The sequence below is a fragment of the Chaetodon trifascialis genome, chromosome 14 (genome assembly GCF_039877785.1).
Source record: "Chaetodon trifascialis isolate fChaTrf1 chromosome 14, fChaTrf1.hap1, whole genome shotgun sequence".
Classification (NCBI taxonomy): domain Eukaryota; kingdom Metazoa; phylum Chordata; class Actinopteri; order Chaetodontiformes; family Chaetodontidae; genus Chaetodon; species Chaetodon trifascialis.
Genome location: NC_092069.1, coordinates 15,952,401 through 16,239,890, shown reverse-complemented (window position 1 = coordinate 16,239,890; position 287,490 = coordinate 15,952,401). Strand labels below are relative to the sequence as shown.

Below are 287,490 nucleotides of genomic sequence, written 5' to 3'. Positions count from 1 at the left end.
GCGCAGGCGTCGGCTGGCGGCTGGCAGCTGGCAGCCCACGGCTCCTGGTCTGCCGCGGAGGATCGACAGACCGAGGATGGGATAAATGCAGAGAAAATAATTTCACGGCAAGCATGCACTGTAAAAAAAAAAAAAAAAAAAAAAAAAAAAAAAAAGATTAGGTGACCTTAACTATGTCAAGTCATCCTGTTGCTTTGACTGAGTTAATTTGAGTCAACTTAAAGTGTCAAGTTTTTTACACTTCAAAACATGAGTTCATGCAACATACAGTCTGTTGACTCAACTTCCTGTATCAAGTAAGTTGAACTTAAAAATATTATTTGAGATAACTTTAAGAGATGTTGGTTGAATTTATTTGATTAAGTTCCTACAACTGTGGATCAAGTTGGCTCAACATGGAATACATAATTGATACAACTTGCGATTTGTTGACTCAACTTTCTGTATCAAGTAATGTGGACTGGAAAACATTACTTAAGAGAACTAAAAAAGATGTTGGTTGAACTTATTTTATCAAGTTAGGGCAACCTTATTATTTTTTCTCGTGCTTTATTGCCAAGTTACTTGAGTTTACAGAAATTGCTAGATTTCAAAATTTTAAGCAAAATAATATCTACAAAGAATCTCCATGAGAATTAGACAAACTAAATATTAACCCAAGAAAAAATAGCTGAACAGACAATTCAATAAGGACCTTTATTTAACCCCCACACACTCCTCAGCCTTCCTGGTAAAGTCTATTCCAGGGTACTGGAGAGGAGAATCCGGCCGATAATCGAACCCCGGATTCAAGAGGAACAATGCGGTTTTCGTCCTGGCCGTGGAACACTGGACCAGCTCTATACCCTCCACAGGGTGCTTGAGGGTTCATGGGAGTTTGCCCAACCAGTCCACATGTGCTTCGTGGACTTGGAGAAGGCATTCGACCGTGTCCCTCGCGTTATTATGTGGGAGGTGCTCCAGGAGTATGTGGTTGGAGGCCCTCTGTTGAGGGCTGTACAGTCCCTGTACAACCGGAGCAGGAGCTTGGTCCGCATTGCCGGCAGTAAGTCGGACCTGTTCCCGGTGCATGTTGGACTCCGGCAGGGCTGCCCTTTGTCACCGGTTCTGTTCATCATTTTTATGGACAGGATTTCCAGGCGCAGCCAGGGGCCGGAGGGGGTTCGGTTCGGGGGCCGGCAGATTTCGTCTCTGCTTTTCGCGGATGATGTTGTCTTGTTGGCTACCTCGAGCCAGGACCTTCAGCATGCGCTGGGGCGGTTTGCAGCCGAGTATGAAGCAGCTGGGATGAGAGTTAGCACCTCCAAGTCCGAGGCCATGGTTCTCGACCGGAAAAAGGTGGCTTGCTCCCTTCAGGTTGGGGGAGAGTTCCCGGATCCCCCCGGAAGAGTTGGAGGAAGTGTCCGGGGAGAGGGAAGTCTGGGCGTCCCTGCTCAGACTGCTCCCCCCGCAACCCGGCCCCGGATAAGCGGAAGACAATGGATGGATGGATGGATGGATTTAACCCCCAACAAGTTCAACTTCAACCAGCCTTGCTTCAAAATAAGTGTCAATGGATGTCAAGACATCAAAAAAGACCTTCCTTGGGACATATTAAAAAAAATAGCCCTTACACCCTCTAACACACTTTTGCTCACAAACTGAAATTACACTGTCCCACACATAAATAATAATAATAATAATAATAATAATAATAATAATAATAATAATAATAATAATAATAATAATAATAATAACATAATACATAAAAAGAAGAGCACCCATCCTTTGGGGAAAAACAGTAACTCTCCGAGTTCAACAGAGTCCTTTCTGAGTGAATGTTCAGAGTTGCTGCAGTAAATTCAATTCAATTCAATTCAATTCAATATACCTTTATTTGTCCCGCAAGGGGAAATTCCAATGTACAGCAGCACCAGTAAAAGATAGAATTAGGTAAAAACAGCAAGTATATACAAAAGAGTGTAATAAAAATAAGCATTCTATAAAAATAAGCATTATCAAATTATAAATTGTATTTGCGGACTGTTAGGTACAGGATGAATTGCACAGATTATTGAACCAGTTATTGCCCAGATTATTGTACAGATCATTTACAAATGATTTACAGATAAATGCACAGATTATTGCACCAGTTCTTGCCCAGATTATTGCACAGGTAATTTACAGATGATTTACAGATGAATTATCAAAATATTACTTTCAGCAGTTCTTGTTGTGTAGTCTGACAGCTGCAGGAAGGAATGACCTGCGATACCGCTCCTTCACACACTTTGGATGTAGCATCCTATCACTGATGGAGCTCCTCAGTGCAGTGAGTGAGTGTTGGAGTGGGTGGGAGTCATTGTCTGTCATGGAGGACAGCTTGGCTGTCATCCTCCTCTCCCCCCCAAATTGCAAAGATTCATAAAAACAAACAAAAAAAATGTATCTGAGAAACTTGCTCAAAATGTTGAAAATGAAAACATTCAAACATTACTGAAATGTCCACTCTCTTGACAATTTCTCTATAACATCACATGGATTAGTGTTCCTCCAAACAGAGCAATAGAAAAAAGTCAGAAAATGAAAACAAGGTGGACATATAATGGGCAATTAGTGTGCGTTGGTTCGGCGAGGAGAAACACTTGCAGGACCACCTCACTGAGGGGCAGTTGCCCCAAACAGCACAGCCTACACTGAAGTGAAGTAACCCTGTACAGAAAAAAGAAAGAAAGAAAGAAAGAAAGAAAGATATACAACCATTATCAGCACAAAACACACTAAGTTCAGTTTCCTTATTGTGTATGTGTATTTTTAGATGTGCAAAATACTGTGCCTCGCCACAAGTCTCTGAAAAATTGCACAGTTCACAATTTAAAGCTTCCAGATTTTAATGTATCCTAACATGAAATAAACACGACTTTATTATAAAGTGGACACACTTGGCCATGTCACTCATCTGAATGGTAAGTGATTACATTGTAAAAACAGAAGCCACATGGCACAGCACTGAGAAGACAGCGAGAAAAAAGAGCTTCTCATTAGTGATGTGTGTACCGTTACATTTTGTATCCATGGCAACGCACAGTGGTGGCAGCCATAGACATAATATACGTAGACGCCTCATTACGTGCTTTGTATGTATGTATGTATATGTGTTAAAATCAGTGTATATCACAAACATCAGCAGTTTCAGTTCAGGCTATTGTGGAATCTTTGTCATCCTAAAGCTGTGAACAGTTGTTTAAATTTAGACATGTCAGGCCAGAGGGTGTGTGTGTTTGTATACGTGTGTGTGTGTGTTTGAAAACAGCAGTGGACTGTGGGCCGACACATGATGTGTTGGCTAAAAAGGAAAAACCTTCCTCGTTTTGACAATTTGTTTTGGTGAAGTTTTATTCCAACACAACTGAACTAAACTAAAAAACTAAAACTAAAAAACTTAATCAAAGTTTAATACGCATGTCAACAGGTTATGTGAGATGTCTGGTTTTTGTGTGTTTGTGTGTGTGTGTGTGTGTGTGTGTGTGTGTGTGTGTGTGTGTGTGTGTGTGTGTGTGTGTGTGTGTGTGTGTGTGTGTGTGTGTGTGTGTGCGTGCATGTGCCTAACTTTACATTAAATATACTCAGCGCACCAAAACAGAAATGAAGAAATTCTTGTGTTATTAGTGTGTACAGAAGGGTCATGATTTTGTGTGTGTGTGTGTGTGTGTGTGTGTGTGTGTGTGTGTGTGTGTGTGTGTGTGTGTGTGAGAGAGTGAGTGAGTGAGAGAGAGAAATAAATTCAAATGAACAATCAAACTGTTTCTTTATTAAATATAAAATTAATTAATTTATACATTTATTCATATGCCATACCATATGTCTGTACTCTGCTCTTTAACAAAGTATTTCAGCATCAAGCATGTGTTTTTAATGTGTGACAGCGTCCTGTGTCATAACTACATCTCTGACGTTTGTAACAAACCAAACCGTGTGAAAATCGGGTAAAAAGTTGTGATTATTGCAGTTGGACATACACCTTCCTCCGTAGAAATAAATGCACTGGGGGCGCATGGGAGACCCATCCAAGATGGCGGCCGCGCTGAACGTCAGTTCCAATAGGAAGCGTCAGTCAATGAGGCGTCTACGTACGTTATGTCTATGGTGGCAGCTGCCAGCTGGAGATCAGACCCGGGTTTTTTTTGGTCAATAGGAAAGGAGCTATATGCCAATCTTTAGCGGGTCGACTAGCATTAAAAAACCCGCATCGACCCGCTTATTTCATTGGGGAAGCGGCTCATAGTTACTGGGCTGACACGTTGTTTTTTTTTCTTTAAACACGGTCGACCCGCTTTCAAACGGCATAGGGCTCCTTTCCCACTGGCCAAAAAAACACACGCAGGCGGTGGGAGTTCACCCCCACTGCAGCGCGATGCCATGGATACAGAGTGTAACGGCACACCTGAAAACAATCACCTATAACTACGTGTTTATACAGCACCTAACTCTACATAAAAAAATATCCATACACTACGGCGGTGGTCAGTGTGTTTCCACTCCTCTTCCTGGTGGAACATAAGTTGCTCTGTTATTTCGCTGCCTTGTCAATCCTGTGCCAGGTTGTTTGAGTGAGCAAAGCCTCTTGTACAAGTCGCAACGTCACGTATATTAGCGGGTTGATCCAGGTATAATATTCCTACAGTTGACACATTTTTTCCGTAATGATAAAGACAAGTCTCGCACTGTTTCACTCCTATAAGAGTACACTGTCGGTGCCGAATACTTGTTACAGTCGAATATGAGGCTCAACCCTACATTAACTTGCTGTTTCACTCTGGCGGCGCTAGCTAGCTAGCGCTACATGCTAAAGTATTTCCGAAAATGAACGAACATGAAATATTCATCACAGGTTTAATATCTTGACGGATCATTTGAGATGGAGAGACATTAGACGACCAATGCACATTACCAACAGATGAACTAACTAAGCTAAAATAATTTTAAATGTACTTACTGGACGGCTCGGCTCCGAGGTAAAAAGATGGCGTCGGCTCGGATTTAAAGTTCAACACTGCGCGTGACGTCACATTGCGGGCGCATGCGTGTTGGTTGAAATGCCCACCTATTTACGTATTTTCTGAAGTTAACTGAATGGATTATCATGGGTTTTTAATGAGTTTCCGCGCTTTTTTCAAGTTGAAGTTGTTTGAACTCTTCTTACTTTGTTGTAGTGGGCAGAGTTCTCTCAGCTTGACAGCAATAGTCCTTCTGACTAAAAGCCCAAATCCCTTTTAACAGTGTAGTTCCACTGTGTCCCGCTCTGAGCTCACACAGAAACCTGAAATTTGACCTAAAAGTGTTCCTCCATACCGGTCGATGAATTTTCTTTCACACACGCACACGGACAGTCAATCTGGTTGTATGTGAACGTGCAGGATAGCAGACCTTCACCTGCCCAGCAAGATCACGGGACTCTGCCGTTCACCTCAGGCGCACGAGGACATCGTTTGCATGAAACTGTGGCCAGGTAAGACTCATTATGGAAAAGTACACATTTGAATAACATGTCTAAAACTCAGTGATAGTTTCTGATCTTTTTGTAAAATCTACGGAGAAATATAACTGTTTTTGACAGTGTGGCAGTCGCTTTCGTCCCGAAGTGAGGACTCTAACGGGACGCTGCGGGGCTCGCCGAACCGCAGTCAAAAATCCACAAATTTAAAGTTATCTCGCTTTTTCTCCAAAATCTGCGTCGGTCCGCGCGTTTCGATCTGTCAAAGTAATCAGTATGCTCTGCTGAGTAATTCGGCTTAAAGAATTGACCATGAGAAGGTTTTTAAAGTGTTTTTTCAGTGCTTCATCAATTGCTTGTTAGATCAGGCGAATTGAACTGCGTTCGTCTATGGCTCATCGAAGCTATGGCTTGTTGGGTGCTTCCTGACATTAACGGATCATTAATGTCGCGTCTTAGCTGACATATTTCTGTTCTATATTTGTTTTATTTTGTATGGGGCAGCAATCTCTCCACATAATTGGCTGTTCAAGGTCAATTATAGGTAGGGTTGCCACCCGTCCCGTAAAATACGGAATCGTCCTTTAATTGACAATTAAATGTTGCGTCCGGTATTGAACTAATACGGGACGCGATTTGTTCCGTATTTTCACAAATGTCCAATACACATGTTTGTCACACACACATCAACACTAAATCTAACAATAATAAACAAACTAAAACACAGGAAATACTAAGGCCAGCAAAATTGTCGTGAGGGGATCCACGCAGTACCCCGGTGTGCGTCTGTGGCTGTGTCCCAATTCAGGGGCTGCATCCTTCGGAGGACCCTTCCTACGCGGCCCACGCGGTCAACCATCGGTAAATGGGACCATAGACATATACACGTATATGTGTATATACACGTATATGTGTATATGTCTATGAATGGGACCATACGTAGACGCCTCATTGACTGACGCTTCCTATTGGAACTGACGTTCAGCGCGGCCGCCATCTTGGATGGGTCTCCCATGCGCCCCCAGTGCATTTATTTCTACGGAGGAAGGTGTATGCCCAGCTACTATAATCATCACAACTCTTCTAATTTTTACCCGATTTTCACACGGTTTGGTTTGTTACAAACGTCAGAGATGTAGTTATGATACAGGACGCTGTCACACATTAAAAACAAATGCTTTCATGCTGAAATACTTTGTCTTTGTTAAAGAGCAGAATACAGACATATGGTATGGCATATTAATAAATGTATTAATGAATTAATTTTAGATTTTAATAAAGAAACAGTTTGATTGTAAATTTGATTTCTCTCTCTCTCTCTCTCTCTCTCCCTCACACACACACACACACACACAAAATCATGACCCTTCTGTACACACTAATAACACAAGAATTTCTTCATTTCTGTTTTTGTGCGCTGAGTTTATTTAATGTAAAGTTAAGCACAGGCACATGCACGCGTGCGCGCACACACAACACACGCACAAAAACCAGACATCTCACATAACCTGTTGACATGCGTATTAAACAAACTGTCAAAACGAGGAAGGTTTTTTCTTTTTGGCCAACTCATCATGTGTGTCGGCCCACAGTCCACTGCTGCTTTCAAACACACACACACACACACACACAGCACACACACACACAGCACACACACACACAGCACACACACACACACACACACACACACACACACACACACACACACACACACACACACACACACACACACACACACACCCGTCTGGCTTGACGTGTCTAAATTTAAACAACTGTTCACAGCTTTAGGATGACAAAGATTCCATAATAGCCTGGACTGAAACTGCTGATGTTTGTGATATACACTGATTTTAACACATACATACATACAAAGCTCCCATATATACCTGCTCAGTACATTTTTTCCTTCTTTCTTTTTTTTTAAGGCCTGGAAAAGTTAGCTTTAAAATTCCAGGTCATTCCAGCGTCTTACACTACCCTGTTAAGCTTGTAACTGGGGCTGGGAAGCTAAATAAAATAAAATAAATAAATAAAATAGGGTCATAGTTGCTCTCTTTACGTTGACTTTGGTTGGCTCTGGTGCGAGCGGAGACCCACCCAATATGGCGGTGACGCTGGATTATGCTCCAGCACGTAATGAGGCGTCTACGGATATTATGTCTATGTGCAGAGGCTAGCTGGCGGATTTGAGGGCACGGGAGAAGCTCGTGCCTTTCTGTCACAGTTTAAGCAGAAGGCTTCATGTGCTGTTAAATCCCACTCATGGAGGAATAAACAAAACTGTGAGAGCAAGTTCAGACTTTGTGACTGACACAGATACAGAAGTGACAGTGAGTAGCTTGTTCATTCCTGTCAGTCACGTCAGTCAAGGAAAGGGGAGAAGAGATAAGACTGACTTCAATAACTGAGCTGAGCTTTGAAGAAAAATGGCACATTGTCATTCTGAATCCGTGTTGAGAAAAACTGATCTCTGTTTTGTTTTGATGTGATTTAAAGATACTGAAAGGTGGGTGTTGGGAGCCCATTCATGCCAGGCAAATAAAAAAGAAAAATTCTAATTAGGACAGAGTAGGAAGTCAAAATCATAATATGGCATCTCATAATTACTAGATATATTGTCATGGCCGATATTATTGTTACCTTATCATATCACAGATGTATTTGTTTTGGTGTAGGAAACTGTAGTACAGAAATGCCAAAGATATGCTCCAAGCAGAAGCAGCATGGCCCAGTGTGGCCTCCAGGGAATGCTGAACAACATTTAAGACAAACAAACATCTGCACAGTGCATCTTCAGCAGAAAATGTTGCTTATACAGTTAAATAATGCAAATTCTAATTAATAAGTAAATGTTCTTTGGTGCAGGAGTCCAGGTGGGCAGAATTTTCAGCTTGCTGTAGTCTTATGTTGATAAATATATAAATGAGCTGATATCTCATATTCACTCTGAAATATTGATATCGGCCAGTCTAATAATCTGGTAGACATATCTTTTATCCCAAAGAGGCAGCTGCATCTGTGTTTTTTTATTTTTAATTTTACAAAATCTCAGTGGAGTTACCCTTTAAAAATGTAGTATTTGTGAGAAGTGAGTAAGTTGAAGTGAATTATGAAGTTGTAAGTCAAAATTCTGTTGTATGATGATGAGACACTCGTTGTAGGATTTACTTTTACTCCTCAACTAGCTGTTTTTTTTACCCCACCTGCATTAACAGGCTTCCATTTACACATCTCGTCAAGTATTTCCACTATTTTTCATTATTTAAATTTTGTTTCAACACAGATTAAACTTCAGATTTCCTAGCATTGGCTCTAATGTGATTACTAAATTATATTTGAACACCCCCACAGCCGGCTCACTGTAATTTTGTACAATAACTGAAAGAAGAGTGTTCAAATTATCAATATTATAATAAGAAAGAAGGCATTCGCCTGATTGCCTGATGTTCGTGCACTTGGTAGCTGCTATATTTGCCCGATCAGCTGGACTACTGTAAAGAAGGATCCACAAATCTGAAAGACAAACAATACCAAACATTACTTACACCAATTTTCAGATTGACGTCCATGGAGCTAACCCAAATTCATGATCTTATAATCCAACTGTTCAGTCTGCCAAAAAAAAAAGGCTGACACATGGCCTGGATGATGGTGACGTCAGCACTGAGACGTTTTTTGATTGGCTTAGTCACATGGATGGCACGCCTTGATGGACAAATAGTGGTGCAGCCTCTAGTGTGTTGCTAAATTAAAAAAGACAAAAACACACCCCCATTATTTATCCTTTTTGAAACAAGTTGATGAGTGTGTGTTATGATCTGGTATTGTGTATTGGGACTAAATGCATTTAATATTTTTCACAGAGGTTTAAATCATTGCTGAAAAATGCAGTAAATATTATGAAGGCAGGTGCTGTAATGTCTTAATATTTTATATTATATATCCTCTAAATGTAGATCTGCAGGTCTCTTGTTTTAAAACTCAGCTGGCCTTATTTCTGCTGTATTTGCCAATGCATCAACCTGTGCAATCATTTTTGGAGCATCCAAAAATATTCCCAAATCTGAGTCCCCTGAGCAAAAGCAAGAGAAAAACACCACGGCAGGTGGCAAGAAAATAATTCTGCAGTCATGAAAACCTGCATTCACTGTCCAGGTTTGCATGAGGCAAAACTGGAATCCTGCAAACACTAACAAGCAGAAATGCAGATTTGAGCGTGAAAAACCTATTTTAACATGCCTGATATGAGGCTGCAGCATTAGAAGGAGCCGGGGAGCCTTTTGCATCAGACACGCACAGAGCTTCCTCTCAGCCTCTGTGAGTCTGTATCTCTAAAGCGTTGACCTTACAAATGAGCACGCTGCATCATTGTGAGAATTGGTGTTTCTGGGCGGTGCAAAGTGGAGTAGAGCACATCAGAGTGCAGGATATCTGAGCACAGCAGAGCACAGAGAGGCAGGCACATCCGCCGCTGGAGGGATCAAATCTGTACCATCTGACGCTCAAGGATTTATGGGTTTAGTCAAAATTGCTTTTCCCACTGTGGAGATTAAGCACCGTAGGATGTTTTCCACTCAGGCCGTAGAATAGCCCAGTGGAGCTGCTGCTGCTGCTGCTGTTTTTCTCCCTCTTATCGGCTCCGGTGCTGGAGAAAGGAATGTCTCAGGAAGGCAGAGTGCTCCAAAGCCTGGAGGGGTGTAGATTCTGACTGACAGGAGAGGTCCGTCCTCTGGGGAATGTGAACCATGCAGATGGACGCTGTTCTTGTGCTCTTCTGTGTTTGGCTCGCGGGCGCAGCTGGCAAGATGGCCCAGTCGAGGGGTCACAAGCTGGAAACCTACAAACAGAGCAGGTAACGTCACAAAGGAATCACTTATGTATCAAAGACAATATGTTTTTCATTGTCTCAACAGGATGTGGGACTTCATGAAGCTTTTAACTGCGAAATCTGCATCTGAATTGTTAAAGCTCTTTTTCCCCCACCATTATGTTGTTTAAGGTGTGTTTTTTTTAGGTTTACACGATGTTGTCCAGTGTTTCCTCTGTCACCTGTGCCGCTCCCTCCCCCTCTGAAAACAGACTTATTCAGACAGCAGATTGGAGAGCAGAGAGAGAGGGAGACCTAAATCCCCACATCTATTTATGTACGACTGGTGAATGCTGTGTTCTCTTGCCCCACAACTGCTGCAGGCCAGTTAATGACTGTTTTGCTCACTGGCAGCAGTTGTAGTCAATGTCATTTTCAGGTGATTATTTAGGCTAATTGCTGCCTTGTTAATGCGTCCATTGGATTAAATGTTTTAGTCGGGACTGAACTAGAACAGGGAATCGTTAAAGCGTCCTCAACTCAACATGAGACGTGATCTAAACAGAAAGGACTGTGTTTGTTTTTTAGTAGAATATTAGATGTTTTATGTTTCAAGAATTGGGACATTTTTACTACAAAACTTTATGTTCCTTTTTCTTTCTTTTTTTCATACTTTTACTTTTTTCAATATGCTGATTATTTATAACAATTCAATTAATTTGGAGCACATCATAAAGCGTAAAGAGGAGGAAGTGTAGGATCGCATAAATAATTTCTTTAAATCAAAATGCTGATAACCATTTGAGAAGCTCAATGTTTACATGTGTGGCAAATTTATCAGAAGGAATAACTGAGGTTGTTATACTCAATATATGTGAGCACAAGGTGTAAACAGCAAAAAAAAATAAAATAAAAATCACATGTTAGCAGATCCAGGGAGAACAGCTGACAATGCCTTGTTTAGTCTGACCAACAGTCCAAAACCCAAAGATATTCAGTTTAATGTCATATAAGACAAGGGAAAACAGCAAATATTCACATTTAAGAAGATAGAAACAATGATTTTATTTATTTATTTATTTATTTTTTGCTTAAAAATGACTACAAATGAATTAATTATCAGAATGCTTGCAGATGGATTTTCTGTCTGTCAATTAATTTCAGCCCTAATAAGACTAATGTGTTATCGTTGCTTTTAAGTGCGTGGAGCAGTGTGTGGACGTGCAGCCAGACGAGAAATATGACTTTCATGTGACAAAAAAGCAAAAAGCATCTTTGACTTACATCAGAAATGCAAATGTGATCATTAGTTCAGTGATCGAGTGACATTTGGAGTTCATATTGACACATAAATCACTGCTGTAATGTATTTAAAATGATGAATGTTTACACCCACAGAAAAAAATGTCATAATTTAAATTTGAGAGCATAATAGTTTGAAAATTTAAAAATTAATTTAGCACCTTCAAATGGCTTTGAGCACCTGTCTGTGAGCAGGGAAATACTAGGGCTACAACAAATGACTGTTATTATTTTCACTATCGGTCAGTCAGTCTATTGATTTCTTGATAAAATGCCTCTCACATTTTCCTGAAGCCCAGGCTCATGTTTTCAGATGTCACATTTTAACAGTCCAAAATACAAAGATATTCAATTTGCTGTCACAAAGGGCAAAGAAAAGCAGCAAATCCTGATATTTGAGAAGATGGAGCTATCAAATGCTTTGCCTGAAAAATTACTTTAAGTTTTAAAGGGTTAGGACAGAATAAATTAAAAATAAAACAAAATAGTTTCTAATTGATCAGTTGAGTAATCTTAAGTACAAGTTCAACACCTTTAGATGGCTCTGACCACATCAGCCCTGTGAGCAGGGAAACAATGCTCCAGACCAGACTTCATTCAGAAAAGACCAAATTTAATATTTGTTTTTATCTGAAAATCCATTTAATATCTCATAAATGACCTGTGAAGATTGAACTCTTTTCCGGCATTTACAGTACAAATGCAACTTGTATAAATAATCAGCAGAGTTCAACTGTTAGCTCAAAGCCCTCAAGTCACAAACTGTTCTTGCATTAATCTCTGGTGAAGATGATAAGATTTTACCAAGCAGGCAAAGTACAGCGCTGCACGCCTCACAATGCTATCAGCGCTGAATGATTTGCATCCACTTAATATATTCAACAAACCCTGTCAAATCATAATCCTTCTGCCTTTAGATACACTATCAGTTTTCATGCTATAACTGTTGTTATTTATAGATCAGAGGAGACATCAAACAGCAATCACGCATCTCCTGGTTCATAGATGTGACAAACTCTCAGTGCAGGAGTGATCTGATTGAAGGCGCGTTTGTGTTAAACAGTTTGAGGTTGAAGCTGTCTTTTTAAATTGAAACAATCCTTCATGAAATTGCAGTCATTTGAAGTGATCATCTCAGCCCTAAGGTGATTAAGATGATCATTAAGTATGTAAGAGGAGAATCATCTGTGCAAAATCTTCAAAAGACAGACAGCACTGGTGGCTCAAAGCTGCGCTGTAATCTCTAAACACCAGTGTCGCCTCTTATCAAATCTGTGCCTCACTGTTTTGTTTTTTTTCCCCCAACTAGTTAAAAGTCATCTCACATCAGTCTTCTCTCTGCTGACACACACAGTCTGAGAATACAAATCGAATGTAAATCTCTCCTCCCTCTTTTAGTGTGGGGAAAATCTAAATATACTTATGCAGGAGTCAAACTCTTCTTCTCCCTGTTTCTCATCACTCCACTCCTCCTCTCTTGAGTGTGAAATTGCAAAAGCGGCTAGATGCTGCCGGCGTGGGTTGTGGGAGTTTTTCACTATATTACTTGGATGTTTTTTTTTTCACCCGCCGCCTTGAGGAGGAAGAGCCGGGAGGAGGATTTGTGTAGGACAGCAGAGTCCCACACAAGAAAACATCTGAGGAGAAAACCTATGTGAGGTTTGAGGGATAATTTCCAGCGGTCGCAGGATGATTCAGTTTGCTTTTCTGCTCAATTCTTCTTGTTTTTTCCCTCTTTTGCTTTTTGTATACACATAAGCATCTAAAGCACACAAACAGTAAAAGTAACTCATCTGCATTTAAAGCGCCTTGCAGTATCATGGGTGCATACTGCTGCACAAATCCAAAATGCAGTAATTTGTCAGATATGTATTTAATCAGAATACATATACATTATATATACATTGATTTTTATTTCACTTTTTTAACATAAATGTGCAGTTACACCAGTACAGCTGAAGAGCAAACCAAACGGTCAGCTACACATTTTCATTATCATTATCACTTAATCTGCTGATTATTTTTCTTGATTAATTGATTAATCAACAAAGCATCAGAAAATAGTGAAAAATGTTTATCTAATTTCCCACAGTCCAAAGAGTCTTCAGATGTCTTTTCTGTCTAACAGTCCAAATCTCAAAGATCTTCAGTTTGCTATCATGTGCGACAGAGAAAAGGGTCTCATTTTGGAAGACAGAATCAGCAGATGTTTGGATCTTTTCTTTCCTTTTCTTTCCTTCCTATTTCATGATCAAAATAGTTGCAGATCTTGCAAGAAACATCTAAGGCAGACAGACTGTGAAAATAACTCATCTAAATTTAAAGCACCCCACAGTATCATGGGTGCATACTGCTGTACAAGCCAAAATGTAACACTAGCTAGCTAGCTAGATATTCAGTCAAAAATTTGAATCTGACAGATTTAGATTTTACCATATTTTTAAAGAAATGCATAATTTCAGAGTAAACAGAATGTTAAATGTGCAGTTACCACAAAATACAGCTAAAAACTACAAAACTAAAGCAAGAGAGCTCAGAGGCTAGCTGGTGAGTTAGCCATGGCTAGCATTGACTAGGCTAAATTGGGACCCCCCCCCCCCAATATTTCCTGTCATTAAAATACACATTTTGTTGAAGTATGATGTTGCTAAATTACTTTGTTAACTTGAAGGCAGCAGCTAAATATAGTCATGGAAGATAAAAAATGTAAACGGTCCTGCTAAAAGCTTAGCTAGCCTAGCTTAGCAAAGTACAGGTAACAGCTTTTTTTGAATTCACAATTTCATGTTGATATTTTATTGTTTTACATTGTATATTTATCTCAATGTCTGTATGTCAGTGATTTTTGTTCTCAGCCTAAAAAACTGATCAATTTAAGACATTACGTCCCGTCCCTCTGGTACAGGATACCCGGTCAGCCTGTAAACTTCAAACACCTTATTCAGTTTTTCTCTCGTGACTTAACCTATCTCTGCCTTTGTAAGGCAGCATAGATTAAAGTGTCCAGAATGACTTTTGCATGAATCTGACCCATTAACCATGAATGCAGCCTGATGCATGCATGCAGGTCCATGACTGCAGAGCAGAAACAGTGTCGGGCCACACAGAGCAGTGGGTGTGCAGACAGGCGGCGGTCTGCTGTGTGGTGTAGGCAGGCAGAGAGGGGGATTGGAGAGGCATTTCTGCCAAGAGGATTAGGAACCAGCTGCTGGATGGACGCAGACGAGTAGCACCCATTGCCCATCAGAGTAGCTAGCATCCACAGAAACCCTCTTCTTACTGCCTTATTTTGCTCTAGTTGTGTTTTTTCTGACTCTGTGCAGCCGTCTTTGCCCCTTCTCTCTCTTCCTCTGTGGTATTTCCTTCATGCATGTCTGCGGTTGTCACAGGGATTTGGCACTGTCTCTCACAGCATGCTCTACTCTAATAATCCATTTTAGGGGTTTTGGAATTCTTTTTTTCTCCCTCTCTCTTTCTGCTCCTGGCCTGAAAAGGCTGCTTAAAACACAAGTAGCTATGCAGAGGCAGACCTCTTGAAAAGTGACACCAGAGAAGAGCTGGCTTCCTCTGAGGTGGTGGGTGTGATGAGGACACACTCTTTGCTTTGTGTGATGTATGGATAAAATGTGTGTGATGTAACATGATGTACAACACCGTCTTGAAGCGATGAGCATCAGAACACAACAAAAAGGCTAAACTATTGTTCCTACTCTAAACCCGTGTAGATTTAGGCTTGAATAATCATTTATCTCAAAATGAAAGCTGCAGCTATTGTTGTTTTACTCAATTCAATCTCAGACAGAGTGATCAATGCCTAATGTGATTTCACAGTGAGTGAGGTGAAGATTTTTTCAGTTTGCCTCTGAATATCACAGAAAAGCATCACCTTTGCACATTTGAGAAGCTGCAAGCAGCAACTGTGTGCAATATGTGCATAAAAAAATTGTTTTCGCTCAAGTCAAAACACATCATATATTTGGGGCTGTCGCCACACGAGAAAGGTGCTCTCATTTATTGCTGTTGCTGACTATCAGGTTACGAAGAGAAACCAGGATGGATGGGGGTGGAGGTCACAAATCTGGAGGGTGAGTTTTCATAAATCTTCAATTAAAACATTATCAAAGTATATTTGACGCTTAAGGCTCAGTTGTCTCCATTCTTTTGTTTTACAGCCCAATTTACAAACGAAGTCCAGACATGACGAAATCTCCGATGACCAAATCCGAGCAGCTCTTGAGAATAGACGACCACGATTTCACCATGAGGCCAGCGTTTGGAGGTCCGAAAATGAACTTAACTTCAGATTTAAGTGTTTTAAATTATTTTATTTATGCAGCTCAGACATGCTGGGTGCATAATTGCTGTAAAGGCTGCATGTTCAGTCATCAAGTGTAGTCAGATAAGATCTTTGTGCAGTGATCACTGGTTTGGGACAAACAGTCCCACAAGCATTAAGCTCTTAGGGATCCTAATGACACCATCCATGCAAGCTGTGCTGGAGCTTCCAACTGCAGCTCAGTTCTTTACATCACAGAAGTGTTTGTATGAGTCTTTTGCAACACTGTATATTAGAGGGATTTGATGTCAGCTTTTGGGGCTGTAGGATTATGCTCAGATAAAGGCACACAGGCTTTTGTTATGACCAGAAGAGAGTAAGAGAAAATATTTTCTGAATCTTTTTTTGTTGTCTTTTTCTTTTTATTCGTCTTTTAAGGCAAATAACCACAAACACGAGAACTATATTTAACTTAAAAAAAAAAAGAGGGCTTTCACTTTGAGGAGAGAAACATGCTTTTTTTTTTATTCTAATCACGCAACAATCTGCTGCTGAAAACACAGCAAGTGACCCTCACACAATCCTTTTGCTGCGTCTGATTTCCACCATCAAATGCGTCTCAGCTGCAAGTGGAAAACAGAGCTGGATTGCACGGCTGCATCAACTTATTGTGACCTAATTGCATTTGTGTACTATTGGAGGATGATGATGCAGAGTAGAAAGGCTGAAATACTCTGGGTCAAAAGTAGAACACGGTCGTGGCGCAAGCAGTTGCTGTGTGATTCATTGTTCTTTTTGGAAACGTGATTTCCACAACAAAAAGGTTCAAGCAGTCTGTATCGCTCATCTTGACGGCTCTGCCCACTGTCACATCCAAAATCAGGCAGAGAAGCACAACATCAACAAGCCTCCATGTACAAAATGAATGCTTTTGAACCGTCGTTTCAATTTTCTTTCAGGTCCTCCAATTCCTGTTGGAGTGGACGTTCAGGTTGAAAGTCTGGACACCATCTCCGAGGTGGATATGGTAAGTATGAAAAAGCTTTTTTTAAAATGGTCTATCCTAGGTTACACTATAACACATCAGTGGTGTAAAGTAGCTAAGCACATTAACTCAAGTGCTGCACTACAATTGTCTAGTACTTGCACTTGAATATATCCATTTGCTGCTAGTTTCCACCTCTACTTCACCACGTATCAGAGGGAAATACTGTACTTTTTACTTCATTCAAGTGACATCTGGGAGATTTGTAAGATTTCACATAATACAAGCACATGATAGGATTAAAAATTGTACTGTTTAACCGCTGCCTACTCATGGCCCAATCCCAGTTCACCACTTGACCCTACACCTCCATTATTGCTCACGGCTGAGTAGGTTTGGGTGTTTCAGATGCAGACTGCAAACAGAGTGGTAGAAGAAGATTCCCATGAAGCTTTTCCAGCAAACTGCATTTTTAGTGCTTCGTTCTGAAGGGTCACTTCCCAGTAGAGGGCACTCCAAAACTAGGGGCCAAGGAAGGGGGTAATGGAGTATTTTTCTTTGCCTCCTGCAGGACTTTACCATGACATTGTATCTACGTCACTACTGGAAGGATGAGCGGCTGTCGTTCCCAAGCACCAACAACCAGAGCATGACCTTCGACAGTCGCCTGGTGAAGAAGATTTGGGTTCCTGACATGTTCTTCGTCCACTCCAAGCGCTCTTTCATCCACGACACCACGACCGATAACGTCATGCTGAGGGTTTACCCTGACGGCAACGTCCTTTACAGCCTCAGGTGAACAAATCTACAACCAGTTTATCTACAGGCGCCGTTCCAAAAGAGTAGCGACGCTGAATGAGATAATGTGCTAATCCTTTTTGACATATACTCAAATGAAAACAATACGAAGACAATTTACTTAATGTTTGACCTCATCAGCTTCAATAATTTTTGTAAATATCTGATTATTTTGAATTTGATAGAGCAACATGTTTCAAACAAATTGGGACAGGAGCAACTAAAGACTGAGAAAGATGTGGAATGCTCAAAAAACACCTCATTCCACAGGTAAACAGGTTAATTGGTAACAGGTGCAGTGGCGTTGCTAGGGTCTCTTGGGGCTCCAAGCAAGAAATCCCTGCGGCCCCCCACCCCACCCGTGCACGCCCAAAAATTCGTTTTTTGCACACATAAATGCACAATTTCTGGGACATTTTAGATGAATTCTGAAAAAATAGATTAGTGGTTATCAAAGTGGGGTCCAGGGACCAACAGAGGTCCCTGAAAGCCCAGGCCTATCAATAATTGTTGTTGTAAATAAGTGGCTGGGGCCCCCTTAGTGGCCTAGGGCTCCAAGCAACTGCCTGGCTTGCCTGTCTGCAAGCCCCGCCCCTGAACAGGTGATAGTATCGTGATTGGGTATGAAAGGGGCATCCTGGAAAGGCTCAGTCATTCACAAGCGAGGATGGAGCGAGGTTCACCACTTTGTGAACATGATTGTATAAAAGTTCTGTATCATTTCATAATCATAATTGGTGAGTTGGACTAATGTGAAACTGTTAATCAGAGGAGGATACCAAATGCGTGAGATCATCATCAAGCACAAAACACACAGCTTGAGTCTATGTACACAAATGTGTGAATTTATCCTTCACCCTTGCAGTAGCTGAACCACAGCATAGGTTTTTGTTTGTGTCACGGCTGTTTGCCTCTGCAGAGTCACGGTCACCGCCATGTGCAACATGGACCTCAGCCGCTTCCCTCTGGACACCCAAACCTGCTCACTGGAGATAGAGAGCTGTGAGTGGATTTATTAAAAATATCAACAAATACTTCTTTTCCCCACTGCTTACATGCTGATGCATCCATCCATCAAACGCTTTGGTCCAGAACAAAATACCAATCTTGGTCACGAGAGCTCAGACTGCCATGAAATTTCATAATTTCATATGAAAGTTTCTGGTTCACAGGGTTTTGATGACATTCAGACTTTTTGCTTATTACAACCACTGGATCACATTTAGCCACGACAAAGCATCTGAAACAAAAAAGTCTGCTTTCATATTCATGGCTGCCACAACCATACATACATACATCAGAACCTGTCTGACAGAGCAGCATCAACATGCTAAACATTTCACGTATATAAACCAGACATATCAACATTTACTGAGCACATTTTCATACCCTCTTTGTGCTGTGTGCTCACCAGATATCTCAGGAAATCTCAGATGCATCGTGCCGTGAAAGTCTCTGAGCCCATTCATGCTTCAAAGAGAATATGCTGCCTTAATGTTAAGACCCTCTCCTCTAGATTCGCCCCCTCAGCTCCTCCACTAGTGAAGCTCTAAGACTCGCAAAATCAGACAGTGTAATGGACACTGGGGAACACTGCCTTGGAGGAGTACTTGCGGTGCTTTAGGATTGTCATCTTGTCTTTTTAAATCGTCTTTGTCACACATTTTGTTCACATTAACAGCCAGAATTCATACGGATGAACTTGCTTTCACTTCTCTCCCCTCCAGATGCGTACACAGACGACGACCTGATGTTGTACTGGAAGAAAGGCAACGAATCCCTGAACACAGACGACAGAATATCTCTGTCCCAGTTTCTCATCCAGAAATTTCACACCACCACCAAGCTGGCTTTCTACAGCAGCACAGGTGCTGTAATCCACAACACAAATACTTGTAATACACAGCATAGGGTAAAGTGAACAGATTATGCAAATGAGCCAAATGTGTGCATCATGCCTGTAATAACTAGATCACAAATGAATAACAACTTCAGTGCATCTCACTTTACTTATATGCCTTTTCAAGCTAAAGGATTGGGTCTTCCTTACATGACACTGCTGTCCCTTGAATGTCACAACAAGAAGATTGCACTAATATTTAATCCTCACTGTGTAACGAAATGAACTGGCAAACCACTGCCAACCACTTGTGTGCTGCTGGAAAGCCACTGTGAAAGCTGTGCAGCCTTCTTATAACCACATGTCACCTTCTAGAAGAGCAACCTGAAGCATAAAAGGGATTTTGTGTCCTATCTCCTCCTGCCACAATAGCTGGGAACCTCTGCTTCAAGTGTTCGTGTGGTGCATCAGCAGCGAGCACATAACAATGTTTGTGTGACAGTGACATTTCTTCTTTCCAGGCTGGTACAATCGTTTGTACATCCACTTCACCCTGCGGCGCCACATCTTCTTCTTCCTGCTGCAGACCTACTTCCCTGCTACTCTGATGGTCATGCTGTCCTGGGTGTCCTTCTGGATCGACCGCAGGGCCGTACCCGCCAGAGTGCCGCTGGGTAGGACAGAGTGTCCTTCTCCTCAGGCCATGTCTTAGCAAAGAAACCTAGCTTTAAGAATAGATGGAAAGGGAAAGCAGGGTAGCATCGTGCAGTGCTTCCCAACCTCTTTGTGAAACAAAATTTGGGGAAATATGCTTATTTGTTTTCTTGGCAGGAGTTTGATGATAAGATCAATACTAATCTCACATCTGTGTAGTAAATAAGAAGCTACAGATAGCAGCCAGTTCTCTTAGCTTAGCATAAAGACTGGAAACGGGGGAAACAACTGGCCTGGCTCCATCTAGAGGTTAGAAAAAAACACCCATCGAGCTCACTAATAAACTTATTATGTCTTGTTTCAGTCATGAAGCAACCAACTGAGATTCCAGGAAGTTACTGGTCCCAGGCAAAGAAATGGCCTCACACAAAACCCATAAAACTGCAAATTGTTGTTTTTGAATGGATGAGACAAACAAGATATAATATATATTTTTTGTCTCACCTGTAGATCTGTTTATCCATCTGGATTGTTTGGATGTGAGTTGCAGTGTGTTGGGGATATTGACTATAGAGATGTCTGCCTTCTATCGAACATAATGGCACTTTGCTTGTGTTGTTCAAAGTACCAAAAAAATACATTTGAGAAACTCAACATCAATATCTCTTTCCAGAAGACAATCGCCGTGTTGTAAGCAGTTTCATGTAGGAACTATTCGCTTTTCCCAAACTACACCAACCGTATTGCTGCACAGAAGGAAGCGTGCGCTTCCTACATGAGTTCCTGCATGGAACTGCTCACAGCAAGGTTTGTAGTTTTTCCAAATGTCTTTGGTTTGGTGCTTTGAACAACACAAGCTGAGTGCCATCTGGTCCACAGTCGCGATGGATAAACAGATCCATTTAGATTGGATAAGAGGAAATAAATGTATTTGGGTGGATTTTGAGGCGAACCGTCCCTTTAAAATAATAACAAAATTATCTGCCAACTGTTCCTTTAAGTTTTTTTTAAAGCTTTTTTTTGTTTTTCAGAGCTGAGTACACACATACACAAATACATAGGCATAAAAATGTATTACAGCAGCACAAAATGTACACGTGCAGCCTTTCTACGACATGTAGTGTTTGGTTTTAGCTTCCCAGCCCGAAGACACAAGAATGTGACTAAACTGTTTGTGTGTTTTCCTCCAGGCATCACCACAGTGTTGACCATGTCCACTATCATCACCGGGGTCAACGCCTCCATGCCGCGGGTCTCCTACATCAAGGCAGTAGACATTTACCTCTGGGTCAGTTTTGTCTTTGTCTTCCTGTCGGTGATAGAGTACGCGGCGGTCAACTACCTCTCCACCGTACAGGAGAGGAAAGAGAGGAAACTGAGGGAGAGAGTAAGTGTTTTCATGCTGATCTTTTAATGATTTATATGGACAGCTAAACATTACCAAGACACTGTAATAATCCATCTGCTTTACTGCACCTGAAGAAATAAAGTGCTTAAAAATTCAACACTTGAATGCAACATTGCAGATTTTTTTGGCCAACCTTTGGTCAAAATGTTCCAAAGACGATGGGTGTTTTTTAGCTCCAGTGAAATCCCGTGTCTTTTCATACAGGGAGTAAATAATGAATGTGTGACTCATTCTTTCTTTTTTCCCACTTTTGCGAGTAAAATTAAAGAGACAAATGTTGCTCTGATGTTTCTCATAAATCATTTAATGAAACAGAGCATCGTCTCTCTTGTTTGATGCTGTTTTTTCCTGTATTTAACCCTCTCCACATGGATCTGAAGCTGCGAAGACGACATCACATCCTTTACAGCTCTAACGATTGTAGTCAGTTGTTTTATTTTTGCTAATTTTATTCATGCATAAATAAAAACAGTGTCTTCTTTGCCTTCAGGGCGTTCTTTTTCAAGATTTCTACCATGACCAAAAATGCAGAAGTCTAAACTGACAATACTTATTTTCTATGTTCATATTCACTTACATTTTCATTGCTTTAGCAGTCTGTTAAACAGGTAAAAGTCAAATAAAAACTTGGATGATCTATCATAAAAATGGTGAAAGTGGCTAAAATTCTAGTGTTTGCATCCTGTTAAAGCTGCAAATAAGTGAGACTTTCTCATTAAAAGCAAGGAAGGAGACGCTCTCTCAACACGGGATAAGGCTGACCTGATTTTACATTAAATATTTTACACATTAAAATATTTCTAAACTGGTAGAAACATTAATTAATAATTTATCTGCATTGCCAATAAACAGATAAATATTTTCTAAATTGGCTCAGTTGAAGCTCTCGGGGCTATGGCAAATTATTTCTGGGACTACGGCTTGTGCACTATATTGCTATTCTTCATCTGCCAAATGCTGCAGCATATGGAGCCAAATTGCCCACGTACCCCGGGGATCATTTCCAGCATAAACATCCTTCTATAAATGTTTCATGCCAAAGTTATTTACATGCCCTGAGTGTGCAGAAAAATAATAAACACTTAACAGACTAATGCATTTTCAATTTTCGTTGTAGTTTGTTTTATGACTTTACAGAAAGTAGCATTTACAATAAGCAAGTGTCAAAATGACTTTGTGTCTTCCTCTCACCTCTCCCAGCTGCCGTGTACATGTGGCATCGGCAACCCGGATGAGATGATGATCGACCCCCAGATCACTGGCTACGGGTCTATGGATATCAACACCACAGGGAATTATGGGATGCCAGAGAACGGTGGCCGCCAGGAGCGAATGATGGCCCAGGTGGCACTGAATGATCCGCAGATCGCAAGCCAGGTGAAGCCATCCAGAGGCTACGTGAACATTTGGATAGACACCCACGCCATAGACAAGTACTCAAGGGTTGTATTTCCTGGAGCGTACATCCTCTTTAACATCATCTACTGGTCCATCTACTCGTAACCCGGATGCTGAAGTAGATCCTTTGCGAGCGTCGTCCATGATGAGACTCCAGGAGCTCGACTCATTTGTTGAAGAGCAGGAAAATAAAACTGCATTTGATGCTTTTCAGACAGGGAAACTGCTCATAAGATGCATGGGGACCAATGACACTGAGGTGACCACTGCCTTCTTGACCCAGCCACTTAAAACTGAAGAGTTTAAAAATGACAAACAGGACAGTCATCGTCGCCGGTTATCTCAACAAATCCATGTGGTTTCATATTGTCGCTGTCGATGGAAAGACGTTTGGATGTTGGTGTCGCCTGAGGACTTACTGCACAGACAGACGCACAAACATGGACTTTTGTGCAATTGTGCTGTTAAACTTCAGCTACTTTTCAGTTCTCCATGCAGTGACTCTTTGACCACACTTCACATCAAGTGAGGATGTGAGCTGAACACAGATTTCCGACATCGCCAGCGCACGGACAGACTCACTCTCCTTTGTTCATGAACTAGATTTCACAATCAAGGACAAATTAAAAAAAAAAAAAACAACTTTTCAGAAATAGTTTTGCTTATTTGCTTTCTGGTGAAAAATTAGATAATAAGGTCAGTACCACTCTGACACCTGTCCCTTAAATATAAAACTGCAGTCAGTTAGCTTAGCTTAGCACAAACACGATAAACAAAGGGAAACAGCTAGTCTGGCCTACCAGCGCCTTTAAAACTCACAAAGACTGATGTGTAAAAACAGCAATTTGTTGTTTTACAGAGGGGTTTAGCGCCAGGCTCTTTCTTTGCCCGAGACCACTAATTTCATCAAGTGTCCACTGGTTGAAAACTTTTGGTTTCACGCTTCAGATTTTGAATGAACAAACAAAATACATATATATTAGTGAGCTGGTAGACAGACTCTGTTGCCTTCAGACATAGCCAGGCTCGCTGTTTCCTGTTTTCCTGTCATTATGCTAAGCTTAGCTAGCTGTCTCCTGTCTGTAGCTTCATATTTACAGCACAGACATTAGAGTGGCATCAGTCTTTTAATTGGCGAGAAAGTGAATAAGTGCCGTTTCCCAAAATTTGGAACTATTCCTTCAAAAACCTGATAATCAGATGATTCTTATACTTATTTTGTTCTGTTGCAGCACGTTGATATGATTCACTATGTTACACTTTCTTGTGATCTATGTATCAATGCCATCGTTTCGCTGTCAAGCTGCTTCCTGCATTGCATTTGTGCGATTTGACAAAGTTTAGTAAAAAGGCAAAATAACGCAGTCTATTAAAAACACAAATGTAAAAATATATGTTTAGTAAATCCCAAACACTGATTATTTTATTGACTTTTTGAAATGTCCTTAGTTCTTCTTTTTTTAATACAATTGAAGCTCATCTCCTCTGTCTGGTGTTGTGAGGCTTTGAGGTTCACTGTGACCTGTTAGTTGCTAGTTTTATTGTCTTTTTCAGCTTGAAACAACTTTATACTTTGTTAAGCAAAAGATATATGAAAAATATCTTTTGGTGTTTTATGACAATTTAATGACCAAACATACAAATATGAAATTAAACTCTGGAAAAATGTTATATATGGGAAAATGTTTAATAAATGTCTTGTTTTCTGAAAATGTGGGAATTCTTTGAGCTGAGCTTCGGTGCTAAACAACACAATCACAATACTGTACGTTTTAAATCCATGTAATAGACTTAGTTTGTACAAATGGAAATGGATTGAAATGCATGGCTGAATAGTGCTTTTTTTTTCTTAATATTGCTTCTGCAGACGTCAATTAAAATGAACTAAAACAGCAGACATGTGATGTCACTTGAAGCATTTGGCGACGTTTTTCTGGTACAGCCTCCCAAATTCTCTATCCTATTTTCTTGCCCTCTTATACAGTATATTTAAACAGTGCTAGAGGATAAGCTTTCACAGTTATTAGACATTGGATTGCTACCAGCTGCAGGATCTCTCCTCTCTCTGGCACAGGTCTGATTTCTGATGAACATTCACACCAAATCATATAAACTGTGTCTCTAATACGACTAACTGATCACATATGGCATAAAGGGGTATATATATATATACATTACATTAAGCCAACTTTTTAAAAATATTTCTTTATTCCCTTGAAGGCAAAAGTGTGGGTTACGTTAAAGGATATATATATAAGTCCCAAAAGTTCTGATGACAATTCAAACTTTGTGCACCTTCACCCTTCAAAAACATGAACAAAGCGATCACTGCAGCAGAAAGACATGAAAAGAATCAGAAGCATCAAAGAGATGTCCACGAGCTGATTTTTCCAGCACATCTGTGACCTCTCAAGGGAAGCTGAGGTCTTCAATCAAACAGCGTGCTGGACAGACCAATGGGAGCTCAAAGCAAAACCACTTCCTGATCACGTCATGGTGGGAATACGGTCAAAGGTGCAAACTTCATTCTCTAGTTTAGCTTTTATAACGAGGGTCTTGTTCATGAGCACTAAATGTGAACTTCAATAAAGGATTATATAGATGTGATAAATAGTGCAGGTACTTTGTTACAAAACAAAGTATTGGACAAATTACAATTTTGATGACCAATTAATCTGTGGGGAACATTCACATCTGAACCAAATGTCACATAAATCCATCCAGTAGCTGTCAGGACATGAAAAGCAAAAATGTCTACTTCATGCTGGTGTTCGGGGAAAAGTCAGGGGGGCACTGAAGTTAGAAGGGTTTCATCTTCTGAGCACCATGAACGTCTGCACAAAATCTTAATCCATGCCATAATTTTTGAGATACTTCAGTTTGGTCCAAAGTGGCGGACTGCTTATCTGTAAAGCTGAAAAGCAAATTTTCAACTGCTGTCCTTCGACCAGATGTTAAATTAGCCATTAAAACCTAAAGATTTGATCATTGGTATTAAAGCCACTGTTTTGACGGAGCTGCGCAAGCTGCGTCGCTGCCTTCTCATCAGTTCTCCTGTTTGAGTTTGGCCAGCCTGAAGTCCTCTCTCACTTGCCTGAGCAGAGCAGGGCAGCACACTGCATCCACAGCTGTCATAGCCAGAGCTTTGGCTGTCCTCAGGGTGAACAACTGGGCCTTTTCAGCTCCTGGCACAGGAAGAAGAGCGGAGGAGGAAAAATAAAGCATCGAGTAAATAGAAACTAAACAGACAAACCAAGTGACCTGGAAATTGTCTGATCGCCTGATGCAGTACAATTTATTAGATGAAACAGCATCCTTTCCCAGCGGACGCACACCGCCGTACCTGCTGCTTCGGTGTATTCCTCAGTGTGGTTCAACGCGTCGGTGCAGATATAGAAGAAAGGATGGATACCAGGGACTACGAAGGAGACGTTGCCAAAGTCTGTAGAACCTGGCAGATCATCAGACAATCACTGCGATAACCATTGTTTGTTGATTCAGCGAACAACAAAAAAAGGACAATGTGTGAAAAAACACCAGTTCTGCTATTATATTTCGTTTTTTACATTTCTTCTGCACAAACTGGGCAAAGACAGAGATAACAATGTCAGTTTCTGTGAAATGTTTACATTCACCTACCAGAGAAGCTGGCTGGCTGCTCTGGAAACTGGATCCCCAAGGCTTTTCCATTATTTTCATACAGGTTTGCCAGCGTGGCATTAGGCAGAATGTTATAGTAGGCAGGGCCCGGGTAGATGATCTCCACCTAAGGAAACACAAGCACACCGTCATGCATAAAATGTAGGGTATAAAAAGTAAGACCACAACAGAGAAAGAGATTCTTATCATATAATAACAGTATGAATCTCCATACAGGCTCCGCAATGCGAGTTAAACCTGATCCAAGTGCAGACGTAGGAGAAAAACAGCCTGAAGACAACAGTGAATGATGTAACGGTGCAGCACTCAAAGCATAATTACAGGAATATGTTAAACAGGACATCATTACATAACAGCACCGTCAACTTCAACATCAGGGATATAATGTGCGTCCATCCTGGAGGGGAGCAACTGGGAGACGTTTTTAGGTGAGCTTACTCTGCAGCCGGTGGCAACAGCAGCCGCCCTGAAGCAAGCCTCGGCTTTGGCCTTCAGCTCGCAGAGATCCTGAACCAGCGGCGTGCGCATGTAAAATTCTAACTCAGTGTAGGCAGGGATGATATTGGGCTTCACCCCTCCATGTTTGATGATGCCTGGCGTGGAGAAAAAGAGCACAGTGTGCAATATGGGTTCACATGCCAAGACTGTGTGCTGTGCCTGATTTCCATTAGAGAGATAAAACATGCTTCTACATTAAAAAGACACATGAAGAAATGCTTAAGACATGTGGAAAAATTGCCCAATAGATACCTACAAAAGCTCTTTGATGGAGCACTTATTGCTAACCTTGAGAAACAACACACATACACACACAGACCAGTCCATTAAAATGAAAACACATTGCACCACTCCCTCCTCTGCACTGCTTCATGCGTTATCCAGTACATTATGCTTTATTTGTGCTTTACTAACATTTTCAGCTATCTTGCCTTCGTCAGGGTGGTGTCTGAGGTTGATCTGGTTTTCTGATATACAGTTCACTCCATCAGCCATCCATACTTTATCTTTAAGTCCTTAAAAAGACCTCCAACAGTAGGCTACATGTAAAAGAAGACAGATTCAATTCAAAAATCAAAAATAGTCGTCAAAAAGTTGGTTTGATCTAAGGTCCCGCCTATTACTGGGAAATCAGCCAATCATACTGTAGGATAAAGGATAAGGATCAAATGGAAGTTTATGGACTTCTCATCCATGTCGGCTTGACCGTAAACGGACTTTGAGACCAGATTGTTTTGACCGAACTGTGACGTGCTCACACTCACCGTGAAGCCTCCACTCTGGCTTGAGCTGCTGTCTGAGTGCAGAGAGGTTGTTATAGGCCAGCACAGCAGCATCCAGGGCATTCACTCCCTCCCACGGGTACGCAGAAGCATGAGATGCCTTCCCATGGTACTTCACTGTCACCCTGTGTAACAGCAAGAAAGCAGGTTAGTGGCTATCTGCAGTAAGCAGAGGTTAGCGCGTTCATTAAGCAACAAGCCGTGAATCCAGATATGCTGTGAACAGGAACTTGCCCGTCGAGTGCAACAGTGGGCAGGAATGAAGCGTCTTGCTGAGCTGGGTGAGCCATGAAGACGAGGTCGACGTCAGCGAAGGCCCCGGCCTGGATCAGGTCAATCTTTCCTCCCACATCCTCCTCTGCAGGAGTTCCCAGAACGGTTATCTGGCACAGAAAGCGTTAAGTTCGGTCATTTGACATTCAGCTCTTGTGTGTCGGCCATTCTGAAGTAAGCCAACTGTTGGAAACGGTTTTAACTCAAGGTTCCCTTGCAAGCTTTTTCAGAGCTTTCAACATCACAGTTTCCCTTAAAAAAATCACTTTGGCCACATTTACACAGAGCCAAATCTCTCCCTCCCATTTTGGACCGCATGTCAAGTGCCATACCTCCACTGTCTCCATGACAACTGAGGAAGGTGCAACTGACGGCGCCAGACAAAGCTTGTAACTCACCTCAGAGTTCAGGTTTTTTCATTTTCTTTTTGAACATTTTTTGCTTTTGTCAAACTGTCTGTGAAAATATCTACCACACATTCATCTGAAGTACATTTTGGACACATGCATTTTTCTTCTCATAATTCATTAAAAAGCTACAACAAAAGTGGTCAGAGACTTTTTCTGCACCTGTTAATTTATATGACGTCTTTTTCTTATTGCCATGGTATTGAAAGTAGTACTGAGTATATTTTTTTATACTGTTGTATTGAATAGTACATTAGTAGCCTACACGCATTCATCCCTCACTGCACACTGTAAACTTGATTTTATATATTGTTTATTGCCACATCAGTCTTTGTATGTATTTTTTGTCTATTTATATATATTTCTATAATATCCAGTATAATATGACTATTTTCTATGATTCTGAAGGAACTGATTCACATGTGTAAAAGGTGTCAGAGTCATCAGAGCAGCTGGCTGAAGGATTAAAGGAGATTTTACTGGTGATTAAAACAGTGTGTCGTCAGAGTCAAAGTCTGACTTGAGGCTGTGTGTCATTAAATGTGGAAACCTGCAGCCCTGTTACCTTCACTGTGACAGGGAGGTCAGTCTGGTTTTCTAACGCAGCTTTCAGCCCCACCGCTGCGGCAGCCCCCACCTCAGCTATCAGGTTGTGGCCGCACGCGTGCCCGATACCTGGAAGCGCGTCGTACTCGCACAGGAAGGCCACGTTCAGCCCCTGCTCACCCTCCCCCCCGCCGCCCCAGCTGGCCCGGAATGCGGTCGGTAGTTTGTAGTGAGTCTCGACCGTCCATGTCGGGTCCTCAGAGAAGAACCGGACCAACCGGTCGTGCGCGTACGTCTCGTTTAAGGCGAGTTCCGGTCGGCTCCATATGTCGCGACTCAAGCTGTGCAGCTCTTCTTTACGCGCGTCTATACACCGCTGGAGGGCGTCTTTCATCTGTTGTCCGCCCTCCATCTGCTGTGTACGAGGGTCTATTGGCAAAATCAGCTTGCAGTCCTCACCAAATTGTAACCAATCAGACCAGAGAGGAAGTGGGCGGGGCGCCGCTTTTAGCCGGAAGTAGTTTTACTATTGTACTATATGTGCTTTAAGTTTTGGTGCGTTCTGTCAGTTCCCTGGTTACACTCTGCTAAAACCTCCTCTACGCAGTACTGGAAGAAGTATTTCAATCTTTACTTCAGAAAGTAAAAGTACTAAACACACTGTGAAAACACTGCATTCAAACTTGCTTAAAGTATCACACATAAAGCACTCACTGTGCATTTGACTGTTGCAGTCGTCTGAACTAATTTGGACTATTTCACATATTGTTGGGTAACTGAATCAAAAGCAATGCATCATATTCTATAAGATCATTGTATGTTTTTGGCATCACTGTCCTGTGAGAAGCTTGTATCTCAGATTTTCAGAAAAACAGCCCTGACTTCATCTTTGTGACAATGCATTTTGCAGCTAATCGAGGAAGGTTTTAAAATAGTTTATCTAAAGGCGTGGGATCATTTCTTCAAGCAGTAAAGGATCGATTCATCCTTCAGCTTATGAGAAAAAATCAATTTTACACACTGTGGAGATACACTCAACAGCGAGGGTGTGAAGACTTGTCATCTGAAAAGTAGTGAAAGCTTTCTGACAAATGTAGAGTAAAGAGTACAATATTTGCCTCTGAGATGTTGTGGAGTGTAAGTATAAAGTTGCATAAAACACTCACAAGTGCCACAAATTTATAATCCAATACAGTACTTGGCTAAAGGTACTTAGTTAAATTCCATAGGTGGTTAGCTGTTAACTCTGTGGTCGAGGCGGCAGTTTGTTGTGTTGTTGAAGTGTATTGTGTTATACTGACAGGTGTTTCTATTATTTTGTCAACCTCATTTATATCAAATGCGGAGCAAAACACTGTGAACATTATTACAAGGCTGCATATTACTTTCAGCAGACGAATAAACTGTCTGTGACCTATAATTCACAGGAGTTTGGGGGGAATTTTACAGCTTCACATCTTTGAATCTGTCGCTAAACTATCGGCGGTTTCAGCAGCTGCCGTTAACACATTCACGTCTGACCCACAAACTCATGACACCTGCTGGACATACACACAGAGACTTACTGAGGAATGCACTCAGCCAGACAGCCTTGATGAATCACATAATGTTTGGTGAATTTATCTCATTGTAGGCTGTCGCACCACTTGGCTATGGCTCCTTTCATCCTTTTCAAATCTTGTGAAATGTTAAAATGTAAGAAAGCAATGTAAAACAGCACATTAAAAAAATCTAAGCTATGCGCTAATGTCCTCCACATTGTTCTGGGATATGATTGAGGCAATGAAAATGGTTTAAAGTGTAAAAAGGTCTTATAACAACACCTAATAGGTGCTCTTCCTTTTGCTTCCATTTTGAAAGGGAATTCCTAAAGTTGTAAGCTAACAAATATTAAATGCTTGAGCAAACTCTAGCTTTTATTTGAGTAGCCAACACTTCCAATTAAGGTCTCCTTTAGAAAATCATTACACATATTAAATTACATTAAAAAGCATTACAAAATGACCATTTCTTCTTTTCTAGAATACAGGCCATCTCACAAAAGCAGTCTTAATTTCAGCAGATGAAAACTCTGCTGGCTGCACTGATCCTTTAGTGACTGATAGGTGAAGCAGTAATTTTCTCTACATATTGTGACAAACAGAAATTATGTTGGCCGCACTGTTATAAATCTTGACGCAGCACCTCTTTCCTCCTCTCTAATGCTGCATGGTGAAAATAATGCAGAAATAGGTGGAAAAAAAGTACGCTAACTGTTGTTTTATTAGCATCAGACTCTAGATGAGCCTCTTTGAAGCTGGATCGCCATCTGCTGGCCAGAATCACGCTCTTCTTTTTCTGTTCATCTGTTTGAACGAGCAGCTTCCACCAAGCTACTTTCAAATATGATCTGTTATTTAATATAAATGTGGAACCATGTGAAGGGGGTTGATTCATGACACTACAAAGCTCCAGAAGCATAATCTCAGACAAACTAATGCACATTTTTGCATGTTAGTCAAATGCATATATCAGAATGATGCTTCTCCAGTGTGATGTACTCTGTGAAGATGAATCCCAGGCCTTCTTTCAGGCTTTTGTGTTGTGCTGTACTGAATGACAGTAAATGGAAGCTGGGACTAAAATCCTTCACCCGTCTGTCTGCACACTAGAGGGACCCAGAGTGACACACTTCGGTAGAAGGCTTCCTCTGCACTCGGTTCAGCATTCATTAAATCTGCAGTGAAAAGAAATCAGTATTCTGCTGGGCTTCATGTTTTACCTTGAACAGTTAAGAGAGAGAATAGGAAAAAGCTTTCAAGAAGAAAACCTTGACAATTATCTAGAGGGTAATTTATTTATTTCTTTTCTTCTTATTGCCTGTGGCCGCTCAGATGATTGTACACATGTGGCAAGCAAACAATGCTTTCCCTTCAACTTGGGATCTGGCCCCGTAAAAACAAGGTCAATTAGCACTGAATGAATAAATACAAAGCTCCACAGCTGTCACACACCCAGCGAGTGTGTGTGTGCGTGTGTGTGTGTGTAAGAGAGCAGGTGTACATGTATGTGTTTTCTGTCTGTATTTGAGTTGTAGGTTAATTGGGGGCGGTTGTCAGTCACAGGAGGAGACATGTTGAGCAGCACTCAGCAAGCTGACACCGAGACTGCCTCCTGACACGGCCTGTCTGTCAGCTTACTTTACGCCCCGCCGGTGACGCTGACACTCTCCATTGTGCACCAATTAAGTGACATCGAAGGGAGGCAGCCATGTGTCACTTCATTGTCTTATTCGGGGATTTGCCCTGTGAGCATGTGTTTAATTTCACATTATTACACGTTTGTAGCCTCGTGTTCTGCTTCCGCAAAGAACTTGAGGAGATTCTTCTTAAGTGAGTGTTGGTTTTAAAGTTCGTCTCCTGGTATTGATTTAACCCCTAAAACTCATGTCTGTTCATCAAAAGTGCATATTTAATGGGGTTTTCCATGAAAAAGATTTCTTCTTGCTTTAAAATGGCTTAAACGTGACAGTACAGTTTTCCTTTTTACAATTACAATTTCACTTTATCATTTGGCAGACACTTTCATCCAAAGCGATGTGCATATGAGATTTTCATACATCACAAGCAAGGTTCTGGACAGGAGAGAACAACAAGAGCAAGTGGCCTAACACAAATTTCTGGTCCAGTTAGACATAAGTGCTATGAGGTAGTGCTACAAAGTAATGCACAGAGTTCGTAGAGAGTTTTTGTAACTCGTTCCACCACCGGGGAACCACAGAAGAAAAGAGTCTAGCTGGAGACTTAGGGCCTTTTTGAGGCAACACCAGTCGTCGTTCCTATGGGCATCATAACATCATATCACTCAAGATTTTGCAGGAGTTAGCAGAGCTAAATCAAGCTGGATACTTAACTGTTGTTGCATAGAAGGACTGGCCGGGATGACAAAGAGCTCAGTCTTTGACAGGTTAAGATGGAGGTGGCGCTCCTTCATCCATGCCGAGATATCGGTGAGGCATGCCAATATCCGTGCCGAGACTGTGGGGTCACAGACTGAAATAGTCTGCAGCTCACCTGCAGCTTCAACACTGCGGTTTTGCTCCTGTACGCTATACAATGACAGCTGGTACTATAGGAGTAATCTAGCCACAGATGTTCAACCTGGAAACTAATTCCAAGATTAAGAACCCCAAAGTCGTGAAGCTCTCTGTCAGAGTTGTCATAATGAATACAGCCAACATCCAGTTCAGCAGCATCTGTGTGACAAACTAACATTTGCTGTAACTTTCTTCATCTAAGGCATGTAAAATGTCCTGTTAGCATCTGACATGAATCATCATGTAAGTTAGCATGCTAATACTGGCGAACATTATTTAACACACTGCAGGTCTGTTTGGTCACAGTCAACGGATTAAACACACTTTCCAGCATGTTGGCTTGTCTTGATTGGTTTGCTAGGTGTGTGACATATGAAACCCTGGCTGTCTGAATCCGTGTTTCTGAGACCATCAATGGTCCACTGCAGCTCCAGTGTGGAAACGCTCAGGCAATGCAACTGCTTATTTCGCTTGTGATACGCCTTGTAGCATATAAAAAACATCATACGAATTTTCATTGGAGGGGGTCTTTAAGATCATTTCAAATTGCACCGAGACTCTAATGATGAAATGAAAGTTGCTAGAGATAAAACTACATCAGTTCAGAGGAGGAATAAAACCAACCGCACCGCAAACAAATGTTAAAGTCATTGCATCCACAAATAAAAACCTCTGTTTGCCCCCCTGATGCAAGCACATGATACATGCATTAACTCAATATTTCCAGCAGCATAGATATTTTAGGTTGAGCTACTAGTTGTCACACCAAGGAGTGATGCATGACATCTTTGCAAGCAGGCGTCACAGCAGCAGGACGCCCCGCAGGAAGGCTGGCTTCACAGTCGTGATGAATTGATGGGCTCCTGATGACAGCATGTCTCTGGAATTGGAGATGAAACAAACAACAGACTTTGCTCGGGTGTGTGTTTGTGTGGTCACAGCTAGAGTGCGGTCCATTTTAATGAGTTTGTGCCTTTGCTCCAGACTCAACCTATGGAAGCCTATATCCACCAGTGCAAAAATAAAATAAAATAAAATAAAAATAATGCTAAAATTTCTCATGGTAAGTGTCAGTAAAGTGCGCATGTGTGTGAATCATGCCTTCGTGTGTTGACTCAGCAGGGAAAACATTGCATGAGAAACACTGATGTACAGGAGAACAGAAATGTGAAAACAATGAATGCCTGAGACCCCTACTGCTTTATATGCCATTATATTTTCAATTGCCACCTGGTACCTGCATTTTGGGTTTTCCTTTGCATTAATTAAGGGTTAGCCCTTAGCTGCATTTCCATCATCAGTTGATGCAGAAAAGGCACAATTTGCTTTATAAAAATTCACCAGAATGCAGGAAATGATGTGTTTGACGCTCAGAATTTCATGGGAGACGACCCCCAGACCCCTCTGTTAAATATGTGCTCCCCTCCTTCCTTGATTACAGCTAAACCATTTTCCAAAACATGCTGCTGTGTTTTAGAAATTTCAATGTGCGTTTTTTTAACAGTTCCCATCTGTTAATTTCCATTCTGCCAATATATGATTGGCAGACAAACTGTGTCATGTTATATCACAGTTTTGACTTTCTGCCTCACAAGTTGGACTTGTTAAGTCAAACTTACATTACACACACATTTAAGTTTTTAAGGAACAACTTTTCATCTATTTTTTCTTGTTTTTCTGGCATCGGTGGGCTTCCGTATTAACTACCAGTTCATTTTCCTTCCAACAGACACAGATGAGCCCTGACAAGTTGTCGATGAGCCTAATTCTTAAACATGAGGTTCCAGCTGACTGAAGGAAACTGACAATGTGTCAGCCGTGCTTGCTCTGTCCTGTCAGCATCGCTATCAAACAAAATGCACCCTGAGAGGAGACCCCCCAGAAATCCAGCCAGCAGCGTTTCAATATCACACAGCAAGCTGCTTTGGTTGTTGGAAAATGTCACCCGCAGGCCTCAGAAATGTGAGTGTGCATGTGTGGGTGAATGTGCAACTTGACAGTCCTGTTTCTGTCATTAATGTCACATCAGTGCACACAGTGTGCCTCGGCGTTCTCCAAGCTGGAATACATTAACACCTCAGCTTATCAAGTCATCCTGCATGTTGAGGGGGGTGGAGTGGGGGAGGGAGGGATTACACTGTAGAACATTTGTTCTTGTTTTTATGATGGACCGTCGCTTCATCCTGGTCTCTAATTAATGTAAACCCTCAAAAAGTGACTTTCTTTCAGGCTTATGTTGACATTAAACAGTTTATTGCCACTTCAACTCATTTTCATTTCATGAAAGCTTTTACATTTTCTGCTTTTAACACCCTTGTAAGAAATCCTCTGGCAAACAGATAGCGGCACATTTCCTCATCTCGAGTTACAACAGACGTCAAGTAATTTGTTTCTAATGCACAGAAGAAGAACCTGATAGTCTGCACAGGCAGGGAAAGCCATTACCGCTGTGCAGGAAAGCTAAGGAACAAATATCAGAATGGAAGAGTTGGGGAAGGAGACGTCATCGTGCTATCCACACAGGGCAAAAGCAACAAGAAAACCTAGCTTCTGTTTGAACAGAGCACATTTTTCCTGTCTTCAGGTGGGGTCAAATATTTTCTTGTCTGTCCACAGAGCTGCCCTCGCTGCTTCAGAGGCAGCACTGCCGTAGCGGTGCCCTTTCTTTGTTTGACGGTGCTGAAAAGGCTGCTGTCTGCCTTAATAACATCAGCCTTTGTGGGCAGTGCCTTTAACAGTGGGAAGTGTACAAGTTGTCCCTCGAACCACAGAGGAGCCACAATCAGCAGAGTGTGTGCTAAGTGGAGCTGAAGTGCAGATTTAAAAATACTATCTCACTGAGTAGTTGTGCTGGATGGTCTTTTACGACAGCTACAAATACATTAATGCATGATGATAAAAGGTAGCTTTGGAAAGAAATGCTCATATCCTCACATGGATTACGCCCACTGTTCACCAGTGATGATGAAGCTGATAAATCTATATGAAAGTTTTAATTTCATGCAGGTCACCCCTCTTTTTGAGGAAGCTGTAGCTGAAGAGGCAGCACATCCAAGGACGAGACTTGTTAAAAAACCATTGCTAAGCCCAGAGACAGTTGGCACATTGATTGTGCAAAACAGACCACAGCTTAGCCTGGTTTTCATATGACCCAAATGTATTGCATTTGAGAGGCTGAAGGTCTCCTTTGTACACTGTAAGCATAATTTGTAGTCTTCAAAATTTACTCTGTGAGTTCCTGAGGGGCAGGATTAATTTCAGTTTTCTGCTCCACAGGAGGGAAGAAACGCCTCCCTCTCTACTTTTCAGAGGATCCCCAGCTCTGATAATTGCCACGAGCAAAAACCGTTTAAATAAAACATAGACTCTGGTGATGCCAGGCAACTGTGGGGCCAAAAGTCTGCAGGCATGACGGAGAGATCAAACAGGGATCAGCGTTTCTCTGTTATAGTGAAAAGGCCAGAGACAACACAGGAGAAATGTCAGTGTTTTCAACTCTTTCAAAGGAGGGAAACTATTGCGTCAGAATAGTTGACCTGCCTACAGTTTGGTTTGACAGTGTTTGTGAAGCAGAACACAAGGGGAGCTGCTGCTGGTTAGATACAGGCAGATAAAGAAGAGCCTCACCAGGCAGTTTTTCATGAGAATCAAAATGACTGCAAGTATAAAAGTACTGGAAGTACAGTTTAGCAATTCATTATGTTTTTTTTAGTGAAACATACAGATACATATATCTATATACATCTATGCCAGTGTCACAATTACCCACATATAAACAAAAGGGCAAAAACACATAACAAAACAAAACATGGTATTCGAATATTAATCACAGAAACAATGTTACAGTGGTACAGTGGAGTGACAAGAGTCGACAGCTAGCGGCTCTGTGAGGCTGCTCAAAACACAGCGGATGAGCTAATGCTAACGTCAGCATGATAACATGCTCATGCTAACATACTGATTTTAGTAGATGTTGACCACTTTAGTTGACAGTGTTAGCATTGGCTGATTAGCACTAAACACAAAGGACAGCTGATGTCATGAGTCTTTCCAGTATTTGGTCAGAAAGTGAAGCTGAAATTTTAACGTGATGATAGCGCTGGAGGAAAAGCTGAGGGATCACCAAAGACGAGGGGGTTCATGAATGTGTGTAACATATTCTCCGAATAGCTGAAACTTAAAACCACATATATCAACCTCATGGTGGCGCTAGAGGAAAAGTTCCAGCGGGTGATAAGAACCATGAATGTTTGTACATTTCATGGCCATCCATCTAACAGTTACTGAAATATTTCAGACTGAAGAGAGAAAAATAAAACGCTTAAATAAAAAAAAAAAAGGCAAAGGTTAACCAGACCATGTAAATAGTTTGTGTTTATTTCAAAGATTCAATTCACAGAGTCACAGGGCATTAATATTGCATCTAAATACCACAATGAGTCCGCATATCAACTTAAAAAAATAATGCATTCCTCTGTGTGTGTGTGTGTGTGTGTGTGTGTGTGCCTGAGCACTCTGTCTTTCTGTCTCTCCATATCTTCACATTCTTGAGCCAGCCAACATGTCAGCGAGAAAGCTTGAGTGTTAATTGGAAGCTCTCCCACGGGAACTCGTAGGCGTCTTCCTTGTCCTCTGCGTTTAACTGCTAATGTGATTGCCACGGCTCTCTCGGATTCATAGCCACTCCTGAATAATGAACATACTTAATATTCCTTTCAGACGTATGTGACCTGTTGTGCATGAATGATACTCAAGCATTCAAAAAATTAAACCCCAGCTGACACAACTGCATTTATTGTATGACAACAGACACAGCGGTATGCTGTGTTTTGGGATGGTTGCAGGGCTAAAGGAAACCAGCTTTGATTCATGCCCTCCTCTGACACTTAAAGTGTATTAATGTAGTCAAAAGATCCTCTCTGGCAAAAGTTTGATTCAATAATAGGCTAAAGGGTTCAGCATTTTGGTAAACACATTTATTTGCTTAACAGTTGCATGAAAAGATTGATTCGACACTGATGCATGTGCAGTAAATATGAGGCAGGAGCCAGCAGCCGGTTAGCTCAGTTTCGCACAAAGACCAGCTAATTGTTTCTCCCTGTTTCCTGTCTTTATGCTAGGATAAGCTAACCGGCTGTAGCGTCATACTGTGCAAACATGAGACCGTATCAATCCCCTCATCTAACTCTGCCAGAAAGTGAATAAACATGTTTTCCAAATATGACGATGCATGCCTTCTTCTGTAACTTTTCAAGAAATCCTGCATTTTTTTTAAATGCATATGCATGTTTTTATGTATATTTTTATGGTATGTCTTATGGTGAAACCAAAGGCTAATTTTCACATTGGGGATAATAATTATTCATAAACCCTCTGGGTGTCATGTATTTGATTGTTGGGTTTGTTATTTCCTGTTTTATGTTGAAAGTTTAACTCATGTGTCATCTTTTGCTTTACTTCCTGTCTTTTCCCACCCTTCTGATTGTTAGATTTGTTCCACCTGTCCCTCGTTAGTCTTGAATTGGATCCTTTGGATTTCTGGACGCGCAGGTAGTGCGCGTGCCTCACAGCAAGAAGGTCGCAGGTTCGATTCCCGGGTTGGGCCTTTCTATGTGAAGTTTGCATGTTCTTCCCGTGCATGCGTGGGTTCTCTCCAGGCACTCCGGCTTCCTCCCACAGACCAAAAACATGCTCATTAGGTTGATTGGTGACTCTAAATTGCCCCTAGGTGTGAGTGTGAGTGTGAATGGTGTGTGTATGTGCCCTGCGATCGGCTGGCGACCGGTCTAGGGTGTACCCCGCCTCCCGCCCGTTGACAGCCGAGATAGGCTCCGGCCCCCCCGCGACCCCGAAAGGGATAAGCGGCATAGAAAATGGATGGATGGATGGATGGATTTCTGGACTCTGTTTGCAGTTTCTTTGGATTTGTCTGCCTTTGGACTTGTTGCTTTGCTTTTGACCCTCACCAGCCTCCCCCTCCCCCAAGCCTTTGTTTGTGTCCACATTATTTTGAGAAATTTATCAAACTGCACCAGCTCTACCTATTGTTTGGTCTGCATTTGGGTTCAATCCCTTGCTCCACTGTGTTTTGCAAAATGTCAAGCTATTCTGTTAAATGACCCCAACACTGGCTCGGGATTAATATTTGAGCCTGAACTCACTCACTCTGAGGACACAACAAAACAGATCGTTGTGTTTTGACCCGAATCTCATCAATCAAGCTCCTCTGCTTGGCTCAGCGGTGTGATTTGTGTTTGAGCGAGCTTACCTCTGACGTTTTTAATTAACTTCACTCTACAAAGATTTCATTTAGCTTAATTAAACATATATCCCGCTCCTGCCATGCTGCCTACAGGCCGAGAGGTCATATTTCTGAGGTCGAGATATAAAATCTTTGCATGCATGAAAAAGCTTAAGTGAGATAATGTGTGGTCATGAAATTACTTTTGCCTAATTAGATTCTGTGAAAGATACTGTCACAAGAGGCAATCGTTCTCAGAAGAATTTCCCATTTGTTCTGATCACACGATGGAGATGAAACACACCCTGATGTGTCTGAGTGATAAAGTGTCTCATTATTCCAGAGGTTTTTTTTTTTACTCAAACTGTATGAATCAATAAGATTCGTCAGACAGATCAATGTTAGGATACACTCCACACCACTGGTATTGACTTTTCACTTGAAAGCATGCGATAAGTAACTTAATTAGACGCCCATATAGTTACAAAATTGATAAACTGGCTCCTGCTAGAATTACAGGGACAGCACAGCTGTGTAATCACAGGTGGTCAGATAATTTGTCAGTAACACTGTTTCAATTGCATTTAATGCTTAACAGTAATAAAGTAAGTAATTTAAATACACGTTACTGCAGCTGTACTTTACACAGACACTGACTCAACAGCCACGATCACAGACTCAGCCTTTAACAATCATACAATCATGATAAAGGATGTGAAGACAGAGTGACTCACCACAGGACGCCGTTCACAGCCTGATTAAAATGGGAAGCAGCAGTGTCAGATATGGAGCCTGTTGCGAAAAATGTTTCCTGCTTTTGGGTAATCACTGATTATTTCTCCAAAAAAAAATAGCATAATAACAAGTTTATTTAAAAGAAAAACAAAATGTGTCCAGTGAAGACCCTCAGCTGTTTGATCATCAGATGGGCAGACAGGATGTTGGGCCTTTCTATTACAATCTATTTTATCAGTGTCTGCTTTGGTCTAATAGAATTTTTATTACATTTTCTTGCTAGTTGTCCCTTATTAAATACAAAAGTGTCCAAAAATTTTGAAAGAGAAGAATTATATGCCAAAGAGAAGCCATCATATGTGTTGTGATGCATGTGTGTGTGTGTAGACAATCAGTATTTGAGCCATTGTTTGCATTATTGTGTTAAATGTACATTATTTACAGAAGTCGTGTGTGCTGCACAACAAAACTCTGGTTGATGGCAATTATCTTAAAATATAATGGCTGGATTTCCACGAACCATGTGTGAATGCTCATGGTCCTCTGAAGGTGAATCCTTGTGTATTTGGTCATGTGGAGGTGTTTGACTTTACATTGCAGGCTTTTGTTCTTGCAGAGCAGGAAAATGCAGTGTTTCCTCTTTCCAGCTGCACTTGTCGTAGCTTTAATTTCACTTAAAGTGATTTGAAAGCAGAGAGCTGAGAAGCTGGCTGGAGCTTGAGGTTCAGGTCTGAGAGGTGCTTGGTAATTTCCCCCATGAAGGCCAAATCACACAGACACTTGCTATCACTTCAGTTTGTCCTTCATCTCTACGAATTCTTCGAGAGAAATTGACATTTTGGAATTATTTTACTTTGTCTGGTGCCTGAGGCTCCACAGCTGCAACAAGGCACTCCTGAATAAACTCTCCATCTGAATGAGGTTTCAGCTTCTTAGCTATTAACTCGCTCACCACAAAACTTGCCTGCATAACACTGTCTGTCAGAATGTGGTCTGTGAAAGCTGCTTGCGGGGCACCCGGACTCCCCTGAAAAGTGTCAACTTCACCCAACGACATTTGTCCTCGCAGCTCATCCAGTTTATTGTGTTTGTACCTGTAATGATTTGAGATTAGCCTTTTCCATTGCACGTCCCCACAAACCATATTAGGCCCACTGGCTTGCCTTTTAGTTCAACAACAACAAAAAAAAATCGTTCATCCATTTGTCTTGGAAATGGATGAACTGCTTTTGTTTACTTGACAGTTGTCTGTTGCATGAGGTTCCCTAACCCTTAGACAGTCAGTTGATTTGGCGTTTTGGTTCAGGACACAATATCCCCACAGCCTCTGGCCAAAAATTCTGAAAGGCTATTTAAAGTTCCTAAAGGTTGACTCTTAAAGATTTTTAGACCTTCTAACTTTTGCTCTATAGTGCTACAAACAGGCCAAAGTTTGGACATAAGAAATATCAATCTATGGAGGGCAAAGTGCCATAAAATTAACCAAGCACATTCATGGTCCCCAGGGGATGAACCATTTATATTATTGACAATGCATTTTCTTTCCTCTAGTGGCACCTTTAGTAAAAATGTACTCTCATACGAAAACAGAAAGCCATTTACAGAGCACGTTCAGGCTAACACAGAGATGAACCCTTTTGATTTTAATGACCCCACAGTCCGAAAACACCTTCAGGATCAACTTGTCACAGCTTGCAGAATAGCAAAATCATGTTTTTTGTAGAACGGTGTGGAATAAGCAGCCTTGTGTGGCTTGTTTTGTCTTGTTTTTCTGACAATTACCTGCATTTTTGCATTTTCAGGTCTCGCTTTGTTTGTTTGCTTTCAGCTTCAAGGTAAAACCGCTCACAAAACAAAAGAGAAACAAAGAAGGAAATGGTGATGTTTTCAGCCACGACCGTTCATTCTGCTTCCAGGACCAACCTCCTGTTACTTAATTTCCACCCCCTGTACTTATCTATTCAACAGCATGCTATGTTTTAGGACTGAAAGAAAGGTGCCTTCCTTGTGGAGGTCATGCTGTTGACGTCCCTTTAGGTTTGATTTTTATAAACACACAAAAAAAACTCTGTGGGAATGACTAAAATTCAAATCATACACACAGAGGCATTGATGATGATGATGGCATGCAAAGTCACACAAACAGACAAATTAAAAACATTACTAGGACCGGGAACAGTTGAAGCTTTTTTATAGATAAAATTGTTCCGCCTCTATTCTCTGAAAATGAAAGCCGTACTTTAACCTTTTTTTTGTGAACAGCGTTAATGTTAGCTCTTTAAAGCAGAATCAGATGGCTGCTTGGACAGTAATGACACCTCAAAGATGAGATGAAAAACAAATCATGTCTAATACGTTTATAGCATGCATTAAGAGTTCACTTGAATTAAATTTTCTAATGATCGTTGCCAAAACCTGTCGGCTTTAATAATGTAATATTTGGCTGTCTGTCCCAAGCTCCCAGAGCTCGTACATCAAAGCAATGATTTAGACACCTTCTCTGATGCCGCAGACCTCCCAACACCAACTCTCTCACACATTAACACACACATACACAGAAACACGCACTTGGCAAAACAAACTGTGATATGCACAGAAAGCGTCACATTCACTGAATCTTAGTTTGGAGATCATCAGAGAATAAAACGGATAAAATGCTGATTTCATTGTAGGAACAGGTGTTGTTGCGTGACACGTCATTAATCAATCACAACTTAACAATGAACTCTTGACTCTGGTGCTCATGACCTCTGACCTCATCCATGAACATTATTTGAGCGAGACTGATGGGGGTTGAACCTGTGTGAACCCAAAACTGTGTTAAATTGTGAGCCAAAACTAATATGTCTTCCAGCATTACTCATATTCTGAAAAGAGACTAAAGCAAACCAAAGAACAAAAGAACAACAGTGTATGAATATATTCCTATGTTTGAGAATTGTTTTGTGTTGTGACTTCCAACAAAAATCAAAGGATCAGTGATCAATATTTTACATTTGTAATACCATGAAAAGACCAGTGAAACCAACAATGAATTCATCCAACAACTGTTGTCTGTGTAGCCATTGTTAGTTCCATTGTTGGCCAAAAATGATTCAAAACACAAACCTGGAACACGGTTGGATTGGGATGGAGTGGATCAAAAACACAACTAAATAACTCGTCACTGATTTGGGTGAAACTTAATCATGAGTCTGGTGTCCTCTCCATCTTCCAGCTCCTCTGCCTCAGCTCTGGACAAAGAGCTTGACTTGTTGCCCAAGAACCTGCTAACTGCTGCTAAGCGTAGTTGCTGTTAGCTGGGTTAGCTGTACAGGTAGTGGTCTTATTAGCTGACCCTGGGTTCCAGGAGCCAAACCTGGCAAGAAAACCACTTTGGTACTAATTACCTGTCAATCAAACTGGCCTCCATCAGACCCTGAAGCTAATAGGATCGCTAACCTTAGCTGCATGGCAGGCGGCGGTATAATGCACATTCAATGCTATTGGCTACTGTAAACACCAGTAAGTCCCTGCCTAGCTGCCTGTTTTGACAGGAAATACATCAGTATGCAGACGTAGCACGCCGCTAGCCGTTTCCTGTGAAATTTAACACATCATCACCTTATAAGACTGATGCAACGAATGCTGGTCTTTATGAAAAAAATTATCTAGCTCTTTAGCTGCTAAATGCCTTGCTTTGTTTGCCAGCGAGTTGCTAGCTTTTTCTGCCTTTTGGTACAGAGCAAGTAGTATACACTGTTTTTGCAGAAACAGCTGCCTGCTGCCGCTAAAACAGTGTTTCTCAATTCCGGTCCTCGGGCCCCCCTGCCCTGCATGTTTTAGATGTTTCCTGCTTCAACACACCTGATTCAAATGAGTGGCTCGTTATCAGGCCACTGCAGAGCTTGATGAAGAGCCGATCATTTGAATCAGGTGTGGTGGAGGAGGGAAACATCTAAAACATGCAGGGCAGGGGGGCCCGAGGACCGGAATTGAGAAACACTGCGCTAAAATGACACAATTGTAATGGTGAGAGTGAATCAACACAGTTATGCTTGTGGATCAGGAACAAAAACATTGAGCTGAGAGACGCTCAAGCACTTCACACAAGTGACTTTTATCGTTTAAGAATCTAGATTAATAACAGCTTTAAAAAAATTAAAAGACATGTTCATGACCCATTTTTAAAGATTGCATAAATCTTGCATAAAGGAATGCATTGTTTTATTTCTTGACAATAACAAAAAGAGTATCACCAGAATTATCTCTTAAGCGTAACCACTGCTCTACATTTATAACCATTTTTGGCCAGACTACAGAAAAGCAGGGGCCAGGCCTGTGCATGCAAAACGGCCATGTGCTCGGTTTTGACCCATTTTTGTTCGGATGTAAGCAAGTTCTTAAAGCAGTGAGTCACCGTGACCATGAGCAGCGAGCACAATAATTTAATCTGTTGCTCCATCCCTAAAAAAAGAATTGGAGAGCCAAGAAAGGAGCCACTGGCAGAAATGCAATAACATGTTGCAAACAAATAATTCAAGATAAATGGAGGTAAACCTCCTTATGAAAAAGCAGACATAACAAACATATAATAATCAATCGTTACTAATGGCTGCCATGCTGATGAGAAATTATTTTACTGATAACGCTGTGCAGCACTGAGGGACGGTAGGGGAGGTCGTGTGCTGGCACACAGCATCAGTAAGCAAAGAAAAAGCAATCTATCTTGAAGGACGACGACAATCCTGGCATGGTGATAGGCCTGAATAATAACACTGATCACGACACACTCATCCACTGCCTTTCAAATCTGCTAACATCAAACCAACTGTGGAGCGCTTCTTTTGTGCCATCTTCGAGTCTCTGCAGAGTTAAACGCACAGAAGCACACACATACACAATGGTGTAAGGCAGGTGACCTTGTGCCATTGTGGTGCAGCACAGTCTCCATGGTGATGCACCTGAAATGCTAACAAAGCCAGCTTTTTGTGTGCAGCTTTTACAGGCCGCTCGGCTTATAAGTCAGACATAAGACTGATAATTGTCTTAATTTGCTGCAGGGCTACAGTGTTATTACTAAAACAAATCAGCGAAAGGAAAGAAAAATTGAGATTTTGAGGCAACTTGAAAAACATTCGATTTAAATTGCATATGAGTACATGGCAAAAGTCGGAAACAACCCAGGAGTCGTTTCTTTACTTTATTTTATATTCTGACACTGGTTGCGTAATATAGTGCTGTCTCATATTCTCAGACGATTCGAAGTTTAGTCCACATACGTGTAGGCCTGAAGTCAATCAGGCCACAAGCTGTGAGGTGGTAAGAAGCGGGGGGTGGGTGGGGGGTTTAGGTATAAAGTGAAGGACTCATCACTGTTCGCCAAGTTCAGCATGATGGCCGGCTGCCAGCAGGGTTGTTTATGCTCTGCAGCCATCAATCTATTTTCCAGCCCAGATGGCTGTGATAGCTGTAGGAGGAGGAGATATGAGCTCTACCTGATGAGGATTATTATCCAATCTTTCCTTACGTGCAGACACAGATATCATAATTTGACCATTGTCAGCTCATGTCCAAGTGTTGACCCCGTGACATGAAAAAATGCCTTTTGATGTCACAGTAAAGAATCGGCTGCTTGTGCCAGCATATATGCAAGTACTAACATGTTAACGTTGACCATGCGGGGATGGTTAGGCGTATGAATAAATCTCCCGTGATGCCAAATTCTCATGTCTCTCATGCCATGTGTTCCATCGCCGCATACACCCTGATTTGGCATCACAGCTGGTGTAATCCATCACAAGATGGTCTCTAGTTCTACCTCAGCCTTTAGAGAGGATGGGAATGAGTGAAACTGGGATACAGTGATCCCATGCTTAATACAAATGTGGGACAGGGGTGTGAAGTTGGGGGCCTATGGTTCCTTCCCTACTTCCCTCCCTCGTACTTCATACTACCCTCGCTTGGACCACATCCAGGTTCAAACTCTACTTGTCTAACCCAAACCTTAACCCCGGTCTTCACCCTAAAATGTAATGATTTGTATGATGGGGACTTGTGTTGTCCCCATAAGGAAGGCGAGTCCCTACAATTTGACTGTTTAAACAGATTTATGTCGCCACAATGTGAGTAATACATGGCCACACACACACACACACACACACACACACACCAGCATCACCAACACTGATGAGTTTGTCATGATTAGCTTCCTTCATGAGTGACACCAAAATTGTGAGCAATTTATTTTAAAGGTCTGTAAATTCCTTTCTCCTTTAATCTTTTCCTTAATTGTTTCTCTGAAAGAAAACAACATGTATCTAAGCTTAATTTGTGAGTAAGAAAAACAGCATTAAAACTGGTTTACTGCCAATTAATTCCAATAAAATGCTAAGCTAGCACAACCTCGAGTCGTCGACTCCTTTTCGTTGACAACTTTTAAAATCAACACAACTAACTAAACTGAACTATTTTTCTCTAGATTTTCTCTACATCTAGCATCACTCTACATAGTTCTGTGCATTAAACTATTTTTAGGAAATGTGTAGGAATTAAGGGAACAGTAAAATAAAGCACTGCCGCTACCTAAACTTATAATTTGGTCATTACACTTGATGTATTTACTCTGGTTTAAAGAGCACAAAGCTCACATTATTTACGCATTATACACAAAAACAGTGCTCCACATTACAGTAGCCTGGTTTTGGAATATGACAGCAGTTGAAATGTCATTTAAACAAACCAATGGGAGTTGAAATGTCATTTGCCACATGCTCATCTTTGACCTCAACCTTTTATTAAGAAGGCCATGGCACACAGTATGCGATATTGGCATCATGGCCCTCAGATTTTATTCAACTTCCTGTGGCTTGCTGTATTCCCCAGAGGATTGTGCATGAATGAGATCTTCATAAATAAATCACATTTAAGAAATATCACAGCAGAGTTCTGTGATAATTGAGTGGTAAGTAAGTCTAAATTTATCTATTTGCCAGACACATTTTTATGCATGAAAGTGGGGAACATCAATGCCAAAACATTAAAAAGAGTAGAAAAGCTTATCAGCATCAGGCGGAGCTTTTTTTAATTGAATTCATCAATTTTTGTTCTTTTAACGTTGATGAGTTCACACACATTCAGTCAATCGTAATGATTCATGTGCATTTGATGGCAAAACACTTGGCAACGTCCATCAAGAAAGATGAAGTCAAGCTGCATCAACCTGCTCTTTACTGCTCATCACAAATGCATTTAGACTAATGGACACTATCTGCTAGACTAGAATTACTTTGTCCTGCAGTATGCACGCAAATGCACATTGCACCGGTGCAGAGGGATATATTGCATTGCATCTTTTTCTGTCTTTGCATTGAATTTAAATTCCTCTCACTGGGCTGAAAGCGGCAAGAGGAGTTAAAGCAAATGCAGTGTACAGTTGTCACAAATGTTAGAAGAAATACAAGAAAACAAATCTCAGTTTTTAAGCTGTTTGTTCTTAAACGTCAACTCATTTGTGGTGGAGTCTCTTCATCTTGTGATTAAGCTAAAAGCTGAGACACAAAGGACCTCTGCGATGAAAGAAAGTCTTCCGGGATGTGAGAGCACTCTGAATTTGTTTGCTGGATGCATTTGCCGGTAATGGGTAAATAAACATGATGCAGTGAGCAGAATGAGGATGGATAAGTGCTGTGGTGGCTATTAAATGTTTCCATGTGAAATGTTTCCATGGAAAAACCTCGGAGGAATCAAGCTCAAACTGTGATACTTTTACAAGCTGCAGTGGTGGAAAATCACGACATACATTTACTCAAGTGCTGTATTTATTTTTGATTAGATTTGTTAGTATAATTTTTTACATTTTCAAGGTTGTTTCATCATTGCTGGATGACTAATGATTAGTAATTAGTAGTAGTCAATAATGTCACTTTACATTTTATGTCTATCTTATATTTTCAGATGAGCAGGCAGCTGTTTTCAAGTCCGTCCACCAACAGCTGGCTGACAGACACAGTTAGCAACTAGTTGGTGAACATAGTGGAGCATTTAGCAGCTAAAGAGCCAGAAGCTTGTCATGGGTGGTGTTTGTGAGGCAGCAGGGGAGGGAACCAAAAGCAGATTATAGAGGCAGGCAGGGAGTGTGCAGAGAGTTTATTGTGAGGGGGAGACAGAAAAGCAGAAAGGCATGGGAGGCAAGTCCAAACAATCCCAACAGCAGTTGTATTGAGTCCAGTGCAGGGATGAGATAAGGGAAAGTCTAGACAGGCAAGCAAGCGGACACAGATATGGTCCAAGTAACAGGATTCGAAAACCTGAAGCTTGAAAACAAGGACAGAAAAAGCAACATGACAGCTACCACAGACATGGGAGCAAAGCATTTGAGTCAGTATCTGAAATGAGAGGCTGCTGATGAGATGAGGTGCAGGTGCAGAGCTGGGCAGAGAAGCTCAGGTGAGGGGAATGAGCTGATTGAAGTGCTGCAGAGCAGACAGGAGTGGATCTGGAAAGCAAGGAGAAAAGTCTGAGGAAATCTGCTGGTCACCATATCAACTTAAAACTTCAAAATATGTCCATGTTGTGTTTCCAAAGCCCACAAGTGACCAAAAGATCAGCTGTTGTAGGTTTAAATCATTTTTACACACTACTGGCGCAAATTATTGCAAACAGCGAACAAAGTGAGACGATGTATAAAAGGAGGCGAACAGCTAAAATTAAATTGAATTTCACAGCTGCTGTTCTTCTTAACGGACAAGGGCCATGTGATTATAGGAGACTGCTGGTGTCATGGCAGTCAGGACCATTTGGGGTTCTCGTCAGTCTCTGCAGCTCTGCAGCTGGGCGTAGGACAAATGAATTATGATCTGGCTCTGAATCAGCCAATAACACTGCAAGGCCATTCCAGATCATCGCTGGTCTGGGTTGCCGTTTCCTCTGAGGCCGCAGGGCTTCTGCCATAGGTAACGAATCACCTGAAAACCATGAGGACACTAAGAGAAGCAGCTCAGCTGAGCTGTGATCTGAAGCTCTGCGCTGCTGCCTGAGTAATTCATCTGTGCCTGTAGCTTTCATTTGCATAGTGTTTGCACAAGTGAGCATTCACTGAACCACCCGCTAAGTCTTTGTGATTACCGCTGTGTTCTGCTGAGATAAAAAAGGTCTTTATATGACTAAATGGTGCATGAAGGGGACTCTACCCACTGACCATTATGCTGTTATTCTGTATGTTCTGCAGCAAAAGGCACCATTTCGGCAAGAGAAATTCATGCATTGAAACTGATCAACTTGCTTCAATTGTTTATCAGAAGTGAAATAAGTGCCCTGAATTGCCTATATGATATTATTTATTTGGCCAGTTGAAAAAAAAATGAATTTTTGAGTTGAGTTTTTTGGTGCCTGTAGTAGAGAAGAAGTTTTTCATTCAGGGAGAAATTCAGTCACAGAAGGCTTTAAGTCACAACTTTTTCATCGTCTCTGCTGTGCTGTTGCTCCCCGCGAGGAAGATCTGTCCAGAAAATCTGAAGCAGGAGAGAAACGTGATGGGGAACTTCCGCACTTCACTTCTCCTTGTTTAATTTCTCTGCTGATATTTCCTGGATGCAGGGTTATTTGCTTAATTATACGTCTCTGGAAAATGCATCAACAAACACCTCTGATTTGCTTAATGAAGGCAGGTTGATACATCTAATTGTTTGATGAAGTGAATAATGAGGATGCAGGCGGCTGAAGGCTGATGATCGGCGGTGATGCATGTCACTCTTCTTGGACTGGAGAAACATGTGAAACGATGTTGAATAAATTTAGTAAACATTGTATTTGGGCTTTTTCTCGTTGCTGAACAGATCTGAACCGAGCTCCGTCTCATTCTGCTGTGCCACCTTGGCCACAACATGAAGTGCCTCCAGCTGGGGAGGAACAGAATATAGAAGTGGCAGATTAGGAAACCGTTCAGAGCTGTCAGTGTTCAGCCACAACCTCCTCCCCTTCCCTATTTATGCATCTTTTCCTCCTCACCCGCCCTCCCTCCTTCCCTCCCCACTCTCTCCCATCTTCCAACCTCTCGACACAAACACATCAGAGACAGACAGCCGGCTTTAGAGTCTCCTCTTACAGCATGCTCTGTGTGAAACGACTAAAACGCTTCTTCCTCTGGTTTCACAAAATACGTAGCATGTCCCCTCAGAACGGTCTGCATCACAGCTCAAAGAAATCACACATTTTTGCATGCGCTGCTCAAATGTGTCTATTTTGGAGCACTTGAAGCCTTCGTGGACTGAAAGTAATGATTTCATAATGCAGGCGGCCACTCAAATAGCAACCGACTGTAAAAGGAGAAGGATCAATATTAAATGAGATGCATTATGGTGCTTTTTCGTGAGGAATCCTGCGAAAAATCAATCACTGTGAATCACTTGCAATGTTCACCACCAAAGGCAGATGGACATGAAACAATAGCAGCAGCCTCCCATAACTGCGTGGCCCACATGGTGGAAGAGGATTTAGAAAAATTGACAAGTCGCTGTCACAGTGGTATAGATGCCTTTTGTCATCGCAGGCAGCTTTGTCTCTCTCACTGACACTTTGGTGAGAATGACACTGAAATATTGATGATTATTATTATGATGGATTGTGGATTACTCTGCCCCCTGCTTTGAGAGATGATAGATGCTGCTTTCAAGCCAAAGTTACAGTAAAACCTCACCCCGATCAAAAGGGAAACATGAAAGAGCAATGAAACAGAAGTCACTTTACGTTCATTTGAATTAATTATAGACGGATTACACAATCAGCAGTCATTAATAAGATGTTTCACTTACCCTGTCTGTGTCAACTATTCATAAAAACGTACATATTGGATGTAGTCTTTTACCACAAGTGATCAATGGTTGCTTGAATCTGCTTCAAGCGCAGCATAACAAGTGTTCAGTAATTAGTTGGATGACTCCTCAGCCTCTTCTGTTCTGCCAAAACTGGAGGCACTGGCATCATGTGCAATGCCTTTCATTGTTTTCTCATGATGTTGCATCGCCAAATGTCATGTATTTTCCACAACAAGATACATGTAATTTGGGAGATAGCTCTGCTGGGAGTGCATAGTGGAAATAATTGCGCAGCTGCGCAGGACAGGAAAAGGACTCTAAATAGTGTGTGCACGTGACCCCCAACTGCCGTAAATAAATAGATAAATAGTGGAGGATATTCAGGATGGACTTTTAGCAGCATGGTGGCTTTAAAATTGCACTGAAATTACACTGTATGGTGTCTTTTTTAATTATACCATCAGCACAAGGTAACATAAAGCAGTGGTGGAGGAAGAATCCAGATATTTCGCTTAAGTATAATTAGCAATACTGTACTGTAAATACCAACTGTGTTATAAGTGAGAGTCATGCATGCAAAGTTTCATTCAAATTAGCATAACTATTAGCAACAAAAGGCATTTTAGATATCAAAAGTAACACTACTCATTGTGCAGAATGTCCCTGTTCAAAGTGATCATACATTTCATAGTACTGGATTATTACTGATGTATTGATATGTAAGCAGGTTGTTGATATTGTAGCTTGTCAAGATAAAGCTAATTTTAAATACACTCTAATCTTAATGGATAACAGTCGATACTTTCTAAACTCATCATATGAGTTGTAAATTTGTGTGTGATGTAGTAACTGAAGCTGTCACATACATGTAATGGAGGAAAAAGCACAATATCTCCCTCTGAAATGTAGTGTAGTACAAGTGTAAAGCAGCATAAAATTTAAATGATAAACACAAGTACCTCATAATTATTTAAAAAAAAACATATAACATCTAACCACTTTTTAACCACTACAAAACATTAACCATCCCACCAAAGGACTGCATACATGAATGTTACTTAATGTGAGTTGTCTTTATAAATAAATTAGGTGAAATTAAACTTTTATTTCCCGAAACATTAATGACTGAGCAAGATAACACACTGTACATTTTGCTGACTGTGAATACATTTTGGCACTATAACATATAGCCTATGAAAATTAAACCATGAAATACTGCACATTTTTTATATCTTCCTTGTAAATATGATTCAGTTTTCCTTGTAATTGCTTCCATTAGTGTAACCTTTATATACTTTTTTTTTTTAATTGTATTGCCTCTATTTATTGTTTTTATTCTAAAAACTGTTTGTGCACTGTGGAGGTGGCTGTCTTGTAGTGAAGCTGAACCTTGAAATATTTCCTTATTTAGCATAAAAAACAATGATTTAAGATAAATTTCAAGTTAGTGGAAAATGTCAGGGTCATAGCTTTGGTGTTTTTTCTACATGCTGGGTTTTAATCAAAAAATAAAAAAATGTTGAAATTGCAGTTACATGTTATTATTATTCGTGGGTCACTGAACAGCTCAGGAAGTAAAGCCAGTCTCTGCTGAACGCATGGGTTAAGGCTGCTTTCCATGAGCCGCCTGTCTGTGTGAAGAGGTGTGGATGCTGCTCAGGGATGCGCTCAAACACCTCAGACCACGTGACCAGCAGGCGCACAAAAAGCAGCCTTATAACCGCCCGCTCCGCAAACGCTCTGCACCGGCTGCATGTCTGCCTTTACTGTATCTGACACTGACAGCACAGAGACAGTGAACGCACCATCATTCCCCCGACAAACCAACAGAACAAGAAGCTTTTCACACCGGCTTCCGGCTCTGGCTTGGAGTTGCTTTAACTGTTGGTGAAGAGAGTGAAGGCAACAACAACAACAACAACAGACTGGTTTGCTCCCAGTTTAGTTGATTTTTTTTTTTTTCCTCCCCGGCATGGATCGAAGCGAGGTGTTTGCGCTGAGAAAATCAAGGTACGTTTTTGTTTTTTAAAGCTTTTAGCATCTTTTTTTAATCATTTTTTATTTGTGAATTTCTGTGTTATATTTGTTTTCCTTTCATTTGTTCTTGGCGTGTTAATTCCAAATATATGAGCCAAATTGGTTTTACTTAACTGGTTCTGCTCTCAAACTAATCTCATCTGCAAAGGGTCATGTCTTGTTTAGTTGTTGCTATTTTTTTTTCCCTTCAAAAATGTCTTATTCAAAAATCTTCATGTAAACTTGACTGTTAATAATTGACATCATCATTACTGACATAGAAATGTAAAATGGATCATTGGACAGTTATGTGTGCTCTTTATCTAGTTCCTCCCTTGATGCCTAATTAATCCAGTGATTATAGAGTAAAAGCAGCTTAATGCTTAATGACCTCCTTTAATTAATAAGAAAGCCTGGCTGTCCTACATACTTAATGCAATGATTTCCCCCGAGGCTGCACAGGTTTGTCGTCAACTGTTCAGTTTCCCACTATTGTCTGGGATGCATCTGCTCTGGAGTCAGCTGGCTGATACACAGATTCCCCCATATCTCCCAGCAACAAATTCATTTTCCGCCATATTAATCATTAATAACCACTGATGCTGCTTCATGCATTTTAATAATTAAATTGAACAAGATGTGTTTTGTGCTTTTCTTAATGGGAAAAAAAAATCTTTTTTTTCTCTTCATAGGTGTCCATTTGCATGGGTCTAATGCTGTTACACTACACATCCACTCAACTGAGCATCTCCACAGCCACAAATCAGCCATGAAGATGGCTTTGCACAGGATAGCAGGCACCACAATGAGCACCTTAACGACGGGTGTCCCGTATCTTGGCTCTAATGACGCCAGCTACGACGACCCGTCCATCGACTCGACTCTAATCAAGAACAGGTTCCACTTTGAGAAACCTCACTCCGCCTCGGCGAGTCACTCCCTCCTCGGACTCGTTCCTGGAAATAAAGAGGCCATCCACAGCGGCCTCGCTCCCATTTTCCCCACCAACGTATCAGACTTTCTGCTGAATAATGGCACGTCTGGGGGTGGTGGAGGGGCGACACAGTGTGGGGAGGACCTTGTGGACAACATGGAGTGTTTCATGATCCTCACTCCCGGTCAGCAGCTTGCGATCGCCATCTTGGCGCTCACCCTGGGTACTTTTACGGTGCTGGAGAACCTCATGGTGCTGTGTGTGATCCTGCACTCCCATACGCTTCGGTCTCGGCCTTCCTACCACTTCATAGGGAGCCTGGCTGTGGCTGATCTGATAGGCAGCATCATTTTTGTCTACAGCTTCCTGGATTTCCATGTCCTCCACAGGAAGGACAGCCCCAATATTTTCCTGTTCAAGCTGGCCGGGGTCATCGCCTCCTTCACCGCCTCTGTTGGCAGTCTGTTTCTCACTGCAATTGACCGCTACATCTCCATCCACAGGCCCATGTCGTATAAACGCATCATCACAAAGACTAAAGCAATCATTGCCTTCAGCGTGATGTGGACCATCTCCATCATCTTCTCTCTGCTGCCGCTGCTGGGGTGGAACTGCAAGCGTCTCAACTCTGTCTGCTCGGACATTTTCCCTCTAATCGACCAGAAGTACCTGATGTTCTGGATCGGGATGACGACTATCTTGGTCCTGTTCATCATCTACGCCTACATGTTCATCCTCTGGAAGTCCCACAACCATGCTGTCCGCATGCTGAGCCGCAGCTCCCAGAGGAGTGTGATAGTCTACACTGCGGAGGGCACTAAAGTGCAGACAGTGAGGCCCGAGCAGGCCCGGATGGATCTCCGTCTGGCTAAAACCCTGGTTCTGATCCTGGTGGCCCTCATCATCTGCTGGGGCCCACTCCTTGCCATCATGGTTTACGACCTCTTTGGGAAGGTGAACGACTTCATCAAGACTGTGTTTGCCTTTTGCAGCATGCTCTGTCTGCTCAACTCCACCGTGAACCCTGTGATCTACGCCATGAGGAGCAAGGACCTGCGCAGGGCCTTCGTCAACATCTGCCATATGTGCCGGGGAGCAACGCAGCCTCTGGACAACAGCGCTGAGAGTGACTGGAACAGCAGGAGTGTGAGAGGCACAGCGGGCGGGGCGGGGAAAGATGGAGCCGCCTGTGGAAAGACTCGAGTAAAGGTAGCCCAGGTTACCGTTTCTGGAGTGACTGAGACTTCTACAGCGGAGCCGGTCTAAGAAACAAGCTGCCCTGCTCTGGTCCAACTGTGACATGAAGATATTGTAGAATAGCCTTCCTAGTGCACTGCTGTGTTACTGTGAAATGTGCCAAAAAATGACTTAGAGACAGAACTGAAAAAGAGGTTTTTGTTGCTTTAAAGCTGAAATCTGTAATATTTATATATTGTTATATCCAGCTGTCTGGTGGAGTGACATGATGAACATACTCTCTTTACTCCTTCCTTGTAAAACGGTTTGTTCGGTCACACAAGTCCGGTTGATAAAGCCACTTTGATCTCATTTCATTCAGTACATAATAGCCACATTCACAAGAACCAGTTGACTCAAGGGCGTATTTTTGTGCTACACTCTGCTCTGTCATCTCTGCTGTTTGAATGTGCATAAAGTTACAGATTTCAGTTTTAGGGAAGAAAAATATGTTCCCTTTTTTTGTTTCTTTCACATGTTATCATAGCAATATTGTGGCAGTAATACAAGGTGAAACTGTGTCTACCTTCATGCAACATGCCAGTTTTGAGTGACAACACACTGCTTGTAAGAAAAATTAGCATCAAATTTGAAATTTGAACTTTTGTAAGACCATGATATTGTGAAATTTGGCATTTTAATGTTATTCTACTTTACTTATTGTATTATTTTTAAACATGTGCTTTGCAAATATGAATGGCTTTTTGATCAAATCAGAAAACTTGAGTCTGAAGTGATCTGGAAATGTAACATAGCTGCTTATTTAATACACATGTGCTTATGAAACAGTAACAGCATTTTGTGAGAAGCTACACTTGTGAAGCATCAATTGTGTCATTGTGTTCATAACAGTGTGTAAGCAAGGACAAGAATTCAATAAATATATAAAATATGTCTATTTTTATCATAATTTTTGTCAACATAACTGGTATATATTTTTTCTAATTAAAACAATTAAATCCCAGCAAAACCCGTTACTAGATATATTTTCTTTAAAAAGAAATAGGGGAAAAATTTTGTGAGTGTGTGTCAGTCTGTTCACATCCATGGCCTTAACCTTTTTTGGTTTGTTAGCCCAAAGCTAAATCTGCTAGGTCTTAATGTGGACATGAATAATGAGCAGTTCAACCACATGAATTTTTCAATTGATAAACTTTTAAGGCCTTTGATGACATTATTTTCATAACAAAAAGGCAAAAAATGAGAAAGGCTATGAAGAAATAAACATACACATAGATACAGATAAACACATTGAAATGTATTTGTTACTGCTTTAGTCACCCTCTGACCCCGAACCCTTTCGGGAGCCACTGCTTCATAAAGTGAAATCAACTCTTATGTTATGTTGTTTTTTTTGTGTAACACTGCCCCCCTGTGGCTATAAAAGAGACATCATCCATCTATTGTCTATTATTTCTCATGGATTGATCATACTGACGAATGGAGTTGTAGTTCATCGAATAATATAGGGCTATAATGCATTCCTTATTACATTAAAAAAAATATATATATATGAGTAATTCATAGATTTAGGCCAAAATTAGGACATCAACCTTTCATTTCTCGCCATTTGCAGGTTCACTACATAACCCAGAGTGCATTGCAACGTAATTCACACGTGACGTCAGGAGCCGGAGAAGCCGACAGCCTCATATCAAAAACAAGCAGCTAAGTTGCGTTAGCTAGCCCCCCTAAAGAGCAGACAGTTGGCCCGCAGCCGGCGGATCGTCACTTCAACTTTTGGGAAGCAACTTTTAGAACAACACGAGTGTTAAACTCAGTCGGACGGACCAACCTCCCCCCTCCCAAAAGGTAAGAAACAGCTTTATTCAAATGTATCACACAGCGCACTCTTCTGCCAACGGTAGCCAAAGCTAACGTTAGCTTTGTTTTCTTTTTGATTATTAGCTAGCAAGCCCAGCTAACGTTAGCTTGCTAGCAAATATTTAAAGCCTCAGCTGCGCAGTAAGCTCAGCATGTCCTCCTCTGCGAAGCAAACTGGTCTCGCCAGGACAATTCACACTTAAATTAGCAAGTCGTGTTAAAGAGTAGCCACTGTTAGCAGTTATCTGAAATATCTGCTTACTCGCTTCATTATTGTCTTGTTTCGGTATTTTGCCCCACCACCCCCCCTTAACAAACTGAAGTCATGGCGTGTGGAGCCACCCTGAAGAGGACCATGGATTTCGATCCGCTGATGAGTCCCACGTCTCCTAAAAGACGAAGATGCGTCCCCGTGTCCCCATCGTCCTCATCTTCATCCCCTAGGAAGTATCTTAGCATGGAGCCCTCGCCATTTGGGGAATCTTCATCAACACTTAGTGCAGGTAATGTTACTTATGTTGGCTAAGTTGGCCTGCTTGGTGAGCAGCCAGGGGCTTTAGATGCATTAGTAACACGCTGAACCACAGTACAAGAAATCAGAAAACAAACATACTTCTTTGTGATAAAGTTGAGTCGTGGACTAATGACATGACAGCTGTTTTTGTCTTCTTTTCTCTCCCTTTTCCTGCTTCCTTTTGTCCCACTAGAACAAATCCTCAACAGCATCAAACAGGAGTACAAACGCATTCAAAAGAGGAAGCATCTAGATGGAGGCTACCAACAGTCAGAGTGCTGCTATTCTCCAGAGTCCCCATCCCAGTCATCTACTATGAATGTTTCCAGCATGCCAGGTTGGTTGAGGAACACGCTGCCCACAGGAGACACCGCTCCGGAATCACTGTGACATGTACAATCAGTAATACCACATGTGTCACGAGTCTTCAATTTTTTTACAGGAACGTCCTCTGGAGGCGTTTCTCCCACCAGAAGAGAACAGCCATTATTCACCCTCAGACAAGTTGGAATGATCTGTGAACGCCTGCTGAAAGAAAGGGAAGAGAAGGTGCGGGAGGAATACGAGGAGACCATGACTTCGAAACTGGCAGGTTGGTACACTGAGCAGGTGTCCTGTGTTAGGACTCCAATCACTCCATAGTCCAAAACCTGACGATACTCAAGTTATATTGATGCAATAGAGAGAAAAAACAACAAATGTTCACTGATAGCTGATGAGCAGCATGGTTGTTTCTCAGTTTTTTTGTTAATTGATTGAATGACTTGTCTTCTCAGCTCTGTAAGTTTTGTTTTGATTGGCCAAAATGAACTGTCGTCATGCTGTAATAGGCAAATATTTGGTATTTGGTATACAGCAGGAGAGCCTGTTGTTAATGAGCAGCGCTGAACAGGTGCTGCTTTTTACCTGCCAGAGACACTTAAACATGGGAATGGATCGATTCTTGACGACAGGAAATATTATCAGTGATACTTGTTAGAAGTGATCTGTACCACAGTTAAAAGTCAAGTCTCTGGGGAAATGAAGACTTATTCCAGTAATAATACTAACTGTCCTTTGGGCATTATGTTGTACAACAGCAATAACTCAGATTTCCTGTCCTGTGTCTTCCAGAACAATATGACACCTTTGTGAAGTTCACACATGATCAGTTAATGCGACGATTCGGGGAGCAACCTGCGAGCTGTGAGTTCTTTCATTCTTCCTAAATTACGTCCACATTCCTGTTTCTCTGGCGTTCTGGATGTGAGAAAGTCTTGGATCATGGTCTGAGCTTTGCCTTTGAAGTCTAAAGTAACAAGTCTGGTTTTTTGTATTTTGTTTCATCTCCCTCTTCTCCAGATGTTTCCTGAGTGTGGCACAGAAATCTTTGCAAGATGGCCTTCTCTTGCTGCAAGCTATCATGCGATATCTCAAGAAAGAAAAAAAAGCTCATCGTTGTAAGAGATTCAGTTTAGCTAGTTTAAATGGAACTTTTCTTACTGTGCCATATTTCTGTCTTTGGGCAAAGGTTTATATGGAGCTGTTGTCAGTTGTTACCACTCTGTTGTAAGCAACTAGGTGCTTCCTAATGTAAATTAATGGACCCTATCTCTACCAGTGGCCTATGTTCCTCCTGCTGTACGTGTATCTACAGTTATCTCACTTTTGTAATGATTCCCAGCATTCCAGGCTTTGTCACTTGTTTTCTTTGTTACATGTAAATATGATAAAGCAGCACAGAGTTTTACTGAAGGTTTGCTGGTCAATCTGAGAGGAAGTGGAAGAAACACAGCAGAACAGAGAGAATGTTTGCAGTTTGTCCTCTGTTCTTTTCTTTTTAAATTGAGCATTAAGTGGGCTAATTTGATTATTATTTTTTTTTTTCCCCCTTCCAGTGTTTTATTTATTTTGACTTTTGTTTTGCTGGTATCACTTTGAAACCAATGTACTTATTGGACAAAACAATAAAAATCTTTTAAGAGTTGAGGATTGCTGTGGTGCATTTCTGGAGTATATATATGTATTGTTCACGTGAGTCAATATTTTTTGACCAGATGTCAATTATGACTCTAACAAAACTTGACCACTGCTGCTTTCAATTAGCTGCACAATGCATCAGTATTGGAGCTTGAGTAGAGCAACATATTGGCTTGACAGCTATGAATAAAACAAGCATGTCCATGATTATCAGACACCGCTTGCCTATAGTTTATTAGAGGGAAAAATACAGTACAAGATATAAATCCAAGACAAATTTAAATAGCAAGACAGTAGCCACAGGTGTATGTAAAGGTGTGTGTGTGTTTTCTTTCTGACTGTGCGGTCAGCAGCCTCCCCAGGTGAGTCGAGCCACATGGTCGGTCTTCTGCTTGGTGGACTTGATGAAGCCCAGAAACTCGAGTTCGGACACAGCTTGGATGAAACGGGCGCTGGAGAACAAGCTGAGGAGCAACGTTTCACAATTGTGGAGTAATCACAACATAAACAAGGCTTAAAATGTTTGAAGAGCGCAATGGGAAAATCATGTTGGCAGATGAAGTTACAGAAGGATACTGTTTGACTTCGTCCACTTTGCCAAAACTGTCCGGGTTGTTCCCCTCAGCAGCAGAAACCACAGTGGCGTAGGCCTGAAAACAAACACAGGTTTTCACCCATGTCAGTATCCAGTTCAGTCTGGGCCAACATTTGATTTTCAGATCAATAACATGACACATTGATCCTCACAATCAATAAAGCCTCCTCTAGAGAATGAAAAAAAAACAAACTCCTACCATCAGAGTATGTAGGGAAAAGTTCAAAAGGTGCCCTACATCATAAGCCAGATATCAAATTCGTACAGTACATTAACTTACTTCCAGCCAGTCGTACAGGTTAATCAGCCTGCCGCACTCCAGGTGGAGTTTGTACGCAATGCAGATATCAGGAGCTGCGTTAGAGACGCTGCCATCCTCAGTCTTTAGGCTCTCATTCTGCAGGAAGAGTCAGAGGGAACAGGTCTCTCATGCTTTTCCAAAGATTTAACATCGTTAAAACATCAGTATTCTTACATGCTTTGCATTGCCTTCAGTTTCTCCTCATGTGAACATGGTTACACAGGTGAGGATATTAGGCAGATGTACCTGAAGATAATAGTAGGGGCTGCTGAGTGCAGCCTGGATGGAGGTGCGAGGTGTTGCGTTGAGGTGGCGTCTCACTGTGGCAGAAGAAGTGTAGTAGCAAACTTCATTAAGTGTCTGAGACTCAGGGGGAGACAGGTGGCTCCTGGGTGGGAGAGAGCTGTTAGCCCGAGGAGGATTTTTGACATTTAATTGTATGAAAGTGTTGCAGCACACTTTCAGCAGAGCAAGACGATGTTTTTACTTCACTAAGCTGTCGATAAACTCTAGAGCTTCGTTTCGCAGAACCTCAAACGGACTCAGTTTCTTGGCTCTCCGAGACTCGTTCATCTCCAGCAGCGTCTAGGACACATGAGAATAACATGACGACTCCTGAATCAAAGCGTTACAACATATCAGAAATGCTGTGATGATAACACTCTGTGAAAACCTTCTGAAGCTGGAACAGATCTGTTTTCTTTTGCAGATCCTTCACTGGAGAGGTGATGCAGTCTTCTGCACAGGGGGGAGTTTCAGCAGCTACTGCTGTCAAGAACAAGATGCAAGACAAGAATTTCAAGTACTGCTGCGCTGCATATTCCTCCTATAGCAATAAAAGAGAGTATCCCTGGGCAAAATGTGTGAAAGAAGGTATAAACAGAGAGTGTTATGAGGGGTGCTCTATCTTAATTTTCACTACTTACTGTCCAACTGCTTGAATCTGGTGAGCAGGTCTTTCAGCTGGACAAGAGCAGCCTTCATCTTCTTTGACTTGACAGGCTGCAGAATCTCAACACACCGCTGGAGCAAAGTGATCAGCTCGTCTTTAGCCAGCATCCTGGAGGGAAACCACACAAGCTTTATAACTGAGTATGTACAGTGTCTGTCTTCACACTGGGCTGTTGCTGGACTACAGTCTGGTTAGTTGAGGAGAGCTCCTGCACAATAAAACCCAGTGTCAAACAACAAAGGCACAGTATTATTTTACTGTGTATTTCTGGCTTTATGTCCACCAGGAGGAGCAACAGTCCTCTGAATGTCCCAGGATATGTTGCCATCTGGTGGCAAAATGTATAAATAAAGTTGACTCAAGCGCATACTTGGAGGAGTAACATTTAGTTATTTTAAGATGGATGATGTCGTCCATTTGTTGGTCCCTCTTGCTGACACACACGTTACACATCCAGACTTACTTGAGCAGTTTCATGGCTGTCTGGTAATCCTCATTCTCCCACACATGCTTCTCCAGACATATTAAATGGAGCTCTCTGACCTGGAACACAAGGATAGTTTGGTGAAAACTACTTAAACGCTAAAAGGAAGCGTTTCATATTTTGTACAATCATACAAGCAGTCCTTTCTTGCCTGTTTTCCAAGGGGGTACCGAGGTAAAGACGAGGTCAGAGTGTGGAGACACCTCAGGACAGGATAATAGTTCTTGTGGTATTTGCGAAGGCCTTTTATGAGCTTCTGACACACCACCTAGAAACAGAGGAAAACGTCTAAAGCATTAGATTCTGTCCAGGTATGTGCACTCAGTATTGGCTAAAGCCTCGGGTGTAGAGATAAAAACAAAGAATGTACCTTTAAACGAGTGTCATCCGTCAACAGATTCACTTGTTCCTGAGGTTCCTGCTTCTCTACATACCTGTGAAAAACACAGGTTAGCCTCGATTTAAAGGCTTACTGTATATTTGAAAAGGTAAACCAAACATCACATCACAATAAAAACAAGCGTTTTATGTTTCATCTGCTGAGTGATGAGCTCGAATTGTGTGCACCTCTTGAAGGACGGCAGATGCCGGATCCTCTCTAAGTTGCGGTGACTGAGCTGCATCACATTGAGCACAGCCTCCTTCTTCCTACAGCACAGAACACTGAGAGGCTGAGAGTGAAAGTGCTCCAGCAGAGCCAGCTGCAGCAAGACAAAGCAGAGCATTCATTCACCACATATCTGAACAAGACCCACAGACAAAGAGACACACGATGGACAAAGCGTTCAGAAGCTGCTCTGTACCTGAACGCCCTTGATGAAGTTCCTCACTGAGAAATCGTGGTAGAGGAAGATGCTGATGAGCACCTGCATCACTTTGCCGTTGAGCTTAAAAGGGAACTGAGGCGTCAGGATCAACTGGAACATAGACAGCACAAAAAATACACTTGACTTCCTGGGGATGCATTTACACTCCCATGTTTACAGGGGACATACTGCAAAACATAAGCTTCTATGATCAATAATACAAACTAGACTTCAATTCAGCCTCTTCTACACAGGCTGCATTGCATTGAATTTAGCTGTTTAACCAGCTAATAAAAATCAAAATAATGCAAAACAGCAGGAAAGATGTACCTTTTGTGCTTGATGACATAAAAATAATTAACAAAGAGCTAATTTTCAATCATTCATTCATTCATTGAAATCTGTATTCAACCAGTTTTACATGTTACAGCATCTTTATGATTAAATGCTGTCCAATACTATCATACAAAATTGTCTGGAAGATTGACAATGACGTAAACAAGAAAATCTCATATCTGGTAAGTTACTTCAGACAAAAACAAATGAGCGCTTGTATTCAATAGATAACATGGCATTATCTTAACAGCAACATCCATCATATTTTCTGAGCTGCAGATACATTTCTTCTCCACTGTAACATACCACAGAGTCAAACTACCTTGTCTATGACCGTGGCCAGGTGCTGTGTGCAGGACAGGGACTGGAAGAGCTCTATGCACAGCAGGGAGGACACAGAGTGGGGCAGCATATGTTGGATGGTGCTGGGTGATGTGGCGATACCAAAGATGAACATCAGCGGAAGACGCTCGATGTACCGGCTGTGGAATAGAGGAAACATATGCAGAGGTGCTGTTAGCGTAGGCGGCTACAAAATCAGACAATTGCAAAGCAGTTAAACTGTTCAACTCAGAGTTCCTCGCTACCTGCAGATGAGTATGAAGTCCTGGAGAACTCTTGGGTTGAAAGCCTCCAAATCTTTGAAGATAATTACAACAGGAGGCTGCTGTGGATCATCACCGCCAGGAGAACAACGCTTTTTTCCAGGAGTGCTGGTGCTGGATTTCTGAAATCCACAGAAAAAAAAAAGTGCTTTCAGGCGATCAAACTCTTTTTATGCACCACATGTTAAATCATGTACACTAACTAGGATTTCTGGTCTCACCTTTGTTTTTGTATTGTACCAATCACAGAGCGTACTGAGGGAGCAATGCACGCTCTTGTGGAGCTGTGTACTGGTCTGCTCCGCCTCCTCCTCTTCCTCATCATCCACAGTAACAACAGTGTCCATTAACCTCTCCAGGACCCTCTTCATCAAGTGTTTCAAAGCTGAAATGATGAAGCAGAAACATAGAGAGTTAAAAATACAAAGTTTCTTCAAGTGTCCAAAAAGACAAAGCCAGGGGTCCCATACCTCCACACTCTTTGGCCTGCACAGAGGCCACATGAGGAGTGACAGAGTGCAGGAGCAGGTCAGACAGGCTCTGGAAGGTCATGTCGTGGTCTGGGACATTCACACCTACGGAGGATGTATGATATGATGTCAGATTAGGCCACTAATCTGGCTGTGAAACTCGCTGTGGGTCAGAAAGCCAATCAGCAAATGTTCCAAACATACCAAGAACAAGAGCCGCTGTGGGAATCTCACTGGCCCTCATCTGTGAAGCCCAGTCAATGTGCTGGCGGGTGGACGAGCACTTCCTCGTGAAGTCCAGCAAGCTGTCCAAGATTTTCCTGTTGAGCTCATCCTGTAAAACCTTTCGGGGGCAAAATATTTTCATTCAACCAACTCAAATCCATAAATTGATGCTGTTTGGGTCAAATATTTTCAGGATATGTTTACAGGGTCCTGACTATTCTAGTAATTTCTTTCCCCAACTGAACAGCAAATCAAACTAGAGCTGCAACAGTTAAGCGATTTTTTACTCCTCTATGACACCACACTGAATACGTTTGGGTTTTGGACAAAACAAGACATTTGAGGACGCTTTCAGAAAAAGCAATGGACATTTTTCACCATTTTCTGTCCTTGTGCAACAAGTAGTCAATTCATAGAGGAAACAATGAACATAATCTTTTGTCACATTGTTCAAATGGGACTTGCAGATCATCCCTGTTCATCTTAACTCTTACAATGCTTACCAAATCATGACGCCACCACATTGAAAGAGAGATAACACGTTGAATACCTGTTCTTACCTCTGTGTCTGACTTAATTTTGTCCCACAGATCTTGACAAAGTTTGAATCTCGTCTCACTGTTCTCAGCTCCTTCACAGCCATGGCTGAAGTGATCCTCTGTGGAGAAAAGGCATCAACATGTCTCCTGACAGCTCACAGGCAAAGTGAGGACCTCTCCTATAAACATTAGCATAACTCACCCAAACTCACTGTCTTTTTCTTCTTACAACTTGGCTTGAAAACAAAGCAGCCCTGAAATATTAACGGTGATGAATTAAAAACAGTAGCAGCTAACTGTAAATATGAGGAAAGACAGTGACCCCGGGGTGGCCATGTCGCTTCAAGACTTGAGGCATAACGTTAAATGAACAACATAACGTCAGAATATCACGTTACCTTTGACACAGATGACGTAGACATCTCAGCATTAGTTACCTCTAACGACAATTTTATATTAAGGGTAGTTCAGCCAGCGACTTGAGCACACTAAAAGCTTGAATATTTGTTTGAAGTGTTGTGTGCGTTGTGCTTACGAAGTGAATATCATTTCCCGCCAGTGTGACGTTAACGGAAGAGGTTGTATTCACAGCTCGTCATCGGCCCTTCGGGCGTATTCATAGTTTGGTAAAAGTTTTAAGCAAAGATGTGCAGAATCTTTGTTTTAGACTAATGGGTGTGACAAAAAGCATTGACTGTTATAACCAAATTTAAAAAGTCAAATGGTAACGTTTTAAGCCTAATTTAAGCTCAATTACATTGTTCTTCTCTACGGCTGTAACCGCGGTGTAACGTTTTTAAACATTGTTGATCTTGAACACTACCGCACCGTGAAAGCATCCTTGCTCTCCCTGTTGAGGCCTCCCTGCAGGTCCAAGTCAGCTTCCTGCTGTGGAGTTTTAATATTCATGTTCATAGATGTCGAGCATGTAAAGAGGACGCTTTCTACTACCAACTAATTCTTATACATCAGTAGTATTTGAAGTAATAATTAATAATAGAAGTTTATTGGCTTTGAACCTTTACTTCAGTATGTTATGTTTCATTTATTAGTAGTTAATTATGTGGCTTTGTGTCTTCAGTGTTAATGAATATTAAAACACAGGTCAAGCACAGGGGACATGGCCAGAACTTTCTAATATTTACTGTCTTTAGTTTGCATTGTGCATTTTGTTGGTTGTCTTTGTCAAACTGAAGCTAGACTGCAGCATGAAGTTACACGAAGTGATTCATCTTCATGCAAGTACGGTAACTGTGTAATGTGTGTGTGTGTGTGTGTGTGTGTGTGTGTGTGTGTATGTACTCAGCAGACAAATAGATTAATTTAAGTGATCTTGCTCTAATGTGTTGTCAGATATTTAGCAATGGCATGGTGTCAAGCTGGCCATTACAAGTCTATTTTCCATACGCGAATGAATGTATCTGTGATTATTTATTTGTAATTGTATCATATTACAGTGCATGGAACTTTGCTGTGAAATAAATAAACTTGCAAACAAGTGAGATATCAAACAAAAAACACTGCAACACAAAAAAGATCAGCAGACAATACTTTACAAAAAGAACCAGTAACATTTTATTGAACACTTTGTGGAAGACATGTAAATATTACAGATAGGTCTACTAGTGTTGAAAAAGGATGAAATAAATACAAACAGAACTTGAAATCCCATAGGGATATATAAAAACATTGTTTTTCTTTAAAAGTCTCCATTTAGCAAAAAAAAACAAAAACAAAAACAAAAAAAACATCTTCAGTACTAAGCATAAATACAAACATGTTTCTAAAATCTATGCCCTATAGATTACCTGGTTATTATAACTAACATACATACTTGAAATCATCCGAGACATTTTTTCATTAAGTACAAAATAGGCCATTTCCTCGTTGACTGTGACCATGACTGTTATCAGCTGGAAATCTGATGCATTAACAAACAAACCATTCTGCAGCATAACTTCTCAAATCCTGAGTGAGATCGAGTTGAAAACAAAATATCGGGCTATGATCCGCTATAAAGCCACTTTTTTATTATGACTATGGGCCTCATGTCTTGTAGCTGCTTTAGCAGAAGATCAGCACCGTCTGAAAATGTTTTATCCATTACAATCTTGACATTGCTCACTGATTTGAGATTAAGGGGATTTCTGAAGTCTACAAGATTTTCACAGCCGGTTATTTTACTTTTCATTGCAGACTTCTGTTTTTGAATCTGTTGTCTTTTGGACGGCAGTTCAGCACTAGATTTGTCATTTAATTTGCGTTTGGAAGAGTTTGTTGACTCTGAGGTTTCCAAGAACTTAAGAAAAGAGTCCTCAAGTCCCAAAGGCTTGAAAGACCCTGGAGTAACCCCGTCGTCACGTTGTTCTTGGGCTGTGGGGGTGCCCGGATTTGAGTTCTCTCTTGAACTGTTAAAAGTCGAACGATTCCTAAGGGTCTGCATCCTCTCTGGACAAGCTGGTGTAGGTTGTGCAGGTTTTCTGGGACGGCCTCTTTTAATTCCTCCTTCGGTCCCAGTGGAAGCTTGAGATTCTGCACTATCGTCGTTGGACAGCTTGCTGTCTTCTTGGCCTATTCTATCCACCAGCTCATCTGTTTTCTGGTCACTGGGCTTTTCGCCGTCTTCTGGCTCCGTCTCCTCAGAAGAAGAGCTCGATGCGCCCTCGGATTTGTTTGAATCTTTGAATCTGGCGCGTGAGTACTTTTTGCAGAAAATGAACTGGCTCCTCTGGTCTTCAATGTATCTTTCTGTCAGGCCATGAGTGGTGTAATGCTTAAATATACTTCTCTCAGCCCTCTCCACTGCGTCACAGCCTATTATCATGCATGGATACTGAAGGGCGGACTTCTTGGTGCACATGGCTGATGCCTCCTCGTGGGATTTTAGTGTAGGCTTTCCAAAGCTAGTCCAGTGTTCAATGGACTTTCCATCTTTCTTTTTAGTGTTTTTCTTCTTCACTTTGAATTTGTTTTCCACATTCTCTTTCCCGTTGTTAACACCTGGGAAGAGCCCTACTGATTTAGTCCTTCTTCCGTCACTTGTTTTAGGATCATAAACATAATCATGCTTTTTTATCAGGTGACGGAGGAGGTTCGATTTCGTAGTGTATACACGATCGCATGCCTCATACTGGCACTTGAAAGTTGGATCCACTGAGCCGCTCTCAGAGATGGCGATTTCCTTGTGGAAATTCTTAATGTGCTCGATGTACTTTTCCACGGAGTTGAAGGGGAGAGCGCACTCTGGCCGGTCACAGTTGAAAGTCCCTATGGTCATGCTGGCCATCATGGCGGTGGCTTTGTCACGGGTAAACTTGTGGAGTAAGAGGTAATGCTGCACTAACCTTGTGATTCCCATGAACACCCTTGAACAGTTTTTCACTTGACACCTGACTTCATTATCTTTTCCTATGCTCTGATTGGCCTCCTGTCCATTTTTCACACTAGTCTTTTCAGTCTCAGCTTCAGGTTTGCTGGGGGGCAGGGATGCCTGGTGCATGGCCCTGTAATGGAGAATCAAATTGTGCTGGATGGTGAATGCAGCAGTGCATCCTTCATGAACACAGCGATATGGTCTATATGGACTGTAGGCATTGTCTGTGTCACACATTTTGAGGCTCAACCTTTTCTGAAGTTTGTCTTTCCTCTGGGCTTCATCCTTCGTTGGTGTGTTTTTAGAGCTGCTGGGTTTCTCCGGGGAGGATGAGGCAGATGTAGTAGGAGGGCTGGACTTTGGCTCTTTTACTTTGCTTAATGATGCATCTGATCGTCCTTCCAGGTCCTTTGCTTTGCCAATCGGACTTAGTTTCTCTTGTATTTCTGTTTTTTTATTTTTGGATTTCAGTTTCATATCCGGACTCTTGTTTGCAGCAGCCACTTCAGGCTGCTCTGGGGCTTCTTCGTGGGCCGATGGTGCCGCCTCACCAAATGGCCTGTCAGTCAAATAGCTGTGAGGTGATGGTAGTTGTGTAACAGTTGATACGTCAGGAGTGAAGCCCTGTGTAACTGCACCTCCTGGTGAGGTCACCGGAGGAACTTCTGGGTTGTTCTCATTATCTGTTTGAGAAGCAATTGCAATGTCAAGCGGTTCTTGTTTTATAGCAGGTAACGCGACTGCAGACTGCATCGAGCGACTGCTGTTGGCATCTGTGGTTGCACGGCTAATAGTTGCGTCATCTTTGTTAAGCCTGAATGCACGCCTGTTTCGAGCACTGATCCTCAGCTTCTGCATTTCTGCCTTTGATAATCGATGCACTTTTTCATAGTGAATTCTCAAACCTGTCGTTCTTGTGAATGTTTTGGGGCAAATCTGACAAGGATAAGGAGACAGTTTGGATGGGGTTCGTTTTAGTTCTTCTATCATCTCAAAAGAGTAATCATGCATCTTACTCAAGTGTCTGAATAATGCCTCCTTTGTCATGAATGAGTACTCACAGTCATCCTGGTCACATTTAAAAGGTTTAGGTACCTTTTCAGAGGGCCTGTCATCACTTTTACTCAGTATTTTACTTTTTTCGCTGTCAGGTGCTGTATCACAACGACTGACATTTTGCTCCAATGACAGAGCACTCCGCATCTTCTCTTGTGCAGCCTCAATCAAATCCAGCCTTTGAAAGGCATGTGAAATTTCCATCAAATGATCCTCTTGATAAGGTACAGCGTGGGCTGGATTTTCCAACTCGACTGCCTTCTCTTGCTGGTTTTCAGGGGAAACGGACAAGGAGTTTGAATAGTCCATTATATTTGTATTCTGGGGCTCTTGTTTCAACACCATGGGTGAAGTCAGAGTGGTCAAGCTACAAGATTCCTGTGAGAAATCACCATTTGACATGTTGTATATTGCTCCGTTAGTGTCAGGAACATGGGGGTCATTGAGGAAATCAAGAAAAGATGTTGGCAGATCAGCCGTTAGGTCGATTTCATCTACAGGCCTGCACTGTGAGCGTTTAGACAAATGACCCCCGAGAGACTTGGTGCTTGTGAACTCTCGGAAGCATCTCCTGCAGATGACCTTGCCATCCTTTATGATGGCTGGCCATTTGGTTCGCTTGCTCAACCTGCTGCGTTTTGCTTTCTGCACGTCAGGGTCACTGGGCTTTTCATCTGAAGGGTTAGTCTCACAGTCAGCATTAGCACTGTCCTCTTCATACAGGAAATCTGTTTGAGTGACACTGTGTGGACTGTGCATGCCATCCGTGGAGTTGTCAACCGGTTCATAACCAGGAGTGGGCATATTCTCTGTTTTGATGATTTCATTTGTAGCTTTTAATGCAATTTGGGCCTCTGGGCTCAGACATTTCATGGGGATATCAACTGATGAGCCATGAGTATGGCAGGGGTTTTCACTCTGAGCATACGGAGTGTGGTAACTTCCTTCAGGGAGGCTGTCAATTGTTGAGATACTGTTTCCATTATCCAACTGGTTTGTCATACTTGCACCACTTTTTCTCACATCTATGTTGTCTCCACTGCCTTCTGGATTAATTAGCCCATACTGATGCCCTCCATTATGTATTTGCCCTCCATTGTCAAGCATCAGAGAACTGGACACGTACTGAGACATCAAACTTGAATCTGAAGGAGCTTGTGACGTAGTTGGACCATGCATAGCTGCCATTGAATGATCTCTATCAGCTGGGAGAGATGCTGTGGTTTGATAAGGGTCTGCCTGCCACTGAGGATAGCTCCGAGAAGGGTACTCGTTCATGTTGAAGGCATCTGGATAGCAGTTATTCATTGGAGGTGAAGACCATGACTGGGACATGTCTGACTGCATCATTCCGCTGAGATTATTTTGGCTTCCCCATGATGGGTAGAGTGTGGGGTTTACCATTGGAGTGATGGGCACGGGGTCCATTGATCCAGGATAACACTGCGCAGGTGAGGTTGAACATCCTGTTGGGTAATCCATTTGCTGCATCCCAAGTTTGTTGCATAGTATTCCTGGCTGATTTGACGGTCTGTTCCCCTGGTTCTGAGGCTGATATAGTGAAGCTGGCCCACTTGGTGCCTTTTTTGCTGTAATTTTGGCCACTTTATTATATTTCTTTGCCAATTTCCAATCTTCAAATATTTCAGGGTGTTGCTTCTTCACATGCCTAGACAGACTTTTGTTTGTACTGTATGCCCTAGTACAGTCATTATATGGGCAGCAATGGAGGTTCTCCTCATTGCCAGAGGTTACAGCAGGTGTGCTGGAAGGATATCCTTGCATCGAAGATGGAATTTCTGTCTTGATTTGACTTGGAGAAATTATTTGTGGAATCACTTTTCGAACTTCATTTCCTTGGACATTATTAATCCCCTCGTCCTGTTGTCTTGCCACAGGATTTGTGGCACTGGGTACAGGATATACTGCAGGGATCTCACCTTGCTCAGCCACATTTGGGGTCACATGAGGGGCCTCAGGTGCTGGTTTCGCATCAGCTGGTGCTGGAGTGGGGTTTGTCAGAGGAGTGTAGCATTTCTCTGGTTCTTCTATTTCATGATCTGCCGCAGGATTCAGCATGCTTTCAATCGAGTGTTTGACTCTCACAGGACCAACTTCTTGAGCAACGTCTGGTAATGACCACGGTGACGTGTTTGCCTTGGACGCCTCCATCATATATGCATCTGTATTAATCTTTTCAAGGCTTGCGGTGCTCTCGACTGGTGGTTGCACTTTTGGAGAATCAGGAGGGTTTTGATTCGTGATAGGCAAACTGTTTGCTGCATCATTTGTATTATGGTTCTCTTGGTGAGAAAGGAATTGAGACTGTGAGTAGAATATTTTGCCACAGTTATCCGTCTGGCAGGTGTAAGTGAGGTAATGCTGAGCCTCGTGATCATACAACAGGTAGGCCTCACTGAAAACTTTGCCACAGTTGGGGAACATGCATTGGGCCTTAAATTCAGGGTGTGTTTTTCGATGCATGAGGAGCTCAGAATTTGAGTTAAAGTTGGCCTTGCAATCCAACTGTATGCAGATGTATGGTTTGCTGCCACAGTGCATCTGCAAATGATCATTAAGATGTCTGACATTAACAAACTGCCGTCTGCAATACTGGCACACCACTTTCTGTTTTTGTATCTCCAAAAATCTCATGGCCTCCTCGTCGTCCTTGTGAGATCTTACATGAGCCATGAGGTTACGGAAAAACTTGAAAGCCTTGGAACAGTTTTTGACAGGACAGAAACAGTCTTGACTAATGTTTGTGTCAGATGTAGTTTGTTCTATCTTAACAGGAGATGCCAATTGGTCACCAATTTGAGATTCCACTTTAACAGGACTAATGCTCATCTTGGCAGCAACTTTTGAATTTTTTGATGGACTTTTAGGGGACTGAGGTGGTTTGGTTACCTTTCTAGCAGCTTTCATTGCAGCTAGTCTCTCTTTGCAAGATTGCTTTACATGTGATGCTACATGTGGCTCTAAAACCTCCCTACTTTCAAAACTGTCAGCACAAATTGGACAAAGATACACTCCATCTTTGAAATGCTTCTGCGCGTGGCGGACAATTCTGTGACCCAGGAACTCCTTGTCACACAAAACACAATACTGCATGTAGGCTCGCCAATTTCTGAACCGAGCAGACACAAAACCCTGCTCCCGAAGTTTTTTGGCCTCTCTGTTTTTCTCTCTTTCATCCGTGATTTCGTTGAGTTCATTTGTAGTGGTTAACAGAAAATCCTCCAGGTCTCTGTATTCGGGGAGTTTGCCAAGTGCACTTTCCACCTCTTGTTCATCTGTGTCATTGAGTGTGTCAATAGATGACACAATAGCTGCCTCCTCGCCCATCAGTGCCAAGCAGTTGCGTTTCAGTGTTTTCCAGTCCCAGAACTCTGGATCAAAAGGCCACTGTGTCTTCAAGGCCAGCAGTAACTCGCAGCGTAAAGAATTGGGCACTGGTAGACTCCCATCCTCCTCGGGCTTTTGGTCAGGTTCGTTGTACAGTGATTCCACAGCATAATACGAGTCAATGGTAGGCTGTAGGAGGAACTCGGTCAGCTGGCATGCACGCTTAACCTCTAGATCAGTTGGCAAGAGGCAGGAAATAGTCTTGCAGATGGTAGACTTGCTATCCTTATGGTCACTAGAGGTCATTTTCAGAGCTTGAATGCACATTTCCACGCACACTGGAAGCCCCACCTCTCCAACCTGCAGAAATAAAATGTAACATGAATACCAAGGCTTTGATTTTTAGGTCCCTTTAACAGATGCAGTATCCTATGAGTCACTGTTAGTGCGAATGATTATGAGCAATGGTTCTGCTGTCAGCTACAAATCTATTTTTCTTACCTCGTTTTGAATTACTTTGATTAGAAACAGAATATGACAGACACTTCTGCAGAGAAGAGCCATCTCTTTGCTGTGTCCAAGAAATGCATCAGCTGACGACTCTAAACGCATGAGTAGCTTACTCCAGAACAGTGTGAGTTCCCTGGAAAACGTCACCAACACAAGCGTTAAAAACAACAAACCATTATTCTTTGATCATTTGCCTGACTAACATTTGAAAAAAATACCCATCATAATCTCCTAGATCCCAAGGTGACATCACATGTCACAGTTCAGAAACCCAAAAATACTTAATTTACTATGAAACAAGAAAAAGCAGATGATTCTCACATCTGTCAAAATGGGACCATCATTGTTTGGTATTTTTGTCTGAAAAAGTACATAAATTACTAAAATAGATGACAAACCAATAAATGGGCTGATTTTTGCAGCTCTTTTTGAAATGAAAAGTACATTTATTAAGATTACAGATATCTACAAATCTAAAAGTGTACTTGCACAGTTTTAACTAGACTGTTGCTGATGCAGAGCAGTCATGGATTAAAGAGAGTAAGTCATTTATATTCTTACTCATTCAGTCACAGTTGGCCTATTGTCCTTCACGTATTAAGCTATTAAGAGACTTTTGACTTTCAAAAACACACGTCAGCATCTGCAATACTGCTCAGCACTGATGATATCTTTGTGCATGTTTATTACAGAGGTTGCTTCAGGTTGGATAAAAGTCAATTGCCCAATAAATCTGTTCCATGACCACTGTATTCCTGAGGGTAATTTTGTAAGTGTTCTAAGAGAATTTATCGGAAAGAAACAGCAACACGTACCAGGCACAATAAACATCTCCTTGGAGAAGCTGTCGCTTGAGAAAGGCAGAACATAAGCAGAGAGCTCCTTTCTCATCTCCATCTGACTCCAAGTTGCAGATCATTTCAAGAGCATCTTTACAGTCTATTGATGCAATCTATGAAGGAAAAAGACAGAAATAATCAGAGAAACGATCAATTTAAATGAAATGAAACAACTATCTGTCACATTTGACATTGAAGTGAGTCTAATAGTCAATTTGTTTTAGATATGTTACACAAAAAACTTTAAAAAGCAAGTGACCTCAAGTTTCTGTTTGCTGATTGGGCAATTTGCTCAGTTAAAGATATGAGAACTTGAATAGGTACTCGTTCAAGTGTTAAATGTAATGATTTTGTGCTTAAAAGGACCTGCGTGGCATTTCTTACCTCTTCCATTAGCTGCTCCTGACTTTTTGTCATGCAGATGCAAAGCAAGTAGGTTTGTTTGAAGTTTCCTTTTCCTTCATATCCCGGATACTCTGAGCATATCTTTGCAAGGACAGCAGCTTTATCAACACTGTCCATTTTGATTAGGTGCTTTATTCTCATGTTCAGAAGTGTGGCACCTTCCAACTCAAGATACGCATGGACTAAGAAACAAATAGTAAAAAAAAGGAGAAGACAAAAGGTAAGAAACTGCAGAAGAGAAGCACTCAGACAATGGCAATACACACACTGAACAAACAGAATATCATGCGATTACAACTGTATATGATGCATCTTCAACAAGTGTGAGCTAACCTTGTTCAGTCTGAGGGATTTGATTGGACAGGATGCTGCTTAGTGTGGTGTTGGACCAGACGCCATCCTGCTGTGCCAGAACTGAGAGCAGGCAAAGCTGTGTGCTCCCACTTTCTTGCAAAAGGCTGTGTGCCAACTGCAACAGAAGATGAAAAAATATGTAGTAAATAAATGAGCAAAACCTCAGTGAGTCATACTTTCAATGTCAGACAGTCAAGAGTCTAAGGTAATTGTTATAACAATGTTACTTTAGTGAATTTGTGTCACCATTCAACTGTTTACATTTCCTCAAAAGCAGCAGTGAACGCAACATTTCATTAAATGTTCTTCATGTGAAGAGCACCAACAGATGAAAACATGCAGTCCATTTGTTTTTATTACTTTTCAATGATGAGCAAAACTGAATGCATTCTAATTACTGAACAACTTTTCATTGCTTATTGCTACAAAAATAAGCCTCAGAGAACGTGTCCTAACAGCCCAGGGGATACTGACCTTCATGGAGGACTGAAACTCCTCCCATAAGGCACCAGGGACATGCTGGGGCAGTAAGAGCAGCAGCTCCGCACAGCTCCTGCAAATCCGGCACAGCCATTTGTTTAAGCCACATTTAGGTCAAGGATGTGCACACACTTCACAAATTAAGGGCAACCATACACGAGTAACTATTCATAAAGCGTGGTGCTGTAACGTCAGTGTGACATTTTGGAAACATAAATTAGTGACATGGATCAATACAGGTGTTAAGTGTAGGTGCTATTAAACAGGAAGTCATTTTGTGTATGCACTGTACCTCCGTGTGCAAATCACACTCTGTAGCTCATCCCAAATATGTGGAAGCTCCCCAAGAGGTAGCCTGCATTTCTATTCTGTATTACAGCCTCAAGGCCTCCACATCTACTTCAAGTGCACATTGTACAAATAGCTGAACAGTTCCTGAATACTGTTTGCAGAGTATTTCCAAACTTTTCATATCTAAATTTCCTTTGGGATTTGGATGTGTTTGGTTTTATTCTTATTGTCAAATACTGTGCATCTTTCATGTGATATCTAAAGAGATGTTGGCCAGAGGGTAAACCACACCTGTGGAACTGCAAAGCAAACTCATGTTTGGTCTGATGTTATGCGCAAATCAAGTTCACACTTATATAGGAAAGCTGAGACTTTGTGTGTAATGTTACTATGTGTCAGTGTTTCTACTCACAGTGCTAACTTTTCAAGTAGGAGTGGCACGTTTTCACATTCGGAGGAGAGACAGGAGACGGCCTTAGCAAAGCTGAGGATGGCCACAGTGTAGACCTCCAGCAAAGGCAGCGGATCCTCGTCAGTTTTCCAACGGCCAGCATGTTCCACAAGGACCTGCAAAGCATAAACAGACCACAATCAGAATAAACAGACAGAGTTCTTTAAAGGCAGAGAAAGTCAAGTTAAAGCGTTAAAGTCTTTCTTCAAGCAGCAAAAATGCATCAGATTGTCCGTTTCTAGCTTCTCAAATGTGAGAATTTGCTCTTTTTTCTATTTTATATCATTGTAAACTGAATTTATTTGGGGTTTTGGGCAATTTCCTAAGTAAAACAGCTGATCTGGAGAAATCACCTTGGATATTGTGGTGGACTATTGCAATATTTTCTGACATTTTTATGGACTCAAAACTAACCAACAGATTAATGAAAAAGAAAACAGTAACTGGTCTGCACCCCGTTTTCCTTATTTAACTATTTTTGACCATATTACAGACTGATTTATACTCTCTTTAGCTCAATGTATCATAACAGTTGTGTATGTGTAATTACATACAGGCAAATTATGCCTAGTGAGCCTCTTTTCATCTATAATATAAGCAAGAAAAAGTCAGCCTTGGCAGTAAAAGACAAAATGTAAGTTTTATAATGACAGCGGCGGATGATTAAAACCAAACATGTTAAGTGAGTAAATAAAAATCTCTTTCCTTTGTGCTGGACTGAATGCAGAGCTTTAGGATCATTGCAAACATTAAATCTTTAATCTCTGTGCTTCACCTAGCTTTGACAAAGCTGCAGCTAACTTTAAGACGAAGGCAGAAAAAAAACTCTCACAAACTATCAAGGATACCAAAAATGGATCTACATTTGCTGTGATTATATACAAATTCAGCCTAAATGTGGAAAGCAAACAAAGCACCAAAGTTACGTGCAGCTCCGCAAAAACGCCTTTTTTTTTAATCCTCCCTCTTTTTTTCCCCTTTTCGCTGAGCTCAAGAAACGAATCACCTCCATCTCTGAAAAGTCCATTTCTATCACACACACACACACACACACACACACACACACACACACACACACACACACACACACACACACACACACACACCCCTGCAGATCAATATCACCCTGAATGACAGTATTATTCCTGCATTTGTACTATCATTTGATAAACCTCCATCATGTCTGCACACAGCTAACGGCATGCAGTCCGAGGCTCGTCCCCCTTTTCCCCAAATAACTTTTCAGCTGGATGCATTCCTCCCCGCGGGTTAATGTGGGATCCACACAAACCAATAATCTCACACTAATTTGGTGCAATGGCAGTAATCCACGCAGTATCAGAGCAATCAGGTGAACGGAGACCTCTCCTGATATTTACGTGGTCAGGGCAAATTAATGAGGAGGATGTGTAATGGAGTCAGTGACCACTTCCACACTTTCCCTTTTTAAATCTCAGCCAGCTGCAGGCAGATCGGCTGTAATAACACTGACATCGCCTCAACATCTTTCCCCGGTGCTCGCTATATGAGTGTAATAAACATCCACGCTGATGTGGTTAGCTGCATTAATTAGTGCACAAGGCCTGGGCTAGCACCTTGGAAAAATCATTGATCTTTCCGTGCGATAAAAGAGCTCCACAAAAGTAACCCCTTTTTACATCAAGCTAAAACTCAAACGAGCGCGGACACGCGGCGTTATTCCATCTGAATGATATTTTCCACGGAGGTTACAACCATCTCATTCAGTGCATATCAGTGCAATCGCCCTGTAAAATCTCGCTAACGTAGCTATCCGTTTTTTTGCACAGCATGACCACTGCACAGGACAGGGGGACCCTGCATAACAGCTAGCAACATCCATCTGCTATTAGCTATCTGGCCTGGAAAATGCGAGCAATACATGCACAGTGCGCGTACATTGGCGTGACCTCTCAACGCGTGGATTGTCAGACTTTGCAAATACGTTAAAGCCACGGACAAACATCATTGAGAGAACGGCTGAAACGCACGGACGAGTTTTTTTCCCCATCTTGAAATGCCAGGCAGCTAGCTAGGCAGCTAGCTCCTTAGCTACATTGTTGTAGCAAACGTAGACGCGCATCCTCGGCCAGGAAGCCAGAGGGGCTGCAGGCTGCCCGGGATGAGTAGCAGGAGAGCGGGCTAACCTGGCAAAACTCCTGGCAGAAATGCAGGGAGGCTTCCAACGAAGACTGCGAGCTCTCTTTCAAAGCTGTGGTCAAACCCTGGAACCGCTCTCGGAGCTCCTCGATAGCTTTCCGTGTGTCATATTCCTTCTCTGTCTCCCCCTCCGCCATCTTCACAACAATCACGACCGCGTACGCACAGATGTTACGCTGCCAGACTCGCACACGCACGCAGGGGGGAGGAGGGGGGGAAGGGGGTGGGAGAGCACACAGTGTGCCCCACATACACATACCCCTGATGTCAACAAAGCATCCATGACCTTACAGTGACATAAAATCCCACTCTGCACTGGACGTGGGATGTTTGCTCATGAACTCGTCTCTGGATGACCGGATCCCCCCTGAACACTCCATGCTGGGGCAGCCATGCACAGATGCTGCAGGTCAGCCATGACCTCCAGGCAGAGAGCACGCAAACAACCTCCAACATGAAGCAAAATCTGGTAATTTCCACAAAACAAAAAAGTTTTAATCCACCTCCAACATGGCCAAAGTAAGATATTCTTGTCTTTCTTGTTCGTCCAGTGTGCAGCCAGGGTCAGCTCCAACTACATCCCTGATTCAGTGGTTCTTGGTCAGGGACATTTCAGCAGGGCACTAACGGCTGATTAATCACCAGACCTAAAAGGCAACATGTAACTTAGCATGTTATTCTGATGGCCTGAGTGGTGTAAACCCACTGTGTTTACATATTATGAGGAACATAAAAAAATTAGAGTGATGCTGAAATATCACAAGTTACCGACTACGTGACGACATCCTCTACAGTATATGTTGACTTCTTGAAGTGTTAGATTACATATTAATATTCATTTCCACAAACTGATGAGTTTACACTACATTTTTTTATTTGTTTTTAATGTCACAAGCCAGTACTCAACCTCAAAGCCAGTTTTCACATATCCTATTATTCCTTCCATTATATTAGTAGACACGTTTGTCCAAACCAACACACACACACTGTGTTCCCCTGCGTTTCAGTGTATGACGCATTCATGACATTCAACATCTGGGTGGATGTTTTCATGGAAAAGCTTGCGCGTATTAAAAGAAACAATTTGCTGCCAAGCTGAGTGCTGCATAATGGCCTCCTCTTCCCATATGTCCTCTCCTACGTGAAAAGCAGGTGCGGCAGTGGCGATCAGTGTGGTTGCTCAGCCTTATGCCCATGACCTCACCACCAGACAAGGAGGAAGAAACAAGAGTGAATACAGAGAGTCAAGTCAATCTACAGCAGCAGCCAACGGGAATGATCAAATGCTCTTTTTAGCAGCAGGAGGAATTGAAATGTCTGCACTTCTAAACACCTTCAAACTAACAGAAACCAGAACTGATGTAAACTGCAAACTTAGTTAAATCACATTACTCCCCTCCTTTCAGCTGCTAGTGTGAGGGGTCTCCCACAGCGGATCATCTGTTTCCACCTCTTCCTGTCCTCTGCATCTTCCTCACCACATCCTTAAACCCAGTTCCAGTTCACTTCCCTCCAGGCTCTCCTCAACCTGCTCTCTGCTCTCGCTGCAGATCACAATGTCGTCCACGAACACCATAGTCCGCGGAGACTCCTGCCGATCTTGTCCGTCAAACAGTCCATCGCTGCTGCAAACAAGAAAGGGGTCACAGCTGATCTTTGATGTAATCCCACCTCCATCTTGCACGCATCTGTCACTCCAACCACACACCTCACCACTGTCACACTGCCCCCACACATATCCTGGACCACTCTTACATGCTACTCCTGACTTCCTCAAACAATACCACACCTCCCCCAACAACACCCTGTCGTATACTTTCCACAGAGACACTGCAACTCTACACTTCTCCCTTAACAATCTCAAAGCAAACATTGCCTCTGGCTGCTCTCTCCTGGCATCTTAACCTAGCTTCCACCTCTCTTTCCCATAACTTCATGCTATGGCTGATCAACTTTATACCTCTGTAGTTACTGCAGCTCTGCACATCACCCTCATTCTTGAATATCAGTAGCACTTCTTCCCAACTCCTCAGGCATCCTCTCACTTTTCAAGATTATGTGAATAACTTACTTCACCAGTCAATTGGGAACAAACTGTTAATCAAATTACAGAAAGCAAGAGTCATGAGATGTCAGAAGGGTGCTTTAGCACAACAGCTTGTGTTTCCTCACCTGCAAAAAGTCACCAGGATTAGAATTTCCAATCCTGGTGATAAATCCACTGGAATTTCAGTACTTCTTCTCTTATCATGCCTGCAGCTCATGCAAACAAGTATTTTTGCCCAGTGTCCGCAACAAATTAATGAAAATGAAAAATTTTGCCATAAGATCAGCTGATCATTGGGTGGATGGAATAAAAGACATTTTCAAAGACTAAAGAGCTTAGGGCTCGAATCTTGGTCACATGAAGGCAACCACGATCACATTAATTTGAGGAAATGTCAGACACTAAGCGTGTCAGATGCATTCTGGGGTAATACCGTACTTGGTTGGGTTTAGGCATGAGGAGTGATGATTGTTTAGGGTTAAGGTAAGAATAGCAGGATTAGCCAGTCAGAGGAAGGGTGAGGAAACGTCATCCCAATTTCAACTGATGGTATAGCAAAAGCTTTAGTCCTCAAGACAACAGAACAATGGAAAGACAAGTTTCATTCGGGGAATCAGAAACAAGATGAGAGCATCGAGTTATTCAACAGTGACGAGCAAAGCTGAAAGTTGCCAGATTTGAATGATGAGCTGTAACCAGGTTGTGTGCGGCGTTACCAGTGACTCTTTAAAAAAATCTGTTGGGAGATCTTGAGTTAATGGTTGCCAAAAACATTTCAATCTGTTAAAGTATCGAAATGACAAACAACATTAGCAAGATGCTAGCCACACAAGTCACCAGTGCTGATGCAATGAGGCCAATTTCAAACAAAAAGCACCAATCAAAACCCTGATCATTCTCTGAGACTGTCACAAAGTGCAATAAATGCCACGCAGCTAAATGGTGAATTGTCCAACCTTCAGACAACAATACTGTAACTGGGAAAAGCTAAACCGTTACAGAAAGTGCTGCAAGTCCAAAACCACAGAGCCGAAGAAATTCAAACAAAGACTTTCAGACATTTTATGTGGATGATGTCTTAGTAGACAATTGGTTTGACTTTGACAAGTCCCAAGCCAAGGAGCAAGATGAACAATTTGTCACAACACACTTGTCTTTCTTGTTCCTCCACAGTGATCAGAGTGCACACCAAGGTCAGCTCCAGCAGCATCGCTGATTCAGTGTGACTTGGTCAATGACACTTCAGCAGGGAAGATATTCACTAACAGGGTGGAGACAGCTGATTAATCAGCTGACCCTAGAACAGGCATGTCAAACTCATTCCACAAAGGGCCGTGTGGCTGCAGGTTTTTCCTCCAACCAATCAAAAGGATGCAGTCTGACCAATCAGCTGTCTGAAGACTGAGCTCAGCTAATGAAATGAGTCAAGTCTGGTGTGCTGCTGCTTGGTTGGAAAGAAAACCTTTAGCCACTCGGCCCTTTGTGGAATGAGTTTGACATGCCTGCCCTAGAAGGAAGCATGAAATTTATTTTTCATGCACATTCAAGATGGGTTGGATGTTCTACAACAACAACAACAACAACAACAACAACAACAACAACAACAACAACAACAACAACATAATAATAATAATAATAATGATAATTGAGCAGCCACTGTTATGTGACATTGGCACAGTCTCATCTGTACTCATGCTGCTCCCTGTGCACTGTGTTTGAAATTACTGCGATTACCAAGATGCCAAGTTTCTTCCCTCTGTGGTTTTCTGTGCTCTCTGAATTAGTTGGCATTGTGGATATCTTTGTCGAGTATTTTAATATGAATTAATCTCCCTTAAAATCTTTGAGTAAAGCAGATGGGATTCAGCTCTTTTTCCGGGGGAAAGGGGCAGCGGTGTAGAAACTAGTGCAGTGAGCAAATAAGTGTCATTTTCAATAACTACAACACAAATAATTGACACGAAAATCTCTGAATACATATACAGTATTTACCTGAATATGAAGTGAGAGATTACTCAGCTGCAAAAAACTGATTCAGTAAAGTTTTTAAATAAAACCCCCAAAGTAATTTATTTTTTCTGAATGCCGCCTGTGTTGAGCACCTTAATCTAAGTGACATTAACCATTATGATTATATTTGTAAATTATAAAGAGAAAAAACTCTTACTGTATTGTACTAACTACAGTATAATGTGTGTTATAGTAGATGCTGACTTCATCTTCATGAGCGGAAGGAGTTTGCTCGAATATCATAGAGTTGTCGAGGTTAAAATGTCCATAATTCTTCCTTTTTTGATTACTTTCATGACTTCTCTCTCATGTGTGCTTCAATGTTAGTTCAGTTATTAGAGACTTGTTTGGCTGCCAGTTCAGACTAGAGAATCATCTTTTTAAATGATCAACCTAAAAGTCAATTTTCACATATGTTACTCTTCACATTAATGCATACAATGCATTAAATTTTGTCCTAAGCAACTTACAAACACACCTAAAACATTTCTCCACCAACACACCACAATCCCATGCATTTCCATGTAAGACACATTCATAAAAATGCAATGTCGGGTTGCACATTTTAATTGCTTTTCAATCTACAATTAACCATATACATCTACAAATGGAAAAATGTAGGCTCATTACACATCACAGACACTGAATTGCTACAAAAATATTATCTAGCAACATCAGAACATGCATTTTAAAACAGAGAAGAGCTTGTACATATTAAAAGAAACTAATCGTTGCCAAGCTGAGTGGTGCAGAAAGGTCTCCGGTTCCCATCCATCATATTTTATGAAAATAGCAGGTGCTGCAGTGGCAGTCTGTGTGGTTTCTCACCTTTATGCCAGCCACCTCTGTCTGCAAGAGAAACAGAGGCCTTCATTGGATAGGGACAGCTGAAGGAAAAGCAGGGGAGAGAGGGGGGTGACATGCAGCAAAGGGCCCAGCCTGGAATGGCCACTGCATTAAGGACTCAGCCTAATCAGATCCTTCACTTCAGTAAAAGTACCATTCCCATAATGTAAAAGTACAGAAGTATTCTCAGCTAAGTGCGCAGAAGATGGAGTGCTGGACTTGGTGAATGCTAACGTTAAGGATGCACGCAGCTCTTTTTCCCTCCTGTCCCCTGGGTAGGACAGAACCTGGCGCAGCTAAACCCCTGCTATGTGCCTCTGGCTGTTTCCAGGTGAGAGACTCTGCGTGCTGCACGGAAAGGACAGTGATGGGTTTGCAGTGTGCATCACAGACTACATTAACTTCTGTGTGGAGCAGAGCAGAACAACATGAGGGAGGTCTGGAGGGGCATGAAGACCATCACTGCCTCAGACGCACCGGCAGCAGAGGAGCTGAAGGCAGCTTGCATGAGGCCAACAAACTTAATCTGCTCTTCAACAGATCAGAGATGATGACCACTACTCATCCCCTCCTTGACTCATCTGCTGTCTGCCTCCAACCACTACCCACTCCACTGCCCCCATCCTCCTGCAAGAGTCCTACTCACTCCTCCTCAAATTCCCAGATTAACTCCCCCCTCCAACCTGCTTATTATTTGAGAGGGTCACTTTGCTTTGGAAGTGCCTCACTCCTGTGCCAAAGGCACTGCATCCCAGTGGCCCCAGGTACTACAGACCAGCGGCTTTAACTTCTCCAGTGCTTCCAACACCTCCACTGCACAGTGGGTAACTTTGTCACATGATATGAGCAGAACCATCCTCAGTTCAGCTCAAAGGAGCTGGTTGTTTATCTGAGGATGACAGGATCTTTTTTTCCTCATTTTATCCTTTAAGGTTAGCAGTAGTAGTGACAGATGGGGCTAGATTTAACTGACAGGTCTTTCGTGTGTTCCTGTACCTCGTAGCTGTGCTTAGCGACACAACACGTCGCCTCTGAGGTGATGTTCTTTGGGATCGTCATCGTCTTCATGGCCTTGAGAGGGGTGGGGTACGCTCTAGAGAAGCAGCAGCCCATGCACTGATAAATCGGACGGTCCCTCGAAAAGACGCTGTTCTTTCTCAGCGTGCACTCCTCGCAACCCACTGCAGAAAGATGATACAGCCTTCACTACCAGAAACAAAACCTATTGATCAGGGGCAGCTTGAGATACAGTGCAAGTAACATCTGAAAGCTGAGATTTAAGAAGCAGCATTCAAGCTTTTTGGACAGAGATAAACACAAGCAGATGGTGCTAATTTACTGAAGGAAATCCTTGGTTTGTGTACTCACATTACATTAACTTTTCATGAATTCATTTAAACAGTTAATAAATTGTAGTAAGAGCTGAGATCCGGGAGTTGTACTTGGTTTTATAAACAAATCTTACTGTTTGATAAGTCAATGTTGGGGTAAGACTCGGCTACGTATAGAAGAAAAGACAAGAGAAGAAGAGACAGCCCAGCTGATTTCATTGAGCTCATCGTGGTTGCAGCAGTTACCTGATCAAACAGAGACAAATGAAGACGGTCAATCAAAAATCTGCTGAATCAAAGCACAAGTAAGTCAAAGACAGAGACAGAGCATTACCATGTTGAGAGGAAGTTCCCCCTTCATCGTACCTCGGTGCAGGACGGGCTTGTATTGAGGAATTCAGCTTCTCTCCGAGTCAATTTATACCCGCGTCCCTCAGTCTGTGACGACTTCCTGGATTAAGTGAAACCTACCAACCTTATCAATGATCTCACTGATTGACTGGCCCCGTTGCAACCTTTCTCATAATCCCTTTAAAGCACAAAATAACAGTGGAAAGTCAAAACATACTTCCACCATCCTTTTATTATGGATAATGCATTTAATCCCTGGGTTTTTGTTACTTAGTAACTGGGGGCTGTTATCTTTTGTCATGTCACAGCAATGGAAGGGTCAATAGATCGGGCTTTTCTTGGGCATTGCGGTTTACAGCAGAGAGACCTTTTGCAGGCTGTGAGTGGCCCGAGTGTGTTTTTGAATAATGGAGAGTATGATGAAATATCACTTTTTAAAGCAGTGTCCTCACTGTAGGAGTCGCAGACTTATTGAGACAAATGCTGCATTCACTTGCCTCTTCAGTCTTCCAGAGAATAGCATACATTTAGATTTAAAGACTTTAGACATTTTCCCAAGACAATGACATGTAATTTCCCACAAAAAAGGTATGATCTAATTAAATGTGTGTAAATAATGTTACTTGAGACAGTCGTGAAGGTCCTGACCTTTCAGTGTGCTGAGTGGCTGCTTCTTGACACAGTAATACAGCAATCAAATTGATACAGTAATCAAATAAAAGAGTTGAGGACTTCCTTGAGTTTCCCAATTTCTCAGTTTAATAGAAAATGATCCCACATTAAAATATTTCCAACAGTCTAGAGCTGAAAACATATGTCAGTTAATTGATTTGCACATATAAATTAGGCATTTGAAGATGTCACCTTTGGCTCTGGACAGTTGTGATGACAAATCATAATGACATCATAATGCAGTTTAATGCTGATTACTGTACATATATTAATGCAATTACAGTCCTGCAATGCATATTGGTGCTCTGTATCAGATCATCATCATATATATAAATAATGCATATTAAACAGTACAGAAATAATTTTTTGAATGTATTTGTTTTAATCCAGAATTTTGCACACACACACACACACACACACACACACACACACACACACACACACACACACACATCCTCTTGAGTCTCTTAACCATACTCACCTGGCTTAGATACAGCTTATATACATTATTATTGTTATTATTATTATATTTTATTACACACACACATCCATGGTTCCTTCAAACTGGAGGAACGGATGGATGAAAGACATTTTGACCAAATGGAAAGATATCTGATAGTTGTTAAGGAGCATCCATCTGTCCACCTCCAACATCCCAAATGTCAAGGATGAATATGAATTTATTTCCTATTTCATCTGTCTGTTTACTTAAGGACTCATGTCCTGTGTCCTTGGTTGTGCTGGTGATAAATCCCTGGCCTCGGACTCATAAATCAAAGTGTGGAAAATGAGATGTTCAAATCACAGACGGGTTTTTTGGGCTTGTGTCGCAGCATATGTATCATTCTTCCCAAAACTGTAACACTGCCATGTTGTAAATCTTGTTGTAAAATGTACAAGTTGTGATTCCTGCTGATAAGACTGACATCAAATGGCTGCTGCATTGTGTGCTGTTGTTTTGACTATATGTACTTTTATTGACATCAAGCAAAACATTTTTTTCTGTATTTTTAAGCATAAAAACATATTCTCAAACATCACCTGGTAAAAATGAGAAACACCTCATCTTTGAAGATCTCACAGCTTAGCTTTTTAATCATATTATGCTTATTTGTCTGGGACTCTATGTAACACCAGACTTGGCTCTTGACATGACATGAGATATTAAGAGATATTTAAGATAACTGTTGTGCATTTAAAGCCACACAGCTGTTCACTGACAAACAAAGCCAACTGAGGGATTAGTTTGAGGACATGCAGCTCCCCCCTCTTTGTGTCTGAATTCTCTTATCGACCTGAAAGCTTCCTTTCTTGTGTGCTGCAGCACAACCAAGATGCTCACACTCTCTTTGTGTGGCACTGATCTGGCGGGATGAGGATGAGAACCACAGCTGTATGGAAAGCCCCAGAGTAAACGATGGTCATGCTCAATGAAACCCCAGTCAGATATATTCTCAGGCATCAACACTATGACTGCTGCTGCTGCTGAGAAGAGAGCGCAGGAGACGTAATAAAGTTAGCAGGTCATGTCTATTCTCAGGCATGCTCTGCACAGCTCAAAGCCAACCGTCAACAAATCAGTGACAACAGACAACAAACAAGATAATTAGCTGATATCTGCACTTTTCTTTGCTATGAAGCTAATGAAGCTAATGACAATATGACAGCAAAAGAGAGGGCTGACTAATAATCATTAAATGAAAGAGTGTTAAGGACCTGAGAGTCCCAGAATGCCGATGTAGGTGATATTTAAAGTATGATGGGCCCCATAAACTAACCAGATGATGCCATGCATGCTTAGCCTTTGCACATGTTAACATGTTGCACTCTGAAGCAGTGCAGAAATTCAGTAGCTCACCTGTTCAGGATCCAAACATCATATCTTCTTTCTATTATTGTAAAATATTTCAGTTTTTCCTTAAAAGCAAAGGATCATATTGATGGGATGTAATCTAAGTAATTTCATAGCATGCAGACATACATATCTACTATTTCATTTCATATATAACATTATCATATTATACTGCACTAAATTATACTACATAATGTTCTAATAGTATGTTTGTACTTAGTCTGTCCTTTTGCTGCTTTAACACCCACAGTTCCCGTCTGGAGGATCAAAAAGGATTATCTTATCTCATCAGTCTCATCCTATTGTATCAGAGACATCAGTACAAGAATAGCAAAAAGGACTACAAAAGACTGAAAGTGATGAAAAGAGGTTTTCCGAAGTTGTTCAGCAGCCAGATCATTTTGCTTTGGTTGATGAGTTCACAGAGACACTCTCTCCACACGGTGGCATGAGAGATCCGTAATATAGGAACAATTATGGCCCTTATCTCAGTCAAGAGTTTGCGGTGGAGCTGCAAAGTAGAGGCTCTGCCGGCCATCAGATTGTATCATACTGTAGATCTATCACTGGAAACAAAGCAGACGCTGTCAGAGACAGAGAAGCATGTTTTCATAAGCATAATGCATATTGAAGATGGCCATGTTAATGACATAAAAATCAACAAAAACAGAACACTAAATGTTCTCTGTGGAATACTATATTTAGTCTGTGTAATCATTATCTACTCAAATAAGGTTTTTGGCCTCTTGGAAAAAGGAACAGTGCTGTTGTGATCACATTCATCTTAGATACTCAATTTTCATTTTAGAATCAAAACCAACCATAAATTTCCCTTCTTCTGTTATTTCTATCTTAGGAGTTGTACCTCTATATGTGTAATGCTGCCTTCAGAAACTGGATCTTCATTTGACTTTTTATGGCAAAATAAGGGTTCTTTTATAGTTCCAGCACAAACTTTGCAGACAGAGTTTTGGCTGATATCCCTGAAAACTTACAGAAGACTTCTTCTGCAGTTTTGGCGCCTGCTGCCTATTAGTTTTACAGCTGAATGCAAAATGTACCAAATCAATTGCTTTGTACGAGAAGATCTGCCTGACCTACGCTGAAGGTGACGAGGAGTCTTCAGAGGCATGAGAAATAAACATATAGTGCTCCCATAAATTAAAAAAAAGCATTACGACCAACAGTTGCCGTTGTTCATTTTCGTATTGTGTTGCATTTCTTTGTGAAACAACTTGCAGCACAACTTAGATTCTGTCTATTCGTGAAGCCGTATCACTGACTGAAAAAATGTGGCAGGAAATCATTCTGTAGCTCTATTCCTGAACAGCTGTGCAAGTTATTCCTCCGAATCTTCCACCGGTCATCATCCAGCTGTTAACGCCTCATACCTGTGGGGGTTGTTGGAGTCAGTTACCTGCTAGAGTTTTATTATTTCAGCCATGAGCAAAACTTTAAGCCCATAATTCACCCCGGTGGTGATGAAGATAGCAGATAATCCAAATCCCAAATTCATACCCTGCATTGTATTGTGCCTGTGAAGTATTTGTATTACAAAAAGTAATTTACAAGTGATAATTACTAATAGAAAACTCATGTATTAGCCTTGGACTGTCCAAAACTATAACTTAAGATAACAACAAGTTGGATCTGACACAAACTACATTTTCTTTTTATTCTGATCAATTTGTAATGCATGCATGATGACAAAATACAACTTTTATGACCAATCATAATGATGCAGAACTTTACTTTTACAAAAGCAGTAAAAATTGTTATGTAATTTTGAATTGCATAACTAAAGAACCAACTGTTGCCCCTCACCTTGTATCTGCAGTATCAAAGAAATAACCCCACTGTGGTCTATGCACATACACACTCTCTGACATATTCTTTTGTTCATGTGGAAGGTGAGCGTTAAATCTATGAGGAGAGTGACACAGTGTGGTGGAAAGTGGGATCTGCCTCACTGCTTCCAGTCAAGCACTCATTCAATACTGTAGTATTGGGAGTACTCACTACAAGTGTTGGACTGGTAAGGTCCCACCTACAGTTATGTAGTTTTAGATTGAAATATGTGGTGACCGGTATTTCTAATACTGGCCATATTGCAGATATGTTTTATTTTTCTAATTATTATTGGTATTAGGCTAAATTATTAATGGTAGGCTAACTGATTTCATTGTTAGAATTGCTTGTTTTATTTCAATATTTTCCTAAAAGATTATATCTGTTTTTCATTCTCAACGTTTTGTTTTTGTAACGACACGTTTAATTGTTCTGTTAAGTAGCACTTTTATCCGTGAAATAAACGGTAGTGTTGTCGTGAAATCGTAGTAGTTCTGATGGATGCTGTGAATGACCTGCTGCTCTTCTGTAAAATGCATACAAGGCAAGCCCGTGCAGGGCTGTCCAAGAAACCCCATCGACGAGACAAAACTCGAGGCGTGAACGTGGCAGCCATTTTACATCATCAAGAGTGAATGACTGAAGCCGGATCAGTGCCGGGAGTTTTACACTTTTTCTGTCTTTTAAATATCACATTTATCTTCCTAAATAATCAACACCATACACGTTGGTGATCCAGCGGCAGGTAGGGCGAATGCTATTAATTGGTCACGTGATTGTTGCTTAATTGATTGCTAAAAAGTCTGAATCGTGTGGTGCTGTTTCAAACAATGTGGAAACTGGTGGTGGTTGGGAGCGAGTTCTCCAGACCGGCTTTTTGAAAATGGACTCTTCCTATATGGCGGCACGTTGACAAACCACGCATCTAGCAGGCTAAACCTCTAGCTTTCAAGGCCTCGTTGAATCTAATTACATTTTAAAGCCATAGTTTGGCAACCGGTGAAGTCCGTACCGACAATTGACGTTGTAACAATGGCCTCACTTAAATTCCGTTCGAATTAGCATGCTAGCTTAAGCTAGCCTATTTTGACAGATCATGGAATTGACATGCTCATTGTCATCGTATGCTAAGAGCAGCTAGCTGGCAAAAGCCACTTATCTTGGCAAGAATTTTCGATCCTGCGTTACTGGTGTGCTAACTGACATGCTTCCTGCCCAATAAAATATCAAACGCAGATGCATTCGTAGAAAGTGCACACTTGCGCGTCATGTTATTGTCCTGATGAAGGTCTCTAGTTAGCTCGATTGCTGTAACGTTAACATTAGCTGTGCAAACTAGCCCGCTAGCTAGCTAGCTAGCCTCAACGTGTGCGAGTCTGTCCCTCCCCGCTAATTCTAACGTTATCATTAACGTGAACCTCGGTTAAAAAAATAATCTATTCCCAAAGATTTGTCATTGCTAACGTCCAGATTCGAAATTCAATGTTGTTGTGCACGAGGGGTTTACAGTTACTTTTAACGTTGCAGAAATGTTTTTAACTGAGTAAGCACGTGCTTACTGATATGAAATCGATCAGCAGACACTACAAGGGAATGGCTGCAGGACGTATTTAGGGCAACGGTTACGAAGTTACCGTTAGGCCAAAGCAGAAGATTTCCGTCCACGTTTTGCTCAGTTCAGCGTTGCCGGATTCGGGGAGAGCAGTTAGATTGCTGCTTTGCACAAGTTCAAGCCTCAGTTTGTGTCGACACAAACGCATGGGAAGTAAGGGTTAGCTCGGTAGTTAACGTGATAATGAGAGTATTTACTTTAGTGTCACAATATATGCTGTCAAAGTGTCAAGAGACTAAATGCTAAAGGGTGCATACTTGGGTCAGCCACCGGAAACCAGGGCTCACTCTCTGATGGAACACGTGTATCAGCTATCTAGCCTGTGCTGAAGTCAGCAGTGAGAAGGTAAGCTAACATGTAATTTAGAGACCAAAGCAGACCAGGCTTCTGCACCAGCAGCGACCAAGAGGGCTGTGATACAGGCGTTAGCAAGTGAACTTGGCCCCATTTGCACAAACTTCTTAGCCCAGATCAAACCAGAATGGAAAATATTGCCACATGGACACAAACCCTGTTGTTTTCACTGTTTTTACAAGATGTCATTGAAATGATTTCTGTGGGGAATTTGGTGTGTGCATTGTCTGTCTTCAGCGCAATGTTGAAACATCTGTCAACTGCCTATACACAGGTTTCTGGGCTTCTACCTCATGCAAGCTGAGAGCTGCAAGTGTCAACTCGGGATAGTTTAAAGTCTCCAGACTGTGAAGGACCACATAACTATGATAACTTGTTTCGAGCATGGCAAATAGCCCTGTTTATTGATAATTTGTGTTTAATTTCAGTCACACTTTTTCCAAGATCATAAATGGCCTCACTATTTTTTGTCTTCTTTTTTTTCCTAATGATTTTCTTGACAAGTCTGAGACTTTGCACTCTCCTGAACACATCCCAAGTCTTGCCCTTGACCCAGGATTAATTTGGCTCATTGCATTTACACAGATTTCTGGAGACATGGCCACAGAACATATTAATGGAAATGGTCCAGAAGAACCAATGGACACCTCTGCTGCAGTTACCCATTCTGAGCACTTCCAGACTTTATTAGAAGCTGGTTTACCACAGAAAGTTGCTGAAAAACTAGATGAAATTTACATAGCAGGTAAGGCACAATGAATATACTTGCATATTCAAATATGCAGTTTTCTATGTTTAACAATTTGTTGCATGTATTGTCATTTTATCACCTTTATGAATGGGGGAATTGGGATCCTGAAGCAACTTTTTGTGGTTTCCTACCAAAATGGGTACTGCAGTGCTACAAAATATTTAATTACACATTACTAGTGTGAAAATGTGTAAATGATTGCAGCATTTGCATTCCCAACATGGTTGCATGATCACTGGTGTCAGGGCGAATGAATAGTCCTCTCCCTGGGAGTGTCTTGGTGAGCCTGTCCAGTCTCTCCCTTCATTTCTATAAAGTTTTTGTATCCCATAAAATTATTGTGGAGGGATGAATAGGTGTAAGTATGTTGTCAGCTACAGCTCAAGTGTCTGATGCTTTGGTCAGATCTCTACAAGTTAGTTTGTGGTGAGCTGCAGTGACAAAGTTTGGGGGTCATTTTAGGACTTGTTTAGTCGGTCAGATCTAGAAAAGTACTGGTCTGGTTTTTTCAGCCAGATGGGACCGAGGCAGAAAGAAACAATGGCAGCAGCTGTCTGGTGTGAAGCTGCCTGGGACAGGTGATGGCCCCCTCCATAGAGGAGAATGCAGACCGGCTCATTAGAAACTCCCAGCCACAGTATAGAGGGGCACTGGCATATCGAGTTGCACTGTCACATCTGTTGTGATTAGTTCTGCAAAAACGTGCTGGTTGGAGAGTAAAGTGCAGCCAGACTACTGAATACAGCTCCATTAAATTGGACTGCTCCCGCCCTTTACTCCTAATTGTAGTTAGTAATCATAATTTCTCCATTTTACAATTTAAAAGATGTTTATGCAGAATAACTTGCATGTATCTGCTTTTCTTAAGTTGTTTCTGTTGACCTTTAATTTCTGTGTTTGAATGACAAGGTAGTCAGGAAAACTTTCTCTGTCTTTCTTGTTAGCTCATCATTTCTCTCTCTGTTGTCCCCCCCTCCCATCCCCAGGTTTGGTGTCACACAGTGACTTAGATGATCGAGCAATTGAGGCTCTGAAAGAGTTCAACGAGGAAGGTGCTCTGCAAGTCCTTTTGCAATTTAAGGACAGTGACCTCTCACATGTTCAGGTATGCGTGTGGCACTGTTGCTGTATTGTGTAGATAAAGCATGGACCTTGGATTTCTGATGCCTTCATACAAAGTGGATGATTGTCCTCTGTGCAGTGTAATGTATAAAGGCATTATATATTTGGGTTGTGGTGGCGCAGTAGCTTTTAGCTATCATTGATCTTACCTACAAGACATACTCAATCTTGTGTCACAACTTTTTTTTTTTTCCAGAACCAGGAATCAGAAGTTGTCTTAATTATGTTGACATGTTTTTAATTATTGTTTGATGGTACTTACATTTTTTTTTCTTTCAGAACAAAAGTGCCTTTCTTTGTGGCGTGATGAAGACGTACAGACAGAGAGAGAAACAAGGGACCAAAGTGTCAGACACCAATAAAGGACCAGATGAAGCCAAAATCAAAGTGAGAACTAATCTCATGTTTAAAAAAAAAATTTCAGTTGTATCTGATTTAATGCTGAGGACAGCGTGTGAACACTGACGTAGTGCTTTTAAGTGTCTGTATTTAGGATGCTGTTTGACAAGAAGACACATGCGAATAAGAGATGTCCTTTGCTTGCATGCTTTTAATGTGCTTTCCTGCAAGTTTACTGTGAAGCTTCTTTTGATTTATTTAATTCATGGCTGCTAAACAGTATCCTTATTGCTTTTCCATGTTTTGGTATAATTAGGCTTTGCTGGAGAGGACTGGCTACACACTTGATGTGACAACAGGCCAGAGGAAGTATGGCGGTCCCCCACCAGAGTCTGCCCACTCAGGGGCACAGCCCACCATCGGTACAGAGGTACAAAACTTCAATTCGTATCACTCATTAAGCACACTAATGCAAGAATGATGTGCCTGTGTTTACCTACTCTTGAGTTTGCAAGTTTTGAGTCCGGTGCATCTAGGTGTCCAAATGATGAAACTTTTACTATCCGCTGTAGTAACCATGGTTACACTGATAGTTTACCGCTAAGAGCTGACTGGATACTTTTCTACCTAAATGCCATCAATCCCTTGTCTTTACCTTGCATGTCAAATGAAGGTGTTGCTCTCACACCATATTTCCCTTTCCTCTCAACCTGGCAGATATTTGTAGGCAAAATTCCCAGAGACCTTTTTGAGGATGAGCTGGTTCCGCTGTTTGAGAAAGCTGGCCCCATCTGGGACTTGCGCCTGATGATGGATCCTCTCAGTGGCCTGAACAGAGGCTATGCCTTTGTCACTTTCTGCACTAAAGAAGCTGCACAGCAGGCTGTCAAATTGGTATGCCTATACTACTGAAAGTATAATCAGAAAGAAAGGCTCCGATGGAAGTTCTAGTTAAAATGTAGACAGTAGGATTTAGGTAAGATGACATAGAAGCTAATGTAGTATACAGTGTCCCTTAGGATATGTCAAACGTTGCTAATTGAGGAGAAAGTAATCTTAACAAGCTGCCATAAGCTCCATTGTGTTGAATCTGCTGTCTTTTTCTTCTTACTTACACGACCCTCCATTTTTTTTGCAGTGCAACAACAATGAAATTCGACCGGGTAAACACATCGGTGTATGCATCTCTGTGGCCAATAATAGACTGTTTGTTGGCTCCATCCCCAAGAGTAAAACAAAAGAGCAGATTGTTGAAGAATTTGCAAAAGTCACAGGTGTGTCAGCACCACCCTTTTGTGTCTCATTCCATATGATATTTAGTCAACAGCTTCATTCCTGAATTGTAATATTTTTTGGATTAGATTTTACTCTGCATTTTAAGATTTGTAATGAAAGAATCAGTGGGTGAAGCTGTGACAAGCATTTCCTGTTTGTGTCCAAATGATGACCTCATGAATATGCTGGAGTGACTCTCGTTACAATGATGGTTTACCGCTAAGATCTGACTGGACACTAAATGTAATAAAGTTGTTATTTTTTTGACACCAGACATATTTTCACTTAAGGTTAGGTGTCTCATGAAAAAAATCAATGTAAAGTCATAATTTGTCTTTACAACTGCTGCTATTAAAATGAAACCTTTGTAGTCATTTTTCTGTTTTTAAATCAATTTTTAAATTATCTTATTGAGGTTGTGGCAGAGTTGATGTCACTGGTTTGTTGGAGGTTGATAAATGTAGAGATTTCTGTTGAATAAATCCAGTTAACCACTTCACGTTTTTTCTCCACCTCTCCTTCGTGTCCTGTCTCTACAGAGGGTCTAAATGATGTCATATTGTACCACCAGCCAGACGACAAGAAGAAGAATCGGGGCTTCTGCTTTCTGGAGTATGAAGACCATAAGACAGCAGCTCAAGCCCGCCGCCGGCTGATGAGCGGCAAGGTGAAGGTGTGGGGAAATGTGGTCACTGTGGAGTGGGCTGATCCCATTGAGGACCCAGACCCCGAGGTTATGGCCAAGGTAAGGCACAAGGCCAGAGGTGTATGTGTGACCAAACTGCACTCTCCTGCAGTTGTATTTGTTCTCCTTTCTGCAAAAACCCTGAACCTTGTGTTTCCATAACCAGGTCAAGGTGCTGTTTGTGAGGAACTTAGCTAGCACTGTCACAGAGGAGATACTTGAAAAGGCCTTCAGTCAGTTTGGCAAGCTGGAGCGGGTGAAGAAACTGAAAGACTATGCTTTCATCCACTTTGAGGAAAGAGATGGTGCTGTGAAGGTACGGACAAAAAAAAATGTCACCGCATAGATAGACGAGATACTTACCATGAACCTCAATTAAAATTTGTCGTACTTGCTGTGAAAACCGAATTTAACAATCCTCCTCATTTTCTCAGGCTTTGGCTGATCTCAATGGGAAAGACCTGGAGGGAGAGCACATTGAAATCGTCTTCGCCAAGCCCCCCGACCAGAAGAGGAAAGAGCGCAAAGCCCAGAGACAAGCCGCTAAAACACAAATGTAAGAGAACGATGAAACTCAAACTTTTACCTACGCAGTTATCAAATGTCTATTTTAATATGAAGCATGATTCCATGTTAATGTTGAGTCTGTGTATCCTCTTTCAGGTATGATGAATACTATTATTACGGGCCTCCCCACATGCCACCACCCACGAGAGGCAGAGGCCGAGGTGGCCGGGGAGGTTATTCTTACCCTCCTGACTATTACGGCTACGAAGACTATTATGATTACTACGGATATGACTACCACAACTATCGGGGTGGCTACGAGGACCCGTACTTTGGCTACGATGACTTCCAGGGGTCTGGGAGAGGACGAGGAGGGAGGGGAGGAGTCCGTGGCGGTGCCAGTCAGACCAGGGGCCGCGGTGCTGTGACACCGAGGGGCCGATTGGGCTTCTCCCAACGAGGAGGCCCTGGAACAAGCAGAGGTAAATTAAAACTTTGTCTGATATTGTTAAGTTTTAAATTGGGCAGAATCAAATTAGTCACACTGTGGTGACTAATGAAGCTTGATTTTTATGTTCAGCGTCATTACTGCTCCCTTGTGATGAAGGAACTTTCTATGTGGCTCAGTTTATTTTAAGTTGGTGCATTGTTTTAGAAGTCTGGAATATATATATAAAGAAAATCACTACCTGGCTCTGTCTTGGTCTCAGCATATGTTGTGGGCCCATTATCAAAGCACTCCGCTCAGAGGAATGACTTGAATGTAAGAGGTACAGTAGATAAGCAAATGAAAGCAGCTGTAGTTAGTGGTGGTGAAAGCTGAGGATGTGATTGTCTTGAAATGGAGTTGGGAATAATTATAAGGCTGCACTTATAAAAGCAAATGGCACCTGCTTATTGGCGACATAACAAACCGCTGACAGGTGTCATGTTTCAGAGCAGCCAGCTTGTTTACCAGCAGACAAAGGTCAGTCACAACATACTGTTTTTAAGGAGGCCGGCTGAGTCCCACCGTACGGGCAAAACAGTCTTCAATCTAAATTTCAAAGGGTTTAATCAGCCTATCGCTGCGCGTATTGATGGGAATGTATGCAGCATCGGGGTCTGGGTTTTTTTCCCTCCAAAATTTTGTACTTATTTTATCTCTCCTCATTGGTCCAGCAGGGAAACGGGGCCGAGGGCGGTCCTGACCTGTCACAGTGGATACTGACTTGATGTGTGGGGTTACACCGTAAGCTGCAATGGACGTTAAAGAAAAAAGAGCACGACAAAAAGGTCCAATGATATTCCAGCCTTACAGAAGAAGCATCTCCCCTCCCCCTGTTTTTTATTTTCATTTTTTTCTGAAACTGCCACCTTAAAAAGATGACCAGAGGATTCACAGCCTCTTTGCCCTGAGCCCTTGTACCCAGCCCTGATATGCAGGGCTCTATGTATTGCCCTTACAATCTACCCCTTCCCTGTCCCTGAACATGCCATTTTTTAAATAATTATTGAAGAATTTGCACTTTTTAAGTTCTTAGGTTTGAAGTGGCTCAAAGGAGCTTGATGCTATTGTATATTTTTGTGCTAATCGCAATTTTTATTGTCGGAATATCCATGTTAATCTTAATCGTTTGATCTGGATGTTTGACAGAGAACATTTGCAGGTTTTTAGGGTGTACCCACCTGGCATGGATAAGTCAGGCATTCCAGGAAAGTGGTTCTTTTCAGAACTTGTCTTTAAAGGGTTGGTTGACTACCTCAGTACAGAGGACTAAACTACCCGGCCTGTACTGTAAATAGGGAAACTATATTGATGAAAGCAGGGCTTGTTTTCATACAAAATATGCACAAGAGCTGCAGTACAAAAACGATGTACTTAATGTAATATAGTCATTTCAGCTGCAGCTCTGACACTGCAAACAGTCAAACTGGGCATGCAAAACAATCTCATATGATGAGTCTGAACAAGCCCTGCTTTTATCCTATTTTGAACTGAATTAGCCGCCTTGCTTCTTCAGAGTATGTAGTTACTGGTTGTATAGTTTTTCGGATAAAATGTTACTTTTGTAAAGGCTTCAACATCACAGGCATCCAACTGCCTTTGATTAAAAAAAAATGAAAAACATAAATAAAGCCCTGCAGTGTCCCTTTTTGTGCCACTGTATTATTCCAGTGGGTTTGTTTTTTTTTTTTATAATGATCCAGTACATTTTCAAACATCAGAATAATGTAAAACGTAATCCAACCCTACATCAAACAAAATCATGTTAATCTTGAATGATCCCTTCCCAGCTCCCACAGACAGCAACTATGTAAAGAGATCTTTCGAGTTAATCTTGATGGATGACTGAATTGCCATATTGCCCAGCCAGTGAGCATGTGTGCCTAATGTTAGCTGCCATGATTTGGTGAGGGATCATAGTCACATAGTGGTAGAAGGGATACTGCAGTGAATGATTTCTATTTCCGGGTCTAGCAAAAAAGGAAACTGCTCTTCAATCCCAGTTTTCTATACAGTTAACTCCCTCAATAAAATCATAACAACCACCTTTTGAAAAAAAGATGTTAGCAGTTTTAAACTATTGTTGGTGGCCAACAACGTTTTTTGCATTCCTGCAAATAAATTGTTTTATACTGTAAAATGGAGGTGAGTGTAACTTATTTTTGTAATAAAGTTTTTGATTTCTATCTGTGTCTTACTCTTTGGATAAAATCTTAATAATATGCAACTCGGCTGGTGTTTGAGTCCATTTGGCAACGGGTCTGTGCTTGAAACTACTACTTCTCTATTTGTGGATGTCACCCTCAAGCCTCTTTATCTGAAGTTAAGAAATTCACAACGTTGAGGAACAAGCTGTCAAGTAGGTGGAAGAAATGACAGGTAAATGCTTACCGAAGGATTTTGCTGAGAAATTTAGACAAAGGAATATGATCTACAGTATATCCGGTTGTAGCATACACTGGTATCCAGTGAATTATATGTATCATTAACAATTGCAAGTGAGCCATCATGCACAATACTTGGGCTTTGAAACTGAAAACTACTACACCTGTGCTTTTCCAGTTAGGACAGTTAAAATTGTGCATTCAAAAGACAGAGATGTAGGTGAATCAAGATCCCACTTTAACTTGAGTAGGAAGTGTGGTTGTTAAACAGGACAGTCGGACCGTCAAATGTATGAATCCAGTCATGGAGTGGAGAGCAACGTGGGCCTGCGTGGACTTTGATTTCCTTCGCTATTACAGCTGGGCCACCGTACACTTCCAAGCAGATGATGGTTTTAGTCTTTCTGTCACAACAGCTCTATAGTGACATTTAAGGCTTAAGTAATTTGGAATAAACGCTGTTTCTGTGGCGGTAGCTGGCCGCCCGCTTTTCGGACAGTCCTGCTCCGTTGTGACTCATCACTTCTGGTTCAGGCTGCGGTCGCTGCTTCAGCGGAACTCATTAACTGGCGGTTAAGCTAACACTAAGGTCATCTGTCCATGTTAGCTAGCCAAAAAAAAAAAAAAACGTAAAACCGTTTTACATTTTCCATGTGTGGTTTTCCTGGGTAAATTTATTATGGTGAGTCATTAACTATAAAGTGCCATTAACGAATAACTATTAACACTAGTGCACCTTGAAGCCGTTATTTAGAATAGTAATGGCGGAGGGGCGCCACTCCCACCTCGCCGCTGTCTCTTAAACCGGGACACCTCGTGTAATTTATTATTTATTTGAGTGAGCATGTAGCTCATAAAGCTACTTGTTTCACTGTCAGCTACTAGCCGGCGTGTTCATGTGCCGAGCCGCTGCTGTGACCACAGCGGAGGTGACATCACGCGTCTCCCCCGCTGACAACCGGGCAGCAACCGTCGCCCCTCAGTGGGCACAACTGACAGCTGGAGCACCGCGGCCATTAGCCGCACACTGTCAGAGTTTTGGGCCAGTCTATCCACAGATGATGCTGCGTAATTACCTCTAATCCTGCGGCGGTTTACAGCTGTGTACGGCACCTCGCCTCTGCTGCTCTGATCCTGCAAACAAGGCAGCCTGCGTGTTTATTTTGCAGATTTCATAACGGTGTCGCTGCCGGACTACAGTGAAATAATGGCCCACGACATCCACCGTTCACTTACAGTAAGTGCTGGACTGGATACGTAGAAATCACCGCAACCTGCTTGGTGTGTGAAGCAGAGGAGCAGCATAAAATTACCCGATTTTGAGTTGACGCTGTTATGTGTCGCTGCCTGACGCCCTTGTTGATTTTTGGACAGTCGCTCGGTGGTGTCTTCTTTATTTTGCAGTAATATGCAGTAGGCTACATGCGAACAGGCTCCCGAAGCGACGAAGATGGGATGCATCAGGGTTTTTCTGCAGAAAATAAGACGCAGGATGAAGCTAGACCGGTTCAGAGAGCTGGGCCGACAGTATCCAGTCTTCTGCTTTCTGCTGCTGGTCCTGCTGATGTCCACTGTGCTTTTAAACAGGTGAGTACAGTGCATCAGTGCTGCTTCATAAATGGCATCCCTGACACCCTCAGCGAGCCCCCTGACATGCTAAATGTGTTCACTCAGCTAATCGCACCATGCGCCCTCTGTTTTGACAGATATATACACATTATAATGGTGTTTTGGTCTTTCCTGGCTGGGGTCGTTACTTTCTACTGCTCTTTGGGACCCGAGTCTCTGCTTCCCAACATCTTTGTCTCCATCAAACCAAGGACTAAGGTAGGTCAGAGCACAGGTAGTACTGAGCAGTTGTCTGATCCTGAAACTGAAACAGTGTTTGCGCCTTCATCTTTGATATATAATATATCTTGTGATTTCTGCAGAAACAAAATCTTTACTGGTGTGAACATGTTAACACTGATGATATTAAACCAATATCTAGTTTTCCCACCTCTATGACAGAAATGCCATAAACTGAGAGTAAATTAGTGGCACTTTATTGTTTTTGGATGTATGAATTCATGTTTAATTGACTGGACACAACATTCTCTGTGGTGAAGGCACTTGCAGCTGTAGTGAATGATGGCTACAGCATGTTAACTTTGTCTTGCAGTCATACCAACAGGAGCTGTTTCCACTGGGCCACAGCTGTGCCGTTTGTGGAAAAATCAAATGCAAAAGGCACAGGTGAGATACCTGCTTATGCTGTGGTGCAGTGGTAGGAAGTGGCTGTACTGTGCCCTGATCATTTAAGTCAAAGGTTAACAGGGTTAACTCATAATGCCCACAGACATAAGAGGGCAAGCCATAGACCTGAATATTCCCCGTGACTGTGTATGTTACCATGCTACTGCATATCCTGTGATACTTGTGTTAGTAAAAGACAAAAATCAAACAAAGTGATTAATTTGGAAACAAATTGCATGGTAGACCGGAAGGAGAGTTGTCTGGATTAATCAACGAGGGACTCTTTATGTAACTGTCCTTTAATCTTATTGCATTTGCTTTGTCAACATGCATTAAATGTGCTGAACTGTATGCTGTTGTTTATCATGGAGTTATGGAAAGCATACTGACCTCTAGTGGTCAGAAAGGATTATAACGCTTTCCTTTAGGCGTAATGGGATTTTTGTTCTGCTTTTTTCAATTTATTGATAGACCAACTTTATTACTGGAAAACTATCAACCGTGGCTTGACCTGAAAGTTCCATCCAAGGTGGATGCCTCCCTTTCAGAGGTAATACATGCATGGACTGAACATATTTTTAAAAGAGTATTATTAAACGAGTGGAGCAAGTTATATCATGATGCAGTTCTGTTTTATTTTTTCAAGATTCTGGAGTTGGTTCTGGAGAATTTTGTGTATCCTTGGTATAGGTGAGTCATTTTGTCTGTAGTTTTTGCACATCGTAATATAAAATGATGCGGTACAATGCGTTATAGTGACAGAAGTGACTGTACAGTGTTTCTTTTCAGAGACATCACGGACGATGAGGCTTTTGTGGACGAGCTGAGGGTGACTTTGCGCTTCTTTGCAGCTGTGTTGGTCCGCCGAACACAGAAGGTGACAGATTAGACTGTGTGGAGTTAAAGTCTTGGGATGCTAATTGACTGAGCATTAATTTTTTTTCTCTCTCTCTGTCTCTCAGGTGGATGTGGCATCCCTCATCACACAGAAACTTCTTAAAGTTTCCATGAAGCACATTGAAATAATTAGCAAAGCAAGACAGAAAGGTATTGCTCATCACACACTTTTCAGTCTTTTCTTTGTGTTCACCCTAACATTTTAGCAAAGCAACGCATCTTTGCTCTCTCGCTCTCCTCTGTAGTAAAGAACACAGAGCATCTTCAGCAAGCTGCCCTGGATGAGTACGGTCCTGACCTCCATGTCGCCCTTCGCAGTCGCAGAGATGAGCTCCTCTACCTCAGGAAGCTGACTGAGATGCTCTTCCCCTACATCCTGCCACCCAAGGCTACAGACTGCAGGTAACCCACTTCTTCCTCATCAAAGGGCTGTCACCAATCATCACAGCACCAGTGTCCCCCAAGGAAAAAGTCTAACAGTATTGACACTATACAGAAGAAGTAGATAAGGATCACGCTTTACTCTCTTATTTTCTTATTTCCTGCTGCCTTATCTCTTGGCTCCTCTCAGATCTCTTTCTCTCCTGATAAGAGAAGTCTTGGCTGGCTCTGTCTTCCTTCCTTCAATGGACTACTTGGCTGATCCTGTGAGTGTAGACACATTAAGGGCCAATTTTCTGAATCCACAGCCGTTGTCACTTGAAACCTTCTGCTGATACAGTCTGAGACTAGATTTGATTTGTATTTAGTAAGCATGTCAATCATGCAAATTGAGGACAAAGATGTGTCTTTTTCAGATCACCACAAGTACTTACAGTTTTGTACGTGAGTGTAGGGAGCTCACTGCCTGCTGTGTTTTTCTTTCAGGACACTGTGAATCATTTACTTTTGATATTCATTGACAACTCCCCTGTAAGTACTTGCTGAAGTAATGTGCACAGCCAGTTCCACTTACATTCTGTGTGTTTAAACACAATGCTGCAGAGTGTTTGTAATTCATGGGTAAACAAGATAAATATGTCTTCTGTCTACTTCTGTCCCTTCAGCCTGAAGAAGCCACAGAGCCCACTTCAACGTTGGTTCCTTTCCTGCAGAAGTACTCTGATACTCGTAACAAAAAGCCCTCTGTAAGTGATCCAGGGGGATGTAGTAATACAGTGATTCATACAGATCGACCTCTTGTCAAATGAAAATATACGTCCCCTGACAAGCCACCAGATACTGTATGTAATAACATCATGTATATTGCGTAATCACGATATGCAGACTCAGTGTTTTTGCCCTCTATATCAGGTAACGAGAAGTTCGAAGAACATATCTTTGAACTGTTTAAAGTAGTGCTGTCAGGTGATTCAAAAAATTAATCTAATTAATTACAGGATTTGTAATTAATTAATCGAATTAATCGCATTTTAATCTCATATCTGCTAAAGGTCCCCAAATAAAGAATTTGAATTCTAGGACATTACAATTCACTGACATTCACATTACAGCTGGTGAATTCTTTTCATCACTGTAGTTCTCGACAGTAGCTGGAAATTAGAGTCAGATGACGCTATCTGAAACGCCTTTTAGGCCCTCGTCTTCCACGATTGAAATCGGCCTGCAATCAGCAGCAACCCACTTTGCGATTGAGTTTGTCAGTTTTTCTGTCGTGACTTTGCTCATTCGTTTTCCTAACTCAGCAAGTGTGGGTTGGTGGAGTGAGCTCACGGTAGCACTAGCGGCATTAGCAGCAACTACATGTTTACATGTGGCGTTTAAATGATAATTCAGGCTGGAGCTGCTACAGTGATAGGAAAATTCTTTTTTACACAAGGTACAAATCACTGCGTTCTTGTTAATAGTCCCATCTTTGTTCTTTTTATAAATAAACTTGTCGTTCAAAGGTCTAAGTAGGCTTGCCTCGCTCTCCGGTGTCGCATCCACGTCTGTTGTCACCCTGCTTTTGACTAGTAGTGCAGGTAGGACGCAGCCTACGGGTCACTCAAAGGGCCAAATTTAAAATGCTTGCGCATTGACTTGCCACTCATGATTAATTGCGTTAATTTTTATAGCGCGTTAATTTGCAGCGTAATTAATTAATCTAATTAACGCGTTAAACTGACAGCCCTAGTTTAAAGATCACTGCCTTTGTTCACTGTGATTCCTTATCAGGTGCTGAAGCTGGAGTTGAAGGAAATCAGAGAACAGCAAGACCTTCTCTTCCGTTTCATGAACTTCCTGAAGCAAGAAGGGGCTGTCCACGTGCTCCAGTTCTGCCTTTCAGTCGGTAAGCGTGCCCTGAAGCTCTCAGACGTCTTTGAAAGATTCTGCTTTTACCTGCATGAAATCCAGGTTTTAACTTGTACATTTCAAACACTAAATGCTCTTCAAAGTAAATTGTACAACTTAGGAAAAGTACGTTTCTTATTTCTCCTTTTTTGCTTTAATTACTTGTAAATTGTAGTAGCTGTAATGTTAACCGTTTACTTAGAAGTACCCCTACTTTAGCTCATCTCTGAGCCACACACAGTCAGTCTGAAATCATCAGCAAACTCACTGTAGGTACAGTCCACAATCTTGACACTCATGGACCCCACAGTGATGCTTTCATAAAGGTCCTGACACAACGGGACTGAGATGTCAGACTTCTTTTAACTTCCCAGAGGAATTCAACGATCGGATACTATGCCCAGAGCTGTCCGACTCAGAGAAGATGATGCTTCACGAGGAGGTGAAGAAGATCTACGAGACCTACTGTTTGGACGAGAGCGTTGACAAGATTCGCTTCGACCCCTTCATAGTGGAAGAAATACGCAACAGTATGTGACAGAGATCTTCGCAGAATCATGATTGCATTCTGATTTATTTATGGTTTGCACAGCTGCCAAGCTTTTTTGGGTTGCATTGTGTATGTTTGCTATTAACGTGCGTGTTTCTTGTGTAACTTCCCAGTTGCAGAGGGCCCGTATCCAGAGGTGGTGAAGCTGCAGACCATGAGGTGTTTGTTTGAAGCGTACGAGCACGTCCTGTCCCTCCTGGAGAATGTTTTCACCCCCATGTTTTGTCACAGCGATGAGGTTAGCGTCTACACCATGAAATAAATCACTCAACTCACTGTCACCCAGCCTGACAGCACATGCCTGAGGCTCAGCTTAATTTTGGAATCACTGCTTTCATATCTTTATTGCATCTGTCTGTCACGCTCTGATCTCTAAATAAAGTCCTCCACAGCAAAACTATATCTGCCAAATGCTGGAATTAGAAACGGATTGGAATCCATTGACTCCCTTACGCTATCCTCTTCTGATCTCTCAGCCACCAACCACTATCGGCCGTGTCATCAATACCAGACGCGAAACTGGCCAATGAGCCAACGCTGGCCTTATGCCAAGCTGCCAAGCCGAATTTCACCCCTCAGAGGCCGTTTCTTTGAATACAGCTGGGTGGACCAGTGCTCAGCCATTGTCCACAGCAGGCCACTGCCCTGCATGAATAGTGTGCTGGGAAAATAATGATATTATTTGATATTTTGTTGCCGCTCTTGTTCCTGCTCCACAATAAACAGTGCAGTCATGATTATTATTAAGGCATAAAGAGGTCACTTGATTGATGCAGAGTTTGCTCATGCTGTGTTTGATGGACCTGAAATTTACAAACCTTTATCTGCTCTTTCTATGCAATTCTTCAGTACTTCCGCCAGCTTCTGAGAGGGGCCGAGTCCCCTGCCAGGAATTCCAGGATGAGCAGGTAGGTTTCACTTTGCTTGTTGTTTTGTTTGTGTGCAAGAAAATAAAAGCTTGACCCATAATGTTTACCAGTATATTGATTTATCAGTTAGTATATCAGTTAGTACAGAAGGCACAGCTGACTTTTGATCATCTAGACAAAGAAAGCAAGTAGAACACAGTGTGAATATTGATTGCTGTGTCTGCACTCACATGCAACCCAGGTTCCCTTAATCCCTCTGAATTTCACTGTTAAGTTATTTAACTTTTTTTAATATTCACAGCCCTCTGCATCCCAATAGGAAGTTCAGTAAAAAGGCAGAATATAGCATGTGCCAGCTACATCAAATATAAATATGAATTGTGTATGAATACAGTTTAAAAGAACAACGAGAGGATTTACTTTGCAGTGTAAGGAAACTTAATTTAGAAGTGGAGTGAGCCCAGTGATCGTCTGTCATGTTTCTGTCACGGGGTGTGGTGTGTATGCGGCCATGGGGCCCTGCCACTAACTCCTTGTGCATATTGTTCCAGAAATAGCCTCAGTTTGGATGACATTCGGTGAGTATAAGGCATCAGTGTGCTGATCAAACCAGTGGCTGGCTGAGCAGTGCTGCTGCACGCAAGATGCAAACGACACGTCTTGACTGGTCTACAGAGGAACACGTGCTGCCTTTTCTGAACAGATTCACTGTGCTCTGGGCCCACTGCAATCAGGGCTACAGTTCAATGGGCACTAGTTGATAATGTGATAATGATACAGAATAATATGTGTATTATTTGGTACCTGTGCCGTAAAGGCAAATGAGAGAAGACTGAGAAAAGTGACCTTAATCAGCTAATTGTGTTAATCATAGCATGAGTCATCATTAATCATATGTTAGCTATGAAGAAGCTAATCAAGAATCGTGCTGCTGAACACATGCAACATAAAGTCTCACGACTATGATTCCAAAAAAGCTGGGACGCTGTGAAATACGTAAATAAAACCAGATGTGATCATTTTCTAAGCCTTTTTGACGTACACTTAATTAAAAACAGCACAAAGACCATGTATTTAATGTTTTGCTTCATCAACTTCATTGGCCTTTCTAAATATCTGCTTATTCTGAATTTGATGCAGCAACACATTTCAAAGAAGTTGGGACAGGAGCAACTAAATGCTCCAAACACACCTGTTTGGAACATTCCGCAGGTGAACAGGATCATGGTAACAGGTGATAGTACCATGATTGATACTAGATAACTCACACACAACACTGATACTTGATAGTATCATGATCCCACATCCTTTCCCAAGCAAGGATGGAGTGAGGTTCACCGCTTTGTGAACACATGATTGTATAAAGGATGTTACTTCATGGAAACAGGAACACTTCATGAAACTTGACGGTAAAGTTTGTTTGCAAATGATTGCGTTCTGTTTTTATTTGTCTTATGTAGCATCCCAACTTTTTCGGTATCGGCGTTGTAGTTTTTGGAAGGTTTAAGCTCTATTTTTTAATGATCTTCTCATTACATTTTTCAAACTTTGGTTTGCCTGCCTCAGAAATTCCAAAATGAAACATCAGGGGAACTTCAGGAAGGACCTTGTTTCAGTTTCTGGTTAAGAAAACAATCAAGGCAGTTTTCAAAGCAGCATGAATCGTGCCTCTCAGAGGAGACAGAAGTGATCGCAGATAATGGCTCTTACTGGCACTCCATTTCTTAAACACTGACCGACTTCGAGCCTCAGCTCCCTCCATGTCTGCAGTTCAGTAACCCCCCTTCCACTCTGCCCGTCTGTCCGCCCTTTACTCCATCTGTGTAATGCCTCCACCGTGCTGCGTCTGTGACTGTATGTCCACTCTGATTCTGTAACCACCATTCTGCCTGCCCTGGTATGATCCACGATCCTCTCCCTCCTCTTGCCCATGGGGACGTGACCCTGTTCTGCTTATAGTTCCTGGGACTGGAGCCCCGAGTCCCCATCCTCACTGTTCACCGCCTCTGGCAGCTCTTCACCTGCATCTTTTAACTCCCTCCATGCCCAGTCCACGTTCACAACCTTCCCATACGGCTCGCTATCCCACCGCCACTCATCACCCAAGTAAGTCAGGGTCCATCTGTGTGCCACAGGTCACTCAGTGTGATGTCATGCTGTTCACTTTGACCCCTACGTGACCCCAGTCCCAACCAGACGCCTGCATGGTGGGACCGATGCATGGGATCCTCTTTTTATTTATCATGTGTCCCTCCTCCAACTTTGTTGTGTTGTTTAGGCTACAGACTTGTCTGTTGTTTTTGACAATGCAGTGACTTTTCAATGTTCAGTTCCTCCTGTATTGGGTGTATCGCCCTGTGTCATATGGCGCTTTTTATTTCACCTAATCTAACAGGCACTCACACAGAGCACCCTTGATGTTTTATGCCTGTTCTGGTTGGCTGGTAACTGATCATACAACATTTTTGTGATCATTAAAATTTGTGATCTCCTTCAAACTAGACATCTGTTCATGAAATCACTGCTCAATGCTGCGTGCTGTGTTTGCTTTTGGCCTTCGAACAAGAACCCAGGCATTTCATTGTGAGATGGCTGTGATGTGGGTTTGGCTACATTAGCTTTTTCTCCCCATTGTACTGTCATGATACCGGTGCTCAGTCCGCTGCTCCTTGCTTCCCGTCCTCTCCTCTATGGCTCTGTCTGTGTCCCTTCTCTCAGGCTGCATGCGCTTTGCTGAAGCCATGCGCGTCTCCTCCATCGCGCATTGTCTAATAATCTCCCTGTCTGGCCTTCAGGAACACGTCAAAGAGGGGCGAGTCCTTTGGGATCAGTCGCATTGGCAGTAAGATCAAAGGAGTGTTCAAGAGCACAACCATGGAGGGAGCCATGCTGCCATCCTATGGGCTGGTGGAGGGAGAGGACGATATGGTGAGGCTGATCTGAAAATATTCCACGCACTCATTTTGAGGTGGTTTATAGTGTTTGTTATAATGCTGACAGAGCAGTAGTTTCCTGTTCTGTCTAGATGTAGTCCTCAGTGTGGTCCTCATTCTACACACTGACTCAGAACTTTATTTCAAAATCTGTGTTTTGGTTCTTTCTTAACAAATTAAGTTGCTGCAAAAAGTAAAATTGACTGAAGCTGAAGCCCTCCTCTACGTGGTGACTGTAGTTACCACTTGAGGGCGATGGTGAGTAAATTAAAGAAAGCCACACTTCCCACGTGTCAACTCCAGCGTTTTCAGTTTGGATGGTATCTCAGGTTTCAGTCTTGGATCACTGCTGGTCTGGCTTCCTAAGAAACTCACATGATTCCAGAAAGAGATTGTGCTGTTCTGAGGAACCTGTTGACCTTAAACACTCTCACTGCCTCCCTCAATTTTGTTAATCTTTGTTGCTCGTTTGACAAAACATTTTTCTGTGCAATGTTTTAACGTAATCAAGTACAGCATATCCAGTAGTCCGGAGCTCCATTGAAGCTTTATCACTTATGTTCAGTCTCATATTAAAATCCATTTTTTAGGGCTGTGCAATTACATGAAATGGAAAATGAATGAAAAAAGGTTTTGTTAGTTTTAGCCGTGCATGTCTGTGCAGCAGGAGTTCGTATGCTCAAGTGCCAGAAAGTTTTGTTGGGTTCAAAGAACAAAACACGTTAGACTCAGGGCAATGGTTTTGATTGAGAGTACTGTAACAGTGTGTTTAGTGATTACAGTTCTGAATTTATGACTTCTTTTATACAGCAAATGAAAATGCTGTTTGGGATTACAAGTACAGATACGGTAACTTTTCGTCCAACTTCCAGCTGGTGCAGTAAAACAGGACCTGCTGATTGTCTGGAAGCATTGTTTTAATTCCCCTTTCTGTACTCACTTTAAGTAGATCATGCTGGCCATAAAGACTCATTTCCTTCACAGTAAATTTGATTGGTGGACACTGTGCAGCCCTGATTCCATAAAAGCTGGGGCGGTGTGTAAAACAAATAAAACAGAATGGGGTAATTTGCTAATCCTTTTTGACATATGCTTAATGGAAAACAGTACAAAAAGAATATATTTAATGATTTCCTCAATCAGCAACCTCCTGGGCTGAAAAATGAAGCTAACGCAGACGACACTTGATTCTGGCTCCAAAAGCAAGTCAATCCCCACAGACACTCTTATTAAAGTGGCCAAGAAATAAACAGCCTGGAACAAAAAACAGTCAAAAAACCTTCATTTTAATAGGAGTTTTGACCACAACCTATTTCTTCAAAAACACCCCCTTTACTCGACCTTAACCTCTCTCATTTCCTCCCTTTCAAGGTGGAGGAAGCGATGATGGTGCTGGAGGATGACTCCCCCATGGAGGCAGCCTCCACCCCCAGCACCCCCCGGAACCTCTCGGCCTGGAACATCACCATCCCTTACATTGATTTCTATGACGACGATGTGAAGAGGGAGAGGATTCCTGTGTTCTGTATCGATGTAGAGCGCAACGACCGGAAGGCAGGTGAGACTCAGCTGGCCGTCCTTCTGTCTCACTTACTGTCATCTGACAGAGGTCACTCTGCAGTTTCAGACTGAGCTGCAGTGTCCTTTTCTATAGGAGTTTTGCATTCAGAGTAAAACTTTGACCAGTAATGTGTTCTTGTTCACAGAAATGTTAAAAGCCTGTGAAAACTTGGTTTCAGATTTGAAGTATTTCTCTCTAACATTAGAAATAGATGTTTAAATAAGCAAAAAACAAAATTAAGTTTGGAAAAAGACTCAGCTGATCTGCCTCATTTGGACTAAATGGTGATTGGTCCACAGAGCCATGCTAGCTGTTTGCCCCTGCTCCCAGTCTTCATGCTAAGCTAAGCTAACCAGCTGCTTGCTAGGGCTTCATATTTACCGTACAGACATGGGAGTGGTATCAATCTTTTTGTCTAACTATCAGATACGAAAGACTAATCACTTGTCCCAAAATGTCCAACAAAATTGTAAAATGTTCTAAGCTGCGGAAGAAAAAACTTTAATCTTTTTCCTTTTTGGGGTCTTTGGTATGAGAATTCATAGAGTAGCTTCAGCTCACTGACAGTTACATAACAGGAATATGGAGGCTGAACTTGAAACAGTTACCTCTGACTTCCTGTTGCCGCTGCCAGAACGCATAGTTCCCTCGGGTGGCAGTGATGCCAACTGAGAGCAGATCTAACCTGCTGAACTTCCTGTATGTTTTCCCTGTTTGTGTGTGTCTGTAGTGGGACATGAGACTGAGCACTGGTCTGTGTACAGAAGATATCTGGAGTTCTACGTCCTTGAATCAAAGCTCACAGAATTTCATGGTAAGTTTTCTGCAGATTGTCGCTCTTGTTTGCACTAGAGGGCCTGTGCACTGTTCTTCTTTCATTCTCTGCCGAAAAGAAGGAATTAATCACCAAAAAATGTTCTCTTGAATGCCAGAGGGTTCACAGAACATTTCTTCCAAGTGGACCTTAATTTTAGGAGTCAAAGAAGTTTTATGGCCATGTTGCGTCATTCAGGGACTCACATTGGAAACTGAAGTTGTTTTCCTGTCGAAGTAAAAAAAAGGCAGTGAAAGCTTGTTCTTTGAATAATTTTCTGAGCGATCCCCTCTGTGAAATCTTACGCTCTCTGTAGGTTCCTTTCCAGATGCGCAGTTGCCTTCAAAAAGAATCATCGGGCCCAAGAATTATGAGTTCCTCACATCGAAGCGGGAGGAGTTCCAGGAGTATCTTCAGGTAGATGTTTGACTCTGAACTCGTATATTCGATACAGTTTGATGGGTCTCGAGATGAGCCTGGATTTCACATGAAACCTCTGATGACGCAATGTTCCTGTGCAGAGAGATGAAGATTATTCAACCACACAGCTGTAAATTCAATCTCTGTACAATGAAAGTGGACTCATATGTTTGTCCAGTAAATGCACTGGTCAGTTCAAATGTCAGACTCACGTCTTCTGCATATATGAGTGGAATAGGACGGATACAAAGCAGCTGCTGATGTTCTCTAAAGTCCATTAAGCAGAAAGTAGCACCCTAACCCAAGTAATCTTATGAGAGGGACATATTACTATTACTTCTTGTCTGAAATAGCAGATAATTTCACTTTCTCATGCAAACACACACACCCACACAGACTGTACTCACACCTATGAATATACACAGCGCGGCAAATCTTTCCACTGGATGCATCTGGCTGAACAGGCAGCACTCAAGTGTCCAGACATCAAGATTAGACTGGAACTGTTTCAGTGGATGAGCATTTGTTCCAGGAACACATGAGTGCGAAGAACAAAACGTACTGTATGTCAGGACCATCGACAGGTGAGAACGCGGCAGAGAAGAAATGATGTCTGTCTCATTTGGTTGTCGCGAGGGCAGCTGCTACGTTTCAGTCCAGACTCTGCAGTTGTGATTAAGATCTGTGCATTGTTCGTCCTCTGAGAATTATTTCCTGTAACATAACTCATGAATTTATGGAGTTTTCAGCAGCTCACTCACAAATCCCAGATGTGTTGGAACTGGAGAGGCCTTGAATGCATCACCAAGGAAAGACTTTATATGGTCCCAGTTCGAAAGTGCATTTCCAAAAGATGATAACTGACAAAAAACCAGTCTACAGCTGTGTTAGCAGCTCTGTGAGACTGCGCTTCAGTGGCACAATGGTGCCGCTTTGAATGAAATGCTAACATTTAGCTTGTAATATTTACCAAGTTTAGCATCCTAATTTAGCGTGTTAGCATGCTAAGATTTGCAATGCTGAGGCCGATGGGACTTAATTTTGCAGCAATTTGGTCATAAACCAAAGTCCTGCATAATTAAAGGTCTGACCTGATGGTTATTACAATTCATCCCGAGGGGAACATGAAAGTCTGTAGAAAAATTAATGGAAATCCTTCCAGTAGTTGTTCATACAGGCTGGCATTGCCATCCCTGGAGCCTTGCCATTAGAACAGCCAAAAGGCAGTCCAAGAATTCCGTGTGATAGACTCCCTATCACAGAATAAGCTTCAAGTCTCTGAATGTTGGTTTTTATAGCCTTAATGGACAGACAAGTCTACCTTGAAGACTGGAAATTAATTTGAAAAAAATACGATATTTTGTTGAACAGTGATCAGAAACAATATAAGCTCTGTTTAGTGGCTATAGAACATAAAACCGTAGGCGTGGTTCTTGAAAAACTAGAAGCCGTGTCTTTGCAAAATGAGTAAAACATCTGTGATTGAATTTTTCCACATAACAACGAGAGTAATGAACAGTACTTGCTTTTACTCAGCTTTGCTTCTAATCTCTACTACAGGGCTGGTCAAACCTTTTCCCTTGGAGAGCCAAGACTGAAAGTAAATTGTGGGCCACAGGCCAAAAGCAAACACCTATTGTTCCTTTAAAGGACCAGTCTTTAGTATTTAGGAGGATGTATTGGCAGTACTGGAATACAATATTCATAATAATGTTTTCATTATTGCATAATACTCTTAAGATTAGAATGGTTGTGTTTTGGTTACCCTAGAATGAGCTTTTTATATCTACACACGGAGTAGGTCTGCCATGGAGTCTGCCATATTTCTACAGTAGCCCAGAGTGGACAAACCAAACTCTGGCTCTAGAGAGGACCTTGTCTGGTCTTACATTACCTGAACTCCTCCGGCTGGTTCTCCTCAGCGCTTGGAAAGGGAGGGGTGAGGGGTGTTCAGTTGGCTGCAAACTGCAACCTCACCACTAGATGTCACTAAATCCTACAGACTGGTCCTTTAATTGAGCGACCCAAAGTGCTCAGATCATGAAAAATAAGTAATCATAACGGATCCTGTATTTTAAAAGAACAATTTCACATCACAAAAATAAAAGCATAAACAGGAATTTAGATTCACTAGAGACATCTGGTGGGCCAAATCTAAGGGGGGCCCACTCTGGGCAGCCCTGGTCTGATGTATTCATAGTCCCAGCATTGGTTCAAGATCCGCATGAACATGACTTACAACAAATTTCCATGTTTCTTTGCAGAAACTTTTGCAGCATCCAGAGCTGAGCAACAGTCAGCTCCTCGCCGACTTCCTGTCCCCTCACAGTATGGAGTCTCAGTTCCTGGACAAGATGTTACCTGACGTGAATCTGGGTACAGTATGATTGTGACAAAGCGCAGTGTGATGGATTATGTTTGAGCAGCAGAACATGTCAAACACGCTGTGAAAATGTTTGGGCAGGCTGACCTTGGCTTGTGTTTCAGAGGCAAAATGTGACAGAATAATACATCACTGAGATAAAGTATTTATGTTTCACAGGGAAAATCATTAAGTCAGTTCCCAGCAAGCTGATAAAAGAGGTAAGAAATGCACTCCTAATGGTGTGTGTGTGCAAGTGTTTGTGTGTGTGGTCTGGGAATGCTCCATTTCTCCGTATCTCACCGCTCTACAGTAAAAACATTTCCCGTCACATCACTCTAAATTTGAGCTGTCACTTTTGGGTTTCTTAGACCCACAGCAGTCAGTTAAACAAGTGTGTATGACATATACACCTGTTAGGGAAATGCTGTCATTGAAACAGAGTGTGTCCTGTGCTTTCAGAAAGGGCAGCATCTGGAGCCTTTCATCCAGTCCTTCTTCAACTCCTGTGAATCCCCCAAACCCAAACCCAGCCGCCCCGAGCTCACCATCCTCAGCCCCACCTCGGAAAATGATAAAAAGGTTCGGATTCAAGTCTTTTTAGTCTCTTCCTGCAAGACTAGTCCTCAGGGATGTTATCCTCTCAGTACAGTTGGAGCTCAAGTTTAGTTTGATAGCTGTTTACACTGGTCGGTTGCCATTTTATTGCTTTCTGGTCAAAAAGCCACAATCCAGCCGAGCTTTCCAATTAAATGATTTAGAGACAGCTTTCAGAGCTAAGTTACGGTTAGCTTCTGCCAAGACATCATTGTAGGAACTGCTTATTTTGTTTCTGTTGTTATGACAATGGAAGTTGCTTTGAACTGCACTCAGCTGGTTCAGCTGTCTTCAGATAAGGAAGGAAGGAAGGAAGTTTATGGAAGTAAAGAGAGACTTTTTGCTTATTTTAATTTTTCTTGTCTGATTTACACAATGTGAGAAAAATCATGTCAGTGATGTGTTTTTGCAGCAGTCTGGGTCACCAAATTTTATCCCATTTAAAAAAAAAAAATACTTCACAAATTCTTGCTTTGTTACCACCACCCCCCCCCCCACCCCCCCTTTGGCCAAAAGGGGCTTTGAGCATTTAACTTGACAGCTTGTCAGAGGCTGAATTGGTGAGATCATGAAAGGTTTCACAGGCCTTGACCTGTTTAAACACAGTCTAACCCATTCTGGCCGTATTGATGCCCGCTTCACTGAAGTCCTGGAACAAATGTGCCATCGCCTCAAAATGCAGGGATGAACACAATTAACCTCGTGTCATAATGTTTAAAATGAAGACTTTTGTGTCAGTGGTGACATTCTTCCTGTTTTGTTTTGCCCTTGGGCAGAATGAGATATGTGATTTAAGGATCAGTTTGATTTCTCATGTGTATCTGATCTGACTGTTTGTACAACCGTGCTCTTAAATGGACTTCAGTCTTAAAAATGGATGTGAACCCCTCTCTGCCAGCTCTTCAATGACCTCTTCAAAAACAACGCCAACCGATCTGAGATGACAGAGAAGAGGCACAATCAGAATTACTTCATGGAAATGATCACTGTTGAAGGGGTGTATGACTACTTAATGTATGTGGGTAAGTTTGATCTTGTTTATTGCAATGTTTTCATCACAACCTGTTATTTATCACACTCATTTTGTTATTGAATGCATTTAGTTAGAGTTTATCAGTTTGAAAAATGAAAAGAAAGCAGCTTAAAATGCATGTTTTTTTTTTCCAAAGAATACATATTAGCTTTCATTGAGTAAATACAAAAATGTAAGCATGAAATAAAAAATGATCAACTTCCATATTTCATGATCATAGCTGATTACAGCAAAAACAAAAGCAGATGTCTTCTACAACACTTTATGTACAGCAGCTAAACTCATACCATTTACTTTGTGGGACGTTTACTTTGCATTATGATTGTGATGATTTGTGTATTTGAGATGCACATTGTATTTATGAAACTGAATACTGTTCACAGCAGTCAAATCTAGTAATGATAATAACTTTATTTACACAACATTTTTCCTCAACAACAACATGCTTTACACTAATACAAGGAATATAAAAGTAGACAGAACATAGAAGGTATTAAAAACAATACAGGAACAAGGCATTGCTGCAGAATTGGGACCTGGTGTAGAGCCTGTTATTCACTCACACGTTTTCTCTGTCATCATCATTCTCCCCTTCTTCATGGCGTCAGGCCGAGTCATCTTCCACATTCCTGACTGGCTGCACCACCTGCTAATGACTGGCAGGATCCTGTTCAAGAACACACTGGAAGCCTACACAGATTACTACCTTCAGTACAAGCTGAACCAGGTAGTCGAGGAGCACCGGCTTGTCTCACTTATCACCCTGCTCAGAGGTATGACGCAGTCAGCTCAGTGATGAAGAGAGTGGTGTCATGGGAAAAAAGTTGTAAAAAAAGTTGGACTGTTCCTTTAGACGCGCTGATTTAACGAGGTGAAACGATGTAATCTTTGCCCTTGTAGACACAGTTTTCTGTGAGAGCAGTCCGCCCCGCTCGGCTCAAGACAAGCAGAGGAGGGCGAAGAAGACATTCGAGGAGATGATGACCTATATTCCAGGTATTCATTCACTTCCTCCAGGTAGCGTTTTGTCATTTACACACCACCTTGCTGCCGACGTTTCCGCTTTTCCACGATACGAATGTGCAGACGTGAACACAAGTGGTCCGTTTTGTGTGTCGGCTGGAAAATTCATGAGCCATTTATCTTTATCTTTAGACTTCCTGGGGAAATGTATCGGAGAAGAGGCCAAGTATGAGGGAGTGCGTCTCCTCTTCGATGGACTGCAGCAGCCAGTTCTCAACAAACAGGTAGGTGTAATTTAAATAGCGAGCAAGCAAGAAGGCTGAAAGAGACAGGCCTCTAATTAACGATTGGACATCTACTACAAGATGCATTATTGAACTGAACTGTGTGAAAAATAAAAGCAATGCCTTCATCTGTTCACATGCTCAGTCTATACTTTTCCACTCTCACTCCCCTGCGAGCCACGTCCACCTGTCCACTCACCTGATCACACACCTGAGATTCAATCCCAGTCAGTGTAGCTGCTCTCCCACACTCACTCAGCCTAAGTTTACACGTAGCAGGGTATTTTTGAAAACGGATATTTTGGCCCCTCCGCTTTCAAAAATAACATCGTGCACACAACATCGTTTTCAAAAATGTTGTTGTTTACATGAACCCGGATAAATACGCTGTTGAGTGCATCATAACTAGGTCAAACCTATGGGTGCGAGTGTAAACACAGGTCGCTCACATGACGTTAAGTATTCAGTCGCATGTTGTGACATTTCAGAACCTAAAACGCTGTTTAACCCTGTTTACACGCAGACAAATAGTCGGCGTTTTCAGAAATCTCCACTTTTGCCGGAGTTTTTAAAAATGCATGTTTTCCGTGAAAAAAAAACTCTGTTTGCGTGTAAATGAGAGGCCAAACCGCATGAAAACATATGCTTTCCCTAAGTGTGAACAGGGTATCAGTGCCAGACTGTTCTTTGTTTCCATGCAAGACTATCCAACATTTACAATTGGACTGATCTCTCGTTGCCGAATCTGCCTCCCTTTGACCCCGTCTGTTCTCCTGTTCCCCAGTAAATATCTCAGCCTTTGTCTCTGACCACGAGTTTTACCCTGCACTTCCTGGATCTTTGTTCACCTGGTACTGTTTGGTGTGCGCTTCACCAAACACTTAAAGAGACTCTGAAATTTGACGTTGCACTTCCTGGATCTTAACCTGCCTGTGACTGTTTCTTGATACAAACAATATACCCGTGTTCTGGTGGTGCTGCGGTTGGGTCCTAAACGCCCTGTTACAGACATACACTAAAAAAAATAACAGTGTGTGATGGTGTGTGTTGCAGCCACTACTGCAACACACTGACCAAACTGACCCAATATTTTACAAAGAAAGGAATATCTTAATGCATTACATTTGCTGAATTTACAAGATGGGTCAAACAGTTAGGAATTTGTTCTCAACAGCGTTTCACAAACTTTGTAATGTTTCTCTTAACTCAATAACTCATAAAATAACATGACGTTTTAAGGGAGTCTGGGCTGATTTTCAACGACCTATTATTATTCAAGTACAGGTTTTGCTCTACAGGACAGAGATCCGATCTCAATGAGGAGAACAAGAACGCATTAAAAATACCAGGTGTAAACACAAAGGCAGGATCAGAACTTTTATTATCCCGATGGTGTAAACGGATACAGATCCCATTTTAATAGCAGGTGTAAATGGGGTTACACACACACACACACACACAGCGTGTAGAGTGCTTTCCTCGTTTTCCCAGCATGTCTGTACTTCACTGCTGCAACATGTATCTCATCTAGACAAAAAAATGACCTGAGAGAAGATGCGATGGGTCATGACTCACTGAAAGTGAAGTCGAGTCTCACTCAACCTGTAGTGTCAGCCTTAATGCTCTTCATCTCATCTCTGCTTTTTGTCCTCTCAGCTGACATATGTGCTGTTGGACATCGCCATTCAAGAACTTTTCCCTGAGCTAAACAAGGTAAACAGATGTTAGCCTTGGTTTCAAGAGAAACCTTTCACGATGTGTGTGTTTGTGTGTGTATGTCATTATTTCACAGTTTTAACAGTTGAAACCTAATACTGTATGATGATGTTAAAGCTTTAAATCGCTGTATCTTTGATAGGAGACTATACAATAATAATAATAATAATAATAATGATGTGAAAAAGCACTGATTGATTTCATCACTAGTTCATCATTTGTTAGTTAATCATTTCTATATTACCTGCTGTAAAATGTTCCTGTGATGATCCTATAGAGGATTTCATGTTGTATGTCTGCTATAAAGAAAGACTGGAGAGCTCTCATTAAGATAGTTCATGCAGCACTTTTTGATGTAGAGTATAAACATCTTTATTAATAAGATTTCCTCAAATCAATGTAATCATTGTGTAATTAATAGTCATGTTAACATGCATTGTTTCGTATTTAAGTCGCGAACCAAATGTGAATAATTACATAAATGCATCCATTAAAGAACATATATTTGTTTGCTTACTCTGTTTTTGTTTCTTTTGTTTTTGTTTGTTCAGCAGGTGCAGAAGGAGACCTCTGTGATGGCTCCATGGATGTAAAGTGTTCAGTGAACATGAGCTGACATGCTTACGAAGCATTTAACCAAACCTGCACTTTTTGTTGGTCCCTTTACCTCAAACTAACAAGTTTGTAAATCCCATGTAGTCACATGTACAGTATAGGATACCTGCCGCAGCAGCAGGAGGAGGAAATTCGAGGCCTCTCTGCTACATGTCGTTGACTTTGTAAAATAAATAAAATTAATTATATAACAGTGGTCCTTGTGTAATTATTCTTAACTATAATAGCAAACTGACAGCTGCAGTCATGGTATAAGCTTAACATTTAGGAGTTCGAAATCATTTGTGAATGACAGTGAATAGTTTGCTTCAAACATTTTTGGAAGTTTTTTGCTTTCACCTGCTGTGTTTTTATGAAGAAATGAGATATGTAACAGTTTAGTTTGATGATACGACTTCAGCCTCGGTAAGTTAAGAGGTACAATTCTAATAAAGTTTTTTAAAGTAAAGAAAGTTTTTCCATGACTCATTGATGATGAACAGTTGTGATTTATTTTTCAATGCGTTGAAAAAGTACCTGAGAAAGTGATGATTTGCTTGGCTTCCACTTCCTTACAGGAAGCAGATGTGATGACAAAATCAGAAGAACTGCTGTGACATCTTTCATCTTTAACAAAAGTGTTTTACTCTGTGGATAAATATGGCAACTAAAGCAAAAGGTAATGGTCATGAGAACAAACAGAAAAACGTTATTGCAGCTCATATCTACATTATACTGCTGTCACAATACATGTGTCTGAAACGTGATGTACGAGATGAACATACTGAAATAATGATTCTTTGTAAAAATGAGGTTTGTTCTTTGCTGCCTTGCGGTCTTTGGACTCTTTCATAAGCATTGCATTGGATTTGAATCGTTCACGTCTTCATTCGACTTTCGACTTTCACATAGCGTTTCTTCAGTCTGTTTAGATTCACAAAATCTTCATACTAAAAATGACTCTCATGCACTTTTAAGTCAATTTCATAAGACCCAAATACATATTTTGTGTTTTCATATTTGAATTGTCCATCTTGCAAACTTGAGGGTTGAATCAGTTTATCGCAGTTTCCCAGAGTGTACAGAGGCAATCAGAGGCTCAGACACAGACATAAACCCAGCAGCATCAAACCAAGGCTGCGGGCTGCAAAGACAGCTGAGCTCCTGAACGTGATCCGGCCTTCCACTGCGGGGTACACGCGCTTCATGTCCGAGATGTATTTGGAAAAAACAGAAATGTCCATATCACCTGCAAGAGGAGGGAAAATGACAGCTTGGTATGTGTTTGGTTGGTATTTTATGATGTCCAAATAAAAGTACATCTCCTGGCCGCCCATGTTCAAAATCACCTTTTTTCAGTTTATACAGTGCAAGAAGCTGCGTGAACATTAGGCACAGCAGCAGAGCCACATTAAAACGAAACATCGGCTTCATATAAGTCACACCCGCCAGAGTTCAAAGTATAGTGTTGACGTAACCCTCTTAAATGAGTGGATCCCTCCCTGTGATCCTCACCAATGGATAAACCACAGCATGCTAACGACGAGCGACTGACTGACTATTGTCAATCCACTGGACTGTGCTTGGGGTAGAATTTGCTTGGGTGCAACACCTTTTGAGTTTGGCGCTCTTCCTAGGGAAACATCCTGCCTTTCAGAATGTTTTTATGGAGTGTGGTTTCCTCTCTTTCTTCTGTGTGCTGGTCTATTTTTGAAACTGACTTAGCCACTCTTTTTGCATTGGTACATTGAATGTGACGTGAGGTCACAGGTTTGGGAAATCAGGCCCAGAAAACCAGCTTATTGCCATAAAACAGAGTAAAGTCAGAGGTGTAATAGGACTGACTGACCCCTTAGGTTCCATATGCTTTCAAGATGTTTCACATGATACTGAAAGTGGGAATTTTTTCTAGTTTCATGTGGTACAATGTTTTCAGGATTGAAGGTCTATACATGATCTGTTCGAGCCTAACACATAATCAATGCTTCTGCTGCCCACCTGTGTTATGCTTCAGCATCTCCTCTTTAATCATGGTGTAGCCATCCCCTCCGCCTGCCAAGTATGAAGGCATGGCCACGGTGTACTTCTTCTCCAGGTCTAAAGGTTCGTACTTGGGCACGCGGCAGTCGGTGCAGAGCACGGACAGAGATGCCACACGCTGGTTCACAGGTTTGGAGAGGTCGTACTCTACGTGAATACCTAGAAATTGTCCAAGAGAAAATGGGGAAATGTTATGTTTGGTTTAAGTTCATCAGAAATCTGACATTTTGGGAGATATTGATTCTTGTTGATGAGGAGATTGGTACTCTGATGTCTTTCAGTTGAATGTGAGGCTACTACCAGCAGCCAGTTATCTTAGAAAGAGACTGGAAACAGGGAGAAATAGCTAGCCTGGCTCTGTCCAAAGCTAACCAAATTAGCTTACCAATAGCTAAAGCTCACTATGCCAACGCAGTGACATTTTTACACTCTGGTTGTTTTATAGATTAAGTTAATATGTAACATGTTAATTAGCAGCGTTGGGCAGTCATGCAGTACTCAGAGTACAGACTGCTGTGGGAGGCATTGGCTTAGCACAGAAGCATTAGCAGTTAGCCTCTACTAGTAGCTTTGCTAAATTTGGCTAGTGAGCACAGCACAGGACAAAGATTACGTTGGCTGTTGCGGCTGGACTGAGTGGACTGAGTATGAGCTTTTTCATTTCGAAAAGCTTGGAATTTTCTACCACAGGCCTCTACAGTTAGGAGCCCAAAGGTCTAAAGGTTGGACAACACATAGACGTCAGACAGTCACACATTAACAAAACATTTAGAGACCATTCTAGCAGATAGTAGAACTGCTATCTCTCCCTATCTCAGCTGCTGTGGTAACCAAGGTCTTACAGATCAACAGTACTCACACAGAGAGGACCATTCAAAGAGGACTGCAAAAAGCTGTTTCCCCGTTTCCACTCTTTATGCTATGCTAAGATAACCAGCTGCTGCTGGCACACATGAAAGTGGTATCAATCTTCACATCCAACTCACGGGAAGAAAGTTATTTACCAAAGTGTTAAATTATTCCTTAAATACCCAACCTGATCAGAGAATAGTTAATACTATTCTAGGTGACCCTGGATGAAACAGTGCTGGTGGAGGAGCACAGGGCCCAGTGGACAAACCTGAGACCTGAAGAAATTCTCCAGACATGCTTCCATATCTGTGAATGGAGTGTTCAAATGCCTTTTTTAATGTTGATCCTTTCATCTGGACCAAGTCGAAGGTTCCTCCAAATGGTAAGACGGTGAGGATCTCCTCCATAGTTATAGAACCTGAAAGTAAAGCCAAATATCATTACATTATAAAAAAGAAGCTACAGCTACTTCTGTGATGAAGTACTCAGTAATTCTGGGAAACACCACCAAAGCACCATTTCTGTAGCGCTCGTCTATAGATGTCCGTATGGCCCCGCTATTCAGCACACATATGCCCACGTGATTCCAGCGCAGCTCGTTTGGTTGCTTTATATTGTGATAAATCTGGCAACACAAAAGGGAAAACTATGTTTAGGAAAAATATGAAGTTACGTACCATGTGAAGGTGAGATTCATGCATGATAAAAATGAAATGTTTCTCTAATTTATTCATGGTTAAAAGACTGAACAACTAAGTGAAGGAGCATCTAAAGCTTTCTGGATACACTGTGAACAAATGAATGAATGAACTAACTGTTTCTTATTATTACCATAGCATCACAGATCAGGTTTCCAAGGTTACACTCCCGAAACCGACACTCCTCAAACGTCCCATTGAGGTAGACTAAGGTTTGTCCGACATACTGTGAGGAGTACTGAGACAAGTTTTTCTTCCACTTCTCAATGTCGGCAAGGACATCTGGATCTGAGAGAGTTACATAAAGAGTAAAGCTTGTGTGAAAAAGGATTTCTGAAAACACGAGACAGGTTTCTTGTATTTTGAATGAACCCTTGAGAAAGGAAAAGAGATCATGTTGTGTTTTTGGAGCGCTGCTATAATTTGAACAGAGCCTGAATTGCGTAAAACTACATAATCAAAAGTAATCTAGATGCATTTAAATATTTTATGAATAATCTACAAGCAGCAATCCAAACACTTCTTTGAACATAATTTGGTTGAACAGCTGCAAAAACAGTTATTACCAAAATGATTCCAAGATGTACACTAATTGTGATTTAACGATGAGAGACACGGCGATTCATCAAGTCATTTTCACAGGATAAAATCTCATTTGGTTCAAATAATTGTTTTAGCCTTTCAACCAGTGAAACAACAGCTGAAAGTCAAACATGGGCCATGTGTAATTAGTGATATTCAGGCTGTCATTGCAGGCCACCTTGAGGTATGCTGCTGTCCATCAGGATTGGGTTTCCAACAGCTTTTATCACATTCCCAGCGTCATCAAAGGTCACTTTCAGATATCCAAGGTATTTCCCAAAGGCAAAGGCCTGGACCACTGGCACATTTCTCCCGTCGTTAGACCTCACCATAAAAGGGTACGGACCTGCTGGCACTTCGGTGGATGGGGGATTTCCTATAAAGAAAGACATTTTGAGGTTTGTAGAGCAATGTTTCTCACTTCCTGTTACAGTGAAGGTAAAGCTGTGGCTTTGCTCTCGCAGTTTAGAACTCACTGGTATCTGAGTGTAGTAAAAAGACAGACTTTTGCATCTGAATTTGATAAAAAAACAAAAAAAAACAAAATATAAACCAACAGGAATAAAATAAATAATACCAGTGTAGAGGAATGTGTTGGTGTGTCCTCCGATAACGACGTCAACCCCTCTAACACGCTTGGCAATTTCTTGATCCACATCAAAGCCAGAGTGGCCCAAAGCGATGATCTTATTGCAGCCCAAGGTTTCCAGTTTGTCAACCTGAACCTGAAGTGCCTCCACCTCATCTTCAAACTTTAGGTGTGGGCCTAACACACAGGGGGGAAACGGGGTTTGTTCCACATAGTCGCAAACTTCAAGTAGTCAACGCCCTCATGAATAAGATCTGACATCAGATTACGATCAGATGGCGAGAAGAATAAGATATAAAAGGAAGTGAAACAAGCTTCATCAAGTGATTGGTCTGTACTCACAGTACACAGGAACTGCCGCATGCAACAATGTGCCAGCAATGACATTAAACATTCATCCATCAAACAAGCGATTATGCCTTTACCTGGTATAGATAAGAAGGGGGTCTCTACAGTGATGTAGCCCACCACGGCCACTTTCTCTGAGCCCATGTTTATGATCGTGTAGGGCTGATAGTAGCCACTGATGTTTGCAGCCAGGCTCTGGTCAGGTTTTATGTTGGCACTCACCACAGTGCAATTTATATTCTGGAGGAAGGGCTGGATCAGACCCTCCACCCCATTGTCAAACTCATGGTTTCCCAAAGCCTTAAATATAGAAGATTATGGGCTTCATTAACTGATGGACTCCAGTAATTTCATCTTTTAAAAAAAAAAAAAAAATATATATATATATATATATAGAATTCTACTGTTTTAACAATTTCTCATATTTTTTTAATAATGCAAATGAAAAATCACTATGAAAAGAGTATTTACCATAGCATCGTAGCCAAGTTTGTTCATGAAGTGCGCTGCTTCTGCGCCTTTGTAGTAGTTGAACCAGACAGTTCCTTGAAACTGGTCTCCACCATCCAGAAGCAACACGTTCTTCTCCTTTCCCCGGATCTCTGACACTTTAGTGAACCTCCTGGCGACCCCGGCGAAGCAAGGACCGCTTGCTGGACACTTCCCCGAATCCTCGCTGGTCTCCTCGATCCGTGCATGGTTGTCGTTGGTGTGAAGCAGAGTCACCTCGAAAGTCGACACTGTGCCCGACCAGTTCAAATGCAGAAGGAGGCAGAGTGAGGTGAAGAGAGCGCGCTGAGGCGTGCAGACGCTCATCCTGTTGCTGTGCGTAAAAGCGCACCAGTGACCAAGAGTGTATAGCAAATCAAGAAGGCGTGGGCAAGACACGGTGTGAGGTAATTCCCTCCTGTAAATCAGGGAGTTTTTTTTAAACTTTGTATAAAGGTTTTATCTTAGCTGTAACTGGTCTGATTATATATAGTAAATAAATAATGTTTCTAAATCTAATAATGCTTTCTAGGTCCGTTTAAAATAGTTAATAAGAACAACTTTTGGGTTGTCAGGTTGTGAAAAAACGTTTGACTGATCACTAAATCACTACGGGAAGATCTCGACCAAATTTAATAACAAATATGTATAATCTTAATTTCCCAAATAAAAAAGACAAATATCAGTCAAGGACCATTCTCAGAACTGCAAAATTGTCATGATTTGGCTCCGGTGTTTTCTCTCCTAGGTCTAACGGTGTTTTTTCTTTCCTCCCTCTCTGTCAGCAAGCGGAGCGCGCAAGAGAGAGGCGAGTCTGATCTCTGCAGGTGCGAGTTTCATTCGACACACCTGCGCCTCATTGGCTAATCAACCGGCTTCTTAAGCCAGCTCCAGTGTGACTCCCGTGCCAGACTGCTCTCTATGCTCTCGCCATACGAGTCTTGCTCCTGTCGTGATCTCCCTGAGTTTTGACAGTTTCTTACCTCTCCAGTGAGTTTGCTCCTGGACACCTTTAGTTATTATTGCCTCCTGTGTGTTTTTGCCTTGTTTGCTACTTTTCCCGCAGTGCTGTTTTTGGTTTCCTTCTTCTTTGACGGAGATTGCCCTGTGAAGATGATTTTGTGTTCATCAATAAACATTTTTTGCTACGACTCTGCAACTGGGCCAAGCTCTTCCTGTTCACACGTAACAAAAATGTCTTTTTATTAGGGACTGAAGGAAAATTATTGGTGTGGGACGCGGACTCAACCCGATGTTTTACTTTAAAAAAGATATAAGGCAAGACCGCACCCAGGGTAACGCATATTTGGTCTGGACCCTCCATTCCACTTGGTAAAAATCCTCCCCCCCATTATCTCAGCTTAACCCTTCTCAGTCTTAATATGTTAATGGGATGATAATTGAGCCCTCAAGGCTGGGTGACTAAGTCAAGACAGACATGATTGTTGTCCAGTGTTTGTGGCAAAGTGCATGATTTTCAAGGAAATATTTCATGTAACCTTTTTACTTTCAATGTAAAATGTTGTGGGAAAATGTAGAATTAAAATATGAATCTACTCTATCTGCCCAGGAACTTAAGATGGAAAGTAGCAAGCACATAAATCTGCACCATCCCCTCTCTGTTTTTTGCAGTCTCTGACAAATAACTTTAACTAAAGGACCAGTGTGTAGGATTTAATGGCATGCAGCTTTCCAAGCATGTAGGAGAATCTATGATGGCTGTAAAACTCGTGCAACATGGATGCCTCCCTGGAGGTGGACCAGCTCCCTCTGTAGATATAAAGAGCTCAAGTAAAAACTATTCTCATTTTCAGGTGACTTACACCCTATTCTGCCAATAGATCTGCCTAAATCTCACACACTGCTCCTTTAAGAATAACATTAAACATCAACCTTTTGATTTAGTATCTTATAATTTAAAATAAAGTCAAAAATGTCAGTCTTGACTTAGGATTTGATTATTCTAACGATCAAATACTGAGGTCATACTTTAGAATCTTTATCTTTTTCTGTCATCTCTTCTTCTTCATCCATTTCATCATGAAATATGCTTCCATATGTGGATATGTACACATTTTCCACCAAATCACAATAATAGGTCAATGCAAAATGTTGACTATTTACTCTCAGGCAGTAGAGTTTCCTCTTTGTGATGAATGAATGAATCACCACACTCTATAGTCCATATGGAGTCTGTTTTGCGATGACTGTGGCCCTCAACCAGCAGCACCGCTTAGTGGAAAGACGAGAACTAAACCACCAAAGGTTAACCAAAGGTCACTCAAACAGAAGCACGTAGCTCTCAAATATTTTTTCCTCATCAGAAGAAATACTGTTTTTAAAATATATATAACTGGTATTGTAAACTATAAACAACACATATTTAATGTCACTGAAGAAATCAACAATATTCTTCTGAAAAAATACATGAGATTATCCTTTGAAGACTCTTGTTCATTTGCCTGGAGATATTCTGCAGACAGAAAAACAAAGCAGCTTAACAACACTTTCCCTTGTAAACAAGTTTTTCTGTCACATTTTACCTATTGTTTCATTTCAGTTCCTCAAACTGCTGTGCAAGTACAAACTATTGTGGCCCATGGGTGTATATTGACAGAGGTGTCTGCTGAAGGAGACAGAAAATATATTGCGTGTTACACTGCAGTGTGAGCAACAAAGAGAGACAGATTTCAGCCATCGGAGAGTGAAATCATCATCAATAAACCTTGACACAACAATACAGCATGAAAGATCATAACGAGCAATGAAAACTGAAAATAATTCAATAACAGAAACAGCTGAGCGTGATCGAAAGTGGTGTGTATTACTGCACAAAGGTTTGCGCTTTAATTCATCAATAAATTGCAATGGCCTTTGCAGGAATGATGAACTGTTTTCGAGTAAGCATCGTTCAGCGTTCAGCGAGAGGCTGCAGAGCAGGAGGAGCAGGTTTACAGCAGCAGAGGAGCAGCTCGTGTTAAAGGTGTCCTGTGGATTGTCATGTAAATGAACTTTGAAAAGCTGATCGTCCACTTCAAACTGGAATTCACTGAGGACAATAAACAGCATCAACCTACAGTCAAAGACATGGAGAACTATATTATTAAAAAGGTTTCTGCGTTTCTTTTTCTCTCGTGTGCAAAAATCAGATTTTATCAACATTTGGATCAAGACTTAATGACAGTTGGAGGATTGTTTGATCACAGTCAGTCACATCTGATCAAACCACATCTACAGTCCTGCTGAAGAGGATTAGAGCTTTTTAAGTCTTAATAAATAACGCCTTAAGATGTTTTTATTTTGTATTTTTTGGAGTTGCTTATTTTAGTTTTCAGCAGCTTTGATATTAAAGCACCTAAACAATGAATGCTGCTCACAAGATCTGTGGATTATCTTGAGTTATCAGGTCGTGATTTGTGGAAAGAGACACTGATGTTGAGTTTTTCTAAAAATTTTTTTGTGCCGTCATGTTCCGTTATGTCTGAAAGAAAGCAGATATCTCTACAGGCGATATCTCCAGACCTCTGCAGTTCACACCAAAACAGTCTAGATGGATAAACCCATCCCATGTAGAACATAGAGTACGACACCTGAGATCATGGGTCTCCAGTTAACGTCTTTGGCCACCGAGTACAAACACATGGCCAATAAAATCCTTCATGACCCCACACACATCTTTTTCCAGGCATCCAAGAGGCTCCCCTCTGGCCCATTTGTAGAACAAATAGGAAAAGCACAACCTTTATAAGTGAGGCCAGTTGTCTATTGAACTCTGACACCTCCCTTTGGGGAATCAAACCATGCACACTTCCCAGTACTGACTGATGTGCCTGGCACGCCTTTTTAGCATTAAAATTATTTATTGTGCAATCATATCTGATGTGTTTTTCTTGGTCTGTTTCCATAAGTTGCTTTCAAATATTTGAATAGAGTGCCACCAAGTACTGTGCACGTGGTCCACTCTGTGTTTATGCATGTACATCATTGTGTGCGTGCTTGTGGAGCATTACTCATGAGATTACTTAAGTGAAAATAGTAATGCCACAATGTGGAAATACTCTGTTACAAGTCAAAGTCATGCATTCAAAGTAATACTATGTACACAAGTATTAGCATGAGAATAAAAGTAAAGGATTACTTTACATGCTTTACTTTAACTACTTTATATATTACCAATTCTATTAATCTATGATAATACATCAGAATGTTGAGTCTATTTTTTTTTTTTTTGCATAGATCTGAATCTGCAAAGTAAATAGTAACTTAAGATGTCAGATCAATGCAGTGGAGTGAAAAGTACTTCCCTCTGAAATGTAGTGAAGTTTAACATAAAATGGAAGTACACAAATAAAGTGAAAGTGTCTCAAAGTAAATACTTGAGTTAATGTACGTTGTTACTGTTCATCACTAAGTGCGGGTCAGCTGGATCAAACAGCACCCTGGATCGTCTTTACAGTGTTTCATGTGAGCACAGACAGGAATCTCCACAGTGCTAAATGCAGTTTGGTCTGAGCCACCGTCAGGACGCCAGCAGCTCACTAAGTGGGTACTCTTGACATGCTATCTCTCGAGGTGTTTGGTGCGTAACGGCCCACAAAACTGCTAAAGGTTGCATCTGGTGCAGTGTGACACAGGAGTTGACACAGTTAGACAGATGGCGTTGTACTTGCGAAGCTAAAGCGTAAACATTCGTCACACAGTGATATTGGGTTTCTGCAGCCTTTGAGGAACACTGAATCCCCCTGTCCTCTGCTTCCTCCTGTTTAGTGCTCCTCTGGGGGCCTAAAAGCACTTTATTGTGCAGACGCTCGCTGTGATAACATAATCTTTTATGTCGAGGAAACTTTGAGCAAATGCAGCTGCGACGAAGCGGGCTAACTTTCTGCTACCCTTGGTAGAAGCGAGTCTTGTGGGCCGTGGGGTGAGAAGTGTTTACGCAATAAATCATCTGTTCTTGCACTCTCTGGCACGCAGCTCTTGAAATGAAACAGCAGCTGCGACTGCAACCCTACATTTCTAACATGTACATTACATACGTAGCGATATAATGTTTCTCCGGGATTATCCGCAGCCTTGATTTTCAGATATTGCTGACAGGGTGATGAATTTCAGTGATGCTTGCTCCTAACATCAACCCCGTGCCTGCTCGATAACCTCTCCTTTTCACACTCCACGAGCCATCACCCACACCAGCACTGATGTGTGCTATTATCACTTGTCTGCCCGCTAAAGATTAGGCCAGTCGCCTCCTCCCGCTTTCAGCACACGAACCTCACACATACAGTATGTAAGCAAAGACAAAATCAGACAGCTTATACCTCCAGGAGGCACTAAATCAAGTCACACCTCCCATAATAAAGTCCTCTTCTTTTCCTCATATCTCAGAGCAGCATGTCAATTACAATGTTTGCGATCTATACCACTGGGTAATCTCCCTTTAATTGTTAAAATGAGGCCATCTGTGATGCTGTTGTTGCATGCCGTGAATATTTAGAGAGAATGATATGCATTATGCAATAAAATCTCAGTGACTGACACAATGGTATCACTGCAGTATCATTGTCTCGGCTTGATAAATCAATTCTACGCTTGCTTTTTACGCCTAAAAGTGTGGACCAGTTCCAGCTCTCAAAAATGCTGATAAGACTCGTAACTGCCTGCAGCCAGTTTCCCATCTGACCATTCAGTCTCTAAATGGAGCCGGCCATTTCCACTCAAGCCAGAATGAATGTGACCGCAGTAACACAGGGCCTGCTATCAATCAGCACTCATCATCACCATTTAGCTCATTTCCTGTCACATGTTTTCCTCCAGGGAGTAAAATTCTGTCATGTCTCTGCAGTTAGCGTTCATTTCCTCCCTTCTCCTTCCTTATAGCTGCGTGCTGAAATACTTTCGCAGTGAGCAGCCTTTTACGTGAGGGACCCTCACAGTGAGGGTCTCCCAGAAATGGGGCACAAGGACCTCCAAAAAGTGGTTCAGTCCCCTGCATGGTGGCACCAGCTCCTTCATGTGAGCATCAGATTTGGGAAGTTAGAACCCCAAAAGCCTCCAGTTGTAAATAGCAGCCCATATCACTCCTGATACATTTTTAGCTGGAGGCCTTTGAGAGCTGACTGGCGGAGCAGAGGCACCATATGCCATCAGACCAGGCTGGGGCATACTGCAGGGGGACGGGTTCTGCAGATCCACAAGTGTCCTATATTTGATCCTTTCATTGTACTTTAATGCCTTCTTCAGATTCTACACAGTGGTGCAGGAAGAATTCAGATCATGTACTGAAAGGTTAGAAAGGTAGTTAAGTCTATAATAAGAAATCATATTTTATAGTTCATGATCTGTTTTTGGATGATTCTACAATGAGTAAATATTGTATAAGGAAGCATATTGTAAGTAAACTGAGACGTTTTTCTCTTTATTCTATTGTAAATGACCTCAAGCTAAATGGAACTGACCAACAGAGGCATGTTTGACATGACGTCAGTGCTGCATGTCAGCTCTTACTGTGATAAATATGAAAGTGATGGTGCAGAAACAAACTCAATGAGGATCCAGGTTCCACACATGGGTGACCTCGCTGTCTCATCTCATGAACACTTGGATAAGAAGGAGTTGTGGGTAGGTGGAGAGGGAGGGTTTTAATCTCATAACAACAAGGGATCTGCCCTGATTTGGGGTTGCCCTATTTGGTCTCAGTCTCTACAGCTGTCAGTTATCATGGATAGAAATAGATGACCACAATAACTGAAAGGTCACCCCAAAAAATGTGCTGAAAGTGAACTTCTATCAGAGAAAGTTTAACAGTGTAAAAGTGTAAATAAAGCTCTTAATTTCTTGCTGTAACTGACATTTATGATTTGTTACTGACATGTCAAAGCTGCACAAGCATCCATTTTCGATATGAACAACAGGAGAATTATCTCCTCAGCCAGCTCTGTGGTGCAAACTTGTGCTGCAGACCTCCTCCAGCCGACGTCCAGCGTTTAAGACGAGACTGTGCACACAACTAAGCTATCCTTTTGATTAATAATTGATTATTGAAATCAGCTCAAGAGGGGGAATTAAGATGCAAGCGAGCTACTGAAAACTCAAATTATGTTACTCATAATCTTCAGATTCATGTTACTCACAGAACTTTGTGTGAAAAGATTTCACTGCAAGATTGTAGTAGAAAACAAAGAAACTGACCCTAACCCTTTATTTTAATATTCATGTAACAGTCCTCACGTTGTGAAGAAAAAGGCTAAAAAAAAAAGAAAAAGAAAAATCCACACACTCCTGTGCTTGTATGGGGTATAATGCATCGACTTTACAGCTTGCTGGATACCTTATTACCTGACTATAAATAGGACTTTCAGGACCGGTGTGAGATTGGATGTACTGCGCTGCAATGTGTTTAGAGATGAGGGAGATAACAGAGTCACAGAAATCGTCGCTGTTGCTGAACTGGGTCACTCACACTGAAGCCTTTTAACACAGAAATACCTGGAACACAAAACAAGTGATCATACTAGGACACCGGATTCAGCATTTCACGGTATTTGAAGTAAATGTTGCGTTTTCCTCTCATTTAGCCGCACTCTTTTAACTTCAGCTTGCAACTTTTCCCCGCGTTGCTTGTGCCTAGTCCATATGAACACAGGTATTTTTCAAAATGCAGCTTTTTCTATGCATTTTGGCCTTTCATCTACAAACAAACACAGTTTTAAATAACTGAAAACTGGGCTTCCAAGGTGAAAATTGACACATAGACAGGAAAAACAGGGTTTTGGTTATCGACTTTGCTCACGAGGTGATTTTGTGCAATGGCAGACGTGGCCAAAATGGTGCCAGTGCTAACCAGCTAACAGGGCTTCCTACATGTTTACACATAAATAGTCACTTCCTCTTCCGCAAGGCATCAAAGTTTGTGACCATGACCCACAGCATCCAATAGAAAACTGACTCTGGACCAGAATGAACCTCACCTCAGCCTGTTCTGCATGTTTGTGACTGAAAGAGAGGGTGTGAAAACAGGAAGGAGCATGTGTTTTTGTGTAAACGGTGGTAATGGTGGCTGTGTCGTGCCCGGTGCTCGTGCATGAGCAGCACTGGTCATGGCCGGTCAAGGTCAGTGAAGGGGTGCGGTTCTGTTTCATTCGGACGATACACTCTGCTGGGCTCAGATACAGAGGAACGACTGTTGTGTGTCACAGTCTGCAGGGGAATCCAGGCTGGTGTGATGGTGTGCTTTCTTTTTCCTGCCATAGATAACCTGTGAAATCTCCAGTGAGTTCAGATGAATACATCGTTCATTTGCAGTTACGTTACACCAAACTCTAAGTGACACTCAGCTGTTTGACACAAACGCTGTTAGCAGCTTTTTAATCGGCTTGTTTTAAGTTTTTCATGAACATCGTAAAAGTCAGTTTAAGTGGTGACCAGCAAGCAGCGCTGCAGCTGAGGAAGGACACTGAGGCTACGTTTACACTTAGGGAAAACGCATATGTTTTCATGCAGTTTGGCCTCTCATTTACACGCAAACTGAGTTTTTTTCACGGAAAACGATCATTTTTAAAAACTCCGGCCAAAGTGGAGATTTCTGAAAACGCTGTTTATGTGTTGCCGTGTAAACTGGGTTTAACAGCATTTTAGGTTCCGAAACGTCACAACATGCGACTGAAAATACTTAACGTGATGTGAGCGACCTATGTTTACACTCACGCCCATAGGTTTGGCATAGCTATGATGGTGCTCGACGCCGTATTTATCCGTGTTCATGTAAACCGACAACATTTTTGAAAACGATGTTGTGTGCACGATGTTAATTTTGAAAACGGAGGGGCTAAAATATCCGTTTTCCAAAATACCCTGCTACGTGTAAACGTAGGCTCACTCCTGTCCTCATCACCTGACTGCCCACCCACACACCTGTTCCCACTTCTCATCAGCCCTGCAGTTACCTGAGATCCCCACCCATCCCCTCACCTGCACCTCATTGCCTCATCAGCCTTTCATGTGCTTCTTCTTCTTCTTCTTGCTTTCCAGCCTCTCTGTTTCACCTGAGACCTGTTCTCTGAAACCTGTTTCTGCCTGCCTCACCTGCACAGTTTGACATTTCCTCTGTCTATTGGACTCTGGACTCATGTTTGCTCCTTCTGGATTTGTTTGCCTGCGTTGGACTGATGCCTGGTGTTTTTGACCCTTGCCTGCTGCACTAGTCCAAGAACCTCTTGTATTTTGACTCTTGAAAACAAATCATTGAAATTTGCCAACTCTGCCACAGAGGTCTCTTCTTTTTTGTATTTATATATGTTCAAAAACATTATACATTTCATAGTGATAACTCCAGTATTTCTCTAGTATTTTCATACTAGAATCCATATATTACAATATGTTTAAACTAATAACTTTTGTTTTGGTGTCCCTATAACTTATGACTTCAGTATGAGCAATTATCTCAAAGTGCCAAACAACAAGCAGTAGCTTGATTTTTTCTGTTCATGTTCATGTTGTTTCAGATTTTTACTTTAGAAAAACATCACAATCTCTTTTAGAGGCAAATGGATGTGGGATTAGAACAGACGTCTACACTGAAAACCTCCACCCTGTCTACCTCCACCTAAATCTATCACCATGAGATGACCATGAGATGTTTTGTTACAGCAGTGTGACACTCACGAGGTCTGAACATGTTGTTGAGCATGACCTATTGACTCAAGCACAGCCCACTGACCTAAAGATCTGTGGATAATACATTCTGTATGTTCAAATAAGACTCACATGGCTGTGACATATGACTGGGCCGTGATGTGAGACATCCATCCATCCATTTTCTATACCGACTATCCCTTTCGGGGTTGCGGGGGGGCTGGAGCCTATCTCAGCTGTCAACAGGCGAGAGGCGGGGTACACCCTGAGCCGGTCGCCAGTCGATCGCAGGGCAACACACAAGACAAACAACCATTCACACTCACACTCACACCTAGGGGCAATTTTAGGGTCACCAATTCACCTAATGAGCATGTTTTTGGTCTGTGGGAGGAAGCTAGAGTCCCGGAGAGAACCCACACATGCACAGGAAGAACATGCAAACTTCACACAGAAAGGCCCCGCCCGGGGATCGAACCTGCAACCTTCTTGCTGTGAGGCACGCGCACTACCTGCTGCTCCACCGTGCTGCGATGTGAGACATCTCTATAGAAATATTATGCAAATTACCTCAACTTTGCAATGCAACAATTATTCATTCAAAACGATGTTTCCACCGGAAACCTCAAAAAGACTAATTATACAGCCTGCAAACAGCAAAGTGTATCATACAGCTGAAAATACATTACATGACTTTGTGTCGTTTGTTTTGGAAATTTGATCAGCTGCTGTTCTGGAAAGTCTCTGTAGACAGTCAAAACAGATTCGCTCTTTTAAATCAATAGAAACCAAAACAATCGAAGTTTTCCATATCAAAGACTCAAGTATACAGCACTTACATGAGTGTGTATGGGAGGAGAGGTGCTGCATTCAGAAAACAGGTGTGGAGCAAAGGTGGGAGCCGTCCACGGTCCTGATCCAGCAGTAAGTACCCAAATTTATCAGCTTTTAGGGTAGAATGCTTTCAAAAGAAGTGTAACATTTGGACTGAGTTTTCGAAGAAGCAACAAAGACTTAAAAATGATCAAAAAGGATGGATGGATGGATGGAACCCAGACTGGTAGATTTTTGTGTAATAGCAGCATCTTATCCAGGCTTTGCATGGGGACAGCGATACAGAGTAAATATATATGTCAACACCAGCAGGGAGAAAAATTAGGCAAGGGAAAAAGAGAGAAGAATATACAGAGAAATGAACACAACAAATAATAAAAGAAGTTAAAGTAGCTCAACTGAATATTCACAAAATGCATAATATAAAGAATAAAAAGACTAAATAGAGTACAACATAAAGGATAAAATACTATATTCTATGTATAATAGACAAGAAGGAACCCCACTTTGTTTTCATGCACATTGTTCAGACTTTAAATCAGTGTTTGTATTCGGTGCACTTCTCTGCCCCCGTGCTTCAACACAGCTCAATGCGATCATAAATATCCTTAGAAATCTGACGTGTATTTCAGGTTGTCTCCCAACGACAACACTTCTGTTGCATTAAATCATGGCCACTGTTTGTGTGTGAAAATGTTTGAATCCTTTCACTGACTTATAAACTCCAGAACGTTTTATAGCTATAAGCTAAAGCTATAAATTTCAGCCAGGCAATAAAATGTGATTCTGAAGAACACTGAGCATTAATTGGATGACAAATCCATTTTAATTAAACGTTTCTGATGAGGAAATGAATGAAAGCAGACGGAGGAGAGGGAGATATGATTACTGCTGCTTCCTGAGACTCTGTGTGTGTGTGTGTGTGTGTGTGTGTGTGTGTGTGTGTGTGTGTGTGTGTGTGTGTGTGTGTGTGTGTGTGTGTGTGTGTGTGCGTGCGTGCATGTCGTGGGGATTGAGCGTCTGATTGTATAATTCATGTATTTCCTGACCAGACTGAAAATTCACTCCACGAATAACATCAGGCACTTGAGGAGATTATTGGCCGATTGCAGCCTCGGTGAAGGCCATGAGTGAACTTGAGAACTGGCATCAAACACTTAATGAGCGAGAGATTCACAGCCTCATGTGTAACTGCCACTGACCCAGTGTCAATATCAATGACAGCTGCTTTCACACATCAGACGTGCCAGGAATGACAGGACTCAACGCGTGTGAACTCCGATGCTATGATGTTAAGGTGTGAGGTAGAGTGGTACCACCACCAACAATACACACATTACACACAGTTTCTAAGAGTATGTAATGGCTCTATTGATAATTTACAAATGCTTCATACTGCAGATATTAACCATTAATAACAACAACATCTGGGTTGCCAGGTTGGTGGTGTTTATCCTCATCTGCTTGGCTTTTTAGTCCATCATGCAGACCCCTCCTATGGACAATGAAACCTTTGATCTCCTGGAAAAGTGGTGCAGGGTGTGTGGACCATGATCATTTCTTATATTCAGACTAAGGACCCTTTATCAATGACTTAATTAACGTTTGTAAATGCAGCCTCAGACCAGACCCAACAAAGATGACGGTTCATTCTTTATGGCATGATAACAGCTCGTCAGGTCTGCACTGAAGGACAAAACTGAGATGAAGCCCATATCTATTCAAATGAAATGTCTCAGAAGCTCTTGGAAGACTGTTAAGGCCTTGTTTTTGTCACATTGTTTCTAAATGAATTAAATCTCTGAAGTTGTCTACTGATTTTCTTCACTATGTTAGCTAAGTCTTCTTGTGGGTTCTTCATGCTGTGTTGTTCTGACTTGAATTAATGGAAAACTGAAGCGTACAACTGTATAAACTGTCTGAGCATCAGGGAAAATACGACAACACTTTAAGTCCTTTGATGCAAATAAACATGTCATAAATGGATTATAACATTTGATAATGTAGTTGTAAGGACATACATGTTTATTAATGCATTTGTCCACAACTATAACTCCTCCTGCTGCATTCATAAATGGAGGATACTGTACGAACAGGTTGTACAAAATATGCCCTCAAAGGTGATGTTATAACTGTTGACAAAAGCTGTACATTAATAAACACTTAAAATGCCCAAATACCTGCATAAAATTACATTATAGTGTTAGAATTTCTGCTTACAAATGCAGGACAGGGGCACTTAAAGTGACGTGAATAGGCGTGCCACACAGTTAACACTGACATGATGTTTATTAGCCTTTATTAATGGTTTATTAACAATTATAACTGCAGATCTGACAGTTAAAATCGATTTTTACAGAGAATGCATCTGCAAACCCTTTATATTTGGTGGCTCATTTCACGTGTTGCGGTATGATTGTAGCAGATTTTTCATTTTTTGTGATGTAAAAGAAGATATTTTTCCAATTCAAATGAGAATCTTTAAGGTTTTTATGTGACAAATGAGAAACACTGGGCACTATGACCCAGCAGATAGCCTACTCTTCATAGAAAGAGAGAGAGGGAGAAAAAACAAGGCTGTGATCAGTGGTGGTTGTTTGATGTCAGAGTCTGTATAAATCTGAGACTTTGGGTGGGCTCTACCATTCAGCCACAGGGGGCCTGAGGAGACGCAGCTCTGGAGAACTTCTGCCCTACATGCGGATTATTTGTGACATCCCCCCAGATGTTGGGGCATCAGGTCGCGCTGCTCATCATTTACACGCAGACCTTTCTTGTCTTATATGTTGCGCACAACAGCTGAGAAGTTTTATTTTATGGCTACAAAACGGGAAAGTTTGAGCAACGGGGAATGGATCTTCCACAATTTGGCATCTGCCCATTAAAACCTAATTCAACAGAGGAAAATGAGGAAGGAGAGAATCCTTTTTTATGTCTCGGACTGACTGTGCCATTTATCTGACCGCATGGCACGGATAAGGCGACGCTCACCAAGAGAGGGGGCACCTTAAATGTCAGACATCTCAGAGGGTGACACAAAAATGACAAAAAGTGAGTAAAAGTTATGGAGCGCTCCGGTCAAGTCGAGCCAACTCAGCCGGTGAACACCACGAACGACAGTTTCATTACAGAGTCATCCACTGTGGATGTCAGCGCAGAGAGTCTCGCCTATCAGATCAGTCTGGCGGTGATTCTGTCCGTTATCACACTCGCCACCACTTTATCCAACGCGTTCGTCATCGCAACAATCTCTCAGTCGAAGAAACTACAAACTCCTGCCAACTTTCTGATCGCCTCTCTGGCCATCACCGACCTGCTGGTGTCCATTCTGGTTATGCCCATCTGCGTCCTGTACACCGTCATCCACACCTGGACGCTGGGGCAAATCGTGTGCGACATCTGGCTCTCCTCGGACATAACGTGTTGCACGGCGTCTATCCTCCACCTGTGCGTAATCGCTTTGGATAGGTACTGGGCCATCACAGACGCGGTGGAGTACTCCAAAAAGCGCACGCCGGGACGCGCGGCCGGTATGGTAGCCACAGCCTGGGTCATCGCCATCTCCATCTCCCTGCCGCCTCTCTTCTGGAGACAGGTGAAGGCAGAAGAGCTGACCAGCTGCAGCGTCAACACGGATCATATTTTCTACACCATCTACTCCACCTTTGGGGCTTTCTACATCCCCACCTTGCTGCTTATTGCCCTCTATGGACGGATATACGTCGAGGCTCGGAAACGGATCCTGAAGCAGTCCCCGAAGAAGGTGGGGAAGAGACTCACCTCGGCGCATCTGGTCACCAACTCTCCTGGATCCGTGGCGTCCACATCCTCCCTTCAGTGCGGGAGGCACGACACTCCGTCCAGCGACACTGGCTCTTCAACAAGCGAGAACCAGGTGAAAGTGACAGTGTCGGACGCGCTTCTGGAGAAGAAGCGCATTTCAGCAGCCAGAGAGAGAAAAGCTACTAAGACTTTGGGGATAATCCTCGGCGCGTACATCGTTTGCTGGCTGCCGTTTTTCATTTACACACTGGTAGTGGCCACATGTGACACATGCTTTAACCCCGAGTTGTTTGACTTTTTCACCTGGTTGGGATACCTGAACTCCCTCATCAACCCGATCATTTACACAATGTCCAACGAGGACTTCAAGAAAGCTTTCCATAAACTTCTGCGCTTCAGATGCTGCAGGTCGTGAACGAATGTGATTTGAGTCTCCAATGAGATATTTATGTATTTATTTTTGGATATCAAGCTCGAATCGTAAGAATGGCATAAAAACACAGACATTTTAAATTGTGCATGCAAAAGATAAACATCCATGTTTATTCATTTGGTGCATAATGGAGGTTTAAAAATTCATTTTTTTCTTTTTTTTAACAAGTAACCTGGACTGAAATTGCCTCTCATGATTTCCGTGGATTCAGAGCTCAGACCACTGCTACGCAAAAATCTTCACACAAGAACCAAGATTTAATATTGAACATAAGTGCAGATGGTGAAGAAAACCAACTTTACGCACCACACCAAACCACTTCAGCGCCTCTTGATGGGCAAATGTGCTTGTTGTCGCCGACATTCAGTGATGGCTTGTTAGTATTCTGTCGTTTTTGGATGCTACACTCTACTAAGGCAATGCAGTGTGTCTTTCCCATGCGACGACTGACCCATTAATGAGAGTAAGCAGCAGCGATCACGCAGATCTGACATGATAAGTCAAAAATATACCTAAGGTCCTTTTTGCATTAAGTTATATGTGTACAACTATAGTAGTTTTATTTTTAAAACTCACAGATCGACAGGGCGTTTATGTATTCTGAGAAATGAAACAGTGCTATATATATTTTTTATCATGGCCATGGACTGCTTGCTGCTACCTTGTGTGGTTATCTTTTTGATTTAGAAAGGCGCGCTCACGCTGCTGAAAAAAAAGAAGAAAAGATTCATATCAGTGTCAAACAAAGAAACTGTAGCTGATATTTACCCAGCAGCTGGAAGCTGATCATAAGTTCAATTTTGCAGAACAAACACCACCTTGTTTTACTGTGCGCAACTGGTCTGTTTGCTGCTACATTAAATCTGTATCTACAGTATGTGATGTCCATGTGTGAAGCGGTCGTGGCTGAAGAGACTGATTTGAAGAGCACAGTCTGGCCTGCTGAACTATAAAAATAATGCTGAGGGTTTGTCAGCATTATGTGAAATAAAAGTATGTGGAATTTATCTGTTCCCATTCAGAGATGCAGTGCAATAAAGGCTTTTAAGTATTTGTTGGGCACAAATGTTCTGTGAGTCAGAGTTTTAATGCAGTTTTAAATCAAGATTATTGTCAAAATTTCTTCCAAATCAGAATTAAAGTTACATTTTCTCTCTCACATTATTGTTGCTGTGATGAAAGCAGCAGCTACTCAGACAAGTGACTCGATGTTTTATCGCATATCCAACAACCTCTTGAGGCGCTCACAAGCGTGGCAGAGCATTAAACAGTACAGATCGATGCAGATGAACATGCGTCATTTCACATCAGTCCAGCCTGACGTCTCTAACAGGATGAGGTTCTGTTGTGGCTAGCTTGAACTCTTCCTGGCCTTTCAGTCTCTCCGCTGCCTTCCTGGAGGCAGAGCAGGACATAATCTGTGTAGTCAACGGCTGTCACAGTTCAATAAGTCATGAGGCTGACAGTGGGTGATGCGATGCTCTTATAGTGGACTTCACACACACGAAAAGGCCACTCACATCATAGACACACATGCAAACATGCACGCACACACACACACACACACACACACACACACACACACACACACACACACACACACACACACACACACACACACACACACACACACACCTTTGGCTGTCCATATGTGGATTTTCATATAGCTCATCATGCATGAAAGATGAGTGCACCTGGGCAGAGACACAATCACAGCACAGCATTTCCAGGATTTTCCTTGGCAGTTACAGTTGAAAGACTATATATATGCATACATAAACATACATATCTTCCCTCAGGACTACTGGACATAAACAAGGAAAGCTCTGTTGTACAATAAACAATAGCCAGTAGTTTGGCAGGTTCAAAATCTTTGCAGTCCATTCACTATGAAGTATATAAACAACAACATGATGATTAAATTTGGTGTTTGATGGCAGACTTTATCAGCCTAGAGAAACAGTCCTGGTAAAGACTCAGTAGAAACACAATGAGAAAATTAACAAAATTAACCAAATGAACATGTAAAACACTTCAAACTATGGTCACCTGAGGCTGAAAAGACAAGGCTGGTAGCTCATTTATAGCCGTGGTTGACCTTCGTGAGAAGGTGATAATTTTTATCCATTCAAAGAAGGTGAATAGTGTGCACATGCAGATGCAGGACAAAACAAACAAACAAACAAAAACAGCAAACAAAGGAAAAGGAGAGGTTGTCCACACGCTGAAATTTTCAAGCTGCGAAAATTGAAATGCGATGTTTTGACCTACAAACATCCATCTGAATGAAACCAGGCACACAGGCTCACAACACATAACGTCTAAAGAGCTGACTGTAGTCCATACAGGCTACATGTGATACACAGTTTTTTACATTTTCACATTTTTTGCACTGTAATAACAACAACAACAAAAAAGAATAAAATGCCCACAATGCCAGATAAAATGTGGTTGGACTTTTGGGTGTGTTATGCTAGTAGTGGCTAATGTCGCCTCAAGCTGTCTGTCTCAAGGAGAGACGAGCGGGCTACAGAGGTTTGGTTAATACACTTCTTTCTACCTCCACACACTGACAGATTTTCTCAATTTTCAAACTTGTAGTGTTCAGACCTGACCAATGATGAGTCAAGTGACATCACTTGAGGCGGTTTATCAGATATCTCTCACTCTCTGGACATTTATCACACATGCAGCAGTACTTCCCTGAACAGACTGATGTGTGAAATCAGTGCGTCCCCTGTTAAAATTTTGGGAGCCTGAATATTTTATTCCATGTCAGAGTACAGCTTATAGTGGTAACATCAAACAGTCCTCCTGAATGCATGCAGATGATGATATGGAGCAGAGCTGATCCATAATGGAGCAAATAATCATTTCATGCAGAGAGACTGTTGATGTTTAACAAACAGGGTTTATGTATCCAAAGAAGTATTGCACGGCTCATGTAGGTAATACTGCTGCACCTCCGGCTGCAGAATAGCACACACTATCATTTTGTTGACAGGGATGATTGCATTGTGCAAACAAATGCATAAATTATACAACCTCTTTGTTTTCTGTTAGCTGAATGTGCTGCATTACTGGTTTGCCACAGGTCTGCTGCGGAGTGAAGGACGTTGCTGATGTAGCTAACAACTAGTGAGGCTGAACACATGGATAATGAACCTATAAAATATTATTTTGCTGAATGGAGTTTGGGTAAACAGGTTTATTGTTTCATGCTTTCTGGTTGAGGAAAGTTCACAACATTCATCACCTGAAAGATGGAGGCACAAGGACGCGTCTGCTATTAATAAATTACCTTATGAAGGTGATAACAATTGACCATGTCAAGAAGAAAACGAGTCAGCAAGATTGAGGGTGTAAAATAATTAGAAGCAGGTTAGCTTTCAACAATGCTCACTGTGACGGCAATAGCACATCGGCTGATGCGACACGCTGTGGAGTTTCATCATTTCTATCTATTTTCAAGTGTTTGTTGGTACGACAAAATTGGGCGCTATGGTTTACTTGTAGGAAATTTGTGATTCATCTGCTTACATAAAGTTTTGCATATGTTTTTGAGTCATTCATCACTATTTACTACCGTCGACCACCACGGGTCTCTCCTGTGTAGTATAACCTACTCACTTGCATTACACGGATGTTAACTGTAGAGACGGAAGAGACTATAAAGTGTGAAAATTCATCATAAAAACAATTGTAATCAATACCTATTGGCAGATCTAAAAATCCATGTTCTGTTGTCATCAATATTGGTGATAACAAGATGATACAGAGTTAAAATTGGACAGCGGAGTCAAGGGTGGAGCAATTCACCGCCTTATTTGTGCCCACAGAAAGCTCAGCGCGCCTCAGCTCATGTGTGGATGAAGGTTTCACACTGTGTGTTATTGTGAATGTGTGTGCGTTCAATCACAGCCTTCAGTCATCCGTGTTCTTTCCGTGCTTCACAGCAGATCCATTGCCACAAGCAGTTTCTCTGCCTTTCAACAAAGTGGGTTAGTTTAAAGGCTCATAGCACTTTGCATTAGCTTCTCCTCCAGCTCACCTATACGTATGCCTAATAATATGTTCCTCTGCCATTCTGTATTACTCAATGGGATTCTCCTGCAGATTGAATTAGAAGACATTGTATTTGGCTCCCTCAGCTACAAAATCATCATAAGTGAGAAAAATAATTCAATCCTACTGCTGATCGACTGGCACACGTGGGAGACCGTCATTGGTGGAGCTTAGTGAATCTATCACACTTAACATCCACTCTGGCCTGACAAGCAATACATCACTAAATTAGACATTTATAGTGGTGGCACAGGAGGTGTGCACACTGCTGAGGTTGTGATCTCTCCCTCTCTACTATTATGCGGATCACTCTTAATGGGTGCTCAATTACCAGTGAGAGAAAGAAGGGACGTGTGAAGGGCATCCTCTGTATACCTGCATACGATCATGCAAAAACCTCATAGCTCAGATTTCTGTGTCTTTTTCATGTGTAATCATGAGTCCTCAGATTAAATGGTCCTCTGTGATCACCTGGATTTGTTGAACACTATAAACAACTAACAATATAAAAAGTGATCAACAGAGTTTTTACAGTATTTCCTAATAAGATGACATTTGCTGTCAAGTGAAAACATTGTATCTTCAAAATAAGAGCGGCTTAATTTTGATGTTATTTAGATGTGCCGTATAATACTGTATCTTTGTTACTCGGGATGCAATACGCATGTACATATACTCCAAGTCCTTTGCCCTTCCAGTATGTATTTAAATGTTTAATATCAAAATCCATACATCATTGAGTGTCTTCAATTAAAATATATTAAAGGAACAGTTCAACATTTTGAGAGATATGTGCATTCAGTCTATTTCGGAGAGTTAGATGAAAAAATTTAAACCCCTCTCATGTATGCGCATATTTTGGGAGCTGATTAGCCTAGCTTAGCATAATGACCCGAAATAGTAAATAATAATCTTTCTATTACTGAGACTTTCAAGGCACCGACAGGTAAAAGTAAGAGAGATGAGTAAATTGTTGTCTAAGAGGGAGTTGGTGGGAGTTGGTTGTCTTGTTTTTGTCTAGCATGCTGAACTTGAGATGCCTCTGCTCAGAGGTCAAGCGCACTAAACTTTATTCAGTCCTCGTTAAAAGGCAAAGTGCACAGACTGCTACAACTGAGAAGATGGCAGTTCAACACAAGAGGTCATTTTATTTCTCTGTTTTTCTCTCCTTACCCTTCTCCTGCGCCCCAGTCCCAAATATATTTGCATCCGGTGATACATTAGTCTGCTATGAAAGGAGCTTTCAAAGTGATCATAGTTCCCAGCTGTAATGCGTACAGTCACACAAAATCATTTTTTGTGTTGAAACTATTCAGCTGTGCCAATGGGCCATTTTGTCAGAGGTACAATTCCTGCAATAATAAAGCAATATATTAATTCATAAAAACATCACACAAAGATGGATTTCTGTTTCATCAGGAGCCTTGGAGAATATAAATGAGGGTTTTCCATCACCTCAGGGATAATTTACATATTGTCTATTAACCTTTTCACATTAAGCATAAGAAGGTGCATTGAGATGGAAACTTGACTCGCATGTTTGTAATTTCCCATTTTCACAAGCAATAACAACACAAAATGTCACACAAGCTATTAGCATGAAATTTGCCTGACACAACCTAATTCAGCCCCTTTTCCTTGTCTACAAACCCCCCAAGCTTCTTGTCACTCTAATAAGCAACTTTCTCCTCACACAGGCCTGACCCCCCCTCCCTCTACCCTGACCTCCTTTAAAATAAGCTTCCTGCTCCTGTCACACAGTTTAACTCAGGGTTTTACCTTAACCTTAAACATCCACCACCAACCTTTTAGTTTCTTTCTCAGCTTCCCTAATAGGACAGGTTGGCACAGAAAGGTCTGTTGCTTTACACAGTTTCTGAGATGGCCAAGAAACCCCTTCAGGTAAATCTACATCCGTAATCGACATAGTCTCTAAGTCCATCACCTACTGACATATATGAATTATGACATTATGAAAATATTTTATTAAATCGTTTGGCCAAGTCTCCACCAGCTCTGGCAGAAATGAACTATACTGTCCTGCAAAGCCAAAATGCTGTGAAAATGACTGGTTGACATTTAGTTTGCCATATATGTTTGCCAGTATCTATGTCTAATTTCAAAGAAACCAAAATAAAGTACAACAAAACACAGCTAAAAACGAAACTTCAGTCGTTTAGCTAAAGTGACAAAGCTAAATCCAGTTAAAGCTAGCTGGAGATAGCCATGGCTAGCATTGACAGAAGCTAAATTTCTCACTTTACACCCCTGAACTGTTTCCTCAAATTTAAATATTGGTGATATCAATTTTGGTGAAATAACATCATCAACATTTTTTTTTTATTATCCAACATAAACAAAGCATCAGCTAAAACTAGTCACTGAGAAAAGAACTGCTTAACTAGCTCTGCTAAAAAAGTAATTAGCCTAGCTTAGACTTTCATCTCAACTTCTGATGCCACTGCAAATGACAGTTTGGTGTGGTTAAGCTGCTTTTAAGTTACCCTTAAATGCTTTAAAGAAATTTAAGTGTATAGAAATTAGTGGCTTTTTTGTTATAAAATAAGATGTAGAAGAAGACATCATAAGAAAGAATTACTACATCTTATTTCCAGTTAATTCTGATCCAGTTCATCAAATCAGCCTGCGACTGTCTGTCTCTGTAGGGCAGAACAGATCTAGCTTTTCAACAAATAGTCTGACAAACCTTTTTTGACTGGTACGGTCTATTTCTTTAGCCTTCAATCAAATCATATAGATTAGATTTAACTAGTTTACTGCCATAAAAATAGAACTGACTCGAGGGAAATCATTAAATGAAGCATACATTGCTGTATATTTCAGTCTGTGTGAGATCATATGGAAAATACTGCGTCTATTGAGGCAAGTGCAACAGCGTGGACGCACAGCCCCATTAAACTTCAAGCAGTGTTGACTGTGGCTCGTCCACCCCCACCACACACCCAGCAAACGTACCACCACCCCCAACTTTTCTTCAGTGTAATAGAAAAAAATCACCGCTCGGTGTCTTTGGAGAATGTGGATAAAATGCCTTTTTTTTTTTACCAACTGCCCATCCATCCATCCATCCATCCATCCATCCATCCATCCATCCATCTGCAGCTGCTTATCCAGGTCAACTTCCTCTTATTCTAGGTCCTCATGTTCAGTGCAAGTCCTCCCTGATTAGACCTGCAGGGTAGGTGTCTATGGAATCAGATTTGTGCCAGTATAACCAAACAAAGCGTTTTAATATCAAACAAAAGTAAGAATGTGAGAGAGAATACAAACTCCATCCATCCATCCATCCATCCATCCATCCATTTTCTATGCCGCTTATCCCTTTCGCTTATTGGTTCCGAGATTGCGCTGCCGCAACCTCTCCCATGGGCGGGCTTTTTTTAGGGGTGAGTCCTCATTGTCTAATGAGTTTCTGAGTGACATCTCAGCCCTGACGTTGTTCACTGCAACCTGTTCCCGTTCCCGCCATCAAATACAGACGCTGTGTCACATCCCTCTGCGTCTCATACAGACACACAAGTTACCCTTGAGCGTCTGTGTGAGATGCACCAGGCTTTCGACTAACTCCAGTGTAAATCCATCTGTGGCAGTATTAGATGCTCAGAGCAACTGATCCAATAGTAACCTGCTATAACACGCCATGAGCATCAGTCCCATGTTGCCTCACTGAGTTTTATTCTCTCTCAAATTCTTATTTTCGTTTAATGTTTAAGAAGTTTTGTTTGATTATATTGACACAAATCTGATCCCATGGTTGTCCTTGGGGGGTTGGAGGTGTTAACAGCTTCACTGGAATCTTATCTGGCCACCCCTGTTGCTCCTTCATAGCACATTTTCTGGCTATGGCTTTTAATAGGTAACTGATTTTCCGTTACTAAAGCAGGAAGGTGGAACATGTAGGCCAATGAGAAATGAGAAAAGTTGGAGGTTAACATGTTTCTCCTTCAGTGACGCCTCATTGAGTGCTTCTGGTCATTATGCAAGAGAGAGGTTAAGATATAGGGCAGCCTTATTTTTGTATTCTGACAGGTGTGTTTTCTTACTTACCTGAAAATATCCATAAATGAGGATATTTAACCATTCAGAATTGAAATGCTGTGAGAAAGCTGAGCATCTTCAGACAAAGTGAGAGCTCTCTGCTCTCAGTAAAGCCACGCAGACATGATTAAAAATGTCTGATCCACTTAATCTCAAAGTAAACACACAAACAGACAAATGCGCACATGACAAGAGCTCACATAACCTTCATGGTCATCTTAAATCTGGTATATGCCTACATTGTCTGTTTTGACTGGCATAACATCAGTCTCTAAATTTCTTTGATATTTTCAGGTTTTTCATGGTTGCTGTGAAAACCACACACCTCACCACAGTAATGCACATGTTGGTCTGTGGCTGATGCAGTTTTGACAGGTTTATATTCTGCAGTGGATTTAGTCATGCTGCTGTCTCCGTCGTGCTGCGGAGGGCTGTAAAGCAGGTGTGGATTAATACGCGGGGACAGAAATGCATCACTGCTGGGGCTGTCAATTGGCCTGACCTCCTTCTCTCTCACTGACATCTCTCTCACTGACATCTCTCTCACTCTCTCACTCTTTTTCCCACTTTATTCCCTGGCCATACAGCGCTGTTTCTCTGCTTCTCTACCATCACCTTACTCTTTTCCTCCTCATCCTCTCCTTTCCCCTCTTCTGTCTTCCTCTTCCCCATTTTGCCCTTTACTTTCTTTATTTCATCCGCCTTCCAGCACCCCCTTCCCACCCACCCACCCTCTATCACTGTCTTTATTCCCTTCCTACTACATAAAATGAAACTTGTCCACGGGGAACATGACAAACAGGCTCTATTTCACAGGAGTCCTGGCTCCATCTTTTCTCTACCAGCATGGGAACGCATTCTTTTAACTCCTCTTCAGCTCGGACAGCTGGAGGAAAGCCTCCTGGGCATCTACACTGGCACTTGTTATGGAGAACAAAGACATTAGTGATTAATCTCTAGACTTCCACCTGTCAACTGTAGAGTGCTTCAGATATAATTCCTCACAAAGCCATGAGCCTTTTGAAGTTCTCATTGCATATGACATCTTTAATAGGTCATTCAAAACTGATCTTAAAGCTAGCTCAATGTGATATTCTGTCAGATGTGTAATATGCAGATGACTCAATTTTCTCTTCAGGAGATAGAGGATGGACAACTTGATGTCATCATTGTCCTATGCATCTTTAATCTAATAACTGATTGATATTTGTACCTGCATGATTGAAGTGTCTCCCTCGAATGTGTCTTTGTTCAACATTATCATCTGAGCACTTAACTCCACATCCTTGCCGTTTGAAGGTTTGGTCTTCCCTGTTGTTTTGAATTGGTTTGGAAAGGCTGATATTGTATTAGAGGTCTTCACAGGTGTACACATTTGCAACCAAACCCAAAAAGGAAAAGTATTATCTGGAACCAAACCAGATCTGTCTGTTATTTCTAAGATGGGACCCACAGCTGAACCTGAACCCCGCTGGGGGATGTGGACCTGATCTGCACTGATCTTAATGTTACAAGTTGTCAAAACAAAACATTTTGTCTTTTGTAATGTAATGTTAGTAGCGACCCATAATCCTTATCGTTAAACATATCCAGCTTTTCTGTTATTCCTCTGCCAACCTGAAGAACCCACCCGTCATTTCAGTTTAAAAGTCCACTTCCTGTCATGATGATGGATGAGAAATTTGACTTGTTTATAATCAGCTTTGCAGTTTTGTGGCGTAATAAAGATAACTTCGACTGTTTGCCCTTTTGAACTATAATAATTTCCACGTCTTTGAATGTTAGCATTGCTAATTTGCCATCATCTGCACTCTCCGAACGAATCTGACCTCTGCTCTCATCATGATCAGTGGTGTCTGATCACGGCCAGGTCTTCTTGCATTCACTTGGATATTACACATGATGTGATAAAAAGATGGGACCTAGAGTAATAGAATGGGACCTTACCCAGACCTGACGGGCCATATAAAGGGACCAGGGTCCAAGGTTTTGGATGGACCCACAAAGTCCTATATTGTCTCCTCACTTATCATCATTTAACAGGAAAATTGTGACATCAAGCAAGCATGATAGCTTGAAGTTAAATGAGGAGGTTGGTCTCTAAACTGTAATTGATGTTTACAGCAAACAGTGTGGGTAATAATTTCACCACATGGCTTTGTTTTCTCTGCCTTATACATTTGACTATCCAATTGGTTTATCTACATGTCTGATTGCTTGTGTTTCTCAACCTGTTGTGAGCAATTATACTACTATCCACAATCTCAGTATTTATTTAAGTACAGCGTACATCACAGCAGAACCAATGGCCTGAGAATAGATAGTGCCTTAAACCTGCATTCTGTCTAACGGCCACCAGAGGGCATCTCCACTGGTTGCAAAAAGGAGCCCTACTGTATGTAAGCTTATGAAAAAAAATGACCGTACTTCTCATTTCATTTCTTACCTCAGTGAACATTTTCCTAATAAGTTTATAGTCTCAATTGCTTGTTCAAGCCTTTGTCAACACAGCAGGATGTTCATTTTGTAAATAATGGTCCCATAAAGCGGGGGTATACTTGGGTTCTCATTCAGATCCAATCATGATAGAGGTGGAGCAATGTGTATCCATGGCAGCTCCACCCTGTTGTCTAAATATGGCCTCTTGTGGCTCCAAAAAACCAAGATGGCAATGGTCTTAGGGCCAAACTGGCAAAATGGCAGTCCACAACAAACACTCAGCAAAACTTCAGTTTGCTTGCATGTGAGTTTTAATAACAACATATCATCTATTCAATACAGCTCACTGCACCAAAGACCAGTTTCTTTCTTTATTTTTTGTGGAGATCACCATTGGAGAAATGTCTTATATGTATATTGTTTTCCAATTCAGTGGGTGTTGATTTCAAGTTGGCAAGTTTGAAATAGTAGGTGGTGGAAGAAGAAAGGTGTCAAAATTGCATGGTGCACATAGTCAGCTGAACTCAAATCTATTCTTATGTTTTAATAAAAATCAAATGTATTCATATGTGAATATGTCTGTGTATTATGTGTTTTGGGGGAGGGAGTGAAGGTAAGATGTGACAATGATCCCTAGATGGAATCGAACTGGGGACATTGTAATCACATTGTATGCATATTACCACTAGTTTATAAGGACACCCTATTCTATTCTGTTCTATTCTTCTGTATAACTGTGTGGAAATGTGAACAAACTGTGGAGGACAGTGTTGTGAGTGGCAGAGCTCTCATAGCTGTCACAGTGTGAAGTTGTTAGCTCCCCACAGGACAGAGTAATTTACACTTTACATTTGTAAATTATTTACACTGTGACTACCTCCATCCAGAGTCATTTTCAGCTACTTTCCATATAAGTCTGAGTGCATTTTATGAGGGAACTGACTATTAACTGAGTCAGGCAGTCATTTAAAGGGCAGCTTTCAGCATGTTCATTACAAAATAAATATTCTAATGTTATTGTTGATCATCTTCCAACTCAGCATGGTGTTGCATACCAAGAGAATATTTGGTTTCCATTAATTTATGCATATCATGAAAATCAGACTTTAAAGTTGCACACTCGCTAATCCATCACAGTCACCATCATGTCAGCATTCCACACTCACAGCGTAATGTGACACTGAGAAAATACTCACTTGAAACTTTCGCATGTTTCAAGTCTCAAACAGTTGGTTTTTAACACCTCAGCAAAATAAACAGTAGTGAGTGGCTGCCAGAGGGTGGGAGGAAGACATTTAAGATTTTAAATGCTTTCTATCATAAGAAAAAAAGGACTGATGGATTTCATATTGCGCGCACGTGTACGTACACACACACACACACACACACACACACACACACACACACACACACACACACACACACACACACACACACACACACACTCATGTGAATCATTAACCTCCAGATTCTCAGAAATCTACTGTATAAAGCGAAGGAAACACTGAAATGCACTGCTCTCAGTTCCTGACAACATGATCCATCTGCTGTAAATTTCTCTATTCATTTACTCAGCAGAAATATTTTATTTCCACATTTTCTGAAAATATGCCTTTTAACGAGTCTTTAGAAAGTAGAATAGGGTCATGAGTTTTAGGCAAAAGTAGCCTGACAAATAACACATTTATTTGTGAATAAGTTATTTGTGTATCTGCGTTTCCTCCTCGCTGACTTCAAACAGTTGTGGATTTGCCTCCCACCAGGACAGTTCAACATGCTGCCCTCTGTTGGCACACAGTGGTACACACGGTCATGAATGGGAAGCTGTTTAACCCTCTGTAATACACTTGACCTAGTATTAATCTCTTGGCACAAGCAGGACTGTATAGCCAGGATTGTAGAAGTACTGAGGTCACAAATAACCCCAAATCACTTTCACCTCTTCATTGTTTCATTTATTATTTATCCTGTTAACTGTAAACTAAATCTATTTCCTGAACATTTATTCCCCAGTAAAGTCTAAATGCTGTTTCAAACCCCTCTATTAATGGCCAGGAATATGTGGTGTAGATATTGAAACAGCCCTTCATAGATGGGGTATTAGGGTATGTCCAAAATGAGTATCAATACTATCAATAAGCAATGAGTATCAAAGGTCATTGCAAAGATTGTTTGGCTTGTTTACTTAGTGTTTGATCAAATATTTCCAGATTTAAACCCGATAATATAACTTTACATGTTATATTACACGTCTCATTCGCATATAAGAAAACACTTAATATCAACATCACAATGACAATGTATTAGTACTCTATTAAGTTAACTGAAATGGTAGGATGGGTTTATTACAGACCTTCAAGAGCCACAGATACACAGATTTGTATTCAGATTTTTGTCAGAGCATTTGATTTATTGATTGTTGTTGGGATGCAAAGGGAATTTCAAGAAATACAATAGTATATGTCTCTAAAATACACTACATAGTCTAGTTTTAAGCATTATATTGATATTAGTGCCCTGACTGTTTCCTGCTGCAACAGTAGTCAAGTTCAGCCGGATGCATTTAAATATAGGCCTACAGTAATTAGCCTGTAAAAGTATTTAATTGTAAAATCTAAACTCCCCCCAGGTCACTCAACCCAAATAACCAGAAAAAAAATACACAGAGGTCAAAAAACATCTGCCCCTGTGAAGTTTCCTTGAGCAATTCATTCAGTCCCTGCAATCCTCCTTTTCCTTGACCTTGTCCTTCCTGGAGGACAGGTCAAGATAGTGTAAATTTGTCCTACAGGCCTCAAACTCATTATTTTAATTTCCACTCTTTTGAGCCCTCCTCATCTCAGATATGTTACTGCCCTTGCACATAAATCTAATCTAAATCTAAATCTTGATAATTACCCATGAATAAATTTGGACAAAACTGACCTTCAGCATTCACATGTCCATGCAGCAATTGATATGTGTTTAGGAGTGTTAATGGGTTCAAGTTCAGCATCTCAAGGCTGCTACACTTATACATAGATCTCCATCACACATTAGTAGACTAAGAACGACCTCATGTATGAACTCTAGTACCAGGTCATAGAGTTGATGTTGGCACAGGTACTAAGTCTTCACACTGCCAATGGCACTTTCACTGCTCCAGGTTTAGTAGAGTGGATCACACTGATAATAAGCCCAGAGTGGATTTTCCCTAAGAGGAGCATTACCACAAACATGACTAATATTAGACTGTAGCCCTGAGGCACTCATCTTTCTCAGCTGTAAAAAGGAGGGTTACAAGCTGAAGCCTCACTGGAAATAAATGAATAGGTTTTTCTATGTTGTACTGAAATCTTTTCAGGTTTTATTGTGCTTCACTGATCTACAGCGCACAGCACACATAGTAAAATGGGCATAAAATGTTGGATTTAGGAACCTATTTAACAGGCATAAAACCTACATACAGTAAGACCTAAATGCAGATAATGTAGACAATTTAACTTAATTTTGACGATAGCTTAGTTGTAAGGACTGGATGTGGCCTACCTCTGTATTGTCTGCCTGTCAGTTGCTGCTACTTTGCTAGCTAGTTACTATTAGCAAAAGTTTATCTTGTGTTTTTTCCATCATGATTTGATTAAGCTAGTTCTGCCGCCTCATTTAGGTAATTACCGAGATATTTGCTCATCAAAATGAATATTTTTAGCTGAGAAAAACAGGAAAGTGGATTTTGTTTTTATCTTTAACGTTGGCTAAAACCAGCTGTAGCTGTGGCTATCTCTCCAGCTAGCTTTAGCATGATATATCGCTTCTTTAACTGTTGAGTTGTCTGCCTCTATATGACAATTTAACATGCCATTTTCTGGCAAATTAATTATTACTTTACATTAAAACAATGACAGCGAAATGGCAGCGACAAATACACAAGCACACATACAGGTATTCACATTCACATGCACTCTTACATACTGTAATAGCAACAGATGATGGATGTAACAGCAGAGGTGTCTTTTGCTGTGCCAGACCCTGCCAGCCAGAGACACCCTTCGTCCCTAATGAAATAACCCCTTCTGACAGATGGCAAGTACCACTTTCCCTGTGTTGCATAATTTAAACTGACCCCTCTAATTGGACAATGATTCAAGTCATCAGCCAGTGAGAGAAGGTCAAGGTTGTCTGAATAAAATCGTGGTTGAGACTGACAAACATTTGTTTGTCTTGGGAGAAATAGCAAAGTGACTCATGAATATACAGTGAAACTAAAAATACATTATTAATCTACAAGACTCAGCTACAAGATTCGGCTGCTTTTATGCATAAATGATGCTAAAAGTCAACAGCAATGTTGCATTAGTGTCAGCTTCTTTTAGACTTAAACTTGATCTATTTTTTATCCTCACCCTGAATGAAAAATCTTTGACTTAAGATTGGCCGGAAAACCTGATCTGGGACCCTGACCCTAATCCTGAAGGATTAGGGTCAGGGTCATATACTGGAGGGGCCAGATGTAAAGCGACAAAAGATTACAGTAAATACTATATTGTGATCACTCCTCTTTGACATTGAGTGTTGCTGATATGATTAATTCTACCAATTGCAGAAGTTGGTATCTACCTTGACCCTGACTTCTGACCAAGAAGGTAAGCAAAACATACGTCTCAGTAATCTTACCAATCGTGAGTAGTAGCACAACAAGCAAATAAAGTTAGCAGAGAGCTGGTGAGCACAGCTGATAACACTTAGCAGTCAAAGAGCCAAAGAGCTGGTGACTAAAACAAAACTAAAAAGAGAATGAAGTTTGGATTTACTGTAGAGTTCTGCCCCCACATGGCAAAAACACTGCTGTTTTGTGCACAGACAGTCATTCATTCAAGGTTCAGATTACTGTGTCAGAAAACTGCCTGGATGGATTATGTTGCTCTTGAAGTGGTTTATTTACTGCAGCAAATTGTTAACAACCAACAAGTGTGGCTAATCCTCTTCACAGAAAGAGGTGAGGGTGGAGCCTACCCACCCTGACATACTATGCAACCAGAGGCCACACATGCCTCCCTGTCTCTCACAATCAGCTGCAGAGAGAAGAAAGGACACGTAGAGGAGCAGATCCTGAGTCATCTGTCAAATTCAAAATATCTCTGTATGGGTCAAAAGAAGAAGAGCCTTATCAACGACGAATTGAGCAAGAAAAAACCCTCAGTGGAGTTCATTTGTCCTCCATCTCACACTTGCAGATAACAGAGGAGGAGGATCAAACATCTCCAACAGCCAAAACACAGGAGAAAGCAAGGAGCGGGGTTAGATGCAGACCCTGCACTGTTTAGTCAGAAGAGACGCCTGAACTTGGCCGTGCAGCTCAAGTAAGAATGAGGCACATTGTTTGACTGGCAGCTGGAGGTGCAGTACAGAACAAAATTAAAATCCTGACCTCCCTTGGCACCCAGAATCGCTGCCTGAGAGGCAGGGATTTGCTGTGGGAACTCAACTCGGGCAGGAGGAACTTAGACTGAGGGAGAAAAGAGGAAGGGTTTGGCATTCGGACAGTGACGTGTAGAGGTTGACACACAAAGAGGGCATCAGTGATCAAACTTGGGGCGACTGCAGGGAGTCGCTATCTGGTCTTGGCTGCTTGGAAGATGCCCAAGTTTGTTCAGCTGACAGATGAGGGTCCAGAAGGTGGCTAACAGGATGAGGCCGGGCGGCCACGTGGCCCCACAGGGATTACAAGCAGCAAGAAGAAGGTAAAGAGATTACACTCAGGACGGAGCCTGCTTTTTTAACCTTGTCACTGTTGTCACACTGACAGCCCAGAGGGAAACTCCGGAGCCAAAATTCCATCAGTTCACCGCCTCTCATTCCTCTACCTCTCCTCCCTCCCTTGCTCCCTCTGCTCATCCATCCATGCAGCCACCTCTGTTGTCCACAGGGATCCAACAGCATCCAGGAACTAACTCGCCGCCGAAGAACTGATCTGGAGCACGCACAGGAGTGGACCGGACTCCCTCCTAACAAGCTGAAGACCTTGTCAGCACCAATGAGGACACTTTTGCAAACTCCGCTAATGGACTCAAGATAAAGAGATTTTGGATTTCATTGTTGTTTGCAACAGTCTCTTTACAAATGACAACTTCAGGCTTGAAAACCACATAAATTAGCCCATCATGCTTTTGAAGTCAGGACTGTTCTTCACTTTGTGTTTGTTTACCCTCCAAGCAAGTCGAATCAAAGGTAAGAATCCTGTGGGGAGGCTGAGCTTTCCTGTTAACATGTTTGAGATTGTTTTCTTTTAGCTCATGCCTTTGTAGTATGATTGGAGGAAGAGATGCTGTTTGTTTCAGTAGTTGCATGTTTAAGTGGACAACTCTCTTTCTCTCTCTGAACAAAGTTACAACAATCTAGCCCTTTAAGACTGCCCAAGAAGGGCCCAAATTTGGAATATGAAAGAGGAAAGGTCACTGTCCACATCCCTTTGAGTTTACTTGATGGCAAATTATCCTTTGGTGTAAAGACCTTTCTGCAGCTTTTCTATCAGTGTGCTTCTACTGCATTGCAGGAGACTTAAAGGGGTGGTGATCCACTTCAAGGGCAGCAGGGTTTTCCAGTTAGAGGTGTGTCTGTGTGACTCTGCTATTTAAAGAACTCAAACTACAAAATGCTAGCTCACCCTCAAATAGATCTTTGATTTTTAGAAAAATGCCAAGCAGCTAGCAAGCCACTTTGAAGGTCATGAATATTCACTATGAATTAAATGGGCAGAGACATATAATAGACGTTCACTGAGAAAGATAGCATCATTTCACCAGTGATAACATTTGTGTCCGCACTGGTTGTCTTGTTCAATGTGATGTGCCCGGGTGAGCTCATTATCCTAAAGGGAAACAAAAGCCATTCTGTTCCCACTGTCGCAGGATGCTAATCTTTTCTGGCTTGTAATTCTGCTGTGAGGCCTTTTTGCGGCTGCACTGGGCATTAAGGCCCGCTCAACCACTCCCTCCTCTCGCTCAGGCCCTCGTGTCTCTGCATGTGCAAGTCAGGCTTCAAGCTTACCGAGTCCCGATAAACCCATTCAAATGTTGTTTTGGTGGTGTGACATTAATGAAAACACACATGATGCGGCTAAATATCAGGCCACCTTCTGAGCTGCTGAAATGTTTGGAAGTGGAGTGGAAGTGGAAGCTGCCTGACAAACACTATCCCAAAAAGCTTCTGGCTGAAACATCAATGGCCACATTATATTTTATATTCTTGGTGTCAGGCCAAATTTGGATTTGAGGAAAACAATATTGGTCATTGTAGAGGTGATTATTTACGTGTAATACAACGATTAACACAGTTTTTTTCTTTTCTTGCTCCAACATGCATGCGTAGCAAAACATCAATGAATCCTTGTGTTTTTTTTGCACCTTTTTTTGTGCAGCGAAGTTTCAGGGATTATCTTAGATTTGCAGTTATATTTGAAATGTCACGCGAAAAAGATTTGTGTAACAATTAAGGTTAACCTCAGCTGTTTCAAGATGATAGAAACTGTTTGACATTTGACTGTGCCTTGCTGTTTCTAAATTCATTCATATTCTTCCAGTGAGTGACAATCAGGCCTTTAAAACCTTATAAAATACAAACAAGGTACCATCTTTGCCACCTTTAAGATTTAAGTTTTGGAAGCTTAATTTTTCATTATGCAGAGTTTGTGTTTCATTGTTTTAAATGCTCCTCAGCCTCGCTGCAAGTACATCCACAGACTACAGAGCTGCGAGATCCACTCATTTTACTTTCTTTTTACCTCACTTTTTCAGCCTCTTAATGTCATACAAGCCCTTCGACGAATGGATGATGCAAATTAGCATCTGCTATGAATACTACAATGGCTGTTTTCAGTTTCTCTGTGTATAGTGCATCATGTTTACTGTCTGTCATATAAGTCCACATAAGAATGTGGCATTATGTTTTGACCATAGAGCTCACCATTGAGTTGATTTATACTATAAGTTGGGTACAATGATATGTTACTACATTAATCACTGAGACCCAACATATGCAGTACATCATTATTATTAATATTATAAATAAAGTTAAATAGAGTTAAATCCCGTGACTCAAGGGGATATTTACAAATTTGTTGTTTTTTGGACCAACAGTTGAAAATCCCAAAGTTATAAACGATCATTTACAATGAGGAAAAGCAAACAAATCATCACCCAAATCCAACATTTTTGGGCATTTTTGTTAATTTTCTGACCATAAACTAAGCTTATTATCACGAGCCTCTATCATCATTCAACAATCAATAATTCAGCACTTCTCTTTTATTTTTCATGCACATACAGATAATACTGGTGTAATACTACATGTATTAGTTAATTTTACAGGGCTCATGTGTTGCACTGCATTAGCTTGTTCATGTGTTTATAATATTGTGTTGACTCATGCAAATGCAAGAACACTCACTTGCAGCTTTCAACATGGTGCTTGACACCCTGTGGACTCTTCCTGTGTTGTTCTTCTTCTTGGACCACCATGCTGGACAGCGTGACTCGTAGTACAGATGCAGTATTAACGTACAAAGTGTTTTCACTTGTCTTGTTTATCTCGTTTATTTCTGAAGCCAATGCGACAGTGATTATATTATTTTCACTCACTTGCTCTTTTTATTCTTCTTAAACCTTCATTCTGCTCCCTAATCCAATGGAGGCACAGTTTGGTGTTTGGGTCTGATGACCTCGGATCTGTGTTTTGGGGCTCATAAATCCTGGCTTATTGTCTTAAAAAGTCCTCTGAGGTTTGCCACCTGGCATCACAATGAGTGCCTTTCTTCTAAAAGACTTTTATTCAATGGGGTGACTGTGTTGGAGAATGGCGCACTGGTTTGTGTAATGATGTGGAATTACCTTCCTGTAATGCCTCACCGGGAGGGCTGAGCTTGTTTTCTTTTCAGAAAACAAAAAATTAGGGCAGTTCTCCTCAAAATGTGTGCAGCATCTCAGTGATATCATTTATGGAAATGTGCTCCTTCTGTGTCTGTTATTGCTTGAACCTTTTCATGTGGCAGGATTGTTTTTGATAATCGCTAAAATCACATGGGTATCCACCTGTACCTCATTTCAATCCCTTTAAGGTTCACTGTATCCTTTTTCTGATGTATGTGTGCATTTCTGGGTAGTCACTCCTGGAAGCTCCCCAGTACAAACTCATCCTTACACTGTTGAGCAGCTTTGGTGATGCAACGTGGGTCAAATCGCCCATGGGCGTCTCAGCCGACTGGTCCTTAGAGAAAACTCTCAACATGTCTGTGCACTTTCCCAGCATTCAAAATGATATGTTTCCAGTCACAAATTTGCACCTCAAAGCTTCAGGGTCTGGACATCTTTCCACGACAGTGTATTTAAAGGCTTAAATGATTCATTGCCCCATAAAGAGACACAAAATCATACATACACAGGACATGTTTCTGCTAAATTATCCCAAAACAGACTCTCAGGGACCCTCTATGTATAATATAGTTTTCACTGCAAAGCCAGATGCCGTTTATGTATAGGCAGCAGCAGAGCAAGCAGCAGTTCATTTCCAGGAATAGGGCTGGACAGATGCTATTACGTAACTTGTTGGATTAAGTATCCATTAAATTTGCACATTTTGGGGGAGTAGAAAGAGGCAGATTTAAAAGAAAAACTGTGAAAACATGGCATCCTGTACTCCCTATAATGTAACTCGATAGCGTGTTTCATTAGACCCACCGTGTCTGGCTAACAGCCATGTCTTACAAAGTCCACAACCCCAGGTCATAAGACAGGCTTTCTGTTAAAATCTTTAGGGCTGTGCTCAAAATCGCATACCAACATGCTGCCCACTACAAGCTCAATCAGTTTTGACTGCACACTGCCTACTAAATAAACCTTACCAGCAGACTCAAGCAATCTGTCTTCTCTACATTACATGACTATATTGATCTTAATATTGTTGGTCTGAGCTACCGCTGAAGAAAAAATGTTTATCATTCCAGTATGTTACATCACTTTCGAGTATTATTTGAAGCTAATTAGATTTATTGAATATATTGGAATTCAGTTAAACTGATCTGTGTGTGGAAAATTGGTGGAGTGCCCCTTTAAAACAAGTCCTTGCTTTTTTTGCTGGCAAATACTATTTGTAATTGCGGTTTTATTTTTATTCATAAGGTCAAGGGCAATATCTTTTAACTTAATGGCTATGTCATCAAAAATCAATATACATTTATGTTATGTAAGAGGAAGATTTTCCATTATTTATATTATAAGTAATTCCATTGTGAAGCTGTTTATATTGCAACGATCAAAGAAACAATCTCCAACAACAGAAGTAATGCTAACCATTAACTACAGAGGAATTCCTACAAAGAGGTTTGGCTTTATGTTGTTGCCCATCAGTTGTTAATTAAAACAATTATCCACAGAAACACTGCAAATCTCACACTTACATCAACGTCAACAAACTTTCAGCTACTGATCATGAAGTGCTCTCATGTCATTCACTCAAATGTGGCTCTGAAAACTGTAAAAATCAAAATCAATTAAACTTCTAACTTCACTGACCGCTCTTGCAGACCTTCACGATCACGGCCTTTCTGGACTCAGGGATGTGAAGTACCGACACTTTCTAGAAGCTTCCAGGCCGATCAGACACACCACAAATGTCAGACAGGAGCAGGACGGACGTCGGGCGAAGAGGTCAGCGGTCCTCACCACAGGGGTCAAAGTGTGTCCCCAAGAGACAGTGAAGGCAGTCATCAGCAGCCATCGGGCATATTACAAACTCAGAGGTAAAAGGAAGCGTCCAGTATTTGACTTTGATGTGAGCTTAAATGAACTTGAGCAAAATTATGACTGAACATCCAAATAAGCCTTTCATTTAACATTGACTGCGACTTAGTCAAACAGAGATGTCTCAGCAGCTGGATAAACAGCTGTCTGCTTTGATGTTTTTTGCATTTGGAACTTTTTGCGGAGAGGATAAAAAATATATTTTAATCTGCTCAAATGTGTATCATTCTCTAAATCTTATTAATGAATTTGCACATGCATGTAGCTTAATATTGTAAATACTTGTTATTTATCTTCAATGTTTACAGGTGGGGGAAATTGATATGATGCCATCAAATGATGCACTGAAACCTTTTAGTGGAGTGATATAATGACGCTATATGCAAATATCCTTTGACCAAGTCAGGTGGACTGTGTATGATTTAACAGGCATAGACTGACACCTTGGCTGGTCCAAGTGCTTAATAATTCAGATTGTTCCACGGCAGCTGCTGTGGCATATGATTTTAGAACGTGGCACATTAATTTGGTGTATTGGAGGTAGTCACGTTGTTCCAGAAATGAATTTGTCAGAGAATAATTTCCCCACATCAAGACACTGGACGGTGTGGAGCTTGTTTCCCCCACAGAGGCTGATAAAATACACCATAGCTTCAGGGGTCTGTGTGCTCATGATTTTAATATTCACAAAAATGCCATGGACATTCACTGAAACAGGCCCTCCACACATTGCATGCTGTCCCAATCACATCATGCTAAACATATTTTGTGAGTTATTGTAGCATTGTGGCATTTTACACTGTGATGTGCTGTGTATTCATATGTAAAGCTGCATGCAATTATAAGGTAATCTTATAGATAAACACATGCAGGATCAATGATGGTGGCATATATTCAGAGTTATTCGTGACTGCTGTGACATACTTATTTTGTGATATCCCTTCAGTTTGTCAGGAAGCGATTTGGGAAGCGTTCCGGATCTTCTTGGACAGAGTCCCAAACTCAGAGGAGTACAGAGCCTGGGTTTACACGTGCCAGCATGAAAACCTCTGCATGGATGACCTGGCCCAGAACTTCAGCAGCTCTCAGGAGCACCTGGACATGGTGGCCCGAGTGAGTCCAGCACCAGCACGACCGAAATACTTTGTCCGTCCACTTTAATCACAATATGTTCAGACCGTGTGGCTGTTTTCTTGTCAGTCTTCAGTGTAAATCTGTGAAAGCTGATTTCCTGTTTCTTATTTCCAGAGAGTAGCTGAGCAAGGTGAAATCGAAGGGTAGGTGCAGAATTTCTTCTTAAATTCTGTGCTTCCTGCATGTGTCCGCTGTCATTTCTTTTTGGATACAATTTTAAACAAAAATGTGTTGACAGGAAACTTTTAGTCGGTAAATACTCAGTGAATAATTATCAGTGTTTTCTTTTGTAAACATGAAAGCATCCGAGGAGCTACAACATCAATACCTCTGCTCAAAACATTCAGACTAGCAAAGAAAAAGGAATATTTGGGAAATCAGATAAACATGAATGTTGATTTTAAGCATTAAGATTCTAACATTTCCTGCAGCAAATCATTATTGTTGTATAACTAAATTCCAAATATCTTCTTTTATTTCCAGAGATGTTCTTGGAACCCCAGAGCCAGGAAGGGAGTGTGAGTTAAATGCATCAATACTCAACATTTGACATTCAATGAAAGCAACACGTTTTCATATTAACATCATAAATTAACTGGCAAGTTGCTGTTTTGTCTCAGGCACTTGGACACCCCCACTGATTCTGCTGCCAACTGAGGAAGACGTGGTAAGTCTAACCACAGAAAACCGTGTTCGACTGTTTTGAATGGTTCCAGTCTAATAACAAGGTCATCTAACTTTTCTTTGCCAGATCCAAGAAGATCCCAACATGATCAAAGAGAACTATGAGGTGTACATCGTTGAGTTCAGTGTCACCATCGTGGACCCGGTATACAGCAAGCTGCTCAGGGACCCAGAGGCTCTGCAGTACAGTGACGTGAAACAAGAGCTCACAGACAAGGTGAGAGCCAGGTGTGGGTTTACAGACCCACAGCAAATGTTCGCCGTCCTCTGAGGTGCCTGTGTTACCTCTCTGTAAACACACACTTGATTACAATGCTGTGTTTTAAAAGCTTACTGAGGCAAATTAAACCCTGAAATTGTGGTCCAAATATTTATCACAACAGCTGTTTTGTCACTTGGAACATCTTCGCCAACAAGATATCCTCCTCTGTCTCGGCCTATAGTCTTCCCTTCAGAAGCGTTCTTTGACAGTAGTGTTATATCATGAAAGATGTCTTACAGTGAGATCAACGTGATTGCCAGCTTCTTGGGCCTAGTGAGATGTAAAACTCACCCTGATTGATTTAACAGCTTTAAGGTTGCAACCAAGAGACTTTAGGTAAGACTCCTAAATGACCACAAGCCTGAAATAGTAAGATCTAATCATATAGATTATCTCCGACTAAGAAGGCATTGACTCAGACTCTGACCAGAGCGCTTAAGAATCACTTCTACTGCTGAAACACCATTAGTATATCATTTCTTTTTTAAAGAAATGAATGTAAGAATTAAGTGAAATGAACCACCACACTCCTATTTTTTCAGGTTGGTCACAGTTTTGTCCTGCCAGACTCTGCATCTGCATGTTGCTGCCTTTCTTTTTATAAATTTCTTAATTTCACTTGCATTGTCACACCTGTTGTCAGTTTGTCAGTATATTTCAGAGCCTGCTCCCTCCCCTAGCTATCGCCTGACTTCTACACTCACATGCTAACCTGTTCCCAATCCCCTAATCTGCTCCCTGGCATCTATAAAGGACATTGCTCATCTGTCTGGCCATTGTCTTAATGTTCAGCTGTCTTTTTATCTGCTTGTTATGTCCATATGTCTACTGTTTTGAACTTTTTGCCTGCTTTCCCCCTCTTGCATAATTTTAATATAACCTGTCTGCCTCTAAGTCATTCATTTAGGTCCCTTACCTGCAAAACAGCCTTTAAAGTCACACATGTACAGCAACTAAAAATTACTTTTTATTGATGATTTTTCTTTAATTTCCTCGATGACTCAAAATACTAAAACAGTGAAAAATACCTGTTACAATTTCCCACAGTGCAAGGAGATCTTAAAACATCTTGCTTAGTCCAACCAGCTGTACTAAAACCCAAAGATCTTCACTCTGCTGTTGTGTATGACAAAGAGATTCATGGACTCCTCACATTTGAAACACTGGAAATAGGAACTGTTTGCCATTTTTGCTTAAAATTGTCTGTTGAATAACTGATCAATCACACAACCAATTGTTGCAGCTGTAGTCAGGTTAGTGAAAATGCATGTCTTAGATAATTCAGTGGGTTTTGTAGAGAGTTGTATTTACCTAAGATGTAAAGGAGCATTAATCCTTTAGTTTTAAAATCACTTAACATAGAGACACATAGTTTTTACAGAACAGCAAAGCCCAGTACTGCAGAACAGAATGACTGGGCAGAAAATGCTCACGTTTCTTTCAAAGCTATTTCGTTTTAACATCTTGTTTTTCTTTGTATAGATGCTTCATGTGTTTGAAAAACTTCCAGGATTCAAAGAAATTCGTGTTGTGGGATATCGGTGGGTTGAATCAAGTTTTATTAAAGTTTTTTTTTTTTCTTTTTTAAGTTTTGGCACTTTGGTTGTGCTTTGTAATACTGATTGATTTTGACAAAACACTGTAAATAAGACTCAAAACATAAATTTCTTATACTTTCCCCCTGAAGTGGCTTTTATTGAAGCAATTTATGACTCAAGTCTCAAGAGAAACTATAACATCCCCAAAAATATCCTCTTTTGGGATACAACGACTCAGAAATTGCCTTTGCAGACATCCATTACCAGTGAGGTCTGCCTGTTATGAGGGTTTCTGACATGATTCGTTGTCTTGACCAGCTCAGAGGATGTGTCTGTGCGTTACGCCGTGGTCTTTAATGGAGAAACAGAGCTCAACGATGATCCTGAAGGTCTTGAGGAGCCCGACACGGAGACAGATGAGGATGTGAATGCTCCTAAACTGAAGCACATCATCGTAAAGGCCTTAAAACAGGAGCCGTCACTACCGTTGGACATACAGACACTCAGCTTTGAGGCTGGTAAGCCTAATATCATACTGATGTTTACCTGAATAAAATATCAGGTTAGTGCTCAGAAAAGGATTTTAGTGCTGTATAAATGTTTTGCTCTTCCTTTTCAGTGACCACAATTTATCCAGTTGCGGAGCTCGGCATGAACCCTGTAGAGAGCATTGTTTCTGAGGACGACACCACACAGGCGCCTACGCTGGACACTGCTCCCACCCAAAGTTTCTTCCCCACTGTGGCAGTGATAGAAAACTCTCTGGAAGCTTCCACAGTCAAACCAGAAACACCCACCTTTGTGCCTTTCATCCCAAATGTTCTCCCTGAAGCTACGACTGCCGTCACAGATGAGACTCCTTTAATGGCGGGACTAGAGGAATCCACAGAGGGTACTGCTGAGGAGCCCGGAGACATTATACTGGAAACTATCACAGAACAGGAAGAGGAAGCAGAGCCAGAGGTGGAGGAGATACCAGCAGCCGAGCCTGAGGAGGGAGGTGAGGCTGAGCCTGAAGAGCGTGTGACAGATGGTAAGGTTGAAGCAGGATTAAGTTAGACTGAGATTTATTTGTCCTTTTGCAAGGAAATTTGTTTCCACTTTCCATATAGCCTCAGAAACTGGACAGAAATACATTAAAATTCAACAATTTGGCACATTCTCAAACTTGTTGATGTTGACGTTCAAACAAGACTTAAAGCTTTATTGATTGACCAAACATTAGATTGCGGTGTGGAGACACTGAGAGCTATTGGCAGAAAACAGGAAGAAACTCAGGATCGAACTGCAACTTTACCCACACTTTGCCATCATGGTCTGGTTTCTAAGTCTTGATTCTGCTGATGGTGGGAAAGAGTGAGCTCACTGTTGTTATGGGCAGGAGACACAAATACAGGGACAGCTTGTTGGGGTATATACAAGAAACACATCCTTAATATAAAAGTAAGAAGCAGAAGTAAGCTTGAGTGGATGATACTAAACCAAAAGAAAGAAATGACTAAAAATTATTTAATAGTAATTACAATTAGACTTGGTGGTTCAGTTTTACACATGGAGATTCCCCCTGCTAAAGTAATACATCATATTAAAACCCATAAACCAGCAGCAGCCTGCTGGTGTTCGAATCATTACAAACTCATGCTGTGCAGCCAAATTTTGTTCAAACCTGCAGAACTTTGTTTTAAAATCTAGTGGAGTTTCCAAAGATCCAAAATATGTGAGGCTCGTCAAGCTGAATTCTGGGGGAATTGCGTATGAAATGAAGCCATAGAACTTCTTCCTTTGTGAGAGTTACATGAGAAGCTTGATACCAGTCTCATGTCATGCTAGCTAGAGCCAGTGATGACTAGCTTAGCTTAGCTTACCTTAGCATAAAGACTGGAAGCAGAAAGTTAGCCTTGCAATTTCCCGAACTCAAAACTCCACCTACTACCACCACTAAAGCACCTCACCTGTTGTATCTCATCTATTTAATTTGACATACAGCTGTGTAAAAAAGATTTGTGGGGAGGTACGTGGTGTAGCATAACAGTTAGCAGAGACGCTAGTTGCCTTGCAATCTCACTTGGACGGCAAGACTCCAACTCAGAGAGCAGGCCTAACTGCACTCTGCCGTTGTTCACCAAGAAAGACTTACAGATGATTTTTCCCCAAAAGTAATTTAAAATTCCTGTTTGTGAGTCGATTGAAAGAACAAGATTGAAATATGCTAATTATTGAGCTTTGGAGGTGCTGGTTGGAGTATTGTTGAGCTGTTGAGAAAGTGACGCTAACTGTTTCCCTCTGCTTCCAGTCTTTATGCTGTGCTAGGCTAATCGCTGTCTGAGTCTAGCTCCATGCAAAGCTCACAAACATGAGAGCGGTATCAATATTCAAGTCTGATTTCTGGTAAAAGACTGAGCAATGACTGTAAAAGAGAAACTAAATGGGGAAACTGTCAATGTAGAGGTTAACATGGCTTACATAGCATAATGGCTGGAGTAGAGGTGGCTGTGGTCAACAGCAGCAACAGCAGAGCTCTCAAACTTGTAATCTGATCATCAAATAGTGAGATATAATGGGTTCTGGTTCCTATTAGCTGAAACAACATAGTATGATGCACGAATGTCCTTTCTAAATTACAATCATACATGTACATAACAATTATACACAAACTTCTTTTCGCATTTATTTTACAAGAGCCTGAACCTGCTGATGAAGTCCCTGAGGAACATCCAGAGCAATCAAATGAAGACCTTCCCTTGGCAACTCCAGACATCCAACCAGAGGAAGAAATCACTGATCCACCTGCTGAGGTTTACCCACCAGAGTCTACAGGGCCCACCGTTACTGAGATATCTGTCATAGAAGCAGCAATCCCAGTCTCTATGCCATCATCTCATGAGGATGCCGTCCAAGGCATTGAACCAGAAACAGGTGTAGAGCCTTTGCCATCTCCGTCAGAGAGCGGCGAAGCCCCCGAGGACAGAGATGAAGCTAGTGGGGGGCACACTGGAGCGACCTCGGTTTCAACAGAACTGCCTCCTGACAACTCCAACATTCAAGAGGATGTAGGGTCAAGTCAGAACGGGACGGAGGTGGAAGTGACCGAACCCCTGGAAGAAGAGAGCGGTAGTGGATTCCCCTCAGAGTCTGACGAACGTCCCTACGAATCCACGGCTGCACCGGCCATGAGACAAGCCAGCACCCCTCTGATGACCGTAGTGGATAAGAACAAAGAGTTAGTGGTTTTCTTTAGCTTGAGGGTCACTAACATGATGTTTTCAGATGACCTGTTCAACAGGAGCTCCCCAGAGTATAAATCACTGGAGAATACCTTTCTTGAGCTGGTAGGTACACAAGCTTTTGTGCTGGATATCATGATTTTGCACGCTACATTCGCATATTTGCTTCATTTGTAATATATACTGTTAAAATGAGGTTTCAGATGACATTTTCTTAAATTAGTTGTCTAGTTGGTGCTTAATCTAATTCTTGCCCTGCACAAGTGAGGATGCACTTTGCAGTAAGCCTTATCCTCACTGCTGCTTTATTAAATCCTCAAATTCACAGTAAATTATAATAAATTTAGATATATATATTTTTTATATTTTAAAAATGTTACAAAGTGTGATAAGGCTTTAAGCAATCGCCAAATTCTTGTTCAAATCTGCAGTATGATAATGCTTTAATTTCAGAGGAGCCATTGTGTCAGCAGTATAAAGAATTGCTCTGTTTCACTTAGACACAGCACTCTGGGTCCAAAAACTCGCCAAACCCTGGAGCTTCCAGTAAATCTGGGGCTAGGAGACAGACAACTTTAGCCTCCATACCGGTATTCTTTTTTTTTCCATATTGGAACTACATCTCCAATGCCTCAGAGAGAGCATGACCTTTCTATCAGTCTACTTAACTAACCTTTCCAGAATGCAGTATCTAACAATCTGAATGCACCTTACATTTCTGAAACACTCAGCTTTAGTTTGGAGCTTTGCTTTGCTTACTTTAGACGTCTCTGCTGCACCTGCTCATGTCTGTTGTTCTGGCTCTAATATTGCTTGTTGTTGTGCGTTTGGCCTTAATTTTTTGAATTGTGCAAAGCTTCTGGCTTTTTCAGGGACTCTTTAGATTGTGTGTGACTCATGTTACTTTGTAAAATTTGTGTCTGCAAAGGATTTGTCCAATGTTCTGGGCTACAAAATGAAAACAGGCTTGTGCTACTTTTTGCTAATTTAAATATTTTACAAAACAGGCAAACATGCAAAATGGTCTAAATGAATAGTTCAGCATTTCAAGAAATACGCATATTTCTTGCATAGAGAAGCAAAGGGCATGTTCGTCTCGCATATTCGTGCAAATGTGCTTGATTAGCACTAGATTCATAAAGGGATAAGTGCAAATCTTTCTGTCAAGCTGAAACATTTCCATCTCATACGGAAGCGTCTCCACCTCAGTTTGTGCCACCTTGGTCGAATTTGTGTCTATGTGCTCCCATCCGTGTCTTTCCATCAGTTTTGTACGCATTCACGGATTTAGAATTTACCTCGTATTCTGTGTTCTGTGTGGACACACCTTTAGATCGCCACTCTCATATCTGTCCATTCAATATGTAGCTGGAGTCAGCAGGTAGGTTAGCTTGGCATAAAGACCAGAAACAAGGGGGAAAAGCTATTGTGGCTCTGTCCAAAGGTAACAAAATCAGCCTACCAGCACCTCTAAACTCTTTGCGTTGCCACTGGTTGCCAGGCAACCTAGGACTCCAGGAAATGCCTGTCCAAGTAAAGGCCCAGTAACATCACAAATTGTCATTTTCATTCATTTTCATTAAACAAATGGAATGAGCTTCAGAGGTGCTGGAAGACAGATTTTGTTACTTTTGGACAGGGCCAGGTAAACTGCTTCCCCGTGTTTCCAGTCTTTATGCTAAGCTACGCTAACTGGCCGCAAGAGGATTATTGAGCATTATATTAAGTGGAGAGACCCAAGAGTGAAATCAATCATCTCATGTAACTGTTGGCAAGAAAGCAAATGAGTGTATTTCCCTAACTGTCAAATTATTCCTTTGAAGAACAACAGTGTAAGCAAAACATCTGTTATCCTTTCTTTGTACAGACAAGGTCTCTGGTTTGAACAGCTATAAACATGCTGCTTGTCAAAGTTGCTTTGTATCATAATGGAGCATGCAATGATAATTCTCCATCTGCTGTGGGACTATAAGTTTGTGTTAATGTGTACAGTGTAAGTCTGGTGAGGCTAGTTAGTTTTTCACCAACAAAATCCTGCATTTGCTTTTGTGCATTTGCTGTTAATGTGTGACAGCATTGACCTGTGTGTTTGTGCATGGTTGAAGCCTTAAAGATAAACTTACAGAGTGAATCAATAAATAAATGAATCGATGCTGAGCAGAACAATGTGATAATGGGCTTAGTAAACCAAAAAGGAAAGTCATGCACCTGTATTTTGTGTTGCTAAAACTGTATCGCTTTGTACATGCTGGAGTGGAAACTAGCCCAGGGTAGTCTGAATCATGAGACCTGGGTCTGCCTTAGTCATGGTAGGACTCAGAGGTTTGTGACTTGTGGTAAGAAGCTTTAAGTAATTCTGGTCAGTTCCAGCACCACACACATTGTGCTATTAATGGTTCCAATCTGCTTAGTGCGACATCAGTCAGGTTTGTGTGAACATCTGTATGCATGTAGCATTACTGTATCTGCTTTGTTCTAAGGATACGATTTGTGTTTCCTACTGCAGGCAACGAGACACTGAATAAAATAGATCACAGATTGGTCGAAGTTTGTTTTGGAGCATTTGTGTGTAAACCCAATGCACATATTTGTTCTGGCAAAAAGGTTGCATCGCTGTTTTACTCCAAATAAGAATTTTAAATTTGCATTTGCTGCTGGCAAGCAGGTGAGGGCTCTGTCACTTTAAACCTGCACCTATTAGCGAACATCAAAGCTAGAGGCATCACTTGACATCCCTATTTAGTTTCAAGGCTTACCCCCAGGTTGACAGAGAAGACATATTTTTAGGCTCGCTCAGAGGTGCCCTGCGCTCTGTGTGTTATGTAAAGGCCTCAGCATCTAACTGAGGAGGTGCATTGATACAAATTGGATTGTGTGTTCGTTGCAAAGCCAAGACGCAAAGGGAATATGAGCTACTGGGTCATGTGGGTTTAGATTTCTGATAGAGATCGACAAGCCTCCTGGGTTAAGTTGATAATGTGCTATATTTTTATAATTATTAATCATTTTCCCTTATTTATGATAATAGTATACAAGTTTTTTTGATTTTGCATTCTGACAGAATTTTTCCTGTCAAGTTTTGGACTATTTTCATGGCAGATATAGAAATAATCAATGTCTGCATCAGATCAGAGAATACAATATGAGGTAGTAGAGACACATCAACTCAAATTCTATAAATACATAAATATAACAGACAGAAATCAAAAGCAATAATGAAAATAACACTCCATCTCCAATATTTAATGGTTGCCCAAACCATGGTTTCTGCAGTTCTCCTCATTTATCGATGTATTTAGCTTCCTGGCAAAACAAATGTGGTCAGACGTTTGAACTGGTAAGTATTGACCATCTACTCTCTATTGTCACTATTCCATTAGGAATAGTAATCATCTTCCTTTAAATGGGCTATATAGGCAGAGGAGGGAGCACATATTTAAAACTGGCTGGGTTTTATATCACTGGAAAACAGAAATGAAGAATGTCAAATGATATACATTCCCTTTAAGGCCCATTTAAATGGACATAGTGGAATGTTTTGTTGGCTATTGGACCCCATTTGTGATATTGTATGTCCACTGTCTCTCATATGTATACTGTATATACATATATACGAACCATTAGCCCCCAGTGCCTTGCATTTCCCCCTGTTTGCCTTTGCCTGACACCTCCATTACTCCTGTACCTACTGGTTTGTGAAGCAACCAATAAAATTGGACATGGAGGTTGGAATGACTTTATGTTACTTAACATTTTCATGGCAGCATAATATTCTGTTTTCAACATCAGAGCAGGGATGTTTCATCAGGTTTTCCAAAACAAGAACCAGTAGATACATGTGTAACCTCAGAGAAGCATATGTGATTGTGCCAAAGACTGAAATTATGGTTGTGTTTGTGCCATGCTGTTAACATGTCTTCACAAAGATCTGCTGCGTAGGGGCAAGAAAGCGATCTACAATATCACTATTCTTCCTTAGTCCACAATACAGCACTGAGGTTTGTTGTGAAAGAACTTGGCTTTGACCTTATGTGGAGAGCAATAGAGCTACAGATTGGTATCTAATCTACAGTGTACATGTAATACTTGACTGAGACAAATGGATGACCAAAGCGCCGTGTGTACGCTTGTACTGCAGGCTTTCGTCCATTTGCTCAAGGTGTAAGACCCCCTCATTTCCCCTCTTTTCTCAGAGACCATTAGCTATAGGGAACTAGCCCTCAGTAAACTGTCTGCCAGTGATAAGTGAAGTAACCCGATCAGAGCAGAGCTCCTTAAGGCCTCTTATCTCCCGCTCGACAGCCAGGCCAGCTAAAGCATCGTAATCTCTCCCTCTCACACTGTGGCTGTTTGATGTTTGCCTCGTCTGTAGTGAACGTGAATTAGCTGGAAGGAGAACACTTCGGATCGATGAGCATTGGTGCAGGTCCATTTCTTGAGCTGGTTTACTTCCTCCCCGCCTTAATATCACTACCGTCATCAGCCCATCGTCTTAGATTGGTTTCTCAGGTATCCAAGCTGCAAGTTTGAGTCTGTGGGAACATTTTTTAAATGCAGGATTGTGGAAAATTGTTTTGAGTTAATGTGGCTGGATAGATGTGCTTTTACTGCACAGATAGTTTGTAAACCAGGTGTTGGTGATGATGTGTGGGCTACTGTGGTGCTGCACAGCCAGAGAGCGACGACAGAAATGGTGAAGGCTTTTCCCGCCAAATATTCACATTTCTATGGCATAATACTTGATATATGATAAAACAGATGTCATAAGGTCAAAGATTCTGGTCTGAACTCTTTTACAAACTATTAGTTGCTGCGTTTGGGCTTTTCAGGTCTGTACAGTCAGTGGGATGATGGATAGCCTGCTTGACCCAACAATAGGCGTTAGCATGCATGCTATCTTTTAGGCACCCAGCATAAGTCTTCAATGAACAGCATATATGATAGATTTCTTTTGGACTTGAGATTGCTTTAAAGTCATGCTAGTCTTTTTTTAAGTGTCTGATCTGTTCATCTTGTGTTCTCAGGCTCTTCAGTGACTAGAATTAGCGTGTTCTGTGTTCTCATGTACTAATGCTCATAAACCTAAACCTAATTCTGTTCTGGATCTAATTACACAGTCAGCACAGTAATGGCAGGATTTCATGCTTGCATCAAAATTTAATTACGAACTATTCATAGCGTTCACACTGTAAAATGTGACCTGAATAATTCACAATCAGCTATGACAACCTCAGTTCTATCATTGTGGAAGTAAAATCACAGGTAAATGTGATCCATGCTGTCCTGGTCGTCCTCTCAGGAGGACACAGGTCTTTACTGACACTTTACACTGACATAATTTCATGAACCTAATCATCCAAGTGGAAATCTTTGTCCTCTTTAGATCAAGAATGATTCCCTTTTCACCCTGTGAGAAGAAAGCTTGCTTGAGTGTTGCTTTCCAGGAACACTTGCTCAGTGTTTCTGCTGCAAACAAATTTTCTCACTGATCGCTATCTGAACAGAAAACTCATTGATTAAATTTAAATTAATTTGCTTTCCTCTTCTTTCCCCACAGCTTCTGCCATATCTGCAGTCCAACTTGACTGGATTTAAGCAGCTGGAAATTCTCAACTTCAGGAACGGCAGCGTTGTGGTAAACAGCAGGATGAAGCTGGACAAGCCGGTACCTTATAACGTCACAGAAGCTGTTCACTGTGTGCTTGAGGATTTCTGCAGCGCAGCATCTAAACGGCTCGACATTGAGATTGACAGTCGCTCCTTAGAAGTAGAACCAGGTGAAATGTCCTTGCATGTGAAATATGATCACTCTTGTGACCTAAAATCACTCTGTAGGAGACGTGCACTGGGAATCTAATGCATCTTTTTGCTCGGTAGAGTTCACGACTGTATGTGACCTCATTAAACACACCTTTTGAAAGCAGACACCTTCACTCACATCAATCAAAATGGCCTTTAATTTCTGCCCTGAGTCTGTAGACATGTGGACACTGCATTAATATTAATGAGCCATCGCCTCTCTTCCTTCTCTGCTCCTCCTCTTCACCTCTGTTGGTTTCAGCTGACCAAGCAGACCCCTGTAAGTTCCTGGCCTGCAATGAGTTTTCACGCTGCGTGGTGAACAGTTGGACTGATGAGGCAGAGTGTCTCTGTGACCCCGGCTACAGCACCGTGGATGGCCTGCCGTGTCAGAGCACCTGCATTACTCAGCCAAACTACTGCCTGAATGGAGGCATGTGTGAAATAATCCCGGGGCATGGAGCCACCTGCAGGTACACAAAAGCTGACGAATGAAAAAAACATGACCTCAGCATGTTTAAAGCATAAGTGTAAGTGTACATATGAAATATGTTTATGATGTTTCTTTTTAAATGGAGAAGGTGTATTTACAATAGCTTCAAAAGCTTCTACAAATTTCTTTCCGTCAATCAGCCATTACTTTGCATTCATTTCACGACTGTAACCTGCAAAGGCTTGCTTGAGGTACATTATTGAAAACCGTTCCTTGGTGGTGCATTCAGGGTCATTCAAGATTCGAGAGCTGACTGCTGAAAAACAGACCTTTGCTATCACACCCAGAAGAAAAAACAATAAGCATGTATCGATGGCTCATGTCTCTCTTAGTTTCTTGCGGCTATCATTGCTGTCTGGCAGCCAACTCTAAAGCAGCTAACTCAAAATCTAAGAAGTTTTGCTTGAATGCCCAAATAAGAATTAAACAGTGGGACCAGTGAAACTCTTTCATCTCTCTAACTCACAGTATATATTTTTTCTCATCTTCAGATGCCCTGTGGGCAAATACTGGCACTACCATGGGGAGCGCTGCAACGAGCTGGTGTCAATGCCGGTAGACCCTTCACTAATCGTAACCTGCCTCGTGGGAAGTCTCTGCCTTGTTTGTGCCATCATTGGCATTTTGATTTTCATTAACAAGAAATGTATAAATACCAGAAAGGCTGTCACTTTGGTGTAAGTATGAAACCCTTTTATCATTTATATTTTTAACCATTTTCATTGCAGGGTGACTTGTGATGTGTCTTCACCTCATCTCTTCATTGTAGGCACACCCTTGCTCCTTATGCCTTTGAGAATACTTTGAGGGTGAACCCCGTATTTGAGAATGATGATGGTGTCTTAACTCAAGTGTCCACATTGCCGTATGCTTCGAGTTCTGCCTCTTCACAGTCCCAACAGTCTGAACAGGAACATTTTGCGTCAATTGAAAATATACACCTGAGCATTGAGGTACAAAGTGCTGCATAGCACAAAGACTAAACTAACTAACCTCAAACCTTCAACTCCAGGAATGTCAACTAATACGCTCAGCAAATAATTGTCTTGTTGTGCTGCTCTCATCCTCCATCCATTTCATCTTTGTCTTGTATGGAGAACTGTATATTCACCATCAAAGCTGACAAACTGTCTGATGTATCTTTTAATCTTCCTTTAACAATGTTTGAAACTGTTGCGTGTCATTTCATAGTAATTCCATGTAGATCAAGGTCAGTGTTTGCTCAGATGCCTTCCTCCGCTGAATCAAACACAGTTTAGACCTTTTCAAGAACACACAATCCACAACTTTGAAGAGGCTTTGTGCCAAATCCAACAAAAGCTGTGTAGTTTTAACAGTGAGCTCTGCACTAGCATCTGTAGGTATAATCCTCTGCAGTAGATCTGTCTGTCTGTAAGGTTCCTTGTGTTGCTTTTATTCACATTGCATCTGCTTATTTGATTGAAGAGCCCCTGGTTGGTATGGTATGATATATTAATGAAGCACACTGCAAACACTGAGCCTGCCTACTTTCTATCTCCACAGATCCCCAGACAACTCTACACAACCAGATCAGAAAAGTTAGTCTCAGAAATGGTGGATTTCCATCACTGTATACCACACAATGAGGTGAGGACCAAAGGGACATACACTTACCCCCCAAAAAAGAAGAACACATGGTGGAGTTTTTGGGTGCTACACTGACACTTTTTCAGAAAATGTACAACGATAGGACCTTAATGTATCTTCAGAGACTTCAGACTTCAATATGCATTTTACTGTGTGGTCAACGTGTTGCTAATATTCAATAACAAACTTTACATCAAACATTTTACAGCTCTATGACGCATGCAAAGGTAAACCATCGGTGCATGTGCTGTAGCCCATGTTGATTTTTCACTTGCAAACCAAATCACTGTTGACCTTTGAGCATGTAAACAATAACTTTAACATGATCTAAAAAAAAAAAAAAAAAAAAAAATTGGGAAAGTGATCAAATATTAACCTTGAAATGATTTTCACGTAGTGAAACCTCAGTGTTGAAAAATATTATCCCTTTCTTATCATTAAAAGGTGCATATTCCTATTAACTAGTTGCTTAGCATGCATTAGTAACATATTGGCTTTTTATTAGTCATTATTTCACTTAGCACTGCCTTATTATGCAGGACCATATTCTACAACTACTAGGCCATTATCTATTGGTTTTCCCTCAAAAACATCCTAATTATTGATTGTAAGGAAGTTACTGCATATGAATTACGATCTTAATAACATAACTCTAACCCTCTAGTGCCCAGAATAAGGCATTAAGAAGTATTTTACAATGTTGAATAAAGAGCCAAAATGCTACTTATATGCATGATAATGTGCAGCTAGTTAATGGTGAATGTTTGACCTCAGTATAAATTGTTACCAATAAGCAAATGCCTTGTATATGTCGCTACAACCACCTGAAATGAGCTTTATTTTATGTTCTTCTTGTCTCTTTGCAGACGTGGCGACAGCCAAATGAGTACAGAACATGCTGCGTGTTAAGGGCATCGGATAACGAATGTTTTGAGGTTACCGTTCTTTGATGACACCCCGTTCATCTGAGGAGCAAAGACTGAGGTTGCTGTTTGACCGTATGTGGGACAAATGGGACAGTAGAGAAGTCACAATGGTGTTAAAGTGCTGTGTTATCGTTCATAGTGATTGTGTCTCGTTAGACAGACAGCTATGGATATTAAGGTGGACTTAGGTTGTCTTAAAGTGGAACCTAATATTTATTCTATATATTGAATGGTAGGAACATTTCCTGTATACCCTTGGCAAAGGTTCTTCTTTCCTCACAATGAGGTATTTATTATTACAAACTGATACACATGTGGTATCTTCAGTCTAGACTGTAAAAAGTTGTTTATTTTAATGCTTTTCTTCACCGTTGTTGTGTCCCAAAAAGAGAATGAATGCATAAGCTGTTGACTTGGGTCATGACATATTGTTTCTAGAAATATTGTCTGTTCTATTCAAAACAACTCTTCCCACTAATCATTTGTCTTTTGAGATTTGGACTTTTTTTTTTTTTTTCATTTTTTTTTTTTTTTTTTACACATTTTGCATTTAAAAGCAAATAATAAAATGTTGGTTTTTTGCATTAAGAGAGATGGTTTTGCTTGTTCTTGACTGCACAAAGGTTGTTTGGTTGTGTGAGAAGTTGAAAAATATTTATTGATGAGTTAAAGGTGAAAGGCAACCATCTTTGTGGATGAAAAGCACAAAAATCAAAAAATGTTTGCACAAAAATCAAGGACACATCCACTTGCTGTTTATTAATGGTTATTGATCGTGACTCTAAATGCACTGGAAGAGCCATAAAGAGGATAACATGGAGAAAAATGCAATGACGACGCCCTGAAGTACAAACATGTTTTCATGTTGTGTATGGCTGTTTGCTGGTGTTAATTTAATTAAAAGAAGAAAAACCCAAAATATCCACACAGGAGAAGCTTAAATTGGTTTTAATCCAGTTGATCACTTAATGGGAGTGAGCCTCAGATCAGCGATGACATCAGCAGTACATTAGCCTTTGTTGTTTAATTAATGTACACTTTAATCTCGTTAGCTGCTGTTACCGTTAGCATGGCAGATCCATTTCCAGAGCACTAACAGCTAGCTGACTAAGTGTGTGAAATATCTCAACTGTTCTCACTTAATTATCTACAGAATGAATCATTAGTTACAGTATGTATTTCTCAGTAAGTAAGAGTGAAGCTAGATAAAGGTTGTGCATGAGTGTTCAATGAGATGACTGAAATGTTCTTGGCCTCAGCAGCCGAGGAGTCAAGTAATCAGATTAATAAAATATTACGCGAACAAACACAACACGCACACACAAATTACATTATTGCCTGTAAAACAAACCCAAGCCCACAAAACTGCAAACATGAAAGCAAATGTCTCCATTTCCCTCTTGCATAACAAATGAACAACAATACAAAAAAAGATTCATTTTTTTAAGGATTTCAACAGCTAACGGAGTATCAGACTTGTGTATACGCAGCATGAAAATAATGAACGCAACGCTTCTTTAAATGAATTAATCTTTGTTAGAAAATGCATTTTGGAGCAAATATACCTTCGGACTATTTGGACAGTCATTAAAAAGTAATGAAGATTTAGTGTTAACTTGTGTCAAATGTGTAGATGGAGGACTGAAATATAATAACTTTTATAATGAATTTATCAAATAAAGTGTTATATGATTCTACAAATATGCATAGAAATATTTTATCATGACTGTATTTTAAAAATATATTTTATTTCTGATTAAAGACCTCTTTCAGTATTTTAAGCAAAAAGCTATCATTAATGTCCCTTTTAAGCTACATGTGTGGAAAATTCTTACTAAATAAATGAGGTGTATGTTGAACAGTAAAGTATGACTTGATAGACAAGAGTGTGACACACTTCTAGAAGCGTCACTACAAATTTCTCTAACAGTCAGATTTACTGCAGATCATTGAGGCGTCAGGTTAATAGCTGAAGAGGCTACGCACCTATTAAGACTTCCTTGGCGTAGAGCAGCGACAGTGAGCAATTTAAGGCCTCACAGTGGTGTTTTCTATTCAAGCACAGATTTAGAAGAAAGCAGAACACAAATGCTTCACCAACGAAGGTGTTACACGGCAAAATAAAGATATAAAAAGTGAAAATAAACAACATTCAGGTTTTTAAAAAGGAGATGACTGTGTGAGTGAAACACTGAGCGCCTACAGTGAGATTGCAGTTACTTCTTTTCATCCCACAAACCGCAGGAACACTGTGCCGCCCTCCAGTGTGCATGTTTGTGAGTCTGCGCGTCAGTGTCATGTTTCAGGACCGGACTCCAGGTCGTGCGCTCATCCTGCTGCTTTCACTTGAGGAGACTCTGAAGCATGGCGGTGGCGTGTGTGGGGCGAGCCTGCTTGTTCTCGATGGCTTTCTTGAGGTACTGAATCCCGTCGCAGCGTTCCCAGATTTCTTCAAACTGCCTGGGCAGGATCTCGGCGCCCCTCTTCCTGGTCAGACCCGTCTCCTCCAGACTCAGCTCACACATCTCCATGTCATCTTTCCCTGAGTGGTGGACGAACGAGGACAGAGGTTCACTGAAAGGACACGTACTCATGCATGCAAGAGTTATCCATTTACTGTACATTTACTCACCAAACACCTTTAAATAAATCATTCAAAGTGGTGCTAAAACAACTGATCTCACATGTAAGGATTATGCTGCTTTCCTTTGATTTATATATCTTATAAATAAACTGATGCCTCTGGGTTTTAGACTGTTTGTCAGACGAAACAAGCAACTGGAAGGTTTTCTTTTTACTCTTGACATCATATACACTAAACCAGCAGTGGCTGAGCACTGTGAGCCTTCGCAAAATGATTAAAGAGATAAAAAGAAAAACATTTCTGTTATCATGTAATCATTTTCTCAGATTTTTTGGCATTTTTCTTTTGAAATACTAGATACTTTTACGATCCAAGCCTCTGAAAATCCTTCAAATTAAACAATCTGAGGAGGGAAAAAAGCTTCAGCTCTTGTCAACACAATAGGATAATCAATAACGGAGTGAACACTGTCAGCTGAAGGCATCTAGTTCATTCATTCATTCACAAATGATCATAAAGAATACACTACACAAGATATGTGCTAAAATGCGAAACTTTTATTTGGTCCAGCTCCTTAAACGTGGATGATTCTCTGTTTTCTAGCATTATAAATTCACTGATATGTTTGGGTTGTGGAAAACAAATGAAAAACTAGACTAGTTTATAGACAGTTCAAACATAAATCTGAAGGGCAACAATCATCAAGGTTATAATAAAAAAAATGTTTGTTTTTTCCTCTAATTTTTGCATTTTCTTATGAAATATCAGATGCTTCTACAACTCAAGTCTTCAAAATTCCTTCTAATTGAACAATCTGAGAAGGAAAAATCACTATTTGGTTGAACAGCTCACAACTTTTCTCCAAAGTTCATGACCTGAGATGAGGTCACAAGCAGCTATTGCTTCATTTTAAGTGGTCACAAGTTGAAAAGGCTGGGAACCACAGGACTAAATGATTCATTGAATATTAATATTTAAATCAATAAAAGAAATAATGGCAAGTTAATGTTATGTAAGGGACTGCATAAACAGGTTGTTCTCTTTGTCGTAATTCGGAAAAGCTGCTGATTTACCTGCAACCAACACAACAGGCCGTTTGTCTGGGTGAAGCTCCATCTGTCTGGCAATCCAGGGCCCGTCGAAGTGAGCGTACCACCAGCCCTTCTTTTTATTCTGGGGGTCTTTGTACTGGTCGGCGGGCCGGATGAAAGGAATGCGGAAATATCGCTGCTGGCGGTTCATGGCCACTTCCTGATGCTGGGCCGTCATCGGAGGAGCAGGGTTCTGTTCAGCTGCAGTGGGATCAGGAAGAAATTTGCATTCAAAGTGTTGCTGGGTCATGTAAACAACATATTCTGAATGGAGCATTTTCTGATGAAGACATGTGGGATAAATTGATATTATTCTGGTTTTAGGAGCAGTTTCTGCACATGTATCCAGTGCAGTTTGGGACACATGGCCTCTTGCCTTTTTAAGGTCAGCTCTGTGCGTTGTCCAGCCAACAGTTTGCAAGGCTGGGATACAGATGCAAAAAACAGAGAAGCCCAAAACACAGCAACTTTTAAAAATTATGCAAGACTTGGACATCAGCAGGCTATTGTACACCAATGGCGCAATGCCGACCTTTTCAGGAAGGTGGTTGAATGACTGAAAGAACGAGAATGTATTTGTTGATCAGAGTGTGCGCGGCTGCATATAAACAGAATATTAGAGGAATATTCATTTTCATTTGTCATGTAAACAGCTTAGTAGGAATATTGTCATTTTTGGAATCAGGGCAAAACCTCTCATATTTTGCACATGAAAACATAGTCACTGTTAAGAGGAGCATTCACAACAAAGCATCTGGTCTTAAATAAATGGAACCTCATAATACTCATGTTTTTGCATGCTTTGCTAACAACAGAGAACACGCTGAGCGGGGCAGGAAACAAAGTATAAAGCTTTCAAAACATGCAAGATCAAAGAGGAAATGCCCAAGTAAATATCACATGGAAAAGCCAGGTAAAGCAGCTTTTAGCCTCTTATGAAATGGCCTTGATAAGACCCCTGCTGCATCAGCAGAGGCCAAGAACAGGATCCAAATATAAGACAAACAAAGCACAGGCAGTACGGCTTTCAGGAGCTATCATATCAAAAGAGAAAGGCGACTAAATATAGTGAAAGTGGTAGCAACAGTGAATCTAATGTTCCCATTCCCCATCAAATTTAATATTTGTGTATAAGGAGAAAAAGAAAGGAAATGAAGGGAAATGCAGAGCATCGGAGAGCTTTCAAGCAGCTACATAATGTGTGTGTGTTTATGGCACCAGCCATGCTTGGCTGAGTTGAGAATGAACTGAGCAAAGCAGCGAGCTGTCGTACCAGCAGCTACTGAACCTGACAAGGCATGGCTGGCAGTTATTTGCTAATTAGAACAAATATTTCTGACAGAGGCAGATTGAAGGAGGCTGCATTTTTAGGCCCTGGTGTTTTGTCGGCTAATTGAATGTTAAGATACATGGGCAGGTTATTTGTAAGCAGGTAATTCATTCCTGCCAATGACAGCGAGAGGCCAAAGTGGAGAAAATAAGCACTTTTCGCACCTAATAATTGTGCACATGTGAAATGTACAGTATGTTTATGCATTTGTGAACATACAGGCTTGTGCAGGTGAAGCATTAAATGAAAGTAATTTAGAGCAAATACAGGGAAAAATGTCTGTCTGTCTGTACTCACCATAGTCAGTGACAGATTTAGGAGCCCTCTGATCACTTCCGTCATCGTTGCGCTTCTTGTTCTTGGACTTCCACGCGTGATAGACCTTCAGACGACGGTGGAACTCCTCTCTGCAGGCTGCCAGCAGCTCAATGTCTGCCCACACAACATGACACCAGTGAGAACTCAAACGAATGAACAAGCAAAGGCCGATGGCAACATGGACAGACATGGAAGGTACAAGTATGACTTCCATCCCACGACTCCAATTTTAAAGAAGTAAAATGTGATATTATGAGCTTGAAATTAATGTTAAAGCGATACTTGATTTATTATTGAACTTCCAAGGAGTTGGGAGGCTCACAAGAGACGGAAAAACAAAGAATGATCCAAATTGAAACATGAGAGGCAGAGATGGGTAAAGCTTGAAAAACCCTGGATCCTACATTTCCCATAATGATAATTGTTGGAAAGATCTGGGCTAATTTATGAACACCTTTGAACAAAATATATAACATAGGTCTACTATTTTTAGACATTTTAAGGCATACTTTTAATTAATATAAATTATACATTTAATTAATGGGCTTTAGAGGTACTGGTAGCATGGATTTTGTTGCCTTTGAACAGAGCCAAGCTATCTGTTTCCCCTGCTTTCAAGTCTTTGTGCTAAGCTAAGCTGACTGCCTGCTGGGTATAGCCTCCTGTTTAATGTGCAGATATGATTCTGGTATCAATCTTCTCCTCCAGCTCTCTGTAAAGCCTATTTTAAAGGGTGATTGTAACACTGTTTATAATATTATTACATGATTAATGCTACTGAAGAAACTGGAAACAACAACAAAGATCACCCTGATGAAGGTCAAGTAGCGGAAACATTTAAGGAATAAAGCTAAACATACTGGAGCGAAGTTGTGCACTGTGTTTATCTTTGATTAACTTGTACCCGAGCTCACGATGTAACACAGTATAATGAGGAGTTTTGGGGACTCACACTGTGTTTTCTTTCTTATGATGACATATAAAGAAAACATTCAGAACATTCAGTGCTTTTAGCATTAATCAGACTTCGAACACAAATTTTTGGTATCGCCACCGGCACCACCAAAGCAAATGGGTTCCACAAATTAGCCAGATGTCCTTGGAATCCCACAGGGGATATCAGAGTCCCTAACACAGATCGGAGCACTGTATACAGAGGCACTTATTAAGGCATCGACAAGTGTGGCAGCAGAAAGGCATCTGCTTTTCACGCTGACTGGGGGGGTTGGGGGGTTGGCTGGGAACGACTAGGAAGGGCAGAAGTCTGCCATCTTCTATAATGGAGATAATTTCCTCTCTCCACCACTAAAACGCATGATGATGAGCTGTAGCAGCTGTGGGAACATCCTCAGATCGGTCTTTCGACTTTTCAGGCAAGACATCTCGTGCCCGCACCCTGTACAGCTGCAGTCTAAGCTATTTAACAGTCACTTTGGCTACTCCAAAAATTACAGGGAGAAATGAGTGCAGATGAAAAACTTGCATAGAGATGGCGCTGCACGCTTTTGGGTACACAAAGTGCCAAAACACGAACCGCTGAATCATTATGGTGGGTTCTGAAAACTGTAAATACATTTTGACTGGAGGAGGGGGAAAGAGCTTTATTATGCATCTCACTAACAGCTCCACCACCTTGATTTGTTTGTTTGTAAAGGCTGGATCAATGCACACACACACTCTGTTGTTAAGGCGGCATCATGCTGAACTTGGGCATGTTCAGGATTTCTCACCACAGGAAGTGTTGATCACATCTCGCAGCTCAGCGTACTTCCACTTGCTAAGGTCATACTTCTTCACACCAGCAGCAGCTTTGGTTGCCTGCACCTGAGGACCCCTGTAGTGTGGAACAGATGAACGTGGGTGAAAGAAAAAGAAAGGTGAGTGTGCAGACAGGTGAGGGTGTGACACGGTGGGACTCACGGAGATTAAGGGCTTGAGCTTTCATGTCTTTCAACACTGAATATGATTTCACAATCAGAGAGGTTCTAAAAGAGCAGCAGCTCCTCAAAGTACCAAATACAGACTTTACACAGTGAATAACTGACGGCAAAGCAACATTTGATGTTTAATTACACTGGATCTGATCATTTTCAAGCATAATATGAAGCAGAATTTCAATGGCAGACAAAATGCATGAATTTTAAAAGGAAAACAGGATTTATTAGGCATACCGCCCTCAGTGAGAAATGAAAACAGATGCCTCACTTCTTTCAAGCCCTCCTCATTGTCTCAGCTGATTAAATTCACATTAGAGGCTGGTCAGCAGGGGAGCTGAAGAGCAGAGTTTGTCCACATCCTTGCATCCCACTGTTTCAACTCCACTTAAAATGATGCAAAGCTCTTCTAATGTTGCAAAATGCAAGCTTACATCTGCTGGTCTTTTGAGTATTTTTTTAATTCCAGGCTTATTATTTTAACAGGAACGAGAGACGAGAGAAGATGAAATGATGCGGCACTTTAATATATGAATCAAATTGACGGCGCAGAGTTTCAGCTACTTAAATGACTGCTGCTGGAAGTCTGAGCTCCTGTCAGCCGTGTCTCCAGCTCCCCTGCTGAGCTGAGGCTGCTAATTCAATAATACGAAGGATTTAACTCCTCTATTTACAGTCGGCATAGCTGCTAATGTCTCAGAGCAGAGGATTACTGATCTACGAATCATTAGCCAGATTACCATTACCATTTATAATTCATACTGACTGGAAAGATGAAACTGATTCAGGCTCATCGTCGTTCTGGCTCAGACGTGTGCCAGTGTGTGATGGTGATGAATCAGGGCAAGTGCAAATGAGGCAATGGCCCAGGCTTTGCTGAACAGGAAATGGATGCTTGCAGAAAGAGTGAGGCGGTCCTCCAGCTACTACCCCAGAAATGCCAGCCAGTGTGTTTGCTTCTCCTGCTCGCATGCTTTTATGTGCTTAAGCTCTGTAGTGTGCACATATAAGACACGTGGCCTTTCTTGGCTACAGATCTGCTATTGGTTTCCAGGGGCCATCTGACTCACAGGGATGGTAGGAGACATGCCACGTGGCCCCTGGATGCCCGAGCCAACACAGACAAGATTACAGGCTATGGGATCAAATGTAATTTGGTGCACACTGGACCTGCAGATAAGGCCCATGCAGGCTTTGAGAGAACTTCTTCTGGCTTTTAACACCGAGTGGGGCTATGGAAATTCAGTCCCATTTACACAGTGGAATTCAAAGTAGGACAAAGGTCTAGGGAATGACATGGGAAGCTGTGGTGCTGTGTTTGGGTGAGAGTACAGTAGATCCAGTTAGCAGTTTACACTGTGTCACAAAATCACTCACCTATTCACGACATAGTGTGTCTCAATTTTAAACTCGCTATAAAGTAAACTATGAACTGTCTATTATATAAGGAACAATGAGGAGTGAAAACAGTGAAAAGAGTGATTTCTAACACTCGTGTGCAAGGTACATTAAGCTGTAAGGAATCATGGGACCTGCAGTATGTACTGTGTTCCTGTGTGTACCCTGTTAAAAGTCCTTGGTGATACTAAGACGGCTCCACCCGAATCATGGTGCTTTCCGACCTGGTCTCAATCAGGACACCTTGTGTTGTATATTGGACCATTATAATTGTACATTACATATTTTATCGCAGCAGTCAGGAAATCTGTCAGGACATAAATATTTGCTAAGAGCTGTCTTCATTCATAGCAAAGACTCTGAACAGCTGGTAATTAAAAGCCAGCGATTACGAAGGAGCTTTAAGCAGCATGTACTGTGGAGTGAGTGAGTTAAGACCTTCGGCAACATTTCTTATGTAATTATGAGACAATTACAAAGCAGTTGTTAACTACACACGTATCCAGAGGAACATGAACACACATTCATAAAAACTCTAAACTGTATGTGTGAGTCAGGGGAAGCACACAGATACTCAGGCTCGTGAGTTTGTGCTGTGCACAAGCACTGCAAAGGATACAGACAAGCTTTAACAGACACATGCAGAGCCAATTAAGAAACAAAAAGATACATACGGCACATTTTGATCCACCTCTCATTTATGATTCCATGCGCCAGCTTAATTTTTGAACAACTACACATAATTATCCTCTGAGTGGCTTATCTTATGATTCATGCCACATAAAATGACACACATGACACATCTAAATTTGACTGGTGATTTCTTAAAATCAAAGGATTTTTATGTTGGCTTTGCATTGCTGATATAATCCTGCATCTATCTCAAGGAGTTGAGACATTTAGGACTACAACAGAGATTCAGACAGACAGCGAGGGAGCGAGTGAGTGATTATTGTTGGTGTTAGGTACACTTGGACACGGGCGGTAACAGAAACCTGTGCTGATATCTTACATGACAGAGGCTGAGGATGCAGAGATAGGAAGATCTGAAAACGACCGATCACTGGGAGAAAACACAGTGACAGGAAAAATGCAGTTACACACGCATGCTGAGGTCAAAATGATATTTTGTTTAACCTGGAGGTTATTTCCCACGCTGCTTCTTTATTGTGCACTGTGCTCACATATACACTACCTGCGCAGGCCAGCGTCCATCTGCCCCTCCTCAGTGATGAGCTCTGCCTCACTCTGTGCGATCCTCATGGCTAACTCCCTGTCTCTTCTCTCCTGCTCCAGCATGGTGGTGCGCTGGGCCTGTTCCTCACGCTCCAGAGCCAGCTGAACCTCCAGCTCCGCCTGGAAACACACACACACACATCTCTGCTTTTAATGTGACTTTAGAAAATCTACATAAACCTAGATCCTGTCTACACACCAATGCTGTCCTGTGTGCCAGAGCCTTCATAACAATTAGAGCTCTGCTGCGTGCCCAAGCCTGATTAGACCTATTTATCCAAGTTGTAGGGCTGCTAATGAAGCATTACTGGTCATCTGTCTAGACACAACAGGGCATGCAACAGAAAAACATTAACAATAACAATCAGTAGGAACATTTTTAAGGGTTTGACCGAGATTTAAACTCCAGCTTTTTTCATTTTTCACTTTTTCACGAACAGAAATATTTGTTAACAGTACAAACTGTATCTGCCCAACAGACAATTAAAGGGCATATGTACATAAAATAATCCATCCATCCATTATCTATACCGCCTATCCCTTTCGGGGTTGCGGGGGGCTGGAGCCTATCCCAGCTACAATGGGCGAGAGGCGGGGTACACCCTGAACCGGTCGCCAGCCGATTGCAGGGCCACATGCAAGGACAAACAAACATTCACACTCACACTCACACCTATGGACAATTTAGAGTCATCAATTAACCTAATGAGCATGTTTTTGGTCTGTGGGAGGAAGCCGGAGTACCCGGAGAGAACCCACGCATGCACGGGAAGAACATGCAAGCTTCACACAGAAAGGCCCCGCCTGACCCGGGGATCGAACCGGCAACCTTCTTGCTGTGAGGCACGCGCACTACCTGCTGCACCACCGTGCAGCCCTGTACATAAAATAATAATAAATAAAATAATAAATAATAAACAATCTATCTGTGTGGATCTTCCTATAGAAAGCAACTAATTAAGTCCACGATGGATACTTTTCTCTGAGGAGCTTTAAATATGAATGCCTCTCCCGTTAAGATATATTATTCATACTGTAGGATGGTCCAATCAGCAGCTGTGACACATGGCCAGGGTGAAGCATGAGAATTGAAATTCAAAATTATGATGGCTTCAGTATGAATGTTGGGCTGCTTTATATCGACTGCAGACACACATGTACTATGCTCAAAATAGCTTAATGCAGATTTACTGGAGGCATGTTATGCTAAACCAAACACCTCTCTTTGCACTCTCACAGTGAATTTGATCATCTTCTCTAAAAAGTCAAATCAAATCTATTTTTTTTGCAGCATAAGACCCATGAGATGTGTCCTCACTCATATTTCACAAAAGGATCCTGGAAAAAAAGACATAAAAATGGCTCCATAAATTGTTTTTGATTTTTGTTTTGAAGAAAATAAACACTGCAGAGTTGAAGCCTGGATGGTGTGCAGTAAATAAGATTAGGTTGAAAGACACCATGATACATAGTTTGAAAGGAGAAAGATACAGTGCTATACTAACCTTTGACACAGCAGAAAATAGCAAAGAACACAGTAGATCGAAGTCACAGCAGACACTCTTAGAAAGTTTACTGCTGCAGCTTTCAGCTTTAGAGCTGCAGATAAACAAACTTTGCAAAGAGTCTCCTGAGACATGTGGCTTACGACAGCCTGGTGTCAACTGTCTCACTACTAAAAAGAAAAAAAAATGACAGCATGCAAATAACCAACTGGCCTTAGGTGAATAAAAAAAGGGCTTTAGAAGTGCAGGAGGTGTGATGCACCTGTAACAGATGGATGAATGGATGGTTAGCAAAGGTGAGACGCACCGGCAAACCTGCAGAGGAGCAGGTGCATGTCGTGATAAGGCCAGAGGAGAAACATTAAGGAAAGGAACAGCAGTGAAACAAAAAAGGTGTCAAATAAAAAGTGAGTGAGTGAAACAGGCAGAGATGGATAACAAAGGACAGAAGAGCGCAGAGAGGAATTAAGTCGTGCAGTTAGGAAAAGCTCAGCAGGAAGTGGAATCATCAATCAAGACCCTTTGGGCAACCCTCTGGGAATGTGACCAATGTCATGACCCGGAGACCAAAGAGCTAACAAACGTTTCAGCCAGAGGAGGCAGCAGGTGGGGTCTGCCACTGTGAGGACACATGAGAACCACATGGGGAGTTTTCTACCATTTCTCTTTCTAGCCGTTAACCGCAAAACACGCTTCATATTACATCCTTGGAGGCCATTGGATCCATTTCTATGGTCAGTATGGTGTCAAAAATCAATCTCTAGAGACATGAAACTTGCCTTAATTTAAGTCATCAGTATGCAGGGACTGTTTTGATCATTTTTGTTGTGTTGTGTCACTGTCAATTAATAAGCAAAATCCTCTTCTTAATCAATTAATCTTTTGATCTATAAAAGGTCAGAACACAGTGAAAAGGCACATAAAAGGTTTGATGAGTACATGGTGTCTTGGACATGCAACACTGTCCAAAAACTAAAGGTTCAGAGAAAATGTTCCAGAAGTTGGAATCAGTGAATTTTTGGCATTTTGTGAGCGCTCAGTCTCTGGGGTGAGTTAAACATGAAGCTTAGGAGAGTCTGCATGGAGCCATGAAAAGCTATAAAGACCTTATACATGAAACACAATTTGATATTCAAACTTGTATATGGTACTTTAAATGGATTTCATCGTTTTAGCAGGATAGTCCAACAGTAGATGGAAAAATCTAAATTTGATGGTGGTCCAAACCTGTATCACTTTCTCTTCCTCCTCCCTCTTTTTTCTTTCCTCCTCCTCCTGCTTCCTCTTCAGCTCCATCTCTGCTTTCCTAAAATGTTTGGAGAAAGGAAACATTTACCCTGACCAACTTTTCACATTACATTTACCATCAATTGTGCTGATCATCCATCACTTACAGTCTCCTGTCCTCTTCTTCCTGTTTGCGTCGTTGCTCCTCCTTCTCCCTCCTCTTCCTCTCTTTCTCCATCTCTTCTTCAATGTGTTTCAGCCTCTCACTCTCTTCCTCCTCCTGCTTCTTCTTTTGCATTGAGGAGAGCAGCTGCTCCGAGCGTTTCACCAGCCCCTGGTACTCCGTGTCAATCTCTTTCCAGCTCATCACTGTGGCCTTGGGAGAGAATGAATGAGAGTGTCAGATCAAAATGATCAAATACTTAATATTTCTTTACCAAACTGTTCAATCAATTCTCAGCCACACGACTGAATTGAGTTAAAAGTTATTTGTTGCTTTGAATGCAATTATTCATATGACTCATATAAGGAAGGAATTTAATAAAAGGTCTTAATTTTTTCCAGAGGACTGATAGAGAGCTTCATCACATGGTGCAATGACAGTCGCCTGAAGGTCAATATGAACCGATGAGCCTGTGGTGGACTACAATGCATCAAATATGGATGTTGCTGCAAAGAAGCTGCAGATTATAAAACGCAGATGTTTCTATTATTATCCTTTATCCTTTATCGCCTTTATTTAACCAGGAAGTCCCATTGAGATACAAAATCTCTTTTACAAGAGAGATCTGGCCAAGGTAGCAGCCAGTCAGAACATATTAAAATGCAACAAATATGACATATTAAACAAACAAACAAACAAACAAACAAACAAACAAACAAACAAACAAACAAACAAACAGACAAAAAACATACAATATTCCACAATAAAACAACAAGAACAACTATTAAAACATAGCGGAGCGGACCTCTCAAGAAAAACAAGCACATGTCTCCGTCACCACATTCTATTGAAATAAAAGGTTTTATTTAGTTTTATTTTTTCTCTTAGCGACCTGTGAATGAGCCCCCACTGAGTGAGGCCACGTCACACACGTGTTCAGCACAGAAGATCTATACGATCACCAGTTTCAAGGTGGACAAGATTAATGTCATCAATTCAGTATCCGACCACATGTGAAATATGGTCACATCCTGTGAAAAATGTGAAAAATAGCCATTACGATGTCACAGTGAAGTTGTCAACACTTCATCTTTTTATCCAATGAGACCTTTGTGTGAAATACTGTCATAATTAGAGGAGGAATTCTTGAGTTATGGCCAAAAAAGCACGTTGTCATAGTGACCTTTGACCACCAGAATCTAATAACTTCATCTTTGAGACCAAGTGAACACTTGTGCAAGATTTGAAGAAACTCCCTCCCTCACTCCCTCCTCTGTTCCTGAGGTATCACATAGGCGAGGATGGGAGGGACCTATGTACAACCTGAAAACATAATGCCTCCCGCCAGGGCTGTTGCCAGCGTGGAGGTGTAATAAAAATTGATGAAGTTCGTTCAAGATGGACATTTTAATTAAATTTTGCCCTTTACCAATTTTTTATCAGGTGATAGAGTATTTTAGAGGCGTGACATTGACTGCACTTATACCATGACTCTGCTCTCAGACTCTGTTACAACGGCACAACCTTCGCATGCGACAACAGGGGAAGACACTGACTGACACTGCCACAATGCTCAATTCCCCACTATACTTGTCAGACAATCAGCAGGAGGAGAAGAGGTCACCGTATTGTGAAGATTCATTAGAGGGAGTCTCTAATGGTGACACACGGAGGGAAGATGACAAGGTCTTGTCCCCGACGTATAGAGGCCTGAATGACAGCCATTGGCATCTCATGCATTATTCACTGAGAGATGCCATGCCAAGAGCAATTTCTAAGCACTCAGAACGCTATGAGTGTTGACACTGGGGCTGCTAATAGGCTAAAAGAGGAATGCAAGGGAGGTGGAGAGGCTGATTGGGGTAGAGGGGAGGGAAAGGGTCAGGAGTCACAGGTGCTTCAGTGTCAATCCAGATACCGCCAGGAACCTACGAGCGCTCTAATCGTACCTGTGGGTTGCATACAGGTAATGAGTCGGCATTTTGAAAATTAACACTACTGGGGACTTCAGTGTCTGCACAGCACGTGGATGTGTTTGTGATGATTTACTGTCCCTACAGGGCCCAATAAGACAGGAGCTTATTGCGCAGGGAGACCTGGGATTTCACTAACTATGTCTGACAATTTAGCAAAACAGCTCCACTAAATTATATTATTGGGGAGGAGATGATTTCATCTTCACGTAGCTCTTCTTTTTATCCTGAGGAGATTGAAAATATTGATTTGGAGAGAAGGAACGAGAAAAGGGCGCAGACCACTCAGGGAAGGGTAGAGTGAACAACAGGAGACTGGCTCTGCCGAGGAGCTACAGGTGTGAATGTACACATAAATCTGAGGCAGTCATGCTCAAAGCTGTGAGCTCTAATCTTCTCTGGATGAACACAGATAAAGAGGAACAGCAAAATGTTCCTATTGCCCACACTGTATCATGCTCAAAGCACCTGAAAAACTGTTCACATGAGCATCTTACCAGAGCAATAATCCTTGGGTGATACGAAAGAGGTGAAGGCTGTCAGGCCTGCTCACAGACCTACAGATGACTCACCTTTATCTTTGCTAACAGAGCGTCGATGGAGGTGGCCAGCTCCTGAACCTGTTTGGCCATTTCCTGCTTGCCCTCCTTCAGCCCGTTCACCACCTTATTGAACCGTTCCATGTGTTTCTTCAGGTGTCGGACCTTCACCATACCGTCAATGCTATGAAAAAAGAGGAAAATGCACACTTACTCATGAAAATAACTGAAAGCATATGGGGTGTTTCAGTCGTAAGTACAGCTGAGGCATTAGTTTAAGACAGAATTATATAAGTAATGCAACAGTGAAGATTTCCTGTTCTATTGGCAGATAATTTTGTTTATTTTAAGTAATAATTGCACACACTATGGCCCATTGCATAACATCACACTTTGACAGTTAGCTTGTGGGTCATAGTAGCTAGCAGAGGAATATTATGGGCCAGAGATGTGTGTTTGGATCACAGCTGGTTGTTTATATTTCCAAGAGTGTGGTTGTATCTTAATTTATTAGTGTTTACCTCATTCTCCATCTCCTGACTATAATGTAGGTGTGGGTGGAGGCCAACAGTCCTTTACAGCTCTGTATCAGTCTGTACTCACCTTGCCCACTGTTGAGTGAAACCCTGGTAACTTAATCCTGACCACATATTCTGCATTAAACTGGGACTCAACAAAGACACTTTAGATGCCCTTTCTACCAAAAATAGATATATTACAGTTAGGAGAAAAATCCTTCATCCTGTGTGTATGCTGGTATAAAACATTTCCTCAAGCATCCACACACATACTGTCACTCACAATCAAAATCTGACTGTGAAAAAAGATCTGAAATCCCATCTTCTGGATGGCTGCTCTCACTGGAGCCATTTTTTCAAATGCAACCCAATACAGCAAGACATGTGGTATTTCCCAAAGCAGTACAGTGACACATCATGTCTCCACAGATGACTTTCCAGATTGATCTGAACTCCTAAATGTACAATTTGAGAAAGCCATCAAAACCAACCGAGCATGAATCATTTTAAATAAAAAGCACACAGTCAGGTGAAAGAAAACAACACAAGAGAGCAAAGGGCTCAGACAGACAGGGAGATGGTCAAAATTATTTCTGTGTGTGTGTGTATGTGTGTGTGACACTCACCGTGGCTTATGCTTCCTCTTACACAACCACATACGGACCGTCTTCTGAATCTTAATGCAAGCCAAAGCTCTGTACCTCATCTTGTTACGAACTGTTGGTCAAACAAAGACGTATTATAATAATACCTCTGGGGGCCGAGGAGTTACAGTACTGACCATTGTCTTCCCCCATCTCCCCCTACCCACATTTCCTGTCATCTCTCTACAATGTCTCTGTAATAATGTTCTAAAAATGCCACAAAAATACTAAAAGCAGACACCGATATGCATCTGCACAGTTTCTCATCTCCTACATCATTTATATACTTATTTGCTCTTCACTGCATGAAGCGGCTTATGGGAAAAAAAACAAAGTTATTCAATGGAAAAAGTTAAGCAATGCCCTCTTTAGATTCAAAACTAAAATATTATAGCCAAACCCTACTGTAACTAATGATATGCATAAGGAAAATGTACCTGAAAAGTAAAAGAATACTGCAATAATAAAAGCACATATAAATTGCTATAATGGGTACTATCGATCAGGGACACAAACAAGTAGTGCAGAATATCATGTATGCACTAAAATGCTCTCCCTCTCTCACGTTCCCACACACATACATGAAACTGCGACAAGGTAACATGTTCAAGGAAACAAATGACCAGAACCTGGGACATAAATTACCTCAGGTGACTTATGCAGGAACTGTGTGGTCAAGCAGAGGCAGCGTTCTGTTATGACTCTAATGTAATTTCATTTGATGCTTTTACACAAATAAGCAGAAGCCAGCTGGCACTTCGTTATATGGTGGAAATCAATAACTTAGCACAGAGTGTAATGGTTCAAGGAACTGCTTTTAGAGTACTATTCCATACTGCCAGAGGCGGCTGCTTTCATTCTTCAGAATGAATGAAAAAATGTGAAATATGATTTAGGATAGCTATCAGGGCTGTTTAATAAACTGTGAGGAAATGACAGAGCATCAAAGAGTCATTCAGTGGAAAGTGAAAAAGCTTAACGAACTAAAATAAGTTGTGCAACTGGCCCTTCCACTATTATTCATTTTTTGACTCTTTCGTAGTTTTTGAGAAGTCTCATGTGATAATACACACTACAGACACTCAAGGCTGCTTCTCACACCTCACAACATCGGTTCAGTGGATTCAACCTACGTTTGATGACAGACAAGCTGCACCACTGGACCTTCTTCCAGCGGCTGCACACCAACCACGTGTTGACTTTCTTCAGCAGCTCTGCCAGGTGGTCTGGATCAGACTTCATGATCTGGTCAAACTCAGCGAACTGATGCACACACACAAAAACACAAATTAAGCTAAGATCTTTGTAGTTCTTCTCTTGTTCTGCATCATGACCTGCAACATGAATAAGTAATCTGTTGGCGTCTCTGTACCTTTCCAGGGCGGAAGAACACTCTGGTCAATCCAAACTTGAAGTCGTTGTCATTTAGTCCCAGAGCCTTGAACAAAGCCTGCAGAGGATCACATTCACATTCAGTGACACAGCAACACTGTATATGTGGTAAGAATGTAGGTCATTTCACTGCTAATCATTTCCCAATGGGATCAGTGTGGCTATAGGCTTTTTACACAAGTAATTAGGCTTTATTTTAAACAGATTAGCTAATTATTTAAACCAAAAAGGATGCTTTGTGTTTCTCCAGTGAAGGGGAGGTTTATGTGACCCCCACCTTGCAGAAGAGTCGTGGATTCAGGCGTGTGAGCTTGTCAGGCATATACTGTTTATACATGTTGTAGAGCTCATGGAAGGGGGCTCTGGAGGGGAACCCCCCCTGCATCAGGTCCAACACAGACACCATACCTAATCAAAACAACACACAAACAAAGAAGAAAACTATTCAAGAGAAACATGACTGGCTGAGCAATTACAGTACACTGTAAAAAGTGCACTGCTGATATTCTACCAAAAGACCATTATGAACTTGAACGCAAGCAAGCTGACATGTGTCAGCATGCACATTTCTGTTTCATTTCTGGGAAGTACCGTATCCGTGTCTGACGAGTGAGTTTGCATGTGAAAATAAGAAAAGATCTAAATGCATGAAGGAACAATGTCACTTTAATCACAATCAGCAAGGCAGTTGCAGGATCATATTGACTTCAGCATCAATTAGCAGAATTAACTGATGTCAAAATACATAATTTAATACCATTTCATGTTTTCTTAAAGCAACATTAAACAAATGACAGACTTCCCCTTCCATCATATTCCATTTCCCAAGTGCAGGTGGAGCATGTAGGAGAACATCAAAACTATTTAATGCGACAAGGAAACTGTCTAAACAGTAATGACAGTGACAATGATATACAGGACAACCTGTACTGAAATGTCAAATGTCCTCCCAGGTTTTCCGTGTCACAACAGACAGAAGCAGTGAGAGGAAATGTAATATTCACATATCCTTCATTCTTTAAAGGCTGGAAGAAAGGACCAATATTCAGTTCCTACGCTTGACTTTCATAAAAAAACATCAAATTCTATTAAAAATACATTTTCTTTCATGAAGCTCGAGAACGTCGTGTAGAAATATGGTCCAGTATTGTCGTCCATCTCCTGCATTTACTAAAAGTGTGAACACTGTAACACTGTGTGAACATACCCTTGTTATATTATTCTAATTCTAAAGATGTGAAATTCTGAGTATAAAAACTAAAAAAAATACTCCAGTACATATTGTACATAGCATTTTTGGTCATACCTGAGCACTGCAGCTGTGAGAGAATCAGAGCTCCTTCAAACTGATGGCTGACCATCCTCAGGTTGGGTTTTACACAGCGGATGAAACTTGAGCCCTACACACACAAAGATTATTGAGGAACGGTACATCTCAGTCTGTGCCTGCCATCTTTCTAACTGGCATCTGAATCACAGCATGGAGTAACAGCACTGTGATAAGTTAACACATTGCAGTACATACTGTATATTGTAAAGGGTGAATTATTTCATAGTGATTTTGAACAAGAAAGCAACAAAAGTTGTGTGGAAATAGATAATGAAACTGACAAATTACTCACAGTACTGCGAAGCTTTTCCAGCAGCAGGTTCAGCTGGGTCTGTGTGTGCAAGTAGATAAAAGGAAATGGTTAATGATTTGTTTTTGTTGTTTGTGAGGTGAGGGAAGGAAGCAACCTGCCTTAACAGTCGTGCAAGAACAAAGGCAGGGTAAATTTATTTGTATAGCACCTTAGACAAAGAACACACGACAATATAAAAGAGAATATTAAGTTTTAAACAGAGTAAAACAAAGTAAAATTGTGAGTAAAATAAGCAAAATAGAGCAGATAAACAGCAGAATAAAAATTACAGTGAAAGATATGAAAAAATAGTCCCAAATTAAGTGAAGCAGTGGCAAACTCAGAACTGGAGCAGACCTCAAGTTTTCTGGAAGTCTGCTCCAGACATGTGGTGCATAAAAACTGAATGTTGCTTCTCCAGGTTTAGTTTTACCTCTGGGAACAGAAAGCAGACCCCACCCAGACAAATTAAGAGGTCTGGACGGTTCATAACCAATCAGCAGATTAAGAAATGTGTTTTTGGCCCTAAAGCATTTAGTGCTTCCTAAACCAAAAGCATAATTTTAAAGCTAGTGTAAATATCTTAGTGAGGACTGAATCAGCTAACTTTTAATCTTTTCAATCAATTCACTCTTACAGTATCTTTACTTAACTAAAGACAATTTTGTCATCTGCATAATTAAGATAAGATACTTTCTTGTTTCCATGATCTGCACTCATGGGAGCAAGTAGATGCTGAAGAGAAGAGGCCCAAGTATGGAGCCTTGGGGGACTCCACATTTCATTTTTGTATGCTCAGGTGCACACTGACCAATAGAAGAAGTCCCTGTCCTTCGAATAGTTTTCTGGTCTGTCTTGTAACATGTTGTGGGCGACCATGTTGAATGCAGCCCTGAGATCCAACAATATTAGACTGAAACTTTTCCACTGTCTGCATTTAAGCGGATGTCATGGTGTGGTGGTGTAGACAACATCCTTACTAGAAAGTATAAAAACTATTGTTTAGGGCTTAGAATGTAAACAGTCTTTTCACTGATTTTACTTTAAAATGGGGGCTGATATGAACCTATAGTTGTTCATTAGTGAGTCTAGATTTTCTTTTTTAGTAGTGGTTCAGTAACTGAAGTTTTCAGGGACTGTGGGAAATAGTCTGAGAAAAGACAAGTGTTGACTATTTGCAGATTTGGTGCCAATGCGTTTTTGAGAAAGTCTGTAGGTAGAATATCAAGGCAGTAGGATGAGGATTTTAAATGTCCTCCGAGGCTACATGGTTTATAGGTTTCACTTGTGTTGTACTCACTGAACTGGTTTTAAGGGGATGCAAAGACAATACAAATGCTTTAACCTGATAAAAACGAACTCACAGCTCATGTAATTTGCTGAATTTCGTCAATGAAGAATGAGGCAAATTCATTACATGACTTAGTAGATAAAAGTTCAGGGGCTACAGACACAGGCGGGTTTGTGAGCCTGTCAACAGTATCAAATAAGACACATGCACTAGTTTTACCTTAGCGGGGGCAATGGCATCAATAACATTTGTAATTTTAGAACTGATATCTACAAGCATGGGGCAGGTGTGGGAGAGAAGGCCTGAATGAATAATTCATTGGTGTTTTCAGCAATATATTGTTTTGTGATGAACTCTGATCAGAAAGAGCACCACAACTTTAGAAATGTTAAGACCTGGAGATGATTAAGTCCACAGTTTGGCCCTTATGGTGTGTCTATGTAAACATATTTCAAAGTCCCATATTTCCTCTCCACATGATCTTTGTGCTCGAGTCCAGATCTGGTTCATTAGTGATGAAAGCAAAGAAGCTGCAATGGTGATAAAGTAACCTTGTGCGAAAGTAAAAGACTGGATTCTGCTCAACCGCTCAAAACGGTTTTGTGAGAAGGATTCAGTGTTTCCCTCTCGTTTTTTTCCACTCCCCCGTTCTCTAACTCCTCTCTATTACACCTCAAGCTGATTTTATCCAGCTTTATCCACCAAGGAAGGTTTTCTCAGAGGAAAGAGGTGGAGGAGGCTGGAGGGAAACTAAGAGAGGGGAACCCTGAATGAGGAGGAGAAACAGGGAGAGGAAGAAGAGTGGAAAGGTGAAAAGGTACAGTACAGAACAGATCTGGAGGTCAGAGTGAGAAAATCTGAAAAGCTTAAAAGATACTGGAGCATTGTTAGCTATTAACTCTTTTTTAAACTGATGAATAGTTCAGTGAACAAACATTAGAGTCAATAATAAGTATTGTGGCATCTACGTTAAACTCTGTTCAAAAATAACAGCCACTCCGACCTTGAACTTGTTGCCGACACTGATGAAGCCCAGTTTTCCTGCCTTCTGTTTGGAGTCCTTGGTGGTGTTTGAGTTCTCAAACAGCTCTCGAACAAATTTGTCTTTCGATTCACACACTAAGCTCTCCAAAGACATGTGGAGGGCATCATTATTCTTCTCCACAAACCGAGTCTGTGGGCACACACACACGCAAATGCATTCATTTATGTAGTGGCAGACGTTTATACAGATGTACGAAATGCAAAAAACAAATGAAGAATGCATAAATACATTTTGGACTCTTTGTGAGCCAAAGAAAAACAATTAAAAGACAGATTTTGATGAGCATTCTCCAGTATTTTCTGACATTTTATAAAAGTAGCAAATAGATGAATCAAAAGATTAACCAACAATTAAAATAATCATGAGCTGCAGGTTTAGAATGTGCTCAACATGGGATTTGCTCCATTGACGTTGAGTTTTAGTTAGCTTTAAATGCTAGTCACGTCACTGTCTTATATAACTGATAACTATGTAGGACAGCCCTACATAATAAGACCTATGTTAAGAATTACAGTTTCATAGCAGACTGCTCCAGCAAAGTGCCTGATGATAAAGCCCTCGTCATCCCGCAGATTCCTGTGAATGGCCAACTTCGACTTCCTGGGAACCTAAGAAGGAGAGAGAAAAAGCAAGTCAAATTTAACAACAGCGCTAAAACACATATGTATTGATTTCACTCTAATCCTATCCATCACCATCTCTACAGCAGAGTCATGTTTATTCACACCACCTGGGTAATTTGTGGTTATTTAACATGTTTACTTTTATGGGCATAGAAGTAAATAACCACTACACACAATCAATCGCAGACACGTTTCTTAAATGCCACATTCATCTTATCTGGTTCAAGTATTACAAAGGACCCCAAAAATCCATTATCAACACTACTCTTCAGGATACAAAATAAAACGTAGCATTTTAAGCCTCATTAGCTTCCACAGTGAGGAAAACCATAATAGATTATCCTTAAAGTGTGAAAACTGTATAGCAGAAATGTTCAGAGCACATTCAAGCACTTTAAATAAAGATTAATGTCTTTCAGCCTATTAAAAAATATAGACTAGGCTTTACTTGAGTAATAACTCTCCCTGCAATAGAGCGTGGTTGCAGCCAGCCACCTCTAATCTTAAGCTTGAATTGGTGTCAAGGCTACAGTTTTAAAAGGATTTCATGCTTGCAGAGATACAGGCAGAGTGACGAACAATAGCGACAATGACAAGGGACAGAGGGAGGGACTGGGACTGTGCAGCATTCACAAAACTGCTGTTACAAACAGGCAGAGTAAAAACAATCACAATGACAAAACCAGTGTGCAGATACATTGCTGTCTGGGCGCACAAAAGAAGTTACACAAAGAAAGAGGATAATAGCAGAATACTGGAGGGTAAGCAAAGGCAGAAGGAGAGAGAGAATAATAAACAGAGTGAAAGAGGAGCACAGTGTCTGACCGTCAGTCTGAAGTGGTCTTTATGCTTGCTGTGAACAGCCAGTGTAAAGTGTTGGTCGCTGGGCTGAGGAAGACGGTTCTCTTCATCTAAAATATCCAGGACTCCCACCAGCTTTGCTTCCACTAGATCTGAAAACAACAATTACAAGTGTATCAGCAACAGCATTATGGTAAAGTCCAGCTGTACAATGTACAGTGAAGAAAAGTAATATCCTAATGCCTCAGAAGACACATGAAAACCTGAAATATTACATCAAATGCTTACACAACAATAAAACATGAATGCCTACTCCGGTATTTAGGAAGGGGTGATGTGGGAATCATAGCGGCCATTATGATGCAGAAATTAAAAAATCACCAACCATTCAGCTTCTGAATTTTACATTTATTGGAAATTTCCACTGTTTACTGTTTTTGGATGTGAATATTCAAAGCACAAAACACGTTCATCAGGATGCTCATTTAGCCATATATCTGAATTATTCATATGCCATGCTGTGTTTGGAATACAATCTAATAGCCAAGGACCTTAGAAAAAAAAACATTTGCATGAACAAGCACCTGTGCATAAATCGTGGAGATTGATGAGTGAATTAATGGCCGACCCAAATGGTCATTTGCAAGTCATAAATGTTATTCACGGCTGTCAGTTAACCTCGCACCTGAATAATCACAACCTTTGAAATACAAATCAAACCTTGATACACTGACTACTTCATCCCATTAATTCGTGTATTTGTTTGAGGACAGATACAACAAAAACAAGGGGGTTTCATTTCTCTGGCTTCTCGTTGCACCAAAGGAGGCCATAAAACCCACAAACACTCATTACGCTTGGTCCCGTCAGACACATGGGTACGCCAGATTCTTGGATAATGAGAAGTCAGTATTTTTGTCCCCCTGACAGGTGTATTTTTGCTGCTCTGACGTGTAGCCCAGAGCACAAGGAGGGAACGGACCAAATGAATGCCATGTGGGTAAGCTGATGCTACACTTGAACCAACCTCAGTACATTTGCGGTGTGCAGGTTGAACAGACTGCCACATCTCTGTCAGTCATTTTATGGTTTGCAGCACAAGCCCTCAAAGGCAACACTTCAGCTTAATGATGTCCTTGAGTGTCACTCGATGGTCCTATATTCACTCCCGCGAGGTACAGATGCATGTAGAAATCAATACACATACTGCCACACACGTGTACCTTTGATTCCTGGCATTTAAAACCAGCTCAAGTCAGATATCAGATATGATCAATGTCCTGCGTCACATTTTGGTATTTTGTACAACCTCGATCCCAAAAAAGACAGTATTCAACTTCATAGATTTTCTGCTTATTCTGAATTTGATGCAGCAACACGTTTCAAACAAGTTGGGACAGGAGCAACTAAAGACTGGGAAAGATGTGGAATGCTCCAAAAACACCTGTTTGGAACATTCCACAGGTAAACAGGTTCACTGGTAACAGGTGAGAATATCATGATTGGGTATGAAAGGGGCAACTTGGAAAGGCTCAGTCATTCACAAGCAAGGATGGAGTGAGGTTCACCACTTTGTGAACATGACTGTACAAAGGATGTTACTTCATGGACTCAGGACCACTTTGTAAAACTGGAATATGGATTGACTTTTGAAGTAAGACACTTTTTGATCCTCAACAGTGACGTTTTGCAGGGTGCGGTGCTGAACGAGAAGGTGGAGGTAGTGAAACAGTGTGTATGAGGGAAGCTGACAAACACACTTACCTATACAGTCCTGGTTGTCAACATAATGCACCTCATTCACTCCCAGCCCTTCCCTTTGATACAGCTCTTGCTCCTGCACAGACATGGCCAAACATCAAAAATCAAAGCTAAACCAGCATTCTGAAAATGTCCTGATATAAAATTACTTTACATTTTTCTGAGAGGCTTCTTCCACTTCAAAAAACAAACAGAAAACCATCAAAGCACAATTCAGATAATGAGAAAGAGGCCTAAACCAGAATAGTGGCGCCTTAACTGGAGACCTTGGAAGAGAATAACGTTAAGAGATCACAAGAGAGAAGCAAGCCTCATCATATCCCTTGAGAAATTATCATTCTAATGAAGGAGGAACGGAGGGAAAATATAACTTGGGAAAGATGGAGAAGCTCAATGTGCCCATCACGTCCTCCTCCTCGTGAAAGAGTCAGTAAGTTTGGCTTGTGAGTGGCATGACATGGCAGGTTTCCCAGGATACGGAAGTAAAACCACACTGAATCACCTTAATCCATACGCTGCTCACCCACCTCTTTCAGAATCCGCTCGTTGAAGAACTGCTGCAGTTTCTCATTGCAGTAGTTGATACAGAACTGCTCAAAGCTGTTATGTTCAAAATACTCTGAGAGGAGGAAAAAACACAGGAGGCAGAAGAAGAAAAAAACATGTATTTCAATTAATTTTCCAAAATGAAAATTTCTCCAAAGCCTGGGTTAATTATGGCAGTCAGGGGAAATTAATTCTCAAGCATGAGCCCTGATAATGAAGTGTGTGTATGCATTAGGGTACTTATATTAAGAAACAAGCTGCACAGACAAGGATCTCTGAGGCAGACTGTTTTCTAAACAAACCGATAAAGATAATGTACACAGTTCCACGGCAGCATTAAACTTGGGAACTCGTATTTTTAGTTTGTCCGTTATGTTATCAGTGATGTTGGGCGAAATCTACACACTATACTACGTTTGCCTGAAACTTCCACATTTTATTGAAAAATATCTGCATTTCATTACCAAACCCAGCGATGTCCAACACCCCGATGAAGTTGGAGGAAGTCTTGAAGGGGAAACACTGGTTTACTCGTTTGACCACGTGATCGAAGAGGCGGCTGTACACTGCCTTGGCCAGAGCATCGCGGGCATTGTTTGCTTGTTCCACCTTTAGAGGTACCCTGGGGGCAAAAACAAAGTGGGGCAGTGAGAGGCAGTCTGAAACTGGGACATGCTAGTCTCTTATTAAACCTCTTTCTTTTATTTTTTTTCAAATCAACCCAATTTTCACGTGGCAGCAAAAGTTTAGCTGTGTCGTGCCATTCCCCTTCTGATCTCTACAGTCGAGCTCGATGATTGTTTTAAAATCAGGGAATCCCAGACAAAGATGAGGTATTAAAACCAAAATATGAACCTTGAACTCCAATGGACTCCCTAATGGCGATTTAACACAATTTATCTTTAAATTATTTAGAGGGGTTGACTGTATGAACAAAGTGCAGCTCCACAGTGACCCAGAGTTCAGCTCAGCCATCCCAGCCGGGAAGAAGGTGAATTCAAAATTAACAGGTCTGCCATGATAGATCGTTAACCACTTTTTTCATTTGATATTCCATCCGGCAAGTCGTAAGAAAAAAGAAAAACCCTCTTCCACTCTTCCATCTCAAACAGGAATAGTCCACCTACGCTAAGGCTAAGGTAGCTTATTGAGTCAGAGACCAGCAGTAAGCCTTAGAAAACACATGGGATCCTTACAATTCATCTCAGTGACAGGCATTCTTATTCACTGCAATGTTTCATATGCACACTAGTTAGAGACTCAGTCATCCCTGATACCATCACGTCCACCACCCCCTCTGTAACCCTCAACCTCCCAGGGGTAGGCCGGATCTGTCTGGGGCTTAATGACAAAGCCAAGCTCCCTTCGCTCCACCTGCTCCCCAGACACCGAGCCTTTACTGTACTGCAGCCATGCTCGCCTGCCTCTTCAGATACAGGCTGCATTATTTATGTGGAGAAAACACTTCCAGGCCAGGCCAGCATCTGGCCCTCCTGAAATATTAATCTATCAAACCTGGCCCCATCACTCAAACACCACATCACCAGCACACAGGAGCAGTGTCAATACTGCACCACATGGAATCGTGTAAGAAATACAGTTTACCTGAGGAAAGTAACCCCCAAATCCCTCGACATTTGTGCTACTCTGTCCCTGCGTTTCATATTAGTGATCTAGCAGTGGTGTTTGAGAGTCACAGAGCACTTGCCTGTAAGGAGTAATAGGATATATCGTCCACTTTTTATGATAGAACCATAAAATAAAAGGCTTAATTCAGTGTCAGGATTTAATCTCATTGCCTTGCACAATAAAGACATTTTAATACTTTGCAGACTTTGCAGACTAAGCACAGCAACAACTGCCGCTGCCCGTGTCAATTAAATTCTTGTTGGTTAATCTCTGTCAAGGATTATTGGCTATTTTTAGACCTATCACGAACTCCCTGTCGTCACTCACAGAGTTCAGTTTGAGTAAACAATGGCTTCTAACGGGACGAAGAGGACCATTTTTCTCAACAAAAACATCAAAAGAGGCTGCAGAGAGTGAGAGATCTTTGGAGCAGGGTGCTGTTGTGCTTACTTAATAACTGTTCCTTTGGCGCCCCCTGCTGTAGTGAGCATGACCCTGGTTGTGAGGCTGACACGCAAATCATCCTTGTCCAGACCTAGCAGATTAGCACAGTACTCCAGAGTCTGGCCTGACTGATTCTTCAGGACACAACCACCTGGAAGAGACACAAAAGCCTTAAAACAACTACAGTCTGTGGTTCTGAAGATCAAACCATCAGCATACCACATCAAGATGCTCATTTAATCCACAGAGACTTTGATTTTAAAGACAGTAAGAAAAAGACTGAGCCAGACAGAAGAGAAAAAGACAGATCTTGGTTACACTAAAAAATGTGCTAACATTTATTAACAAAACTAATTTATATCAGCTTGTGATGTTCATTTCAATGGGCTGCATATTCAGTTCAGATCTGTCTCACCTGAGGAGCTCCCTGTTTCTTCAAAGTCAATGTTGCCCAGATGCAGAACACCGGCAACCACCCTGAACAGGTCCAGCTTCTCATTGTCGTCCAGACCAATCTTCTTCATGGCCACACACATCCTGTTGAAGTCCCCCTGGTCATCAAGAAGAGGGTCCTTCAGAGCACCGAACTTCAGATGCTGCAACACACATGAGTGTGTGAGAAAGAGAGTGAAATGTGAATGGAACAAACAACTTTAAGACTCATTAGGAGTCAAGATCATAGATTAATCATACAGTGATAATTAACAAGGGCTGCACAATTACCAAACATATACACCTGATTATACTCTGAGAGACCATTTACAGTTTTTGGACTAAGGGGAAAAAAAATTCTTTAATTCTTTTTCATGTTTTATTTCAGTGAGCCTTCAAAATAAAATGCCACACTTCAACAAATACTGATTGTGAACCATGAGAAACATATAATAACTGTGCAGCCCTGCATTGTGTGAAAAAGCTCAATAAGCAAACACTCTTTGTATTTTTCTATCCAAGCAACAACCAGCCCCAACCAAACCCGGCACACACATGCAGAGGAAGAGGAAGCATGCACTCTTATTTCCTGTTTGCACTACAAACAACAGCATGTAAAACCTGAGCGTCTCAGAGTTTAGTTTAGGAAAAAGAGCAGGGAGCACAAAGCCCTGATGAGAAAGAAAGGATCACCTTATTGTCCTATAAAATGCAGACACATGGAAGAGCAGACAGATGTACAATGACTGAATTAGCAACATATTAATTACACACAATGTACTTACAGCCACACAGCTTAAAGTACTTCCATTATTAAGTTACTGATTTTGTAAGGACATGGTGGGCATGTTTAATAAAGACCCTTTGACAAATATAAAAAGGAGAAATGGAACATGAGAACAAATTTAGGATCCAGTATTTCAAGAGGAAAATACAGGCCACATGTTGTTTTTAAAGACAAACACACAGAGCAGTTAAAAAGCTGGTGACAATGAAACCAAAGCACAGCTGATCCAACACCAGCTGCTTATGAATTTCCAGAAACAAACAAAAAAAATTGATATGATTTGATCTGTATGATTACAATATTCACAAGCATAGGTAATAACAGAAGGTCACGATTTCAAGTTTCAATCTTTGCCCTTCTGTTATCAAGCCAGGCTAAATAAACCCATTATGATCAAATCCATTAAGAGGACTAAAAGCAGCTCCTGTGTTTGCCACTCTCTCACCTGCTGCACCTGAAACTTTGATTAGCATAAAAGAAGATATTATTCTAAACAAGAAGTGGAGTGAACATGTATAATTAGTCCCTGAGAGAGCAACATGTCACACTTATTCTTCTAATTGTTTCATGATATTAATTACGCATCTCCTTCAGGCTTTGCCTCCCAACTCAAAAAGGCACTGGTTCTTTTTCATGTCATACATAATTCATCTGATACACAGACCTGAACTAATTTCTTGGCGTGAAATATTCTTATTGACCAGTTCCTGCATATCACTTCACATTTGCAGCTGATTTCCTTGAACGTAGCCTGAGATGTGCTTACAGTCCAGTGCTTAGTCATCGTTGTTTGGAAAAGAATAACATACATCTATCTGAATGCTTTAGAGCACGGGAAAGATTCAAAGAGCGTTGCACTGCGATTCATTCTCTACCTTTGCTCCTTGACATAAAGTAGGCAAATGTTACAAACGTGTCAAAAACAATCATGCATTAGCGCAAATAAGCCAGAAAAGACTGCGTCGTTACCTCCGGACTCTTGCGGTTCTGCATGATTTGTTTATCAGAGTCCTTGCTGGCAAAGTATCTGGTGCATCCTCGGTTCAGGTACTGCAACAGAGAAAAATCAGCTTAAAAACAGTGAAACATAATTAGTACTTTGATAAATTCAATTCAGACACAGCATAAATGTATTTCACTTGTGCTGGCAAATGTACTGGGGATATTTGTATTGATTTCCATCATCTAAATGATTTACTTTGCTCTCTTCCAATATTGCTCCACAGCTGACTAGCAGTGAATTGCATGAAGTAATTGCCTCTGTTGATGTGGGTGTCACCTCAGGGACCTGATATAATAACACCATGATAAACATCTAAAGGAACAGCTTGAGCTGCTTGTTGTTCTGTTAAGTGCTGTTTTGTAGAGCATGTAGAGGAAAATAAAGGCTGGGGTAAACACCTTTATGCTCTCTGACTTTGTCCCTGCTGAGTTGATAACTGCATCTAAAAGGAAAAGAATTCAATTGTGACATATTTTGTTACTGAGGGGATTCTAATTTCACTTGGGAGGACCCCTTGACCTCACTAAAATAAGCTCATGTGACATAGTGGGCTTCAATAGAACTGCCAACTAATGTCGAGTCCACATAAGAAGAGCTCAAAATGCTGATTTCTGGCTCGCTCACAGTTCCTCAGTTTCATTTCTCTTAATTTTATTTCGGCTCATAATACGGTGTAATATGTAGTCTTATTCTGAGACCCTGGTGTCTCTCTTAGCCCACTGACCCTGAAGCTGTCTGGAGAGTCCAGGTGCAGTTTCTTCTTTATGTCCTCGGAGGCTCCGGCGCACAGTCTATAGAAGATGTGGTAGTTCCTCTCGTCATTGCTTTGCATGCAAATCCTCGACTTCTCTAGCAAGTAATGTGAGACGAATCCACCCACAACTGCATTCTGGTGACAGGAGACAAGAATCTGGTGTTAAAATCAGATTTTCTAATGTCATAATCCACACATAGCAAAGCAGTGATAATCTTTTTTACCTTCTCATTAAAGTGGATTTCCACAAACTTCCCAAAGCGACTGCTGTTATTATTCCGGACTGTTTTTGCATTTCCAAAGGCCTCAAGAAGAGGATTTGCTGAGATTTAAAGTGGGAAAAAAACAGAATCAGGATCACACTGCCCCTATCCAGTACATGTAGTATTGATTATTAATAGTAACTTTTTTTATTATTTGTTATTGTTTTACCTTCTACAATTCTCTCATCAATATCTTGGCCACTTCCATATGTCGTGGTGAGATATCTACGAGATGGGGATGAAATTCAGCAATGATGAACATATACAGTAAATCCCCAGATGATTAAGACACACAATAAAATCCACAGTTTAAAGATTACTATAAGAGCTTTCCCTTGAAAAGCAGCTACAGCCGCTTGACCTACAGCTGTAGTAACAATAACAAAGTACTTGTTGCCTTTTTGACCAAATCTCGCCCTTGACTGTTCCCCTCATTTCTGCACTGCTTGAAGTGGCCCTCTAAAAACAGAGTGATATGACAGGCACAAGATATTTGCAAGACATTATCAGCAAGTCTTGATGCCATGCAGTCAAAGCACGGTGGTGAAATATCTTGGCTTGGAAAGAGAGTGGAGATTTGATTTGCAAAATGCTGTATCCTGTAAACACATGACCAGAAAGGAGGAGACAGAAGGTGAGCGTGAAGGAACGATGAAGGATGATGCATGTGAGCTCATACCTGAGAACAAACTTGGTGTTTTCAGTCTTTCCAGCACCAGATTCACCAGAAACTATGATGGACTGGCTCATCTTGAGGACCTTCATGTCCCTGTAGGCTTTGTCGGCTAAAACAAAACAAAATAAAGACAATGCCTGAACAACTCTGTACTTTAATACTGCATGCTATCCCCTCTTTTAACAGTGACTAAAAGGTGTGAGCTCTCACCTATAGCATAGACGTGAGGTGGCAGAGTTCCCAGTGACTTCCCGCGGTACGACTTAATGGATTCAGGGCCGTACAGTTTGGGGACGTCAAAGTAAGGATTCACAGCTATCAAGATATTGGCCACATATGTCTGGAATAAATATAAATACAGCCATTGCATTTAGAGAAGGCTACTAAAAATACACATAAATTATTGAATAATGAGAGGCAAAAACAGGCCGAGTGAAGGCTACTGATGCACACCTTCACTTCTCTCTTTCTCTTGCTTTTCCCATCTACCAGCTGTCCCTCATTTCCTAAGTGAGTGACTGGGATCAGGACTGGGTTTGCCAGTCTGACTGTATGACACTTTTCTAGCTTCCCTCTTTACCACCTGGTACTTTCCCCCCAGGGAGGCAAGGATAAGGCTCCTCTATCCTCTTGTCCTCAAACCTGTTACTGTATCACCTTGTGATGCAGCTGGATAGCAACGACTTTAACTGTAAGAGCACATATATAAAGGATTTACACACGTGTGTTGACGAGTATAGAGGGAAAACATACGTAGATGTGGTCTTTATTGTACCGCACTCTGACATTGTTGAGAAGAGTAGCTTCATTCAAGTACATAAGTGAACCTGAAAACAACAGGAGGAAAAACAAGACAAATAACATGAGAACCTTTCTTGGAAAACTGACCTTGTTAAGAACAAAAACATTTAAAAATAGACTGTAAGAACTTACAGTTGTCATCTACATGCTTGTTGACGTCGTCCTCTGCGGGGAAGACTTGGCTCATCGGAGCAAGAAAGGTCTGCAACACAACATTCATATGATGTCATTTCCTGGATGGATAGTCATGCTACAAGTGGCACCGTCTCTACTTATCCTTGCCAACTTCACGCCCTAGATGATTCACTGTTTACTTCTTGTTTGTCGACAAGCTTGTGAAGGAAAACAAATGTTTATTAGCATCCAAAAAACCAGACAGATTAAAAAAGCTAAGCGAGCATGCATAAACATGAATCATTCATCATGCTTAAAGATTGCAGTAATGATGTTTGGTGCGACATGTTCCCATGCTAAATTAGTTACTGATATTCTCACTCTATTGTTTAAGAATCTGAGTTAATGGAAATAAACTCAATGGAACAAGCCGGCTGTGAGAGAAACAAGGGGGACATGGCAGGGTAATGAATAATTTGGAGGGAGAGAAACTGGATCTGAACACCTGAGTGAGTGAGTGAGTGAGTGAGTGAGTGAGTGAGTGAGTGAGTGAGTGAGTGAGTGAGTGAGTGAGTGAGTGAGTGAGTGAGTGAGTGTATGTGGTGCATGTGTGTGGTAGGGAAGAGACAATGGTGGTGATCTAGAGGGAACCAATCAATATGTAATTGGTTATTCCTTACGGTATATATCAATACAATAAACACTCTTTTGCTCTTTGCATATGTTGACTGCACTCCAGTCTGTGCTGTGATGCATGGCTTATTACCACAAACAGGCTGCAAGCATAAACAGAATCTCCTTTGTGCGCCTGCTGCAGTATCTCAGCTCAATCTGGACATGTCCATCCACAATAATAACCATGTGAGAAATGTCGAACCAATAAAAAAGAAAAAGAAGAAGAGGCAGCCAGGCTGAGGGTCGTATACCGAGCTGAGACACTAATGAGCTCGACACTGCTCAATGGGCCTTTCATTCCCTCGTTGAATGGGATGGAGTTTATGCCTTGCAATAAGTGATCATGAGCACACAAAGTTGGGAGCTATTCCACACGAGAATCACTTCAAACTCATTCACATTTTCTCCAGCTCAGAGTAGAACGACCTATATTCATCTTCACGACTCATTTATTGTGGTGGAGTCTTCATGTCACACAGTTATCTGTCAGCTGGGTTACATAATTGGCTTTAGCACAATTAGAAATATAATAGTGCATAAATCATTGAAAAATAAGTCTCAAACAAGGTGAGACTGTATTGCAGTGCAAACCACAGGGTTGTCTGACTACACTGGCAGATATTTTGACAGTGCAAGGAATTCACACTCATGAACGTGACCCATTTTCACCAGAGAAACATAGAATTCCTCTGAATAAAACATCAAGTGAAAGTTCAAGCAATCATGCTTAATAATTGACTGTTCTTAGCTTTGCCTAGAAAACACAGGTGTATATAACATTATGAATAATGGCTGAATTCTATTTAGCTGCTTTGGTTCCAGGTCCTGTTATTGTGCACTCCAGCTTACTGAGACACTGCCATGATTTAGACCATGACCACACGTATTCAGATATTTTGCAAGGAACATTTTCCTCTGCATTTGGGCCTCTTATTCACACGCAATCAATGTTTTAGTTCATTAAAATGAAGATTTTTTAAAACATCTCACAGACAGATTTTTCAAAATGCTGGTTTCTGTGTAAAACTCACCTCAATTTGCTCTTGCAACAACAACAATGGCAGACTAAGGCAGAACTGGTTAGTACTGCTAGGTCGTGTGCCAGAAAGATGTTAAATAACTACAAATAATACTTAACTGCTTTTCTTTGTGTTTATAAGTCACTGCCACCAAAAGGAAAATAATCCCACTGTGCACACACAGAATGTTCTTCTCTGCTATTTGAGGGTCGACTTTATCGCCACCCACTGGGCCAGCGTGTTTGTCTGAGCATTTGAAATAGGTTGTGCACTTTTTCATTTAAACAAACACAGGGGATATATACATTTTGGGAAATATGTGGTCCTATTGGAACACTTGAATCAATAAATTGTGATGCTGAGTAAGAGCAGTGTGCAGGATCTTGTGATAGGATAACAGGCGAGAATGTCTGAGGTGGCAAACGTCTGTACGTTTGCTGTGGTGAGCACACCTCAAATGAAACAGATGCAGAGGCGACTGCAGGAGTACGTGTCCGTTGTAAACATCAGAGGCCTGCTTGCTGGGGACACGTGACGGCTCAGGTGTAACAGGTGGCCTTTACCTCCTAATGAGCAGCTCTCCCTCTAGGCAACACTATCAGCGCACCTGCTGCTGCTCTATTTATTTATTCATGTCTCTGTACATGTGGTCTCTCATGTTTCCCACATTTTACACATTGTTGCGTTAACGCCTCTCTACCTGAAAATGCACTTCACACAGATTGCTGCAAATGTAAAGAAAATCGAAGTTTTTAAAATTTCTTGTGCATGAACTTGTGCTTGCTTGCTGTTGTGAGCACGCTCCTGGGATTAAGTCAAACAACACAAATTTATGTGACCCACTCAATGAATGTGCAGCCCGCAGAGCCACATGAAAGGAAACAAGCATCAGCCCCTCACCCACTTTCCCAGTCAGCCTTACTTTGCCTCTAAATGGAAAGCAGTGCATGGGGTGAGTGCTTGTGCCTGTGTGTGTTTGTGTGTGATGACCCACCTTGCCCCTCTGGTTCAGTGGTTCTATGGTGAGCGTGTCGGCTCCTATGTCAACGATCATGCCCAGCTGGAACCCATCGGTGGGGTGGGGCGCCCACACTGGCTTCCCATCCTCCATGGCTTACCTCCAGTCAGCACAACCACACAACTGGGAGAGGGGGGAGAGACAGAAAGGAGAGGAGAGTGAATGGAGGTAAGCTCATATGTGGCTTTACATAGACAGGCAAAGTCCAGTGCAGAGTTTTGCATTTTTACTGAAGAACTTCAAACTGAATTTGCTTCTAAGCTGGTCCTACAGACTCCTCCCAGAGCTTATATAACTGCACCATAGATGCTTTACCTATTCATCTTCCTCTTGCTGACACACACAAGTTGATATCAGTACTGGCAACCTAACCACTGAGAAAATATTAATCGCAAGGGGGTGATTTCTCACTGTCACAGGCTTTTATTGAGCACCTGATCCTCATAAGCGTGGCAGCATTTTCCTGCATACCTTCATATTGTCAGTCTTAACTAAACCCTACAAGTCATGAAAATGCTTTTTACACTGCAAGAACCTTAAGTGAAATCATGTGAGAATATTATTATTGTCAAACTGATCTACAGTGGCATTCCTCCTTCATTTGCTTCACTTTCCATGAACTTGGCATTCCCCCTGCTGATCTTGCAAAAGAGGATTTTCCACTGGGACGCAACTGGAGTCGCCTCCTGAGGGATTCCTGCCCTCGTCAGTGAGGACAACACTATCCCTGAGTGACCTGACATACACTGCCATGCTAAACAATCTGGTTTGGAGAATCTCAAATCTGTCGGTGTGCGTGTCCAAGCTAAAGCAGCTAACCTTGAGACAATACTATCGAACTATGACATTTTGGGGAGCATTGTTGAGTGTAGATTTTCTTCACTGTCAACCATCTGGGCGTAATTTGGACGTCCAACTAAGAGAAGAACATACTACCAGCTGGCTCTTTTAACCAGTGCTGTTTTCCATCTTTATACATTCAGCTGTACATTAAAATTGGAAGACTTTACTCTCTGGTTGACAGCAACAGTTGGACCCAGACAGATGCAGAGTGGATCATTTCTGTCTGAATCTTCTGTTGACAATCTCAGAGCACCTTCAGTCAAATGTGAAAGCTGTGTTTTCACATGCGTGTCATGAGCAGTTCTTGACAGTTAATCCTACAACCGCACACAGTTCTCCAAAGCAAAAGTGCTGACGGTATGCTTGAGGATCCTATTAGCTTCAGGGATTGAGGTCATATGTCAGAGAGGATAGGTGCTGGAAACTGCTGATGCAGCCCTCAACAAGGACTCAAAGTTCAACAGGTACATCAACTCAGCATAATGGGGGATCCAGTCATAGGGACAGCTGTTGCCTGTGGTCACCTTCTCCACTGATTCTTTGTCTTTCTTTTGGACCCAGATGAGGCAAGACAACAATGAGCATTGTCATTCAACATTTTCTCTTCACTGATATTTGCGATATTGTTTGTGATATTATTTCTACAGCTCAGTTCACAAAAAACGTTAAGATTTCTTTTAATATTTGATGCCTTTGCGTTGGGCTGCACGGCGGCGCAGCAGGTAGTGCGCGTGCCTCACAGCAAGAAGGACGCTGGTTCGATCCCCGGGCGGGGCCTTTCTGTGTGAAGTTTGCATGTTCTTCCCGTGCATGCGTGGGTTCTCTCCGGGTACTCCAGCTTCCTCCCACAGACCAAAAACATGCTTTAATTAATTCAATTAACCTAATTAACATTAGGTTAATTGGTGACTCTAAAATTGCCCCTAGGTGTGAGTGTGAGTGTGAATGGTTGTTTGTGTATATATGTTGCCCTGCGATCGACTGGCGACCGGTCCAGGGTGTACCCTGCCTCTCGCCCAATGACAGCTGAGATAGGCTCCAGCCCCTCCGCAACCCCAAAAGGGATAGGCATATAGAAAATGGATGGATGCCTTTGTGTTACATAAAAGCTGCCCTGTATGTTAGTGATTAGAGTAATTAAGCTGCAGAAGGCAGGTTTTACTGCTTTATTATGAAGCACATATCATGTCGGGTTAATACACAAACATCTGGCTTGTGCAAATACACTACAGCCATTTCCAGCCACTCCCTCACTGTCAGGACTTTGTAACAGAAGGCTCAGATGAACCTTCTGTTACAGATGTGTTACAATGGAGATGAAAGTACCGCTGTTGGAAAGCTATTGTCCTGGCAAAGGGTTAGGGTTAACACCAGAGTGTACTTTCTAAACAACATTTAATCAGATTCTTTATTTCCGGACAGGAGAACACAGGTATATTACAAATTTTAATGTACCTGTGCGAATGACATATAAAGAAACGTTTGAAAAATGTAGTAAATATTAAACAATTTATTCATACAAACATAAACAAATGAAAACATGGCTTGCATTTAAGCAAAAGGCCAATCAGGTGTGAAAGTGAATGAAAGATCACACAAGCAGACATGCTGTTATCTCAGTTTACTGCTGTATGACCCATATACTGTTTCGACAATAACCCTCGTTTACAACAGGTGACTTTGCCCGGCTTGGGTCAAAAGCTGCGCAAGAGGATGATTTCACACATCAAAGCACCGATGGTCAGAGCAAAATTTCATTTAATTAGGATAATGCAGTGGAAGCGTCTTGAACCTTGGTTGAAGAAAGCCAAGTAAATGAATCGTCTTCACGCTGACAGGATGCCAAGCACAGGAAACAGGAGTATACATGAATCTGATTCGACAACATGCACTAGAGCTGGCAGCAACAATGCAAAGGCCCTATCTGTAAGCTGTGTCCATGCCACATGTATGCCATTATGTAAATTTGCAGAGGTGGTAATAAAACTGTGCGGTTGCTGAGGGTGAAATGACTGCATTCGAACCGCATTCAAACATAATCAGGAGTTTAAGAAATGCACCAGAAGGAGGGAGGATAAGATTACTTTCGCAGTGTGTTATCTTCAGCCTTCAAGAGCGAGATCAAGGCGCGGGGGGGATCCACTAGACTGTCTTTGTGAGATGACTGATAACCACAAAGCTTTCCCACAGTTCCCTACTTCATGATGCCCAAAGCTGAAATGGCTGCACATGCTATAATGGAAATATTCTAGTTATCTTTTAATAATGTACATCACTGCACAAATAACCAAGAGCTTTCAAAGCAAACCTCCAAACAATCTGGTATATCACTTAAGGGGACGTCTTTCAGCCCAGACATCTACATCTCAAAGCAAAGGCCTCACCGACTTCCTAACAAAACACAAACCAGTCCCTCACGAGTAACTTTGACTCTGCAGCCCTAAATCCTCTTAGCGTTTGACCCTAATCCAGACGGGGAGGTGAGACGCTTCAAGTGACGTTCAAGCTTAACAAACAAAAGTCAGTGATCAGTTGGGAGACAATGCAAATCACATGTCCCACGAAGCACAGAGAGAAGGAAACATTAACGTACACACACACGAAGGGGCTCACAGTTAAAGCAGGACACACACGCCTCGTTTCCTGCCTCTTGTTTCCTGTTCTCTACCAGGCAATAAGGGACGTGGAAAATACACTGGATATCAACAACAGGCCAACAGAAGGAAGAGACTATGGACAGATCACACCATCTCTAAAAACAAGTTAGACTTCTGGTTTCAGAAGGTGTCTGGGCTGAGGGGTGGCAACATATCGGAAACAGCACAGTTAAGCACACAGAGGGTATTAGACAGTCAAATAAAACATAAATAAGCCTTATGTAACCATGTTTATCAGGTTATCAAATGGAAGAGCTTCTATGAATATCACACAGCAAAACTATGAGATGCCATTGGGACAAAACAGTGACACTTGCTGTGATGTCATGCAGGTGAGAAGAGGTGGAACATTTTTACTGTGTTAACAGAGTCAGTTCAAGACTACCTCATAGTTTAACACCTTCTGTACTAGAGAGTAACGGTACTAGGCCCCTTATAAATACTTTTACCACTACTGTAAGAGCACAATAACACTATACTAACGCGGGCAAGGCTTGATAATAATTAAATAAAACTATGGGTAACACACAAGGAAGACTTCAGCAACGGCACTCATACCTCGAGCTGTTTCTGACCCTGGCTACTCGCTAAAAAATGTTGAAAGTTAGTCAAAAGCGGAGAAACTCACGACTCGTGTCCTTCACTCAGTCAAATGAACGTCCAGGGAGAGTTTTAAGTCCCTCATGCGGATGTGCAGTTGTAGCAGCAGTCCAACTTTGCGGGTCTCTCTTCCCGGGGCACGTGAACAGGGACGGAGCAGCAGGCTGTCTGGATGACAGGCTGTGCTCGCGCTCCGGTGATCTCTGCTGACGTCACTGACTGTACACAAGTGAAGGTGCGTTGAGGTGCTGCTCGTAAGGCCCTGTGTCAGGTTTTTTTTTTTAACTAGTCTGTGGTTTAGTGTAAAAATTTTGGGGCAGTATTAGGACAGTAATCTTTTAAAAAACGTATTTAATATCACAGATATATCTACAAATTTTGCTTTTTCCTGCCTCGCAGCAAAAGTGAGCACAGCAAAGTGTTTGTAAGTATGACTTTGCTATGACATCCTATTAAAAAATAAATACCTAAAAAAATAATAAATGTTCTCACTTAGCAGGTAAATGATTCGTGTGACTACTCATAATCATAGAATGTGCAGTATTTCTTGTTTAAACATAAAGCTGGAGTTTGAAGGTAAACTGAGTGCACACACAACTACCTCACTGAAACGCAGCAAATGTTGCCTTGAGGGTCATGAATATTTGAGAGGCAGGTAATCTAAAACTTGTGGGGGGATTTTTGAAGGAGACACCCAATCCACTACTGAAAGCCACCATTAGGTTTGTAAATCTAATTAGGATATCTGATACTCCTGTATTGGCCCATATCTCATTACTCACTTGAGATGACAGCATGTAAACATTAACATGACATTTTTTTGTTCACAAGTTGAAAGTCATCCTAAATCCTAAATAATGCACAACAATGATAAGCAACACTTATTCACCATATCAAATGGTGACATATTTCATTTTGAGAGTACATCAACAGTGCAAGTATGAGTGGAAAATACTCACCATCCAGCATCTTGTTTCTTTATTCCTTTTTTATTCTGGTCAAGATGAATAAACACAAGCAATTATCGGGAACTAAGTAAGTCTTTGTTTGATCAGGTACTATGTTGCAGCAATTCTGACAGAGATTACGCAAATAAAATGGACGAGCAATTTAATTTTAAGCTCCAGAGCAGTAGTGTATGTAGAGTTCCTATACGGTTCACTTGCATGGACAATGGCTCCCTCAGGTGGCAACAAAGGGGACATGCAAATCTGTACATCTGAAGCCAAATCCCAAACCAATTAACTTGCTTATGGCAGAGAAGAGTAAAGACAAGAGAGGGGATGCACTTGAGAGTTGATGATCACAGGAAACAGGGACACTCTGGGGAAATGATGGCAGCAGAAATGCTACACAAGCATGAAAAATTAAACTTAAATTCGGATTGCCTCTTTGACACAGGCTTATGTAACAGTTGCAGTGGTGCCTTTGGAAATACAGTAATGATAGACTGAACTCCTGTGGCATATCATAAAAAAAAAGTACAGTAATTGTTGGAGATGTACATTTTAGCTTCAGGGTAGCATCTTCATGTTCCCCAGAACATGCTTTCCTTCATATATTTAAGTTTCTAGCATTATTAATCTCGTGCATTGTTTATTTGCATGTATCCATTTAGGCTTTCCATAATTTCTTATTAAAATGAATCACATGGCATGGTACACATAGCAAGCACTTAAAAATAAAAAGTGCACTTTAAAAGAACATAGAGAATGAAGTTGTAATCACATTACACAGACCTCAGAATGCAAGAGGAGACCTCGTACTCTCACATTATTTAGCAGCCACAGTGAAATGCATGCACTGTCGCACAGCACATTATAGAATCTACTCTATGAAACAATTCAGGCAATCTAAACAAGCTGTGGCACTGGTGACGCAATACAACCATTCAGGGGGGCTATGCCACGTGTTAATCTTCTGTGAGATTATTTAAAAGGTTTTGTAGATGAAATGACTTTTCCATATATCAGACAGAGTTCGCAGTTGAGTCAGTGTATTCATCGGGCCTCTCCGCTGTCAATCACTCGACTTCTTTCCCAGCCAATTATCTGTCGGGCCCCAGCTGCTTTGGACTTTATCTGTGAACTGTTTATGAAAGGCCTATCACACACATTCTGCGGTGCCTGTGGAGGAACATGAAATGTTTCTGTAAGACCACCAGTGTTCAAAGCTCCTGCAAGTCTTTGCAAGCTGGCAATACATCTCTACTCCTGTCTGGAAATACCTCTACAGGTAGGCCATCCACATTTTGAAATGCACTATACTGTTTAACCAATGATATCTGTTTTTTTCTCAAGGGTTACATTTATTCCTAATATGAATGTTGGCAAGTTTATAACAGCAACAACAAGAAGATGTAAATGATATTTACAGATTAGTTTAAAACATTTTTTCTTAAGCTTGTATCTGTGGCTTAAAACGTGTGGAGTGGGTTTTTGCAACTACCATGAATAAGTCATGCCTTTTGGAAAACTCTTGCTTGCTTATCAGAGTAAGAGCTCAGTAGCCTACAAACTGTAATGGATAAAAGCTACTGTGGAATTTTACTGTTTTGTTGCTGAAACCAGCCTTTACTTCTGTTTCCTCTCTTTCCACTCTTATTACATGACTTCATCTTTTTGTTTCTCCAGTGTAGCCCAACCAGCCCATGTAAAGGATGATAGGAGAGAAGCTGTTAATGCCCATGATACTAATATCTGTGCTGAGTTTACTGACACTACAGACATCATATGGAGAGCACTTGGCAGAGGAGTCCTGCACTGTTCAAATCCTGGTCCCTGGACTCAAAGGCATGCATACTTTTTTTAGGCAGACCATACAAAGAAAACTAAAGAACAGACTGTCTTTGTATTTTTTCCTTATTTTTCTGTCTCTGTCTTCTTCTGCAAAAGGAGAACCGGGAGAGAAAGGACAAAAAGGAGCACCGGGGAGACCGGGAAGGGTTGGCCCTCCTGGAGAGATTGGTATCATTTTTGCACTTGGGACAAATTGAGATGACTACAGAATATTTTTATATCTCAGTGAAGGGGAAAGCTCATGCATTTTACTCATTTTTCTCCACTATTACTAAGACGAAACAAACAAACAAAAAAGAACTGGGGTAAAGATCACATTGCTTGGACTGATAACGCGCTGTTACATCACTGCCAGGCCATCCAGAGATGGCCAAGTGTTTACATTTGGATGAGAGGTTGGAGGAGAAATGATTTGCAGAATCTACTGCTGTGGACAAGTGTTTACTGAAGACCTTAATGAGGAGTGGAGGGTGTTCACACACTTTTTAAAGGAGATTAAACAGACTCAGCATGTTAATTAATGTACCTTAATGGAAATAGTTGGAGCATTTAAATTTCATTAACTTAATTTGTTGTCTTTTAAAGTGCAGAAATTTCGTCTAACAAGAGACAATTGCTTTTTAAATAGACTGAATAGCGACAAAATGTGTTACTTTTCAGGTCAACCTGGGCTTAAAGGTCAGAAAGGCATAATGGGACGTTATGGAAAAGTGGGTCCAAGTGGACTGAAAGGTAATTAAAAAAATGCAGAAATCTACTTCACATGAAGCTGTTTAGAAATGAATTCAGATTTCGTGTCTTATGAATAATTACATTTCATATCTCAGGGGTTAAGGGAGACATGGGGGACCCAGGTCCAAGGGGCCCTAATGGAGATCCAGGTGAGATATTAAATCGTGTTATTCAGTTTGTTAAACAGATTACTGCAGGATTAGACAGACACATTTGGAGAAATCTGAGAACTAATTAAGAGAGCAGTGTGGTAATCCCCCACATTTTTGCCTTATCAGGTGTTCCATGTGAGTGCACACCAATGAGGAAGATGATTGGAGAAATGGACATTCTTGTGGCCCAGCTCTCCTCGGAGCTGAAATTCATTAAAAATGGTATGATCTTAGCGTTTTTCATTCACTCTACTTGCGTGTTTTGACAACACTTTGACATTTAACTTCCGTCATGATCAGATCTTGCATCCCATGCTACTGCCTCTACTTGTCATCCTTATAGAACTGCAAATGCTGGGCACGTCAATGTGAAATTTATAGAAATACAAGTGCTCATTTTTCAGCACTGCCCTCCCCTGCAGCTGTTGCTGGCATAAAAGAGACAGACACTAAGGTCTATCTGTTGGTGAAGGAGGAGAAGCGCTACTCCGACGCAGAGGTGTACTGTCAGACGAGGGGAGGGCACCTGGCCATGCCCAAGGATGAGGGAGCCAACACGGCCATCGCAGGGTACATCACCGAAGCGGGCCTGAACAGAGTCTACATCGGCATTCACGACCTGCACCGTGAGGGTGTTTTCTCCTACGTGGATCTCTCTCCCATGACTACTTTCAGCAAGTGGAGAAAAGGAGAGCCCAACAACGCCTATGATGATGAGGACTGTGTTGAAATGGTGGCCTCTGGGGAGTGGACGGATGTGGCCTGCCACCCCACCATGTATTTTGTTTGTGAATTTGACAAGGACGGTGTCTGAGTTCAGTCTATGCTGAAGAGACTGCTTAAAGAATGTATAAATATAATAGAACAAAAGTTAGATGTGTTGTTTGTGCTAGATCTTCCATCTGTAAATAGGATAACAAAACGACGCACAAGTGGTGCAAACTAGTATATTTTTTACTTTGTCTTCTCCTTAAGCTCATTAGCTATTTAAAACACCCAGAGTTTCTCTCCCTTTGTGTGATTTCTACTTATTTTAAGCGCATCCTTAATCTCATACTCTGTGATTCATTAGCGTTTCAAACAGCACGCCAGGCAATGTATTGAGTTTTTATGTTATGAAAACTATCCACTGAGCAATATTTGCAACGGTGCCATCAACAAGCTAGACAAATAAGCAAATGTAGAAGGCTGTAAGTTTGTGCATAAAATATGAAATTAAAAAAAGATTTTGGTTCCAGTCGAGTGCTTTTAATCAGAGAAATGGAAAACAATATTCATATTCATTTTTAAGTTATGCAGCAGTTGTTGTAAAATAAATTTTCACTGATAATTTAAAAAAGACAGACAGTCTGTGCATTGTTTTCATTACTTCATTATTTTCTGCCCCTGAGCTGATGGAGTGCAGCAGCTGAGTCACAGCCTCCCCCCAGTGGATGAAAGATGAACTGCACTGTGACAACTCTTCACACTGGGATGTAAAGTTTGCTCCACAAGCCTTTATTTCACTGGAGACATTCTGACCCGTCATTGAAGGAAAAGCGCAGCTAATAACATTAACAATGGCTCGGCTCTATTTAAGCATACTCAGTCCATGACAATGAGCCAAAACAAACAATAACAGGACCCTGAAATCAAAGCAGCAAAAAATTCAGGCATCAATAATTTTGCTATTTACAGCTGTAAAATATATTCAGTGAAAACAACCCGTGCTCCTGATTAAAAGGTGTCCACACAGTCTGTAGCTATCGAAAACAAATCCATGGTATTAAGGCGAATTTTGAACCTGGACCTCTGTTGGTTATTCGGTTTTCAAAGCTGTTACCATGTGGCACTGGGTGTCAAGGAGAGAGTAAAGAAAAATCAGCTTTGCAAGTGTCTTATGATGACAGAGTTACACTGAATGTAAACTTTGTTTACGATAAAACTCCACAGGGAACATTTAACCATCAGAGCAAAGGGAGAACATAATGTGACATAATGTGATACAGTTACACTGGAAGAACGTCACTAAGAAAAAAACACAAGGCCATTTGAACAAAACAACACATAGATTTTAAAGCTGCACAGCAGATTTGACTGAGGTTTATTCAGGGATATTTATGTGAACTTAAATGTTGGGGATTATCTAGATATTATTGCTTTGGGGAAAACTTTGAAATCTATTTTAAGCAGTGGATTGAACCTTATGATATGGACACACTGGCATACAGTGTTCAGCTAAATTAACACTGACAGTTGGCTGTGGCATGACTATTATTTAAAAATAATGTATAGTCTAAACACAAGAGAGTTTAAAATAATTACACTTGGTAACAATATGACAGCAAAAGGTTAGCTGAATGACAAAAACAAGACAATACATACATTAGCTGAATATGACATTTTCATCTTTGCAAATCCTCAAAGGTTTAGTTGTGTGATTAATAGAAGTTGTCTCACAGCCCTGGCTGCTTTTGTTTTTTTAGGACGGGCATCCCAGCTGAGATTATATCCTATCAGTCCTTCTAAGAAGAGAAATTTGAATATGCATGATGCAGCTCTCCTTATAAAGCACAGCACCAGTCCCTTAAGAAATGAATAATTAATGCTGAGATGAATTATGCATTTAATTGACCAGGACTTGTCTGGCATAAACCAATTAGGTGCCATTGTTGGTGCAATCTCTGGTTACCTTTGTGGTAAACAGTTTGGACAGCTCTGTCTAACAGTGGACAGGCAGATGTTCTGTGGTGAAAAAAACTGGCCTGCAAATGAGAGATATGGCCATAGTGCATGGAAATGAGAAACACGTCTGATGTTACATCTATGTGCACCACGTAAATCTCAGTTTCCTGCTGTGGGAGTGGTGCTTTAGCTTGTAAGGCAAGGTAGAAGAATGGTGTCAACATGTCACCTGTCAGCTTTTGGTGAAGGTGCAAAGAAAAGTGGAGTGGCACAGGGGTGAAAGATACAAATCTGTATGAATAAACAATGATCTTGCAATGCAAAATGCACAGTCAAGGCTGAATCTGGTTCCTTTAATGGAAGTCCAGTGGTCCATGGGTCGCAGAAACATGGAGTCAGGGCCACTGACCAAGTAAAACTCACCCAAACACCTGTTAAATAATTAAATAAATAAAAACCGCACAGCTTATAACATATGATGCAAAGAAATAGTTCCAATGTGGGTGAAAAATGTCAAGTACATTATCATTTTGAGGTACTAAAAGCCAAATCAACGACACAATGAAAGGCATTAACATATCCATGATCTGATAGGACCACTGATTAATGCTGGTTGCCTTGAAAAAACGGAAGTGTCAAAATTAACGTTAGCTGCCCTCAAATGTGTGTAAGCAAAATTAGCAAACAACAGCACACACGGTGGATAGGTTTCTTGATGCTCCATCTCTGGTGTGAGATAATTGGTTTCCATGTCAGATGTTGTCTCCAGTTACGTCTCCAGGGACTCAACACAGCCACCGGTGACACATTTAATTTTTGACACCGAGCGCCATTATTGTTTTAACTGCTTCGGTTAGCTAACCTAGCATGCCGGGCGCAGCAGGGGGAGGCGATCCGCCGCCGACCAAAACAATAATTGTCTACAGGAACGGAGACGCTTTTTATCCCGGAAAGAAAGTAATTGTGAACCCGCGGCAGGTAGCAACTTTTGATAATTTTTTGGCCTCTTTGCCCAGAGGGATTGCGGCTCCGTTTGGCGCCGTGAGGAGGCTGTACTCTCCCAGAGAGGGCCGCAAAGTTCAGCGTTTGGACCACTTGAAGCATGGGAGTGTGTATGTTGCGGCCGGAAATGAGAAGTTCAAAAAGCTGGAGTAGGTACCATGCTGTAAGGAGTGTACGTGTGTATGTGTGAGAGAGGATGGGTGGTCAGGTCACATTAAGGAGGATCCTCTCTACCCTGGGAGCTGCCAAAGGGCATCATTTCGGCTAGTATGCAAACCTTAAGATAGCTACATATTTGGGATTCTCTGTAACGTTTGTCTCTTTTGTTGGCTGTGCATTTGGCATTCCATAGTTTCATTAACCTTGAAGTGCTTCAGGGTTTAAATGGTCTTTATATATGCATACAGTATTTTAAATAAACTCTAAATGTGCGTTTACAGTCTATTATTGAAAGTCAGCTGCAGCACCTGAACCCTGGGTTTGAGTCGTTTACGTGATTTTTTTTTTAATGCTTTCCAGCTATTGTGAGATAACAACCAAGAAGCCACAAAAGAAGGAAAAACAACCGGTAAGACCAGTGTTTGATTAGTTATACTGAAACTGATCAAACTATGTCCAGCCTTTATTTACAGGTGCTATTCTGCTGCATGCGTGACCATACTGTGTCATACAGAGAGCATGCCTGAGTCGGAGGTTGCAGGTGAATGAAGCCTAAACCTTGTTGCCTGTACAGTTGTCTGAATGACAATAATCAGAACCAAGTGGTGATAATAACAAAAATAGAAATACTGCATTCGTTATTCACCTAATGACCACTCGTCTTGCAGATCCGACCTGTTGTTCACAGCAGAATAGTAGCTTCTGCTCGCTGGAGGAGAACTACTGATGGCTCTCTCACAATAAAGTGAGTGCTGATTTTAAGCTGGATACATGCTGAATGTAAAAAAAAGGAAAATGTTCTCTGCTGTATTATTTAGTAAAGAATGTTTTCTTCCTATTGGCTTTTCAACAATTGAATAACAAACTCATTTTGCCTCTTTGTTTTTGTGTTTCATAGTGTCTTTACCAATGGAGAGGTCTTGGTTACTCCAGCTCGAATACGGATCCCAAAGCATACTCTTACAAGCTGGGAAAATGTTTTAACCATGGTGACCGGGAAAGTGTGTCTTCGTACTGGTGCGGTGTACAGGTAACGTCCAACAGGAGTACATCATGAACCCTTATAGTTCTAAATTAGCCATGTACTGCTGCTGGTATCTGTACATATCTGCTGGTACTGAGTACTGATCTGATACCAGTGTTTAATTAATGAGGTGGACTTGACCGAAGCATTGCTCTCCGAACTTTGTTACAAAATGAAACAATTAAATATATAAATAGAAATGTATTGAATTGTTATTTATTATTAAAACAATAAACAAATTGGTCAGGTGTTAAAATTCCAGTATGAAACAAAGACAGTTGCATCAAATGGTAACAAAATGTAAACACTGAATCACAATTAAGTCACAGTCTTGCACAAATGATGTACAAGTATTAGTTGCTAAAAGTTAACCGGGTACAATACAAACTTTAGCAGAGTGAAAGTAGTTTTCCAACTGATAAGTGACTGTAGACAGTATCTGGTTGTGATGTGCTTACGTGAACTAATTCAAAACAATATTTGTTACATCTAATATGGCTCTTCAATATCCAAAATACTGATTTTCCTACACATAGTTCAGCCACAAAACATCGCTCCAACTTGTGGTACTCCTTGGTGCTTCCAGGCTTTTCACATTAGATGGACGTCCTGTTTGCGGTGCCGCTGAACTGGAGAACAACCAGCACTACGTCGCAGTTGGTGCAGAAAGGTTTAAAGCTCTCCCATATGAGTGGTGCGTCCCCTGTGCAGATTTAATCAGGGAAAACCAAATGTTGGAAAGGTATAAGACCTTTAAGTTTTTTTTGTCTACATATTTTAAACAAAAACTGGATTCCAAATATGATGTGAAAAGGAAAAGAGAAACCATGTATGTCAATTTTGGTTTATCTCCCCCCCCCACAGTCATGACACCCTGCCTGCTATTAGAAAGACAAGGCACGTAAAGGACGTGGTGAGTACTACCGCTTCAGAGTTGGGTGCTGTTTGCCATCTGGCCGCTCACTTTCTCACAACATGCTAAATTCCCTCTAGTTTATTGCTGTAACACCTTGGTATCATCACAGTTGAAAAGCACATCTTTGCACACACAGCATTTCAATTAACATTTCCCATATGCGAGACTTGTTGTGGGGGTGCAGTTCGTTATGAAACAGCGCGATCATCAATCACTGTCTGCGGGAGGCATCGAGTTACCTTTGCTTTCCACTTTGATGGGTAATCCCCACAGAGACCGGCTGGCCCACTTGATCAAGTGCAGTGAGCCTCATAGACAGATCATATGCACCAGGGGGACTTCACCGACTGAAAACAGAAAAAAAAAATCTCTTATTCAAACCAGAACCGGGACAATTTGTATTGTGATTAAGTAGACAGTGAAGTGCTTTGAATCCATATGAGGATTGCACTGCTGAGGGCCTGAGATGAACACCAAATCACACAGCGAAGATGAGAACATGCCCAGTCAGCAGGTTGAGGTGGAAATTGGGGGGGGTGGCGCGCCCTGTGAGAGATGTGTCTGACATCTGATTTTTCTAACCATGAAAGATGACAATACTGTGGCAGATGCCAATTTTTTTTTATTTTTTTTTTGAATAGAGAAAAATATCCCATGCCTTATCCTACCTATATCTGTTATTGACTACCATCATATTCACAAATATGATGAGTATTTATCAGTAGTATATTAGAATCAGTGTATATGCTGTGTCTTATTTGTAATATTTTTTCACCTCATTAAAAACTACCCAAGCATTAAACAATATACAGTATGTAAATGGCACACTGTTATCAAACTTTGCTTCACTGAGGCTCAGTGTGCAGGTGGAAAAATGTGAATCAACACTGCAAAGACCACAGCCTTTGCCATTTCACACAGTACCATGAGGTGGAGACAGAGACAGAGCTATGGCTGTGTTTTGCATCCACCAGCTCAGTGTAGTATTAGTCATTTAATGGACATGATGCTGCCGCATTTTACTCCCTTTGCCTCTACGTCTGATCCTCATGAATTTGTAAACATGATTTGACCGGTTAATAAGGACCTTTCAGAGGGGAAATATACATGTTACGAAAATTGCCCACTCTGTCTTGATCTGTCAGCTGTTTAGCTTACTGATTACACATACATTTATAGGGTCATGTCCGTCATTAATTTCAGTTTGACCTCACAAAACAACAGCGGTCTGGTTTGAAATGCCTGTAAAAAGATCCTTTAAACATGCCCACTCAGGCTGTGTAAAATGTAACCTTGCTCTCGCAACCTCGCTGTGTGGGGAACGGTGTCAGTCCTGTCCTATCTGCACCGGTGGCAGAGCGTTTCTGCGCCGCTGAATGGGACATCTGGTCAGGAGCAACTGCTCAAGTCTAAACTGACGGCTCTACAGAGTGTGATATTGAAGCTTTTCAGCACACCATGTTCCCATTGGAAGCAAGCGTATGTGCTGAGTTAGGCGTTTGCAGACATGATGAGGTAGAAACTTTTCAGGTAGACATGGCATAAAGAGAAGATTAATAGGGGGGAGAGGAATACAAAGAGACAAAGAGAAAAAAGAGTATAGTGATGTGCATCAAAGCGCAGCACCTTCATATTAGAGTAATAATAATGAGCAGTGCAATTGTGCTTCACATGTACTTCACACAAACAGCCCAGAAAGGCTGACTAAACCTTTTAATAGCTGCTCTCCCTGACATCAGTGATGACTCGCTGCTCTTTCTGGATGATCTCATTGGTGAGAGGAAGTAGCAATGCCCTGTGGAAAACTATACCCCCTCGCTGCTGCCAGCATGTCTGCTCACTGAGGACCCGGCCCTGGGAGTGGCTCCTGCTGATACCACAGCCAGTATGGCTGGAGGCTGGTTGGTCCAATTGGTTGGGAGCCCCGTTTTCCCCCTGGCTATCATATCGCAGTGTCCTCTTGCTGACTCCTGTTCTCTGCCACTTGAGAGGGCCACAGATTAGTCGCCGCTCGGCCCCCCTGAGCCCCCTTCACACTAACTCTAGCTCTCTCTCTCTCTGTCTCTCTCTCTCGGTCTCTCTCTCTCTGGGGCCTCCTGATACACACAGTTGTCTGCTCCCACAGGACACGGTACTGTAGATATGTAATGCAGAACGAGAGGCGAGATGACCTCAGCTTTTCCACTGCCTGTGTTTCCAGTTGTGCTGCTGCTTGTACTGTACTCTCCCGGCTCTGAGGCGCCCCTCGTCCTCTGCTTTCCCCTCCCCGAGTGGAGACTTGATTTAACTTTGTTGATTTAAATAAGATTTATTTGCATCTCACCACCAGGCTGTAAACACGGAAAACAAGCTGTTCAATTTTTGATTGCCCAGATGTATTTTAACTCTGAACTTTATCGCAAAGTTTTTCCACGTCACTCACAGACGAATCGAGGTTACAAAACTGAATTATCAGCTTACTGCTGCGACAGTGCCACTGCTCCTCTGTCTTTGATCTCATGTGGCTATGTGGACACTACAGCGCTTGAGTGTGAACTCTGTTTCAACTCCCCCTCACTGAACATACCAGGCAAAACTTCACTCCTCTTTTGTTGTTTTATTTTTCTCCCTCGGCCCACCAACGGCTGTAGAAATTCAAAAGAATATCAACAGACTTTGCCTCTGCATTAAAGAAAGCAAACAAGTAAAGAAACAACGCCGCTATTCCCCGGAGCCCATGTTAGTGAGCTTGCAAACACCATTGCCAGAAGTGTATTCTGGTGGAAGCCTGAGATCACTACACTATCCCCCGAGCCAGCCCAGGGATCCAGCCAGGCAGCTGCAGTAAAGAGCACTGTTGCTGAAAAGAAACATTAAGTCTGCTCTCTCCCTCTCTCTGTGTCTGTGTCTCTCATTCTCTGTAAGGGAGACATACCTCACCTTGCTACCTACAGAGGGGATGAGGAGCCTGCGAGGAGAAAATTGCCTTTTGTGGAAGCATTAATTCAGATGTGTACCCTGCTGTCTGAACATCACTCTGAACTCTCCCCACTGCTCTCTCTCTTTTTCTTTCTTCCTCTTGTGCTCCTTCACTCTCCCACCATGCAACTACATCCCAGGCCTCTTTTTTTACCCCCCTCCCCTCTCCATCAATAACCTTCTGCTGTCTACTGCTGAAGAATAAGTTATTCCCTGCGACTCCCTCCCTTTCCCTTTAAGCTTGTTTGGGTTTTCATTGTTTGATCTGGCTTGATAAATAAGACAAATGCAGTTAGAAATTCATGGCTGCCCCATTTCATCAATAAATGATTAGTTTGCCACGCTCCCCAGTGATTGATAGGTTGTGCACGGGATGTATTGGAACCAGATGAATTCAATACAGTAGGAGTCACGGGGGAGCTACAAAGCATATCAGCTCATGAAAAATTGAGGTCAATGGAAAATGTAAAAAAAACCAAAACAAAAACAAAAAAAAAAAGCGTTTAAAAGAGAGGAGTTTTGCTCTGATGTGTTTTGTCTTTTTTTCTTCTTCCTCTTTACAAAACAACAGAGAAAAGAAGTCGATGATGAATCACAGAGAAATCTGAGGAAATATGCCTTAATCTGTGCCCCTGTTCTCCCCTCTCTTTTTTGTCTCTTCATGTAGTTTGCTCGTACCAGCTTTAGAGAGGACCTTGAGCGCACAGCCAGGGGCCAGATGAAAAAACACGCAGCCAAGCTGGAGAGAACCAAACAACAGAGGCAGGTGTCCAGAAACCCAGTTCTCTTCTCGACGGGGGGTAAGCAGAGCAATTCTATAGAAATATCCTTCTCCCCGTCTCTCTCTCCAGCCCTCCCTGCCTTCAGTGTTTTCTCCTTTCTCACCACGACCATATGAAGAAACCTGTTGGCTTTTGAAGACGTATTTATATGTGTATGCATGTGTTTGGGTACAGTACGCGTGTGGGGCTGCGCTTGGGCACACGTGCAGTCCCACTGTGTGTGTATGTGAAAGTGACGTGAGCTCAGTGTGTTTAGAGAAAAACTAACATTTGATTTGCAGGTGAAGGAGCTTTTCTTTAGATTCTCAACCTGTTCTTTTGAGTCCAGACAGAACACGGCTCCCTGATCTCTGAAAGAAGCACCAGTCTTTTCTGTGAATATTAAACAGAACAAGACTTCAAACACCGTCAAGGGGGCTTAAATCATAGATGAATTCAATCAGGCCATTTTGTTGAATATGTATCCAGAAAGCCTTGTTAACTATGTGGGGGGAAAACAAAATGCTCCAATTTTCTCCTTATGTGGGTATAAAAATGGTAATAAGTTATTAATCACAAATAGTGCTGACAAAAGATCATAAAAGTGACAAAATAGTCCTTTCGATTGATGGGTTTGAGCACAGCGGCAGTCACGCTGTTTAAAAGTGATACTTCGTCTATCATTAATGCACAGTTATTGTGCGCTCGCTTCTTCTATCCAGTTATTCAGTAGTTGTCGTTTCATGGTTGTTTGTTTTACCATCTGTGCACATTAATACTCAACTTGAAAGACTTGATATGTAGCATAGATGGGCTAATTGTCACAGTTTGAAACCTGCCATCCTTTCATGTGTTGCAGCAAAGATAGCTGACATGATTTAATAGAAGTGACTCTGGTGTCGGGCTTGGTGATGATGCTGCTGTTTGGAGCTAGGTGAGAGTGCAGTTACCTGGCCACATTTTGGACACTTGATCATAGTATGGTTCCTCCCACAGAACACATTATTAAAGGTCCCAGAGTTGAAAAAGATGAAATTCATGAGTCCTATTTGCAACTAAATCACCTCTCAGAACCCTTCATACAGGAAATAGCTCTGAGTAGTGTTCACAAGCATCATCTGGTACATGATCGGCGCTTTTGGCACCAGATTCCTTCCATCATTTTATGAGAGTATGTCTAGAAAGCGATCCAAAAGCAATGCTTGACGGGAAAAATATAATGTATGTAACGTAATATAAAAAAGTCTAGCTGTTTTGTAGCTGCATAATTGTTTCTTTGAGCTAAACCTATTAAACATATACGTTTTTCTATACATTGTTCCTTTGTGTTATTACTAATTAATCCACCATCCTTTGATATTTATTATTTAAATGAAATTACTTCAGGCTATTGAAGTAGATTCTAGCTCAATAATGTTTTCAATTATTCACATTCCACCCTGTGTCAGATCAGTAGCCGCAGACAAAAAGGACTTTGTTTACAAGGGAAGAGAATGTGACGTTGCCATATAAGCAATTCCCCGCATGCGTCAAGAGCAACCTGTCACTGTCAGGAACTAACCCTGGACTGAAAGTTCATGCTGGCTGACCATATTTGTGGCAGGGCAGCTGTGGCTTTCTGTGGCCCTTTCGTCTCTGGGACCGCTCTAAATAAATAAATGACTTGACAGCAACATTGATCTCTCGCGAAGTTGAACAGGAAAAGCAAAGGGAGCAGACAGGAGGGCAGTGAGGGATGGAGGGGTCCAGGGAGAGAGGGAGAATGAGTGTGCAGAAGAATGAGATGGTGACTGCCAGCAGATGAGGTAATTGTGATTAATCACTTTTCTCAGAGGGCAGCGTGTTCAATGCACAAAACAAAAGAAGCGAGATGGCAGGAGCGGCGGAGGTGCAGGAGGACCGCCAGCTGAAGGTGGAGCTGCCAGTTGATCAGGTAAAAGCATGACCCCCAAACAGCACTGCCACCCGATGAGATCTTTGAAAAGCTTGGTCGTGTTTATCCATCAGGAAGTAAGAATTGATTCCAGTTTAAAAACACTATTACGAACATCACCATAGATAAACATATGCCAAAAGGGGAGACGCTGATTCCATTTAACTTAAATATATACTTCTCTCATAGTTCTCATAATTTTAAAACCTGTTGTCGGTGAAGACAAACAGAAGCTTATGAAGATCACAACATCTGACATTTGGTTAGATGGAAAATGCATACAGCTGCTACCCCCCCCCCATTAAGATTTACCTTTTAGCTTCAGAAAGAACAGAGAATATACCTCTAATACAGGATAACATCTTTTCTGCACAGAATGAATGCTCAGTAGAACAAGTTGCATAAATATATAAATATTTAGCAAAATCAATACAGCAGTACAGTACAGTGTAAGCCAAGGGGGATCTTGTTTTCTCCCTCCCTGCAGGTTGAGGCCAAGATAGTTGACGAGGAGTGTGAGGATGGGAGTTGTTGTGCGAGTCCCTGCAAGGCCTCCCTCCATGATTCAGACGGCTTGTGTCTGCAGAGGTCTTTGTCTGCAGGTTACAGGAAGGATGTAAGTACCCTTATTATGAAATTCATGTAGTTACTATATCGTGTTTAGTTCATTTTTACTTTATTATCATGTCCAGTTTTTTCATTTGCGTTTGGATTAGGTCACATAAAAACAGTCTAACCAGCAATTATGGTAATCACCATTTCTATAATTACAAGAACGTCACATAGACCTGCTTGCAGCAACTATACTTTTGTGTGTGTGTGTAACCTTGTTTTTCTGTCTCCATGGTTCTCTCTGTATTGTGTACTGTGCACTTACCGGCGCAGCCTTTCTTCAGGGCAGTGAAAAGGTTCAGGGCACAGTGCTCGTACTGGAGACACCTGAGCCCCATTTACAACTCTATGTAGTTTATGGAGGTTAGCTGTAGCCACAGATACTGTATGTATCACAACACCACGCTTAGACAATACACCCAAGTGTGCATTCGTGATTAGAGTTGGGCCCCATCCACAGTATGTGGTTGTATTTGATGTCTGTCCTTTGCTCGGGTTATTGTGTACGTTCGCAGTGATGAAGTGGGCCTGAGATGTGTGTACAGATGTTTCTGCATGGATCTGTGGTTCGAAATTACGCTCATTTAAATACACTTATTTTGCTCTAATAATCCTCGAGGGACGGCAATATGAAGCAGTGTAGCTGTGATGAATGCACACAATAGTTGGGTGATATTACTATTCCAAGCAATTTCATTCGGCTTTGAAATGAGAAGATATTGAGTCTTATTTAAGCAATCAATAACCTTGAACATTTTGTTTTAATGAAAACTATAATTTCAAGCAGTGGCAATTACACCATAGGGGAATGTTTTGGTGTGGTGATGATTTTGCTGCCGTATGCACTTTTGCAATAAAGATATTCTTATCGGGGTAATTATTGACTTCTGGGGGCCAGTTATGACCCTGGCTAAAGACCTCATCAATAGCTTAATTCATTACTTATCGCTTTGAGTCATACGTGAATGTTGCTGATTCAGATTGGCTATGGATTGCAGGGAAAGACCATTAGATAATGGAAAATAATAATAATAATCCCTGGTACAGACTCAGCTACTTTTTGCAATAACCATCTCACCAAGCAGTTTTTGATTTGTCAGCTAATGAAGACTGACATGAGGAGAAGGATCAGGACTTAGGCTCTTGAGTCCAACGTACGCCAGAATTGTCCAAATTGTACCCCACTGACATTTTGCTGTGCAGCAATTTTGTTTTATGTTTATTCATGTTTCATCAAGTATTTCAATTCCATTTCTATAAGTTGTCATCAGACTGGAGATAATGATGCAGGTGAGACTCTCCTAACTTAAAGTCATCAGTCATGCATACTCTCCTCTTTTCCCTTTGAGGCCGAACAGGCTGTCGCTGTCTTGATGTCGGCAACCTCATCATTTAGAGGGCTGTGAATAATAATGAGGGATAACTGCGCTGCTATGACTCATACTCTGAGCTGAGTTCGGACAGATTTCCTCCCACTCCTGTGCTCACATGTGCTCATGAAATGCCCCCAGTACTCTGTATATGTGCACGTATATAGTAGATATTGATGACCAAATTCAATTACATGATTACATTTTCAGCCGAAGCTTTAAATGATTTATTGCATTGAATTTAAATAGTGAATACATTTGGAGACAGTACACCGGTGAGGGAGTTGTGTGCGTGCGATATTGACCTGTGTGGTCCAGGCCAAATAAAGAATAACGAGATTCAGCATCTCTGCCAAGTGGAGATGTCCGCTGGGAGTGAAGGCAGGCTATCTCAGTGGCAGAGAGGAGAGGATGGCGGGCTGGAGCCTGATGCACATTTATCAAAGCTTTTCTTATAATCACTTGACTGACTTTTGTTGGGCTTTCTGAAGGTTGGGTTTTCCTTTAGAGTGCACTCCGTTAAGGAGCTGATTGATTTCGTTGGGGTGGGGGGCTGTCTATGTTGTAGATGTCATACACTTTGAGGAAACGTGGACAAGGGTAGGTTTGTACTCAGCGGTCTGGTATTGTGTTTACAACTATCATTTGTTTTGATTTAACAATATTGGCTGATTTATCAACCAGTCAGCTAAGCATTTTTTCTTAATTAATATTGTTAGAAATGCCAATACGACTAGGGATGTTTGATCAATTGTCTTCCTCTTCGTAAGAATTTTGTGATAAAGAATCGAATCGTTATTGACTGCCGCATTGATCCATCCCTTTCCTTTTCCAATGCGAGTCCATTTCATTTGTCTTTCCAGTTGTTTTTCCTTGCTCCTATTCCCCGAAGCTTGGGTTAGCCATTTCAAAGGCCTTATTCTTCCCATGCAAGGTCAACTATAATCAACTCTAGACAATGTCACCGGCTTGCATTTCCAGAGCTAGGCAGAGGAAGACGACTCCTCTGGGCTTTTAAGGACCTACTGCATTATACCATTCAATTACTGTTCATTAGACAGTGTACAGCCATTAATCAGACGGAGATGTTCTGCTAGTCCTCAGCGGGGACAATGAACTGGGGAAATTTATTCTGGCTTCCTGTCTGGGCTGCTGTTCAGTGGTAAGGAGAGAGATGACACTTTGGAATGCACTGAAGCTTTCAGTACAGAGACATCCCAAACTGAACTGCTGCTCCACACTCTGTATCTGTTGTCAAGTAAACCCCGTCTTTGAATTTTAAGAAACATAGGCTTTGTCAGAGATTTACTGCATATGTGGGAGAGTATTACGAATCTGATATATCACTAAAAGGGGAGAAAGCTGACAGATTTACCGATTAGAGCTGCATATGCATTGAATATGACGAGATGATGATATGAGAAACTGATTTATGTTTTCCAGGAGGCTAAAGAGAGGGAGGTGTCTTCCAGGCTTTGCAGAATGCGGTCACGGATGTCCCGGTTTTTCAAGGGTAGGTTCATCAAAGCATAAAGCCCGGTAGTAGCTCACAGGCAGCAGTGGCGGCGGCCCCCGCGTTCCCCTCCACAGCACCTAATGCACCCATAAAGAGACCACTAATACACTCTGCATTACCAGTTCCTCCCTCACATTGCATGTCACCGGATCTGCAACCACCTCTCAACATCTGGGAGAGCTTTACGCCATGCTTTATGGAGACCATCTGGTTGAGTGGGTTTTTTTGCCTCCCCAATCTCAGATGACTTATTCTAGTATTAAAGGCACCTGCACATCAAGGTGTGCCATGCTGAGAGCCTGGGATTATTCACCGCTCTTTATATTTCCCATGTCGTTTCTAATTTGGAAGCACTCAGACAGAATGGGAAGGATATGCACCTTGTTGCTATGAAAATCCTTCTTTTTTCCTCCATGACTTCTTATTCTAAGTAGAATTCCATGGCCTGACGTTGATTTGATTGATCTAGAGAAGAACACATCTGAAAAAATACAAAATAAATGCTCTACACGTTTGATTATTGGGGGGGGGCTTTGGTGAAATGGTGTTAAAACCCAAACCAAAGCAGTGATGTAAACTTGACATTCTCCCTTGTTGGGGGAATGTGCCTCTCATCCAGTTCAAGCAATTTCAATCTAATTGCCAACAAAACATAGTCTTTGGCAGTGCGGCCCATTCAGTGATTTCCCAGCGTCTTCAGTTGTTCTCAGTGAAAATTCCAAAGGTATCTAAATGAGAACAGGGTGTGAATCTCTGCACGTGGTTATCACTGTCTGCCCTTCAATCTGAGGTTCGCTCGGTCAGTGTGACATTAGGAAAATTGCAGCATCCTGTGCTAACAGCAGGCTCCCTCACGTGTCATCCACGCTTTCATAAAAGTCCACAATTACACAGAAACGTATAGGCAGTTACGCGCAGAGAGAATCTTAACAGACAGCAGCTCACAGCAAATGTTTCTCTCATGCTCACGTGCATGGTTTGTTGATTTGTACGTATACACATGTATTCTCTTTCAATTATCCTCATATTGATAGTACTAGAGGTCGAGATGCGGACTTGTACACTCCACTACTGGCTATGATTTCCCCGCAGAATATCAATGGACACTGCAGGGGGCGTTTGAAATAAATCACAGCACATTATTGCTCGCAGACTCCAGACCCACATACTCATTTTTCTGTCCCTATCACATTATATTGTTGTTGCTGTTTATGAATGGTTCTGCATCATTCATGCCTACTCCCTAGCTGTCACAGTGGATCTGCAGATGACACAGATGCAAAGCTTAACAGGAGACTCGGAGCCATAGTGGAGGGAAGTGTGATGTGAAAGGAAATGCAAGTGATCTCTAACAGAATCAAACCCGCCTGCCACCTGCTTTGCATCAAAATGTCAATAACTGGGCCAGTTTTTATCCTTGGAAGGATCAGCTGAAGGAAAATAGGAGGCCTTTTTCTAAAAGCAAATCTACCATCAAAGCACCTGCTGGGCCTCCTTCATATACTTTACCAGCGGTATTCCATCTTGACTTCCACATATGAAAGCGAGAGATACTACTGGGTTCAGTTTAGCTGAGATTCTCCTTCAAAAGTTATTGGCACCACGTACAATGGCCTTGTAATTTATGAGAACTGTTAGGGCCTCTGACAGAAGTTGTAAAGCATCTTGACTGATTGGGTAGATATGAGATGTGTGCAGTCATGGCATATTGTCGCCTGTATGTGCGCACGACATGCAGAGAGTTGCATGGCTTGCTCTGTCACAGATAAATTACTCCACACAGTCAAATTAAGTTGCTGTAAATCACCTCGCGGACCTGAGACTAGTCCTGAGTGACGACCTTTACGCCTATTTGACTTTAAGTCTTATTTATGTTAATCACATCTGTATTATACCGACAGTAAAATTGTGTCGTATCCGAAAAGGTCATTGTTTGGCCGTATAGCATGTGACGGGGACAGAAAAACACGCTGGTTTTGTTTACCACAAAGAGTAAGGAGGAAGGCTGACTCCTGAATGTTTATATATTAACAATTCTTTTTATCCTGTCTTTTATTTTTTTTACAGAAACATTTCAGGATTAACAATCACTGCTTTGACCTGCAAGACAGTCGTTCACAAGGTATTTACACTGCAAATAACACAATTAAACGTCTGATTGGTTAAACTTGTCATCTCAAATGCATAAAACATAAAGCAGAGTGTAGTACAAGTCCATATAGAGCACAGCATGCTTCGTCAACCGTTGGGGATACAGCATGTTCCATGTTATTGTGACAAATTATAACAACTTGTGAGCGCTATAGACGCTCAGTGTGGATAATAAATGCTCATGAAATCCTTCCACAAAGAGCGTCATGATATTTTCAACATTAATGTAATCATGTTATATGGTTAGTCCACTACAATACATCTTATGATACAGAACATATATTTGATTTTTTATTCAGACAAAGTGCAAATGATAGCCTTGGGAATGACTTCAGCTGAGGGAGAGTGAGAGCCTTTGTTAACTACAGTAAAGTTAGAGGAAAATGTATGCTTTTCTTCTCATTCATCATATACATGTCATGAAAGGCCTTCAAAAGGCAGCCGCTCCCAACAGCAATAAGCTTTTTTTCCACATTTACATGGTGCAAAATAATAAGTTCCAACGACCGCGTGTCGAAAATCAGCCGTGGTGATGTGAGAGAGGCGCCTGCGTGTGATCTCCTCTGCACTTGAGACGACAGGCTCTGTGAAGTGCACCACTACCCAGTTACACATTAGCTTTGATTGCCAGTTTGTTCTATGCGTAGCCCGTAGCTTTGAACTGCGTCTCAAGATGAAAGCCAACCTTGTCCACAGTGTGTCCACTGTAGACCGCTGCTGTTGCTTATTTGCTTCAGGCACCATCAAGGGCTTCGGGACTATTTTTTCTATAGTTCTGTACCATGCTGGATTGAGCATTATGTATAATTTATCATACAATACATCCCGAGACAGCACCCCGTCTCAACTCCATTTTAATTTAATGCCTCTTCTTTCTTTCTGCATCTTGTGTCGAGTGCGGTCAGCCTGTGATACTGTACCATGAAGGTATGTCTTTGTTGTGTCCAGCAGATACACTTTGATATTAGTTGCTCCCATGGTGGGAGCATCACCACTCAGGGCTTATCTCTCTCTCCCACTTCCCTCTCTCTTTCTCTTTTTCTCTTTCCTGTAAGAGCCAGAACCATAGAATACAGTGTCAGACTGCTAAGGACCAGACGTCCTCCTTCTCTTCCTTCTCCAGAAGCCAGCTGCTCATGTATAAGATGAAACAGTGTTATAAACCAAATAAAAATGTCTTGCCTCTTGACAGCCCCACCGTGAATATATGGCCTCTTATTTCAGTGAATATATTGCATAATTATGTATGGTTATGAATATTACATGGAGCCTCACACTGAGTGCATGGTAAGATGCCTAATTGCGGAGTTTAATTATTAAGAAGCAAAGGTCCTGAGCGGGCTTTGTGAGAAGCACTTTTGATAAATTATTTTTTGCAGTTTTCTGATGAATTATTTTGGGGGCTTGTGTCTAATCAGCAGGCGTAGTGGACGGCGTAACTGCTCTTGAGAGAGACTTATCTTCCCATGGAGAGGAATTACTATGCTGATTAAATCCACTGAAATCAACTAATAACTTAATGATATTGGAGTGGATCAAAAGAATGAATCACTGCCTCTCATTGTGGTGGCTATGAGGAACACAAGGGCACAGCGATGGGTAGAACGAGGGCTGTTGCCGTTGACCTCGGGGTGCAGCTTTAATATTTCTGTGACATGACGGAGGGAAGCGGAGAAAGAGAAGCTTGTGATGGTGTGTGCTCAAGCTTACCAAGGCACCTTATACTAAACACAGTGTAGTAGTGATTTACTCTATACTTCATATGAAGCACTTCAAGGAAAAAGTCCAGAGAGGCCAACTAAACAAGGAATAATGAACCAGATCTCCCTCAAGTACTGCCAAAGCCACTAGACACAGCTGCTTGTATAACTACAGTACTATCGCTTCTCTTCCTCTCCAACATGTACTATAACTGAGGCGCCCACACAAAAATATTCTTCCATAGTTATGTATTCAGTTCAAGTGCGCTTAGTATGCAGAGAAGTTTAAGGCTTGACCTCGGTTTTGTGTCGGAAAGAAATTTGCAAATGAATAAAACAGGCTTTTCTGCATGTTGCTTCAAATATAGAACTGGCGCACATGATGTATTCTTCCATAAAAGCTAATGGCTGTAATGCAGACAATAAGAACCGTTGACCCACTTAATCGCAGCTCTATGTCACGCTGTCACAGTGCGCAAAGTTAGTTCACCACAACTGTAGGATCAAACACGGGGTAATAGCTGGGCTCCCTCCATTCCCCTCCTGCAAAATGCATATCGGTCTAGCACTCATGAAATGCAGTCAGGCTGCTTTTTGCGAGGCAGCACAAATATGTGAATAATTGATTGATATTGATGTGAGGATCACCTTGGTGTATCCAGTAGTTGTTTGGTTTTAAAGTGTCCCGTGGTGGAAGGCAGGAGCCTGGCCATCTGTCAATAACACGTCAGTCGCCTCACACGGCGGGCACTCCGACCAGCTCAAACGCTTCAGTAAGCAGCTGAACAATTGTTCTCCACGTGATGTTAAATCAGCTGTTCTGCTCTGAAAGGAAGCTTGAAGCTAAAGCGTTGCAGGTCTGCTTCACAAAGTTGTCTGGACATAATGGGCGTAATACTGATTCTGTTCTATCCCTGTGATGGAGTTGCAGTGATTCAAAATGCTGGATTATAGTGCAGTTTCACATCTTTGCAGCAAACGTCTGGAGAAATTCTTTAGATGTATCATGAGCATGACAAGCTATCGGGCAGGTCTTGTGCACTCGAGGTTTGACGCCTTGCTCAAGGGCACGTAATGGCTGTTGCAGAAGTTCTAGAGGACGCTCCAGTCACAGGCTGAATAGGACGAAAGAGCCCGTGAACGCGTGTTGTGCAAGTGGAAAGAAAATTGTTGAAGGTCATTTCTACAGAGGCTCCACACGCCTTGAGACCTCTATTGAGCCTCCTCGCACACAAGATGGACAGGTGGTGTTATAAAAAGACCTTTTTCACCACTGACATCATCCACAGCCACCAGGAGGCCGTCTCTCTCTGTCTCTCTCTCCCTCTCCCTCTCTCTCTCTGTTCCAGCCTGATAGCTACCCACTGTCTGAAGCTAATGGCTGGAAGCACAGCTAAAAGCTCTCAGTGTGATAAGGTAATGTGGAGTCAGAGAGTGAGAGAGAGTGGGGAAAGAGTGCTGTATCAGTGGGGCCATATATACTGATTATACAGTGATGAGGAAATGGTCTAAAAATAAAAACAAATGGAGAATGCGAGATGATATCACTGCACCCAGATTGCTGACTGCAGTGTTTGGAGTCATATCCAGATGGTTATGAAGCAGGGATGACGGTGGGAGCCGAGACTTACTGCTGTCCTCTCAACTGACCTTCCTGATGTCATGCTTGATGGAATAAAAGCAATCTGTTTTTCCAAATACATAATGAATAAGGAACAAATGTGTGATTGTTGATTTGAACGCAGCATTCTCACAACTGTGCTTTTATCTGGAGTAAAATCGTCAAAATGGAGCTTTAAAATTTGAGTTGCCTCGTTCATTTAGTCCCTTTTCAGCTTTTCATTGACTGCCTACTATTATTTGTTTATTGTCCCCTGCAGACTTTTAAATGATCACAGCTGTATGAGGGGAAAAAAAATGCATATTGTGTTTGTGTAATTTGTTCAGCCTTCACAATTTGCAGATGGTGCCACCGGTCTAGATTACTGTTACACCAGCCGCTCCCCCCGCTCTCCTCTCACCTTGTCTTCACTCCTTTGCACCCCCTCCACTAACATCATGCACACACACACGTAGAAATTTGTTTTTCCGTTTCTCCCCCCACTGCTTCCTTTTCTTACTTCCTCTCTCCCTCTCTTTCTCTCTTGCCCCCCTCCCTCATTTTCCTTTATCTGTTCCCAGACTGGCCGTCCATAGTAAGATGGATGTGTGCATTCCCAGGGCAGATGGCCCTGTTGTTACTCTGTGTACCCGACTCACACTTTAACACCCGGCCTCCTTGTCTGGCCTGACGGGCCATTGCCTGGGGAAAGCACTCTACTTCCACACCGTGCAACAAACGTGTGTTGTGCAGCAACCGCATGGGTGCTCACACCTTTTTTTTGTAAGGGAGTAGACTCCAGCAGACTGTGTGCCAAAGACACAGATGGGCTCTTTCTTAAAGGATCACAGATTTTCTTTTATAGGAAAGCTTCAACATACATTAATTTACATAGTGAGTAAATTGTGTTGACGTATACTTATGGATACGTTGAGATCGCTTCAATATATTTCCAAAGGAACATGCATACTCACCTACGTACATACTGCTGGGTACCAGTGCACTGCAGCCAGTAAAAGGTGGAGAGTTGTATTTCTGGACTGCACATAAAAAGAGATGCTGTGTAAAACATAAATAAAACAGAATGTGATAATTTGCTAATAATTTTTGACATACTGAAAACAGCACAAAGACAATATATATATTTTTTTTTTACCTCATTGGCTTCATTGATTTTTGTAAATATCCGCTTATTCTGAATTTGATGTAGCAACACATTTCAAACAAATTGGGACAGGAGCAACAAAAGACTGGAAAAGTTGTGGAATTCTCCAAAAACACCTGTTTGGAACATTCCACAGGTAAACAGGTTGATTGGTCACAGGTGATAGTACGATGACTGGGTATGAAAGGGGCATCCTGGAAAGGCTCAGTTGTTCACAAGCGAGCATGGAGTGAGGTTCACCACTTTGTGAACACGATTGTATGAAGGATATTACTCCATGGGCTCGGGAACATAGTCCTCAAAGATGAGCAGCTTGAGCCCAGACAACAGTTTCAAGTTCTGAAGTCCAGAGTTGAAGAGCACGTTAATCATAATAAACCAATCCGGTTTGTCCCATTTCAGTTTCCTCCAGTGGTGGCCAAGAAATGTCGCTTTCATTGTTTGAGGACACATGAATATGTCCCTTGAAGTCCTCAGTTCCCCCAAACCAATTATGTTTCTGTCAGTTGTTTAATTCATTCCTAAAGTCAGGAAATAAAACATGTGCAGGTCATAATTACCAGGTATTCACTTCCCTGTGCTCTTTACTCAGTGGTAAATATATACTTGTTGTTGCAGCCAAACAGAAGATATATACGCCCTGACAACCTGGTATGTTAATTGGCAGTTGAATTTCCAATGCTAACGCTGCCTGATGGTATTTTAAATTCCCATCTGCATTTGGCTGTTTTGTGGATTCAGTGAAGAACTTAAACATCAGTGTATCTCTGCTGTTGTTTAGTCTGTTCAGCATGCTGGACAGCTGTGTATGGAAGATGCCTGTATAGCTAATCATCAACACATGAAGATCAACTGTACGAAACTTCCTGTTTGATACTTACACTTTGACAGATTAGAATATACAAACTTATTCTCGTTGTTTTTTAACAAGACCAGTGTTGCCGCATGCGTGTTCTACACGTGTTCACCCCTTGCGCTATAACTATTATTGGGCACCGTTTTGCATGACGGCAACCGGTGCCTTTTTGATTGATTTGTTCCATTTCATTGCCATGATAAACTTTTACAACACCTATCATTTACTGGCAGCATGTGCGGAAGTCTTTAGGAGATCTGTGCTTGATTTCTGTTCACTGATCTAAGGATGATAAATCACTGGGCACACATAAATTATATCAGTGAAATCACATGCAGTATAAGTCTTCCATGTGCACGTATGTAAATCCAGCCAGGGATGTTCTGCTGTACTAAATTGCAGTCTTTGTCTACCCTCTAACCATACAATTTCTTTCATTTCAATTTCAGCACGCAATTGGAATATTGTCTCTTAGCTGCTCCTATCATATGTAATGAATGTGCTGCCCCAAAGGTGAGAGCCGTAATTGATTAAAAACCATAATGTTTTTCCATGCCTCAGCGTAGTCGGTGATAAGGATATCTGTGATGTGTGAGCATGTAGGACTCCTGCATGTGTGTGTGTTTGTATGTGTATCCGTATGTCTGTGTGGACAGGAGGGGACATCAAAGTGTGTTTCATCTTGGCTAATGAAGACGCTGCGAGTATGCTTCTGGGTCACAGTGGGAACATATACAGCGAGGTCACTTCAAAGGCAGGATAATGACGGATTAAGTCTAAATCGCGGCTGCGCTTCAGTCGCTGTTTCACATCTAGCCTGTCGCTTTGCATTTTATTAACAAATCATGGCAATATGATCTGGTAAAATGTGCCTGCCTTAATTTCCCTTGTCCATCTTACTCTGTGCAAATCCTCTACATCCAGATTAGCGGATCGCGGTGGGCAGAGTGGTGGGCCTTTTATAAACCCTCGATGGTGATGAAATATTCTTTCATTAGCGTCCATATATCTCCCCATGTATTCATGTTTTAATGCGCTGCTCTCTCCGCAGTCCCTTATTGCTTTGTGTTGTGTCCGTGACAGTGATACAGCTGTTCATTGATGGTAGCCCTACAGCTTACAAGCCAGATTTTCTATCCTTGGCTGGTTCTGCTCTGCATTTTAAAATAAACGTACGCACCTACAGGCCTTAGCTCTCAATTGGCGCACAGGGAAAGCAGAAATTTCCGTATCACAAAGCGAAGAGTCATAATACTCCAACCCTTGGAACTGCACGTATACTAGAACTGGTTTAGAACAGGGTGACACTTCAAGATTATTGAGCTCTTAGCACTCTTATGTGTAAGAGGGTGGCACATGAATATACTGTTTCACTGCCATTCATCTTGTTCAGTGTATAACCGTCACGATCCTTGACCCCATGCCTGCTGTGCCTGTGGAGTTACAGGTATGTAGGAAGCACTCAGGGAAGTCTAATTGCTGCTGGAGTGATTTATCCTCCTGTAGACCCCCGAAGAGCTCTTGAACACCCAGATATTCTCGTCATCAACGCATCTCTGCAGTTATAATCAAGGGAACCGGTTGCAGGCTAGCCATCAAAATGCTTGTTTGTGATGAAGGGGTGCAATGTCAGGAAATATTTGATGCATTTTAGCGAAAGTTCAGGTGAAATGGATCCAGTGTTGTTAAAGGTTCAAGTGACAGACTGTGCAACGCTCCCCCCTACTTTAATTGTTGGTTAAAGGGCCTTGAAAAGTTAAAGTAAGTTAAAGTTAAAGTAAATGTTTTTGGTGTTATTTATTAACCTTAAAGAGTCAAAAACTCATCTGTTGTACTTCATCAGGACTGTGTATGCTTTGATCAGACTAACTGGCAGCTGACAGCAAAACAAAACAAAATGTTGCACCCTGTTACTCATTGTGATGTTGATTGAGACAGTGGTTTTTCAGGGACTTTAAGTCATTTATCAGGCAAAACTGCACCTTTGTCACTTCACAAATGTGAGGATTTACTGCTTTTTGTCTGTTTCATATTATTGAAAATTGAATACTATTTGTTTTGGACTGTTGGTTGGAAAAAAAACATGCAATTTGAAGACATTTCAGTCGGCATTTTCCACTGTTTTATGAGATGTTTATGGAATAAATGTACGCTTAATTACTTGCAAAAATAATCTACACATTAATGGATAATGAAAATAATCGTTAGACCTAATGCTGGATATCCTGGAGGTTAATGTACACATTCCCGCTAAGTTAATTCACCCAGCACAGACACATAATCCAGTACACTGTACATACATTAATAAGATACACTGTATAAGTGTTGAAGTGAATACTTAGTAGAGGATTATTGGAGCTCAAACTGGGTTGTCTAGCCTGCATCCAGTGAGGGAATCAGCAGAGCCTCATTTGTTGGAGGCTCTGTGGCAGCTCCCATTTCACCTGGGTTCTCCCATGTTTAATTGGCCTCATTATGTGATTAACTTAGCAAATTTACCCCTTACCCTCAAGGCACAGCTTTGAACGCTGGCAGACCACAAACCTTCCCAAAGTCACTCCATCACTGAAACCACAATGTCAGCATTTAGACCGGCCATCACATTCCACTGGGAAGTTTTCATTTTCCAGCAGAGATGCCTGTTTGCTATATTAACCTCCACGCGTTTGACTCAACGCACCACCTTTGAAATGCAGCCATTTATTCTAGGATTATTAACAATATATCATTGTTTCCTTAGAAATGCTCAGTATGCATATTATGTTGCTTATCACACTTTATATGCTTAGTGTGATTTCTGCAAGCTCTGTAAATTGTTGTATTATGCATGGCCTGTGCTGTGTCATTTGGCTTGATGTTTGCATTCAGACCTCAGCCCCACACCTTCACAACGTCAGACGTTTTATACAAGAAATACAAATCTATTTAATTTCAGGGTACAAAAAGTGAATGTTGCAACGCAGCACTCTGTTCATATTTAGGTGTTTGCCTTTGCCTCTCAAATCAAGCGTCCATGGAGTCAGTGGAGAGAAACAGTAGACTGTCTAATCCAACAGCCAAAATCTAATATTTTGAAAGCTCCACTTGTGTGTTTGTGGGTTCGTATTGGTTTCATTTTCTTGATGTCCGTGGAGAACAGTATGGAAAATGAAAGGAAGATGAAAAACAAAGTCCATGATGTTAATCTATCCTGTCATCACTGAAATCTCACAGGTCCTCAGCGGACTCTCCGACAGTGAGATGAAATGGACAGCAAAGTGCCAATTTTACCAGACCACTTCTTATTTGCCAGCAAAGTCATAGGTTTGCTTCCTTGTTTAATAACCAATGGTGGAGAAGGTGATGGGGGGTGGGGGGGGGGTTGTAGGGTAGAGGAGAAGTTTACAAATGGGATCCATCATTTTTCATGCACAGAGGTGACATCCCTCCGTCAGCCAATTTCGCTCCGATAGCCCAGTCCCTTGGTTCATTGATATCTGCATTAGGGACCTTTGTTAAAGGTCTCATCTAAATGCATTGAAAAACGCCTTGCTCCCTCTGTGTACCTCCTACTGTTAAAAGTGTGTGCGTCCATGCATGTTGCTTGTGCAAAGATTTGCCGACTTGGCTTTGTCTACATTAAGGTTAGTCTTTGTGGCACGGCGATGGGGTGTCACTGAACCTGGAAAGGGGAAAAAAAAAAAAAAAAAAAAACGTTGAGAAAACTGTCAACAAAGCCGCAACCAAAGCGGGCTGCTCAGAGCGCGACCAGCGTTTTCTCACTCTTTTGTCACTTCTGTCTGTCAGTAATGATTTTAATGAATCTATCCGAATTAAAAGCAGAGAACGGATCACAACCGATGAGCTTGTTTCAAAAATAGGGCAGAAGGCATTGTGAAGGAGCTTGTTTCAGATTGGTATAAATATGACGGTGCTTTCTGTATGAAGTTGGTTGGAGTAGGCTTATTAACCAAAACACTTCGTAGCCACTTCATTTTATTCCACCAAAAACGCCACCCTTCATGTCCTGCTCTTGTACAGTCCTGCAGTTCAAACCAACCTGACTTGACATCCCTTGCTACCATTAAGAAGATTTAATTTGCTATTCCTGTCCGTCTGTTTTACTGAGCCTTAGTGCGATACAGCACAGGTGCTGAGAGGCTAATGTCGCTGTCAATCCGCCGTCCCCTCAGCCACAATCTCATGGCTTAATTTCCACACAGATCCAAGTACCCTTGAGCTTCAAGAGGTCTCATTCACACACTTGAATCAAAATTGCCCCCAAACTCTCTAGTCCAGTAATTTCACTACACTTTGGTTATAAGTAATATTGCACTTTGAACAATTTTTGCAGGTGCGGCTTCATGTTGGTTCGTGAACTTTCAAGTAAAAGGCGAGCCGCGTGCTCGGCCAGTCTGGGTTTTCATTAATATATTTAATGCCGCGCATTTCATTTGCAGCTTTTAGGTAGTTAGGCTATATCTCCTGGCACTCTCATAAGATATATTAAGAATAGTAATTAATAAACTTGATCATCTGAAATTGACTAATAATTTGGTGCTTGAGGACATCCCTGCAGTATGGTCCCATAGGGATCCCATTAAAAGTCCTGCTGACTGTAATCTATCATTGTGCAATTGTGCTATATGATTCAACCACGTTGCCCTTGCAACAGTATTGAAATCCACTTTCAAATGACTTTGCGATGAATAATTTACGTTAAGTTTATAGACCTCCTGGTACATCACAATAACTGCTCCTAACGTGAATGTGTCCCAGAATGTTTACAAAGAGAATTGCATTGGGAGCATCTGTCACCGCCTGTCACTATTTTGAAGAGAAAATGGGAGTGTTTGACACATGCTATTACTGTTTGTTGTTGTCCCATTCTCAGATATGATCCAAGAGAGGACAGGTCGACGCTAATGTTCTTTAGTCAGAGCTGTTTTTTTCTCAAGATGAATTAAAGTGCGATTAACGCCACAGAGGCCTCGACCTCCGCTTGAATAATACTCTGTGAATCAAAGGGAGCGGCGCGTGTTTTTAATGCTCATGGTGATGCGCCTTCCTTTAAATACACATTTCCGCCGTACTCTTTTATCACGTGAGGCAGAAATGTCAGCGGCAACTCAAACAGGCTCGGCCAAACCTCCCAAACATGGCGAGATTGGATGTGAAATCAGTGCAAGGGTCACTGACAAAAGAAATTGGGTTTTATGCAGAGCGTGCCTCAATACACAACACTCCCAAACCAAAGGTAAAAGCAAAGCCCTCGCCGGCTATTTTCGACCCATCATTATTTCTCATAAATCCCAAACTAGCCAAGACCAGTGCCTTTGACAGCATGACTGATGAGTTTGCCGTCGTGAATGTCAAGAGAAATGGTCTCCTGCACCTTATCTCCCCTATTTCTCATTGTGAGTGAGACTTGGGGTTTTTATGGAGAAAAGCCACGGCCGTTGTGATGAGCATTACCCGGTGATAATGAAGGGCACGCTGCTGTACTGTCAGGCTCTACAGACAGACAGGCAGGCAGGGACCTGCTGGCTGCTGAGAGACGCTGTCCATTCATGCGTTTATGTGCCCTTATGTCTTTATCTGGAGACCGGGATAAATGAGCATATTTATATATTTACACTATGTCAGCGCAGTGATTGTCTTATCTACTGCTGCCTTCACTCATAGAGGGAAATGTCAAGAGGTAATCAAGTCAAATGTGTCTTTTGTCAATGCTATTCATGGCTCTCAATTTGTGTATTGAAAATATTTGGGTGATAGGTCTGTAACGCGCTCCTCTCCTGACATATTTGATTTAACTGGAGATGTTTCAGTGCTGTTTGCTTATTCATATGATCCACCTTTAAACCACATAGTTCTGTACATACTGGAAAAAATAGACACCATACATACTTAATGGTTGGGGTTTCCCTCTGAAAGTCTTAAGTGCTCATTTAACAGTTATAGTTTGTTTGAGTGCATTCGAGGTTTAACCGAACCTCGCACATCAAGTGTGTACATGTATGTATGTTTTCAGCACAGCTTATGTTTTTGAAAAAAAAAGAAGAAAAAAAAAAAAAAAGACCAACCCACTGATTGGATGAGCCTGCTTTCTAGTCCCAGAAGCGAGCCACACATCCCACTGCGGCTGATGTTAAGGGGCTTTTAGTGATCCTGCCTGTAACTTGGCGTGCGAACCTGCCAGTACAGACGAAGGATAATGAGCTCGGACCCAGGTCTGAGCAGGAAAGTGCACATTTATGACGGCTTAAAGAAGCTTTATTACCTCGTTTCCATCACAACACTGTCTGCAGAGACCTGACAGCTTTCCTTATAGATTAGTCTCAGATACCCCCTGTTAGGTGGCAGTCTGGCCAGATCGCTCTCCCTGCTGGTCTTGCTCTGTCCCTCTGTTTTTCTTCCCCCTGTCTTTATCTCTTTTCTACTTCTCACTCCTTTCTCCCCCCTTTGTACTACTTCTTCCCTGCCTCTTCCTCTTCCTCCAACCCTCCGTCAGAAGTTTTCCCCACTTTGTGTCACCGCATGTCCTCTGGCTCCGCCGATACAAATCAGGGTTAAAACATTTGTTTACTGCGAAGAAGGTAGAGAGAGAGAAACAGCGGCATGCTAAATGTCAGGGATGATGAGGTGGGTCAGGCCGGCAGTGCTGTTGCGATTACGGCTGTCTTTGCACGGCATCATCACAAACTCTGACAACCGCGCACCGGCTGCACAATTTATGCTCGGGAGCGCCAAGTCTTCCAGTTCCGCTGTTTCACCAAGAAATTAAATTCACATGTTATCTTCGAGAACATCCCTCCTCTTTTCCTTGCAATACCAGTGTCAGGAGTAAAGGAATGCGCCGTGTCAAACTGCGCTCTTCAAACCAAAGAATAATGGATTCTGGCGTACGGATTCATTTCCACAAAAGCACACTTATCTGTCGTTGATGTCTGCTGCCTTCAATAGTTAACCAGATATATCAGTACTAATAGGCTTTCAAAATACATAAGAAAAGTTTGATGTAATTTTTTTATGACTTCTAACCACAGAAAGCCGAGCAGCTTGAGTGTGCTCACGCCTCCACGCCACGCCTGTATGTTTGCTGAACGCCTCGTGTATGAGCTATATGATTCTTTCATGAGCTGTGTGGTGGCTGGCCTTTCATAGGCGTGCTCTCATTGAGCACTTAATCAATACCTGTCATCTTGAACTCATCCTCTAAAGTGGGCCCCTGTTCTTTGTCTGCCCCGTAATCCATCTCCATACAGCTATTTGAATTTGTATTACACACTAAGAGGACCTTCTTCACTATCAGAAGACTTAACAGATTGTTTAAGGGCCCTCGGTACGTATTTTTCATAAGCGCAAGACCTGGTTTATAAAAATCTATACAAAGGCCTTAGGACCTGGAGCACTGTGGCAAGCAGGGTAAGCCAGGAACGTGTGGAGAATCTTAGATTTGGAGGAAGGCAATTTCAGTGTCTTGGTTTTTCTGATTGTTTTGTTAAAGCTGGTTTTATTGCTGTTGCTCAGCTCTTCTGTCTGTCTATTTGCTTTGGGTTTAAGGAGTCGCCAAAGGTAATTTATAGTATTTCCCCCCCTAGGAGGGTATTTGATAAGGCACTTCTAAAGCTGCCCGGCTACAGGCTTGAAAAAGGGGAGAAACTTGCTTTGGATTCGGCATGAGTGCGGTTTTTAAATCACTGCCAGGTTCTTGTGATTGTACTTTTGTGAGTCTATCTGCAGCGAAGACTGATGGTACTCAGGGTGCGATGCAAGAGAGATTGTAGTTTGTGAGTTTATCTGAAGCAAACATTGATAGTATTGGAAGCACAAAGACACAATGCATTTAAGTGTTTGGGTTTTATGTTCCAGTCCTGCAGCTCAGCCTTCTCAGAAACAAATGTGCAGCGATCCATGCTCTTAACACAGTTAAGAAAATAGTTTTCGAAAATTGGACCTTGAAGAATTCAGAGTGGGCGAGTAATTGGAGGTCAATGGAAAGCAATGCTCCACGACAGAGCTGATCCCGCAGAGAGAGAGAGAGAGAGTGAGAGACAGAGCGAGTGAGTGAGATAGAGAGAGAGAGGAGCCAGCAGAGTGTCAATCAGTCTGCGTTTTGCCCGCATTGCCCCTTAATTTAATCACTGTTTAATTACTGCTGTCCCCTGAGGGGCGCTCTGTTAGGTTCAGTTACTGAGCTTTTTCCCTTCCCCTGCCTCCGTCTCTGGGTGCGTATTTAGCCCTTGGACACTCTCTCTAAAGCAGGCCACTCTCTCAGAAGCCTCAGCAGTATTTCAACCTTACCTCGGGGCCCCTTGCACAAATCTGCTGATGATAATGTCAAGGGCAAGCACATATGCATATGTGTGATGAAAACTGCCTGCAGGACGAGAGACACTGCAAACACACACAACTTTATCCAGCAGCAAGGGCAGGAAAAGCTGGGAACGTCTTGAGGAACCAGCAACCCACCCGCTGCCCACTCCCTCAGGACCGCCCTTTCCTCGTGTAAGTCTCTGCACGCAGAGTTGATGTGATATCCAAGAGCTGTGCAAGACGGCTGGAAGGGGTGGTCAGGTTTACATAAAAGCTCTCTGGCAGTGTATAATGTGTGCTGTCATATCTATGGCCAAACACAGTGCACACATGTTGTGGTTTCTCTGGATTACCAGCAGCCCACCACCACAGATCCTACACAGAGACCGCGTCGGGGGAATAACTCACATTTAGCTCTTAAGCTACAGCAATCAATATAAATTTAGCATGGTAATGATCAGGTGCAGGGGGTGCAAGTCTCCTGTGCCTCCCTCTCTCTCTTTTCCTGGTACATGCCACGGCGCTCTGGCTCCCAGAGGCCTGTGGGTAACACAGCTAAGGCTCGGCGCCGCACGTCAAACCTCAACTGAGGATTACAGCGGGGAAACAAACAAACAAGGCTGTCTCGGAGTCTTAGCGGCAGGCGTAGGAAATAGCGGGGCGCCAGTAATGAAGCCACTGACAGCACACACTCATACATAGACACACACACACCTGAACAGCCCTCAACCCTCCACAGTCCCCTACCTGGAGCAGCAGAGGTATTTTAGACCGTGTTAAGGATATAATGGGACAAATAGAGATGATGTGATGCTGTGTGTGTGTGTGTGTGTGTGTGTGTGTGTGTGTGTGTGTGTGTGTGTGTGTGTGTGTGTGTGTGTGTGTGTGTGTGTGTGTGTGTGTGTGTGTGTGTGTGTGTGTGTGTGTGTGTGTGTGTATGTGTGTGTGTGTGTGTGACTGATTGATAGATGAGATGCTGTCTCTTAGGAGAGTGTCCATGATGATGACTATCGCCAGGGGAGGAGAGTTGAAACAGTTGCAGCTCCTGGGTATTCAGATTGGAGTGTTGACAGGTTTATTATTGAAGTTGAAGCCCCCCCCCATTCTTTCTTTCACTGGACTGGTAGTGTCAGGGTGTGATAGTCACTGTCTTCTTCTGTAGTTTCCTTCTTGACAGACAACAAGTCTGGTGTTTCTCCACCAGCCGGTCTCTTGCCACTCTGGCAGCCATTCCAAGACACGAGGAGGAGACTCACTGAGACAACAACAACAACAACAACACAGATTAATTAAAGTGCTTAATGTTTTGCAGTCTATTTTTACACTCAAAGTTGTAAAGTATTTTACACTGCGAGATGCAGTTTTAACGCCAAAACCAAATTGAAAATTGGCTGGCGGATTGTGCCAAATGTAATCCCTTCATGCTGGCTCACTGGCCTCATTTGTGTCAAGCAGGATGCCTCGCCAGAGTACCAAGGCCTGTAATGCAATTGACGACCTGCTGCCTCTGACATTAATAAAGATGGAACATGTACAGGAAATTAAACTCTCACTTTCCTTTTGTAATGAGATCTTATCAATCATGATGCTGTTTACCTCACAATCAGATAAAATGATCAAATTGAAGCTCAGTCAGGGCCTCATGCAACGCCATTGCTGTAACCTGCTGGCATTACTCTTCTAAATGGATGGAAAAGTGAATGGGATTTAAATAAAGAGTCTGTATGTTAATGGGTAGGGTTTAGCTCCCCTGGTGATCCACTTTCTACAGAGAAGAGGACAGGAGGAGAAGTGGTGGGGGAGGGAGGATGGAGTCGGCACTGAAGATGAATGTCAGTAGAGTGTTGTTGTGTTATACACATTTCTAATCTCCCTCTCCTTGCTTTAAAAATGCAGGAAGGAGGAAAGTGAACATGTTGACCTCAGTAAGTGTCCCAGGCATCTCTGTGTCCTGGTTGGCCACAAGAGGGAAGTAGCTAGCTACAGAGACAGAAGGCAGGCCACAAGTTCACAATCACACTGGGGAGATGTGAGGTATGTTAACTAAAAGGTATTATCATCTGTGTCACTTGTATAGATCACTAGATATTTTTTTTGTTATCATATGAGCTTGTGATCTTTGATACATAAGAGGGGGAAGTGCTGTAGACAAGGAGATGAGGCAATGCAAATGTAATGGCATTGGCTTTTATAGGTAATAAGGGGACACTGATCAAAGGTTCACAATACTCAAAAGCAGCCAAGGTTGCACTCAGGAGAGGGACCAAGTGCTCTCCAGCCAGATCAGCTAATCAGAATTCAACTGGAAGCTGTAAGTTAGTGGAGACTAATTGAAGACAGATTTAAGGAGCATCCATCTGGATATGGCAACCCTCTCCCCCTCTCCTTAGTAATTTCTGGTGAATATTAATAATGTTTTTTATATAATAGTGTATGCGGGGAGAGGGGATAGGTTCTCCAAATGAAGGCCCTAAAAAGTCTCAAACGTACAGGATGAAATTACTCAGAGGATATCTCAAGTAGACTATCCATCTACTTGCCCTCTTCGTTTCTCTGGAGCACAGGCAGGGCGATGGTGGAGGAGCGATGCACTTATGAAAAACAGTGCACGTGGAATGTTATCAGCACCTGCTCAACATGGGTATATGAGCCAATTAAACAAGTATGGGTGTATGTTGTCCTCCTCTACATGATTAGAATCACAATCCCCGCCTGTGTGCTCCTGCTTGACCCAGCTCACATTAAGATGGAATATTTCCTGGAAGAAGGTTCAGTTAATGAAGAATATTGAGCAACAGCGTGATCAAGAAGTAGGCTTGGATGGATGCAACTGCAGATTAATGAAGTCTTGGAGATAAGAGTGGCTTGAATTTGCATGAGGTGCTCAACAAGAATTAATAGCATTATGTATGTAATATAGGCGGTGTAAATGCTGCAATGAATGGAGGTCTTGTCTGGAGACAGTTACAGTGAGGCGCACTGCAGCCCTTAATTGTAACAGAATGCACTTAATCAACAAAAATATGTGTACTTCTTTTTACTTATGTTTAGTGCAGAGAGATTTAAATCAAATCCTTGAAAATTGATTGGATTATGAAAAAACTGGGCATGATTTAGCAAATGTAGTGCAATGCAAAGCTTTGGAGGAATGTGGTGCTGTAGGACGGTCACCCGTGTTGTTCGATCAGGAGGAAGAAGATAAGGGTCAAATGAACAAAGTAGACCTCAGCCGTATTCTTTGGAAATGTAAAGTGCAACTTTTTTCTGGAATAATATGGATCTTTGAACTACAAACAAGCTAAAAGTCAAGTGTGGTTTTAAATGATGTGGGGTGTACATTACTTTTCTGTTATAGCTACTCATTGATAGGACAAGGCAAGATTTAAATATAGAAATATGCATTTGACACATATTCACCATCAGACTGTTCTGGCCTCCCCATCAGCCATTAATTCCTGATTATGGACGCCTTGTTTTGCGTTATCCTGCTTACAGCGTGGTCACTTGCCAAAGAAAAAAAGCTTAAGAGCATTAATTTATACAATCATTACCATCCCATGTGGTTCGCATGCAATTGAAACGTTCTCTCAGCTCATCGAAGCCTTTGGCTCAGCTGTGAGCCAGAAAGCTCATGTTATACTAGCAAGATTCAGAGTTAATAACAACAAGGGTAGCCTTCAGCCGTGTCGCTGTCCCCAGATTAGTATCTAGAACAAATGATGCATGTTTGCATGTGAGATGATCGCCAGATGTGATGTGAGATGTGATGGAAAGTTCAGAGGGGCAGTGTACTTTTTGCAGCTTGTGGGCAACAACCGCCATCGTCTGGTGTTCAGAGGATGAGTCACTGAAGGTCTACACCCAGTGTTGTAAATAAGATGTTCAAATTTTTTTTTTTTTTCATTTTAATTTATTTCTAATGCCGAGGTGTCGGCAGCCAGCTGTCTCTTTCATCTTTTGTTTGATTTAATGCTCCCGGTTCTAACTCCTTTTGTCGTTTCTCCTTTTTCTTTCCACTTTCTCTTTCTTCAGCCATTAAAGTTGTCATAACGCCAAATAGATTAAAGGAAATGTTGAAGTCACTGGTTGCTGTAATTAGATTTTAGCTTGTTAACATGTTGCAATGAATTGTGAACGGAGGCTTTGACTGCGTCCCTGTTGCTATGGTTACTCATTCTAGATCCAGGCTGATGCTATGTTCCCAGGGCATTAATTTAGGACGGTGAGCACTGCAGCTATATAGTAGGTGTCCATTATCAAGAATTAATGGACACCCTGCAGAATTGAGTATTCACCCAGACCATGGTTTAAAAATGAATAATTAACACCAGGAGACAGGAGTAGAACTTGCAAACTTGATTATGTTATAAGTTGGTTTGGAGCTGATGCTGATGAAGCATGAAACTGTTTTTCTTCACACAGTCCTCACATGATCCATATTTTCAGCTTCCACAGACTTCAGTCTGTGACCCTACATCATTGTTTTTTTTCCTTGTGCTTTACAGTGCATCCCCATCTCAGGAGCATGGAACATTGTCAATATGGCATTCACAACTGCTGTTATTTCCCCCAGGACTTGGAGTCACACATTTGAAACAATCCTCTGGGGACACATTTAGACAACAGACTGATCCAAACTGCTTGTAACTCACACCTCACTGTCACACCACTGCTTTTAATAGACTTTAAAACGGGAAAACGAGAAAGAAAGAGAGAGAGTGAGAGGGAAAATAGGTAGATATCATTTCCCTCATTCTGATTTGAGTTTTCTGCTCAAAAAATCTGTTAAAAATAGGTGAAAGAACAATAAATTTTATGTATGTTCAAGACCTTGACACCAGCAGACATGCGAGATGCGTATTCCTTCTTTACTCTTGCAGACGTGATAGAAAATAGCACTGAACACCTGAGTAATATACTGCAGACGTATTTAGAGAAAATGATAAATCCACAAAGCTGTCATCATCGTGGTGATTCCATTTAAGATATGATTACTGTCCCAGATGTCAGTGATGATGGAGGCAACAAGGAGGAGCGTTATATTAGTCCCCGATGCCTGACAACCATAATACCTTTCCCATTTTACAACCTAACTTTCTCTTACTCCACGAGGAGACATTTTCACTCTGCTGCTTTGATATGCCTGGCTGCTTGGTAGCTGTTGTAGGGGGAAAAAAAAAAAAAAAAAAACTCCCACCGCTCCAACAGGTGTCTGATTTCTATTCCCATGGCAAACACAAGCCACAGCTAAATGCAGATTGCCTGTGGAGCTCACCATTTGTGCAAAATAATAGTGTATTTGGAAATACTGGCCCTAGGAAAGTCAGATGAGATGTATGTTTGAGAGGAAATGATACAACAGTGAGGGAGCGATTGCCATAATGATAGATCCCTAACCAGACATTTTTCATAAATGGAAACTTGCATTTAGGCCTGAAAAGAATGAAGAATGGGTATGTCAAAGTGCGAAACAAATTTAGAGAAAATGCTTTGGCACTACCTTGCCGCATCATGGATGCTTGGGATGTTCAGAGGTAATAGAGTTCACGTTTGGGCAGAACCCGCCTATCCATGAAAGTTTGGAACAGATGAGAAGTTTCATCAAGTTTTTCATCTGGCTTATCTTAAATGATCTTTTTGTTTGATGGGTTTACATTGGGCCTAATGCAGCACTGAAGCATGAATAAATGGAATAGTTTCTACATATATTTAACACTAACGGTATCAAGGCTCTCTTTCAATGCCATTTTCTGCTGGTATGCCAAATTGAAGGTCTAACCTGAGGGTATGATGATGTGATTAGAGTGGGAAGTCATTCGCCCTCCATCCTCACGGCCACTGTGATAAAAATATAAGAAAGTGATTAGGGGAGTAGAAAAAGCTTGGGTTCATTTATATTTCATACCATTTGAAAAAGTAATCTGACCTATGGACACTGTGGCTCATGCTGGATATGGTACTAAGGAAGCTGACATCTGTGTAAGACTGCTTTATTTCAATGGATTTACTACATTATTTACATCACTGAAAACCAAGACTACTGTATCACCCATATTCAACGGACAAAGGCATTAATACAAGGGTGGAGATGAAAATAAGGTGACAGCATGGGCACTTTGCAGGGAGATATCTTAAATCAGCCTGATCAGTCTAGCATAATGTGATGGTTATTACATTGAGGCTGTACATATGGATATCTGTCAGGGAGTATGGCATGCTGTTAGTGTGGGATCACATCAGATGCAGCTTGACATCAGAACGACATTGGTTGGCTCCATACATTATTAGTCTGCTGTCAGCTGTGTCAGCTTCAGTTTTCACTGCATTGCCCTTGTGTTTAATAATTAGATGTTTCGCAAACTCTTTTTGTTTTGTCCTGTTATGAGACAGTCGGTATCTGCACTCAATGATTATCATGTCACCGCAACTTCATTTGTCATTTTTAAACCTGCATTTAAAAAAAAAAAAAAAATCGATAAGATGATGTGGAGCTACTCAGAATTCATTTGGAGTTGTGTTTGCGTACACCTGCTGAATATTCACTCTACTTTTAGCTCAGTTTTTGGCTTCCACCAACTCGGGACGGAAATATCTGGCTCAGCAGTAATTATGTGTGTCTGTAGTTTGTTGCTGGGTATGTTGCGTACATTGGGGATTTAAAGTTTCACTGAAAAAACAGCTGCCTGCTGTGGCTACAATTGATGATGAAAGCGGTTAGAGGGGATGAAAGCAGTGAAGTTATGGCATGTAAAACTGAAACAATGAGCCGAAACATGCTGAAATGAGAGGAACGGCATCTTGAGATGATTCTCTGTGGGTTTGTCGCTATGGTAGACTCCTTTAACACATGAGTGTATGAATGGTCATGTGATCCATTGTTAGTGTAAAAAATCTTGATTATAGCTGCTTGAAGGCATTTATGCACACATGACTATTTTTTATCGTAACATACATATATGCATGTAATTCTTTTGCAAATGTGTGTGCGCTGCAAACCACTACGGTAACACACAGTATGGTGCTGCTTCTATGCGACATGCTGTTCGTGTTCAGTATTCACTTTTAGTGTTGCCACCCCCATGCACATTCTGCTCTGCATCACCAAACCAAGGTGAGGCAGGATACTGACATGCATTAACTCTGACCCTGCCCAAACATTTACATACACAAAACACAAACCACGTCTGTTGATGCCCCCATAAACATGACACATATGTGATGTGCCTGTCAGGCACAGGCCATGTCACTGTGACCGTGTGACATTGTGACGGAGCTTGTGCACCTATGTGCAATTTTGTGTACATGGTTGCGGTGGGAGCTGGGGGGCGGGGGCAGGGACGTAGCATTTTCGGGTTTTTGATGAGTGTGATTGCGTGGGCGCATTTATGCTGCCTCACTTTGACAGCGCTGATCCAGCTCCATCCTGCAGGTCAGCTGGGGTTTAATTGTCAACCTTAAATATTCATGGGCACATTGAGTAGATAAATGAAGGTATAAGCACACTGTAAAATTTTCAATAGGTCAGGTGTCACTGACTTCACCGGATACAATTTACTGTATGATCTGACATTCGCTGCAATGCCAATTAATATGTTAAGAGCATGAAAAGAAACTCTAATGGCATTTTCCATTTATGCATTATGAAGCAATCTACAATGAGATGGATACCTTTAAGACTAAAGGTGCAGCGCAATAAAAAGGAACACTTTATGAGGGTGTTTTATATAGGTATGAATCTATATAATTCTAACGTAGACTCAAACCTTTGATGCTTCCAGTCATTACTTTTTACCTGAACATGTGTAGCCTCCTGATAACCTGAGCACAGTGGTCAAATTATTTTACAGTTTATCATTATAGTCTTGGACAAAAGGGATCAAAGCGTCTGCACCGCAGACTCCTTGGGAGCCGGTTGCACCAGCTCTTTGTAAGTTCAAACTTAGCATAGTTATACCATTAAGCAATTAAGTCATCACTAAATTAGTTGCACCACACAAGCTACCTCTTACAGAGAGATTAGTTTTTACTTCATATTTACACCCACTGTCTGCAAAGTGTAACCATTAATTGAAGTAACTCTGAATCTTCATATGTTTTGGACACTGCACGAAGGAGTCCATTGCCACTTCCTGTGTCCACTATGTGGCACTAGAGAACACCCACTAATTATATATTATGTGCAAGTATATCAAGTCTAATAATACAATGTAAAATAATACATTTTGAATGTCATTCTCCTGTTCTTTCTCATGTCAGTGGTACAATATTTTCCCTAAGAAATTTCCAGATCTTACATTTTTACACAAAGTTAGAATCAGTACCTTAGCAACACAATCAAAGCCAACTTAACCCAGCTCGCCCACCCAGCTGTCCCCCTCTTGCCAAGGTTAGCATCCCCTCATCCTCCGTGCTTCCATCTTTCTCCTTAATGGCTTATTTGATGATAATTAACCCTGAATCCTACAGAGACAAGCCAGTGCGAGATTGATGGCCTCGTCGGCCTGCTACACCTGTTCTGCTGCAAGGCTCACAGTTACCAAACCATGGCCAAATATGACTGCCCTGGAGCCCCGCATGTTGATGTCAAAGACAAACACAGGTCCTCCCCAGTGGCCTGGGTGTTCTGTATAGGGCAACATCGTGACCACAACCTCTGATTACACTCATTATTCCACTCAAGCCTGGCTGCTGTAAGGGGCATCCTGCAGTCCCTTTTGTCCCAATTAGCTACACTGTCCCTTAAAATGTCTTTTCATCTGCAGCTACACATCTTCTTGCATACAGATGCTCTGACTTACTGGAAAGCATATTTCATCAGGCCAGCCCTTTTGTCAGTAGATCCATTTAGGGGAGGAAACAAGCACACATTTGGGGATTTTGCAGCACATGGGGGCTGTATAATTGACGTTTCAAGTGAAATAGTGGCGGAAGTTCTTTCATTTTCGCAGTTGTTTCTGTTTTGCAGACCCCTCCACTGATTCTATATTGAATTAATATGAGCATTCTTTTGCTCTTTTGCCATCTTGCTTTCATGTATGTATGTGAAACCGCAGCCCAGACAAATATACCAACACATGTAGCACACTTGATTTTGTTGTCAGTGTTTATCAAACTGTTCTTTGCTGTGGCAGATTATTGCTGTGAAAGCAAATCATCATGCCAGTGCTGAATGGCATTTCCAGGCTTCACACATGTGCTTGCTATTACCATGAACAGATGTTAATTATTCTTTTTTTTCCCCCCACTTTACTTGAGATGTTCCTCACTCCCGTATATGGAGGCCCTGGTCTTCTTCTCAGCATGTTAGGGTGAAGCATGGGCCTCTGTCATGTTTGCTGCAGAGGGGCTTTCGGGAGTTGGGGAATAATCGAATGCAGAAAAGTGTTTAATTTTTCATAAACAGAGGAACCACCGAATGCACACAACTAACAATGTACCCCAAAGCAGATGTAGAGTGTTTTTAATTTATGGAGAACTGAGCGAAATGGGCAGATGGAGCAAGAGGAGGTGGAGGCATGCTGAGGGACTCCACTTTTCTCTCTTCTCACCTCACAAACAAGAGAAGCCTGTGAGCGTGTGCCACAACACACAAACACACTCCCACACACCGCTCAAAGACACGAGCACATGCACAAACACAGACGTGTACCACCCCCACCATTTACACGCAGTGTTTGCCACCGCCGCCATCACTTCCATCACACACAGGCACACAAACACACACACATACTTATCCCCCTCTTTTTTTTTTAACACAATCCCACTCTCCACTGCAACCCACAACAAAACACACATGGTCACATCCCCCTCCCACACACACACACATACAAACACAGGCACGCATACACAACCAAAATGATCCCACCACCATCGGCTGCTCACAGACACACACAGGCAAATCCTCAGGGTTCGACTGGACCCGATTGAGAACACTCAGTAATGAACCGCCTCATGCGCTCTACAGAGTCTGCAGGAAGTAGACAGGCTTCATTCTGGCGGGCCATATGTAGGTATGAATATGCATGGGAATCTGTCATACAGGCAACAAGCACTACATATATATGATGCCAAAGGTCACCAGTGTGAGGAGTGAAATTAGCTCTCTGCTGGGCATTTGGAGACATGTAAGACTGTGTTTGGAGGGCGTGGGCGGACTGTGAATCATGCAAATGTGTGAATGTAGTCCTTGGCTCACTTTTAGAGGACAACATTGATTGAGAAGTTTGGCCGCTAAGTATTATCTTTTAGGCAGAGGCAAAATGTTGAAGTCAATTGGTTGCAAATACGCCAAGGCCACGTTAGAGCGGCCCACCTCTTTGTATATAATCTGTGTCTTCCTTGCGCAGTTGTTGGTGCAACGTCTTTTTTTAATGCCAAGGTGATGCTGTTTGTAGAATCTTTATGCTGAATTTCAACGGGGGCTTGAATTGGGAAAGTCTGCATTGTATGAAAACTGCAGTTAAAGACAGGCTGTGTGTAACTTTAGGGCGAACAACACCAGACTTCCAAACCACGCAATCATGGTCTGTATTTCAGTAAATGTGAAACAGAAAGTAATAGGACTATAACACTTGGTCATTTGTTGAAGTAGATTAACTTTTTGGGTTCTTTACCAAGAATTACTGTATCTCCTGCCATTGTCTTGTGTACTGCAGAGTACTGTAGACCCTGATGGATCCGACCAGTTTCTTTGCGGTCATTAAAAAGATAGTTTGTCCATGGGAGAGCACTGAAAAATTGCTTTTTAAACATTAACACAAGCCCCCCTGGAACAGCTTTGGCACAGTGGCCACAGACAGAAATGCTTGTCATGTGACGCCAAATGGCCCAAAGACTTTTTCCTTTAGATAATAATTACGACAACAACTGTAAAAGGATGAATGTGGTTCTCTAAGCGTCACAAACACACAGAAACGACTTTGTCATTACATCTTGAGCCATTACATCTAATAAAATTAAAGGAGCCGTGTTGTCTGTAGTGGAGATTCAGCAGGACGTTTGCCCTCTTAGCCGGAGAGGTGCTGCAATGCACATGCTCTGTGGGCCCGAAAATGTAGAATCATGAGGAAGCTTGAAAAGATATTTTGGCACATACAGCGGGTGAGCAATGTGCTGGAACACAGTATTGAGTTCTCTAGATACAGCCACGCTGCAGCCTGCCAAGATGTGCTGCTCATCAAAATTCTTTAACAGCTAAATTTGAGGGATTGTCATCAGAAATGTTTGTGTGTACAAGTTAAATAGGAAATACTATTTTTTTATTACAAATAACAGAAATGAAAAAATCCGCTGTAACGTTATGTAATGCTTAGGATGATTGAAGGTACCTGGTGCATCTCTGATCTCAGTCATTCCTCTAAGAGATAAATATAAAACTGCAAAACTGTTACAGCTTTCCTTTTTAAACAAACATGCGCTGAGTACAATATCTGCTCTGTATTGACATGATGCCAGTCACGCCGAAGGAGCCCGAGCGGTTTTGCTTTATCTCAGCATCTTTTTTGGTCTTCTTTTATTGGCATTTGATTGAACGACTTCTCTCGCGGGCTCTGCTACTTGACATGGTTTTGTTAGAGTAAGATTTGGCCCTATTGTAGATGTGTTTCATCTCTCCCAGATGACTTGTCACTCCATTTTTAAACCCAAATTCTTCTTGTAAAAAAAAAAAAGAAAGAAGATGTTTTTGTGAACCAGGCTGCAGCTCCAACAAACACAACTATCTCCAGCTTGTTAACTATTTATCTGCAGTAACATTAGACCAGCATTATGCTTCACCAAAACACATGTGTCCCCAGGCATGGCCCAGACGGCCTCACTGTCCCGCAGTCTTTCTGCTGTAAATTCCCCACTTAAAATTTCATGATCTTCGCTCGGCAGGATACCACTTCCATCATGAAAGAGTTCTCAAACCTAATAACCGTTACTACTCTGGCGGAGCCATCAAAAACCTATTTGTTTCAACAAAAGCCCTCTCCCCCATGCAATGCTGCTGGGTAATAATGCCAGATAGGTTTTAAGGGCAATGAATTGTGGAATTACCATTTTCTCCTCTCTCTGTCTCCGTCTCTCTCTTTCTTTCTTTTCTCTCTCCCTCTCTCTCTCTCTCAAGATCATTATATTAAACACTTAATTATTCATTGGTAATGCCTGTCATGGTGAAATATTGTCCTCTGCCAATCTGAATGCATCATACTGCCGAGGCCTGCCTCTCTTCCCGAGGTTAATGGCACAGCCCTCACTTGCATTAGCTTGGCTAAATGCAGTGCACCTCATAAGTCAAAGTTCCCTAAGTGAGTGGAGAAGTCATCACCTCGAGCGCTCTCTTTTTCTTCCTCCTTCAGCACGTGGGTCAGTGAGCTCATCCTCGCACAGGAGCTAGCTCTGAACACACACACACACACACACACACACACACACACACACACACACACACACACACACACACACACACACACATACGTATGTGTGTACTTTATTGTTTTATCTGAAGGATGGTTTGGGCTTGATAGAGCGGTCGCAGCTGAATGGGGCTTGCCATTGGGGCTTTTAAAGGTGAGGGGTGAATGGATCACTATTCATGCAGTGCACTCATGGACTGAGCATCCATAGATAGCCCCTATAGGGTACGGAGTGTTATGACTAAATTATGAGACTGACATTAGTCATTCCATACCACATGTTCAATTTGGACAGACATAAACAGTATTAAACAGATTACAGGAGATAGTGGTGACAAGGATCTCTCAGGTCTGATGCAAAGATGCATGGCCTCCTCCTTGTGTTAATACACTCCGGCATGCAATATTTCTTCAGCAAATATGCAGTGCTAACAAAAATGATAGTTTTGTGCACTTTAGCAAATTGCATGTTGATTACATCTCCCTGATATTGCTAAAATGAAATTCATTTTATCATTGGTTAACAGGGTATTACACCTAATAAGAAATCCTTCCGGCATTAAAAAAAAAAAAAAAAAAAAAAAAATGCAAACACTTAGTTGCGTGCCAATAACGGGGAATGCTGACATATGGGTAAACATTTCACCAGCAATGCAGCTTTTCTCTGTGGCAAATAATATGAATACCCAAAACAATTAATTTTGTTTGAAGGGAGGTCAATCTGTTTTAACCCTCGCTGAATAAAGTGGCAGAGAAATGGGACAAAAGGATGCCGGAGATTAATACCTTGTCTTAAAAGCCAATATGGATCATTATTTTACAGCCTTCTGTTACCTGGTTAAACATGTATGACTTTATGTCAGCACATTATTAAAGGTGCCTCCTTTGCCGCCCCGATGCTTACCGCACCACGGGGCCATCTAGGAAAGATCGCAGCTAGGAAAAAAGTTATAGGGAAAGCTTGCAGTCTTTCAGTGAACCAGTGTGCTCATTTTCTGATCTGAATCTGCAGAACATATATAAGCCACTTTTTAATTTCCAGGTTTTCATCTTCACTCTCATAATGCTCTTTTAAATCACGTGTGGCTCTCTATAGAAGAGCATTTGACATGTGAAATTAGACTGGACATGTCCCGTATCAACTCCATTCATGAAGTGCCGCAGCTCAGTGTTTTGCTTTGACTTTCATACTTCAGATGCTCATTAAAATGGAGAAAGGAGAGAGAAAGTCTCAAGGGGCCAACAGAAATACCATAGCTGGTTCCTTTAAATCATTTGTTTGTTATTAGTTAATGACTCCTGAAATCCAACAGCACATTTGGGTGATGAAATTTCTGACCTTCACTTCACAGTCGAGTCTCCTCACTGTAGAGCTCATTAGCGAGCCATCTAATCTCATTAGACGATGCTGGGGTAATGTGGCACCGCGACAAAGTAACCACCCTCTCTTTCTGTCTCTCTCTCTCTCTCTTTGGTTTGGACCAGGAGCAGAAACAGGTGTGGGAGCGGGCGTGCGAGTCTGGGACAGGCGGAGTCCTCGCTAACCCTTCTCCTCTAATTGCTGCGGATGCCAGTATGCTCGCTCGCCGCGCTGCCTTTCATAACAGTTGGTGTTTGGCAAGAGGCTTTTATGTTTGTTTTAGCTGATGATTTGCTACTTATTGTGTCTCTGTCAAAGGGAATACTTTTGCATCCGTAGTCGAACTGAAATTGTGCGCGCATCCCTCGTGCACGGGGGTGCCAACTGCTCCGAGACGCGCCCCAGCGAAACAGCCACTTTTGAAACTTCCAGCAACAATCTGATGTTGATTTAGCATTTTTCTGTAACTATTTACAAGAAACTTCTGCACATAGAGAAAGAGACAGAGGCACTGCAGCACAGCTGTGGGGATTAAACGATGTATGAGCGGCCCTACCGGTTTCACCAACTCCTTAGGCCTTAGGCATATAGGCCTAGTCATTTCCATGTTGACAACAAGGATAATCAAATTTTGGCTTGCTGTAACACGTTAAAGTCTTAAATCATTCATATAATTTCCTGTTGTATTATACTTGAGCTTTGTTCTGATCTCAGTGTAACAATGAGCTGCTTTTCGGATATAACTTATTGATATTTTTCACTCTCAACATCAGACAACCTCAGCTCCAAACTTCAAATTTACTACCCTGTCGGCACATTTTCTCTGGGAGGCTCATATTCCAAATCATGTGGAGCCATATTTATTGTCACAGCTTATTTAAATAATCACCTCCACGTCAACGCACATTATGGCCCTCTGTCAAGGTAATAACACATTGTCATTGCTGTTGGGAAGCAAATATTAAACCATAGATCAATGTTTAACAATGCATAATGGACTGGATCTGCATGTTCCCGTTTCCATTTCCATTGGCCTTTGGCTATATTAGAATAATTTAATGCTCCAAATAATGTGGAAAAAAAAGCTGTTGTTATTATTGCTTTTTTGATAAATAGTTAAGGGAATCAGTGTTACATGTATTATAGAATAAGAGGTTGTTTGCATGTGACAGTCGTTTGACTGTGATGTTAGTGAGCCCGTGCCTTTGTAGAAGGAGCAGAGTAACAAGAAGGGTGTAAAACAAAAGCACATATATAAACTATATGAATCATTCTCTTTGATTTATACATTCCTGTGTGCAGTGCTGCATATTTAAAATGAAATGAGGGGATTTTACTGTTTGTTCTACGGAGACCACAGGGTTGTGTTTTTTGGTACTTGGGGCATTCAGGCACATGCGACACCAAATCCCTGGCATTTTAATGTTATTGTTCTATGTGAAACTTATGCACACGTGCAGTGTGAAAGATTTAAAACTGCAATAAGTGATGTCTTGGTCACTTGGGGGCATTGGGAACAAGCTGTAAACTCAATGCTGAAGTCTAAGTTGATGTGGTTAGCAAGCAGCTGCTATTTACACATCCGATACGAGGACCAGCATTAGCATTTATTTAGAGTCGAATCTCTGGCTTCTTGGTGAATGTAAGAGAAGCAGTACCAGCCAACTGCCATAAAACTCAACAGAAGAAGAAGAAGAAGGGGCAAAGCCGGATGTAAACAAGTCTCAGATTGAAAAAAGGTGATCAGTCTTAAGTTAGCCAGTTACTTTGGAGATGAGGACCAATGATTGGACCAAACTTAAGCAGACACACTCATTCCAGGTGTGCATGCACACTTCACACTTCCTTATTATCACGAGGTGGTGATTCTGCTCGAGGTTCAATGATCCATCAGTTGGAAAATCTCCCCTCCTGATCCTGAGTCAGTGTGTGTTGGGTGCCAAGCCTGCGGTGCTCGCCCCAGGGATTCCTTCTTGGATTAGCTGTTGCTAGCTGAGCCAGCAGCTAACAGAGCCCCGGGGAGCTCCAGGTGGATCTGATTAGCTCTCCACGGAAGACAAGGGTCAAGGGAAGGCGGCTCAGGTTACCTTTGCAGAGGAGGAGAGGAAGCGGGGAGGTATAAGAGGAAAGCAGTGTGTGGCGGACAGGCAAATGAGTGGTTGCTGGGCAGAGTGGGGAATTAGACACATGTCGGCCCGAGGTCTCAATTTTCTCGCAATCAGCACGACACCTGGCCTCGTCTTAATTGGTCAGGATACCTCACCTAATCCATCGCCTGTCCTCAGTGTCTGGAGCCCTCTAAGCTCCATTCGGTGCTAAGGCGAATGGACAAAAGCCAGGGATGAAAAAGGGGCCTCCCTTTGAGGCCTAATCCAATTAGATAACTGTTAGAAAACCCTGAGTAGAGTTTCACGTCCCTTAAAGGTAGACACGAACTCTGGCAACCTCTGTGACCTCGGAGAATGCCATTGAGCTCTCTGACCAGAGGCTGTGTTTCTGTGTGTGTGTGTGTGTGTGTGTGTGTGTGTGTGTGTGTGTGTGTGTGTGTGTGTGTCTGAGAAAGAGACAGTGAGACGGACGAATGGTCTGGACTCGTATAGCAGCAAGTCAACATCTCACCCAAGTCTAAAATAAATCAGTATCTGAAGGGTCTCTCCTGATAGTCGTGTAATGGAGCTTCTGTTTGTTTTTAGTTTAAACTTAATTAACTCTTTAATACTCTAATGTAAACACAAGCAAACAAAATAAGACAAAACAACACAAGAGCCACTCTGGCATATAAAAGTACAGAAACTGCACCACGGGGACCGATCTGATTTATTCATATTTACAGCATCATGATTGCCTTAGGTGATATCTTTGCCAGTAAATACATGAATATGTATGGCTGCTGCTTTTTGAGACATGCTATGACTTTCACATTTCCCTCACAACTCCTGTTTTTATTCATGCGAACAAAAAAACACGTTTGAGGCGCTGCATTAAAAAGCCAGCCCTTTTCCACTTCTGAAACACATCTAAAGATCGTAAACTTGTGACGGCAAAGTGGCGTGGCCTCAGAGACTGCCCCTAAATGTTTGCTAAAGGGGGGCGCTGGCTGGCCCTCGTAATACCCCATAATGTCCCTGCATAGTGATCAAACAATGAAATTTAATCAGTGGCCTCCAGTCTACTTCCCATAAAAATGTGTTCTCTAATATAAAGTTCATTTCTATGAATATTAAAGCAGCATATCATCTGTTGAATATTTCATTTGATCTCCACCTTTAATAATGCAAAATGAGGAATAGAACATTTGCCCCTTTTCCTATAGATGATGACTTTGTCCACTATTGTATATATCACACATTGCATTACAAGCTCTGGTATCTTTAATGTAGGTGTCGCAAAGAATGGCACCTTCTGCGATGGATATTGCGCCACAGCTTAGGGCATTTTGGCTGTCATTGAAACGTGTTGAATCAGAATGATGAAGGTTTAAGTAAAATGTCTAAAATGAGGCATGGCTTGACACCCGCTCACTTTGAATGTTAACTTTGAATTCCCCAGGTGGCTGGAGACAGGAGGAAGAGGATATTGAAGGTACTGTAAGAAATAAAGATCCTATAATAGTTATGTAAGGAAGGCATGAGCTCTCTGTGCAGCTTTGGATGCTTATCTAGTGTAATTGTGTGACATTATAAGGATGCAAATGAAGTGTGTAGACATGGCAACCCTGTTGGAAAAAGCCTTGAGGCTGTCTCCCCTTTGTTTCCTTCCCCTCTCAGCCATCTTCTAATTGTATTATCCTAGTCATTTTAGTTATTTGCTTCTCTCTTGTTTTCTGTCTCCCTCCTCTGAATGTCTTTGTATGGCACAGTCATCAAGGTGATAATTGCATTGCCAGTCCCCAGTAAGAGACATTCTTAATTATTTCAGCATTAGGCGGTAGTTATACAGGCTATTAATGCTTGACTTCGCAATTATATACTTTGTTTGATTGCCTTTTATCAGCAGGATACAATGGGCTTATTTGCAGCTGACAAGAGGAGAGCCACAGTTTTATACAAAAGATAAGTGATGTGACATTCCCTGTATGGCTTCCATTCACATGCAAACATCGCATGTTGCGTTGAAGTGCTTTTAATCTCACAAACAGCCTGCACATGAAAATAGTTGCATGGAATTGTGTGGACGCTGAATGAGCTGTCAAAGCCGTGAAAAGCGGTCTGGGTCAGCGTGTGCTTTTGAAGACTTGATGCCTGCTTCGCCGGTCTCCTCCTTTTAAAATCTCCAAGTCATTATCCAGTTGAGTTTGCCTTGAATTGTTGACACCTTCTTTGGAACACGTGTTTCTTGCTCATATGGATGCCACGCTTTTCATGTGCAGAGTTGTTTGACCCTTTGTTCTTTATTGTTAGCTGATGTGGTTTGTCTGTATCATTCCTCGAGTATCTACAATCTTAGTAACAGTAACACACTTAAAATATGTTGCTAATAAGTGAAATTATATTTTATATGCTGCTTTATAATTCGATTCAGGCCTAATTACACTGTATACACCTGGCACTGCCACTAGCCCCCACTACCACATTCCTCTGTCTTTTAAGTCTTGGCCCAGGCATCAAAGCCGCCTGGTTTTGATGATATTTTGGCACTGGTCTGTGTTGGCTACAACTTAAATGGGATTAGAGTGTTGCACGTTAAAAAAGGCCGCTGCTCTTCATCTCAGCATAACAGGATATTATAAGTACTATTCAATGTCAAAACTTATAGGAGGAATTAAAGGAAACCGCACAACAGAAAAGGTCCATATACTCTCAGTTCCTTCACACTCAGTTATTCTGTTCCATCAGTATTGTAGACATACTGTGCATCAGACTGGATTCAGCGCACCCTCTTTAACACGCCAGTCCAGTAACAGGCCAGTCAAGTGCACCTCTTTGGGTAGCACCTTAGCCGAATGCTGTTAGCCTGCCAACATTATTACAAGCTAAATTGGGTTTAGATATTGCTAGTCAGTGCACCAGATGTCAAATTCAATATGAACACTTCTGATATGGGCAGATCAGACAAGTGAAGGGTAGAAGCCAGCATTCAAATGAAAGCGAATTCAGTACACGCTTTTCACAGATGTGCATTCACATTGTTTGCTAACTGCCAATTCATTGCTTATTCTGTCTTTAATTATTGTCTGTAACTGCCAAGCTGGGCTAGTTTTTGGCTGTCATATTAATCCATGATGAGGCTGGAACAGCTCTACTGAAGCAGCATGAACTACTCTAGCTACCTTAATGACATAAAAGAAAAAAAAATTTCAAAGTTGCATTTGGTTATTGACCGCTGCCCGCTAGAGGGTAGCAAGACCCCGAAACACGAGCGTGAACATAGCTCGATGTAACATGGGCTTATCAACTTGTTATATATTGATTCAGGATCAGGCTGGAACAGCAATACTGATGCAACATGAGCTATTTTATCTACTGTAATCACAAAAGAGTATTTGAAACTCTCAGTAACACAGCCCGACATACCATGGCTCATCACATGAGCATCTAATTGGAGAAACACTTCTAATCTTCCAGCAAATATAAGTCCAGAATCCACTTTCCTTTCATTTCTGATCCTCCTGAGGAAATATATCTGCATCTATAGCTGCCATTTGCTCTATGATCACACCATTATCAGTAGTAATTGCATTCTTACTTTATTATCTCTACTATTCTGTTGTTACGCTTAACACTTGTGTCTTGATTAACACATTCTTATCATGAATAAATAAAAGAAATACAGTAATGATGCTTCTGCTGGTGAAGCTTGAGAGGAAAATCATGGATCCTGTAACTGCATCAATAAAAAGGCTTCCAGAAAAAAACGCTCGACTCAAATGTCTCTTGTATAATTTATCAGGAAAACATTTTGGTCGTGTGTTTGTTTGTTCATGCTCATGCTTTTTATTTACAACCGTTTAGTCTGTCGCCAGATTTTTTTTCTCCTCAGAGCTGCAGTGATGGAGCGCAAATAGGACGATCAGGAGTGAAACGAGTTCATCCCAATTAAATATGCAACCCATAGTTTATGTACGCAACAATTAATGTGCGTCATTATTGATAACGAAGATCAACTGGCTTCCTGCTGTTTTTCAGATGTTCCGGTTTAAAGCTGGAGTGGATAAATTGATGTGCTGCAAACATTTTTGGATTGTTCTGATGTAATTATCATGGAAAGCAAAGTGATTCTGCAGATCTGTCAAACATGTCATTCGGAGTGCATTAAAGTGTCACTTTTTTTTTTTTTTTTTTAAACAACATAGCTTTGTAATACATTCACCCTGTGTCTGGGAGGGAGTGTATGTCCTCAGGTACTATCCCAAAAACTACAGTAGGAGGTGAAGGACTGTATTTGACTGCAAAAATGTATCAAATATAGATATCTGATAATTATGCAGACTTGGACAAGTCCAAGAAGTATGAATGAGGGGTCCTGTTATTCTCTTTTGTCTGTTGCGTGAGAGATCTGCCGCTGGATATATCTTCGCCAACTTCGCCTTGGATAGATGAAGACCTTCGATGGAAGACCTTGAGTTGCCGGACCCCGTGTCTCACACAAATTGTGGAAGAATGTACTCTTTGAAGAATCATGATTTGTTATTTCAGAGGCCAAATCCTCTTCCCTCTGGGATCTAATAGTGGGAATAGAGGGGGAATGTAAAGATGATAATATATTGCTTGATTACTCCTCTGCCGTGAATGTTTATGTTGAGAATTCTGTCTAAAAAAGAATTTTCAGCTGGTATATTGGTGTTTTAAATGCAGTACTTTTTGTCTATTTCAGACTTCTTTGGAACCAAGAATTCATTTTTCTAGACAGCTGATTAATTGGTGTATTCATATGATCATCTGAACTGAATTTGTTTAACTGAACTGAGCAAGTGTCCCAGAATGACACGTGGAAAAGGGAGGAGGTTGGGGTGGATGGCTTAGTCAACAAAACATTGAAGTTTTAACACAGACAACTGCTGTTTGTTTGCTGTTTTCAATCAACAGTCATTTATTTATTCTTTCTTCAAAGCATCACTATGATCGGCCCATAATTTTACCCACATGTTTATCACTGTAACCATGATGATGAAACTCCCCTAACCCTCATGAAGTGGCCATTTTAACGCAAACCACAGTGTTTGCCTGACCATAACAAAGTCCTTATTTTTACCCAAACCATAATTTTTGATTTTAAACCCTTTACCAGTTCAGTAAAAATTCAAGTTCAATAGAGTTCAAAACAAAGTGATAACAAACTGAATATTTTCATGTTTTCCATAATGGTATATTTAGGCATTCTCCAAGAAGAGACAATTTACTATACATTATCTACATAAATATTTATTTTCATAAAGTTTTAGTTTTAGCCATCTGTATTCATGTTACAGGTATCCTGTATTTTGGCTATATATCTTTTTGCTGAGGCTGTTTACAGTATCAAATTTCAACACAACATTGAAACTGATGTGTCATATCGGTGTTTTTGGAACTTCATTGGCTATTGGAAACATCAGTCACCTTCAACATTGGCTGTGATTGGCTTGATCTTCACGCTGAAGCCCCTCTACTCAACTCTCATTGGCTTCTCTGGTTGGTAGGTTTCATCGCAGATTGGTCATGTGACCTGTATTCCCTTCTGCAGAGGTTGCCGGAAGTTAGCCAAAAACTAGCATATATCCTGCTAATTTGAAAGGAGAAAACATTGTTCTATGAATTATAACCATGTTGTGGACTGAATATTTTTACTGCATTGGATCTTTTGGACTTTTGTTGATGTTACCCGGCCACTTTTGTCGGAGTGTTATCAATCTGTGGATCAATGGGAGACGTAATTGGTAAGTTACCTCAATGGTGCATCAATTTCAAAAATGTTTGTTTGTCTGCTGTTGCCGTTTGTTATGCCTCCTGTTATGACTGCGTCTTGAAATGGTTTGCATTAACTGATTAACAGGAATCTTCGCTTTCGAACGGTGTATAATATAAGAGTGTAAACGTAAACGGAGCGTTTGTGTCAATATACGAGAATAAAAATAACCATGAAACGTTCCTATGGCCCTTGGACAGGATGTCTGAATGCTAAGGGCTGCCTCAACTAGCTGTTTTGTACCTAAACTTATCCAAACCTCATGGCATTAGAAAGTGGTTTTGGTAAAAAAACAAAAAAACGGTGCTGTCCTTCTTATACAGTAGAGAGTCCATGGACAAACGCTGGTTTCTGCTGGTTTTGGTTTAGCTTGGTAGCATAGTTTACCATGGTGATTAAAATGTGTTAGAAGTCCAAAATTAGCCAGCTAACCATTAAGATTCATGATACCCGTTCCTGGTCATACTATCTTATTGAGTGAAAAAACAATAACAGCAGCTTTACAATATGAGTTACAACAAGGCAAACTCTCTACTTGGCATTCATTTTAAAGTTTCAGATAGTTAGTGAAGTATGGAGGAAATAATGGTGGAGTTCTTCCTCAGCTCAGCCAGAGTAAGGCTTTTTTTTTTTTTTTTTTTTTTCTTTTTTCTTTGAGGTCACTGAGGGAAATAAATGCTGACACAAAAAGGGAGATGTCATCGCCTTTTGCTTTCTCATAGTCAGACACTCTCAAGCTCTTTAGCTTTCTTTTTTTGGACCCTGATGCTCTCTGGGCCTCCCTCCAATATCATTGATACTAATTAATGCAAATATTATCACAATTTATTACTTTATGGACTAGAGGGGCACTTCATTCAGACAGGGCAGTGACTTGAGCCACAATAGCCACTATAATCTACACCTCGCTGCCTGACATTTACCCGTACACACTGGCATCCACACACCCTCACACACACATGCTGCTGTGACAAACACATGCACAGCAGTCATTGCCCATGCAGCAGGACATACATCAAGACCACCGTGTGGACATCAAAGATCAAATTACACCTCCCAGTATGAGACACATTGATAACCCCGATGTCAGTAGGAATCCAATCAAAATCTAAATTGTGCCCCACTAAAACGGCCCCCTTGATTAGTTCTCCAATAAAATCCATTTCCTGCCCTCGTGCCTATTTTAGGCAGTTTATTTCCCCTGTGGTATCAAGCAATAGGCCCTACCCAGGACTCCCATCTCAGAAGGCCTGGTGTGATGTGTGTCTGTCTGGAGTGCTTTACAGAAGCTTGATGCTTCTGTCCGCCCCCCGACCATTCCCAATGATTATACAAGCCCTACCGTTAGCTTTTCCAATATTCACCGCTGGCTCAACCTTTTGTGTCCACCCTGAGCAGAACTAAACGGGCAGAGCTTTCAGAAAATTGAGGCACTTTTTTTTGTACCTTTTTTCTTTTTTTATCACACAGTCCTGAATTGTAGAGCTATCTTGCAGAGAGAAATGGCACAGTTGTAATACAGATCCATCTAGTCTCTCCGTCACAGGTGCTATGATTCATTCAACTACAAAAAAGTCTTATCTCCTGATAAGTAGTCTTATATTTCAAAAACTGAACAGAAGTTATGTCTGCCTCTGTATTACCATTATTACATGCTGCAAGTTTTATGTAAATTCAGCTGTAGCACTTCAAGTAATATTTCTCTTTCGTGCGCTTTCATATTTATTACACTCACTATACCTCTTTGTTATTCCTCTGGTGCCTACATTATGCGTTCCCTGGAGTGTGTATTTGCCATTGATGCTTCTCTTCATTCCTGACTCTATAAATTGCTGTTAAGCACAAATTATGTCTTGAAAATGACCCCAGTGCACAGGATTGGTGGTTCAATCATCCTTCTTTTCTGTGGAAGCAAAAAATGAGGCTTTTCGAGTGCTTGAAAAGAAAGAACTGATGATTGCACTGACATGCAGTGTTGATGGTTGGCTGTTCATAGTGTTCATAGTGTATATGGTTGGTACAGTGCAGCAATGGAAAATACAGTATATGTAGCACTGTAAGTAAGACAGTACCAAATGTATTTTCTATTAAACTTAGAATATTAAGCAAAAAAGACGCATTAGAAACTGGAAGCCCTGTCTCCGAGACTACAGCATTATTACATTTTTTTATGGTTATGTTTAGCACTGACAGTACTTGATTAATGGTATGGAAAGATCGTGGTCTATTTTATTATAGAAAAAGTTCGCTTTAACCATAAAACCTTAACCAAAGTGCTTTTGTCGCCTATCAAACCACTGAGTGTGAACCTGGATTCTGGTGTCACAGTCCTGCACTATGCACACCCACCATCCACCCCGACACACCCCCCCCCCCGACTCCCGTGCATCACAGTAAATGTAGTTGTTCATTCAGTCAAGCGACTGCCTTTGTCAGCACAGCGTGATTCGGAGTGTAAATCAGTTGGGTATGAACTTAATTTTTAGGAGACAGGGTTGGAAACTGGAGGTGTGGAGTGTGAATGAAGTGGGTAGCTACAAAGCTAACAAAAGACACTTTTAAGCTGCAGTATGGAATTGGAAGAATCCAGTGTTTTGGAGCTTGACTAACACTAGAAAATAAAAGTCAGGATATCTCGGCCTCTACTGCTTCAGTGTTTCTTGCTGTTAATTTAATGTGTCCAAACTTTAAACAGCGTGTTGACTTTATGTAATTTTATCACAGCAGCATATAAACATGATTCTGACATGTTTGAGAAGTCCATTACAGAAAATTACAGACAGACAGACGAGCTTATTTCGTTTCCTGTTATTGAGTTTGTTCATCAGAGTTCTGACAAGTTAGTCCTCTCTGGGTTCTGATCAGTGTTTGGAGTAACACGTTACTGACGCGTTACTGTGATTTCACTACTTTTGGTAGTAACTACAAATACACTTACTTCAGTTTACTTGTTACTTGTTACTTTTATGTGATATATAAAAATAAAATGCAGAGAATGGCAGACAAACAACATAACGTCACCCTCGACAGTTCAGGCAGTTCAGTCCAGCTTGCTTGTCATCGTCATTGTAACGTTTTTAATGTAAAGTGAAGAAACTTAGGTTCATCAGCAGCAACTTGCACAACACTGGTCCTAACGGATCCCAAACATATCATCCCTGTGTAGCGTAACATACTTGCATTCTTACGTAGCGTACCACATTTCATTTTGGCGAAAACACCACATATAGTAGTAAATATCTCTGAAGCCCCAACCAGTGCGGAAATGCTGCAAGGCCAATGTCGAAACACAGGAGTTACAAAAAAACCAACAACATTTGATTAAATCAGATTGTTTGAAGCAATTTAACACCTAAAAAAGGAAAGACAAATATTGATTATGAACCTCTAATTTCTGCTTTGCTGAGACTAATTTCATTTGACCACAGATCAGAAATTCAGCTTTTCTGCCGGGAAGCACCAAATACGGTGTCCCACTGACCCTTATCTCTTTAGAGGTAAGGTAGTAAAAGATTATATGCCATTAATCCTCCATCTTCTCTCGAGGAGTGATTTATCATTGGACTTGACAAAGGGTGATTTGTTTACTCAAAGATCCGCCCCTTTAGTTATACATCCTGCCAGCTGGTCCACATTCAATCGCTCTCTGTCCGGTGAAAGTATGTGACAACTTGACATGTTGACGTGTGGATGTAATTGTGTGTCACGCATATAAAGTTTACTAAAATGGAAATTGACCATCCAGGGATGTTTTACAGCAGAATTGCCTAATTTACTGTATTGACATTATTGACCCTTTTGCAGGCTGGAGAAGGGATTCTGGTGACCTCAGCCAGTAAACACATTGGAGAAGATCAATATGGCAAAGTCAGAGTTCACTCGGCTCCCCCGGCCAGGTTGATTGCAGAATGAACTCCATTAAAAGTTTCCAAAGCCCAAAAGTCAAACATCATTTGGCTCAGATGTCAGAAAGAGTCTGCAGGAAAACCAAAAGACATGCTGGTGGTAATGGAGTTTGTTTTGGGGGCTTTAATTGCAGGTGCACTTATCTCAAAGAATTCTCCACAGGGAGAATTTGTTAAAGGCAAGTGTGTCTGAGATTAAAGTCAAAGGACTAAACTTCACTAAGCCCTGTCCAAACCGCAGATTTCTGGCCCGGTGACATCTGTGTCTCTGTTGACAGCTGTCCTCTTAGATCTGTGGCTGTGTCACTGCAGCAGAGCGCAAAGCTCCGAGCCCGTCACTCCTCTGCAGCTCAGGGTTTCACTCGTCATAGCCATGGAAGTTTTTTGGTGACACCTCTTTATGTGGGGACACCTGCCATAGTCATTACTCTAATTGTCCGTTTTGTCTCGTGAATGAAGGGCATACAGAATGAAATTAGGCACTCGAGTTGCCACCACAGTGTTGATTCGATTCAGTAGTCAGACTTGGGAGGTCTACAGTAATTGCATTCACAAATTGAGCACCCCCTGCTCGCCCACCCACCCACACCCTGCCATCGCCTCCTGATGAAGGCGGCATTTCTGGAGCTATTCCCCCTCTGCTGCCACTCCGTGTACTCTTCCCCTTTTTCTCCACCAGCCACAGTTCCACACTCTCCTCATCAGTCACCTCACCCACTTCCTCCCCTTCTCCTCTCCGACTCCTCCGTCATCCTCTTCATCCCACCATCTGCAGCCAAGACTCACTTTCCCCTCTATTTGCGAAGATAAAGCCGTAATGGCTCTCTTTGTGCGACTGACGGCCACTCAGCCGTGGCAGCCCAGTCAACAGATAAATATTTCTTTTCTCCGTTTTCCTTTATCGCGAGCTAACTTCAATTAGCGCAAGTTACAGTCATTTAATGAATTCCCTCTGTGACCTTTGCTCTGCTCGCCTCCTTTCAGGGGTTTGACTAATTCAACTCTGTCTGGAAGGTTTGCTTGTGGATTTGTGTGTGGCATGAGCTGGTGGGATTCAGGATGGGGGGGCGTGACACGTTTTGTTTGCTGACTGATAAATGGATGTATAATGCTCGTAGATAAAGGTTTGCAAAGGGGATGGGGCTGTGATGGGAAGAAGCAAGGAGAACATTCATACCCCCCCCCCCCCCCCCCCCATCACCACCAAGCTGTCCAAAGCTGTGACATGTGGGCCGACACTCTGTCCCTCTCTTCGTTTCCCTCTCTCTGTCTCCTTTCTTGCCCTTCCCTCCCCCTCTTGCTGTAGATAGATATTTTTATTCCTTGGCACCTCAGTATAGATAGGCCATTGGGCCCCTGTCTGCTGGGGCAGCTGGCTGGGGGTTGGAAAGGGATGAAGGATAAGTAGATTCAATCGGGCGTTGCAAATCAACTTTTCCACCAGCATCCTGGGAAGACCTGATAATACAGGTTTCTAATATCTGACCTGTCTGGCAGAAAGAGAGAGAATGAGAGGGAGGGAGGGAGAGAGAGAGAGGGAGGGATGGGAGGAGAACGATGGAGGCAAGAGAGAGCAATGAACACATTGATTTGATGCGGCTAATAGTTCTGCTGTTGATAAGCACACTGGCGCCAGTCACAAAAATGAAAGCCTGGCAACGGAGTGAAATAAATTGGGTCTAGCTTTTTTGTCTCAGTCCCGTCAGAGTTTGGACATGTATCAGAGGGCTTTGGCAGACAGGGCATCAGCAAGGTTTCCTGTTTTTGTCTCTCCACCTGTCAGCTTTCATCCACTCCCCAATCGCAATACCGTTATCATCACTGTTTCAAAAACACACGCAGGGCTGCTTATGCGAGTCAAACTCAGATCTGTGAAGGAGAGAAACAAGACAGTCTGAAACATGTAGTGTGAGCTGCTGTTGACAGTATGGCAATGCTGTTCGCATGTGACGGACACTCTTTCAAAACGTGGCTTAATTAACATGCATGTCACATTTTACACACCTGATTCTGACTTCAACTAAGTAACAGTAATAAGCTGTAAATACTAAGTACTACAGTACAACAGAAACTGCATGGGCTCGCTCAAATACATGTCAGCAACGTGCTGAGCTTGTGAAGTGAAAAGCACAGAAATGCTTTGTTTATATTACAAATGCCAGTTTTTACAGCTGAACGCAAAATTCATAATTCATACTTGTAACTAAATGAATGTGTGTTCGTATGCCTGTGTGCATGAGGATATTCAAGACTGTCCTTCCAAGAACAACAGCATCAGTCATCTCTGCCAGCACCCCGAACAACATCTGCTAACGTTTCACACCTAAACCACCAAATAGGTCGACTGACAATGACTCCCAAAACGACATATATCACCACCAGAGAACACCAGCGTAGCAGTTTGCAATGTGTAGGCACCAAAACTACTTGCTTAGGTTGGATCATGGGATAAAATAAGCATGTTAGTGGTACATACATGATGTTATTTGAAATAAGTCAATGTCTGGCTTTTGGTTTTCACACAGGACATGAACAGCGGTCTCCATCATCACCTAACTTCCTCTTTTGCTCCTGTCACGATTACTATGGCCACTAGAGGTCACCACCAATCTATAACCATAAATATGTGTTGTAATAATCTTGCTTGTGTCGTCGACTTGCGGTCGTTTTTCTGGTGAGCACGGGCTGTTATGTCCCCCTAGTGGCCATTGTATTTATGACCGAGCGAAGGAGGAATGCAGAACTCACCGCATTGGTTTGTTTCGTGTTTCCTACTGACTATCAATGCTGCTTTTTTTTTTTTTGAAGCAGGATCATTCCCTTTTCTTAACCAAGTATTTATTATTGTTAGCATGAAGATATATCTGTCGTAACCTGAATGAAGTGCTCATGTTAAGCCAAACCCTGAACTTTCCCTACACCTAGCGTGTGAGCAAGTCATTTTCAAAGCGGAGCATTATCACAGCCTCAAACTCAGTGACATTTATAAGCATTTTCTGATCGGCCCATCAGTGCCTTCCAACACTGTTACAAATCACAACTGAAAAAATGTAATTATGCATTTCCTTGTTTAATTTGGAGGAGTTGTTGGGAGTTTAACACAGTTTTTGGCTTTCAATCTGGACTCAAAAGTGGTTCTTCTTCCTTGTAATCTCACCATTAACGTGAATTGTGCCCAGATTTTATTTACAAATTCTCAGCTTCTTCCACAGCTGCAAACCCTTTTTACACATATGTAAACTTGATTTACAACCCCAGGCTTTGAAAGGGTTTCATTAGCTGAGGATCTTATTTGAGCCCATACATTTGCCCTGTCTGTTGTATTATGTTTACAGCTGACAAAGTGGAACCGAACAGATCCGGTCCTCTCTCAGGCTGTTTGTTTCAGATGGATCAGGCCTGCTCAGACAGACGGGGCAGAGCCTGCTGTGTCTGTCCAGCCTGCGCTCAGTGTGACAGTGCAGAAGCTGCCACTCTGACCTTTCCTGATGCTACCAGCTACGACCTAGCCAATACCAGCGCTAACGAGACACTGACATGGCTTGACAGCCAGGGGTGGCACGCAATTATTCCACCGAAGAAAACTGCATGTTGGTGTGTGTGTGTGTGTGTGTGTGTGTGTGTGTGTGTGTGTGTGTGTGTGTGTGTGTGTGTGTGTGTGTGTGTGTGTGTGTGTGTGTGTGTGTGTGTGTGTGTGTGTGTGTGTGTGTGTGTGTGTGTGTGTGTGTGTGTGTGTGTGTGTGTGTGTGTGTGTAGGTGAGGTGTCCGTATGGGTGTATTTGTGAAGCAAGGGAGAAAGACTCAAAGAGTGCATGCTTGTGTCACCATCTCCTACAGGTCGTCCTGAAGCAGATGAAGTTGCGTTCCTCTTATTAATGACTGAGGTGTCCAGATCTCCGTAGAACTGCCCCGTCAGATCCACACATGGGTGAGTTTCATCAACACGAGCTCAGTCACCTAGAATGCCTTGCGTTCGGTTAGGGATTCTGATCTGAGAATAGCCTGGCCTTGTCTGCTCCCGGCATTGCCTGATGTGACCCATTTATTGACTTCGTTGTCAGCTGCGCTGTTTGAAGTCAGGGTTTTGGCCATAAGCAATTTATTTTTTCCACACTATTAAAAAAAGGCCCAACCTTGAGGAGAACGTGGGCTCACTGTATCCACATCCATGCTCAGATCCAGTAGGATGTGACCGGGAGGGCTGGTTAGAACCCTCACACGCCAGCATTACCATATAGGCGTCATCAGAATTCATGTTTTGTCGTGCTTTGCTCGATATCAGCTGTTACATTTTTTCCGAGGATTATTTCATAAATAGATGATTAGATTCATCTTCATCTGATTAACAACAGTTAATTAGCTGGATCAGCTGCTCATCCGCGGCACACTGGTGTTGTTCTTCTGGAACATTTCAGATGAGGTGACTTTGAGAATAGTGTCAGCAAATCAATTAAGTCCTCAGTCAATAAATTAAACTGGCAGAAGATAATAAGAGGTACTGTATATACAGTAGTGCCACCACCTACTCCTGAATTTGACTTTGACAAATTGACTGAATGGTTAAATCCATACCTTTAAACAGATATGCAAGGCTGTTATGTTTATTTGTGTTGTTTATTTCTAAGGTGCTTCTCACTCAATATATTCAAGGTTATTAATAGCAGCGATGGATCATTCGTGGTATTTACAGCACTCAACTCAGTGCGATTACTGCGAAAGTGCAGTTGCTTGACATGCTGCAGGTAGTAGTGAATATTTTTGTAATCCATAAATTGGATAGGAATGAAAAAGAGGAAAAGAAAAAGCTTCGTATTTCCACAAATCCCTATGAAGAAGGGATGCTTGTATGACAGATCCAAAACACGGATACATTTGACACAAGCTGTCTGTTGCGCTTTCTCATCTGTCAGGTCATTGCTCCATCAAATTCCACACCGACTACAAGTTGCACATAGTTATTACATCAAAGCAAGTGCATAGAGTATTACAATAATCCAAGAGAGGGGGAGGTGGGCATCAAACGTGGAGGAAACTGCAATAGGGAAGTGGGGTCAGGACCTTGCGCTGCTGCCTGGATAATAAAAGGAGGATTTGTGCTCAGAACAAAGGAGGAGAGGTGGAGGACTTGGGAGTGACAACGCCTGAACAACATCCAGCAGTCAGTCAGCCGGAGATGACGGAAATACAATACATGACAATAAATGATTTTAAGAAGACAACAGAGTTAAATTGCCTGCTATTGACAGTGCATCTGGCGGCACAGTGCGGAGCCTCGCAAACATGGCCACTGTCCATCACTGCCCTGCTAAGCGTTGAAAATGAGTTTCATCAGTTTGAAGGAATTAAAATCAAATGCAAAATAATCTACTCACTAAAGGCCGTCTCATATACTTTGATCTGTGGCTCTTTGTGAATTAAGGATAACAATTTTGCTTAACATCAAGCACTTCAATCAGATAGTTACACACTCTTTGGTGGGAATATGTGGCAACTTCCAAGGGCATAAATCAAAGGAATAAGAGGGAGTTGCTATTTCTTTGTTGCAAAGGCCACTTGGCTCGGATACATCAGTGGCTGAGCTTACTGCAGTGCCTTAGAGGACTCAACGCTCAGCGTTGTTATTGATCTGTCTGTGCAAAGTTTCTGCAGAGTGATTCTGTGTATATAGCAGCTATGCATTTTTAAAGGTGTGCTGGAGTCTAGACTGGACACGTAACATTTATCTATACCCTAAACTCTAATTATAGCAATTCCACACTTGACAAATCTGCGTTTTCTGAGCACACCTGGCTTATCGGTGTTCTCGGACGACCGGCTCTTGATGCTCTTAATTTGCAGTCCTGTGTTTGTGATTGATGGAAATTTCAGCTTGTGGAATGGAAAAGTGTTACAGGACAGATAGGCAGCAGAGGTCACTCTGTGGATTGTTATTTCAAATATAGCACAAAAGGCTCTTAACATTACCCCCCCTGCCTTTTTCTATAAGTGCAGTATATTCTTAACAGTGATCCATTGTGGTGCCTATGACAAGAAAATAATGTATTTCTACCAGAGTCTATCAGAGAAATGACTTTGGAGGTAGAGGGAAGAGGAGCTAGATCAATATATTTCAGGCAGCTGTGAGTGTTTTTGAAACTGAATTTCCACCTTCCTTTGAGTTGTTTTGACCTTGATCTCCAAGAAGATATGTCTCTGCTGCTCCCCGGCTTTCACCACTCTGTGATTATCCCGTACAGTATGAAAGATAACCTGCGTGGTGAGCTCCACTTTTCCTGGCCCCCCTCGCAGCAGCCGGCGCCATTATCTTGCCAATCCGAAAAAAATGAACAAAAGATGTCACCATGTGTCCGTTGCACACCTTCATCCTGTGCACACCCCTCATTACTATTATTATTCCCTTGCTGTCTAACTGTTCTCAGTGATAATTGAATTTAAATGAAGAAAAGGTAAAGGAGAACGTTCTTTTTGTGCTGTGTTAACATGCTGCCATTAAAAGCGCTGATTGTTTTAATGGGCCAGGTCTTAAACTATCATGACTGTAGAGAACGGGAGAGAGAGGTAGGAAACAGCAACGAGAGCGACAGAGAGATTAGAAAATTGGATTTTAATTAGTTTACTGCAAATTGCTCAGGTTCTGTAGCACTTTAAAACTGTGGGGATCTTCAATTCTTCCTCTTTGTGCATGGCTTAGGCCCCCATGTGTGCATATGCTATTTTCAGTCTAGTTTATGATGACACGCAGGGCCGCTACTCGGACCAAAGGAAATGGGCATGAATGCATGATGGGATTTCTGCCAAAATAAACATCCAGCGTTGTCCCTAGATGATTGCTCAAAGAGAGGTGCTTGTTGAGGCGTCAGCAGACAGAAACACATGTTGTGACAGTTCACACAGAGTGACTCGATGCATGCAAAAATCAAATGATATGCCACAGCCAGGGAGCCCTCCCAATGAAAACAAAATCAGGGCATTAGCATGTTTCAGCTGTGCCTCAATCAAGGTTGTCTGTGGTCTCTGGTTTTCATGTCCCTCAGTAGGATTGGAGGCAGACAGAGCAAAAAAGCAACTTCCATGTGGATATTAGATGGTTTTTAGAAAGAATTCCCTCCCCGCATTGCACGCTCCTTTCAACCTGACTGGTTAGCCAAGCAAAAGGAAACATCTACAGTTCCATATGGTCATGCTGTGCCAAGATACAGGAAAGAGCATTAGTCTGACATGGACTTTGATAGATGCATACCACATATTCGCCTCAAGGTTGATGACATTTGGAATTTAGAAAGGTACGCCTACAGTAGTTTTTCAATTTCAGGCTGAAAATCAGAACAGCCATGTTGCACTCATAAGAAAAAACAAACCAATGCAATAGAAATGTGCACTCATCATGCAGCTAAGATTGAGCCAAGAAGCTCGCAAATAGGTTGAATTGATTTTTTTTAAAAAAGAAACCTGGAGAGGAAGTTCATACATACCAAATGTTGAAATGTCTCTTTTGTATGTGCATCACTTCTTGGAAAAAATTGGGCAAGTTATATGAGTAATATCAACCAAATCAGTTCTGTGTAGTGCGGTAGTGATGGCAGCTGGAACCCAAAATGCATTACATTTTCATTATGACCAGAGCAATGCAGCACATAGTAAGGTGCACTCTTGGTGCACCCCATTTATTCTGAATGAAGAGGTGGCTGCTGCAGTTCAATGACCTCTTATCTGATGGTGTGCCGCTGTCATTGAAGCCATCAGAGTGAAAGGATTAAGCCTGGCTTATATCGATATAAGTCCTGAATGGAGCAAAACATACACGTACACACAAACACACACACACACACACACACACACACACACACACACACACACACACACACACACACACATATATATGCAATATAGCATGTCCTTCTGAAAAACATTAGAAAGGCATATTAGGTCAGAGCTTCTGGGTAGGAAGATATGTTTTCATCTTGCGAGCAGATGAGGAAAAAAGGAAAGTCAATAGAATTCTCTCAGCTAGATATTAAACAAATCAGCCTCGGCCGTTGGTCCATCCCTGGATGTCAATAGTACAATGACATCACATTAAATGTGCACCAGAGAGCATTTACATCATATGTTGGGAAAGAATTGAGTCGGTGCCTCCTTTGCTGCACTGATGGAGAGGTTAGAGGACGCCTAGCATGCATTGATCACTATTTGCAAGGATGCAAACAACTATTATCCTTGTACAAGAGTGGACACTCAAGTGCATATACACTGGATGTTAAAGCATACACAGCTTCACAGTTGTTTAAGAGAGAAACTGACTGTTCTGTCAATATACATGTTGCCATTCTATCGGCTTTTCTTTAGACTACTTGACCTGGATGCCCTCTTTTTTGCTTTATTTTCAGTAAAGATGAAAATGTGCTGACAACACACTCTGCAATTTCCTTGTATCGGGCTTCCTGTGAACCTTGTGGGGATTTGTTGCAGCAATCAAGACTCGGCCCATCTGACAATTAGATCTGATGACCTTCAGACTGCGTGCCTCTCAAGCACAGTGTGGCCCACATGCATCATTCTGGCAGCGTATCAAACATTTATGTGCCCTGAAATCCTGAAACCCTTTGAAAGCATGTGACTCCAATGATGAGATTGGCGGATTTTAATATTCGGTTCAAAAAACCTATGTTTGGCCTTTGTCACCTCAAGGCCTAATAACACAAACAGTCTGCTGATTAAAACCACATACCGTAATGCCATCCGAAGTAACAGGGAGCTTCCTTGTTGATCTTTTGTGTTTCAGCATGCGTGGTCATAGTTGCGTGAAGACCTGCCTTTGAACCTACCTGCTTTAATGTTGGCTAATGCAGAATTTCATCAGATTGGACCAAATTACTTCCCTAACATGCATAATGTATTGTTATGTCTTTATACATCTAGATCAAGATCAAGAAAATGTACTTATGGCAAAGAAAGAGGGTCTTTCATTTCCCACTGGCTGTAACCTATTGTGCCGCCATCCATAATGCACTGTTATTTGTGAGGGTGATATAATTTAAGCATTTGAAATTCAACAATTGGAGATAACAATGCAGGATTTTAAATTCTAACTTGTTACAGCTGCTGTGTGCTGGGAGCGTGTTGTGATTTACATGCATCACCGCTCTGCTGCAGCACTGCACAAACTCCAACGTTTGTGCTGTCATCCAAAACAACTATATGAATATTACGGACAGGTTTAATGTCCAGATATGCGTTAATCAGGTAATACTGTTAGCCTTCGAGCTTGATTTGAAATTAAATGTTATAAATAGTCAATTAAAGTGTACAGTATGTGCACAATGACCTAGAGCACAAATTAATTTTTAGGCGCTTAAATTGAAACCTAAGGCGAATTTAATTTAACACAATTTTTTTAATAGTTCAAAATATTGAACACTTTTTCGCCCCCTCTTTTAAACAGTCTGCGTAGCTTTGGGCTGTAAGAGCAACCCTGTTTGTTCTCACAGATGAGTCCCACAGAGAGTTTTTGGGCGCCGGCCTTGTGGCTAAAAGGAAGGTAATTTTTCAAAAGAACTTTGAAGGTGTGAGGAAGCCTGAAGTCCACTTGCATGTCTCTGCTGCAATCTTACACATCGCATTGCCTCTGATATGACCCTCCTTACGGCAAACGAAATCGCAGTGGTTTTAGTGAACTGTACCACAATGCATTTCTCTCCGTCACTTTGCTGTGAGGCCGGTCTGTTAAATCAATTTAAAAAGCTGACAGCAGGCATTGGCTCCTCTGGGTTTTCACTATGCTGATGCCACGTTTGTGATTCCTGTTTTGTAATATCGCACTGTGGATCATGTTGCGCGTAGATTAGGTGTAAAGTTGTGTTGCTCAACTCGAGATTGCTCATCAGTTTGCCCGTTCAACACTCCCCGCTTAAATTACACCAAACTCAAAGACGAACATATTGACTAAGACAGAAGCGTATGGTGTCATAACTAATAACTCAGCGTCTTGATTTACCATCCATAATTCACTCCAGCAAGGCACTTACTGCCTTGGAATAAATTGGAATATTTAAGCAAACAGATATATGCCTTGTGGCTTTTAAATAAGTAATACACCTCCCTCCCAAGTGTTCTCAATTCTGAAAAAGAGTGCAATCCAGTATACAAGTTTGATGCATCGCTCACCAGAATGAGTGTTTTATTTTTCATGCTTTTGCCATCCATTAGCTGTGTTTTTGAACCAGGTTGACACACTTCGAAATACAGTAATTCAAAATGTTGGGAGTCAAATTGAACATTCATTTGCCATGCTGAGATGCAGTATGCAGCGATGCATGTGGATGCAGCGCATCACGGGCTTTGCGTTTCTCTCCGCAGAGCAAGTGCATTCATGGTTAGATGCTGAAAGTATGCAGTTGTGACAACTACTTGGGAAAGCATATGGTAGCATCATGTAAGTCTGAAAAGCCCCGCTGAATACACGAGTTTCTCTGAGGATGTCATTTCTGATTACCAGTCGTATCAACAGAAATTGAACCCATCTCACAGTGAGTTCAATCCCTCCATTCTTTTATTCCCCTGACGTTTGCATAATCGTCCATAATCTCAACCAGCGATAATGTAGATATGACTCCACAACATGGCCCATTCAACAGACCTCTGCCTGAAAGGTGCTTAAGGCATGGGGCTGGCTGGGTGGGGTGGGGGGCCTCCACCTCCTCCAAGCTCTTAAGTCACTCTCCTGCTCCGACCCATGAGTTACTCACTGAGCTGGCTCCTGCCTCACTTTTTCAAATGCTAATGACGAGCAGCGCTGAAAGGCTCAAATTGGGCCATGCAATTCAGCCTGTGGTGTTTGGTGAGGCCCTGCGCATGTTGGAGACCGTGGTCTTTCCCCTGCACCCCCCACCCCCCACCCCCCAGTCTTTTGTGTGCTGCTGTAATAGGCACAGATGTTCCTCTTGCCTCACACAGGGCCACTTTCCCCTAATCGCCACCTTGTATGCGGACGGCTTTCACCTGCCCCAGCAGCTCTCTCCTTTTTCCTCCCTCTCTCTCTCTCTCTTCAGTTCTCCTCCTCCCACCCCCCTGTCTTTCACTCTCTTTCCGTGTTTTTTTCCTCTTTCCATTACTCCCCCGAACACCATAAGAAGGCCTTCCCTGATGCCCCCCAAATTTCAGACGCTACTTCTCGGGCGCCTGATTGTGTAAACATTGAATTGGTGCGCTGGATAAAGGGAAGGCCAGGATGGGATGGATGGAGGGTGTAAAAAGAGGCCGGGGTGATTTTCTTGTGATTTGGGAATGGTTTAAAAAAAAAAAAAAAAGGAGATGGGCGAGCCTCTCCTCACTCCAGCTGGACAGAATTTGGAACATAATACCCTTGTAGCAGCTCAGCCAAACCTCAGTGCTGATGGTGCATTTAGGCTGCCTCTCTCTATTGGGCTAGTGGGCTGAGGAGCAAGAGGGGTGGAGGGGAGTTGGGGTTTCTAGCCAGGCTTAAAAATTGGACTGAAGTGCAGTTTGCTTCACGGCCCCTGCGGTGTAGTGTGAGTTATCGTCGTGCTTTCAAACTGAGTGTGGAAATGTGTCAAAATTTCGTCTCTGTCGGGACCTCTGGGAGGAAAAAAAATCTCAGCCTCACGCCGATGTTTTTCCAGCAGAATAAATTTGATAAGTATCTTAATCACCTTGAAATGAGACCATGGCAGGTGCCAGTGAAGTGCAGTGTGCACATTTGGTGCGAGTTAGGTTAGAAGTCAGAGTGGGGAAAAAGACGTCTTTTGCGGTAGCGTTTAATAAATAGCAGCAAAGGGGGAAAAAAAAAACAAGTTACTACTTCAGAAGATCGTATTACATCACATTTTCTTCTCACTCTCTCTCTGTCCTGTTCTCACTGTTTGTGACAAGGCCTCACAGACATTCAGATATACGTTCACAAAGCTTCACTTTTCAAACGTGTGGGCTTATTTTCACAGCTTAATAACACTGTGCAGTATGTGCGCTACAGTGAAAATCAGTTGTTATCCTCAGTCTCCAGAAAGGAGCTGACTTTTCCCCAGTTTGGTAGATGATTGGAGCATTAATGCATAGATAAAAAAGGGCTGCAGTTGAACAGCTGAGGATTAAATCAATGGATTCTCTTTGGTGGCTTAGTATAGTGAATATCGGCTTCATACTGCATCGCTACAAGGGGGAAGAGGCTTCTAAGAAACGCCAGTCGGAGGCCAAATAATTGATCATTACTGTGCATGGCACTACGACAGAACCAGGGGATTTTAAAATCAATGTAGTTTTTCTGTCCTCCAACACATATTCACTTAATGCAACGTTCAGCCTGTGTCAAGTTGAGGATGTGATGATTGCTTGGAGAGGAGAGTGGAAGAAGGAGTGAGAGTCTTATTTTTTTGTTGTTGTTGTGATGCTGCGCGTGGTGCATCTGACACTTTTGTG

The 287,490-nt window shown here is 41.6% G+C and overlaps 14 protein-coding genes across 31 annotated transcripts; 9 read left to right on the top strand and 5 right to left on the bottom strand.

The window, feature by feature from the left end:
* Nucleotides 1–9,733: 9,733 nt before the first annotated feature.
* On the top strand, nt 9,734–24,838 carry LOC139341969 (gamma-aminobutyric acid receptor subunit rho-1-like). Its single transcript, XM_070978754.1, has 10 exons — nt 9,734–10,325; nt 15,617–15,667; nt 15,755–15,861; nt 16,818–16,885; nt 17,415–17,638; nt 18,561–18,643; nt 19,369–19,509; nt 20,003–20,155; nt 21,326–21,522; nt 22,744–24,838. Exons 1-10 carry the CDS (start codon nt 10,219–10,221, stop codon nt 23,044–23,046), a joined length of 1,434 nt encoding a protein of 477 aa, XP_070834855.1. The 5' UTR covers nt 9,734–10,218; the 3' UTR covers nt 23,047–24,838.
* LOC139341970 (peptidase M20 domain-containing protein 2-like) lies at nt 24,612–29,572 on the bottom strand. Its single transcript, XM_070978756.1, has 7 exons — nt 29,127–29,572; nt 28,116–28,264; nt 27,864–28,006; nt 27,040–27,194; nt 26,581–26,707; nt 26,285–26,392; nt 24,612–26,126 (listed from the first exon to the last, which is right to left on the bottom strand). The coding sequence occupies exons 1-7, from the start codon at nt 29,517–29,519 to the stop codon at nt 25,987–25,989; spliced, it is 1,215 nt and encodes a 404-aa protein (XP_070834857.1). The 5' UTR covers nt 29,520–29,572; the 3' UTR covers nt 24,612–25,986.
* A 23,112-nt stretch (nt 29,573–52,684) lies between these two features.
* Nucleotides 52,685–56,031, top strand: LOC139342249 (cannabinoid receptor type 1B). The gene is made up of 2 exons (XM_070979247.1): nt 52,685–52,961; nt 53,660–56,031. Exon 2 carries the CDS (start codon nt 53,737–53,739, stop codon nt 55,165–55,167), a length of 1,431 nt encoding a protein of 476 aa, XP_070835348.1. The 5' UTR covers nt 52,685–52,961; nt 53,660–53,736; the 3' UTR covers nt 55,168–56,031.
* A 720-nt stretch (nt 56,032–56,751) lies between these two features.
* LOC139342122 (akirin-2-like) lies at nt 56,752–59,441 on the top strand. The gene is made up of 6 exons (XM_070979050.1): nt 56,752–56,949; nt 57,285–57,464; nt 57,669–57,812; nt 57,918–58,067; nt 58,589–58,660; nt 58,817–59,441. Exons 2-6 carry the CDS (start codon nt 57,287–57,289, stop codon nt 58,825–58,827), a joined length of 555 nt encoding a protein of 184 aa, XP_070835151.1. The 5' UTR covers nt 56,752–56,949; nt 57,285–57,286; the 3' UTR covers nt 58,828–59,441.
* Nucleotides 59,442–59,636: 195 nt separating this feature from the next.
* Nucleotides 59,637–78,202, bottom strand: LOC139342090 (origin recognition complex subunit 3-like). Of its 3 annotated transcripts, XM_070978982.1 has the most exons (26): nt 78,020–78,190; nt 75,816–75,970; nt 75,107–75,185; nt 74,612–74,747; nt 74,258–74,460; nt 73,850–73,986; nt 73,026–73,167; nt 64,950–65,001; nt 64,769–64,866; nt 64,188–64,326; nt 63,984–64,088; nt 63,735–63,898; nt 63,496–63,635; nt 63,231–63,390; nt 62,570–62,683; nt 62,334–62,467; nt 62,137–62,200; nt 61,918–62,034; nt 61,746–61,825; nt 61,257–61,390; nt 61,004–61,098; nt 60,818–60,915; nt 60,577–60,718; nt 60,310–60,426; nt 60,011–60,084; nt 59,744–59,886 (listed from the first exon to the last, which is right to left on the bottom strand). In XM_070978982.1, exons 1-26 carry the CDS (start codon nt 78,167–78,169, stop codon nt 59,781–59,783), a joined length of 3,135 nt encoding a protein of 1,044 aa, XP_070835083.1. In that variant the 5' UTR covers nt 78,170–78,190; the 3' UTR covers nt 59,744–59,780. The 3 variants fall into 3 exon arrangements, with proteins under 3 accessions (XP_070835084.1, XP_070835083.1, XP_070835082.1); XM_070978983.1 differs by lacking the exons at nt 73,026–73,167; nt 73,850–73,986; nt 74,258–74,460; ... (2 more) ...; nt 75,816–75,970; nt 78,020–78,190 and adding an exon at nt 65,146–65,294 and having other exon boundaries at nt 59,637–59,886; XM_070978981.1 differs by lacking the exons at nt 59,744–59,886; nt 60,011–60,084; nt 60,310–60,426; ... (14 more) ...; nt 64,769–64,866; nt 64,950–65,001 and adding an exon at nt 66,302–72,884 and having other exon boundaries at nt 78,020–78,202.
* Nucleotides 78,203–82,639: 4,437 nt separating this feature from the next.
* On the bottom strand, nt 82,640–84,650 carry cga (glycoprotein hormones, alpha polypeptide). The gene is made up of 4 exons (XM_070978757.1): nt 84,601–84,650; nt 84,401–84,512; nt 83,932–84,116; nt 82,640–82,938 (listed from the first exon to the last, which is right to left on the bottom strand). The coding sequence occupies exons 1-4, from the start codon at nt 84,625–84,627 to the stop codon at nt 82,864–82,866; spliced, it is 399 nt and encodes a 132-aa protein (XP_070834858.1). The 5' UTR covers nt 84,628–84,650; the 3' UTR covers nt 82,640–82,863.
* A 4,949-nt stretch (nt 84,651–89,599) lies between these two features.
* On the top strand, nt 89,600–98,307 carry LOC139341968 (heterogeneous nuclear ribonucleoprotein Q). 4 transcript variants are annotated; one of them, XM_070978752.1, is made up of 12 exons: nt 89,604–89,734; nt 91,541–91,700; nt 92,693–92,811; nt 93,108–93,215; nt 93,484–93,597; nt 93,885–94,061; nt 94,306–94,441; nt 94,982–95,187; nt 95,294–95,443; nt 95,562–95,683; nt 95,791–96,116; nt 96,799–98,307. In XM_070978752.1, exons 2-12 carry the CDS (start codon nt 91,553–91,555, stop codon nt 96,822–96,824), a joined length of 1,632 nt encoding a protein of 543 aa, XP_070834853.1. In that variant the 5' UTR covers nt 89,604–89,734; nt 91,541–91,552; the 3' UTR covers nt 96,825–98,307. The 4 variants fall into 4 exon arrangements, with proteins under 4 accessions (XP_070834854.1, XP_070834853.1, XP_070834851.1 ...); XM_070978750.1 differs by having other exon boundaries at nt 96,796–98,307; XM_070978753.1 differs by lacking the exon at nt 91,541–91,700 and having other exon boundaries at nt 89,600–89,734; nt 96,796–98,307.
* On the top strand, nt 98,307–195,482 carry LOC139341967 (sorting nexin-14-like). Of its 8 annotated transcripts, none has more exons than XR_011603022.1 (31): nt 98,307–100,092; nt 100,212–100,332; nt 100,667–100,740; nt 101,212–101,290; nt 101,387–101,430; nt 101,530–101,617; nt 101,703–101,787; nt 101,883–102,039; nt 102,209–102,284; nt 102,505–102,549; nt 102,684–102,764; nt 103,795–103,909; nt 104,286–104,441; nt 104,575–104,699; nt 105,311–105,369; nt 105,882–105,908; nt 107,290–107,436; nt 108,126–108,258; nt 109,635–109,821; nt 110,555–110,638; nt 110,955–111,055; nt 113,323–113,434; nt 113,601–113,641; nt 113,883–114,002; nt 114,916–115,039; nt 115,659–115,823; nt 115,951–116,046; nt 116,206–116,297; nt 117,954–118,010; nt 118,565–118,723; nt 195,470–195,482. XR_011603022.1 is itself a non-coding variant. In XM_070978742.1 (31 exons), exons 2-31 carry the CDS (start codon nt 99,956–99,958, stop codon nt 118,604–118,606), a joined length of 2,970 nt encoding a protein of 989 aa, XP_070834843.1. In that variant the 5' UTR covers nt 99,237–99,742; nt 99,910–99,955; the 3' UTR covers nt 118,607–118,819. The 8 variants fall into 8 exon arrangements, 7 of the variants coding, with proteins under 7 accessions (XP_070834844.1, XP_070834848.1, XP_070834847.1 ...); XM_070978742.1 differs by lacking the exon at nt 195,470–195,482 and having other exon boundaries at nt 99,237–99,742; nt 99,910–100,092; nt 118,565–118,819; XM_070978743.1 differs by lacking the exon at nt 195,470–195,482 and having other exon boundaries at nt 118,568–118,819.
* LOC139342454 (snake venom 5'-nucleotidase-like) lies at nt 119,641–124,532 on the bottom strand. Its single transcript, XM_070979552.1, has 9 exons — nt 124,188–124,532; nt 123,794–124,016; nt 123,357–123,545; nt 122,958–123,155; nt 122,331–122,485; nt 122,016–122,124; nt 121,768–121,917; nt 120,606–120,806; nt 119,641–119,856 (listed from the first exon to the last, which is right to left on the bottom strand). The coding sequence occupies exons 1-9, from the start codon at nt 124,530–124,532 to the stop codon at nt 119,699–119,701; spliced, it is 1,728 nt and encodes a 575-aa protein (XP_070835653.1). The 3' UTR covers nt 119,641–119,698.
* Nucleotides 137,338–138,944, top strand: htr1b (5-hydroxytryptamine (serotonin) receptor 1B). The gene has a single exon (XM_070979239.1). It carries the CDS (start codon nt 137,734–137,736, stop codon nt 138,865–138,867), a length of 1,134 nt encoding a protein of 377 aa, XP_070835340.1. The 5' UTR covers nt 137,338–137,733; the 3' UTR covers nt 138,868–138,944.
* impg1b (interphotoreceptor matrix proteoglycan 1b) lies at nt 155,232–176,392 on the top strand. Of its 6 annotated transcripts, XM_070979270.1 has the most exons (19): nt 155,232–155,655; nt 160,004–160,219; nt 161,167–161,333; nt 161,469–161,497; nt 161,838–161,872; nt 161,975–162,021; nt 162,106–162,255; nt 163,783–163,841; nt 164,157–164,356; nt 164,458–164,871; nt 166,518–167,167; nt 167,563–167,652; nt 172,620–172,839; nt 173,124–173,334; nt 173,846–174,031; nt 174,124–174,307; nt 174,879–174,962; nt 175,171–175,189; nt 175,829–176,392. In XM_070979270.1, the coding sequence occupies exons 1-19, from the start codon at nt 155,589–155,591 to the stop codon at nt 175,846–175,848; spliced, it is 3,048 nt and encodes a 1,015-aa protein (XP_070835371.1). In that variant the 5' UTR covers nt 155,232–155,588; the 3' UTR covers nt 175,849–176,392. The 6 variants fall into 6 exon arrangements, 5 of the variants coding, with proteins under 5 accessions (XP_070835371.1, XP_070835370.1, XP_070835369.1 ...); XR_011603035.1 differs by lacking the exon at nt 174,124–174,307 and having other exon boundaries at nt 175,829–175,920; XM_070979269.1 differs by lacking the exon at nt 175,171–175,189 and having other exon boundaries at nt 164,458–164,838.
* myo6b (myosin VIb) lies at nt 176,640–215,282 on the bottom strand. Its single transcript, XM_070978741.1, has 33 exons — nt 215,173–215,282; nt 211,021–211,167; nt 208,351–208,420; nt 208,171–208,244; nt 207,628–207,757; nt 207,421–207,526; nt 206,911–206,966; nt 206,703–206,800; nt 206,449–206,613; nt 205,691–205,771; nt 203,918–204,098; nt 203,509–203,653; nt 201,894–202,051; nt 201,411–201,502; nt 200,887–200,959; nt 199,147–199,274; nt 198,211–198,306; nt 197,657–197,827; nt 195,363–195,401; nt 195,047–195,140; nt 194,018–194,148; nt 193,721–193,798; nt 193,482–193,611; nt 192,331–192,421; nt 191,220–191,370; nt 188,679–188,887; nt 188,512–188,590; nt 185,739–185,899; nt 185,556–185,606; nt 182,942–183,045; nt 181,191–181,325; nt 179,546–179,764; nt 176,640–178,430 (listed from the first exon to the last, which is right to left on the bottom strand). The coding sequence occupies exons 2-33, from the start codon at nt 211,135–211,137 to the stop codon at nt 178,231–178,233; spliced, it is 3,813 nt and encodes a 1,270-aa protein (XP_070834842.1). The 5' UTR covers nt 211,138–211,167; nt 215,173–215,282; the 3' UTR covers nt 176,640–178,230.
* Nucleotides 215,283–217,803: 2,521 nt separating this feature from the next.
* colec11 (collectin sub-family member 11) lies at nt 217,804–219,640 on the top strand. The gene is made up of 6 exons (XM_070979643.1): nt 217,804–217,936; nt 218,039–218,110; nt 218,603–218,674; nt 218,770–218,823; nt 218,953–219,048; nt 219,249–219,640. The coding sequence occupies exons 1-6, from the start codon at nt 217,804–217,806 to the stop codon at nt 219,638–219,640; spliced, it is 819 nt and encodes a 272-aa protein (XP_070835744.1).
* Nucleotides 219,641–222,357: 2,717 nt separating this feature from the next.
* On the top strand, nt 222,358–233,758 carry LOC139341847 (doublecortin domain-containing protein 2C). Its single transcript, XM_070978569.1, has 10 exons — nt 222,358–222,641; nt 223,012–223,060; nt 223,320–223,396; nt 223,550–223,681; nt 224,262–224,437; nt 224,539–224,588; nt 228,217–228,349; nt 230,143–230,243; nt 230,731–230,859; nt 233,669–233,758. The coding sequence occupies exons 1-10, from the start codon at nt 222,358–222,360 to the stop codon at nt 233,756–233,758; spliced, it is 1,221 nt and encodes a 406-aa protein (XP_070834670.1).
* The last annotated feature ends 53,732 nt before the right edge of the window (nt 233,759–287,490 follow it).

What these genes read in the sequence shown, in the direction of transcription:
- LOC139341969 (XM_070978754.1), top strand. Translation starts at nt 10,219, where the DNA reads ATGCAGATGGACGCTGTTCTTGTGCTCTTCTGTGTTTGGCTCGCGGGC. An exon ending in GGAGGTCACAAATCTGGAGG is followed by an intron (nt 15,668 to 15,754) that starts GTGAGTTTTCAT and finishes TTTGTTTTACAG; the next exon opens with CCCAATTTACAAACGAAGTC. An exon ending in CATGAGGCCAGCGTTTGGAG is followed by an intron (nt 15,862 to 16,817) that starts GTCCGAAAATGA and finishes ATTTTCTTTCAG; the next exon opens with GTCCTCCAATTCCTGTTGGA.
- LOC139341970 (XM_070978756.1), bottom strand. Translation starts at nt 29,519, where the DNA reads ATGGAGGGCGGACAACAGATGAAAGACGCCCTCCAGCGGTGTATAGAC. An exon ending in ACCTCCCTGTCACAGTGAAG is followed by an intron (nt 28,265 to 29,126) that starts GTAACAGGGCTG and finishes TTTCTGTGCCAG; the next exon opens with ATAACCGTTCTGGGAACTCC. An exon ending in GCCAGAGTGGAGGCTTCACG is followed by an intron (nt 27,195 to 27,863) that starts GTGAGTGTGAGC and finishes TCTCCACGCCAG; the next exon opens with GCATCATCAAACATGGAGGG.
- LOC139342249 (XM_070979247.1), top strand. Translation starts at nt 53,737, where the DNA reads ATGAAGATGGCTTTGCACAGGATAGCAGGCACCACAATGAGCACCTTA.
- LOC139342122 (XM_070979050.1), top strand. Translation starts at nt 57,287, where the DNA reads ATGGCGTGTGGAGCCACCCTGAAGAGGACCATGGATTTCGATCCGCTG. An exon ending in TTCATCAACACTTAGTGCAG is followed by an intron (nt 57,465 to 57,668) that starts GTAATGTTACTT and finishes TTGTCCCACTAG; the next exon opens with AACAAATCCTCAACAGCATC. An exon ending in CATGACTTCGAAACTGGCAG is followed by an intron (nt 58,068 to 58,588) that starts GTTGGTACACTG and finishes TGTGTCTTCCAG; the next exon opens with AACAATATGACACCTTTGTG.
- LOC139342090 (XM_070978981.1), bottom strand. Translation starts at nt 78,169, where the DNA reads ATGGCGGAGGGGGAGACAGAGAAGGAATATGACACACGGAAAGCTATC. An exon ending in TCTGCCAGGAGTTTTGCCAG is followed by an intron (nt 75,971 to 78,019) that starts GTTAGCCCGCTC and finishes TATGCTTTGCAG; the next exon opens with GTCCTTGTGGAACATGCTGG. An exon ending in AGTTTCAGTCCTCCATGAAG is followed by an intron (nt 74,748 to 75,106) that starts GTCAGTATCCCC and finishes CTTCTGTTGCAG; the next exon opens with TTGGCACACAGCCTTTTGCA.
- cga (XM_070978757.1), bottom strand. Translation starts at nt 84,627, where the DNA reads ATGAAGGGGGAACTTCCTCTCAACATG. An exon ending in GGGAACTTCCTCTCAACATG is followed by an intron (nt 84,513 to 84,600) that starts GTAATGCTCTGT and finishes CTGTTTGATCAG; the next exon opens with GTAACTGCTGCAACCACGAT. An exon ending in TCGCTAAGCACAGCTACGAG is followed by an intron (nt 82,939 to 83,931) that starts GTACAGGAACAC and finishes TTTCTCTTGCAG; the next exon opens with ACAGAGGTGGCTGGCATAAA.
- LOC139341968 (XM_070978750.1), top strand. Translation starts at nt 91,553, where the DNA reads ATGGCCACAGAACATATTAATGGAAATGGTCCAGAAGAACCAATGGAC. An exon ending in CAGATGAAGCCAAAATCAAA is followed by an intron (nt 93,216 to 93,483) that starts GTGAGAACTAAT and finishes TGGTATAATTAG; the next exon opens with GCTTTGCTGGAGAGGACTGG. An exon ending in CACAGCAGGCTGTCAAATTG is followed by an intron (nt 94,062 to 94,305) that starts GTATGCCTATAC and finishes TTTTTTTTGCAG; the next exon opens with TGCAACAACAATGAAATTCG.
- LOC139341967 (XM_070978742.1), top strand. Translation starts at nt 99,956, where the DNA reads ATGGGATGCATCAGGGTTTTTCTGCAGAAAATAAGACGCAGGATGAAG. An exon ending in CCCAAGGCTACAGACTGCAG is followed by an intron (nt 102,040 to 102,208) that starts GTAACCCACTTC and finishes GGCTCCTCTCAG; the next exon opens with ATCTCTTTCTCTCCTGATAA. An exon ending in TGTTTTGTCACAGCGATGAG is followed by an intron (nt 104,700 to 105,310) that starts GTTAGCGTCTAC and finishes GCAATTCTTCAG; the next exon opens with TACTTCCGCCAGCTTCTGAG.
- LOC139342454 (XM_070979552.1), bottom strand. Translation starts at nt 124,532, where the DNA reads ATGAGCGTCTGCACGCCTCAGCGCGCTCTCTTCACCTCACTCTGCCTC. An exon ending in AACTTGGCTACGATGCTATG is followed by an intron (nt 124,017 to 124,187) that starts GTAAATACTCTT and finishes TCTATATTTAAG; the next exon opens with GCTTTGGGAAACCATGAGTT. An exon ending in GATGCTGAAGCATAACACAG is followed by an intron (nt 119,857 to 120,605) that starts GTGGGCAGCAGA and finishes CTCCTCTTGCAG; the next exon opens with GTGATATGGACATTTCTGTT.
- htr1b (XM_070979239.1), top strand. Translation starts at nt 137,734, where the DNA reads ATGGAGCGCTCCGGTCAAGTCGAGCCAACTCAGCCGGTGAACACCACG.
- impg1b (XM_070979268.1), top strand. Translation starts at nt 155,589, where the DNA reads ATGCTTTTGAAGTCAGGACTGTTCTTCACTTTGTGTTTGTTTACCCTC. An exon ending in GGCATATTACAAACTCAGAG is followed by an intron (nt 160,220 to 161,166) that starts GTAAAAGGAAGC and finishes ATATCCCTTCAG; the next exon opens with TTTGTCAGGAAGCGATTTGG. An exon ending in TGAAGAGCGTGTGACAGATG is followed by an intron (nt 164,872 to 166,517) that starts GTAAGGTTGAAG and finishes TTATTTTACAAG; the next exon opens with AGCCTGAACCTGCTGATGAA.
- myo6b (XM_070978741.1), bottom strand. Translation starts at nt 211,137, where the DNA reads ATGGAGGATGGGAAGCCAGTGTGGGCGCCCCACCCCACCGATGGGTTC. An exon ending in GCCAAAGGAACAGTTATTAA is followed by an intron (nt 202,052 to 203,508) that starts GTAAGCACAACA and finishes TTTTGCCCCCAG; the next exon opens with GGTACCTCTAAAGGTGGAAC. An exon ending in GCCTGTTGTGTTGGTTGCAG is followed by an intron (nt 178,431 to 179,545) that starts GTAAATCAGCAG and finishes TCCACCACTCAG; the next exon opens with GGAAAGATGACATGGAGATG.
- colec11 (XM_070979643.1), top strand. Translation starts at nt 217,804, where the DNA reads ATGATAGGAGAGAAGCTGTTAATGCCCATGATACTAATATCTGTGCTG. An exon ending in CCTGGTCCCTGGACTCAAAG is followed by an intron (nt 217,937 to 218,038) that starts GCATGCATACTT and finishes CTTCTGCAAAAG; the next exon opens with GAGAACCGGGAGAGAAAGGA. An exon ending in GGGCCCTAATGGAGATCCAG is followed by an intron (nt 218,824 to 218,952) that starts GTGAGATATTAA and finishes TTGCCTTATCAG; the next exon opens with GTGTTCCATGTGAGTGCACA.
- LOC139341847 (XM_070978569.1), top strand. Translation starts at nt 222,358, where the DNA reads ATGCCGGGCGCAGCAGGGGGAGGCGATCCGCCGCCGACCAAAACAATA. An exon ending in GAGAAGTTCAAAAAGCTGGA is followed by an intron (nt 222,642 to 223,011) that starts GTAGGTACCATG and finishes AATGCTTTCCAG; the next exon opens with CTATTGTGAGATAACAACCA. An exon ending in GTATAAGACCTTTAAGTTTT is followed by an intron (nt 224,438 to 224,538) that starts TTTTGTCTACAT and finishes CCCCCCCCCACA; the next exon opens with GTCATGACACCCTGCCTGCT.